General features: G+C 37.1%; 12 protein-coding genes across 16 annotated transcripts; 4 read left to right on the forward strand and 8 right to left on the reverse strand.

Moving 5' to 3' along the window:
• Window positions 1-46,898: 46,898 nt before the first annotated feature.
• LOC127632042 (sclerostin domain-containing protein 1-like) lies at window positions 46,899-50,289 on the reverse strand. The gene is made up of 2 exons (XM_052110508.1): window positions 50,040-50,289; window positions 46,899-47,976 (listed from the first exon to the last, which is right to left on the reverse strand). The coding sequence occupies exons 1-2, from the start codon at window positions 50,236-50,238 to the stop codon at window positions 47,543-47,545; spliced, it is 633 nt and encodes a 210-aa protein (XP_051966468.1). The 5' UTR covers window positions 50,239-50,289; the 3' UTR covers window positions 46,899-47,542.
• A 1,441-nt stretch (window positions 50,290-51,730) lies between these two features.
• Window positions 51,731-56,169, forward strand: LOC127631703 (leucine-rich repeat-containing protein 72). Its single transcript, XM_052109957.1, has 9 exons — window positions 51,731-51,760; window positions 51,974-52,026; window positions 52,177-52,246; window positions 52,468-52,549; window positions 52,755-52,868; window positions 55,225-55,287; window positions 55,612-55,755; window positions 55,850-55,871; window positions 55,965-56,169. The coding sequence occupies exons 1-9, from the start codon at window positions 51,731-51,733 to the stop codon at window positions 56,128-56,130; spliced, it is 744 nt and encodes a 247-aa protein (XP_051965917.1). The 3' UTR covers window positions 56,131-56,169.
• A 1,240-nt stretch (window positions 56,170-57,409) lies between these two features.
• On the reverse strand, window positions 57,410-69,484 carry LOC127631760 (ankyrin repeat and MYND domain-containing protein 2-like). 2 transcript variants are annotated; one of them, XM_052110068.1, is made up of 11 exons: window positions 69,311-69,484; window positions 68,597-68,661; window positions 67,403-67,541; window positions 67,116-67,214; window positions 65,753-65,913; window positions 63,957-64,022; window positions 63,581-63,729; window positions 63,201-63,336; window positions 61,046-61,174; window positions 60,814-60,943; window positions 57,410-60,470 (listed from the first exon to the last, which is right to left on the reverse strand). In XM_052110068.1, the coding sequence occupies exons 1-11, from the start codon at window positions 69,375-69,377 to the stop codon at window positions 60,337-60,339; spliced, it is 1,275 nt and encodes a 424-aa protein (XP_051966028.1). In that variant the 5' UTR covers window positions 69,378-69,484; the 3' UTR covers window positions 57,410-60,336. The 2 variants fall into 2 exon arrangements, with proteins under 2 accessions (XP_051966028.1, XP_051966027.1); XM_052110067.1 differs by having other exon boundaries at window positions 57,410-60,473.
• A 702-nt stretch (window positions 69,485-70,186) lies between these two features.
• LOC127631761 (tetraspanin-13-like) lies at window positions 70,187-73,433 on the forward strand. Its single transcript, XM_052110069.1, has 6 exons — window positions 70,187-70,345; window positions 71,720-71,887; window positions 72,106-72,186; window positions 72,282-72,395; window positions 72,945-73,055; window positions 73,208-73,433. Exons 1-6 carry the CDS (start codon window positions 70,253-70,255, stop codon window positions 73,280-73,282), a joined length of 642 nt encoding a protein of 213 aa, XP_051966029.1. The 5' UTR covers window positions 70,187-70,252; the 3' UTR covers window positions 73,283-73,433.
• Window positions 73,434-79,561: 6,128 nt separating this feature from the next.
• Window positions 79,562-106,220, reverse strand: LOC127631866 (large proline-rich protein BAG6-like). Of its 3 annotated transcripts, none has more exons than XM_052110246.1 (25): window positions 105,841-106,220; window positions 105,230-105,328; window positions 104,935-105,052; window positions 102,455-102,699; window positions 102,303-102,374; window positions 101,804-101,926; window positions 101,478-101,656; window positions 96,807-96,936; window positions 95,806-96,009; window positions 93,735-93,948; window positions 93,599-93,658; window positions 93,047-93,366; window positions 91,899-91,983; window positions 91,318-91,640; window positions 90,894-91,173; window positions 89,615-89,784; window positions 86,434-86,487; window positions 86,239-86,341; window positions 85,597-85,721; window positions 85,223-85,357; window positions 84,199-84,252; window positions 83,944-84,108; window positions 83,030-83,137; window positions 81,203-81,349; window positions 79,562-80,712 (listed from the first exon to the last, which is right to left on the reverse strand). In XM_052110246.1, exons 2-25 carry the CDS (start codon window positions 105,311-105,313, stop codon window positions 80,617-80,619), a joined length of 3,594 nt encoding a protein of 1,197 aa, XP_051966206.1. In that variant the 5' UTR covers window positions 105,314-105,328; window positions 105,841-106,220; the 3' UTR covers window positions 79,562-80,616. The 3 variants fall into 3 exon arrangements, with proteins under 3 accessions (XP_051966206.1, XP_051966208.1, XP_051966207.1); XM_052110248.1 differs by having other exon boundaries at window positions 90,894-91,134; window positions 105,841-106,040; XM_052110247.1 differs by having other exon boundaries at window positions 90,894-91,149; window positions 105,841-106,040.
• Window positions 106,221-125,699: 19,479 nt separating this feature from the next.
• Window positions 125,700-128,890, forward strand: LOC127631704 (uncharacterized). The gene is made up of 5 exons (XM_052109958.1): window positions 125,700-125,816; window positions 126,021-126,069; window positions 126,170-126,202; window positions 126,475-126,522; window positions 128,505-128,890. Exons 1-5 carry the CDS (start codon window positions 125,700-125,702, stop codon window positions 128,888-128,890), a joined length of 633 nt encoding a protein of 210 aa, XP_051965918.1.
• Window positions 128,891-138,585: 9,695 nt separating this feature from the next.
• LOC127632030 (tumor necrosis factor-like) lies at window positions 138,586-140,746 on the forward strand. Its single transcript, XM_052110493.1, has 4 exons — window positions 138,586-138,792; window positions 138,930-138,990; window positions 139,179-139,238; window positions 139,808-140,746. Exons 1-4 carry the CDS (start codon window positions 138,613-138,615, stop codon window positions 140,227-140,229), a joined length of 723 nt encoding a protein of 240 aa, XP_051966453.1. The 5' UTR covers window positions 138,586-138,612; the 3' UTR covers window positions 140,230-140,746.
• A 2,641-nt stretch (window positions 140,747-143,387) lies between these two features.
• On the reverse strand, window positions 143,388-210,567 carry LOC127631406 (gamma-aminobutyric acid type B receptor subunit 1-like). Its single transcript, XM_052109519.1, has 24 exons — window positions 210,335-210,567; window positions 208,057-208,143; window positions 207,036-207,100; window positions 206,771-206,909; window positions 206,215-206,400; window positions 206,062-206,079; window positions 200,112-200,272; window positions 189,397-189,531; window positions 187,930-188,100; window positions 184,805-184,906; window positions 181,454-181,519; window positions 181,067-181,258; window positions 180,471-180,716; window positions 180,108-180,171; window positions 179,106-179,183; window positions 171,316-171,466; window positions 168,463-168,595; window positions 168,186-168,302; window positions 155,757-155,864; window positions 155,415-155,508; window positions 152,987-153,114; window positions 150,368-150,496; window positions 149,523-149,666; window positions 143,388-146,711 (listed from the first exon to the last, which is right to left on the reverse strand). Exons 2-24 carry the CDS (start codon window positions 208,133-208,135, stop codon window positions 146,451-146,453), a joined length of 2,967 nt encoding a protein of 988 aa, XP_051965479.1. The 5' UTR covers window positions 208,136-208,143; window positions 210,335-210,567; the 3' UTR covers window positions 143,388-146,450.
• Window positions 210,568-211,102: 535 nt separating this feature from the next.
• Window positions 211,103-222,231, reverse strand: LOC127631752 (SH3 domain-binding protein 5-like). The gene is made up of 6 exons (XM_052110059.1): window positions 221,666-222,231; window positions 216,668-216,730; window positions 216,172-216,300; window positions 215,794-215,952; window positions 215,150-215,323; window positions 211,103-213,979 (listed from the first exon to the last, which is right to left on the reverse strand). Exons 1-6 carry the CDS (start codon window positions 221,903-221,905, stop codon window positions 213,443-213,445), a joined length of 1,302 nt encoding a protein of 433 aa, XP_051966019.1. The 5' UTR covers window positions 221,906-222,231; the 3' UTR covers window positions 211,103-213,442.
• Window positions 222,232-225,417: 3,186 nt separating this feature from the next.
• LOC127631858 (alpha-1,3-mannosyl-glycoprotein 2-beta-N-acetylglucosaminyltransferase-like) lies at window positions 225,418-232,369 on the reverse strand. Of its 2 annotated transcripts, none has more exons than XM_052110237.1 (3): window positions 232,183-232,369; window positions 228,716-229,677; window positions 225,418-227,015 (listed from the first exon to the last, which is right to left on the reverse strand). In XM_052110237.1, the coding sequence occupies exons 2-3, from the start codon at window positions 229,364-229,366 to the stop codon at window positions 226,317-226,319; spliced, it is 1,350 nt and encodes a 449-aa protein (XP_051966197.1). In that variant the 5' UTR covers window positions 229,367-229,677; window positions 232,183-232,369; the 3' UTR covers window positions 225,418-226,316. The 2 variants fall into 2 exon arrangements, with proteins under 2 accessions (XP_051966197.1, XP_051966196.1); XM_052110236.1 differs by having other exon boundaries at window positions 232,039-232,369.
• A 519-nt stretch (window positions 232,370-232,888) lies between these two features.
• On the reverse strand, window positions 232,889-235,898 carry LOC127632059 (uncharacterized). Its single transcript, XM_052110533.1, has 2 exons — window positions 235,057-235,898; window positions 232,889-233,500 (listed from the first exon to the last, which is right to left on the reverse strand). Exons 1-2 carry the CDS (start codon window positions 235,771-235,773, stop codon window positions 233,405-233,407), a joined length of 813 nt encoding a protein of 270 aa, XP_051966493.1. The 5' UTR covers window positions 235,774-235,898; the 3' UTR covers window positions 232,889-233,404.
• An 857-nt stretch (window positions 235,899-236,755) lies between these two features.
• On the reverse strand, window positions 236,756-243,471 carry LOC127631946 (RING finger protein 225-like). The gene is made up of 2 exons (XM_052110366.1): window positions 243,327-243,471; window positions 236,756-241,045 (listed from the first exon to the last, which is right to left on the reverse strand). The coding sequence occupies exon 2, from the start codon at window positions 240,967-240,969 to the stop codon at window positions 240,049-240,051; it is 921 nt and encodes a 306-aa protein (XP_051966326.1). The 5' UTR covers window positions 240,970-241,045; window positions 243,327-243,471; the 3' UTR covers window positions 236,756-240,048.
• Between the last annotated feature and the right edge of the window lie 5,624 nt (window positions 243,472-249,095).

The following is a 249,095-nucleotide window of genomic DNA, read 5'->3' on the forward strand; positions in this document are numbered from 1 at the left end:
TTCTTTTCTTTATGTTTTGAATGTGATTTAGTGAACTGTCCAAAAATACAATTGTGAACATTTATCAATGTTATGGGGTTGTATTTTATATTGAAGGTGTAGTATTCTAGGAATCTTTGTGGGTGGGCTGAAAAAATCGAGTATTTGTACACAGCTCTGGCTCTGTAAATGGAACAAAAACAATGTAGATAAGACCCATCCACACAACACTACTCCAGCCAATCAGCAACAGGGGGTGGTACTTGTATGTGCACAGGATGGCGGGTGGGGGCAGAGCAAGAGGGCAATTAATTAGAAGAGCGATGCAAACTTACTAAACTCCAATGAGGACAAATGGCTGAGAAACAAACCAAGAGAAAAAGGTCAGAATATAAACTAAAAAAGATGGATTATGGTAAATTGAGAGCTAGGAGCCGCATCGACATCGGCGAGGCTTTTCAACAGTGGAGAGACTTCCAAGAGGTAAATGGCTTGAAAACGGATGCAGAAGTTGCTCTTTTTCTTCTCAATAGGTGGGTAACACAAAGTTTGCTATGTTTCACAGAACCCATATCCTGTTGTTGTAATGTTAGGTTTAGTAGCAGGAGAGTTGTGAGTGTCTGGAGCTGGTGTGCGTAAAACTGTCTGGCGTGCATGAATTTGGGGGGGCGGAGCTTCCAAAGGAGCACTGAAGTGAGGGTTGTGTTTGTTTTGGCAGTTGAGTTCGAATATCAACAGTGTTTCTCAGGAGTCACTGAGTGCACCTTTAAGTCTGCACACCATAGCAAAAGGGAAAAAACACTCCTTGCCATTTATCAAGCATTGAAGCTTTGCTTTGTTAAAAACAACCTGTAATCATTTTTAATAACAGTCATGAAACCCAATGCAGGTGTTTTGAGATGCATTTATAAAACTTTGAAATAATTAAACTTTACTAAGTGATCCCATAATGGCATTTTATTGCCACGTTAAATCAAATAAAAAAATTACGATTTCGATGATAAAGTCAGAATATTATGCTTAGAAAGTAAAAATTACGAGAATAAAGTTGTAGCATTATGAGATTAAAGTCGTAATAGTTTGAGAATAAAGTCGTACCATTATGATGTTACATTTCATATGAAAATAAAGTCTAAATTATTAGAATAAAGTCGTAGCATTTTGAGATTAGTCATAATATTTTGGGAATAAGGTAAAAAATTATTAGAATAAAGTCTGCAGCATTGTGAGAATCAAGTAGAAATATTAGAGATAAAACAAATCTCAATAATAGGCAAAACAGAGCATCATCATCACAACAACAGAACGGACGCTAAGCCAGCAGCTTCATTAATGCCAAAGATGGATGTGAAGGACGTAGTTAAATCACACTTTAGGGTAGGATTTAGCAATAAAGAAATCCTTTGTCTTTTGGCACATCAGCACATTTATTAATATCCGGACACTGCAGCTTTTAATTGCTCATTTGACAATTGCTCATTTAAATTGTTAAATTACTTTGCTTTTATTAGCGTTAGCGTTTACATTTCTGCACAATGAACAGTGAGCTGGCAAGTTGTAATTCTCGCTTTGATCCTCTGCAATCAAAGCATGTTTGATCTGTTTATTGTGCACCTGACATTTGCTCATATAAAGTTCTGAACCGGACTGAGTAGCGTGATCCCGCTTTAAGCTCTCCTGTCTACAGAGCCCAATCTGGAAGCCTACTGGACTCACGTGCACTTTCATGCGTCAGCGATAGCACCTCAAAACCACATGAAACACAGCTGCGTGTGTCTGATGAGAAAAATACTCAGAACATGAGATTAATGTCATTGAATTTGTTAGTACCTGAAAAACCCTGTTTCTTCAATTCTCTCAGGCTATGTTCAGACTGCAAACAAATCAGATTTTTTTCAGGCAGACTGTCCACACTATTAATTGCAAGTGATCAAATCAAATTTGTGCATTCAGGCATAACCAACCTATCTGCATGGGTTGCTTTGGTAGCATTTTACAACTTCCTACTAGGACAAATGCAATGGAATGCATCTTTAAGTCAGAATTAAAACTTGTAGGCTCATGCAGAAATGCTCAACTCAGATTTCACCGAGATGCAGGGGCATGATGTCACACAAACATGTCCACACTCAGGGAAATATACAAAGCAAGTGATAAACATTCACTTTATTAAGTTGTATCGTCAAATTAGTTCATTTCCACATTACATGATATTAAAGTTTGTTTAACAAACACCTGCAGAAACTGGTGTATAAAACTTTATAATCTCTTTTGATAATCGTACACCTGAAGCACAAATGCTAGCGCTGCAGCATTGTTTATTAGTTGGGTTGCTAGGAGACATCTCTAATAAGAGTCAAATCCCTGCTAAGGTAATGGGAGCACTAAAAATTTTGTTTCCTTAAACGTCATCTTCCGAAAATCTGGGAATGGAATGCATTTATGGTCGGAGATATCAAGTTGGAATATTAGGCTTGCTTGAGTTACTCAAAGTAATCCACTACAAAGAACTGATTACTTCTCTAAAAATGTTGTTACATTACGTAATCATAAAATAATCACATTAGTAATTATTAAGTTACTTTCTAAAACACTTTTTACAGAAAAGTTTGTATTTCTGCCCAACAAATTCAACAAGTCTTGTTTGTTGTTGCATTCAAGTCACAGACTCAATACCACCTGTTTCTCTCTTACAATGACTCTTTAGAGGGCACCCCATCTTTGGCTGTCACAGAAACACAGACATTATATCTGATTTATATTTTATGTATTTATGTTATATATATATATATATATATATATATATTTTATATGAGATATGATTCATGTTTTAAATGTATTCCACATAAATATTTTTGAAACATGCGTAACCTAAGCAAGTAATTACCATAATTAAAGGTCAGTACTGTAATCTGATTACAAGAATTTAATTTAATCTTTACTTAAGAAAAATGTTGTGGAAAACTGGAGAAAAAAAAATATTGTTGAATAGAGATTCCCTCACAGAGCTGACAAAATACTCATCCGATAACTCAGATCACACCTCCAAAAATCTAATGCTCAATTCCTTCTACAAGACGTTTCAGTTAAAAAAACAAAAACAATGTCTTCTTTAGCGCAGACAATGTCCTGAAACCAAAATTATTGGCTTTGACACTGTGGAGAGGGATTGCAAACTTCTGAGGTGAGGCAGTGAAAGTGGCCGAGCATGTCCTGTGTTTTACGGTCTGTGTGTCTGTTCTCTCAGAACGCTTGGATTTATTTTAGTTTCTCAATAACAGGACATAAATCACTCTTGTCATTTGCTTTCTTTCTTCTCCTTCCCTGGCTCTCAGATGCACCCCTCAGATTCTTGGGCCACGTAGATTTCAAATGCAATATGCAATTCTTTCTCTTTTTTTTCATAATTAAGATGTATGATTTTTGTAGGTCAAAAAGTGTTTGTCTGGTGGCAGAAATCTCACGTTCACATGTCAAAATTTTGTCAGTCCTATTAAGTCACATCTTCCACAGACCTTTTGCTTTAAACTGAAAATCTGTCACTATCTACCCAACTTTATGTCACTCTAATAGTTTTTTTGTTTTTTGCCTTGTTTTTTGAGATGTATAATAATGTTATAATTTCCTCTTTATTTCTCTCCTTGTTTGCTATTTCATCCTCTTTTTCCGGAATGTCTCAATCATTCTGGCTTAAAAAGACTGCACACTCTACAAAGGTTCATTCATTCTATTTTTATGTCATCAGAAAATGAGATGTGTGTGTCTTCTCCAGGTTTTTTCTTTGTGCGGAAGAATTAAACCTCTCAGACATTACCAAAGTGAGCTTGTGGTGCACAGTTTTAGAGTGAGTGTTTCCTTGCTTCACCACAGCCTGTGGCCCCAAGGGCCCCTGTGCTGCCCTCTTATTAAATTACCCAATGCTCCCAATTTCATCAGGCAGCCCTTAGTAGCCCTCTGGGTAGCCCTTAGCTATAGAGAGCTGTAATATGGGGTCTTAAAATGAGGAAATTACCAAAATGGATATCAGACTGGATTCTGTTACACCCGACACTGTGTTGACAACATCAGCTATGCAAAGACCCAAGCCCTTGTGAAAATTTTTGGTCCATTGAAAAGAGTTTTCCGAAATGGCGGTTTGTGCTGCGCTGTGGCTAAACAGTATGGATGGATGTCATAGACAGGTATAGGCCGGGTAGACCAATTAGAAACAGCACAGTTTGGAGCATCAAACATGGCCAATAGAGTTCCCAAAGATATCTCTTGGCATTGCAAAAAGACAGCAGGGGAACAAATGCTAAATTCATATAATAAAAGCGAAGATGGCAGCCAACAGGTCATGAAATTCCGTGGCCGAGCAAATGCCATTGAGATGAATAGAAATGTTAACAAATGGCTCTCTTCAGATACTATAGACTTCCTTGGTTACTGTTACGGCAAAGTTGTAGTATCTACATAGATATGAGATGAGAGAGTTCATAAATCTATTGACCCCTTAATTACTGAGTTTTGTTCCCCCCACAGTATGATTCTGGCCATTACATGAACTTACAAAATAATCTTGGTTAATGTTCATTTCTATATCCAAGATCTCAGTTCTTTAGGTATTTGCATCTGCACCACCTGCTCTGTGCTATTTTGGGATAGCAAACAACCCCTAAAGCAGCATATACTCTGGGAGTGGTGATTGCTGCTTTTGGAAAAGGTCATCAGTGTATTACTCCCTGCTAATTCAGAGACTGGAGGATGGAGATTCAACTTCACTCAAGAGATTATGGGAGAAAGATTTAAACTTGGAATTGGAGGAGGCAGTGTGGGCTAGGATTCTAAAATGTCAAGTCTACAACTAGAAATACAAGGGTGCGCTTTATGCAAATTAAGATATTTGGGGGGAGGGGTTTAATTTTAATAATTTGATTCCATATTTTCTGTTATGTTTATTTAATTTGTGAATCGAATCAATAGAAATTGTTAATAACAACAACAAAAAATGTATATACAGTACACTAATACATTTTTATATAAACAATTCTGTAAGTTAGCATTAATTAATGAATGCAGTTTGAACAAACTAACAATGAATAATTGCATATTTATACATTTGCATTAACCAAGATTTATATGCTGATTAAAAAAGATTATAGTTAATTGGTAGTTTATGGTATGTATGTATTTACTCAATTTAGCATTTGAGAACCTTATTGAGAACCTTATAAAAATCATGCAATGTCAACAAAATCTTCATGCCTAATGGATCTAATGGAAGCCCTTTGAAACAATACCCAAGTATCTGGTATAAAGCGGACTAGCATGTTGATAAAAAAATGGGTTTAATCAAACCTAAGCAACTCGTGGGTTTGCTCAAAATAAGAGTAAATACTACTTAATTTTTGGATGAATGCCTTCATCTAGATGTTAAACAGGCTTGGTTAATGACAGCAGTGAGTGAAAAATCAAACAAGGCCAAAACAAACATTGCTAGGCCTGTGGCTTCACAAAAAGGTGTGTGAGATTCATTCACAAGAGAGCTGACTGCAGGTGTTTCTGATTTCACAGGATAAAAGGTGGGGAATTTGAGTGATGTTTGGTCATTAATCATTCCTGCAGAATAGTAAGAGGTACTCAAACACAGACCACAAGGCATGTTCAAGAGCAAGGACATCCCTCAAGAATGTCTCACTCAACATGTGCTCAACTTGCACCATCTTTCCTTCATGCTTTTTATTTATACACACCAAGATGCCTAAAAGTTTCATGAAGAATGTCAGATAAATGTTTTAATTTTATATCAAAACTTAAACTCTCAATTTTGCCCTTTATTAGTTGCAGTTAAAATGATAAAAAGGTAGGAGCTGCTGTTCACCTGTAGAAAAACTAATGAGAGAAATCGCAATAACATGATCACACAGGAAGTCGGCATGTTGTTTCAGTACTCTAGGCATGAGAATTCCAGTAGCCTAGGGTACTGTACCCTATCGGCTCTAACCAGGAAGAAATTGCATTTGCATAATCAGTGATGAGCACAATATAAAGGTTGTATTTCTCTCTCTAATATTACTCTCTCTAATATTACTTTCTCCATTGATGGTTACGTTTAAGATTGAGGTTTGGGTTGGGGGGTACAGTTTATAAAATGTGCATTCACCTTCACTGTATACAGCCTGAACAGCTAAAAACAACTCGCTTCACGACTCGCATTTGGTGTCCCTCCGTGGACATTACCTCTGGAAAAATTTTGCTCAATCTTGTGTGCACAACAACACTTACTGCTTTGGCCACTGGGGACAGTGTTTTGAATTCTGGTTGCTACACACGATTTGAGCTAAAGAAAAGACAACCTACTGCTTCCGATTTCAGTTTGGATCAGTTTGTGGGATCAGTCTGATCCCAATACTCAATATGACACCTGTAAGAAAGGAGATCTCCTGCCAAAGGAAGTCAAAGAACCAATCACTGAAAGCCACCTTTTTACTGTCTGCGATCTCTGGACAGTTCTATTGCAATTGTAAGGGCCTGCTCATCAAATGTAAGAGCTATTGTGCTAAAAGGGGTTTGGGCCTGGTGTGCATTATATCCTCATCATTCTTTCTACTTTCATCAACATCAACTTTCCTGTCCTTTGCAACTGTCCTATAGATTGACTGCAAAAAAATAAAAAATAAAATAAAAGAATATAAACCAGTTGCACAGGCAATACTTGTTGTCTCATAATTTGATACCACATCTTTTATTATGTCAAGTACAAACATTGCGTGAAACTCCTGATAATCTATTGATCTGGTATTATCTTGTTTAACTGTTCTACATTAATATCTTCATTTATCCATTCATACACTAATGCAAATGCTTTTTGCAACCACTAAAATTCCAGTGCTTTAGGTGTGTGTTAAAAAATATAAGATCAGCTTCTTCATCCAAGGTGCTATTGTATACAGTTCCTCAAAACATGAGGGAGGAATGTGTCTTCTTGAGTTGACAGTCCTCTGAGGATTCTACTGTAATAGAAGAGCCAGAAAATGTACCAGAAATGCAGCCAGCAAACCATCAGAAACTGATGAAACTGAAACTCATGGCTAAAATACAAGGATGGAGTAAACCTCTGCCTTAAGCTTCATCTATTCTAGCACCACATGAATTTTACATAGTGCACCTCTGCCAAAAGAAAATGAGAGAAACCTCTCATGCATAAATATGGAAAACACTTACTCGTCCGTTTCACAGCTGTTCTTGGTTAGCGGTTTTCTCAGAACGTTTCACACAAACTCTCAGAGCTGTAAGAGCAAATTAACATGAATCATATTGTCTAAAACTAATCCAGACATGCCATTATATTTCCAGCCTCTCATTTTGTGTAGTGTGGGTAAATTAGATAAACTAAACACAGATAAATTCAACATCAAATCACGCTATCTACTCTCCCATAATGGGAGCATTTAGTTGCTTGCAGTGTAGATGACGTGCAATTGTATATAGACTTGGTACCCTACTTAAAAAAAAAAAAAAAAAACATCTTTAACCAGCCAAACATCTTTAACCTAGTCTCCCAGCCTGGCCAAACTAGTGCTCATCTGATTTAGCCGGTTGGCCAACTGGTCTCCCAGCCTGACCCCTCTAAAACTAGCAAACTAAACCAAACTGACCAGGCTGGGAGACCACCTTAGACCAGCAGTTCATCTTTGAATCAAATCATTCATCTACTCTCCTATATTAAGAACATTTTAGTTTTGTTGCATCTCTTACCTGCGGTGTAGATGGGGTGCGAGAGTAAGAGGCTTTGTTACCCCACTGAAAAAAATTGATTAAACCAGCCTAAGATTTTCAACTGGTTTAGCTGCCCAGCCAGCTAGTCTCCAAGCCTGACCAGCAATCCAGCTTTAGCTGGTCTAAGCTGTTTTTTTTTTTTCAACAGGGTATGGAAATCAAAGAATTTTGATCTGATCAGGTTCAACTTGTCCATTTAAACAATAGGATATAGAATGCAGACCTGACCCAAAATCACTCTTGTTCTATCTTAAGTCTTTCCAGAAATGTCCTTGACATGTTGCTGAACATCTGAAAGGTTAATTCATCACAATCATAACCTAAAGCATCACATAGAGACATGCTCTTCTCTCGCTCTCGATACCCCGATGATGGCAGAGAACACAACGCACTCACCTTCACATGTGCACAGGCCACAAACTGCAATGTGGAACAAATTAAACTGTTGAAAAAGTTTGGTTATGTGAGAAAAATTAGACGAGAGAAGAATTATATTTTTGAATGAAGTTGTAAAGTGGTTGTATATTTTTGAAAGACAAAATTATAGAAACAACTTAGAAAAAGGGAGATGTGCTTAGACACAGTGGCGCCTGCAGCTGTACGCTTTAAGTACCATGAGTGCTCACTTAAGGGTAATTCAGGCCATGTACACACTAATACGTTTTCGACAGACATCATATTCCTTTTCCTGTCAACATCGTTTTCAAAGTACGTGGTACTCTAGAGTTTTTGAAAGTCTCAATTTTCTGAGGATGAGAGCCGTAAATATTGTAAAATCAATGCGTTTTTAACCAAAAACGTATTAGAGGGGATGTGGCCTCACACTACCCCAACAAACACAAACAGGTTTACCACACAGATCCAACAAACACAGTTGTTGAGTTTTGTTGAATCTGTGTGTTAACCGGTTTGTATTTGTTGGGGCAGTGTGAATTAGCCTAATGGAATTACCATTGATTACCAGTAGCCTTGATTATTATTATTTTAGGTGTTCAAATTGATTATGATATCATATTTTGATGTGATGCTGAGCTACTCATTTACATTATATTTATATTTACGCATTTGGCAGACGCTTTTATCCAAAGCAACACAGTGCCCTTATTACAGGGACAATCCCCCCGGAGCAACCTGGAGTAAAGTGCCTTGCTCAAGGACACAATGGTAGTGGCTGTGGGGATAGAGACGACAACCTTCTGCTTGCCAGTTCAGTGCTTTAGCCCACTATGCCACCACCACTCCAAGTCTCTTTGTTTTCCTCTTTGTTCTCTTTGTAAATTTTATTTACAAATCATATGTGAGATTTGTTTTTCAAAACATTTTATGTTATGCATTTAAATCCCTTTTGACCATTACATTTACATTTATGCATTTGGCAGACGCTTTTATCCAAAGCGACTTACAGTGCACTTATTACAGGGACAATCCCCCTGGAGCAACCTGGAGTTAAGTGCCTTGCTCAAGGGCACAATGGTGGCCGTGGGGTTAGAACCAGCAACCTTCTGATTAACAGCCCTGTGCTTTAGCCACTACGCCACCACCACCCCAATTTAGACCGTCAGAGTGGTCAGGTTTCTGTGCACACCACAAGATGAAATCTTGCTAGGGCCCTTGCAAAGGTGGAGTAAATTGTGTCAAGTTATAAACCATTTGTGTGGAGTTGTTGCCCATTCACGTCATGGTAACTTGAGGTCAAAATGGCAAGAACAAGCTTCTGACTGGGTTGCTTGTACAGAACATGCTGGCCTTCATTTTGAGCCACACTGAAGGTGGCAAAGGAAGTGACTCACGCCGCACGCCACAATTATCTCATGCGCTTTCTTATTGGACAGGAAACACAAGGCCATAATCAATTAGCAATCTGCGGTGAGCTCAGGAGAAATAGTCTGGCAAGACCTTTACGCACAGATACAAATTTGGGGGCTCGTCCGGGATACTGTTTTCTTCAGGCTGGCGTTAAGCTATAAAAACAGGCAAATTTAGGAAATGTGGTTAAAAGGGCCTTTCCAGTCAGGTGGGTGTAAAGCTGACCCAAAGAACAAATTGGAAAGCCAATGATTTGAATCACATTAGGAGGCCTGCATGCAGCAAAGTGTTTTCAAGGTCAGGTAAAAAGGGAAACCACATGTTTAACTGTGTCTGAAAAATAAGTATTTATAACAACACTGTGTTGACAGTCAACCTTGTGAGGGAATTGTTTACAAGTAGCTGTAGAAATAAATCTGGGCAATTTGATACATCACAATTCCATATTACAAGAGGAGTTTAAGTTCAAAACAGCTCAAAATAGTCTGGTCAAACAGTGAATTTGGCTCACACTATAATTTTATTCAAATGCAAAACAGCATGTGAGAGCTTCATTATGCAAATTTGAAAACTGGAGAGACAGAAGTACTGAAAGTAATTCAAATGGTTTGAAAATATACACTAAAGAAAAAAAATCTGACAAAAATAAATAAATAAAAAGGGGCTTACTCTAAGGATTTAATCTTGTGATGTCAGATCCAATATAACTTACAAAGTGTAATTCAAAACAGCACATTGTCATACCCTTCCACAAGATGGCAGCATTTCATAAGTTATGCAGACAGTCTCAGTGTGAGACCATGATTCATGTGAGACCATGATTCATGGGACGTGAATAAGACACAGAATGAGACACCATAATTATTCTATTTGATATGTACTTTATTGTATTATATTTATTTATAGAAGCCATTTACTTTTTACAAACAAAATTTATTATTTTGGAGTCAGCGAGGGGTTTGCTTATGTGAGAATTTTTGTTGATGTGTGTACTACACCTTGAAAAACCAAGCCAAATTAGCATTCAAAATTGCTTGTAGTCTTCACAATATACCACCACTTAGAAATGTTGACTGTTTGACCATTAACTTGTGTATTGGTACTTATACATAACACTTGAGTAGAACACATTTCTGCATAAATCATAAATGATTTACACATAAATTTGTCCTTTGTTCTATTTGCACATAAATAGTCCCATTGAACTGAATGTGTAAATTCACGCAAGCATGGCTTTATAGTTCTGCTCGTGTTTCATGAAAAAGGCTCCATGTCTTTATCTGTAATTTATTTTACATTGAAATGTCTCACCATGAACTGTTTAAAATTAACTTTTACTTTGACATTGTGAACTGCTGTCTTTCTGTTCCAAAGGGCCATATCTTGGTTGTCCATCTGTCATACTGCACCATTTAGTCATACCGTACTTTCAAACCTGAAGCATCAGCCCGGTTAGAGCAGCGTTCCTGTTTCCAATGAGAATGACCATAATTTGAGCAAGTCCCTCCATGAAACTCTCCCACTGCTCTGTAACCTGATAGAATATACACACATACATAAATACACTGGAATATACAAACAGATACTGATAAAAAAATTTTTTTGAGTTGGTCAGGTGCTTTTCATTTTTTTTCCACTTCTTAGATGTAAAAACACTTTCTTATTCTCAGCATGAGCAGAGGTAACATTCTCGACAGTTCACAGTCTGTGATATTTTGCAGACCAAGAATAAAAAAACATCAGCCCTACTATTCTATTCGTAGGGTTTCAGGTTATGTTTTCAATTCTTTGGTCTAAAATTTCAGGGTCTGTTCACTTAATGGCCTAATGTCAGGGTGGCTTTTATGCTTTACATCAGTTAACAATTGCCTCACAAATCTCTCCTGGTCTTCTAATTCCTCTGGGTGTTCAAATTTATAAACTGAATTAGATCACAGGAATTAAGATAAACAGAAGATCAATGATTCTCAACTGGTTTTGCTTCAAGACCTAGATTTTTCATTACCATTAGGCGACCAAACTAAGTTCCAAATTTGCTTATCATCTAAAAGTAAATGAAATATGGGTTTAAGACAATGGCATGTCATGCAACCTGTAAATTGGCTAATTTGGCTAGTTTCTATTAAGTGACAAATTTGCAATGATATTGCTAAAAATGTATACGTTTGTGCCAAAATAGTGCAATATAAATTGGATGCATGAACTTGTTGACAAGTCTACATATTTTACTATGCTAACTGTGCACAATAACATGTTTAGTTATTTTATATTCACATTGAGCATTTTTTCTGCTGTCTGAAACTTGACCCCATTTTGGGATCATGACCAAGGTTTGCGTTAACCGAAAATGTTCAGGACACCGAAATTGACGTATAATTCCAAATATTGTCCATCATTTTGACAGATTAAAAAGAAACAAGAAAATTATTTGAACCTAGTGTATCAGTTTTGTCTTCAGTCTTTCTCTCTCATGCACGCTGTGCGTGCCCTGGTCATTGCCTGGTATTAAAGATGTGTTATGGACAATCCGATAACAAGTGGATAGGAGTTATCGCTCTGCCTGGTAATTTGCGTTTTAACCACTTGTGTTGGGATTTAAAAAAAGGGTTTCTGATTTCATGACTGCACACATCAATGATAATGTCAATGTGTTACTGCATGATAATAACATGCAAAAAAGTGTGAAAATTGGCACATCCAACTGCCAATTAAAAATGCATTTAATCTAAACGCAAACATAATCTTTAGAGCAGAATGCGCAGTTATTTTAGTGGAGTAAATGTATTACTGAGCTATACAGTAGATGTGTGTGCTTCTCATCTCTGTCACTTTATGTTGATATCAGGCACACTGAAAAATGTCAGTGAACTTGTGCATACATGCGCTTTTTCACATTTTCAGATTGGACGGTTCTTTCCTTTTAAAGCTGCATGTAACCGGCAGTTTAAAAATCTTGTGGAAGACAAAACAAGCTGAACACTTGCTTGGGAAGATCTATTATATATCCACTGTCATAGCATTATAATGGCTGCTACACCCTTGCAGCCCTTTACTTATAATGTGAAAACAAGTCTGATGGAAATAATTGACCACAAGGGAAATTTTAAAACTCAGTCCATCAGAGTGATGGATAAATACTTCTTCTAGCACAACCTCTGATCGTGATCAGTGTTGGGTATAATCTTATAAAGTAATATGTTACCGTAATTTAATTACTTTTTAGTCAGTAGTTTGACATTATAAATTCTAGTAATCAGACTAGTTACTGACTTTCAATTCAGGTAATTACGTTTTAGGTACTTTGGTCTGTAGGTCTGTTTGTGTTTGTGTGATAGCTAAAGGGTGTATGACAATGAACAAAGAGGAAATATAGATACAATTTTTAATTTGTTTAGTGGAACAATCAAAATGTCTCTGTGAGAAGTGTTTTTGAAAGTAACTTAAAAGTAATTAGTAATGTGATTACTTTTTCATGAAGTAATCTGATTATCATTTTTTTTTTACTGTAATTGGTAAATTGCTGTGGATCACTTTGACTGACTTTCCCAACACTGGTAGCAACTCATCCGTTGAGAACCACTGCTGTAAAAATTCATACTTCTCAGCTGATGATGTTGGACCTAAATCTTGGTTTTCTTATGGAGTATAAGTATGTTTCAGATTTATTAAAATTAAGCCATATATGTGTGCTCCTTTTTTCTCTTCTCATGGGAGCTCTCCTCTACCACTCTCATATCCAAGTTCTTAAATCCATGGATAAAAAATTCTTAAACTAAAGAGTCCTTGTGTCATGACACATATTTTCCCAATAATACTCTACAGGATTCCATTTAAATATGGAGGATTAAATTACCCCAAATCTAGTGATTAAAGAAATTCATTTGTGAAAAGTCCAAAATTGTGATAAATGACTATTGTGGGGGCTCCTAATCTTCTGCTGCTCTACAATGTGTAATTCTGTTTGTAATCTTCATTTAGCATCAACATAAAAGAGAAAGGGAAATGAAAATAAGGAAAGAAAAGGAGGTTCATTGTTTTTCCTTAAACTGGACACTGTTCTCTTACTTAATCATGGGTGCAAAACTCTAAGGAGCCAAAACATCTTTAAGTGGTCAAGAGAAATGACTGTAACCTCTTTTACTTCTGAAATCCTCCTACCTTTCAGTTTATGTTCTAATAACAGCTACTCCATAGTTTTCACACAGATTAAAATATATCAAGAAAGTTTATGGCACAAATTTATGTATCATCCGACAACACGTTGTTATAGAGTCTAAAAGAATGAAGAATGACCTCCATAGATTTGTTTAAATCAGAAAATCAAGAACAAATGTGCTCAACCTTAATGCCGCCCACATGTACTCCTCTGGTTTTTGGAATATCTACAAATGTTGAAAGACAACCTTGCCTACTTGACCACAGCTAATGGCAACACTACTCATGTGGCCTGTTTTGTTATTAGTGTGACACGACAGCTCAACTGGGAAAATACTATATACAACTCTTCTTTTTTAACAAAAGATCACCAAGGAGGATCAAAGTTTTAAGTCTGCATAAACATCACACTGCAGTATTTCCAATGAGTAGTAAGCTAGTGAAATATGAATCACATGTCATAAGAAAGCAGTGGATCAACAACTTATTTCCTGGCTGGGACCTATTTAAAGTTGTCATTTTTTGAGCCACCACAACATATTGAAGAATCACAGTGACATATGGGGGAAAACAAGATAATAATACCGTTCTTGTCAACACAGCAAATGGACATTTAATATCTTATACATGCGTGTGCTGTGGTAATGAAACCCATACAAGGAAAAGAAGTTCAATAAATATACATTAAAATCTGGTTGACAAAATATAAATGGATTATTAGTTAAATGCAATTGGATTATTCTTTAAGTGGTTTTGGTGGTTTAGCAGACACTTTTTATCTAGGGGAACTACAAGTGGCCAATGGTGATTCAGTCTCCGTTTATCAGCCCTAGGGTTAGAACAAAAGGTTGGATTAAAGTGTAGATCTTCATATGCGTGTGGATCAATTGGTGATATTAACATGCGTACAGGTAAAAAATGCTTATAAACACCCTTTAGTGTCATGAGTCTGAGCTCAAGGCTATGGCTAGCCGAATGGTAAAAACATCAACCTTGTTACCATCAATACTTTTAAACTTAAAAAAAATAAAAATGTTATATCCTCAAAAATGCCCCACAATGTTTTGGATACTTAACTCACACTTAATGTATGAATGTCATTGCATTAGACTACAAAATATCAATGCCTTTGGCATCTGCAAACAATTGATAGCAGACTTTTCTCAAGAGCTAGCTTGACATTTCTGCTATTACTTTTAAACAACTGGTCCCAAGGTAATTTTAGTGGATATATGAAGTCAGTTCCTCTCAAGTTCACACAGGTGTCCTAGCAGAGTAACCACAGGTTTACAGATGCAATTATATTTTTACTGTGACTTAAGTCCAAATACTTGTTGGGACTATAGTTTTAGATGGCTCAACACACTTTTAACACTTAAAAACATACTTTGTTTTGGCAGAATGTTTAAAAACTTTTATCTAATATTACTTTTTCAAAATGGAAAAGGCATCTGGTTCTTTGAATGATCTGACACTCAGAGGCTAGGCACAGTTTACATGTTTGCATGATTAAAGGTTTGTTAATATTCTGATTGAGTGTGTTTCATTGCAATGCAAGGAAGTTGGTTGATATTTCCTTACATTCTTCAGACATGGAAATGTTACAGTGCTCAAGAAGTTTTGACTCTATATTTAGATATGAAACCACAATGATTAAATATGAGACATACATAAAATAACTGATGCCTGATCAGTATATTTTTCAGAACATTACAAAATATTTCCATTTCTAAAAGCAGACGCTTTACTAATGAGCTCTATTCTGTTTCATTGCCATGGCCAACCAACACTTAAAAGCACACATGGAACAGGAAATTCATCACTTGGAATTTTAATTTCTTCAAGTCTTTGTACAGTCAGATGGGATAGCTCATCTTTTGTGACTTTGGGGATTTTCCATAGAGTTTCAGTATCTTTTCCAGGCTTTTATGGGATGGATAAACATTTACTGGGGTTCCTGGCCAGTGTAGAACAATTCTTCAAGGAAGTCGATGAGACTGAGATGCTGTTTATAACTCCACTAATTGCACACTACAAAAATGCCTTTCTTCCTAATCCAACAGATCAAAGTTCTTTTAACAGACAATAAAAACAGCCCAGGTTCAATTGTATCATATGAACCAGACTAATCTTCCAATATCCCATTTTTTGTTATCTTAATACTTATCTTACGACAATGAATTACAATATATCAATTAGATAATTAAAAAAGAAAAAGAAAGGTGTCAGTAACCTTACAGAGTGTGACTCTGTCCCTTGAATTAGTAATTTAATATAAAAGAAAACATTTAATAGAAAGAAGAAAACCTTCGAATATGCAGATCAAATCTGAATCAAGGACAGCAGACATGCCCTCATTTTCATTTCATTGTAAAATCCCTTCTCCCCTTTTTCTCCCTTTAAGGATGGTCCCATTAGTAGTAAACAACTCTTCAAATGATGTAAAACAGTCAGTCAAGCTAACCCGAACCCTACGTTGGCCCTGGGAACCCCCCAAGAGGCATTCGATGAAGCTTTCAGCATTTTCTTTTTTTCCCCATCTCAACTAATGCTCTTTAACACACCAATATGTTAGTGAAATAATTTATTTTACATGGAAAATGTAAGGCTGCGTGATGTAGTTTGGTGATCCCCCTGCTTGAAACCCCTTTTGGGCATGAACAATTAACAGATTTATTGAATGTTTATCTCAATTCTCGACTCTTGAGACAGAAATATGACTGGTTAGTGTAACAGCCGACCACACAATGAGCCCTCCGCAAACTGTCCTTGAAAACACCGCAGCAGCAATCAACCTTTCCATCAGCATAAGGTGACCCACCACACACTGGCGGGCCCTTTCAAGATGAGGCCTCAGCAATTAGGAATTTAACAATGACAATTTGCACCCTTCAGTCTTGTTCTTTCCAGGCAGCTATTGAGTTCTCTGCAACTCATTCCCCTACAGGCCTGCCAGAACTTCTGCTATAATGGTCATTGCAAAAGGCTTCAAACCCCTGAAGCCTAGTTGAAACAGAGAAAATATTTACACTTTCAGCCAAAGGGAATTTCAAGTAGTACATTTTCAATAATTAATAGAGCTTTTCAGTCATGATGTCAATATGTAGGCCAATCAAGAAGGCTAGCTCACCATGCATTCCCTTGTGAATTTGTAATGGATTTTTAGAAAAGTGAGTTTCAATATAAAGTACAGGTCTGTTGTTAACATTATTTTGAGACCTTTGCGTTTTGTTTTGCAACATATATTCAAACATATATTTTAAAATGATAGTGTGCTTTAAAAATGTAAATTGCGAACAAGTTGCTACAAAATGGATGCGAGTTGACGTGGTTGAGGACTGTTGCAGTTATTATGTAGCAACTTACATTTTGAAAAGCACACAGCTGTTTCAATTTACATTTGAGGTATAAAAGTGTGAAATTTATGCTGTAGAACAAAACAGAAAAGTCTCTTTAAGTCATTTTAAACATTAAACACAAAAAACATTATGAATTCAAGGGGGATCCCATGGCTTGAAAATGTTTAAGGGATAGTACATGCAAAAATGAAAATTCTCTCATCATTTACTCTCCTTCATTATATCCCAGGTGTGTAAGACTTTCTTTCTTCAGCAGAACTCATTTGAAGAAAAATAGAAAAATATCTCAGCACAGTAGGTCCTTAAAATTTAAGTGGATAGTGATTTCACTTTTGAAGCTCCAATAATCACAGACAGTCAGCATAAACATCGCCCATAACTATAATCCAACACGTTCACAAACCGAAAGAGTCTTTTAGGCACCACGAACCGGATGTGGTGGAGACAACATGTCGACAGTTGAGGAGTGTGTGCTTTGGTATTTGATGAAAAGAAAACAGAAAAATATTTTTGTATAATCTAACTTGTTCGGCAAGACTTTTCTCAAATTGATGCTACGCCATGACATATATTATTCTCATTATACAACTATTATTTAAAAATATATATATATATATTTTATTCATTTTGTTTTCTTACAAGATAAAGAATTCTCCTGGTATTTCTGATATGAATATCTGCATGAAACAGAATTTTTGTTTGTCTGTGAATGAATAACAACATTATTCTGGAGGCAGGAGGTGTCAACCAAAATGTGAAAAGTCAAGCACAGATTTTGCAGTGAATAAAGACAAATTCAAACATTAATATAAAATAAAATAAAATCAATGTAGCCTACAAACAGGTGAAAGTCCCGTAAATCTAGCTAACATGCACATTTTCATTCATAAGGTTTACACTTACAAATATTGGCTGCACAGATTCATAAATTATTTGTAATTTTGTATATGTTTATATAAAATGTCGCTTTGTCCTTGTGCCTCTTGGATAATCAGTCATACAAATATTTTTTGTATTATTCGAATGAATCCATTATTAATTTTGAAGTCATTATTCGTGCCTTTCTGAATAAGGTATTCGACTTCTGGCACATACCTACTTTTTAGCTTCAAATCAAAGTTTGTAGATTTGCGATTCACCTCAGAGCTGGTTCATGGCTTAGCACTATTGAATGAAAGATTTTCTGAAATCCCTAAGGAAAAAAATAATTGGAAAAATACTTGGGTGGGCACTGTTGTGGTTTCACAGCTTTCAGCTATGAAGGCAACTGCGCTAGTGTGGGAGTCCACCAGAAGGGGGCAGCACAAAGTGAAAGGTCTTTATTTAATCTAACCTTTAAATAAATGACACTCATTACATTTTGATACTCATTAAACAAGAAACAGGCAAATCTCTACATCACCTTGCAGTGTGTCTTCACTCTGTAATTATTACTATGTAGCAGTGAGATGCCAAAATATGGGTTTTTCTGAAATTATTTCTTACACTGGTCAAGCATTCCTTTTGGGAAATTATAATAGCGCCTGTTCCTGAATGTCCCAGCAGACTGCCAATCAGAAGAACATAGCCAGTGGCAAAGAGCTTGACAGAGATATCCAGTCCAAGTTACTGTGCACTTCAGAGATTTAATCTGGAGCTGAACAATGTGTTTCACCTTCCCTAACTGTAACTGGATCCAAGGGGAGATTTTTTAATGGTAGACCAGCTTAATGTATAACCGCAAGTCAAATGGAAGTTTGGGGTTTACAAACACTGATATTCAGAGTGGACAGTGGCATCCAAGCTAATGTGATCTGTTAGTTTATTCATTTAAAAAGTATTAGACTTTGGCATGTAACTTGTTCTGCATCATTTGTGCTGTTATGATACAGTAACTGAAAGCTTGTGGAGGAGAGGTGTGCTACAGTATTGTGACTTGTCACATGGCAGATGATAAAATGGGTAAAAAAAAAAAAAAACTTATATTGAAGGAGGAACCTGAGGCATATCTAAGGAATTATATATCACAGCCATATCATAAAATTGGGGATGTTTGTACTTGGGTCAGTAAAAAACTACCTAGCAACCACACAGCACGCTTTAGCAACTACCTAACAAAGTCATTGCAACCATACAGAACACCCTAGAACAGAGGTTTTCAAACTGGGGTCCGAAGATGCAAGGGTCCCTGGAAAATCGAAATGTTGCTCTTCAGGTTTATACATTTAATATTACTCAGTTAGGGAAGACAAATTGCACGCTGTAAACACACAAAGTAGTGTGATACAATACCGATTTTATTAAATAACTATAGGCCGATACCTATATTTTGCGCCTTACCTTATTATGTCATCAGCTCACTGTTTTACTTAGGAATTATGCATTTAAATATTCATAGAACAATATGCAAAGAACTATAACAATATAAATCATATTTTACTGTACATTCATGGCGGAGTGGTGGTGGCGTAATGGTCTAAAGCACATAACTGGTAATCAGAAGGTCTCTGGTTCAATCCCCACAGCCACCACCATTGTGTCCTTGAGTAAGGCACTTAACTCCACGTTGCTCCAGGGGGGTTGTCCCTGTAATAAGGGCTGTGTAAGTAACTTTGGATTAAAGCGTCTGCCAAATGCATAAATGTAAATAAATTATTATATTTGTTATTCTTTACTTTTTGGATTTCAATTATTTATTATATAATTCATTATAAATAAACCATCGCTTTTCCATATCAGCTTATTCAAGCTTATGCGATCATAAGCATGAAAATGCTGATATGAAAAACCGATGGTTGATATTGTCGGTTTATATTGGTGGTTATAGTCATTGGTTTTAATTTGGTCAATAATTGGCCGATTCACCAGTGCATCCTTACAGATAATATTTTAATTTATTTTGGCTTCAATACAATAACAGTATAAAAGTTAATTATTAAAAATGGTCTTTATAATATCGTGCATAAATTGTTTCTTACATTTTCTCTGTCCTTTATACACAAACATATAGCGACCTTTATATATTTTAGGACGGAGTCCCTCGCAAGATGACTGTCATAATTGGGGGTCCTTGGCTTAAAATATTGCGCTAACAATCACTCCAAATGCTTTAGCAATGACTTGGCGAAACCCTGGCAACCACCTTCGTCTGATGGAAATATCAGCATAATGAGGAAACATACAACTGTTTCGATGAAAAATAATTTTTTACAGTTTGTATTTAATATTTTATAAATCGCCAGTTACTAATTTCCTCTGTCATCAGTATTTCTAGAAAAGAAAAAGAAACGCAGCCAGAAGTGAAATACTATTCACCTCACTGTTTTTCAAAATCTACAAACAAGCACGAAAACTGTAAAAGTGGACAGATTTTTGGGATTGTGCCTACACAATGTGTCCTTATGATGACCCTGTCATTCCCTTTCACTCTCACCTCATTTCAAAAGGATCTGTTCGCTTTGAGCATCATTACCTCTTTTCTTTTGTGAATGTTTCTAAAACTGGATGGCACATCCACATTCCTATTGAAGCACTGCGTGGCCCAATGTTGATTCAGGAAGAGCTCGGATAAACAAGTCAAGCTACACTGAAAGAAAATCAAAGTGATAAAGAATGTTTCCACTGTGCGGTTAAGAAGAGATTGGTGTCTATAGTTTCTCATGTCTTAAATAGGTTTCCTCCATGAACTGTCTGTCTGTCTTGCGTTGTCTTTCTTTTTCTTCACAGTAGAGCCTCAGGCGTAACCTACCACATTCACAGGAACGGGGTGAAGAAAATACAGGAAGCTGTGAATACTTTTCCATTTCAACAATTCAGAGGGAGCGAGTTCTGTGTTTGTACTTGAGATGTGGCGACAGACATGTTCCCAAACAATAAATAGACCACAATGGTCTCTTACACTGGCAGATTTGTTGGAAATGGTGAAATATGCCATGATATTCTAAGGCCCACATGCAGAAACCAAACATCCGCAGTTAACAACACAACCTCTTTAGTTCAACTCATTACACTTGTGACATTCACTGAAACGTCTAGTTAAGGATCAACTTGGGTCATGTATGTTATTTCCTTGAATGCCAAAATGGCATTAACATTTCAAATTCTACATGCCCGCACTTCGACTTGATGCATGAGGAACAAGCCTCATCATGTAAATATTTCACTGCTCCCTCTTACAAAAAAACTGTTAGCATTTGTTACAAGCTGTCCAAACAAGAATGATCATAAACTAAACAAGTCGTCGTTTGCAGTCGAGTAAGGGGTGAGAGTGTGAAAGTGTGCAAAATTGAATGAAAATGCACAGAGGAAAACAAACCACCTTGCAAGAAAGTTCTGCTACACTGTTTATACAGATACAATCATGCAGCCCTTTGCTCACACTAATGCAAAAATCAACAAAAGTTGCACCCAGTTCATATCATGGATTAATTCTGAATGCCTGGATAATTTGAATCAGCCGAAGGATTTCATGGGTATTTGAAAACTGATTGAAGCTAAGCTACTAATAAAATCTGCATGGTGTAAAATCTAGTTTTACTTTTTCTTTCTTTTGAGCAACAATTTTTGAGGAATGAGGCTTTTGAATCACAGGTCACACCTTAGTAGAAGAAATGTATGAGATAATTTATTTTGACTTCTTAAATAATAAAAAAGATATATATATATATATATATATATATATATATATATATATATATATATATATATATATATATATATATATCTACATTGCAAAATGTTTCTCATTTCCTGGAATAAAGAGCGAATCATGGCCTTGGAAAAACCTTGATCAATTGGATTTTGATGTGTGACGGTGAGGATTTTAAAATGGTCATAACATGCCTTTTTATTTTAATATTGTCCTTGGTTCACTTATAATACTAGTAAAGTTTTTGGTGCAAATAAACAGTACTATATTTGTAAAATATGTAAAAATGTGTCAAATAATTTTCCACCCTCATTCTGACATACTTTCAAAAACACGGCAGCTTCTCCTTTAAGACTTGATAGTAAACGGCCACTGTTATGATTGTCTCTCTGCACTTGACTGACCAGCTCTCTCCTTGCCATATCACTGCTACTATGTGGGGCTATGGAAATTAGATAAGTAGGTCATACCTGTCAACATTTGGGTTCCAAAATCCGGGAGACCTCTGGGGTGGGGATAAATACAAATTGTGCCTTTTTGATTTAATGTGCTGAGTAACGTAATTTTCCCCTCCGTGTCTGATATTAAAATCCAAAAAATGGATGAAAAATGCCAAAAAATGGCAGCTTGGTTTCAACAAATGTGCTTTTTGCAGTGAGGAGGAAGTTTTGAGTTCTGAAAATTTACATTTACATTAAGTCATTTAGCAGAAGCTTTTATCCAAAGCGACTTACAAATGAGGAACATAAGCAATTTGTCAACAACTTCTGCAGTATTGCACAGCCAAGTTCTCACAGAGCATGGAGTAGTAAAGATGCCAGTGCACTATATATTGGTAAATAGTAAGAGCATTTAGTGTGGAGTTACAATATGTTTTTATAGTACAATGACCGCTTATATGTTAAAAGATCAAAGAAAATTGGATTGAAAATTCAATTCTTCATGTCATGACCCCTTTAAAATTGAGTGTTATGGTATGGTGTGTGATCATGATTACATGTGTCACTTTTTGAAAAATAAATAAATAATCCGGATAAGATTCTTTGTTATAAAAAATGTAATACTGTAGGCCTAAATGAAATAATCAGTGTTTATCAAGGCCATGATCCGATCTTTATTCCAGAACATGAGATACATTTTGCAATGTCGACGATTTTTATTTTATTTTTAAAGCAGGGCCAAGTCAAAATAAATTTTTGTGTTAGTCAATATTTTGCCACACATGCTGTCGATTAAGCTTAACTTATATTGAATCCGGAATATTCCTTTAAGCTCAATCAACAGCATTTGTGGCACAATGTTGATAACCACAAAGATTTATATCAACATTTCCCTCCTTTTCTTATATAAAAATATTTAATTATATTCACCCTTTGCTATATTGAAAGCACTACAACTACACATTATATGATGCTTTCCTTGTGAATTATTTGAAAATGTACAGTAATTTCAAATCAGATGATCACAACACACTCCAAAAAAGTTGGGACATTTCAGTGTTTACCATTGTGAAATACATTTTTTCTAATAACAGTATGTCGTTTGAAGTTTTCCTGCTGAAAATTCCGGGACATCCCTGGAAAAGGATGGAAGTATATGTTGCTCTTAAATGTGTACATATGTGTCTGCATTAAAGGTGCCTTTACAAATGTGTGAGTTACACATGACATGGGCACTGACACACCCCTGGCCCATACAGACACTGGCTTTTGGACCTGATGCTGATAACAGCTTGGATGGTCCTTTTCCTCTTTGGCCCGGAGAATATGACGGCTGTGTTTTTCAAAAACTATTTGAAATGTGGACTCGTCAGTCCAACAAACACAGTCTACTTTCCATCTAAGATGAGACTGAGACTAGAGAAGTCGGCAGCGCTTCAGGACAGTGTTGATGTAGGGCTTCTGCTTTGCATAGTAAAGTCTTAACTTGCATCTGTGGATGCAGCGGCAAGTGGTGTTGACTAACAAAGGTTTACTGAAGTATTCCCGGGCCCATGTCATGATATCCATTACAGATGAATGGCATTTAAGACAGTGACATCTGAGGGATCAGGGATCATGTGCATTCAAAGTGGTTTTCGATTCCTTGAATCTTTTAACTATATTGTGCACTGTAGAGGGTGAAATGCCCAAAATCCTTCAAATTTGTTTTGGGGAACATTGTTCTCAAAGTGATGGAAAATTTGCTGAAGCATCTGTTGACAAATTGACAAGTCTTAAACGATCCTTGCTCTTGAAGGACTAGGAGGCAGTTTTTGGAGGCTCCTTATAAACTATGACACGATTGCTTCACCTGTTTATTATCTCCTGTTTCACATTGTCTTGTTATTTCAACTCATCAAATTCTTGTTAGCCTTAAATGGCCTGTTTCAACTTTTTTTGGAGCGTGTTGCAATCATCTGATTTGAAATTACTGTACATTTAAAAAAAAAAAAATTACAAGGTAAAACATCATATAATGTGTAGCTGTAGTGCTTTCAATATAGAAAAGGGTGAATATAATTTACAAATCACTCCTTTTGGGGTTTTTTATTATTATTTTACATACAGTCCCATCTTTTTCAGAATTGGGGATGTAGGATTTATATATATATATATATATATATTAAAGCATTCCTATCTTAAAATTCATCCAAGGGGACAAAAAAGTTATTTATTTAAGTATCACCCATATATGGTGTGGTTAATGGTTTCCAGTGTTGTACAGGTGAGAGTTCGTTCAAATGTTGGTGCTTATCAACAGCTTGACCTGACTTACCACCAAGAAAAGTACAAGGATTTTTACTAAGATTCATGTCAGAGAGCCTTCTCAAAGGTGAGCCACTTCAAACAAATCCCCCCAACAAAGCTCATACTAAATCTGAATACTCCCAAGCTGAAAACAAGATTACTGCAGAGCAGACATTCAATACCTGACAGTGGGTGGTCACCTCAAATCTAAAACAAGTGTTATGAGGTAGACAGGCTGCATGGGTCAAAACATGCCAGCACAGTCATTTACCGATTAAATGTTTACAAAACTGTTTTTTCATCGCTGGTAAGCAACAACCTCTTGCACAGGAAGATCTAATTTGCTTGAAAATGTTTGCGTTTGGAATGTTTTCTCAAAAAAAGTTTGCATGAGTATGCATGAGTAGAAGCAGGTGGGGCGAATCAATGGCTCATGCAATCTTCTAAATCAATCCTCAGTCATTCGGTGGGTAAAATTATTTGCCTTGAAACTCACATTCACACATGCCAACACACATCTGAGGCTCTAAGGGCAATAAACAATAAATATCCATCAGAATACCCACCATATGCTGTCAGGGTCCAGATCTTTTAGTTTAACACTGTGGTAAAATATCAGATGAAAAGCGCACCAGCCTGGAGTTGTCAGCAGGGATCTTTCAGGCCTTGACTAAGACAAATGCAGGGACATTACTGACTTTTATTCAGCAGTGTGTTTGTATGCCAACCATAGTGATGAGGAAAACATAAAAAACAATTAGACATGGAAGGAGAGAAAATATTTTGAGAAATGACTACTGGAACATAAATCTGACATGAACCGTACAGCCAAACTCATTTATGCTGTCAAAAGCAGATAAGTGAAAAAGATATGTTAAGGCACTCCATGTATTTAACAAAGGTGATTTGTTTAGCTATTTTAATTTTATTTTTTTACTTTTATTATTTTTTATGTTCCTTCAAAGTTTCAATGCATTGCAGGGCTCAACAATAAGGATAGCCTAAAAGACCATTGTGAGAGTGTTGTCCGGCCAGCAGAAGGAACATTTTAGCATTTTTACATTTTGCCTTAATTGCTTTGTTCATATGTGTTTGTATTCCTTGCAAACTGTGATGTATTGAACATTGTTGTTTGCAAATTCTCCTAATTTCAATATGCTACCAAGGTAATGTTATCTAGCTGGCTAAAATTAGGATTTGTCAAAATTGTGATTAGTTTTTAATATACGTATAATATATATATATATAATATGCTTATAAGAATAGTTTTGGGAAAATCAATTAGAATGTGTTTTTCATGCAGCATTTTCCAACAAAAATTGTGCTTATGAATATATAGAGGTCATGGAGTTACACAGCATGTACAGTTTCCAGCTTTTTATTACTATTATTATTATTATACATTATTATTTTTTATTTTGTTTTTGGAAAAGAAAATCTCATGTTTATAAATACATTTTAAAATATTATTTGACTAATAAAACATAATTTTTTTGGTGGGTTCATTGATAATATTGGCATAGCAACGACTGGCCTAACTATGAACCAAATGCCTGGTAAAAAATAAATAAATAAGCAAACATGTGAATGTTTGTTTGTTTTTTGTTTCTGCAAGAGGTGGTAAGAGTTTTAATGTAAATTCCAACATCTCTTTGAAAAAAACAGCAACTGCAGATTACATTGGCTGTTATGTCTGGAATAGTGTTTCTCAAGCATTACATGCTATCAAGTGCTTATTTACACATGTAAAAGGAAAAGAAATGAGCACGTGTTATTTATTATTATTATTTGAAAAATTAGAAAAGAACATAATTTTGTGATTTAAGAAAAGTGCAGAGGAGTATTGAAGATTTAATGTGTTTTTCGGACACCACAGCACCGTGTTTCACAACAGATTTTCTGCAGGGACAAACCAAATTACATAATGTAAACGGACTGTCAATATTTTTATTCAGGAGTGTAATGCAGGATTACAGGCTCACTAATGCCACCAGTTCTGTTTTATTTAGCTTAGTATTCCAATCAGTTTCTTTTAATAATCATTATTAACACTTTGGAGTTGGAGTTACTTCTCCAATTCTACATAGTCTTCAGATATTTCCTACTATTGCTCTTATGTGAAATTAAACATTAAGCTGGCCAGTTTCAATAAATTGTCTCAATACTCTCTACATTTTACACAAATGTGGGGACATATGGGATGTGAATGGTAGGCTACACAATTTACGATATACTTGCCAACTGCAAGTAGTGTAGTGTATGCTTGGCTTGAGCCAACAGAAGAAAAATTGTATTGTATTCAGCCTATAAACAAACCATCATTATGTACAACCCACACATACCAAACAATCTTAATCTTTAGGAAATGTGACTTATTATTTGGCAATTCAAGTCTCTTTTGTGTAAACTCAAAAAATATGAACCTACTTGCAAGCGAAATAAAGCAAACACCATCTAAAGGCTTCACTGCCGGAAAGACTGTATTGTAAAACTCAGGATGCACCTAGATCGGCAGAAAATCCCACCTTGCTAAGTATCCAGTTTCAAAAAACTTTCTTTCAGGGGTGGATCTGTACAGGTAAGAGAGTCTCTCCCTCTCTTTCTCTTTTCTAGGGCAGCTAATCTCCTCTCAGGTTTAAGATTCCTCAGTTAGATGCTTTGAGGAGAAGGAAGTGAAGAGTGGGTAAACTGCGGGACTCTCACAGGAGGGATTAGAGTGGCCATATATCATTGTGACAAGCCTTTTCAGCGAGTGACAGGCCGCTAGGCCCCGTGTGTGAGGGAGATCCTGTGACACTTCCTGTCACTCACTAGCCAGTCATTGATAGGACTAAAAATTACCTTTATCACACTGTCGGATCACCTTACTGACACCAAAGCACATTGATGTAAAATAGTGTTGGAAACCTTATGAAACCAAACAGGTTTTGAAAACATTATTATGAAATACTATTAAAATATCCCAAACTCGGGTTAGGATTTTTTTTCAAAAGATCAAACTTTTTCTTTCTTTCTCTTTATTTCTTTAATATCCATATATTTATCTATCAATCAATCCATCAAACCACCTGTCACTTCAATCCATCCATCCAGTCTCCAATTCTATCCATCCATTAATTTACCCATCTTTACATCCATTCATCCATCCTATCTCCAATCTCTCCAATTCTATACATCCATCCATTTATCCATCCATTTTTTTCAAGCCATGGATGATGAATGTAAAGATAGTTGGTTGGATGTAAAGATGGACTTTACATCCAACCAACTATCTTTACATTCATCATCCATGGCTTGAAAAAAATGTAATCCACTTTTTGGAGTGGCCCAGTCAGATCCAAGACTTTAACCCAATAGAGATGCTGTGGAATGACCTCAAGAGAGCCATTCAAACCAGACATCCTTAGAATATGGCTGACCTGAAGCAGTTCTCTAATGAAGAATGGTCCAAATATCCTTCTGAACATTGTGCAGGTTTAATCCGCAGCTACCGGGAGATGCTTGGTTGAGGTTATTTGTGCCAAAAGCAGATCAACCAGTTATTAAATCCAGGGATTCACTTATTTATCTATATAAATACAGTATGTATATCATTCACTGACATCATTCACTGCCTTCTTACCTACCTACCTACATCTCTGTTTCATTGTCAGTCAGATATATATAACCCTTAAAATTTCAATGGTTTTTAATCTTTGTCAAGCCAACATTTACAAATTGTTTTGACAAGCTTTCCTTTTCCAGTTTATGCTCATTACTTCATAACATTTCTACAGCTCCTGTGTGGCTCCTAGAAGAAAACTTCACTCAGCCTGGATTTAATATGGACTTACTTGAAAAATCTGAAATTTGAAAGTATAGTTTTATGCAATGTTATCATAAGGATGAAGTGTATAATGTCTGTGGAAATACCATCACCAAATAATATTGCAAGAAAACCATATAGAAAGAAAAAAACACTTAAAAACAATGCAAATGGCACATGTAAATAAATGATGCAATCAGTTGACGCAATTTATTTTAAGAGAAAGGGAAAAAATCTAATCAGTCTACGACTGGCTTATTTATAGTTGTTGTTGCATATTAAGCTGTATGAGTATAATGTCTGATTCTTTTTACAGACGTGCACTGAATCTCAAAAATTATCTGGATAAAGTACTGAATTAAGAGGCATGACCGCAAATGTAAAAATCTTCCATCACGTATGAAGTTAGTTGGGCAAAGCAAGACTTGGCAGCAATTTTGCAGAGCATGAATAAGAGCATCTGGGAGAAATTATCCTCATTATTACCGGCCCAATGAGAGTGATTTATGCTTGGTCTTTATCTGCACTTCCACTATCTCTCAAAAATAAGTGTTTTATCACGATGAACACACATTATCATCATTCCCTCCTGTATCCAACCTTTTTTAATGGGGACTGCAGCCAGATGGGGCACATTCACACATCGCTCTCAATGACACAAACCTGGGCCCCTGTCATGGACTGAACCGGCACTACAAAGAGTCCAGCATGAGTCACATCTGTACAAGAGCCTCTCTGGCCCCACACTGACAAATGTAAGGTGGAGATTTTTAATTACTTCTCACGGTGACGTCAACACATGTTTCAGACCCACTGGGTCAGGGAACGAAAACTCAGAGACATTTTGTCCAAGCCAGATCAAGTTCAAGATCAAGACAACCTAATCATCTACTACAGTTCGCAGATGCACTGTAGACTTTACTAGTTTTTATTAGTTTATCCAACAAAAGATTTTCAAATGGATTTGCAATTTAGTTCATTATTTTACATTTACATTTATGCATTTGGCAGAAGCTTTTCTACAATATGAAATCTCTACATTTTATCAGGATGTGTGTTCCCTGGGAAACAAACCCATGAAATTCGGCAAAGAAGGTACCATGCTCTACCCATTGTCCTACAGGAAAAATGTTTTAAGTAGCAATATTTTCTTCAGAATATCCTGACAACACAACAGGATTAAGGTGAACTCAGTAAAAACATGTTTTAGTCTGCTATTCATTTCACAATTCAAATTCATTCATTGGCCTCTATAGATCTGAATCTGGCTAATGCAGGTCATTCATTTCCTAAATGTTATTATTTTAAATAGAATTGATTCCAAACTAGGGATATGCCACGGTGGTTGACTATTCAACTAGTCGTCCAACAATCGGCTAGTCGATTAGTGTAGTAGACTACTAACATTAATATTTTTAGTAGTGGGTTTTAAGGGAGACCCAATTCTCAAATTAACTGAGAGACTCAACTTCCTGAAGAGCGTTTCTGTGTGATTATGGCTTGCTGTGAATGACAGTTAGCACAGTAAAAACCTCTGCAAGAACTTTTGTCTCTTTATTGCTTTAAATTTGGTCAATTTATGCACCGTTGCTGTTTCAGCCATCAAAGCGCCGCATCAAACAATACAATTCAAGATGATCACTGTCGGACATGAAATCCTCTGCTGTGAATAATGTTCTCATATTTGTGAGGTGCTCTGGAGAGATTAAAGTCTTTTTGCTGATTCTGTATGACACTGCTTAAATAAATAGTTGCCGTAAAAAAAAATATTTAAACTGAAAGATGTCATGAAGTAGATGTGTACCCACATAATTATCTTGCAGGTCTGGATCACCCTGAGACTCCCAAGTGCTCTGGTTACATTGAAGCTTGACATTCTGCATTCTATACATATCTTTGTAAAAAAGTATCATAAATTTAGAGGGGTTTCTGCCACTTATCAGGTGGTGAAGTAACCAACAACAAAAAAAGAAGCAAATATACCTGTCCAATGATAATAAGAACAAAGCATATGTGAAATCCAAAATATTTGCAATAACATATTGATGGACAAGAGAAGTTATCCAACATGACAATGGAGGAAATGGTCAGACACATATACTTCCATTCTGGAAAGTCCCACAGTGAGGTACCACTGGATCCAGACCTCAGAACTGCAGAAGCAGTGATGTTGTGTTTTCAAAACACATTTAAGAGGCAAGGTAGTCAAGGTTTGAGAAAGATAACATTTCCAGATATTAAGATCTTTTGAGGAAGACATACTGGAAGAGAATCAGGGAACAAAACACCTGGGGTTTTCCATGTCCAAGCAGTGCTGTTTGGGAAGCACAAAGATGAAAAATGTAATTCTTTGGTCAGAACATTTTTCTCATTGATTTTACTTTGACCCCTTAGATTGTGTTTGGATTGTATTTTTGTTAAGCCACTTGCTCAAGCTATCTTCAGTAATCACCAACTTAAATTACCCCAATTATATACAATAACAGATTAAATCATGGCTACTTCTTGCATTGTAAGAGTTCATATCCACTAACATCTAGCAGTAGCAAGTCTCCATAACTGCTCTGCAGCAGTAACAGTGTAGCAGAGCTAGTCCGCTAAGACCAATATGCAATCAATATGTCACACCCATCTTAAAATGCTAAATCTTTCAGAAGGTTGTCATGACTGAACTCGGAGTAGACAATTCTCAGGTTGATTTCCCCTAAGAGTTTAAACACTGGCTTTTTGGCACTATCAAAACATTGCTGTTTGTTTGAGAGTCTTGTCCAGCCGACACAGAATTTACCTATCCACCAATGGCGTGAGTTTAAGGCTGGAAAATCTATGTTTCCTACCAATGGCAACAGGTCTTCTCTCATTTCTGTGTGTGTTGAAACACTGAATATCAAGTTTTGTACTATACCAACAACCTAAGCTTACTATAATCAAATTATTTAAACCAGATCTTAAGAGGACGTTTTGCCATCTGAGACCAAGGATGCTTCTATCAACGGGGTGTATAACAATAACTACTGGATATAAACAAGAGTTATGTGTGTCCTCAAAACTTTTCACCTTTTCTAGGACCACAGAGTAGTTTGATCCATTCACCTAAAAATAAAAAAATTATTATGTTAACCTGTTGATACGCAAATTCACCGCACTCGGGAGTGACGTCACTCTGCTTACATTTACAATATAATTTACCATCTATAAATGTAATTAATGTTAACAAATTATACATCTTTTCAAAGGTCTAAGGGTTCAACATTGATATCCGTTCTCTGTTTCACGATAACAATGCTCCATAAACAGTTATTTAGTTATTTGTGCCAGGAGTACAAATTAAAACATGCAATATCAAAACGGGACTTCATATCTTTGTTATGAAATCACGATCGCCAGATGAATCCAGCTCGCCATGCTTGGGTCAATTTCCATGTCAAGTGTTCTTTGAAAAGCATCCAATAGCACTTTTTGTCCATAACAGTGATACATTTGAGAAATATTTATATATTCTTCATTGTTTACATGAGATCTCGCCTGAAAGAATTACCCTTCGTTGTCGTTCTTCAACAAACTATCCAATCTGAGCAACATTCATATGATCTTATATATTACAGTCCTGTTAACAAAATGAGCTTGTCTCCAAAATCTATTTTTAAAAATGCGGCGTAGTTAGGAAGTGCAGTCAAATTTTGTGCCGTTTTGAAAGGCGGAGCCTTCATTTTACTCTGTACACCAGCAGCGATTTTCAGAGAAAAAAGCTTGCAGGAACCAAACTTTAAAAGTAACTTCTTTAGACTTGTGGCTTTGAGAACATTGTATTTCTGGGTTGTCTTGGCACATTTATTATTGTTTTTTTAGATTATAAAAACATGATCAGCACAAAATAGTTCCATTACTATAAACTTCAGCTTCTCTAACTTTAAAAAATAACAACATATATTAATTAACATAAATTAACACCACAGTGTCTTCTTTACTTTACTACAAATGTGTCCATACTCCAAAGGGTTCAGTAAATACAACCATTTAAGTGTAGGTATGTCATTTTCATGGTTTGTGCTCAAAAAGGGGGTGTGTATCAACAGGTTAAAGTCTTAAAAAACAAATTTGCACATGGGATAAACGTTTAACAGGTTGCTTTGATAGCGGCCTTCAGCTCATCTGTATTGTTGGGTCTGGTGTCTCTAATTTTCCTCTTGACAATACACCATAGATTCTCTATGGGGTTCAGGTCAGGCGAGTTGTCTGGCCAATCAAGCACAGTAATACCATGATCAGAAAACCAGTAATATACAGTAGTATACTAAATACTAGTAGTTTTGGCACTGTGGGCAGGTGCCAAGTCCTGCAGGAAAAGGAAATCAGCATCTCCATAAAGCTTGTCAGCAGATGGAAGCATGAAGTGCTCTAAAATCTCCTGGTAGACGCTCTGCATTGACTCTCAACTTGAGAAATCACAGTGGACCAACACCTGCAGATGACATGGCACCCCAAATCATCACTGACTGTGGAAACGTCACACTGGACATCAAGTAACTTGGATTCTGTGCCTCTCCACTCCACATCCAGACTCTGGGACCTTGATTTCCAAATGAAATTCAAAATTTACTTTCATCTGAAAAGAGGTCTTTGGACCACTGAGCAATTATTATTTGCAGTAATTCATGCAAAAGCAGCCCCGACCAAGTATTGAGTGCATAAATTAACATACTTTTCAGAAGGTTGACATTTCTGTATTATAAATTCTTTATTCTAATATTTTGAGATACAGGATTTTTTATTTCCATAAGCTGTAATCATCAAGATTACAACAAGAAAGGCTTGAAATATTTCGCTTTATGAATCTAGAATATATGAAAGTTCAATTTTTTCAATGAAATTATGGTAAAAAAAAAAAAACTTTTCCAAGATATTCAAATTTTTTGAGATGCACGTGTATAATCTGGCATTGCAGTGCAACATTAACATGAAATTACTATGTGTACATGCAAAGTGTTGACGTACAGATATCTGAATGAAGTTTTCAGTTTTTGACAAGGAGTCTGAATTCCTTTCCTTTCCACATGGAATGATGTTTGTCACCGTCTGACAAAAGCAGAAAAGAGAACAAAATTAAATTAAACAAGCAATGCAACAATCATGACAGTCCAAGTGCTGATTAACAAGTCATTACATATCTTGAGTCGTCATATCTTACTATTAAGATATAATGACTCAACGCTGTTTTTCATAAGAAGCAAAACCACATCACATACAAGCACAGGTGCTCTACACAAAATCCTCTAGATAGGAATCTAAAATGAAAATTCTCCCATATTGGAAAAATTACAGCATACATTCATGTAAAACATTACAAATGGTGTACAAATGTGTACAAATGGTGTGCCTGCCCCTGGCCTCGTCTAACATCTTGTAAAGAGATGATATAAACAGAAATAAACAGAAGCGCTTGGACTCAACCTTGACAAGAAAATTGAAAATATGAAATGGTTATTGGAAACACATGTAAGGACTTATTTGCGCTTGAAAGATAACCAACTGCGGCTTTCGGCAAAAACCAACTTACTGTGTGCAGTGGATTATTCCGACATGTGAACCAGGTTGGGCACAAAATTAGAGAGTTTACAGATTAGCTGAGAAAAGGGACTTTTTTAGACTCCATATTAACCAAAACCAAAATAAATTAGTCCAACAAGCAACACCTGTACACACTCACACAATTCTGGTTATGCTATCATTTTTCGATACATTTACAAACATATATCCTTTTTGAATGTGATTGGAGATTTGTAAATGATTCATCAAGTGAAATTTGTTTTGACTGAGAGGAGTTCACTTCTAACCACAGCTACGCACTGCAAATTCTCAGGCTGACAATCTAGAAGGCTCGTGTCTTGGTTTAATCCACAATTGAAGTAGGAATACATTACAGTCAAAGAGTTATGCAGGGTCAGTGAAATGCCATCTTACCAGGATTACGTTTAATCAATGGAATTTTATAGCCTCCGAAGGATTTTACAGTGGAAATCAAGATTTTTTTCATGTGTGATTTACTTACATGGCTTAAGCTTATATACACACTACATACGTGCTCTCAGCGCTACATTATCTTAAATTCCCACAGCTGAGGAATGTGATCACTCAGTCACGATGGACTACATTTCATATAAACCTCACGGTTGAGATCCACACCTTATGGTACATCAATTTGGACTTTAAAGTTGAAGTAATTTTTTCGATGTTAAAATTCTTTCTTGTATCCCAGCTTTATATGCAGACAACTATGTAAGTAAGCCATATGTAGGTTGATTTCCCCAAAGAGCATCAACACTCTGACTTAGTGGTGCTTTCAAAACAATTTTCTATTTGTTTGAGCATCCCGAGAACAAAAATTCAACGGTGTAAATTTGGGGCAGGACTACCTGCTTGTCCAACCAATGAAAGATGGAGGAAGTGTTCAGGAAACCTGTTTAAAAACAGTAATTATTTAACAATTCTGTTTGGTGACACTAGTGGTACAAAAATGTAACTTTCAGCTTTAATCTTCTATTTCCAAGCAGAACTAAGAAAACATGTTCACCCCAAATGAACATGAGCTTTTGATGAAAACTAGACAGTAACCCCATATTCTCAGTAAGTTCTTATCTACATTATACACTGGTGTAATTATTACATTTTGCTAAAAGGATCACCTTATCTTTCTCTGTTCTTTATACTCAAGAAATGTATCCAGAGCCAATGGTACCACCTGCACTCTTGGAATGGGCTCAACTCAAGTTCCACATTGCTGAAACGGAGACTCTGTAATGGGGGATTAGATTTACAAATGGCACTGGGACAAATTCGATTCCTCATCTGTAATCTCTGCCTTTTCTTTCATCTCCCTGGAGCTCGAAAAAAGGGCATGTCGAGTCGCAGGAACAGCCAGGGAGAATTGACCCTGACCAGCACCTGGGGGAGCGGCAACATCTGGAACCAATCAGGCCGAGTTGAACACTGCGTGGTCTCCTGCACTCATGTTTGCAACATTATCAAGAGGAGGACATGTTCTTGACAACACTTGATGAAGGACTTTGGAAGAGCTATAAATGAGAATGGGCTTCCATGGCACGGAGCCTGAATGAAACACGTCATATTTCCTTTCTGTGAGTGCAATGGAAGATGTATCTCTTGAAGTATCCTACAGCGAGAGCTACAACATAGAGATATAACTGAAGTTGGACTGGCTCCAAAATTAAAGTGAAATAAATGGGAAGGTGGTCTCACTTTCACAAGACACCTTATCCATTTCAATGAATACATCTAACGGCACGGCTAGAGAATCACCTAACTATCTGTGATTTCTCATGCAGTTGTAGGGCAGGTGGAAGCTTGATTGGTGAGGGGTGGTAGGAACATGGGGTGGAGGAAATGGAGATGGAGGTCTTCTTAGAATAATGACTTTAAAGGTCTAGCTAGATACGCAAGGTATTCCAAGTTTGCTGGAGGTTTTTTTTTTGTAGGTTTGTTTAAAAACACTGGAACCAAATTACTTTCATGATGTTCGGTTCTGTTAACAGTTCTTGAACATCTTCATTCCTCCATCACCATGAACAGAACACCATAATGAAATACAATGACTATGTTAATTGTACCACTACTAAATCTGCAACGCCATGGCAAAATAAATATTTTAACTTAAGTGAGAATTTACACTCTGAATGTGTACAGAGAGAAAGAAAAGGTGTTGCAAAAAAGTACATATTCAATAAAAAAGACAGCGAATCTTTCAATGGCTGGTTGGACTTATCGCGTGCCACAACCAGTACAGTTCAATTTGCGAAAAATGGCTTTTATAATTAATTGGTCAAAACGACTCACTTTTGCCATGGCGATGTAGATTAAGTAGTTGGGCAGAACATTTTACAGGTTTCTGAATGAGTCAAATGACTCACTCATTCACTGTAAAAGTCAGTTTTTGATTTACTCACTGAATCACAAGTCATTACTGTCATCATGTTAAACTCGATAATAAACCAAGAACTTTATCTACTTGTGAGACTAAAATCAGTGTAATCACTGACTCGTTGTTCATAAGACATGTACAACCTCAATTCCTAAAAAGTTGGGTTCGTAAGGAAAATGAATAAAAACAAAAAGTGATTTGTAAATTCTATTCACCCTGTGCTACTGTATATTAAAATCACTTCAACGACACTTTATATGGTGTTTAATCTTGTATTTATTTATTTAATTACATTTTTAAATATAACCTCCAAAAAATTAGGACAGTCAAGTGTTTACCACTGTGTAACATCACCATTTCTTCTAATAACACTTATTAAGCATTTGGGTACTAAAGATGCAAGTTTACTTTCAGAAAGCAGAATTTGTTCCCCATTCATCCAATATGCATGTCTTAAGCTTCGCAACTGTATGGGGTCTTCGTTGGCATATTTTGCGCTTCATAATTTGGAATACATTCTCAATTGAAGACAGGCCAGGACAGATCTAGTACTTGCACTCTCTGCTATGCAGTAGAGGTTGTGCAAATACACATTTTTTATAATTATTCTTATTAGTCGAGCTTGATTCTCATACCTAAATCCAAGCAGAGACTACTTATAACAGTGAGTCGAGGCAGTAACAACCACAACAATAAACCAATGTCAATGTCAAACAAACAAAATTGGATTATTGTGTGTGATCTTTCTTGCATGAGAGTTCCCGGAGAAAAAAACGAGTTTTTATGTAATGTAAATAAGAAAAAAAGGAAATCCAATGTAATTTAAGACTTCAGGGATGCAGGATTTTCAAAAGCTTCTCTCAGATTGAAGGGCATCAAAGATAATTATAGGTCTTAGTAACAATCTATGCATTTAAACTCATGGATAAACAGCTTTTTAACAACCTGTCACCAGAAGTAAAAGCAGGGACTAGGTATGGTGGTCTAGGCAAAGGAAACTTAGCTTAAATCATAAAGTTTAAATACTGCCAGAGGGAACCTGTATTGTAAAGATAGACCTCAGAAAGCAGTAAGGGGCCTAATACTCAGCCAAGTTGCTCTTTAAAAGGAAATTTTTTTGCAATTTGTTGTTTTATTCCACTTAGTTGGCATTATGGAAATGGGTTACATTCCAACAGTAGCTTAATGCATAAATTGAATTGACTGCCAAGGTTATAATCTTAGACCAGTGTGCATGGAAACTTCACAAAAATCATGCACAGCATCACAGTCACATACTGTAAAATATGCACAAACATAGATGATGAAACAGAAGAACTTTGAATATCACTTCAATTTTTCAGCCAAACCCATAAGCTGGTTATCTATTTGGTAACTCATAGGTCATATTTAGAATTTCTCATAAAAATGCTGTTTGTACTGTATATAAAAAGGACAGTGTGTGTGCATCTGAAAGGATGAATGTTTGCCTTTATGTTTCTCAAACTCTTTGTATATTTACGCATATAAACACACACACACACACACTTTAGTAACAGTTTCATTTTGCCAAAAAGTGACTCTGGCTGTGTAAAGCAGTGTCCTGACTTGCCCAGTTAAAATCAAACACTAAATCAAGTCTGCTGTAACACCAGTGAATGGTGATATTGTATTCCAACAAATGATCAACATGTGTGGCCTTTATTTTTTAGATAAAATAAACTAAATAAATTACCTTAAATAATAGCCTCCGTAGTTGCAAGAACTCTTCTGTAGGTCACCTAAAAAGGAAAAAAACATGTTTAAGTGCTATAAAACTACACATACATGGATTGTGCCAAATTAACTGTTTGTGCATAACAGAAATATGCTAAATTGTGATTGTGTATAAGTTTTGTGATTGGACAATCACAGTGATTTACTAACTTTGAAAATCCAAAATCACATAATGGCAGCATAAAAATAATCCATACAGCTACGGTGGTTAAACCGACAGAAGTGATATGATGTGGGTGAGAAGCAGAGCAATATTTAAGTCCTTTTTTACTATAAATCTCCACCTTTAACTAGCCTTGACCTGTAGGTGGCGATGTGCACAATGAATGCAAATGGGCAAAAAAAAGCCTCTCACCCACACCTATTCTTCTGAAACTTTATTATTTTTAAATATTCTTCTGAAAAGTGCTTTTGAAAATATGGATTAAACCACTGGAATCATATAGATACATTTTATGATGACTTTGTGATTTTTGGTGATTAAACGTGGACCTACAAAGCTGAAAATTCTTCTAAAAATCTTAATTTGTGTTCTGCAGAAGAAAGAATGCTATACACATCTGGGATGGCATGGGGGTGAGTAAATAAGAGAACTTTCATTTTTGGGTGAACTATTCCTTTAATGTAAAATTCCATTGCATAGCTAACAACATATCAATTCAACTAGCATCTGGAAACAAATAATGCTAGACCTTTTCACATGTGTCCTAGTAGAGCTACAACAGATAGTAATAATGTTTTACAACCAGAAAGTGTCCAAATAGTTTTAGTCTTAATTTTGAACAACATATGTATTGGTGTATCGTTTGAAACATAACAGACCTCTCTGTGTGTTTATCAATCTTTAAAATAAATACAACTTGGTTTGATATTTTGTTCTATAATGCATAGACATTCAGGCATTTTCAAGTGTGGTTTAGGTGTCCAAATACTTGTTGAGGCCACTACATTTGACATAAATCATATGCATGGCAGTAATAAAAGCCAAAACTTAAGTCCTTTACTTTCCACAGAGTCGGTGGTCCCTCTATGAGCTTTGCATTTGTGCCACAGTACTGCAGAGCCAAGTGTAGACACTCTGTGCCAAACTGAAAGTCAAATTCACTGCACAAAATTAAACAAGAAGCTTTCCAGTTCAGTCTTGTTTGGTAAATACTGAATGAATGCAATCTTTTAGATAGCTATTTAGAAATCAAAATGTAAATAAATGCACAAGAAATAAGGAGGCTTCTCAAAATGGTAATATAAGCCAAAACTGCACACATTGAGTGCACATTAAACTATTAAAGGTTCATCGCATATCAACCATCATTCAACACTCATTCAAACACCTGTGGATGGATTAACTCTTGGGTCATAAAGTACTTTTTCTTACAGAAATAAGCATTGATGCATGTGAGAATTTTGTATAAAAAAATACCCCTTATTCCATTAACACATTGAGTTTTTGAAGCTAATCGCTCTGAGACAGCGGGTGGATTACAGGGTCTAAATCATGCCATCTGAGACAATAGGAGGGAAATATCTACAGCCATATTTCATCCAGGGTGGAGCGAAGAGCTTAATTTACAGGGCTCTGTAATTTCAAGGCAAATCCTTATTTTTTTTCTTTCTTTTTTTTTTTTTTTTTTGCAGGGTCCTGCAATCATTTAACCTTTGGCATTTTTTTGCTTTTCATCAACGCATAGCCAGTCCCTCACTAGGTTGGATGTCTTTGCTTTTGTAAAGCACTACCAGCTTCCAAAGACTCAATGGATACCATGCTGAAATGGCATCAGTCATTTGGAAGCTACTACAGAGAGATTTTTGATATATGGCCTTTGGCTATGTCCAAAAACCTGCCTGTGGAATGCTGCTTTACTCTAAACACCCACCTGAAATGACCCCATTGTAAAAAGCGTCAACCCCGATGAATATGACATAAAAATGAAGTATGGACTAGCTGATGTCATGCAATAGAAGGGTCTTATAGAATACTGGGTTTAAAAGGAGTAGAATATAAATCTTTGCAGACACTTCGGTGTTGGGGTAGGAGAAGAAAGGCCCCAGAAGAGTTGGGGTGTCAGATAACGCCAGAGTGGGTTTGATACTACCAATCATTTAGGCTCGCCTCATCTTCAGCATATCTTCATGTCAGGGTCTTATCTTTTTTACAATTAATTGAGAAAGGACAGCTGTGACTTGACACAGAAAACCGATGCTAATGTTCGATATCACAGAGCCAAAAACAACAAGACTGTGAAATCAACGTTTTCCAGGTGCTAAAACTTCAGCACCAAGGAATCATTTTTCTCAGCAAACCTTTGACTCTCTAGATGTCTTATGAACACTTCTATCTGTTGCTGTTAAGTAAAAGTTTGACTAAAGGGTTAGTACAATTCAAAGATTATGAAGTCTTTCAGCAATAAATGCAGCAAAAACAAGGAAATGAATGGTAGATAAAGGTTGACCGATATGGACTAGCTGTGCCGATACCAATATCTAGAGAACAAGAACAAGCCAATGACAGCTATAATGCTAATATATATCAGGGCTCCAGACTGCAAACATTTTTCTGGCCGCACTGGTAAGACTATCAGGTTGGCCAACTCTCTTTGATTAAGAGCTGCAGATTTCTGTAGCATACAAGCAACTTCAAACGGCAAGTGTTCCTAAAACCAGAACTGTTTAAAAAACACTATCCCCTACTCGGATCAATTATCAGCATAGCTCAATATGACAGAGCAGCGTGAGCTGTGTGATTAAACTAGTTCAGTGGCGGTTCTAGCTTGTATGGTGCCCTGAACCCCCCTCAACAACACAAATTATCAAAACATTTACAACTATATACATAGAAAATATATATACAAAAATAAGACTAGTAAATATCAAAAAGAAGAAGTAACAAAGTCAAGTAGAAACAAATTGTAGTATATAAATAAAAATAAAAAAGAGAATTGAATTATTACACTATTACCCTATTGCTAACAAAAAACACACAAATAAAACTTAATTGCACAAATCCTATATCACACCAAGACACAAATAGAATAACACACTTATAAAGAAGAGAAACCGATATTTCCTAAACTGGGCACCTGATGGCTTAGACCTTTACTTATCCATTTGTGTTGATTTGCTCTCTAGCATCAATAATAATCACTGTCAACCAATGAAGACTAAACCAATTCACCTTGGGGGTGTGCAGACTATCTGGATTTATATTATTCTTAACGATTTCACACAAACCAGAAGAAAATGCAACAATATGTCTGTGAAACTATATATTCACAGTATTATGAATGAATTGTGTTTTATTTTGTAACGTTTTGTAGTTATAGGTGCGATATTTGATAGACTCCCCCGCTCCACTTACCTCAGGCTTCCAGTGGATAGACTTGAACTACCCCCACCACCCTCCCCATCTCGTACTTCTGAGTGGGAGTACTTCCCAGATAGTAGCCTGCCTAGCTCACACACACACACACACACACACACATACACACACACATGTAGTGTTTCCATGTTTTATGGGGACTTTCCATAGACATAATGGTTTATATACTGTACAAACTTTATATTCTATCCCCTAAACCTAACCCTACCCCTAAACCTAACCCTCACAGAAAACATTCTGCATTTTTACATTTTCAAAAAACATAATTTAGTATGATTTATAAGCTGTTTAAATCATACAAAATGTCCCCACAAGGTCAAACATTTCGGGTTTTACTATCCTTATGGGGACATTTGGTCCCAACAAAGTGATAAATACACGCTCACACATACACACACACACACAAAATTAGAATCAGGGCACCCACTCTGACAAGGTTAATTGACCCACAGTCCCACAAGGTGACATGATATCTTTGACGTGATGTGCAAATGAGCGATAGAAAACTGATCTTGCCCATGTCGCCTATACCTAAATCCGATAGTGAACTAGTTGACAAAAATTATTTAACAGCCCAGTCATTCTAAACAGCATTGACAAGGAAAATGGTAGGAAACATTGTGCCATGCACAGACAATCCAACTCCACAGTACAAACATTTCCATGGATTTACTATAGTAACATTAATTGTATTTTTGCATAAATGTGGTACATTGATACTAAATATGATTATAATTATATGTAACTCTATTTCATATATTGGGGGAGTAAGTGAATATATAAATAAGGCTAATCAATTTCTTTTTCTAAATGCATAGTTTGTTTTTATTGGTGTTACCATGGTAGTGAGGAGCCATGGTCTTACCTATGGTTGTGGTCTAATTGCAAATACCATTCTACTGTGGGGGAACAATATATGGAAGATCTATGTAATTTTTCATAATTTTCATGGTCCAAGCTATCAAGCTAGTTTTTTCTGTATAAAATCTGTTCTAATGCTCTTTGATTGATGGAAAAAGTAATTTGCTTTGTTTTCCATAAGAAATGCCATGTCATGACTGTATTTAATCAGGAGTCTCAACTTAGTCTTAATCAGAATATTTCAATTTAGTCATATATAAATTAGGTATATATGCATTAACTTTTTATACATGCAAATTTGGTTAATATGAGTAAATGTACATATGCATCCCAACTCAAAATCAATACTTCACTGTCAAATGTTTATTGCATTGCGACAGTTTGCAATATTATTGGAAGGGCTGGGGAGTAATAAAATACATGTAACAGGATTACATATTTAAAATACAAAATATAAGTAACTGTATTCCACTACAGTTACAATTTAAATCATTGGTATTTATAATAGTTACATTCAAAAAGTATTTTGATTTCTGAAGAGATTACTTTGCATTTTATTGTCATTTGTTTCATTTAATATTTAGTCCTTTCGAGATGGAATAATGTATACATATAAATTATGAGATTCAAAGTGCAATTGAACAGCTGTGAAACATTTTCTTATGATGTGTTACATTCATACGAGCAGAGAGAAGAAAGTTTGAAGTAAGTTTGGAGCAAAAGAAATAGAAGTATTATTGTCAGCTTTACGCTAACCTAAAATGTTATTTCTAGCCATTTTACATGCACGTGTTACCAGACATGAACATATTTCTTTATCAAGATAATTCAGGTTGGATCATAATTTCTTTTTTTCTAGTAAGACCTTTGATATTAGTGCAAAAAACATATTCTTGATAATAATTTTTGTATTTGTTTCTAGTAAAAATATCAAAAAAATCCTTAAAACAAGATCCTCATTAATCATTTCATTAATCTTGTTTTAGAAACAACACTGCATAAGATATTTAGGTTTTTCAGAGAATGTATTTTTAACATGTGTATTTTGTCTTACTGTACTGTTTAATCGGCCTGGCCGATGAACATTATTCATATAATAGGACTATTATTGATCGTCGACCAATGCATTTTGGAAAAAGTGATTAGTCATGTCTTCAAAGAGCTGCACATTTAATGAAAATTGGCAAACATTTCTTTTCTCAACTTGCTATAAACTACACTTTTTACTACATCCACCAGCACTGAGAAACTTTAAAACAAGAAACATAATTTCTGTGCAGCCATTCTTTGAGTCGACCTTGAGAGGTGATACTGCAATCAAACTGATTTTACGGTCTGCTTCTGCAAGTAACCCAGGTCAGACTAAATAATTACAGTTTATAATATTACTTTTTTGCCAAACAATATTACCACGTGAATAACAATCCTAATAATCATGGTGCCTTCGAGCATGAAGAACCTGCAGGTTTATGCAAATCTCAGGGACAATTAAAAAAAGAGGCAAGCTGCTCCAAGATCTGAGCACTAACTGCAAGTAATTCATGAAAAGACACAACTTGAAATCCCCCAAATTACCATTAAAGCCATTTCAGGGGTCTCAATGATTGTTTAAGGTTTGTAGTGAGAGTGGACAGTAAAATTGTAATGGGATTTAACTTTGCACATTAACAATTAAGTTTGGTGCAATACAGTATAAAATGGTGTCATACCCACTGATAAGCTTGGAAAATGATGTCATAAAGAAATCCTTAATTTCTGCATTTCACTGGCTCTGTATTTTGCTCGCTCCAGTGAGTGGTCCAGATAGCCCTCTGAGGGTGTGGCCCATGGATTTGATTGGGAGGAGACTTTAATCTTTTGATGATCCTTGATCACAGTGAAGAAAAAGTGTGCAAGCCCCATAGATCAACACTGATGCTTCACAGGATGTGTAAAAATTTTGGTCTCACAGATATTTGGAGAGTTCTGAACCCATCTGGTAGGGACTATAAAGTTATTTCATCAGCCCATAAGATTTATTCTAGAATATATTTTTTATATATATCTAAGTCCCTCATTCCATCTGTTGTGGATTGCTCAACTGGAAACATCTTAGTTCTATCTATAGAGCCACATCTTCGTCTACTGATGAGGTTATTAGAAACTTTGTGGAACCATTAGAACTTCCTAAACTGACGGCTGAGCAAAAACATTCTCTTAATTCTGAGATAACCTTGGAGGAGCTTGACAAGGTAATTAAGGCCTTGCCTACAGGCAAGGCTCTGGGGCCAGATGGCTTTTCCACTAAAATCTTATGCTACAGAATTGACTCCAATTTTGCAAGAAGTTTATATACGGAATCATTAAAGAATGGAAAACTTCCCCAACCATGACACAAGCATGGATCAGTCTGATATTTCTTAAAAAGAACAAAGATCCTAGCGAGTGTAAGAGTTACCGTCCAATTTCCCTGATCCAGTTAGACGTTAAAATATTGTCATCAATTCTGGCTTACCGATTAAGTAAAGTTATGACATCGCTTATACATATAGATCAGGTGGGGTTTATTCAGGGCTGCAGCTCTTCTGATAACATTAGGCATTTCATCAATATCATGTGGTATGATCAGACTCCGTTTACTGCCATCTCACTTGACGCCGAAAAGGCATTTGATATGGTAGAATGGGATTATCTTTTTAAGATTTTGGAAATATACAGGTTAGGGAATACTTTTATTGGATGGATTAAGTTACTTTATAGACACCCTGTAGCAGCGGTACCAACAAATGGATTAAGTTCCGATTATTTTACTCTTAGGTTGCCCTCTTTTCACATTATTGTTCTGTCTTGCCCTGGAACTATTAGCAGCCGTGATAAGAAGGGGAGATAATTTTCATTGGCTGGTAGCGCGAGGTATGTTGAATAAACTTTTGCTTTGCGCTGATGATATTTTATTATTTGTCACTGACCCCATTAGATCTATGCCTTGCTTCCACAGAATTATTCATTCCTTTTTTAAGTTCTCAGGATACTGAGTCAGTTGTTCTAAATCCGAAGCTTTGACTCTGACAGAAAATATTCCCAGTCTGATATAGTTAGATAATTTTGACCCCTTAATAATAAAGTTTTCGCGTGATGTGGGCAGGTGAGCTTCATTACATTTAGCTATTGTTAGGAAGGTTAATATTATTAAAAAGGCAAATGGATTCCAAAATGTAACTACCTGTTACAATCTCTCCCTGTTGATGTCCCCCTCTCATATTTCAAGCAATTTGATAGTATAGCGAAGTCCTTCATTTGGAATGGAAAACATCACAGATTACATTTCAATAAGTTACATAGGCCGACTGACAAAGGTGGGCTAGGCCTACCAAAGACATTTGGTCTCAGACATTTGGCTCATTGGTCTCTTTCACCTGAGAGAGCCCCTGACTGGTTTTGTATTGAACCAGTGTCAGGCCCTTATTTTGCCATTCCAAAGCCTTTCTATCAAACTAACCGGAGAAGTTAAGTTACACCAAGTTGTCTCGCATTTGCACTCGGTGTGGACAAAAGTCCACATTACAACTTATTAATAATTATGTCAGTCGATGTCAAGTGCTTTTTAAGTTCTTTCCAAGTCTCGCAGCATCTGCAGATGTTCTTAATAAGGATTAAAAATGCTGCATGCATTGCCCAATGTCCACAAGCAGTAGGTGTCCTTGGACTGTCCATGTCAAAGGGGAGAAATTGTGACAGGCACAATGATTTATTGGTGTGCTGTTCTACCTCTAATTTATCTAGTAATAACAAACTACAAGGCATGTGTTAGGTGATTAAAACTCAGTTCAGTGTGCTCATTGAAACAGTCTGGGCAGTCTCACCTCTCGAAGGTTTGAATCATGTAGCTTATCAGCAGTCTGTTGATAATCTGGGAAAACTGTTTTGGTGTGGACAGTCCCATTCTCTACCCGGAGCCACTGGCTGGCACTCAGTACTACAGCTATAAGGAAATCCACCGCAGCTTGCCCGTGCATGTCCCTGTTGTGCTCGGCGACACCTGCGAGCAGACAGCCGGGATCAAGAGGCCTGTCGGAGGAAGAATCGCTCTCTTCTTGGATTTTAATGACTTCCTCACATGTACCAACCCGAATCAAACAAGACAATTGTTGCATGATATTTGAATAGTCCTAATTATATATATATATATATATATATATATATATATATATATGTGTGTGTGTGTGTGTGTGTGTGTGTGTATGTAGACAGCTGTATATGCAAATAAACATAGGCTTTATGTATAATAATTCTGACTTTGTGGTGAAAGCTGATGATAGTCTCTTTCTCTTTTTTATCTTATTCATTTATATATATATAATTTTTTTAATGCCACCTAGTTATCTGAAGTCAACTCAAACCTTCTCATGCACCTAAGTGTATGTGGTTATAATGGATCCAAGGAAATGCACAAATTATTCTCATAAAATATTAGTCACATAATAATTAATAAGTAAGGACCTTAATAATTAGTTTGATATTATTTTTCACACATTTTTAGAATGGACTTTTTCATTCGGCCCTCCGTTTAGTTTATGTTAGCGTTAGATAGGCCTATGAAAATAAAATACAAAACAGTTTTAAGCATGTTGCTGTATTTTATTAATGGACCATAATAAGTCCATTAATATAGGCTACACACATTGATAATTTGTTAGTGCTTACAATGCATCACCTCATCATAATTAGAATGAGACCCATTAAGATGTTTTAATTTTATTGTTTTTACACCATCCTGTAACAGTCAATATGAACATTGTCACTAGAGTGCAATATCATGTCTGATAATGCTTGTACAAACTGAAAACATTCAAAAATATATTACATCAAGTTATTACTAAATATGACATTTTAGAACAAATAAAGGTCCTGCAAAACAAGTAATTACACAAAAGAAAATATGTGTGTGTATTTACAGATACTTCATTTACAAATAGCTTTGCATTTCTCAAGTTTGAGAGATACAGTTTTTGTCTCTGCTGGCGTAGCATTTACACTATTGCAAGTAAAGTAACATTTATGGATTTTTTTTTATTACATATATCAGACAGTTATGACAAATACAATACAAATCGCAGGTCTAATTCCATTCATTTTGCAATACAATATGCAGTTGTTGCAGATCATGAGCAAGACAGTGTGTCAGTCTTTTTGACATACAGTATGTATGGACATATCTTTGTCACAGGGTCACTGCTATGGGCTGCATGTTTGTTGTTAATTTATTGGTAATAACATTTGTCTATTCCTTCCAATGACTGCTGTGAACTGTTTGAGTCAGAGCCCTGCACTCATTTTCAAATGCAGCACATTTGCTCATATGAGTTGACCCCACAAGCTCTCATAGTTCTTTTAATTGGGAACATTTACTGTCTGTGTCAGTTATAGACCAGAGACTCATGCCAGTTCTCATTGAGCTTGCTGTTCCGATGCCTCCCTTGCCTTTTGGGTTTGTGAGGCATCTGGGTTTGAGTGTGTCCCTCAGACTTTTTTTCCGATTCGTTGTGTTGCCGTGTGTATCTTTTGCATTTGCAGGAGGTCACTACAGTAATCTTGTAGGTCCTGGTGCTCCCATCCTGACACTGGAGCTGAATCCGTTGGGTACGGGTCTTGTCGTTTACGCAGCGCCAGTCCTGACTGTTTCGCCGGTTCCAGAACTTTCTACCGTATCCACCGATCCAGTTGGGCAGCATCTGCGCTGCAAGGCACTGTCCTGTGCACACCAGTTCTTTAACAGGGTTAATGCTGGTACATTGGCCATCTGAAATGTACTTTGTTGATCGCAGTTCTCTGCAGCCAACTGGAACACGTTCTGGAACAGACAGTTCTTAATCAGAAAATTGCATATCAGATAGATTTCGCAATATTTGAATCTTTGCTTAGTTTGGAATCAATTGTTTTTTTATGGAAATCATTGTGGTTTTCAGGCTTGTAAACAAATGTAGAAAATAAAGTTGTGGAATTTCTATAGAGAATATAATTTTTCTAGTTCTAATGCTCAGATCTAAAATATTTCATCAGCCAGAAATTGGCATTTGTGTGTTTAATCTCTACAAAATTATTTTCAAGCCATCTCGAATGACTGAAAAAGGCATAAAAGAAGTCATTGAAATGTATTGGTCGAAAGGTGTGGGACCCCTGATAAGAGAATGCTTAAGGATGTGATGAAACTGTTTTTAAAAAAATGCTCAATTGGAGTTAAAAGGTCAATTAATTACAGCAATGTTTCCAAGATGTTTGGAGGACAACTTTTAGTATACACCTTGGTGTTGTCCTTAATTATTCCTTCATGTGTTTTAACCTTTACTTCCCCATACTTAAACAACAGCATTATAGAAGATGTTTGGTATACTTCAGGACCCCACTTATAACTGCCCTTCTCTGAACTGTGAGGAAATGGTTTAGTGTACAGATGAATGACAACTGAGAGTCTCTTATTGTTAGAGAGGCCGTTGCTGCTGGCAATACTGTCAGCATTGTTTTGCCTGGAAGCAATGTATCCTGTCAGTGTAACCCAATCCAAAATCCATTCACAGAGTAGCAGCACACCTGTTACAATGTGCCCCCATCTCCATGACAGAAGGTGATGAATGGGGAGTGGAGGGCAATTTTGTTCCTCTCCACTTCGTTATGGAATTTCAAAACAAACAGGACTCCTATATGAGACTTCCTGAATAACTGAGCTGCACCTACACTCTCCCAGTCAGACTGGATTCACTCAGCAGGCATTGTGCTCGGCACCCTTTTATCTCCACTGCACAGTGTGGTTGTGTGCCAAGAGAGTGTGTAATCCATATAATTTCCTGCGGAATTATGCCATCCCATTAAGTAACATAAGTTCACAACCATGCCACTGATGGACAATGTTGGAACAAAGCTAGTCTTAAAGGGACAGTTCACCCCAAAATGAAAATTTTTACATGGGGAAAATTTTAGATTTTTGCAGAATGTGAAGAACTGATTTGCCTCAGTCACCATTACTTTCATGACTTCTTTGAATATCTCGAATACTTTTTCATACAATGAAAGTGAATGGTGACTGAGACTGAACATCTCTTTTGTGTTCCACAGATAAAATGAAGTCATACGGGTATGGCACAACATAGGAGTGAGTAAATTATGACGGAATTTTTGAACAATATTTGGGTGAACTAATCCTTTAAGGCCAGGGTTTTCAGTCAGGGTATCCAGAAATAGTGCAGGGACTCCATGGACAACTTTAACTATTGATATACAAAATACAGTGTTAGTAAATTATATTCATAAAAGTTATTATAAAGTATTAAGAAGAAAAGTTTGATTATATTGGAGGTACTCATTGACTGAGTGGGTGGGAATTGAAAAATCCTGTTCAAAAGTGCATTATTTTAAATGATGTTAATTCAAACTCTATATAGCTGACTTTATATTAATATTGGAAATAAGACATTTTCTAGGTTTTGAGGGGAAAAAGCTTTCAAAGGCAGACTTGTGAAGATCTCACAATCAAAACTTATTTTTTTTACGCCTTTCAATTTTATACCAAAATTCCATCAAATTAAATTGCCTAGAGTGACCTTTAATCAAATAAAATGTTATTTTAATAATAAAATAATTTTATTATTAAATAAATAATAATTATATTATTTATTTATTTATTTTCTATAAAAATAATATTAAATGTATTATGGAATGCGTAATCCTAAAAATTGGCAAAAATATTTTTTAGTGTGTTTGTCTAAATCAGAAATGCGTCATTTTTCATAACATTAAAAAAACATAACATAAAACTGAAATATAAATCCAGAATATCAAAAGCAATCTCTTTTAGTTTAAAACGCATATTTTGCAGCAATAACATTAAATAGCGTGTTGAAGTGACGCGCCTGAACTTACCGCCTCTCTCGTGCGCAGGGAGCCCTCTGCCGCCGGAGCGCGCGCGATTTAGAGACGCATTGCTCTGAGCATCCTGAACGGGGCTGACCACATGAGCGTAGAAAATCTCCGTAGCATCATTCTTCAAAGTCATACCACTCCTTATTAAAAAGCATAATAAAAACATAACATTGCACGATTCCGGTGCGTTTATATACATTATGAAATAGCCCACAGACGGATCCCCGATAACAAGAAGAGATATGCGACTTGTGGCTATTACTCCCTCCCTCAATCACTATCGTGTGTTATATATGCATGCTCCCTCCTCCAACGTTGGCCAGAGCTCAGGTGAATTTTAAAACAAGCGCAGTTTCTCCCTTAAACTAACCACTCCCAGTGAAAAACTACATTCCTGTGAGGTGGTCTAGCACCTGGACTGAAAATGAATGTTTTACTGGACCACCTGAGAGCTCCTAATTCACTTAGGGAAATGTATGCAGTAAGACATGTGTATGATTGTTTCAAAGTGTGTTCTCAAAGGTGAAATGTGACAGAGAAAACATTTCTCAACAGTTCCTTTGACTAGATTTGTGTGTGTGAATTTCTCACTCTGTGTGGTTGGAACATCTCCGGCAAAGGTGTTAAAGCCATTGAAAATGAGTGTGAAAGCAAATCCTTGTGGAGAAGCTGACAGGTTTGGTTGAGTTAATTATGACAGGGATTGATTGGGCAGATATATTCAGGGTTGGGGAGTAATGAAATTCAAACAGGATTACGAATTTAAAATATAAGTAACTGTATTAGACTACAATTTAAATAATTGGTAATTAGAATAGTTACATTCAAAAAGTATTTTGATTACTGAAGAGATTACTTTGCATAATTTGATAGTGTTTCTGGTTCTTTTTTGGAGCTCAAAGGTGCTGAAAGTGTTTTGTTTTGTTTTTTATGGAAAAGTATCTAAATAATGTTACTACTCCCTTAAATATATTATTGAAATACGTGTCCTGAGATATCTTACTGGTCTCTGTGACAGCTGCAGACTTTGTAAACAGTAAACAAAAATATGACAGTGGACTGCAGACATTGACACTTTTCACCTGTCAATCATTTTGCTCGTTCTCATCGCGTTGTATTTGAAGCAGATCATTGAGGCTGTGATTCATAATGTTTGTCAGTTGAGGGCGCTATTGTGCCACTGTTGAATTTGACAGCCACAGGAACTAACAATGCAGCTCTTTTGCTTCAGGAAACATGGATAAAACCACTGGAGTCGTACAGATTGCTTTCATGCTACATTTATGTGCATTTTTGGAGCTTCAAAAATTTTGGTCACCATTCACCTCCATTGTACAGACCTATACAGAGCTGAGATATATTTCTACAAATCATTTGTTTTCTACAGAAGAAACAAAGTCCTACACATCTGGGATGGCATGAGGGTAAAGGATGAGAGAATGATAATTTTGGGATGAACTGTTCCTTTAAACAGATTTTGAATTTTGGGCGAACTATTCATTGAAGAAGAACAGCATTTTAGGGGTAAGTCTGCTCCCTGGTGGACAAGGAAATCTAAGCAGAACCATCTAAGTGTGCTTATGGGATGGGATATCAAAAGGTTTGAGGACAAAAAAAACCTTGTCAAGACTTGTTGTCATTCACTGAGTTTTCTTTTAATTACGCGTTACCCACGGTGTCTAATGAGAACAATGAAACGCTTTCAACACAGAGATTCTCAGGTAAAGGGCGCGCTTCCTCTGTCTGCCGAGCCACATGATTGGTCATCAATCAAACAAGAGTGAAGGGTGTCTCTTAGCAACCGCATTGTGTCTTGAGAAATGGAGTTGAGCAGAGAGGTAGTCTGCAGTGGGCTAGTTATAGTGACATAATTCAGTTTTCCACCGTTATACTTTTGGCATGACATAATATTTTCATATTTTTTTTCCCCTCAGGAAAATAAAGACGCTTTGCAAAAGGAGTCAGAACAACTTCATCTCGTCAGAAGGTGACGCTGCTTCGGCAGAAAAATATTAAACGTATTAAAGGTCTAGATAGTGTGCTTAGTTAATAAGATGCACTGTTGAAAACTTAATATAATGTGAAATGTTAAAGTAAATTGTGAATAATATACATTTTCCCTTCTACTGTAACCTAGAGGGCTTATTTCTGTACCTGATTTGTCGAAGTTCTCCATGCTGAGACGTGTGTGGCTCAACAATAACAAGGTTATATTGCCTCACTAATCTAATTCATGGAACATTCACAACTTGCAATTATTGGACAATCTGTTTCTTCCAAAGTGGGTTTCATATTTCACATTTTCTCATATTGTATTCTGTAAAGCCTAAAATAATTTGGTTAAAAACAAACTATTGATCATCAGTATGCAATTCACTATGCTTTTTATGAATAAATCATATTTATGTGAATTTTTGTCACTTCACAGATCCGAGAGGTCTCCAGAACTTCATTTAACTGTCGCTTGACCGAACTGTATCTTCAGAACAATGATGTTATCTCAATTTCAGGTAGGCGTGCACTAGGAACATGACTGCCCTTTGATATACCAATCCAACCCCACAAAAATACCTTGTTTCTACTTTGAAGAACCCTAATACAATTTCATAAGCCCTCCCTTTTTTCATTGTTAGATAGAAGGAAAAAGACATGTCAAGACAAAATATATGTTCTCATATTTCTTTCTGCCTATGATGCACACCCATACATACTCAGGTGCATTGAGACACCTGCCATGTCTATGTGTGCTACTCCTGCACAATAACCAGATGAAGAGTCTGGAGGACACTGTGGCAGAGCTGAAGAACATGCAGAAACTCCATACTCTTTGTGAGACATAGAAGCTATTGTTTAACCTGACATACACTCTTCTGCTTTAATAAATACTAATGTGGATCCAATAGCTTAAAGAGATAATTCACCCAAAAATCATTTCATCTCTCGTCATTTACTCACCCTCATGCCATCCCAGATGTGCATGACTCTCTTTCTTCAACAGAACACAAAAGTGTTTTGAAGAATATGTCAGCTCTGTAGGTCGATACAATGCAAGTGATCAGACATTTGTAGCTCCAAAAATCACATAAAGTAAACAGAAGTAAATCCATGACTCCAATGGTTAAATCCATATCTTCAGAAGCAATATATGTGTGGGTGAGAAACAGATTTTATTTGATTTAAATTAGGGTTGTGCCGATGGACGATATCATCGTCCATCGTGATGGCTGACCAACATCACGATGTAGAGCCACCATCGTGATGCCACGCCCCCTTTTGCGAGTCTTGCTAGTGTGACTCACTAATCCTAGTCTCTTCTATAGTTAACCTAAAAACTTTGCAGGGATTGCTCTGTAAATTAAATTGAGAATATAACTAATGCATATATGCTATTTTAAATACTGTAGTATATGCCAGAGACGTGACATGTTAGTCAGTGAAAATACCGTGTCAGGCAGGCTACACAAATATTGATCTTGACATTGTTAGCTTCTTGTCTTTTTTTACATGTCTTACACTGTACATTTAGATTAAAATATTTTATGTTGTAGGCTACAAGAAAATAGCCTTTATTAATTAATTATTAGTAGTTGTAGTGTCTCAGAAAATCTTGCTCATTGTCACATAGCTCTTGTATACACTGAAGCGGCAGTTTAAGATAAACCCAGACCAGCGAACGTCAAATAACTTTTGTCTGGTTAATACTTTTAAAGAAAAATTTCCTTGGCCATAAATCCATAATGTCAAATCAAATGAAAGAAACAAGGTGAATATGAATAACACACATTTATTAAAACAGAAGAACAACAAATAAAACAAGAAAACGGGAACAACACTCAGACCGAAACTCGGCATTAACATTTCACTTATAATTAGCAGCACAATTAACTTCAGCACAGGCTACAAAATAAATTATGTTATTGAAATATTGTAAAGCGGTCATATGAACTACACAAATGAACGTTTAAAAAATAATATGCAAAATCGAATAGCTCCGCAACGGATGGCGAAAAATGCGTAAAGAAGTCTAATATCTTTCACCATAGACCATGTTTAAATTTCGATGTTTCTGGCCAGAAATACCAACATATTCACTTTATCTGGTTTTAATAAGCTGCGGATTGGAGTAACTACACTACCCGCTGTGCTGAAGACCCGCTCTGATGGAGTACTGGTAGCACATATGCACAGATATTTCCGTGCTAATCTTGCCATGAGCGGAAACCTTTTGTCGTTCGTTTTCCACCAAGTCAGCGGGTCCTCTTCCCAATCAATGGCCATTTCCTGCAGGTACATGGTCATTTCTGCCTCGACCTTTTGCTCATCAGTGAGTAAAATAACGAAATTATAGTTTTTAAGTGGAAAATAGTATTTATGTAAAGAGATATATTAAAATAAAAAGTGCACAACTCTTCTTAAGTGAAAGCTAAAAAAAAAAAATGCTTCACGTGTCGTGCAACCTACTGATAAAGCGCCAACGAGTCATTAGTTGGGTTAGTAAAATAACGAAATTATAATTTTTGAAAATTATATGAAATTATATAATCAACCCCCCCCCCACCGACGATATCATCGTCCATCGCGATGTCAACATCGTCAACTGCCAATTTAGGGGACATCGCCCAACCCTAATTTAAATCTCCACTTTCACATTTACGTCAGAAAGTCAAATGTGGAACCTGTTTAGTTTCACATCTGAGAATGAAAGTTAAAGTGGACTTAAATATTGTTCTGTTTCTCACCCACACCTATTATATTATATGGATTACTTTTATGCTATCTTTATGTCCAATTTGGTTCTTCAAAATTCTGGCCACCACATGCATTGTATGGACCTACAGAGTTGAGATATTTTCCTAAAAATGTTTACACTGTGTTTTGCTGAAGAAAAAAATTCATACACATCTGGGTGACTAAATGATGAGAGAATCTTCATTTTTGAGTGAACTATCCCTTTAATACAGAAGTGATAATTCAAATATAGCACTCTTGCTTTCTGAATTCTATACATTTTGCTATACCTTCCAACTTGTGTATTTGAAAATCAGTTGTAACTCCATTTGTTTGACAAACTTACCATAATCATCCTTTAAAAATATTTGCAGGCATCATATTAGCAGACCGTTTCATTGCAGAAATGTAAATGCATTTTCTGTTTCAGCTCTATACTTGAACCCCTTCACACAAGATCCTGAATATCGCCAATATGTGGTCAACCATTTGCCATTTGTGCAGTTTTTAGACAGAAAAGGTTGGCATCCCAACATATCTAAACTTATTCCAAAATGACACCAATTCACCAAAAGTGACCAAAGACTGCTGTAAAAAGGGAAAGCAAGAAAAAAAAACTCACAGGCTAATTAGATGGCAGTTTAAACTAAATTATACCATTATGCCTTTGGACACTAACATTGTGGCCCATTTGAGCCAATAGTTTTCAAACAATTCTGATTCTGACAAATGTAAATATTTTGCAACCCAATTTTGACACACGCATGCTCCAATAACCGCGTAAAGTCATTTATTGAATTTATCGTCAATGCAGTGTTGTTAAATCTCAATGTATGATTGATAGAAGTTAAGAAAGGGGAAAGAAGGCAAGCTTTCAAGCTGTTTTGCATAGAAAGACAGAGGGTACTGGATTCTATTGCCTTTGGCAGACGAGTATTATCGCCTCCTGCAGGAAGGAAATTGACCAACAAGATCAGGAAACAAGCAGGTAAACACATCTAGAAATTCCCCAAAAATTCACCAGCATTTGGACAATCAAATAACCTAGCCTACCTAATCTAATGGAATGTTATTGTCCTCAGGTCAACACAGCTCAAGGAAAAGGTTAGTGGTGCAAAGATGGAAATATTTTAAATATTTAAATAACAGCTAATTTAATGCCACAAGAGTTTACCTTGTGATTTTTTTTTTCTTTAGCTGCCTTTCTGATGGCACCAGAAACCCATCAGTGAGCAGATCTACACAGAAGTCCATCATACAGTTCTCCATTATGAACTGGAGTGGTACGAGTATGGCTCAGTGGAACCAGCTAGAAGACTTGAGTAAACCTGCATCCAACATCCTAACTGTCAAACTTCGATGAGTTCCAGATGTCTGCCGCCACTTTAACCATCATCCTAAATCGCACAAGGGATACTTTTGTGTAACCACACATTTGACAAGGCCAGGCACTTTAAATCTCTGAAAAACAGCAGACATGTTGTCATTTCAGTGTCAATAAACAATTTCAAGGATAAGAGTGTTTACATTATGCCCACTTAAACAGCTGTAGCGAGTGATGTTTCATATTTGACAACCATATGTTCATTGTTTAGCAGAAAACAGGTGATCTAACAGTTCAGTGATAGATTTTAATCACTTTAAGTGAATAAAATCATGTCTCAGAAAAGTAACCACTGCGTTTAACCCTAATGTTTTTTTTAAACCAGAAGTTTAAAATTTTTTTTACTTTATGCAATTGAAATAAAATTCATTGACTATTCACATTTGTTATCTGAAAACACACACAAAAAATTTATAATTTTCTTTAAATGTTTTGGGGTTTTATTTCACTTCGTTACACTTGTTTTGTTTCTGGACAGAAATGACCAGCAAATTGGAAATACAGAAATATTAGGTGTTCTGGACCATCCCAATCCTTTAGATGAGCACATACAGTATGTGGATGTGTATTTGTACACAAAGTCCTTGGACATGTGCACACACACAATGTGTATGAAGCACCCTTGTGCATCATGAATATAATTGTTGTAATAACAAAATTGCAAATGACAGGGTTCCCATGATCATGGAAATCCTGGAACTATCAGGGAATTTTAAAATTGTGATTTCCAGGCCTGGAAAAGTCATGGAAATTAATAAAATCAAAGTCATGGAAAAATCTGTTTTTATAGTTAAAATATATATATATATATATATATATATATATATATATATATATATATATATATTTTTTTTTTTATTTTTTTTTTTTTTTTTTTACTATGCTCTGTCCTAAAATATTTAACCAGGGTGTTACGTTGCAGTAGATTAAAAACATGGTGAATAGTTAAAAATATATCATGTCATTTAGGATACCTTACCAATTAAGTTGCTTTCACACTTTTGGAGTGCAACTGAGTTTGAAAGCCATCAAAGTTCGGTTCATTTGGATAATGTGAACACTGTTTTCCAAACTTGTGTGCACACTCAGGAACAGCACCAGCATCCACTTGAAAAAGGGGTCTAGGATACGGTTCCAACTCCAGTACACTTCACTGCTGAAATTAATGCAATCGTACCAAATCACGGAAGTGTGCTAAGGCTGGGCGATATGTAAAAAATATTTTAGCGGTAATCAACTTAAAAAATAATGCCTCCATTATATCGTCTACCCTCCTGCCAAGGGTCGGTGAAAATTTCTTTTAAATTAATTTATTGAAACACAAAGAACATAAAAGACATTTCTAAATTCAAATAGTACTTTAACCTAAATGAAAAAAAAACATTAAATAATAATATAAAATAACTATAAAAATCTTATATATAACCACCTCCCCAAATACAAACCATTCACTTTCTCCAACAGCCACATTTGCGATTACGCAAGTATACGTCAACGACAGTAGGTGGAAAATTACTAATTGCCTAACAATTAGGAACTAAAGACAATTGTAATCATTATAATAAAGCTTAATAAATTCCCTTGTGTTCCCAAAATAATGATGCTAAATGTGTTTTTATCGTGTTTTGGTAAAACAGTTAATGCTGCCTAAAAAATAGAACTCAATTTTAGGTTCAAGGTGAATGTGTCTTGTATTATTGCATGATTTAATCACTTTCGTCTTTGTTACTTTAATACAAAGAAATATATTACTGAGCCTGCAGAGTTGCGTTCACAATGCATTTTAAGCACAAACTAAACTCACAGCACCTCCTGAGATGATCGGAGATCATTTACAGCATTCTTATAGATGACATTATTCTTGCAAACAGTTTTCAGACGAATGAAACAGAGTGATATCTGTACATGTGCTTGTTCCAAAAGACAGGCTTGTGCTGCGCGCCTCTGAACAAACAGCAAATCCGACACAAGCACTGATGGCTTTTCTTATAATATGTAATAAGTGTGTTTCTTCAAGCATGAGTCTTTGTGTCAAACAGCATTTCTTGTCATGTGTCACTCCGAGACATCTTATAGGTAGCTCGCCTTTTGTGGGTAGATGAGCAAAATTACTCCCGAATGAAATACATTTGGACGAGGAGCTTGCAAACTGGATTTAGCCTTGTTGCATCTGGCTGGTGATAGTTTCCTGGGCTACAATTTAATATATTTGCTGACTTCCCAGATCCTTGTTTTTTTCCATTTCTCTGTATTGTCAATCATCTTTGGTCAAATGAGTGTCGCAATCAGCATCAGGTTCTCTGTAAGATAGCATCGATATACAATTACGTAGTCCAATCGCCAGGCCTGGCTCCAGCTCTAAGATTTAATGTGGGCCATATGACCTGACGGGTGGGCCAAACAGTTGGAGGGGTGGGTGTAGTTTTCAAGGTGGGCCAAGTTCATGATTGGGTGGGCCAGGACCCCCTGTGGAGCTGGGCCTGCATATTGCCCAGCCCTAAAGTGAACTGCTTGTGATGATGTTTAGTTTGCATCTTTATAGGCTCCCAATCGCAATTATTATGGTATACTGCATTTCTCACACCTGCGTATCTTGTGTCTAAGTTAATCCCCTTCAGAGAGCAGCTCACATTCTTCACTTCTTTAGTAATGCATCCGTGTGCTCATGGCTGACAAATGCTAATTTTCATCACATCATTGCACATTCAATGCATCCATGAGAGACAAACATAAGCATTGTTTTGTGCATGTAAAGTTTTGGTGGTAAATCCAAAGAGATGAATACTTTAATAACACAGCAAAGCTGATGTCTTCTTGAGTTGTTGCCTAGTTATAGTGGTAAACAGCTGCGGTTTGTACACACGTTGATGACTCAATCATAAAGCAGTTCAGACCGAAATAATAAAATGTGAACAGACCAGCAGGGGAAGGGGGCGAGGAAACTAACCCGGGTACAGTCCGAGCAATCGAACCAAGTGAGACAACGATGCCACTAATCCCAATCCATTTTAGGATTCATGCAATGTGTTTGTATGGATTAAATGTAAAATTAAATAGTTATTTATTTATTTATTTATTTATTTTTTTTTTCAAATTTGCAATTGTGTGATTTCTGTGCCATTTTCAGAATGGAAGGCAAAATGTTTGGGCTTGAAAATTATCTTTCAAGTCATGGAAATTCATTGGTTGAAAAGAGTGGGAATTCTCAAATATGAGAATGAAACAGTTTTTATTTTTCAGCAAATTAAAAAAACATTATTTAAGACTTGGAAGTATCAGCTATATGCATTGTAAAGTTCAGATTCTAAGCTTTAAATTGACATTTATTTTGTTCAGAACAAGCAAGTGGTTAATTTTATTGCGCAATTATTATTATTATTAGGTTTTCAGCAGAGAGTGCCCCCCCCCAGCCCGATAAGCTCAGTTAAATTAATCCTTATATCAATAATTAAAAAAATATGTGTATGTATGTATGTGTATAATATTTTCAAAAAAGAAGTACAAAAATTTCATAATTAGTACATCATAATTACTAAAAAATAAGATGATAAAAAGATCTAATAGAATATCTTGTGATAATATATGCAATATGAGAGATTTATAAAAAATCCTAATGGGCTGCTCATTTTTTACCGGGAACACAAAGTCAGCACAAAAAGAACACAACACGAGCGTTAAATAAAATTCTACAGCTTTACAATTAAGACAGAAAATGATTTGCCTTATAAGCTGTTGCCAACTTCCATGAATCGTATCTCCTGTCATAACTACAGAAAGAGAAATTTAAGGCGCAGGCTTCAACGTCTTGCAGAAATATAGTATTACATTATCTTTCCGAAGGCAAAACCTACATCACACATACGACTGTCAACAATAAATCCGCTATGACACTACGATTTTTAAAAACATAAATACAAATATTTTCAACGTAAACATAAAAAGAAATCTATATTTGTCTCCCATGGGCCCTTCATCCAGTGCATTTGTGTGGAAAATTGTTTTTTCCTGTTACAGTATGTCCTTTAGAATAGCAAGAACCATGAACAATACTGTTGTAACCTCTGGGCAAGGTTGCGGATTTGCTCTCTTTTGGCTTAAATGGATCTTTGATGTTAATGTTGAACACAACAATAATAAACTTGCTGGGTTGAATCTGTGTCTATAGGGTACAGTAAATTTTGTGACTCAATCTGCAGTAACAGGGACCGTGTCAGAGGTAACATCCTCAGTTTGGTTATCTGAAGGGCTGGTGGTGTCACTCTGACTGATTGAGAGCTCTTCCAAAGTGCTGGTCGTCTCCTCCAATGCTTGATTTTCCTCTGCTATTGGCAAGAAACAAAAAAAAGAGCTTGCATGAGTTAAAATGACACATTAACCCTCACGTGCAAAAATTAAGGACCCTGTGCATGTAATTTTACAAAACATAACAAAAAGGTGTACACACTTTCAGTAATGCATGAAAGCAAATTTCAAATGGATTCAGCTTATAATACCATGGTACTCTGATATGTATCCTGTTACTAAATGATTACCATATTCATATACTATGGTATTTACATGGTATTCCAAAGAATACCATGGTATTTCCGACGTACATGTCCAGAAAACCATGGTAATATGACACTTTTTTTAGCGTGGTTGGAGAGAATTCATTTTGAATACCTTTTGCCTGTTTTTGTAGTCGCATGGCTGACTCCGCTTCATGTTCCTCTCTCTGCTCCTTTAACATCTTACAGACTTTCTTGTGGGTGAACCAATGCATCTTCTGACAAGCCTGGTCACAGTAGATCACCTAAACAAAGGCAAAGATGGCTTTAGAGTGATCTTTGAGTTAACTGGTTAATGTCAAGCATGATTTAAACAAGAAATCTGCACTACCCTGTTTGGCATTTACCATTTTGCAGATGGAGCATCTCTTGTCTGCCCCTTTCTCACCACAGGAGGTGCAGAAGTCTGCATCCATGAAACCCACCTGCCCCGTGATGGCCTGAGTGAGCACTGACAAAGCCGTGGGGTCATTACCCTGTCAGAAAACTGTTGGTGAGACTTAAAGGAATAGGCCTAGTTCACCCAAAAATGAAGATTCTCTCATCATTTACTCACCCTCAAGCCATCTCTGATGTGTATGACTTTTTTCTTTTGCAGAACGCAAATTAAGATTTTTAGAAGAATATCTCAGCTCTGTAGGTCCTTACAATGCAAGTGAATGGTGACCAAAACTTTTAAGGTCCAAAAAGGACATATAGGCATCATAAAAGTAATCAATACAACTCCAGTGGTTTAATCCATGTCTTCTGAAGTATTCTAATCGATTTTTGGTGAGAACAAACCAAAATGTAACTCCTTTTCACTGTAAATCTTTACATCAGCAGTCTCCTTGGCTATTATGATTTTAAAGGGGTCATATAATGGTACATGCACTTTTTCAAGTTGATTGTACTGAAATGTGTGTTGGCTGTGCCTGTACACAACCATCCTATTATGATAAAAATCCATCTAGTGTTTTTGTTTTAAATCTCCTTATATATTTTCCCCTGCCTCAAATCGAGCCGTTCGACCGTGTGACGTCACACGGTCGGACGCCCCTCCCAGGATTGTTGATTGACAGCAGTGTTTCAACACAGACCCGCCCTCACTCGTGAGCGAGCTGTCAATCATAGTCCATCATCATTGTTGATACACTGGAGCAGAATGGCGCCTAAGCGATTGTGGTGTTCTGTTCTCCGGTGTAATAACGAACACAGCAGTCATTTTGATGTTCCTAAATCTGAACCGCTGAAGACGCAGTGGCTGAGTTTTGTTTACGATGGGAATATTCCCCACGAGCAACGTCAATGCGTTCATGTTTGCGCAAATCATTTTTCACCAGACTGCTTTATAAACGAGGGTCAGTATAAAGCTGGTTTTGCTAAGAAGCTGCTGCTGAATAAAGATTCGGTACCAACTATTTATATTCCCTCTGCACCTCCAGAAGAAGTAAGTGTAACGTTTTATTAACCTTTATATTAATCTTTGCAAATCACTTGCACGCTTCACAATGAATGTGGCCAATGTTTACACTCAGGGTACATTACGGCATGTTTTCCATAACGTTACGACGTTCTCAACATAATTAATAATCCCACATCTATAATGAACAATGCGTTATGGTTATTTTGTTATTAAAAACTGTGTACGCAGGTGTTACAGTTAACATGGTAACACTAAGTTACACCTGGTTTACTTGTATGTTACTGATTAAGAAGTAATGTAAAAAAAAACAGTTATAACTGCATGAAGATGAATGGTAACGCAATACTGGCAAAATACTGTTTACATCTTGCAAAGTGCGTTGTGTCAAAAACACCCCCAGAACGGAGGGGCGGGGTGACCAAAGCTCATTATCATTTAAAGTCATATGCACTGAAACGGCGTGCTGAAAACAGAGCTGTTTTTGAGCAGGTAAAATTAGTGTTTTCTTAAAATACTAATGAGTATTTTTAATAAAAGTATATTACAAAGTTTTAATTTAGACCCTAAAGATTCATATTAACTTGTACAAAAATGGCATTATATGACCCCTTTACACTTCCTAACGCCATCTAGTGCTCCGCGCATGTGTCAAGCACTGGGAAGTGTAATCAAGCTTGAAATCATAATAGGGCCAAGAGACTGCAATGGCAGTTAAAAAGGGATTAAATTTTGGTCTGTTCTCACAAACAAAGATTGGATCACTTCAGAAGACATGGATTATACCACTGGATTACCTTAATGTGCTTTTTGGAGCTTAAAAATGTTGGTCACTATTCACTTGCATTGTATGAACATACAGAGCTGAGATAGTTTTCTAAAAATCTTTGTTCGTGTTTTGCAGAAGATAGAAAGTCATACACATCTGGGATGGCATGAGGGTGAGAATACTATGAGAGCGAACTACCATACATGGAATACAATTGTCAAAAAAATTTTTTTCTTCTGTTGGAAGTAACTTGGTTAAGGCAACTTTTTCCATCTCCTACACTCAGTGTCTTAAATATGAGCACACAGGGGTCACTGTAATGGTTACTCACAATTTCCACTGGAGCAATACTCCGAACCAGCTGCTGTAATAACGTAGCATCACAATATGGAAATTTCCGGATACACTCCCGGATGAACTTCTCCTGGAACACCAAGAAGCCATCGCTGTCTCGCCCTTTCAGGAGGCTACAAAAGATGGATATCCAGAGAGAATTCAATTGATAATATTTTTGAAAGCGTTACACCACATTTCAAAAGCAAATGATCCACTTTTACTGCAGGTAATTTTGTAAGGTTTGGATTGGTACATAAAAAAAATTTAAACATAATATACATAGAAAACCCCATGAAGGGACACAGCCATAACCTCAGACAAATCAAAACAGACATATATGCATTAGATATATTACACTGTTAAAGATATCTATACCTCTTGATGAGGCCATCAAGTTTGTCCTGGCGATCTTTAAGGAAAGAGCCACATTTCTGCAGCACACAGCTGAGGTAGTGCATCTTCATGGCCAACACCTCATTCATATCCTGCTGCTTCACACATTTCTCGCAGATCAGCTCCAGAACCTGAAAAACTCAAGGGATTAGTACTTCAATGATTTATTGACTCCAATGGCTTTCGTTCCAGTTCAATTGAGCATAATCAGGATATGTGCTGAAATTCTCCAGTGTTCCAGTATGTTTATATGTGTCATTAAAACTCCTTAATTAAATCTCTCTGGGTTTGCTGTGATGGATCTCAACTTGGCTATGAAATTTACATGGAGCATAAAAAAAGTAATAATGCAACTGACCTTGCGACACTTCTCAAGTGCCCCCACATCCATCAGCAGAGGGTTTTCCTTCACCAACATTACTATCTGAAGCCAAACAAATCAAAAGAACATCAAGTCTGATGTAAAAAAAAATGTCAAATGTAAGTCTTCCTAGCTCCATATTAAATGTTTGCTCCATACAGTGCATCCGGAAAGTATTCACGGCGCTTAAATTTTTCAACATTTAATTTTGTTACAGTCTTATTCCAAAATGTATTAAATTCATTATTTTCCTCATTCTACAAACAATACCCCATAATGACAACGTGAAAGAAGTTTGTTTGAAATCTTTGCAAATTTATTAAAAATAAAACAAAAAAACAAAAACAAAATCACATGTACATAAGTATTCACAGCCTTTGTCATGTCACTCAAAATTGAGCTCAGGTGCATCCTGTTTCCACTGATCATCCTTGAGATGTTTCTACAACTTGATTGGAGTCCACCTGTGGTAAATTCAGTTGATTGGACACGATTTGGAAAAGCACACACCTGTCTATATAAGGTCTCACAGTTAACAGTGCATGTCAGAGCACAAACTAAGCCATGACGTCCAAGGAATTGTCTGTAGACCTCTGAAGACAGGATTGTATCGAGGCACAGATCTGGGGAAGGGTACAGAAAAATGTCTGCAGCATTGAAGTCCCAATGAGCACAGTGGCCTCCATCATCCTTAAATGGAAGTTTGGAACCACCAGGACTTCCTGGAGCTGGCAACCTGGCCAAACTGAGTGATCGGGAGAGAAGGGCCTTAGTCAGGGAGGTGACCAAGAACCCGATGGTCACTCTGACAGAGCTCCAGCGTTTTTCTGTGGAGAGAGGAGAACCTTCCAGAAGAACAACCATCTCTGCAGCACTCCACCAATCAGGCCTGTATGGTAGAGTGGCCAGACGGAAGCCACTCCTCAGTAGAAGGCACATAACAGCACGCCTGGTGTTGCCAAAAGGCACCTGAAGGACTCTCAAACCATGAGAAACAATATTCTCTGGTCTGATGAAACAAAGATTGAACTCTTTGGCCTGAATGGCAAGCGTCATGTCTGGAGGAAACCAGGCACCGCTCATCACCTGGCCAATACCATCCCTACAGTGAAGCATGGTGGTGCAGCATCATGCTGTGGGGATGTTTTTCAGCAGCAGGAACTGGGAGACTAGTCAGGATCAAGGGAAAAATTAATGCAGCAATTTACAGGGACATCCTTGATGAAAACCTGTTCCAGAGCGCTCTGGACCTCAGACCGGGGCGAAGGTTCATCTTCCAACAGGACAACGACCCTAAGCACACAGCCAAGATAACAAAGGAGTGGCTACGGGACAACTCTGTGAATGTCCTTGAGTGGCCCAGCCAGAGCCCAGACTTGAATACAATTCTCTGTAGAGATCTGAAAATGGCTGTGCACCGACGCTTCCCATCCAACCTGATAGAGCTTGAGAGGTCCTGCAAAGAAGAATGGGAGAAACTGCCCAAAAATAGGTGTGCCAAGCTTGTAGCATCATACACAAAAAGACTTGAGGCTGTAATTGGTGCCAAAGGTGCTTCAATAAAGTATTGAGCAAAGGCTGTGATTACTTATGTAGGCTACATGTGATTTTTAATTTTTTTATTGTTTTTTTTATAAATTTGCAAAGATTTCCAACAAACTTCTTTCATGTTGTCATTATGGGGTATTGTTTGTAGAATTTTGAGGGAATAAATTAAAGACAATGTTTTTCTGTAGTGGAGTGATAAGGGTCAGATTGACCATTTTGCACAATTGTCAGCAAAAAAATATTACCTTTAAAGGATTGAGATTGGTACTCATAATAATTTTGTGCAATGGTCCAGCGAGTTTGGGAGGGAGTTTCGGTTCCTTTTCCAGCCCTTGGGGTTTTGTGTAGTAGTCCAGCCTTGCTCGGGAGAAGAAATTATTGATGACCGTCACACAATCATGCTGCCCTGAAAAACATCAGTGCTTAATCGAATCTACTGTACACTTTTAAAAACGAAATAACTTATTTTCAACTGTCCCTCTCTGAATATTAGAATAATGACTTAAGTAAAGATCCTCACTAGGGCTGTCAAATTAAAATTCGAATTTCGAATATTCGTCGAATTAAAAAATAAACTGCACATTCGAATGCAAAAACTGCATTCGAATTTTAGGTGCGTCAGGATGCGCGCGAGACATGATGATGACGCGGTTTGGTTTTGTTAGCCTTTCCAGTTCAACCCATTAGACGCCACACGGATGTGTTGATAATTTGAGAAATGGCTGAAAATGAGAGTGAGGACTCGGAGAGGATCTTGCTTAAACCAAAACATCTTAAAGGTGCTGTGTGGCGCTTCTTCGCTTTCTGGAGTATCGAAGGCGAGCTTGTTGACAAAACCAACGTCATTTTTAAGTTGTGTAAGAAACCGCTGCTATATCACTCCACAACATAACTTGAGAACACACATGCAGTCTTCTCATCCTGAAGAGTTCTCGAGAATGTCATGACGATGGGACATTATTAAAACAGTCCAGGTTATTACTGGCACATCGGTCAGAGCTGAGCTTGAGTTTTCATCAGCTGGAAACGTTGTCAACAAAAACGCTCAGCCCTTACTGCAGATCAAGTTGACCATATTGTGTTTTTGACAAACAATATGTAAATGTATGAGTGAGTGGATAGTTTTAGAATAAGTTTGACATCTTGTGTTAACATAATACATTACCCTGTCTGTTGAAGCGTGTTTTCTCATATTACTTATGCACTTTTGTTGCCTCAATTTCCTTGCGTGCACATTTAGGAAATTATATTTGATCTATGAACGATTGTTTAAAACGTTATACACTTTAAACAAATTCATGACATTTAATTTCAATAAAAAAAATGCATTGCTTGATTTGGCTTATATTTGCTCACTGCGCTCGCTTGCACCCTCTTGTGGGTTTAGGAGACAATACAGTACTTTTTTCCTTTTATTCTTTAGACTATAATTCGAACATTACTGTTATTAAAGACATTCGAATTTAGTTTTTCAGCCATTTTGACAGCCCTAATCCTCACCAGGAAAGATTTAAAAATCAAGACTTTTTCTATTGATTGACCTGCATTGCAAAAGGCACACAGTACACACACACACACTTTTTCCACAAGACATTAGTGTATGCATACCAACAAAAGCTGCCATTTGTGCAGCCGTTCTCCCAACTGAGTTCACTGCATCCGTCTCTGCTCCAGCATCCAACATCATCCAGGTGATGTCTGTCTTTCCTACATAATGATATTTAGTACAATTTTCTAATTGTTTTATCACAGCCATATATAGACAACTATATTTCAGCTGTCACAGACTGAAAAGTAAAGCATCTGATGAACTCATTATAATCTTCTCAAAATATGGCCTTACAAGGTCACCCAAAAATCAATTTAATGAAGTCCAAACATGTGTTGCTTCTTACCTGAGAGCCCCGCAAACATGAGTGCAGTGTAGCTATGTTCATGCTCATTGCAGTTGACGTCTGCTCCGTGCTGCAGTAACAGTTTGCACATATCTGCCTTTCCCTTGTATGCAGCATGCATGAGGGGGGTCATGCCATACTGAAAAGAAATGTGAAGAATCAAAAAACCTTTTCTCAAAATGTAACCGTATATCATCGCTGATGTGGAGAAACAGGATGGCCCATATTACATCCCCTAATGCATAAACCAGTAATCATTTAAATACAAAAATACTTATGTGGTAATTGTGTGGTTTGGGAAGCACCAATAATGTTGTCAGATGAGGGTGCTATTGTGCCACTGTTGAATTTGACAGCCACAGGAACAAACAATGCTGCTCTTTTGCTCCGTTTTTGTCTCAAAATTATCTTTGGAGGGCAGGGTTTTGGAATGAGTCCACTTAAGCTCAGTCATGTGAAAGCTTTGGACCGCTAAAATCGCTTACAGCACATTTACATATTATTCTGTTTCTCATCCACACCAACAATATCACTTCTGAAGACATTAAACCACTGGAGTCGTATGGATTAATTTTATACTGCATTTATGTGCTTTTTGAGCTTCAAAGTTTTGGACCCTGTTGACTTGCATTGTATGGACCTACAGAGGTGAGATACTCTTCTACAAATCTTCGTGTTCAGCTGAAGAAAGAAAGTCATACATGTCTGGGATGGCATGAGGGTAAGTAAATGATGAGGGCATTTAAAATTTGGGGTGAACTATCCCTATAAATCCAAGTGAAAATCTGTCTGTCGCCCTTAAAGTCATATGGACGGATGATCTTGTTCTTTGTTTGAAGTGGGGAGCTTGTTAAAAGCATCAGTATGAATTCAACACAATCACTGCCCATGCTGTGTATCAGAAAGTATGAGCCACAAGTGGTTCCAACTATTTTAATTAGTTTTTAAATCTAACAGGACAATGAAACAGCCAATTAATTTCATTTCTAGACAGCTGCTTTGGAAGCCTACAAGTGTTGCTAACATCTGATTTGAACAGGTCCAAACCTCTTACCTGTGATACAGTTTTCCCCTGAAAAACCCCATTGTTTTCAACAATGGACCACCACTAACAGAGCAATTTGGCTCAGTGAAAGAATTAAATCATGTCAAAACAAAGACCAAAAAGACCATTTAAGCATTACATTTCCATACCTCATCCAGAGAGTTGACCCTGACATCTTTGGATCCAAGCAACCTGGAGGCTTCTTGCACATTCCCTGTAAATATTCAACCATACAGTGATCAGACACTGCAGCAAACCTAATCAGAATTAAACATAAAAGCCTTAATACAAGATTATATTCTTAATATTCATCAAAATCTTCACATAAAACATGTTTTCATCATCAGGTAATACAATATTAAGGATGATTGAATAAAGTCAATTTTACTGATACGGATGAGTATTCATCACATAATTTGTATATAAAACACACACAAAAAATAATTTTAAAATGTACGCATTTCAATTTTATAACAAACTTCCATTGAATTGAGTAATCTATAATAAAGTAAAACACGAAATATTTGAAGTATTTTGTATAAAATAAATATTTAATATATTTATTTTATAAATATTTAATATGTTTATTTTAGTTAATAAATAAATCTGAAATGCGTAAATCTTAACATAGGCTTAAATGTTTTTTGAGTGCATAATCTGCCATTTAGCCCACAGACAAGACATATGCAGGCTTTTAATCTGCAACAAATCAAGCAGAAATGAAAAACAGAATGAGAAAAGTGACATGAATACTTCTGTATACTTGTGATTAATAAATGAGCATAAATGTGATGATTTCCAGAGCTATTCACTGTTAATCTGTTAATCATGCAGTTAGCCTGTTAGCATAATGCTATCATTACCTGCAGCAATAACTCGAAGCAGCTCTTTCTCAGTATCGGTCAGGTCTCCTTTCTTTGGTGCAGACATTATTATAGATTAAGTTACTCTTTAACGATGAATAGATAAAATGTTTCTGATCAATGTAACAGCTTTGCACTGTTGTGAATGACTCACTGACGGACTTCAATTCTGACGGGTTGTTCAGCGCAAGTGGACTGAACCAACTGTAGGGGGATCTGTTCATGCGTGTCCCTTTCTACAATGGTTGTAATGTTGTTTGTAAAATGGGTTGTAATAGACCACAATCTTATTTTTTATTTTTTTTAATAGCAATACATTTTTTTTTTGCATATTTATAGGAGCTGTGAATGGTAATTTTCGCATATTTAGCAACGCTTTGGTGACACATCTGCTCTTAGGTTTTTCAGTCCACTGAAGTCTAGAATGTTTTTTTTTTTTTTTTTCAAAATAATAGACAGGTTGGTGTGTGTTTTTTATATTTTATTTTAATTTTATTTATTTTTTTACACGTACATCTTCTGCTTATTAGAATGCGGTGTTTCAGCACATCATGCACAAATGAACCTGTTTGGAGATATAGCTGAAAAATTATGACGCCACCACAAGATGGCAATACCAACACGTACAAATGACAATTTAAAATTTAAAATAAATAAATAAGTAAATAAAAGTAGTTAATAATTTTCCTATTATTCGTATAGAGGGAGGAAAATGTACATTAAAAAAAAAAAAGTCATACTTTGTCAAATGCATGATATTGTGTACTTCATTGTTCCATAAGTGAGAGACTTGCACACATGCAAGTCACCTGATTTACCTTGTGTTAATAGTGCAGTCAAGCCTTGGCTTCTTTGCATACAGGTAAAGAACGGACCAATAGCGTGTCGATTAGAATCGCCTCTTCCTTATCTTAGAGCAGACTTACATGAGTATACCTGCGGATGGTTTGGGTGTGCACTACACATTTCAGCATGGCTTGTGGTGGGTTTGTTTGTTCCAGAAGTGCCCTCTGCGTGCTCAACATTATTTATGTGGTAGGTCTTGATATTTTATTATTATATATATTTGTTATTTTCATGTATAAGTGTATTTGTCAGGCAGTTTACACAAATTAGTATATTCACATCAGTCATAAAGACTTTTTAAAATTAAAAAAAATCATAGATGTATTCCGTTTAAGTGCGTTCATTAACCTTGTGCGTCAATAAACATACAATAAAAAAGTTACTCAGATGTCCTTCGAGGACATAATGTCCACGTCAAATACTGCCAGAATACTATATGATATGTTAATATTATTTTCCACTTTCAATTATTATAATTTTTTTTAACCAACATCAGTCCTGATCATAATGACCAAATATTCATTAATTTTCAGGATTTTAACCCTTTAAATGCCGGTTGTTTATATAATGCCACTGTTGTTTTTATGAAGAAAAGAAAACACACACATAATGAATAATTTTCCATTTACTAAATGCAATTTTATTATTATTATTATTATTATCGCAGTCTGGGATATGTCAATGATTAGCAACAATATTGATTTCCATGCATTATTATTTTTTGTGCAGTGTCAGATAAAACAAATAAATAAATAAAAAACACACTCGAGAACTTAGAGGACTAAAATGTCTTCATCAAAAAACTGTCATAAAAATATTATATATGAATGTTTGATTTTATTTTTCAACTTTCACTGACTATGATTTTTTTTAACCAACTGCATCATAGCAAACAGAATATAGGGGAAAAGCATGCATTTGCTCCATAGGCTAAACATGAAAAAAATGGCGCCATCTGGTGGAAAGTATTAAAAATGTACATTTTGAAGCCAGTGCTCCAGAATGTAATAATGTCATAGAATTAATGATTTTATGCTTTAATGGCACTGGGATCAAATTTTGCAAATATTGTACCTGCTATTTTCAATTTCATTACAATATTCCATCAAATTGTGTAACTGTAATGTTTAAAAAAATTGAATTAATAAAACTTAAAATATTTGTTTATTTCGTTTAATTTGATCAAAGACTGTTGAAATGGAAATGTGTAAATCTTTAAAAACTTTTTTAAATGGAAAACTGTATACATTAACATTGGTTAATTCATTATGAACTAACAATTATTGAACAATTGAAATATGCTGAAATATTTTTCATTGTTCGTTCATGATATCTAATGCATTAACTAATGTTAACAAATAGAACGTAAAGCATTACCAAATTACAGTAACATGAACCAATATTAATTAATGCTGTGAAAGTATTGGTCATTGTTATTTCATTTTAACTACTGCATTACTAATGTTAACAAATACAAAGTGCTACCAATATTCATTCAATTGTCAATGTCCCTCTATTTCATCCAAGTGAATCAATGAATCTCTTATTAATTTCTGTTTTCAGATGGTGAGTCTTTTCATGACTGGCGTAGCAGGATGGGGCAAATGGTTCGGACTGGTCTCTAGTTTCAGGGTGATGGCTGCTGTCATTGCAGTTGGACTCTTTCTCTTTGCTGTGGCAATTGTGGGCTTGTACGGAGCTCTAAAGCATAACCAAGTCCTTTTGTTCTTTGTATCCTTCGGAGTGACCCGTTTTTTTCAAGAACTCCTCTCCCTATAAATAATTTAAGTGTGTTTGTCTAAATAAGATTCAATCTGCAAACTGAACACAGAGCAACTGCCTTTTCACCCCATGAAATACTAAAGCCATGTATTGTAGTCTTAGTGTGTGTTTGTATGTGTTCTTGAACTCTTTATTTTGATCCAAAAATAGCCTTAACTGGCCTTTAGTACATGCTGATTCTTTTCATGGTATTCATTGTGCAGTTTTCAGTCTCATGTGCCTGCTTGGCGATTAGTAAAGAACAACAGGTAATTATGTCTTTATTACTTTGACATGGTGATACCAGTTTCCTCATTTCTCAAGCAAGGAGGTGTCAAATAAAATGTCAAATGCTTTGCTGTAGAGCCTTCTTCTGGAGATTGGGTGGAATAAGTCTGAATCAATGCAGAAGGATTTGGAAAGAACGTTGGATTGTTGTGACTTCATTAAAGTTGACTACAATGGAACATGTGAGGCGGTAAAAACTTCTCTTTATTCCCGCCTAGTCTAACACCATGTGTTCATGTAATGTGATATCTTCTGGTACTTATTTTGTTTCCATGCTCGACAAAAATCAACATGCTTCTAAAACGATAGTTAAAATACCATTTACATCTTTCGAACAAATAGTCTGAGATGGAGATTACCTGGAATGTGAAATCATACAGTGTATATATACAGTGAGCTTTAGTAAATATTTAGTTTTTACTAACTACTCTTTGACTTACCCATATTCATCCAAGGTCAAGACTAAAGGTTAATGTATTTCAGAGCATCCAATGGTAAAGTGGAAAAAAAAAAGAGGTAACTTGCAATTGTTAACCCTTGAAATTAGTCATGTTGGTGTAGCCTAATGTATTCAAGATTTGAAGCATCAGTTTTAATTCCAGGTTACCTGTTGTTGGGCAAATGTAAAGTTGACATTTCAAATGCAAGGTTGTCGTAGTGTGTACGTGATGAGCTTTGGTAATTATGTAGTTTTCACTGTGGTTGTAAAGTTTATTTTCTGCCCTCTTTGTGACCTCAGAACTGTTTCAAAGAACAAACTTGTACGCTGTGTTCAGAGATAATCCAGGACTATGCCGATGACGCCCTGCATTTTGTTGGAGGAATCAGCTTATTTTTTAGTTTTACAGAGGTGAGTTTACAAAGGTGTGCATTGTGCTAAAATATGTCATTTTGTTTTGTTTTAATTGATTTTAATACCTCAGAATGTGATCGTTATCATGTGATTCAGAGATCTTGTCCCTCATACTAAATTTAAAGAGATATTTATTTTTCCTGTTTCAGATTTTGGGTGTCTGGCTTGCAAATAGGTACAGGAATCAGAAACACCCTCGACAATATCCTGGTGCTTTCATTTAAAGCATTGTGTGTGTGGCACACGTGTTTATCTTCTTGAATGGACTTATCATTTATGCTGTGTTCTCTTGATTACATAGCCATGATGAAATCTGTTTTCAACATTTATTTTAAAGGTAGTAATGTGTTAATCCAAAGTGATTACTGCATCTGTGGTGTACAATAAAAATGTTTTAAAATCTTTAGCATATTGCAATTTTTTGCTCCATGGTGGACGTACAATACATATTTATTACCACTGAATAAGTAGCTTAGCTAGGCTTGAAATTTGATTCCAATTGACAACTCTTACAAAAATAAAGAGTTGTTATTTCAATCTTATAGAGATAGACTTTGATTGGAAATAACTTTAAAAAAAAGACTTGAAACTTATAAATCAAATGGTCATTATGTTAATGTCAATAAGACAAACTCTCAGCAATAATAGGCAATAAAAACAAAAGTGAAAACGTTTGATTGCTTCTTAAAATCTTTATGTTGGTTTTTTGAACACTTCTGCTCTCTTTGGAAGTAGAGAAATATTTTAAGGCATGTTGTCAATGGACTATTGGCAAACATTTCTGAAGCTTGCACACTGAAACTTAGCAAACTACACCCAACCCAATTCCAACAGTCTGCCGACCAGGATATGAGCAGGAAGTGCTACATCATTTATTTGTTTTCCACATAACCAATGGTGTGCCAATCCCTTGTTGTTCAGCTAGTTTACTAACTATATATTTATGGAGATTCTCTAGTGCTGTCTTCTGCTGGCTGCATGCCTACCAAACAACCTGACCTGCTCATTTGCACACTAATAGGGGTTTTGATCACAATAAACCACCTGCCAGAATGAACTTGCAATGAAGCCCTTTTGTATTTTTGTTTAAATTAAAGCTTATGGTTTTTGTTTACATTATGTTTGTATATAAATAAGATTTGATCTGATTTTACACACTAAGATGCTACAATGCGTACCTCAAAATAGTATTGATTAAAACTTTTGGTATTCAGTTCACTTTTAAGAACTTAAAAACAGCACATTCTGTTAAAACTTGTAGCTGTCCTACATTTGCTCCCCCTTGTGGTTCAAAGATTTAAAATATTTTGTGTTCTGTTTGGAACTAACTGGAATGTATAAATTGTATAACATGTATTTATACATGTATAAAATGTGTCTCTGAAACAGAAATCAAATGTATACATATATTTTAAAATACAATTATTTGTGTTTTTTTATAAGTATATATTTTACCCTATTTTCTTCACTTGAATGCATGAAACAATGTCAATGTTAGTTCATTCTTTTCTTGGCTCACAAAGTGTAAGTAAATTCATTTTTGTTTGTTTTTTTATCATCGTTTGATAGGTTTTTAACTCCACTTTAAAGAATGTTTGCATACCTGCTCAAATGACAAAATATTACATAATTCCCAGATTTTTTTTTTTTATTATTATTATTTTTTTTTTTTTTTTGCTTTCAGTTTCTGTCAGTGACGTTGCATGATTTTTATCCACCAGCAGATGGGTCTGTAGGATCAGACATAAAATGGCAATCCATTCCTCTTCTCATGATGGGCTGTATAGACTACTGTTAGTCTGGTGACCAGTGTTGGGTGTAATCTGATTACAAAATAATTCATTATTGCAAGCTAATTACTTTTCAGTGCAAAAATAGTATAGCATTACATTTAAAATTCTTGTAATCAGAATAGGGTTTACTGACTTTCAGTTAAGTTAATACATTTTCTAAAATGTATTTTCTAAAATAAAATGTTTGTAGAATACATGTAAAACATGAATTGTGTTCAAATGTACAGTATGTCTGTTTGTGTTTGTGGCAGCTGAACAGTGTGCGCCCCATAACGAGTCATTGTAAAGGATTATTTAGCGGATAAAACGTAATCTTATAAAGAATGTGTTTTAGAAAGTAACTTAAAGTAATTAGTAATGTGATAACTTTTTTGATCAAATAAACAAGGGCGGTTCTAAGGTCAATGAAAATCCAGGGCTCAGCTCAGACCTAAAATAAAGTGGGTCCCCATAGTTCTTGGTAAACTTTGTGAATAAAACAAATTATAATTATTATACATATTAAAAACATATTATACATATTCACAAATGTGTTATTTCTAAAGCAGATGCTATACTTGTGCAAATTGGAAATATTCCGCCTAATGTTATACTTATGTTGTGCAATCTGGCAACCATCTCACTTTCCCCTTTGAACAAACTCTGTAGTGCAATATTCTGCTCAAGGAAAAGTGTTAGCCTATATTCGGCTATTCTGTGTCCATTCTTGAGGCTGCTTGTGATGTTTGGTGCCTCTAATTTTGCAGGTAAACCTTCTCAGTGATTAAATTAAATATAAAAGTTGACCTCGGCATCACTGACATGCGAGCAAAAGCAAGCCAGAGACGAATATGTAAATCTATTTTTTATTTGTGCAATTTAGAAACGTTGAAGTCCCTTCACACCTGTATGTTAATCTGACTCTTGCAGTAATCATTTATCATATTCATGCAGTCTGTGTTATTCAGTTGTGTGCTGAAAGTCAAACCATCGAGGAGACCCGCATCATGACCCTTTTAGCATGTAAACAGGTAGTGTTTTAGAAAAAAAATAAGTAAACTCGCCCACTTTGCCCATACATTAAAAGTTCTATAAATGTATTTTTTATTATTATTATTCAAACTGAATAATAAATTAACAGGGAAGTAGAGTTTGCAAAATACATTTATAATCTCAGCCTTTATTTGTTTATTTAATGCCTGATATAAAAATATCTACCTTTATAGAGCAATATAATACTTTAGGCAATTGCAGAATAGTCCCTAGTCACAGACACGCTTCAGAAAATTGAGTACACAACTATTTCTGGGATTAAAAGATCCAAAAACCAAATCAATGCAGAACATTGTATCTCAAAAGTTATACAATGTGTTGGCATTGGTGTTGTGGCCCAGTAAGTGCTGCTTGCAGCTCTATTTAAGATTTCATTTTAGCTTCAATTGTTGAAGCACATTGTGACTCATTGAAGACACATTGTGACTTCCAGTGAGGTCAAATGTCAGATTAGCTTCAGTTCAGCCATGTACATCAGGGACAAACATTCTCCTAATAGTCATGTGCTGGTATTGTATATTTAAAGACATTTAAAAGACAAAGCATGACAGTATGTATACTTAGAACAGAAAATACATTTTACAGTATGTTAAATGTAAATTGTCAAATGGGGTGGGTAGACAATTTCTGAGAATATAGCTATGACCATTTTTGGCTGTTGACAGACAGTCCCAGAAAGAGAAAATGTGTCAGTGTGCTGTATACATGATCTATTCTTCTGTTTGCATTCAGATTTGTATGATGCACAGAACTGTGTAGATCAGTGGTTCTCAAACGGTGTGCCATGATATTTGCAGAGCTCCAGCATTTGCGAGTGAAAATTACCGCGTGCGAATTCGGACAATTATTTGGCTGCAGCGGTGCGAGTGACAGCTGATCATCTTACACCCAAAGTTATGAACTTGTTATTGCAACCTACAATCAGAACAAAAACTCTCTGATGCATCTTGAATCATATACCAAGTACTTTTGAAAGAGGCACGTTAGTTAATTTAGCATTCAAAGCGCCGTTTTCTCAGTCTCACACGGCTGCGAGCGCTTTCCTCTTCTATCTTTCGCGCGCACGCATAGACAGTGTTTTGAATAATTCATTATGGGTGATGTCTTAACCTCGCGCTCAAACGCAAGTTTCTGAGAAAAATAGCGAGTCAAATAAGAATGCACGAATCCATAAAATGCGCGATACTAGTAAATAGCATGTCAGTGTCCTCGTCTAACTCAACACGATGAGCAAAATCTCAAACAAAAAAATAACCATGAAATGTCACTAACAATAAGAGCCACTTTGGCCACGCACTGCCTGACTGCAAAAACGTATTAAAAAGGCATCCTGTTGAAATGTTCACACTTCATGATGGGACTACCAAGCAGCTGCATAACATCGCGCTTATGAAAATTCCAGGTTCCAGAAAATAAACAAACATTTTATAATCATCTTATTATTTTTATCCATTATTCTTTTGCATTTTTTCCTAATATATATATATATATATATATATATATATATATATATATATATATATATATATATATATATACACACACACACACAAATCAGGGCTCTACGTAAAAAAATTAAAATAATATAAAAATATAATAATATATATAACTGTTTAATACAGTTTACATTTGAAGTCAGAAGTTTACATACAACTTAGCCAGATACATTTAAACTCAGTTTTTCACAAGTCCTGACATTAAATCATACAAAACATTGCCTGTCTTAGGCCAGTTAGTATCACTACTTTATTTTAAGACTGTGAAATGTCAGAATAATAGCAGAGAATTGTTTATTTCAGCTTTTATTTCTTTCATGCACATTTTCTATCGGATTGAGGTCAGGTCTTTGTGACCGCCACTCCAATACCTTTATTTTGTTGTCCTTAAGCCATTTTGCCACAACTTTGGTCACTGTCCATTTGGAAGACCCATTTGCGATAACTTCATGGCTTATGTCTTGAGATTTTGCTCATGATGCCACTATTTTGTGAATTGCACCACTCCCTCCTGCAGCAAAGCACCCCCACAACATGATGCTGCCACCCACATGCTTTACAGCTGGGATGGTGTTCTTTGGCTTGCAAGCCTCACCCTTTTTCCTCCAAATATATAACGATGGTCATAATGGCCAAACGTTCAATTTGTTTTTCATCAGACCAGAGGAAATTTCTCCAGAAAGTAAGATCTTTGTCCCCATGTGTACTTGCAAACTGTAGTCTGGCTTTTATATGGCAATTTTGGAGCAGTGGCTTCTTCCTTCCTTGGCAGCCTTTCAGTTTATGTTGAAATAGGACTCGTTTTACTGTGGATATAGATACTGTCTAAATATTTCCTTCAACATCTTCACAAGGTCCTTTGCTGTTGTTCTGGGATTGATTTGCACTTTTTGCACCAAACTACATTCATCTCTAAGAGACAGAATGTGTCTCCTTCCTGAGTGGTATGATGGCTGCATGGCTCCATGGTTTTTATACTTTCGTACTATTGTTGTATGAACGTGGTACCTTAAGGCGTTTGGAAATTGCTCCCAAGGATGAGCCGGACTTGTTGAGGTCCACAATTTTAGTTTCTGAGGTATTGGCTGATTTCTTTTGATTTTCCCATAATGTCAAGCAAAGAGTTTGAAGGTAGGCCTTAAAATACATCCACAGGTACACCTCCAATTGACTCCAATTAGCCTATCAGAGTCTAATTGGCTAATTGCCTAAAGGCTTGACATCATTTTCAGGAATTTTCCAAGCTGCTTAAATGTAGTTAAGTTAGTGTATGCAAACTTCTGACCCACTGAAATTGTGATATAGTCAAATAAAAGTTAAACAATATGTCAGTAAACAACTGTTGGAAAAATTACTTGTCATGCACAAATAGATTTGCTGAATTGCCAAAACTATAGTATGCTAATATGAAATCTGTGGAGTCGTTAAAATATTAGTTTTAATGACTTCACCCCAAGTATATGTAAACTTATGACTATCTGTATTTCACATTTATGAGGATGCACGCATCATTGTATTTTGAGGGAAATTTTGAATGCCTTGGAAATTTAATATGTGCCTTGGTACAAAAAAAATTGGAGAACCACTGGTGTAGATTGTATCGGTATGCAAATGTTCATATGACCTCTTGCACCAACCATATTGTATTTTTTGTTTCCCCACATTGTAATTGTTTCTTATCTATCATTTTGTTGTTATAATCTTTTTATTAGCTGTATTTATTACTTCTATTCTACAAAACTACACTACCTCAACACCATTGTTTTGCTTTCTTTTTCCTTTGTGCACCTGATGATGATTCTGAATGACAATAAACTGAACCTGAATATTTGGGCATGGTGAGAGATAGATTGTGGTGGCCTCATACTGTATGTGCATTGCAACAAGTTGCTTTTTTGAGGGTCTTGATCACAAAATAGATAGAAGATTTCTTTGGCTCTTTGAATGCTTTTTGTCATTATTGATGTTTCATTATATGTATGGTGAACAACATTACAACCCCCACCCCCTTCAGCTTTTTCATGCTATAGATAATGATCACAGAGTAGATCACATTCCATATCACTGAAATCCATAGTTAGTGAATTATCATTCTCATATTTTCATGTACATACACATTTTGTCAGGTAGTGGGTCAAATCTGAGACTTCTCTGTAAACAAAAACACATCCATGCAGGCTTTTAAACATTCGCAACTTTTAATATATAGCCCAATTGCAGAAAATGTATTCTGTAAAATGTGTTAAATATGCAATGATATTGAAAACATGGTCCACGATATTCATCAAAACATCCTTTGTGTTCCGCATAAGAAAATAAGTCACACGAGTTTGGAACTTAAAAACAACATGACAAAATGCGTTGTGATTTTCTTCAAAAATACCCACCCCCCCGGTGGGGCTATCCTTATGAGGACTCTCCATAGACATAATGATTTTTACAAACTATAGATTCAAATCCCCTAAACCTAACACAACACCCTAACATAACCTTCAAAAAAAACTTTCTGCATTTTTACCTTTTCACTAAAACATGGTTCAGTATGTTTTGTTTTTAAGCTATTTCAATTATGGGGACACTAGAAATACCCTTGTAATTACCAGTTTGTAACCTAAACAAATTTCCTCGTAAACCCCCCACTCACACAAAAACAAATTAAGCATAATGTGCCGTAAACTGGTGCAAAGTCGTTTAATCACAGGCATTTAACAATTATGGTTCCAAATTACATTGCAAAAAGGCTTAGAGCCATAGAAGAGATGAAAGGCAAGGCAAAATGTTATTTATCACTAGAACTTTAAACAACAGCATCATTCTTCATAGCTTTCAACATTATTAGTTCTGTCCACTTCACCTGACATTCCTTTGGATTCTGTTAAAATACTGTTTGACTAGACCGAATCATTAAAACAGATATTTCTGGTAGAGCATGCTGGCATCAGCCATGTCCCTCAGGGTCAATCCTGGTCAGAACACACTTTGTTTAAAGATGTTTCTTGTACATGGTTTGTATGCACCACCTCCAGTCACGCATGATCTACACATAGAACATAATCTGCTGAACAATGCAAAGATGGGGATCAGCTAGCAGAATCCTTTAATAAAAACTTAACTATAGAAAGATTTTGTGGGGGAGTGAAGTCATCTGACAACATGTAAACTCCAGCAAATAAACACAAGCCCCATGCAAGGGACAGGGCTGACGTGAAAACATGTAAGCTGGCAGGTAAAACAAAGTTATGAATCTGGAGCAAAGACTTGATGTGTGTTTGGAAACCGTCTAGAATTGTAGTCAGGGTCATCTTTTACTCGTTTCTTGATGTCATTTTTCAACTGAGGAAAAAAAAAAAAAGATTGTTGATCAGCTTTGTTGAATACAGTTTTTGATTTTGCTATTATTATTATTATTATTTCACGGTTACTCTACTTGACAGAGTATAAATGCATGACACTTCACTTTTAATCGACATGTGTAAAAATAGTGGCCCTAAAAAGTATTTGGACACTTAAGCTTCACTTAAATGTATGAATGAAACAGGTTTAGACAAAATATTAAACCAAGTTGCATTTATTTTTACAAAGATTGAACAAGCCCACTTTTTCATGAATTTGTACAAATTTGACAAATTAATCTTAGTGTGTCAAAATACTTTTTAATAATTTTTTTTTTTTTGTGTGTGTGTGTACTTGCATAAGAAATCGTGCAGCTTATTTAGGTCTTCATACATGAGCCTCTACTACAAACAGTCAAATTAATATTTTTAAATGCATGAAACAAATATACTGAGACCCCCCTCCCCCCTTCCGTTCCATCACACAGTACCTGTTCACTGAATGCTTCCTGAAGCTCCGGCCTTTCTAACTCTTCTTGCAGGGCATTGGGGGCTGTGATGGGTGTTACACCTGCTGATCTTGCAGCTTGGCTCACTGCCTCTGAGAGTGACAGTTTGGGCCCATCACTCTTCACCATCTGAGACACACACACAAAAAGAAATAAAAAGTCACTGTACTTCACATGAAGTGCAAGAGTAAACAATCTGGCAAGCAAGTTTATGACTGAATGAAGAAAAACTTAATAGTAAAGAATAAAAGTAAAGCTTAAAAGAATACTTTCTATATGATTATATATTTTAGAGTCATGCATAACTAGAAAAAAACCTATTTCGTTACTTTTTATGAATATATTAATTTCCATGACAATTTCACGCCTGGAAATCATAAATACAAAATTCGGATATATTGGACATTCTCATATTTTAGCCTATTGTGAGATTATCAGCACTGGTCGAAAACTGATTGGTTGATGAACAAGATTTTTAGTTATATGTGCAAACAGCCATGACAACGGAAAAATATAGATTTTTCCTTTTCAAACAGAAGGCAACTTTTGAGTGAATACTGTGCAAAATAAATGTTTATTTAATGCCTATAACTCTGTTAACCTGTGGATCGTTTAAAATGATTAAAAAAAATATATATATATATATATATATATATATATATATATATATATATATATATAAATTAAATCGCACAGTTTTCTGTGATTAATCATGATTAAATTGATACATGATACAACATACATTAAAAAAAATAATTATAAGTATATTTACTTGATACTTTGTCTAAAAATTTGCAAGAAATTGGTCACCATTTATTTGAATTAAATATGTACATGTTAAAATAAAAAAAATATGTTTGTTTTATTTGCAGATAAAGAGTTAACATTACATTTTAGCAAATATTAATCTTGCCATAAAATCAGAGGATATGCTGTAATTACAATTTGGGAAAAATCTTGTGGCATTTTCAGTAGTCAATTTTTAATAATGGGATCGAATGGGCAGATTCAATTCATATTAAATATTAATTGGCAAGATAATCTTAAGTGTACATTACCAATGCATTATAAGGCACTACGCAAACAGATATAAATCTATAAATAAAATTGAATTCTGAAGTTAAATTAGCTGAAGTTTCAAATATCAAAATGATTATTCTCTCTTGCTTCTGTTCAGTCTTGCAGGTGAAGCCTCCATCTCCGTACAGTAAAACCACTCCAGTGTTTATTATGCTTGGGGCATGCGTCACACATAACGAATATGTGTGCACTGCTTCACACAATCAGTATCTATGCAAGGATGTGCAGTTGAGTCAAGCATTTCTGTCCTGGAAATGTATAAATGCCAATGTAAGCCACAGAAAGTGGTGAAAATTATGTTTCGCCAATTATACAAAATTGCCTGGGTTTGTTCCTGTCAGGCAGCAGATGCCCTAACCCCACCCCCATCGTAATCAAAGCCTGTGAGGCTGAGCAGCCTGCCAGTACCAACTTGGGACATCTTAATGCTATCGCGTGAAGTTTCAGCAAGTAAAGAAAATCAGATACTGCATTAATTGCATTATTTAAAAAAGCTCCAAATAAAAATATTAAATAAAATCAAATTAATGTTCAATTTCCCAGCCCTAATATAGCATATACTGTATTTGTTTGTGTGTGTGTGTGTGTGTGTGTGTGTGCATAACAATGTATTATTGCAAAGATAACAATAACTGCTTATTGAAAAACAGTAACTGCTCATATTGAACTGCTATATGTGTATGTACCAAAGACATTAATTAAAATCTATGCATTAAATCTAATGTTTACCTTCCTGCGCTTGGCTGGCATCCCATGCAGATACGCATCAGAAAGAGGTGGTTGGGCCTTCATTTTCCTCTGACTGATCTGATCGTGTCTGATAATGGGAACCCACTCCTGCAAACACAGCACAGATGGCTCATCAAACCCACTCTTAAAATCAACATTCAATCTCACAAGTTTGCATGATCTGAATGAATATACAGAGATAATATCAGATGCCTGGAAAAGGTGGGACAAGCTCATGAAAACTCGTATTTGTTTTTGACTATGCTGTAGTCAAAGGAATAACAAAGAGGAGGTTAAGGTATTAGAAATAATTTGATTTCAAACTACAGAACTAAATGTGTGCAAATAGCAGGTTTCAGTGCACACAGAGTAATTGCATTAGCGTGTGAATTTCATGTCAAGAACATGTCCAGGTCATAATTCACCTCAAAATCAAAAGACAGAATTAAGAAATTATTTTATTTTAAAAAATAAAAAAAGACTATTATTAGCACAATTGTTTTGTATTGCCACATGATTTTCATGATGATTAAGCACATTTCCCCTAATTCTCATTACAGTAATGTAAAAAATAATGATGTATAAAAATAATGTTGTAATTGTAAAGTTTTCTTACATAATGGTATTATTTGGTGCAGTCTTTAATTTGTGCTGATTTTTATACAGTCGTTGTATTACAGTAACTTTACAGTAACGTAAATTGATGACAAGTAGAAAAAATAAGCTCAAAAGTTAAGCATCCAGATGTGTTCTGGTAAAGAGAATTTGGCTTCTTGGGGAAAAAAAAAAAAAATATTTAAAAATGGGCTCTTTTTGGGGGAAATAAGACCCAGACGTGTTTTTTTTTTTTTGTGTGAGTTTTACTCAAAAGGGAAACAAATGATGGTAAAACACAGAAAATAACGAAAACTCACGGGAGGTAATGCAGCTGCCCAAGCTTCAGCATCCCTCCCCGTCTCCTCTCCTCCTACAGCGCCCTCTCCTTCCCTAGCTGAACTTCCCACAGCTCCTGATTCCTGGGAGGAGGCCAGAGCTTCTTCTGCTGTAGTAGCAGGTGTCGGAGAAAGACTGTCCCCCATCTGAACCATTAAGGGGAGAGAATATAGATTAGATGTTATAGATAAGCCAAACAACAATCACCTTCAAACCCACTTTTCACATTAATTTACCTCCACGTTCTGAGACTCTGGTTCCTGCGTGTGCCTCTCTGCTGATTCTTGACTCTGTAAGACAGACAGAAAGACAGTTTAAGCCAACATTAAATGGCATTCACAGCAATTTTACTTCTGCAATGTGATATATTTCAGAAAAAACATTGAATATGAAAAGTGGGAGATCCACATCAGATCACATGTATGCTAATAGCGAGATTTTATAAGGTGGTTTGGATTACCAGCAACACTGCCCTACAAAGGCAAAATACAGTCACTACACATTTGGTCAAAACTGAGGTAAACGTAACCAAAATCTGGTCTCTTCAGTCTTTGATCTGTCCTGTGACATACGGATTTGCCTCAACTATACTCAAATTTAGAGAAAAACAGAATAAGACTTATAATCCACATTTGGCTAGACAATAAACAATAAAAAAAATCTTTTTTGTCTTTATAGTTTTTTCTCAGTTTTAGATTTGCTGTAGTTACTACGTTTTGGCTTTATGAAGCAGATAAGTAACTTAAGTGATTTAGTTCACCTTAGCAAAGTAGTTTAAGAGGTGGAGCAAGTTTTTGCATTTTATTGAAAGACTGAGGACAAAACTCGTTTTTCCTTTGGAATAACATACACTGATGAACTGATAAACAATAAGTAAATAAGGTCATTTCTGATTTCATGTAGACTTTAACTGAAAAAAATGTTCACTACAAATATAATCAACTATAAAAGTAAACAAATTTGTTTACATAAATGTAGATATTTATGGGCCTTTTGTCACTTAAATATGAGACAAAAATGATAGAAAAGGTGGAATGGGATTGGAAAAAGTCACAGGATGGATTTAAACCTGCAACAAAACTATACATTTTAAGCATATACTAAACACGCTTTGTATTGTGTTCACCAAGATCACCTTGGCTATGCAAACCAACCCTCAGTTATGAAAACATCATGCATTACATACCAATCAATAATCAATTCTGTTCTTAAGAAAGTATCTTAACTTTAAATGTGCCATGTGAGTGAGTGGACTCAAACCTGTGTGTGGATGACATAATTTGTGATCTGTTCCTCTGTGACCGGGATATGGTCCAGTATGACTTGCAGCCTCATGGTCATCATACTGGTTAACCAGTTCACCAGGCTGGGATTAACCTCCGCTGACATCATCCTCTGGTGGAAAGGAGACGTTACAAATTCAGGTTTAGATGCAGCCAAGACACCACCATATATGTCTAGCCCTAAACCCTTTCTTAAAGCCTTGATTGTCGAGTTCGCTATATAAGTGAAAACCTACACCAACATGGAAATGTTTTATTTACAGAGACCAAGTCGTAGGCTGCAGAATAAAAAAATATATAACAGAGGAAAGGGGGTGTAGGAATCAGAAATCAACGGTTTTGGGTACTAACAATGCGGTGGTTGATGACGGCAGTAAGGGCACTTTGTTCTCCATTCAGACAGTAGAGGTTGAGGGCCAGACACTCAAAAAGAGCTCTGTTACACAGCTGTAGGAGTCGAGGTCCAAACGTTTGATCTGAAGAAATGCAAGCACACAAGCTTAGAATATTAGACAATGTGCTTGTTTGTCTAATGGCTTGTGTGTTAAGGGATAGTTCTCCCAAAATAAAAATAATTTCATCATTTCCTCCAGTATGACATTTTACTTCCTGTGGAACACAAACACGAGATGTTAGACAGAACATTAACGTCAGTCACCATTTACTTTCATTGCCTTAAATTTTTTTTCCCCATTCAATGAAAGGCAATGAAAAGTCCTTTTGTGTTCCACAGGTCTGGGTTTGGAACAGCATGAAGGAGAGTTAAACACATCATAATTTTCATTTTTGGATGAATTATTCCTCAATCATCAATAAATAGCTGGGAAGATTTTTGGTTTCTGTACAGAGGCTTGAGACAAATTCAGAGGCACAACAGTTAAGGAAATACAAACTGCATGCGGCTATTTAAACTGTATAGTGATTGCATGTGTTGTGTTCACAAATTTTTATGGAGACTGATCTCATTTCACCATGCATCTCATCTAGACATACCGTTGCAGTGCAGTATGTGGGTGGCGATGCCAGCGAGTTGCTGTCTGAGAAAAGACCGGTTTGTCTGGGTGACATCAACTCCATGACGGACTGTGACAGTTGACTAGATGAGATGGACATAAAAGAATCACATATACATCATTCAGTGCTGAGCAGAAATAATGATGAGCTTGGCATGGATCAGGAGGATCTTACAAAACTTTCTGTGATGTATTCCTCAAGTTCAGCAACTAAATCATCGATGGATGCCTATTAAAACAAAGAGAGACAAGGAGAGATGAAACAAGTGATATAAAGGGTAACAGACAAAGAGCAAAAATAAATTGTGCAGGGCCATCCTCAGGGAAGTACAAGAACATTGTCCCACACCTACATCCGCTTTTTTATAGGCCTATTCACTAAGCACAAGTACTGAGGTTAGGGCAAATATTTATGCAAAAACGAATGTTATGTAAATTCCATGCAGGCCTTGAGATAACACGCATATGTGCGTGCACAAATCATGGTTAAAAACGTTATGTACACTGTCTGAATGCAGTCACAGAGAGAACATTTTGTACACACAGATATGTGTGAGTGATATCAGTTATCGCAAATAGATGGTAAAAATATACTGCAATATTTTGAACATAGCACTTTCAGACAGCCAACTACATTTTCCATTTAGTGAAAGCAACTATTATACTGTATAATATACCAGCAAACTTTTATTGGCATAAACATCTGTTAACTAGTGCAGGGGTTTTCAAACTAGGGGGTACTAGGCAGGGTTACTTTTGAAATGTATTCCACTACAGATTACATGTTGTAAAATCTAATTTGTAACGTATTCTGTTAGATTACTCAAGGTCAGTAACGTATTCTAAATTCTTTGGATTACTTCAGCACTGGTAGATTTTTCACTTGTTTTGGCTATAAAAACATGTTAAAAATACACAATCTGATAAACCTAAATATCTTATGCATCGTGTTTTAAGGATTTTAAGATATTTTTACAAAACAATTCTTGTATAAATTATTATAAAGAATATGTTTTTACCCTAATATCAAAGGTCTTACTAGAAAAAATAAATTATGATCTAATGTGAATTTTCTTGATAAATCATCATAAGAAAGTGTTTCACCGCTGTTCAAATGCAGTTTCAATCTCATAATTTATATTTTTACATTTTTCCACCTGAAAGAACTAAATATTAAATGACAAAAATGACAGTAAAATAAAAAGTAATGTAGTGGAACACAACCTGGTGCTAGGGTCTGTTGATTTTTTTAATTTAATGTTTTAAAAAGTATACATTTACCAATTACAGCTGGGTTCATACCACTGATATATACAATCTACACTGATGATCCAAAATATTATGACCACTCACAGGTGAATTATATAATGTTGATCATCTCCTAACAAGGCCACATTTTCAAGGTCTGGGTACATTAGATGGCAAGCGAACAATCAGTTCTCAGAAACCAAAGCGACTTTGTCAAGGGCCAAATAGTTATGACCAGATGACTGGGTTAGAGCATCTCTGAAACTGCAAAGCTTGTGGGGTGCTCCCATTCAACAGTGGTGAGTATCTACTGACAGTGGTCCAAGGAGGTCCAAACCACAAACCGGTGATGGTGGGTGTTGGGCGCCCAAGGCTCATCGATGTGCGAGGGCAACGAAGGCTATCCCGTCTGGTCCAAAACAACAGAAGATTGACTGTGGCACAAGTCACAGAAAATTTTAAATGATGGTTACGGGAGGAATCTGTCAACACACAGTGCATTGCACCATGCTGCATATGTGGCTATGTAGGTGTGATCCCTGTCCACCGTCGAAAGCACCTACAATGGCCACGCAAGCATCAGAAAGAACTTGGAGCAGTGGAAGGTCCCCTGGTCCGATGAGTCACATTTTCTTTTACATCATGTGGACAGCCGTGTACCTATGCGTCATTTACCTGGGGAAGTGATGGCACCAGGATGCACTGTGGGAAGACGACAAGCCAGTGGACGGAGTGTGATGCTCTGGGCAATTGTCTGCTGGGAAACGCTAGGTCTGGCCATTCACGTGGACATTAATTTGACAAATACAACCTACCTAAACATCCTTGCAGACAAGGTACACCCTTTCATGGCAATGATATTCTCTGATTGCAGTGGCATTTTTCAGCAACATAATGCGCCCTGCCACACTGCACACATTGATCAGGAATGGAACGAGGAACATGATAGAGTTCAAGGTTTGCCCTGGCTTCCAAATTCCCCAGATCTCAATTCGATTGAGCATCTGTGGGATGTGCTGGACAAACAAGTCCAATCCACGGCAGCTCAACCTTGCAACTTACAGGACTTGAAGGATCTGCTGCTAATGTCTTGGTGCCAGATACCACAGGACACCTTCAGGAGTGTTGTTAAGTCCATGCCTCACCGGGTTGGTGCTCTTTTGGCAGCACACGGAGAATGAACAGCATATTAGGCGGGTGGTCTTAATGTTTTGGCTCATCAGTGTATATACTGTATATATCAGTGGTTCATACATATTTCCATGACTTTTAATGAACTTCCCAAACTCAACTTCTTTTGCAGTATTTTTAGAAGTTTAAAATAATTCACTAAGCTTTTGTTTTTGCTTGTGAATACATTTTCACCTTGTCTTGTCCTCTCCAATCATCTTTTGGATGTCTTACTGTCAATTCTGGAAGCCTTCTATTTTGTGCTCACTATTTAAAACACTACCTTTTTAATGTCCTACATGGTTTACATTAATGCATAGAATTTAAATGAATAAAAACATGTTTGTTCAGCAGGGTAAGAACTTTTAGACCACCAGCCAAAGTGGCAATTTCGCAATCTGAATGCAGTGAAATATGAACTACTGGATTTAGAGTGAATTAAACACCATCTGAGATGTCTGAGATGATTGGCTGCACTCAAATAAAAGATGCAAACTGTTTTCTGACACAGAGAAATTCTTCATATGCTCATTCTGTGAGAAGCACTTAACAAACAGCGTAAAAGACACACGCACCGATGTCTTTTCTTTCATTTGCTCTTCAAAATGAACCATAACATATAATATGGAATTGTCCAGTATTGAAGGAACAGAATTGTGTTAAATGTTACATCAATATAGGATGTCGTTTGTAAAGTATTTTAGCGACTCACAGCCAAACAACTGAGAACATTTCATAATAAATATACAGTATTGAGGCTATATGAATATATTTAACAACATAGTCATTATTAACATTCTCACACAGCATAAATGGGTCTTTACACATTAAAATATATCAATGCCTTTGTACTTTCATAATATTTGGGGGTCCTTAGCATCAGAAAACTTGAAAACCCATGAACTAGTCCACCCTCACACTACTAAAGTATGACTTACGGTGATGTTGGCCTCTGTGGGTTCACGTCCTTGCAGGAAGTGCTCAGTGAAGAACTGTGCGAGCTGGGGCTGGATACGACCTAGTGGCTGGTGTTGCCCATGGAGCAACAACACCATATCCACCATGGAGAAGTTCTGACACACCAGAGCCAGAAGATTACCAAAGAAACCTAAACACACATACCACTGGTTCAGCTTTCGTAGAGTCCACCGCCTCTATGGAATATTTTTTTGCCAGCTTTATTGTTCATTCGCTTGAAATTAGGGCTGGGCGATACAAAGATGTATATCGATAAATGGTCAATCGATAGAGATTTTGCTATATCGTGATCAGATTTCGCAGCGTGGGCTTCTATCAGTGGGCAGAGCTTCACGTGAGACTGAAAGAATTTAAGAAACATTAACAAACGCAGGGTTCTTTTGGCATCATCACAAGCAAATTCCATTACATTCATCTTGCGTTAGGCGCTTCATAATGCTTAATATGCTTCTCATCTGACACGCTCATCTGCGTTTCATGTGAGTGTCGCATATGCTTTCACTAGAGCAGGCAAGCGTGAGCAAGTCCAGAAGGCTTCCCTTCCCAAATTTTGCACCAAAGCTCAATACTTAAAGGGAGATAATTCAGCCAAAAATAAAAATAAAAATCTCTCATCATTTGCTCACCCTCATGCCATCCCAAGATTTTAAAAGAATATTTCAGGTCTGTTGGTCCATACAATACTAGTGAATGGTGACAAAAAACTTAAAAGCAGCATAAAAGTAATCCATAAGACTCCAGTGGTCAAATCCATATCTTAAGAAGCACTACACTTGAAAATCTACACTTTCATATTCAGCCACCTACTGGTTGTGGCTGGTCAAAGGAGGAGATTGATAGTAAAATGGACTTCTGTTTCTGAGAACTGTTTCTCACACACACTTATTTCACTTTGGAAGAAATGGATTTAACCACAGGAGTTGTATGGATTACGGTCATTCTTGCTTTGGTGTTTTTGGACCTTTTGAGCTCTGGTCACAAGTAACACCAGCATTGTGAGGACCAACAGAGCAGAGCTATTCTTATAAAAATCTTTGTGTTCTGCAGAAGAACGAAAGTCATACACATCTGGGATGGCATGTGGGTGAGTAAACGATGAGCAAATCCCTAACTCTTAAGTATGTGAAACAGTAATTGTGCTGCTTGTCTTAGCAAATCCAACAAATGAAGGAATAAGATTATGGAAAATAAAATGGACTAAAAGATGGTGGAAAAGTGTCAGAAAAAAAAGGAGCTCACCCATAGCATCTCCAGTGCCAGGAGTAAAGATGTTACTAGTCTGGGAGAGCCTCTGGATGAACTGAGCAATGCTCTCGGTTTCATTTTGAGGGCTACCCAGAGAGCCCATCATGGTGGACAGGACGCCCTGCACAATCCCAGTGAAGAGCTCAGGGTTTAGGCCCGCTCCGGCTGCAGCAGCCCCTGGAGCAGAGCCTGCATTTGGGGTGGCCCCAGGTGCAGTGGGGGTGGAGGCAGGAGGCTGTCCAGCAGGAGGCTGAGAGAAAAGTGTTTGGGAAGCCTGATGACAAAGGTGCATATCATCTTATACACACCAGCATGCATTACAAAACTAGTGATAATGGCACGCAAAAGAGACAAATCAAGCAATGTGTAAGTCTATATAGAGGAGGAAAGAGATCTATAAAGACAAACATTAGTTTACCTGCATGAATTCTGTGACTCCCTGTATAAAGGTAGGGACCCCAGGCATGTTGACTGTTATAGAGGGGCCCTGGCCGCCTGCAGCAACAGCTCCGCCTAGAAGAGACCCCAACAACTGCTCTAGGTTTCCTCCTAAAGGAGTTTCCTGAGGAGGAGGTGGTGTAGTTCCAGGCTGGGGATCACTAGTACTGGTATTACTAGACTGTGTGGATCCAGAGCTATTGGTGGTGGATGGAGTACTTGTGGAGGAGGAAGTGGAGAAGGATGTGGAGGAGGAAGTGGAGAATGAGAACGTGTGCGGGGAAGATGTGGTAGTTTGACCGGCTGAGGATACAAAAGAGAGATAGACAGATTAAACCATACTTGTATGGAATTGGTAACACTTTTCCTTCGCACAAGGCTCTCTTTTTATAACAGTATTTCAGAAAAAGCCTTTAGTATAGAGAAGAAAATGCCTTCAAGCATGCTGTCCCACAGAGATGATCATATCCATCAGTTATCAAACAAAATACTCTGCGCACATTAAATGTTATCAGTTTTACACAAATGAGCAGTGCTTGTATTAATATCATGCAAATGTACCCATCTGTCCAGTTGCCCCTGTCAGGAGCTGTCCAACCAGACCACCAATCATCTGATTGAGAGCGGCCGGAGGGATGTGCCCAGACTGAGGGGAAACAAACACATATCCTTACAAAACATGCCACAAATTAACACATACATCTCAACTGCTGAATCTGAGCCTGGTTTAGAATTAAGCAATATCACTACAGCAAGAATGCAAGAAACTATCTGTTAAATGAAGTTTTCTTGAAATATTTTGTTTATAGAACTGTTGTATAAAAGCAATTCCACACTTGCAAAAGCTAAAAGCTATCCAAAAGCTGTGATTGCTGATATTCAGTACTAGAGCACAACTGTGTGTGATATTGCTTTTATACAACACTTCTCTAAACAAGACGTTAACATTGAATAACTTTAGACTGGATATCGATTATACGTGGAATCTCAGCACTTATGCATGTTATCTGCATTGCTTTAATAGATTTTTATACAGAACATTTTATACACTTCAAAAATCAATATCATTTACATTTTCTTTTGAAAAAACAATATGCTTTCATAACATCTCAAATTTGGAGCAGTTGAGATTGAAAAATGTATTAAATAGATTGGAAAAACATAAATTAAAAACATTTGCTTTCACTCACAGCTAACATATAAATCCATTACACTTGGATTACATTTTTTCTTTTAATGTAGATTACTCTTGGCGGATGTCATCATTTTTATTAGTATAGTGCTTTTCACAAACACACATTGTTTCAAAGCAACTTTACAGAAAATCACGCTTTAACAGAAAATGAAGCTGTAATCTCTATAAAGTCTAAGTCATCGATGTGCATTTTTTTTATATGAGTGTAAATTTGGATTTAAATATAAATAAGTAAATAATAATTGTATTTAGACGTGTACAATATTGTAAATTGATAAGACATTCTTTCATTCTTGTCAATATCATGCAAATCTGTCTTTGCAACTAGATTCTCTAGGCCAGTATTCATTCCACAGAATGAATGTTCATTTTAATAGTGTATTCATTATTACATATGACTCATTGGAAAGTTCTCTGATGCTCTATCATTAGCACAAACAGCTTCTGAAATTTCCTGCCCTGTTTGGAATTTACACTGCCAGCATTCTAGAAATACTGTGAGAATTTCATTCACCTGTCCTGGTTGTTGGTCCATCATCGGTGGAACAGCTGCTCTGAGGTTGATAGTGGCCCCCCTTGTGGTAAAAGTGGGACTGGCCATCCTGTGTGTAAATGAGGGTCTAGTAAAAACCACTCTAGCCTGTGGGGGGTATGGGGGCATGTGAGGTGGAGTAGGGACAGAACCAGCATTTGCAGCAGGTGTTGTGGTCTGTTGCCCCTGTTGGCCAGTAGAGGCAGCATTTGCCATGGCCATGGCTTGCTGAGTGACTTGGTGCACAATGGCTTGCATGAAATCTGGAGGTAGACCAGGAATCTGGACAGTAGGGGGGGCACCTGCAACATTGAATCATATGTATTTGCAAACACATGCTAATTTTGGTATGAAGAGAGTAGGACACTCCAATCACTGGATATTTTTTTTTCCTGTAACAATTTGTTTTTCACAGAAGAAAAAAAAAATTAATACAGGGTTTGGCACAACATAAATGTGAGTAAATGACTGTAGAATTGTTTTTTTGTTTTGGAGGGGACTATGCCTTTAAGGCAAGATGATTGGTGGACTAACCAGGCTGTCCAGTGCCGGCAGCATTTTGTTGGCCATTAGCCTGAGCAGTGTTCCCAGAGTCTGAAACATAAAATTACATGTTTTAATTTCCATTAAATTATATGAAATGTCCAATCCACACACAAATGAAACCAACCATCAATGTTCATCTGCATCATAACAACAGGCTCCATGGTTTGATGACTGATCCGGATTACTCTGGGTCCTGGCTGTCCTCCCTGCTGACTGGCTGAAGCAGGCTGACTGGCAGGCATCTGTCCTTGTTGATCTGATTGGCCAGTAGATTGAGGCGGACCCTCAGCTGCTGTTCTGCCATTGGCCGACATGGTCACAGTCGATCCAAGATTCATCTAAATGGAAGTTAAATGTAGGAATGGGCACATTGATTAACGTTGCAGTCAGGTACTCCAACAAATAAAAAAGCAATGTAACACATGATAAGTATTCACAATAAATGTTTCAAAACACGCTTCAACTATCTATGCTTTTATTTTGGAAAAAAATATAATAAAAAAATGATAACAATATACATGTACTAAAATTTGGACCAAGCAAAATTTAAAAATAATTTACAATCAATAAAAACACCTAGAAACCAATTTGAAAAATAGAATACTGCCATTAGGAAAATGCAAACTCTGTATCAATATAAAGGTTTCAGCATAGTTTCACATGCTCTTACTCATCAAAACAAAAGGTTTCTAGAAAAATAAATTTAATGGATTGATTTAAAGGAATAGTTCTCTTGAAAATTCTCTTATCATTTACTCACCCTCATGCCATTCCAGATGTGTATGACTCTCTTTCTTCAGATGAACAGAAACAAAGATTTTTAGAAAAATATCTCAGCTCTGTGGGTCCATGCAATGCAAGTGAATGGTGATCAGACCTTTGTTGCTCCAAAAATCACATAAAAGTCATCCATATGAGTGTTTAAATCCATATCTTCATAAGCAATAAAATAGTTGTGGGTAAGAAACAGATAAAAATATATGTCCTTTTTTACTCTAAATCTCCACTTTAACTTTCATTCTCAGATGAGATGAAAAGTGGAGATTTAGAGTAAAAAAAAAAACAACGCATGAAAATTTGTATCCATTTCTCACCCACACCTATTATATTACTTCTAAAGATATGGATTTAACCACTGGAGTCATATGGATAACTTTTATGTTTCCTTTATGTGATTTTTGGTGCTACAAAAGGTCTGATCACATTCACTTGCATTGTATGGACCTACAGAGCTGAGATATTGTTCTAAATATCTTTGTGTTCTGCTGAAGAAAGAAATTCATACACAGAGATTTCATGATGGTAAAATAGGGTAAACTATCCTTTTAATTGTTTCAGACTAAAACCTGTTAACTAATCAACAAAATCAACAGCTTTAAATCCAATTACCACTATAAACACCATTTGCTGAGACTTCAGAAAAAAAAACTTTTACCAAAAACACCCCAACACTCATCTATGAACTTTTCTAAATAAAATGTGAGGTAAAAAGCATGAAACTTTCAGTGTCATACATCACAGGTTTAGCACTGCACGAGTCTCTGACCCCATTTAGACCTGGTAATAAAATGTGTCTCTGGTGATCTGATCATATATGGTCAGGTGAGAGACATTGCTGTTTACACCTGGTCACTCAAATGCGTCTCCTGTGACCACTTGTGTTTGGATTTCCAGGGGAGGGACTCTCAGTGTCTTACTGTATGATAATACACCACAGAAAAAGACATAAAACACAAAGACAGTTCACTGTTTCTCCCAGATTCAGTTAAAATTTTATCTCAGCAAAAACGCAACATTTGGAGCAGAATTCTCTGTTATTTTAGTAGAGTCCCTAAATTAACCTGAGCTTAAGATTTGAGGGCTTGTTGATATCAGACACATTGAAGAAAATCAGTGAAGATCTCATGCATGTTTATGTAAGCACTGTTTACTCTCATAACCAGCAAAGTTTAAAACTCTTGTTTGTGGAATGACTGGGGATGTGAAGTGCTTTAGTGGCACATTCAGGACAGATTTGCGTTAACACCTCAAATGCAATGTCGGCAAATGCATTTCTGTCTACATCTGTTTGCATTTTTTGTGATCCAATCACAAAATGTTTTGCACCTCATTTACACCTGTATATAACGCTGACCAAGATGTGAAACAAATCTTAATGCCAGGTGTAAACTGGGTCTCTGAGATCAAATCCTCACCTGCATGGGGATGTGATGAACGCCCCCTGGGTTCAGAACAGAGGAGGAGTAGTGAGACATGGGCCGAATAACGTGCAGATGACGGGGTGGGGTACTCAACAGGTTACAGCGCAAGTCGCTCAGGGCAACCAGAGCATTGCCTAGGAGACGGAGAGCTTCCCCCACCACGTTGAGAATGCGTTGGTCCTCATCCCTCTCTTGGGTCTGTTGTTAAACACAAAGATACTGCATCTATATTTTGACCATTCAATAAGATCACATACAGACAACAACTTATCAACATCTAAGAATATTTAGCCAATAAACATAACTAAATATTATTAAAAAATTATAAAAAAAAAACACTTTATATCCTCCGATTATGAGGACATTTATATTAAATAAGAGTGAAGGCCGAAATATAATTAGTATTTTAAAAGATTAATAGACCCTATCAAACAGCTATCTGAAATACTAGATTTTGATTGGTCAATCGTGGCATTCTGAAGTCAAATATTTGAGATATTCGTTCTATGAAAATATATCAAAAGATGCAGCTTTAAATGTTTAGTTTAACCAAAAAAGATAATTCTGTCATTATTTAATCACCCTACGGAGACCCTGACAGTATCACTCCCTTTAGTTCATTCCTTCTATTATGCAGATTGGAACTGGTGGCCTCAGTGACCATTCACATTCATTCTATGGAGAAAAAGAAAGGATGCAATGAAAGTGAATGGTGACTGAGGCTAACGTAGCTCTTAACATCTCCTTTTGTGTTCCACAAAGAAAAAAAAAGTCACATGGGTTCAGAATAACGTTAGGGTAAGAAAAAGATGACAGAATTATAATTGTTATTTTGTCATATTTTGTCAGCTGAACATCCATGAACACAAAATGTTACATACTGAATGAATACTTCTGTCCCTCAGAGCCTAATTCTTCATTCACATACAATTGCTTATGGCATCTACTCTGACTAAGGTCAATAGAGCCCAAAAACTAATGAGTGAGCTACTTACATTGTTGTTATAATCTGCTGTTGTGGCCGCCTCTAGAATGAGGTGAGCTCTCTGAATGAAGGGCTGAAGTCTCTCCTCCACCCTTCTCAGCTCTGTCAACATCTCCACCAACTCAGCAGGGCTTGGGTGACTGAAGGGATTACAGTAATAATAATTCATCAAAACAGAATTGATTTAAATCAATTTAAATGGATCGCCATGGGACCTCTATTGTATTTCACAGCAGCTTGTAAGATCAGAGTGAAAAAGAACTGCATACACACGTGATGTTTGATTAGATGAAGAACAGTACAGCATATGATAAAAACTACATAAGTAAATGCGGGTGTAGTATAGATATTTTTGATAGTGACTTCATTATAATCAAACACTCCAAACTCATCATAGTCCAACAAACAGGATAGTTTACAATAAAACAACCTTAGGTTTGGCACAGAAAAATGCAAGTCACTAGATGCGAGAATGTTGGTTTGTTTGACTTTTAACTTGTGAGTAGGATAAAGGAGTTGTGGGAGCTTTGCTTTTGGTGGCTTAAAGACATCTTATTTTTGCTAAACTCCCACAAATGGTTTCAAGTGTTTGCACTGATTACCTGTGCATGAAACTGAGACAATGGTGACTCATCATACATTTAGGCATCTCATCCAAATAAAATGCTATGGTCTTAGATAAAACAACAGAGGTGATCACATGACACAGAGTCTCAATGTCTGATGACAATAATTAATGCCAAATGAACAATAATCATTGTTTCTTTAAGGGAAGTAATGGGAAGAAATAATGTTGTTCCAAACCTGTATCATTTCCCATCTACCGAGAAACAAAAGGAGATTTTATTCACAATCACCATTCACTAAAATTGCATCTTTTATTATATACAATGAAAGTGAGTGTTGACAATGATGACTAACATACTGCCTAACATTCGCTTGATATTGAAAGTCATACAAATTTGGAACAACATGAGGGAGTGTACATGAAAGAATTTTCATTTTTGGATGAACTATACCTTTAAGGCAAACTTTAAATTTAAAATGATGCAACATTGCTGTATTTCTTCTATAAAGCAATGTTGTACATCTAACTTATTGAATAATAAATAGCTCAGCAGTTTGAATGAGCAAGACGTTACTTTACTAACACAGTAAGATTAAATGAGGGGAAAACCACACTTCCTAACCAATAAAATGTCTACAATGTCTAGGTATACTGAAGCCGTGCCTACTCCTTCACTACCGAAACTCTGTTCCATGGTTTATAGAACTCCCTCGGTTTCTCCTCATGTTGTAGGTGTTTGGTTTTCAAGTATGTTTACATTTCACACAAATTTCAATTCTGAGGGAAAAATAAAATGAGATAAAAGGAACAAACATGGCAGGTATTATGAAACCAAAAGTCTGAAACTTCTGTATCAATCTCTTAGTCATTCTTCAGAAAGTGCAACACAAAGAATCCAACACTTTGCCAATAAATGCACTTTTTCACGAGGCAATTCACCAGTAATTTAAATGGGAACATACTTATTGCATACTGATGATTTATAAAAAGAAGAAACACTCAACAAAACACACAATTAGATTTCTTAAAATGAAGGGGAAAAAGGAAAAGAAAATTCTACTTTCATTTTGATACTATAGCACTTATATGGGTGAGAGCAGCTCATTTGTAGTCACAGTTTAACAACAAACACTGATTTTTTTTTATGTAATTGTTGCAGAATACAATGTTTTTGTATCCTAATTGTGCAACACCTTTACAAATATTTAATTACTTCCCATTCCTGTGTGACTGTTGGGCAGTGGTGTGAAAAGTACAGATTTTTTTTACTCAAGTAAAAGTACTGCTACTGAAGAAATAATTAACTTGAGTACAAGTAGGAGAAACATTATGATTCAGGTAAGAGTAAATAAGTAATTAAGTTACTTTATGACAATTACATATAGTACTGTATACCGTGTCACCTACTCCTTACAAAAACTTTCTAAGTGCTAATTTAGTATTTAAGAAAATTTTCTTTTTATTAGAACAATTGAAAATGGCTGCGCTACAATGCGGAAATCACAATACAGTGGGTTTTCCCCCCATTTGCTGAGGTATTTAGCAATTGACGTATTAAGTTGCTTTACACTTTCAAGTCAAATTTTGGTTTTAAAAATAGGTAAAAAGAAACATATTTCTAATGAAATTCTATTTTCTGAAAGTCTATTTTTTTCCGCATTACTGTTTTGAAAAAAATAATCTCTAATCAGGATAGAGGGGGAAGTGGATGGCCAGATGCACAACAAAAAGACAAGTAAACCACAGTCTCTAGTTTGAGAAACAGACTCCACACAAGTCCTAAACTAGCAGCTTCTAAATGCCAAATACCTGCATTGCTGCAAGAGGATTCTTGGACAAACAGGCAATGTTATGAAAACAACATTTATTTAAATAGAAATAGCCATTTGTAACATTCTAAATATCTCTAAATCGTCTCTAAACTACATAATGTGCATTGTGACTGAAACACATTCCTATCTCAGGTTTACTCTCATTCACGTATGTCCAAGTATTTTGGCTATTAAGTTAACATACTGTACAAAACTACTATAATGCAATATCATAGAGGAGGAAATGTATCAATGATATTGGATTAATTACTGCTGTTTTGCACTGTTATTTTGCACAATAATGTTCACTTAAAGTGTACATACGTTTACATAAACAGAATAGAGCACTGATCTATATATATATATATATATAATTATATATAGATCAGTGGAATAGAGGCCCTCTGCCATTCTGTGTTCTGCCTTTTTGTTTTAATTAAAATTACTGTTGCATATTTAAACTTTTTGAAAGATGCTAGCTAAGTTCATTACTTGACTGTTGTTTTGCATAATAGTTTTCTAAAACTTTACATTATTTGGATAATTGTTAATAAAATCTGTAAAATTAGATTTTTTTTAATTGAATGAAGAATAATATTTAATAATGTTTTAATATATTTTTTGTCGAATATTGGTGTGTTACTTTCAATAAAAGTGTGATTTATTTTATTGGTTTGTAGTTTTTCAATTCAGATTCATTAAATTAATGAAATTAATGAAAAAGTAATTAATAAAATTATACACAAAAATCTTTTTTTTCCTTTTCTTAAATAGGTAAAAAAAATAAATAAAAAATAAAAGTAAATTTCGGTTTTCGGCCAAGTGCATCCTGGATTTTCGGTTTCGGCCCAGAATTTTAATTTCGGTGCATCCCTAATAATAAAACACAGGAACTCGTTGTGTGGGCATTTTTTGCCCCCATACTGTAAATTTCAGGGATATTTTTGACAATTTCTGTGGCATTTTTGCCCCGAGTCCCCATTCATTTCTGACACTATTGGCATTCTATCTTTCTAAGGTATTTAAAAAGATTGCTTCAGACATATAGTAGCAGGTAAACAAGATATCCCCACATCTATGTCAAACTACATTGTGTTATTGTTTGACAGTTAAAACATACCGTAAAAACAAGTGAAGTTTGATCGGTAGTTAAACATGTTCAGATGGTTCCCTCATACATAAAGGAACAGCTCCTTTCCCGAATAAAATGAAATATGCAGAAAATCACAGTATTACAATTCTCTTATAGTGACAGGGCAGAAAGTCTTGGAGAAGCTAGAGAAGAGAGGACACCGGCGGCAGTTTATGCAAGCTGCTGTGCTCATGATGCTGAGCCCTGCAGGCTTCCGTCATGTCGTGCACAGCGGGTTTTAATTTATAAACTGATTTAGCGCTTAAAACTTGCTGATTTCTTATTCCAAAAAATTCTGAAATATTATGTATTTATTGTACATTGTAATTGTGGTAAAAAATAACTTTTAGTGAAGTTGAATACTTAATTTTTATTCAACTTAAGTTAAAGTACTATTAATTATTTATACTTCAAAAAAAGTTGAAAAATGTACTCAAGTACTGTAACGAAAGTAGTTGTAATTCGTAATTTTCCACCTCTGCTGTTGAATCACAGGTTTGATTTAAGGCTTGCTGGTTAACAACAGATCAATAATGGTCAGTGACCAGTTTGGCAATAATAATTAGCCAAATAATGTGCATTATTGATTACCACAAAAGCTCATTTAGAATCGTCCCTCATTTTCTTTAAAATAAGCAAAAATCGAGGTTACAGGGAGGCATTTAAAATGAAAGTGAACGGGGCCAATTTTTTAAGGGTTTAAAAAGGTAGAAATATGAAGCTTATAATTTTATAAAAGCACTGTAATTCTTCCGTAAAAACTCATGTATTACTTGAGCTGTAAATTATTTACATTGTCATTTTATAACAGTCAACTTAGGGGTTGTTGACATTACATTGTCATGGCAACAAAGTTGTAAAATTGGCTAAAACTTAACACAGAAAAGGATTATCACACTAAAATTATGTTAACATTAACATGCAATTTGATTCTGTCTTGTGGCTATTCATTTGAAACAGTGAGTATTTTAACATTCAAAAATTGGCCCCCCCATTCACTTCTGTTGTAAGTTCCACACTGTAAACAAGATATTTGGACAAGTCAAAATAAATGTTTCTGGTAATCAATATTATGCAACAAATGCTGTCGATTGAGCTTAGCTTGTATTAAACCCAGATTACTCCTTAAAGAAAATTATTCTATTGTGAATTTTAATAAACTGATCTCACTTGAGGCCTGCTGGAAGGGGTGGAGCACCCTCAGTCTGGGTGGAGGACGAAGAGGACGGTGGGGTGCTGGTAGGAGGAGGGGAAGTGTCCATGGGCTGTGCAGAAGGAGATGGAGTGGAAGTGGAGGAGGTGGGTGGAGGTACAGATTCTTCCTGGGAAGATGAGCCATCTGCATTCGCCTATGAATTGAAGAGAGAGAGAAAAGAACAAAGAGAGAGGGAACAGAAAATAACAGAGAAGAGGAGATAAACAATCAAATGTGCATGCATATTTATTTCTTCCTGAAACCAAGATATGTAATAAGCAATGCAAGGTAAATCCCTTACCTCAAGTATCTGGATTAAAGCACTGGTGTCCCTCAGCAAGTTCTCAGCCAATAGCAGCCGCAGTCTAGGTTCACTCTGCAATGACTGGTCCAAATCTATCTGAACATTAACAGAGCCATTGTTCTGCAAGAAAGCAACAGGGAATAAGCATACACTCAATTTATAAAATGGATACTTCTGGTTAAAAATTCTGATTGGATGAGCTAATAAACGCACACCTGTGTCTGCACTTTCTGTATTGATGCGCTAAGTTTTAATCTACAGTTAAGCTAATAAACAAAATTACTTGGCGGAACACTTGTTTCACTTAATAATAAATATAAATATTTATAAAACACTGTTGTCGTATTGCTGTTAGCTGGTCACATACTTCTGGGGACCCTGTGCCAACCAAGCAACTGACTTTGAGATAAATGTGAATACATGACCAACAAAGGCCTGAAAACCTCAGCTTCTGAAGGGTACACTTTACAAGCTTAAAAATCACACTGCAACTCACCCCAGCACTTGTACTAACTCGAGGATTCCTAGCACTCTCTCCCAGACCTGTCATCATCTGCTGAATGGACATCTGAGGAAAGACAACACATTAAAAAAAACTTAATGTCCATTCAAATTAAACCACCCATGAATATCTACCAAAATCTCTACCTGAATTTGCTGAGGGTCCATAATGTTAACCGGAACGTTAAAAGTACCCATCATAACATAGCTGTTGGCGTTGCGGTCATGTGTAGGTCCAAGGGGGGTCCCCTGAGCACTGCTGGTAGAGTTTGTATTCTCATTTCCTCCCTGAGTCCCACCAGAGGACCCTGGAACACCACCCGAGCCAGAGCCCTGCTGGGTGGTCTGGGGAGGAGCTCGCTCCACCAAGTGAATTACCTTTCCATCCACATCTGTATAAAACAAGAGATGGCAGGGACAGTAGAGAGAAGTCACAAGACAGCAACCTCAAAAAGGGGGATATAATACAAAGCACATGATGAGCTGTACTTGAGAAAAAAATAAGTTATTTTGGTCAGTCTTATACACATGTTAATGTCTGCACTACTACTAGCATGTGATGTTATTCCAAAAACCTGGATGACTTTCTTCTCTGGAACACAAAAAAAAAAAAAAAAAAAGAGATGATGGGCAGAAAACAGCCTCAGTCACTATTTACTGTCATTGCATGTTTTTTCATTGAATGTCACGTGTTTGGCACAGCAACAGGGTGAGTAAATAATAGAGATGCACCGATCGATCGGCCAGGGACCGGAATTAGACGATTTTCCGCATGCTTGGCCGGACCGGTGACCGGCCGGTCAGCCTCACGTCTTTCCGATTCCAAGCCGGTACGTTTTGTTGCCAGCGGGGCAGGCAATAACGTCACAGCCGCACGTAAACATGTCATTGGCGTGGAAGATCATCACTGTGAAGAATACATAAAAGTTTGAAATGTGTAATAATTGTAAGGCCAAAGTAAACCGCAAAGGAACCACCACATTAACTTTCGGAACAACAAACCCAATTAGACATTTAAAACACCATCAACCAGCTGAAAATGCCCATTTTAAAAAAGAAGCTAACAAAGGGAAAGCGGCTAAAGCTGGCCAGAGCTCAGAGCCAGCTACAAGTCAGCAGCCTCTCCTATCATCCCTTGGAATGAGCAGTGAAAAGACCAAAGCAATTACGAGGAAAATTATGTAATTCATGGCCATGGATGACCAGCCGTTCTCCATAGTTGAGGACAGAGGGTTCAGAAATCGAATACATTTCCTCGATACAGAGTAGGAGGTACTTTCCGACGTCGCGTTGCCAGAGTTGTTTAATCTCGTGTCATGTCACACACGCAGCCTGTTATCTGTCAACATTTGGGTACACAAATCCAGGAGAAGGGAAGTGGGGTGCTGGATGGCAGAGGCAGGCTAAATACTATACAAATTGTGCCATTGTGATTTAATGTGCTGAGTAACGTAATTTTTCCCATCGTGTCCGATATTAAAATCAGTGCGACACACATTGCAAAAGGTGTGGGCATTGTCGATATGGCTTCGGGATATGAAATTTAATTCTTCCATCCAGCTGTTGTTAAATGTCATGTATATTTCGTTTTTTTCACAGGAGCACCAGCTGATTCTTCTCCTCCCATCTACCAGTGATGCTTGATTTAACATCCCGCGTCTACTGCCTGCGCAGATATCAACACTGCAAATGGGTTGTAGGTTGCCAGATTGAGGTCATAAATGGGTTGTAATTTGTATGATGTGTCGATTGTGTGAGTAGGATGCGTTTCATTCAAGATCTGGCAACTGGACCACCTTGGAATAATATATTGATGTGATTATTCATATAACGTGGTTTGGGCCATACAAATTATGGGAGTTTTTTTTGGGAGAAATAACAAAACGGGAGACTCCCGGGAAAAACGGTAGTGTTGACAGGTATGGTTACAAGGCGTTCCCGAAGCAGTGCTCAGTTTTACAACTGATATTTGGACATCTAACATAAGTTGAGCGTATTGGACATTTCAGTTTTTCAGATCTTTGGAATTGTTTTGTTAGACAAGTAATAAAGAGAAAAAGATTTTATAAAAATAGTGGAAAATGACATCTGTTATATAAAGTAACTCATTTGCAGTTAATTGTTATTTCTACCTCTTTCCAGTCACAGAGCACTTTATTTTGAGAGTTGTTTAAGTGAGAGAAGATCCTGTAAACTTAGCGCAGTTTGGGGGAAATTTTAATGTTTTATAATTTATTTTATTATGAAAATAAAATGTTGCATTGAAGAAAGGTAGATTTTGTTTGTATATGCGGTCAATAATAGTTCTTAGAAAGAAAATCGGAAAAATAGGTATTGGCAGGTCACACTTGCAAAAAATCGTAAATCAGCCAAGAAAATTGCAATCGGTGCATCTCTAGTAAATAATGACAGAATTTTTATTTTCTGGGTAAACTATTGCTTTAAACATACTCTCCACTGTGACTTGAGACACCAAAGTAGTGTGTTTTTGCTCTGAAATGTAATCATATTTACTCTTTAACATGATGACAACACAAAAACATTCAACAGTTTTCTTCTGAAGTATGCTCTTCCCCTGCAAAGCAAGTTTGATTTGGAAACAGTTGTTTTTATGCAAATCAACTCACTATACTCTGTTAGGGTTTTCTCATCTTGAAGCACTCTGCCTTGGTAAATGAGTCTTTGTTTGTCAACAGGAATTCCAACGGATGGCGATATGTGCTCCTTAAAATCTTTCACAGTTATCTACAAAGTGAAACAAGAAGCTGTAGTTTCAGAAAACATTCAGCAAGCAACTTAATCTGTCTAAGTCACAAGACTACTTCTTCTTAGGGTGATTTGAGGTGGAATACAGACAGGTTAAATCAACAGTATAAAAGGACAAATGAAAGTAAAGATATACATATGTAAAATCCAGATCACCTGTGCTCGCACTGTGTAACTCCTGCTCTGAGAGTCCAGGGTTTTGACAGTCACATTTATGGTATTGCTTGCTTGCTCTTCCATACTGACTGGTTTTTCCTTAAAAACAAAACAAAAACAGGAAAGAAAAATTCCTCATTAGCAAACTTGACACTTAAATGCATTAAATCCTACATTAAGTTTCTCTAGTACAGTCACAACATGTACTGGTTGAATGGTGTGTTTTGTTACACACAGGCCAAAACTGATATATTAACGGTCATGCACACCCAACATTTCCAGAAGTTTCTCGATTTACAAGATTTATAGTCAGTAATGTAAATATACGACAAAGATATTTCGAGAACTCCAAAACAACTGCAACTCACTAGCCTGATACAGTAACTAGCTGCTACATAACTACCAAACAATTCAATCACCGGCGTTTTTAACTAAACATAAACCACTTTTTACAGATATATTTATCATGATTGGTTCAAACAATGCATTTACGAGAATAATTAGTCAAACAAAAGTACGCCCGAGGGCTGTATACAATGTTAGCTAATGCGTTTTCTACCCCGACACACTGTTATGCCTAGTTTAAATTCACTGTTTTGATATACACTGACCTTTTCAACTTTCTTAACGCTGCGGTTAAATTTTGCGTTTGTTGCTACAACACCGATAACAACGTCATTAAAACGTTAGTAATAAGGCGAAGCTAACAGCATCGCATTATCATGCTAGCCGGTGTAGCGCAGCTGTGTCGAGAAGATAACGTCCCGGGAGCCGAAGTATCGCGAGAGTCTGATTCACTGTTACGAGGGTTAAGTTGAGTAAGGTTAGTTTAGAGCAGGGGTGCCCTGTGGATCGCAAAGGCAATGCTGGTAGATCTCAGAAAATGTAAACGTACTTTCGTTAAATTTTAATAAAAATAAATATAATGTCTTTCCATCTTTTATTTTCTGGCTGACTTTCACTTGACAAGTAAATATTGACCAGACGAGGTTTTGGTTATTCAGTTGCCATGACAACTAGGTTTGCGCATAAGTGCCTTCCAAGGACTTCTGAGAACAGAGCGCGAAATTGCGATACTACTGCCCGGATTCTGTTCTCAGAAGTCCTTGGAACTTGAAGGCGCGTATTCGCAAACCTAGTTGTCATGGCAACTGAATAAACAAAACCTCGTCTGGTCAATATTTACTTGTCATCAGAATAAGGTAAATGCCCTGGCTATTGTAATCTATTTTGCTGTAGGTGTTTTGGGTTTAGTTTTAAAACTGAATGATATCAACATTGAACATTATTATATATTTTTTTATTAATTAGAAGATGAATTCCATTTAGGGATAGCCTACATGCAGTAGTCCCAACAAGCATTTTCTTTTTTTAAATGAAACTGTGTTTTTTTTTTTTTGTTTGTTTTTTTCATTTAAAAGTAGATCATCACACAAAAAAGTGTGGGCACCCCTGGTTTAGAGGTAGTGTGGGTTCATGTGGTACTCCGAGTAAACATAAGAACCACAGTGTGAAAACGTCGCATACGGCTTTCGCGAGACCTTCGGCAACACGTTGTTACCTTTTCGAGCGGCAGGATCGAGGAACTGCAACATAACACCTCAACGTCCTCATCATCTTCTGAATCTGCTGGGGACTGTGTTATATTATAGTTTATAAATGATCACTTTTCAACTTGGCCTATGAAACATTCATTACCTCAAAGTTATTAGTAATGATGATAAGGTTATTTGAAAATTAAATGTTATTTTTACTCTCTTTCTCATCCCATTGTTAACAAAAATATACACACAAGCAAGGCCTGTAGACTTACACACATATGCACCATTGCATAAAAAGAATAGAACTCTGATAGGCTCCTAACCTACATCCAACTAAACCATTAATTGGAGAAATTTTAAATATCACAATATATGCGTAGAGTGCTTAAATGCATTTTTACAAAGTGCATTACAAAATATGCTTATGTTAATTTTCCAATGCATTGCCTTGATATTTTGTTACATATTGTAATGACATTTATACAGGGTTGTTTTTAGCCTTTTGGGGGCCCTTGGATTTTGTTAGCACACTTGAGGGTTCCCCCTTAGGATCCAGATCGCAGGCCCACTGGTGTCTTTGAGGGCCCTATGTGTCCGCTTATACTGCTTATAGGCCTATCAAGAAACGGCCTTGCATTTATACATGTTTAAGCATGGCACAAGTGGCCAAATACTTTTGGGGCAACAGTAAATATTATATGTACTTGTGTGTTACATTATGTTATGGCATGCATGCTTTGCTATTTATCAGTGGTCTACGGAACAGTGGAAGACCACAATTTCCTTTAATGTTATTTATTTATTTTCAGATTGGAAAGATATGTAAATGAATTTCTTTTTTTCTTTTTTTTTTTATGTTGACATAGTCAGTAATTTTATACCCTTACACAACGTTTGCATTGTGTTTGAAGTGAATAATCTGGATAATAATTTGTGGATACTGAAATAATTAAAGAGAAATAAATAATCTATTGGTCAGTATTGCAATGTGCCAACATTATCAACAAGATCAATTCTGATAAAAGAAGCAATTCATCAGATAAGTTAATATTTGCTGAAGAGTTCTTGCCAAAAAAAATAAAAAATCCAGCAAACATTCCTGATAGATTTGGTAAAAGACACTGTGGCACTAAATAAAAAACATGAACAAAAATGCTGCTAAGCATTAAAGGGTGTTAATTAATCATGCAACGCTACATTGAACCACTCACTAAGATATGAAATCATCTACTAGAGGATTATTGGTTGCTTCTTTACGGAAAAAAAAACAGTGACACAGCATATTAATTACTGACATTTAAGTGCAGTGAGGGGGCAATGGAAAATGGAAAAAGATGAAAGGTGGACCAAACTGGGAACGAGAGAAGGGGAAATGGGTCCGTGGAACAGTGCAGAGGCGTCGACTGATGAGAAGAAGACCCACACGACATCAAGCACAATATCATAGTATGGTGCATACTGCACAGAAATGCTTGACACTGCACATCCGGGTGAATGGCACCTGGTACTTTATGAGAAAACAGCTGATTTAATATTAGTCATTCTAATTAATAGTCTTTTAATGTAAGCTTTGATGTGGAAAATTCTTCAAAAATCTAAATCAAATCCCTTTATTGTTACCCAAAAATATACACAATTGCAACAGTGGATAAAAGCCTTGGGTGCAGTTCCAAGCAACATCTGATCTGCACATAACACAGTTTACACATCTTGTTTCACAACATAATATTCAATATACACCCAATATTAAACAGTATACACAAAATAAGAAGACTGTGTACAAGTCCCCATGTAATCAGTGGAAATAAATATGAGGTGTTGTGTTAACATTCACATTAATTGATAGTCACTTGCCAGTGTGTTATCAAGAGAAGTATAAAATGTGAGTCCAGTCTCAGGCTAATAAAGTGCAGTGCTGATATATGTATCACCGTGATTGATCAAGATTTCAAAAGTCGGATTGCTTGGGGGAAGAATCTGTTATGAAGTCCCCTGATGCTGCGATACCACTGCCTGATGGTCGAAGTGAGAGCAGCCCATGACTCGGGTGGCTGGATTCTCTGATGATCCTCCAAGCTTTTTTCACACCGCCTGGTGTATATATATATATATATATATGTCTTGGAGGGAGGGAAGATCACCTCCTATGATGTGCCTGGCAGTTCGCACCACCCTTTGCAGGGCTTTGCAGTTGAGGGCGGTGCTGTTGCCGTACCAGGCAGTGATGCAGCCAGTCAGGATGCTCTCTACAGTGCTGGTGTAGAACCGTGTGAGGATGTGGTGGTTCATTCCAAACTTCCTCAGCCATCTCAGGAAGAAGAGCAGCTGGTGAGCCTTCTTCACAACGGCCTCAGTGTGGACGGACCATGTGAGTTCCTCAGTGATGTGGACACAGATGAACTTGAAGGTGCTTACTGTCTCCACCGGTGCTCCATTGATGTGATGGGCCTGTGTTCTCTGTCTTTTCTCCTGAAGTCCACCACAAGCTCAAGCTCATCCTGTTATATTCTACATGTTTAAACACTGTAAAAAGTGGATAAGTGTGCCCTTAAGCAGCTTTTTCTACCTTGTGTGACCATTAAAACTTAGTGCCATATTGTTATGCAGTGAGGACAAGGCAGACGGGAGGTGCGGATCCAACTGCGGTACTTTATTTACAAGCAAGATTATCAGACAAACACAGGAACAAAATAAAGATCCACGAGGGGAAAAAGGAACTAAAACACGAGATAACATCAAAACATACACGAAGGGCAGGGAAACCACGAACGAATAGACTGACATCTGGGAACATGAACCGGGAACATGAACCGGGAACATGAACCGGGAACATGAACCGGGAACATGAACCGGGAACATGAACCGGGAACATGAACCGGGAACATGAACCGGGAACATACGTGTGCAGTGCACACATGAACATTGAACAATCGACAGGGAGTGAACAAAAAGCAGGGCTAAATACACAGGGAGTGATGACTGGATTAGACACAGGTGAGAACCATGATGAGTGCAGGCAGTGAGGGAGGCCGAGAATTGTGGGAAATGTAGTTTTAGACAAGGACAGTGAAACACGGGGCGGACAACAAGGAAAACGTGACATGGAGCGTGAACGGTGACGGGTGAAATGGAAAACACGGAGCAGACAAGGAAGCATGACATGAACGTGAATAGTGAGACACAGAACACAGGGTAGACAACAGAGGAATGTGACACATATTAAATAATATTATGGACTTGAATATATACAGTTCATATCAATGTTACCACATGCAGCATATTTTTATGTAATTTGCCAAAACACTTTTTAATGGTGTTTATACAATGTTATTCTACATTACTTCCACTACAAAATTTACCCTACTAGTAAAACATGTATAAATGCATAATAAATATGAATTCATAATCATTATTTAGTACTCTCATACAACATAGAGTGCATCATTCTCTCAAAAGCAACTCGTTTTACAGCCAAAGAAAAGATTGCAGCATTTGATGTGATGGAAACTTCAGACTATCATTTGTTACAATGAATAAAAACATGCATAACCCAATGCTGATTTACTGTGCAATTCATATAAGATATTCAGTTACAGTAAGTGAAAATCCATAACATCTGAGGGGGCTAAAGTCTTTTGGCAGTGAGATCATGCATCAACTCTAGGAGTTGCACAGCTTGATATTTCCATGGTCTGCAAAACACCAAGCTGTCTTTTGGTACAAAAAAATTGATGATCAGTATCTGCTTCGAGAAGCAATATATCGTTTTCCATGATCATTCAACACAGTGGTAGTTTAACAGATAAAACAACTGCATTATTAATTACATACAATGCATAAATCATGTTGTTCCAGACCCATATAACTTTCTTAATTCAGATGATAGTCTCAGGCACCATTCACTTGCATTACATCTTTTTTCAATACAACTGAATGGTGACTCAGGCTTACATTTTATCTAACAACTGCTTTTGTGTGAATTATCCCTATAAAAAGATCTAATATGCTATTTTTATTTCCCATGGGTTATGTGCTGTTTGGCAAAGTGACAGGTTCAGGGTGACATTTCAGTGCCAGCAAGCCAGCACTGTTTTAAAAACCTTTACATCAGTAAGTGAGAAAAACCGGCTCTCACCTCTCTTTGTTTCACCAAAGTCTTTCTAGTAAGTCAGTCCACTGTCTTTATATCATCTTTGGAACTCTCTTGGGAGGCTATTTCCAGTCATGCCAGTGCAGCTCTTATCTATTTGATTGGGGGAACACCGAAATCTCAAAACTGGATGGTCAAGATTACGATCAAAGAACATATTTCAAATCAGCAATTAAATTTGATAATATTGGAATCATACATTGTGGTTCTTCACCTCATATTACGCAATAACAGTTTGCCTGGCTTGTATAGGTAAAACGCATGTGCGTCAGCGAGCTGATTGACAGGCGATGTCTGTATCTAAAAGTTAATTGGCTCTTTTACCTGTAAGGTGGGACTTCCTTTCTATATCCGCTGACCGTTGGGCACTAGAGCTTTTTGGTTGGGCGTTCCAATTTCTCCCATTCATTTGAATAGAAGTGGCACGTCTCTGCTAAATAGTCTCTGGTGTCACACTGGTGATCATGTTGCAGCAAGGATGTTTTAATCTGATAACATTCTGATTGGACTTGGTTCTATCTTTTTACAGCTGTGAAATATGCAACACTCTTTTCCTTGAGTTCCTGTCCCTCCCACCTCTCTTATAAATACTGATAAGGTAAGAGTGACTTTCAAGGGAAATTTCACCCAAAATGAAACATTCTGTCCTCATTTAGTCACCCTCAAGTTGTTGCAAACCCATATGACAAAAGGAGACGTTAAAAGGCAGCATAATGATAATTCACCCGTATGCCTTCTCAAACTCGCATGGCTTTCTTTTTTCTCTGTATCACATACAAAGATATTTTGATATGCATTGTTTTTGCATGTGCAGAGAGCGTAAACAGTGACTTGAGAATGTGTCAAGTGCGGGGAAGTGTAATCAAGGTTCAAATTATGATTGCCAATAAGAGGATCACCAAGGATTACGCTGCCTTTATATCCTTTTAGGAGCTTGAAAGTATTGGACCCCATTGATGTATATGCAGACAAAAACATCTCATATCTCCATCAAAATATCTTCGTTTGTGTCCTGCAGAAGAAGAAAGTCATATGATTTTTAGATGGCATAAGGTTGAGTAAATTATGACAAAATAATCATTTTTGGCTGAAGAATTCCTTTACAGACAACCTTAATCACCACACTCTTGCATCTGTTTTCCATTGAGTGAATTGAATGGTATTTACAAACTAATGGGCTAGTCAACATTATTTTCTGTGGTAACTGACAGCATGCCACAGTTTTATTTGTTAATATGTTCATTTTTGAGCTGATGGGAAATGGGATTAACTCACTTTAATGTGCAGCTTCCCTCAAGGGCCTTATCCTATCAAACTGACAAAGTTTCAGTCTTCAACTGTATACTGACACTTGTATCAAATGATACTCTGACAGTGAAAGAGGTTGCATGGAAGTGAGTGGAAGGAGAACACACACACAATCATGTTTGTATAGTTCAAGTTCTGTATCTGTGAAGCATTTCTATTCATAGAGAGGAGTGCCAGACAAAAACTTGGATCTGCTCTATGTCCTCCTACACAGACAAGTTCCTGACTAGAAATTGTGGGAATCATAATTGTGTCCTTTACTAAATAACCTTCACAAAGAAACATAATAATTCAGCCAGTGTAAACATGAATATGAACCTATGAACAGATTCCAATGATGATGGGTGGCAAAAGGTTAGATTGCCTTTCATGCATCATAGTGGTGATTAAAGATAAGTATGATGAAGGTAGTGTTATGCTGCACAGTTAGGAATGTCCTTGATTATATCTTTCTGCTAAAGACCTCTCACACACAGTCACGTTTTAATTTTAGTGCTTGCTAGCCAAAGACTGTACAGAAATATCCCATTTTGTTTCTTCTGTGTCTGCTAAGGGGTCTGCAGAAAATAAAAATATATTATAAAATGTAATCAAAAACTAAATCAAAATAAAACTAAACTATATATATATATATATATATATATATATATATATATATATATATATATATATATATATATATATATATATATGTATATATAACAATCAGCCACAACATTAAAACCACCTACCTAATATTGTTTAGGTCCCCCTCGTGCCACCAAAACAGCGACAACCCACATCACAACATTCTGAGATGTTATTCTTCTCACCACAATTGTACAGAGTGGTTATCTGAGTTACCGTTGACTTTGTCAGTTCGAACCAGTCTGGCCATTCTCTGTTGACCTCTCTCATCAACAAGGCATTTCCATCCACAGAACTGCCTCTCACTGGATGTTTTTTGTTTTTGGCACCATTCTGAGTAAATTCTAGATGTGTGTGAAAATCCCAGGAGATCAGGAGTTACAGAAATACTCAAACCAGCCCATCTGTCACCAACAATCCTCCATGCGATTATCTAATCAGCCAATCGTGTGGCAGCAGTGCATAAATCATGCAGATACGGGTCAGGAGCTTCAGTTAATGTTCACATCAACCATCAGAATTGGGAAATTTTTTTATCTCAGTGATTGTTGGTGCCAGATGGGCTGGTTTGAATATTTCTGTAACTGCTGATCTCCTGGGATTTTCACACACAGCAGTCTCTAGAATTTACTCAGAATGGTGTCAAAAACAAAAAAATTCTATTGAGGGGCAGTTCTGTGAACAAAAATACCTTGTTGATTAGTGAGGTCAACAGAGAATGGCCAGAATGGTTCAAACTGACAAAGTCTACGGTAACTCAGATAACCTCTCTGTACAATTGTGGTGAGAAGAATATCATCTCAAAATACTATTCTGAGATTCAGGTTGGCACTGTTTTGGCGGCATATGGGGACCTACACAATATTTGGCAGATGGTTTTAATGTTGTGGCTGAACAGTGTACATATACTGTATATGTATGTATATATTTTTGTATACATTTTTAAGTGTTAATTTTTCTTTCCTTGCAATATATATGTTCTTAAATGGGTATGAACATACTGTATACATCTTTCTAGGGATTTATGGCAGTATTTATAGTAAAGTTGCTTTGGAAAAATATTTTTACACATGACATTTTAATATTCTATATAAGAAACAACACATTCATATCACAATTTGTTTTCAGTGAGTATGGGTCAGTGTACATAAAATGCATACTGTAGATGCCTTTACATTTTTCATAAGGGAAACATCATATTTAGGGGGCACTGGAAATTGTGACAACCCATCTCACCATAAGGTATGCTTTGTGGGGTTATTTCATTATGAATTTGAATACTTTTTATGAACTTTCCATTGACTTTTGACTGATGCCGACAGAATATTAAAAAGCATGATGATGTCATACTGGGCTTTGAATACCTAATTTATTAAAACATTTGTCCTACAATGAAATCCTAATTTGTTAATCACGTTTAACATAGAATCAAATCTATGGAATTTAAGTGTTAAGTGTTTGTGTTAATAAAAACTAATTTTTTTTCTTCCATTGCAGCTTGAAATGACACCACACCAAATTAAGTCCTGGAGAAATTTTAGTTCAAACCAGAGTGTATTGACATGCAATATGTTTAAAGAACATTTTTTGACTGAATTTATCTTCTTCTCATTTCTTCCAATATTTCATACTTCACAATGTTTAACAAAAATCTGAACAACTGTAAATGTTATGAAAATTATTATTAAGTAAACCAGAATGAATGATGAAAAAATGTGAGTTTACATGTGAACTATACATGTATACAGTGTGAAGAAAAAAAATCTGATCATGTTAAGATTGGGCAATTCCAAAGTTAATGTTGATTTTCTTTTTCACCAACAAAATGAAAAATTCTGAGGTTAGTGAAACACTGGAACTAAATGTGCTTATTTTTCTTTAGAAGGTGTAAACATTTTCACAGTTGTTCTGTATTATGAAGAAATGTCTGACTCCCACATGTCACCAGCAGCTGCAGAAATCTTTACAGTCAAGAGATAACATTTTACTGCAGTCTAACAAATGCTTCTGATTTTATATTTTATCATGGGTAGGGTTGCTAAAATGATTCTTGACATTAATAATCATCATTACAAATTACAGCAATAGTCACTACAACAATACATGCAGGGATCCAAAAGTCTGAGAGCACAATGATAAACAGGGGGAAAAAAGCACATTTTAACCTGAAAATAAGGTATTAGAATAATGTAAAACTAAAAACTGGTATGATGCGAACTTCCATTGACGCACAAAAGATGCTGGAACATTCTCAAATCACGCTGGGTAACATAGATAGTCAAGTTTTGCACAAACTTATGAAGTCCATGACAGCTTGAGTAAATGCTGTCATTAAAGCAATTGTAAAGAAATTCTACAAGTCATGCAATGTTTTAATTCACATTTCACACACATTGTTATGCAGATAAAATGATCAAAATAATTCCTGAGTTGACTCAGATTTTGTACCCCACCATTTCTTAGTATTACAGAACACATTTTAATCACTGGAAAGAGGAACAAACTATGGATAGAAGGAAACTGGAGTAGATGAGAGAGGCTGAAAAAGGAGTTGGAAATTGTGAGATATGTGTCTGTTTGTTCCCTTACATCCACAAACTCAAACTCTTCAAAGCCCCTCAGGGCCTATGAATGTGAATATGGTTAAAATGAAATTTCCCTATCACCTAGTTTTATGGGCAGAGTCTGTTTGCAGTATGCAAATTATTCCCCTGTTATGCAAGTTCTGTGAGTTGTTTTTATCATTACTATACATATTATGAATGACGTCTGTCTGTACATGTTCCATACTAAATAGAGTAATGCAGCTCTATTCACAGTCCATACTGGACAGCCTGGTTGTGTTCAGAATAGCATAATACTGTGCCTTTACGGTAGTATGCAGTGTTTACCATGCACATTGTGTGTATGCATGGAATATCTTGATAACCTACTAAATTTGACAAAATGTGCATTTGTTATGAATACCCTGTCTTGTTTCACTGTTGCCCTTTTGTTTACCATTGTTGTCACTTTTGCACTTCTTAGTTTTCACTTTAGTCCCTTATGTAATTCCATAGTCCTTGTTAGCGTTCGTGTTCACTGTTCATTGTTTACACCTGCCCTTGTTAATTTGCCTTTGGTTTCTGTTAATCACCTTGTTATCTTGTTTGAGTTCTGTTCTTTCATTGGCCACCTATCCCATGTTTGTGTATTTATACCCCGTGTCTTTGTTCTGTCTTTGTCGATCGTTGTTTGATGTTAGCCTGATGTGTGCTTCTCTCCCTTGTTCCCTGTTTGTCTCTACCGTGGTTACCTTAACTAGTTTACGTTTCTTTTCCCCATCGTGGGTTGTTCTTTTGTTCATTTGGTGTTTTCTGATAAAATAAACTCAAACTGCGTTTGGATCCGCATCTCCTCGTCAGCCTCGTTATTCAAACGTTACAGCATTATACCACAGAGCACATTGTAGTATACTACTGTTTATTGTTGCATAATGTATTCTGTTCCACATACTTCTTTTTTAAATAGTGGTAACACTTTACAATAAGGTTCCATTCATTAACATCAGGTAATGCATTAGGTATCATGAACTAACAATAAACTATTTTTTATTTTACAGCATTTATTACTCTCTGTTAATATTAGTTAATAAAAATGCAGTTGATCATTGTTAGTGCATATTAGATCATAGTGCATTAACTAATGTTAACAAATAATGTAAACTATTAATTAAAAAAATTTATTAGAAATGTCTGTATTTGTATTGTATTTCTGTAATCTGCCTCATCCAAGATGACGATGAGTCTGTATTCAGAAGGGAGGTTGAACGGATCGCTCACTGGTGCAGTCAAAACAACCTGGAGCTGAACATGCTCAAAACAGTGGAGATGATAGTGGACTTTAGGAGGAACACCCCAACATGAGCCCTGCTCACCATTCTGAACAGCATTGTGGCAGCAGTGGAGTCTTTCAGGTTCCTGAGCTCTACCACCTCACATGGCCTAAAGTGGGAGACCCACATTGACTCCATTGTGAAAAAGGCCCAGCAGAGGTTGTGCTTCCTTCACCAGTTAAGAAAGTTCAACCTGCCACGGGCACTGCTGACACAGTTCTACTCAGCAGTCATTGTGTCTGTCCTCTGCACTTCAATAACAGTCTGGTTTGGTTCAGCTATGAAATCGGACATCAGAAGACTACAAAGGACAGTTTGGATGGCTGAGAGGATTACTGGTTGCCCCCTGTCTTCCCTTCAAGAACTGTACACTTTCAGAGTGAGTAAAAGGACTGGGAAAATCATGCTGGACCCCACTCACCCAGCCCACTTTCATTTTGAACTGTTGCTTTCTGGACGGCGCTACAGAACACTGAGCACCGAAACCGTCAGACACAGGAACTGTTTTTTCCCTCAGGCCATCCACCTCATTCTGATAAAGCTCATTCTGTAAATGTAAAAAAATAAATACATTTACAAAAATAAATAAACCAAGATTACAAAATTGTGTAGAAGTATTGTTCATTGTTATTTCATGATAACTATCGTTAACAAATGGAACCTAAATGTAAGGTTTTACCAAAATAGTTTATAGTGTACATTATACACTTCACAGTATAAAAGAACATAGATCCTTACTTTAATTTCACTGCTTTATCTTGATTTGGATCTATATAGGTTTAGATCTGATATTTGTACCAGGTGCATGACATAACAGTGGGGAAAGCACAGGGCATTTTATAACTCTGTGGCTAACCTCATAAAGAATGTCACTTCACCAGTTTCCCTTCCACCGATGGAATACTGAACAGAATTAGCCACTTGTTCCCAAAGTCTTACCTCAGTTTCTCCAACTCTCCCTCTCTCTTTCAGACTCACTCACCTGCACGCAATCTACATAAATACCTATCCTTTCCCCCCTCCCCTACAAATGAAAACAGAGAGACTCTTATAAATAGCACAAGGAAGACTAACCTGAAAAAGTACCAAAAGCAAGTGTGAGAGTTTCCCACTGAACAGACTCCACCTATGTCTTATTGACCTTCTATTCTTATCTCTACATCTGATCTCATTGCCACAAAATCATGCTCAAGAGTTTCCCTCTGATTAAGATAAGGGCCTCCACCTTAATCAACCAAGAAAGGAACTGAACTTGCCAAAATCCTGGTTACACTTCAAGGCATTTCTCTTTCAGAGCTATGCCAAATATATGACACAGACTATGTTGCAGGTTGTATGTAGTAGGTATCATCACACATTATTGTGCCACAAATTGTCAATAAATTAACACTTACAAAAAATGACTGTGATTCATCAGCCTGTTTGTGGGCTATTTATAGTTGCCATGCATCACTGCAACTTGGCACATTAATATATAACTTAATTTATGTGTGGCCATAGGTTTGTGTGTGTTGCTCTTTTCTAATGGTTTGAACGTGGCTCGCCCAATCAGAAGACAGAACTATCTGTTTTACAATCAAGCAATGAGGTAGGAGAGACCATGCGGTCTTGTGAATAATAGCCATTGTTAAGGCATGACTTGCAGTGGAGTAATGTTATTTATTAAGCAAACCTGATTTCATGAAAATATATGACTGTGTCGAAATTTTTTCTTTATACTATTAAAGGAATATTACAGGTTCAATACAAGTTAAGCTCAATCGACAGCATTTGTAGTATACTATTGATTACAACAAAAACTATCTAGACTCATCCCACCTTTTCTTTAAAATAAGCAAAAAGTAAGGTTACTGTGTGTCACTTACAATGGAAGTGAATGGGGGACAATTGTTTTGAAGGTATAAATGCAGAAATGTGAAGCTAATAATTTTATAAAAGCACTTACATTAATTCTTCTGTTAGAACTCATGTATTATTTGAGCTGTAAAGTTCATAATTTACATAATTTTTTACCGTTATTTTAGGGTTTTGTTGACATTGTGTCACGCACACACACAAGACGAGACAGTCACAATGTCGGAGTAAACTGCTTTATTCCGCAAAGCAGGCAACAGTACAAAAGGGCAAATCCAGTGAAGAGGAGTCGGGGGGAGCGTTAGGTCGAAGCCAGGAAATCAGTAAACAACTAGACGAGACTAGCAAGAGGAAAAGACAGGGGAAGCTAGGGGAAACCTAGTGCTGGCAAAGCGAAGGGGGTAAACTAAACAATAACCAACAAGAGTGAAACGAAAGGGTTGTGATATATATAGGGGAAAAAACGAGCGGTGCAGGTGAAACGAATAACCTAGTGATTGGGACGAGTGCGGGTGAAACTAATACTCTTGTGATTGTGAGCGAGCGCGAGAGCCAGAGGGGGCGGGTGCAGGTGAAACTAACAGGGAACGTGCACGCTAACAAAGGGACTGTGGAGTTAAATACGGGACGAAATGGGCACAGAAGAGATAAGGGTAAAACGAGACAAGGTGAATGTTACACATTGGCTATATCTTTACACATAAAGTGTTAGTAAGTGATTTGATCACACTAAAATCATGTTTACATGCATGATGCTTACATCTTACATTTATGCATTTGGCAGATGCTTTTATCCAAAGCAACTTACAGTGCACTTATTACAGGGACAATCCCCCCGGAGCAACCTGGAGTTAAGTGCCTTGCTCAAGGACACATTGGTGGTGGCTGTGGGGATCGAACTAGCAACCTTTTGATTAACAGTTTACCAGTTATGTGCTTAGACCACTAAACCACCACCACTATATTGTGGCTACATTTTTGAAACAGTGAGTAGGCCTATTTTAGTGAATATGGGGCCTGTAGTGGCTCAGCGGTTAAGGCTCTGGGTTACTGACCAAAAGGTCAGGGTTCAAGCCCCAGCACAACCAAGATACCACTGTTGGGCCCTCAAGCAAGGCCCTTGAAACTATCTGCTCCAGGGGCGCTGTTTCATGGTTGACCATTCACTCTGACCCCAGCTTAATAGGGATATGCAAAAACAGCTGCATTTCACTGGCTCTGTACCTGTACTCTGCACAATGACAATAAAGTTGTATTTTAATCAATTTGAACATAACCCCCCATTCGTTTGCGTTGTAAGTGCCTCACTGTAACACAGATTTTTGCTTTTTTAAAGTTGAAATTCATTTTTGTGGTAATCAATATTATGCTACAAATGCTGTCGATTGAGTTTCACTTGTAACGAACCTGGAATATTCCTTTAAAAGGATAGTTTAATCAAAAATTTTAATTCTCTCATCATTTACTCACCCTCATGATATCCCAGGTGAGTATGACTTTCTTTCTTAACCAGAACACATTTGAAGAAAAATAGAAAAATATATCTTATCTCAGTATGTCCTAAATGCAAGTGGATGGTGATCAGACTTTTGAAGCTCCAAAATAGACAGTCAGCATAAATGTCATTCATACAGCTCCATCGGACGAAGTAATTTCTTCTAATGTGATATGATCGTTTTTGGTGCAAAAAAATCAACATTTAAGTACTTTTTAACTATAAAAAATCACTTCCGGTAAGCTTCACAAGGGGTGGAGTTCACGCGGTCTCCAGTGTGACATATTTGCGTTTCCATATTACAGATGTAATCTCATGTTCTCCTCTCTGTTGAGACATCAAGGATAAGCACACAAACACACCATTGTGAGGAAGGAAACAGATACAAATACAGATCTAAACCAGAACCAACAAAGCTTCTGTACAGCGTTCCTCTTCCGGGTGTGTGCACGTGCATCAGTTCTCACATGCCAACGCATTTACGCAACACGCGCATACCACTGCTGACCAGAAGCAATGATTTAGAGAGTGAAAATGTAAATGTTCTGCACTTATATAGCGCCTTTTTAAACTTAATGGTATTCAAAACACTTTACACTGTGACTCATTCACACACACATTCATACACCAATGGCACAAGAGCTGCCATGCAAGGTGCTAGCCTGCCATTGGGAGCAACCTGGGGTTCAGTGTCTTGCCCAAGGACACTTCGGCATGTGGAGTCATGTGGGCCGGGATTCAAACCACCAACCCTGAGATTAGTGGTCGGCCCGCTCTACCAACTGAGCCACAGCTGCCAAAATGTACTTAAATATTTATATTTTGTTGCACCAAAAGAGATCATGTAGCTGTAGAATACATTCATTTAACAGCTGGAGTCATATGGATGACATTTATGCTGACTGTCTGTGGTTTCTGGTGGTTCAAATGTCTGATTACCATCCACTTGCATTTTAAGGACCTACTGTGCAAAGATATTTTTCTACAAATGTGTTCTGGTGAAGAAAGAAAGTCATACACACCAGAGATATCATAGGGGTGATTAAACAATGAGAGAAGTTTAATTTCTGAGTGAACTAACCCCATTAAATGGCTCCTCCTTACAGGTATTGTGGCAGTTTCGAGGTGAATTGTCCACTGTGTGGTGCTAAAAGCAAGTTAAATGATCTCCCAAACACATTTTAAGGTAAATGCTCTATAAACCTTAGAGTTTTAAATGAACAACACTTACCTCCCTACCCTAAATCTTAAACCTAAACTTAACTGATTGTATCATTAAAAAGTCAATGTAAAATGAAAAGTGGAGTTGCTGATGCAGCCATGTCATTTTGTGGTGCTTTCATGGCACTTTTGGCTCACGTGACGACTCATTCTCTTCAGGACTCATACCTCGGCCCTTTGCATCGTCAGTGCAGCGCTTTATCAATTGAATAACCACACAATTTGATTGAGCTTGAACAAGCTTGTAAATGTTGTTGGTTATGTAATGTAAACATTCAAATGTATGGTCTTGCAAATCCTGCACTAGAGTAAAAGTGTTATATGTCATAGATAGCATTGTGTGAGGAACAGGGCAAAGAGTAAATGTTTATGAATGGAGAATCCACCGTTTAACCCGTGATCTGTGTGAAATGGAAGTCATTGTTGTTGTAGCACCTCTAGTGTTAATTTTACCAGGAAATTGCCACAATACAGTGTACTAATCTAGCCATTTTTATATGATTTTTCCAAAATAGTGGAATGTGATTTTCTGACACCAGTTTGGAGAAATTTGCTGTAAAACAGGTATAATGATCAGGCTATGTAGTGATATGATGAACAGTACAGGTAGACCGATATGTCAGTTTTAAAGATTAATCAATGCCGATTTTTTGAATTATCAGCAATCTACAATAATCCATGGTGATAGTGTTCCTCCTTCGGACGATTGTGTTATGTACATGTTATGTAAATTAATCCATATTTTCATATTATTTTGTTATTTTGTAAAGATAAATCAAGTGTTCAACATTATTGTTTATACAGTCAGGTCCATAAATATTGGGACATCGACACAATTCTAATCTTGTTGGCTCTATACACCACTACAATGGATTTGAAATGAAACTAACAAGATGTGCTTTAACTGCAGACTTTCAGCTTTAATTTGAGAGTATTTACATCCAAATCAGGTGAACGGTGTAGGAATTACAACAGTTTGTATATGTGCCTCCCACTTTTTAAGGGACCAAAAGTAAAGGGACAATTGGCTGCTCAGCTGTTCCATGGCCAGTGGGAGGCACATATACAAAGTGAATATATATATATAAATCTGGTGAATATATATATATATATATATATATATAGGCTTAGTTTTAGAAGTGCTTAGTATGTTATAGGTATATATACTATATAGTATGTATGTGTATATATATATATATATATATATACAGTATATAATTGTAACAGAGCCTCTTTCATAATAAAATTATGAAATAATAAAAAATATATTTTTTACATAATAAAAAAAAAAAAAAAGAGTCTTTTTTGCTGGTTATTATTGGGATGTTGGTTGCACAATAAACTGCAACTGGGATTTTAATTCATTTCGGACTTTTGTAGCCTCTGTGTCTGTGCTCGTCATAGTAAGGAAATACTAAGAATTTGCAAATTAATAGGTTATCAGCCTTTTCCACCATCTTAGATATCTGTATCAGCAAAATCCCCTGTAGACTTTATTCACGGTAGCTCCATCTTTGATTTTTAATGGGAATGACAACGAGTTTGTGAGGGATAGACTTACCATATCTTCAATGGCACGAATGGTATACAGCTGTAAAAAGCTCCTTGATCACATCTGATTTTCCACAACTCATGTTTTGTCTGCAGAACGATCCAAAAACACTTTAAACTGCAATACAGTCCATTGAAGCAAAATCAAAGATGGCGCTGCTATGATATAGGTCGACCACTAATGAACAAGTGATTCGCATCATACAGTAGCTGTCACTATATAATGTTTTTTAGGAATTCTGTATTTACTAATCAGCATCCAACACCGGAACTATCAGTTTTATAATGTAACATCAACTACTAAAACCATATAACCAACCCAAGGACCCTATTCAGTAAAAAAACTGTTCTTGATGGGAAGAGGGCTATAAATGAAGATGTGTTGCGAAAAACCATTGGAGAAACTTTATGTTCCAAGAGCCAAATGAAGGTCTTCAGACAAACTAAGAGTTGTTTAAAATGCATTTAGAGGACACCTCCACATATGTTCTTGGAATGGGGTTTGTCAATATATGTTAATGAAGCCCATCATAATCAATCAAGAGACATACAGGGACAGCACCACAGTACATGTGCATGTTTGTCTTTGTGTGGGTTATTTATGTAGGACTATGTGGTATGTGTGAGCGTGTTCATAGAAAAGTACAAGCCACTGAATTGGGGATGTCCCAAAGGGTTTAAAACATCCAAGAGAAAAAAAGAAGAAATGCAGTGGATTCGCGTGAAAAATCAGCAACTTCTAATCAGTGTAAACACGATAGCCACTACCACCTCATACAGAATAAAAAAACACCCTCACACACATCAACACCTGCATCTTTCAGACACACATCAGCCTCCTTTTTTGTACCAATGTCTTGTAGAACTGAAGAGTAACTGCCTGACCTCACTCTTTTAGGGTATTGGGTATATGCAAATTAATTTAATTAGAAACACAAACCACATATGATGGATTTGATGAACTTTCATCTTCACTGTGTTGGCGCTGACATCTCTGCACTTTGAGTTGTGATAGATTCGTCAATATGAGGTGTCATATCTTGAATAATTAATAATAATAATAATAAGTTTAGAGATTGGTCAGCTCATATGTTTATGTGAAGCCCCCTATGTCCAAGAAGTCCTTTTCACTTTTGGTCCCTTCTAACTCATTTCTGTCTATCAATGATGGTTGGACCATCCATCTTCTCTTGTGTTTCCAACCACAGCCATGACCAAAGAGAAGACAGATAAACACACACACACATACACACAGACAGAGAGAGAGAGAGAGAGAGAGAGAGTTAGAGAAAAGGTCTAGTGGTAGAAAAACGAGAACATGAAAAGGGGAAACCCTGTGGGAGAGACCATGTCTATTGTTGACTCTCATTCGGTCTCAAAGTGACATTTCACACTACAGCACACATTAAGGTGAGTGAAGCAACCTCTCTAATTGCCTATTGATGAGTTCATCTGATATTGCAATTTTCTTTTAACATTCTTTGATTTCTGTGTGGCAGGGTCTTCAATAATTAATTAATTCAATGATTCAATTCAGCTTTTTCCATTGGTGTTGTTAGATAAACATGGGCTGGAGCCATGATTCTGAATTTAATCATAGATATCAGGGAGGATGCTTAGCAGTAACAAGAAGTTGTTCATCCTCATGGAGTGCACATTCAGGGCCACTTTAGAATATGAAGGGGATGTGTCCTCCATAATATTCAAATGTGTGGTTCATCAATATTGATTTTCCAATAACCAATTCTTAAAAAGCATTTTGGTTCCGGACAATCCTGAACATTGGGTTTTACATTAGCCAATTGCAGGCTTCAAGAAGTCTAGGTCTTGTTTACATTTCAACTGAGTGAAAGGGATAGTTCAACCAAAAATGTTAGTTCAACCATTTACTTTCATTGCATCTTTTTTCCATGCAAAGAAAGTGAATGATGACTCAGGCTGTCATTCTGCATAACATCGCATTTGTGTGCAATGGAAGACAGAAAGTCATATGGGTTTAGAACAACATGACAAGGAGTAAATGATGGCAGAATTTCATTTTTTCTGAACTGTCCCTTTAATTGGTCAATTATGGTTAATGGCAGTTCACTTGTTAATGCTTATTAATGCTTTTTAATGCTTAATAATGGTAGACTCTTTGGAGAGCTCCATAGAAATTCACACTTTTCTGTTGTAAAATTGGCACTTGTTTTGTGTAATGCATTTCTTCTTTCCAAGACTGAATGAATTCTGCAAATCTTAATGTGTCACCAAATCAAAATGTCACATCAGCAGTTAAAATACAAACAAACAAACTTCCATTTGATCATAAGGTGTAATCTATGCATACAATCACCTATAATGTCCTACTTCAAAGTACTGTAGACACTCAGCTTATGCTCTTCCCACCTGTGTGTAAAGTCTGGGTATCTTTGTGGCTAACATGGGAAATCACCTTGCTAAGGTGTGTGGCAAACATACCATACCGTACCATAGCTATTTTTAGCCATGCACACATGCTGAATATTTCGGACTGGAAACGGTTTGGGGGGAAGATCTGTAGGTCAGTCATCTCCAAGTGAGAACGAGATAAAACATGAATGAGATTTGTACATGCAATGATGGTTTAAGCATATCTGATCACCACATATTATTTTCAAAATTTTTCTCATTTGATTTGTTGTCAATAATTTGTGATAGTATTTGAGTGATATTGTGCTCTCTATGATTGTACAGCTAGATCAAACCCATGCATTTAGGTTAGTAAGCTATAATGTATAATGGTTTATTCTACTCCATTCACTGTAATGGTTTATCGTTGGTTTCAATTAAGCATTTTATTTCCTTTTTCTCGATTTTCAGTCACGAAGATGACCAGCTCGAGTAACCCCAGGTTCCGCCTCATGATTGGCTGGTGCTGCCTGATGTCTGCAGCTCTTATTATAATGACTGCATTTCTTGCTACAAAGACCGGTTGCAACAAAGAGGTACAGCTGCCTGAGGATCTATCCAACCACTGTGATGCAAGACAGAAATGTGGATTGCACTGACAGTGATTATTGTTATATGATCCTTTAGAAATACATCAGCATGTTAAAACTAGTCTTGTAGTACCTGATATGTCTCAGCTACTTGTTTTCAGATGTATAGACCTTTTTAAGTTTACCTTTTTTTAATTGTTTATTTGTTAGCTCAATACAAACAAGACAACAATCGGATACAAAGAGCACAGTAAAAAAGGTTTGCTTTGTTTTTGTTTACTTTTGCAAAGGACAGTTTAATTGGAAATTATTCAGAATTATAATTGTCATAAAAGTAACCATTTTATCCTCAATTACAGACAACGACAACCCTCATGCAGACAAAATTATAGGTGAGAAGTGTTAAACTACTATTGGTGGGGCATTATTGAGTGTAAATAATAACAAAAATAATAACAAAATAATACATATTTGACTGTAATGGCAATTTGAATTGAACATAGCAATACAAAATATCAGTTTTTATTCTTATGCTCAATTATTTTACTAAGCAATAGTTTTTAATTTTGGGAAATATACCACTGTCAATGTTTGTATCTTAGTAGGTTAAAATTATCTTTGAATTTGGAAAGAGAAAATAATCGTGTTTTACTTTCATTTTCAGATTCCTCGCATGGTCTGTCTATTAAAGACTATATCCGTCTTATCAGAGGTGAGATTAGACTTCCTGTGTCCCTCCCACTTTCTCCTTCTGACTCTGTCTTTCCCCTTTCCCACTTGACACCCCCCCCCCCCCACCACCCACCACCCACCACCACCACCACCACGTACACACTCTCCCTTTCTTTCTCTACGTCTCTCTCTTTTCTGTCTCTCATGAAAACAAGATTTAGAGGGACTTTTGGTTGTCATCATTTTGTCTACGTTTCTCTGCTGAAATTGGGAAGTGGTACATGTGGCTCTCTGCTGTGAAAAAAATCAATTGTGGTCTAAAAAGTGATGTTAAAGGGATAGTTCATCCAAAAAATCTCTCATTATTTACTCACCCTCATGATATCCCATTTGTGTATGGCTTTCTTTTTTCACCAGAACACATCAGAAGAAAAATAGAAACATATCTTAGCTCAGTAGGTCCTTAAAATGTAAGTGGATAGAGATTTCTCAATTTAAGCTCCAAAAATCACAGACAGTCAGCATGAACGTCATCGATAAGATGCCGGCGGTTAAATAAATGTCTTCTAAAGCGACAAGAACGCTTATGGTGTGAAAAAGATAAATATTTATGTACTTTTTAAAATTTAGATAATGCTTCTGTTCAGCAGCGGTATGAAACAAACGAGAACTGACACGCGTACTTCACAGCCGGAAGAGCAGCACTGTTTACATGTGAGGAGTAATGCTGTACACAATCGTCCAATTCTGTGCTTATCTTGGAAGTCTCAACCAAGAAGAGAATGTGAGATTACATCTGAATCATGGCAACGTGAATACGCCACACAAGAGACCCTCTCGTGAAGCTTACCGGAAGCTTTTAATTTTAGTTAAAAAGTTATAAGCTATAGCACTATCTAAAGTTTGGTGTGAATCTTTTTTACACCAAAAGTGATCGTATCGCTTTAGAAGACATTTATGTAACCGCTGGAGTAGTATCGATGACGTTTATGCTGACTGTCTGTGATTTTTGGAGCTTCAAAAGAGAAATCGCCAATCACTTGCATTTTAAGGACCTACTGAGCTAAGATATTTTTCAGTTTTTCTTCAAATGTGTTCTGCTGAAGAAAGAAAGTCATACACACTTGGGATATCATGAGGGTGAGTAAATAATGACAGAATTTTCATTTTTGGGTTAACTGTCCATTTAATATTACTGAATTTATACTGAATCTATCCATCCATCCATTCATCCGTCTATCTAACAAACTTTACCTTTCTAGTTACAAACTACAAGTGCAGATTCACATTCACAGATGCACACTGTATCTGTAATTAAGCAGTAACTTGCCGTAGTCAATTTTTATGAAGTTACTTGGGGTTAATGGACAGCTCACCTTCACTCCATCAAAGTCAGAAACTGTACTATTTTTTCTAAACACTATCACCTCCTCTTTGTGACGGTTGCCTCCACTCATCATGACTTGAACCAGATTCGGTGACCTCAAAGGCACTTTCTGAGTTGACGCTGGATGTGTAAGGCAGAGGCGTCGTGAAGCAGTGGAAATATAAGCAGCGTCTGTGTGTATGTATGTGTGTGTGTATGTGTGGACAACTCTGTGCATGAGGAAGGAGGTGTAAATGTTACTCCGTAAGGCTCTCCTTCCCAGACCTCACTTCAAGTCCTGTGCGAATTGTGTTGTCATGTAATATACATGTGGTGTGAATGGCAGCTCAGGACCCCACAAATGGAACAGTGACACAAGAAAATTAAAATAAGAAGAGCTAGTGAATTAACACTCATGTTATGTTTGGTGTCTGATAGACTCCAAAAAAAGTGAACATGAAACATGAAAAATACATTTAACATTTAAGTATTAGGTTGATCCTTCGTGACTACCAGATTTCGTGAGAGCTGCTTATAAAGATCACGCCACAAATCCTGTTGATTGAACATGCATTTGGCAGCTTATGATATCTCTCATATTTAGGATACTGTTTTCAGTCTGAACATAATTATTTTCCCTACCTCATATGTTATAGACAAAAAATCCTGGATCTGCAGCCACATCCCTCTGTGTGAGAGCAGCTCGAGCTCACTGAAAAATAACACTGTAGAAATTACAACCGGCGGTTTGTTCTACATCCATGCCCAAGTTGAATTCAGGAAAGCCAGTAATTCAATCAATCAAGAAATTAAGAATCCTGGGACTATAATTCTTGTCAGAAATGAACGAAAAGATGGAGCCAAACGGCTGAGAAAGCTTAGTGAGGTCACACGATATGAAGCAGGATCTGTGTCAATAATCCGAATGGTGCAGCTCGATGAGGGAGATACCATCAGTCTGTACATAGAGGAATCATCTATGGTCCTATTAACAGAGGATTCAAACACTTACTGGGAAATTCTCTTGCTTTCACGCCTATAGTAATACTAGGACTAATCCTTCAGGCTTTTCTCACAGGGGCTGAAATTCTGATAAAGTGATTGTTCGGAAGTATTATGTAACAGAAGTCACCCAGTGTCTGTGGTTATATTCAGAAAAAATGCACTGTTACAAGCTCAGGTTTTTCTTATAACCTTTGGTATAATGAATATGTAAAGGATTCATTGTTTGTATGGTTAGTTCTCAAGCCCATTAAGGGTTCTAAAGGAATTATTTCATCCCTTTTGTCTTTTATGTTTGTTAAAATATTTTTAGAGTTTTAAATATATATATTACATTAAATGTTTTAGAGTAATTGTTAAATTTGTGTTAAATTCCAATGCAAATGTATTACTGGTTATTTGTGTATTTTATTTAAATGAATTTATTTTAGAAGTAAACATGTTTTTCAAAATCATTCAGTTTAACTCATAATACACAATATGATGCATATGAGGATTCTGAATTAAGCATATTTTTGAACTTGTGTTTTTGTAAACATTTTCAAAATAAAAGTCCATTCACAGCAACGTCCATATTAAGGCAGGCTCACCTTGCTTGTAACCCAGAGACAAACAGATTATGTCATGCTTCCTATTTACTGAAGGTTTCCACACGATGGAGCCAGTCTACACTTGAACAGCAGTTGAATATGGCCTCACCGCTGGCCTTCTGAAAGCAAACCACTGAAACGTAAACCCTCATATTCCCCTACATAATTATTTTGCTTGCATAATCAAACACACCATATCTGGATGGCCATAGGCATGAGGAAGCTTCCCATCTTTGAAGAACTATGTTAAAGTGAAGGTCAAAATTTAGTATACAGTCTAGTTTTGGTTTGCTTTCTGAAACACTGTTGGCCTTTGACAGTATTGATCGGGTTCTGTACAGCGCAGTTACATTTATTTAAAAAGACTACCCTCGCTGACAAACTGTAACCACAAGCGGAACTGACAGCTAATATCATGTGCTGTGACTCACAATTCAGAATTCCCCATATCTACAACTCCTTTTTAGTTTATTCCTCGGCCCACACTGAAGTCATCTCAGTCATATTGTGGTTGACGAACAAATGCAAGTTAAGGATGATTTATTTATATATATATTGACATATATGCGCAAATTAATTAGAGGTATAGTTCCCACAGAAATACAAAAAGATTTGATCATTTACTCCTATAACGTTACCCTTATAACTTTCTTAGTTGAACAGTGACATTATCTAATGACATTTCTAAACAAATATAGCAATTAAAGGTAGGTTTTTCTGTTCTTCTTTCATGAAACTGATGTCCCCAAACATGCACTTTTTTCATGTCCTTATTTTCATAAACAACACTTCCCTTTTGGCCTCTGCTTTCCTCTTCTTATAGTGAGACATGTAGACATATTTTGTATGATTATGGACAGAGAGCTTTTTAAGTGCATGTTCGTGTTCTTAAAGCCTGACTCAGACTTAAATGTCACTTTAAGTTACATAAAAGACGCCTGCTCATCACATAGAGGTCGAAACACCTATACAAAACCAGAGAAAATAGAAAGTGGAACCTCTACCTTTTCTTTCTGCACCTAGGATTTGAAGAACTGTTTGTCAGCTTAATTCTGTGGTGATAGGCAAAGCAATTTAACTTTATCTGTTTGTGCACAGTCAACCATTTCCTGTTAGCTTGTGGTTTTGTGCACACAGTGAATGCAAAAGCAATCTAAACACTTCAGAATACTGGCCCCTCCATCCACCAGCAGGATATTGTTTCAATGCATCTGACTATGACTCCACAACAGTGTTACAAATGGTCCATATAATAAATATTGTTTCATATTCAAATCACTTGCTGTGATTTCCTGTGTGGTTTTGGTAAAAGCAGGTAGATCCCACTACTTGAAATATCATAGCCAATTACCAAAGGGAGACTGGGGCAAGTGGTCACAACGGCTTTATATGTCACAGAAATTGGTGAAAATATTAAAGGAATGGTTCATGATTTACACACCCTCCTGGCATCCCAGATGTGTATGACTTTCTTTCTTCTGCAGAATACAAATTAAATATTTTAAAATAATATTTCAGCTCTGTAGGTCCTCACAATGGAAGTGAATGGGTGCAAAAATTTTGAAGCTCCAAAATCCACATAAAGGGTGCATAATATGGACCATTTGTAATCCATATGGCTCCAGTTAAATCCATGTCTTCAGAAGAATATTACAGGTTTGGGTGAGAAATAGATCAATATTTAAGTCATTTTTATCATAAGTTCTCCTCTATCCAGTAGGGGGTGATATGCATTAAGACTGTGAATCACGAAAGGACAATGGAAAGTGAAACTAAAGTGAAGATTGATTTAGCAGGAAGGAGAATGTATAGGTAAAAAGGACTGTTTCTCACCCACACCTACACCTATATCGCTTCAGAAGACATTGATTTTACCACTGAAGTCATCTGAAGTAATTTTATGTTGCCCTTATGTGTAATTTGGGGCTTCAAATTTTTCATTCACTTACATTGTATGGACCTACAGAGCTAAAATATTCTTCTAAAAATCTTTGTTTGAATTTTGCAAAAGAAAGAAAGTCAAACACAGTAAAACGGGGATACATTAAGATAAGGGTCTGTTATTTGCATATTGGCACATATTTTTTGGGGCAAGTTTCCATTTGCACTTTATATGTTGTAATTTGATGTTTTATATATTTTAGCCAAAACAATATTACATAGTTTTTGTTATCTTTTCCATTTTTGCTGTCTCATGAATCATCTGTGCTCAGTAATTGTTTTTCTGCTTAAATATTTCTGAGAAGAGTAAATATAAGCCGGCAGATTGTGATAACTTAACCCTTACATAGTGTGACTTTAAAGGAGCACTCAGAAATGATTCCCCGTTAAAAAAGTTTTACTCCTAAAGAAATGAAATGTATTGTCTATTTTGAAATATATGCAGAAAATCATGACCACTTACATGAGATAATGACTTTAGTCACATCCGCAACCTTATAAAAGCTTTATTAGTTTTAAGAATAGTTTTATTCTACATGGGGCAGGGGCACATTTATGGGGGCTGCCATATTAGAATCACATGACCAGCCGAATACTACTCTTTTTAATCTCAGTAACCTTCCTGTTATTGGACACTTTTATTCTTGGAATAAATTAATCATGGCTGATAGTGTAACTGAAAGCTATTGATTTTGAATGATGCTGCATCCACACCACAAGGTGTCACTGTAAGTCCAAGATGACTGAGAATGCACTTTTAAGATATACCTGTCTATAATGAAAATATTAACTGAAAGGAATAATCTGTGTTAAACTCAATCAACAGCATTTATGACAGAATGTTGATTTACCCCCCAATTTTTTGTTTGGTAAAAAACTTTGTGAAAAAATAAAAATACAAGCAAAAATAGAGGTTAAAATGAGGCACTGGCAATGGAAGTGAATGGGGCCAATTTTTGGAGGGTTTAAAGGCAGAAATGTGAAGCTTATAATATTATAAAATAACGTACATTCATTCCTCTGTTAAAACTGACTGTTATTTTAGCTGTAAAGTCATGTATATTGTCTTTTTTTTAAGGTCGTATTAGGGTTTGCTGGCATTACATCGCCATGGCAATGAAGTTGTAAAATTGGCTATAACTTTAGACGGGAAAGGTTAGTAAGTGATTTTATCACACTTTAAAATCATACACATATTGTTTATGTCTTGTGGCTACACTTTTTTACATGTGCGGATTGGCCCCATTCACTTCCATTGTTAGTGTCTCATTGGAATCCAAATTTTATTTTTGTTTTTTTTTTAAATAAAATAAGGGACTGGTCAAAATGTATTTTTGTGTATTAAACATTAGGACACAAAATGCTGCCGATTGAGTTTAACTTGTATTGAACCCAGACTAATCATTTAATAAACAAAAATAAACCCCCAATGAGAAATACTCAATGGATTAAAACTGTGACAACTAGCCCCAGTCTCCTCTATACCTCTAAATGTTATTTTCAGGTAAAATGTGCTTGTGTATCATGGCAACACAAACAAGGTGCCAGGATATAACTACAGAACATAAGGTGAAATGGAGGTTTATTGGTTAGAAATTCCTGTTCCTCTGAACACCTTCCTCTGATAAAACCTTCCCCTGTCAAACAGACCAAAGAAGACTGTGCTCTTTTCTTGCTTGTGGTAAAGATGCAAACCCAGTGAGAGGGAGGAGTTGTGAAACCAGCCATGCTATGAGTCACATATCCCTTTCTCCGTGGAGCATTATGGGGACACAAGAAAAGGAAACTGAAGAGAGGGGTTACAACTATGGAAATCATGGCAGGAATCCTTACATAATTACCAACCCAGCCATAATACAATATAACCTCATTAACCTCAAACATTGGGGGCTTTCCCACACGTTCCCCCAACATAGCGCTGCCCTTTGATCTGAAATGGCAGGTGCTCTTTGAAGGTAGCGCTCTTTAGGTTTTTCTACAAACAGCACCTGCCTTGGTCACAGATTTGTATGTGAATCATATTGCATGTATGATGACAATATTTGTTTTTAAAGAAAATCCAAAAATCCTTTATTAACCTTAGTGTATGTAAATAAACTCAGAACACAATTTGATTTTATTAAATAGTGTAGTAATGAAAATGTATAGTCAGTCGTTTCTTTTGTCCATAGAGCATATTTTAGGCAGAATTTTTATGCTGCTCTTTTCTATACAATTAAAGTGAATGTGGGGATAGACACTATCAAGCTCCAAACATAAAAAAATAAAATAAAATATGCACAAGCATTGACTACTTTTATGATACTTTATGAAGTTTTTGTAATTTTTGGAGCTCTACATGATTCTGATGAACATCTCGTTTTGTGTGACACAAAAGTAAACAAGTTTTACGGGTTTAACAGGTTATATTCGTCAGGTGTGATCTCAATAGTATTCACAGATATCCATGTGTAATATTTACACATACATTTCTGTATCTTTGGAAAGACATCAACATATTCACAGCATTTTTACTTATGTACAAATGTTCAGTATATTGCTGTTATTGCTGTATATGTCTACCACATCCTTTTAATGTTACTTTGCTAACAACTTTATTTCCATAATATTATGAATTTATTCTCATAATCTTGACTTTATTCTCAAAATATTATGACTTCAATCTCATAATGCTACAACTTTATTCACGTAATTTTGACATTATTTTCAAAATATAACAACTTTAATCTCAATGCTACGACTTTATTTTCAAAATATAATGACTTTAATTTCATAATGCTACAACTCTATTTCCATAACTTTGACTTTATTCTCAATATATCATGACTTTAATCTTATATGACGTTATTCTCATCATTTTGACTTTTTTCTGAAAATATTACGACTTTAATCTCAATGCTATGACTTTATTTTCGTAACTTCGACTTTATTTTCAAAATAAAATGACTTTAATCTCATAATGTTGCAACTTTGTTTTTGTTGCTTTGACGTCATTCTCATAATTTTTACTTTATTTTAAAGAATATTACGACTTTAATCTCAATACTACTAATTTATTTTTGTAACTTTGACATTATTTTCAAAATATAACGACCATACAACTTTATTTTCGTAACTTTGACTTTATTCTCAGAATATCATGATGTTAATCTCATATGGCATTATTCTCATCATTTTGACTTTATTCTCAAAATATTACGACTTTAAACAAAAAATTATATTAATATAATATATTGTGTGTGTGTGTGTGTGTGTGTGTGTGTGTGTGTGTGTGTGTGTGTGTGTGTGTGTGTGTGTTTGGGTGGTGTACAAGGAAATTCTTTAGGTTACAAACGGGTAATTACAAGGGTGTCATGCTATAAATGTGGTTTATGAGGACATTTCTAGTGTCCCCATAATTCAAATAATTAAAAAAAAACATACTAAACTATGTTTTTCTGAAAATGTAGAAAGTTTTTTGTGAAGGTTAGGTTTAGGGTTAGGGGATTCTTTAAACCCCAAAGGATTTATAAGCACATAACCACACTTGTATATACAAATACCTAAGAAGACTGATTAGATCATATTGCAATGATATGATGATGAGTAAATGATGACAACATTTTCAACTTTGGGTGCATTAACCCTTTAAGGACAAAGCTGCTTACTACCTAATATATACATTACTCAAAAAGACATGGTCTAATGATCATATGCTCTCTCTGATGTAATTGAACAGAAAACACTCCAGAGATATTATTTGTTGATATCAATGAATGTGGAAGATCAAGCAAGTATTTTACATTTGTTGGGGGACAAGCTTTAATGTAACATATAGATCAAATTCACCACACATAAATGTCATGTAGCCTCAACAACTACAGAAGAGGACTTTATAAAAAAACACTTCTTGTTGACATATAATGAATGTATCACTACGTCAGATGCCACAAACAAAACACGAAGTGTCATATCCTCAACAAACAGCTCAAGGTAGGGCAAGATAGACGGTAGGGCAAGGAAATGAACAACCAGTTTCAATTGCATTTCCTCAATTAGGCAACAATAGGAAAAAAGTGACAGATTAAGGAATTATTACACATCACAATGGGTGAGCCGGATGATGCAATCCTGTAGCAGTCATTATGTTTACAGCATCCCTGCTATTTATGGGTTAATCATTTCAAAAGGTGGCACAAAACATCTTGAAGGGATGACTCAGTATGAATGCATAAATAAATAAGACATTTTTTTATTGTTAGGGATGAGTTAACAGGCTTACTTTAGTGTTGACAGCTTCTTGGGTGGAAGTGGAGGGAGATATGTGATGATATCAAGGGCCGACAAGGTCTCATACTTTATTTCCTATCTCAGTAATTAGAGGGAAGGAAACAAGACACAATAGCAATGTCACACAAAGACTGCCTGGCAGTACAGCTTAAAGTTATCTAGTATATTCATGTAATGCAGACATGCAGTACATATAATGTGCCATGTAAGCAGCATTACTTAAAAATCGAGCACTAATATATAGTGGGATTGAAAAGTCTTAAAAAGATCAAGCTAAGAAATATTAAGATGTAAAATCAGACATATTTATCTATATATAATAAGAACATTCTCAAATCACACTGAGATACATGGACAATCAGGTTTTGCATAAAGGGCCAGCTCGAGTGGCGGAACAAGGGGGTGGCCAGGGGTGACCGTGGACCAAAGCCTGGCCACCCCATTGGCCACCCCATTCGCATTTGCCGTTGTGGCCATTTTTTTCTTGGGCACAATTTAGTTTTTCAGTGGTGGAACGTCTCTGTACAACCGCAACCCAAAGGAGACTTAACATGTGCGCACACCAAGGTCACCACACCTCCATCCCGGGTGTCAATGTATCCACTCCCCTCCATTTTTGTATCCACGTGCCTCCGCTTTTTTTCTTTTTTCTTCCCTTTATCATTGCTTTCTGTATTAACTTGGTCATTTGTTTGTTTTTATTTATTTATTTTATTTTGTTATCATTATTAATTATTGATTGTATATACATGTTTATTACTCAATGTTTGGCAACATTGTAAATTGTATACGGTTATGCCAATAAAGCTAATATAAGTTTGAATTTGAGAGAGAGTGAGTGAAAGAGAGAGAGAGAGAGAGAGAGAGAGAGAGAGAGAGAGAGAAAGAGGGAGAGAGAGAGAGAGAGAGAGAGAGAGAGAGAGAGAGAAAGAGAGAGAGAGAGAGAGAGAGAGAGAGAAAGAGGGAGAGAGAGAGAGAGAGAGAGAGAGAGAGAGAGAGAGAGAGAGAGAGAGAGAGAGAAAGAGAGACAGAGAGAGAATAGAGAGAGAGAGAGAGAGAGTAATATATAATAATTGATATATTGCTGTTATTTATATGTTACTAATAATGATATTATATACTGTCCAAGTTATTGGACAAAATGTATTTTGCTTTTATTCTATTTTATTTATTCTATATGATGATTTGGCAACATTGTTTTTGAAACTTTCATGCCAATAAAGCCCATTGAATTGAATTGAATTGAGAGAGAGAGAGTAAAAAGGAGATGGAAAACAGGTCTGTAAAAGCCAGAAGAATTTCAAGTTGTGGAATCTCCAAATAGGAAGTTTGTCAGCTGTGTTAAGACTGGTCGGCACAAATGGGCTGCTATTACATCATCAGCTCGAAATTGAAACTGCCTGTGTTATTGCCATTAATCCCTTTAGAGTTCGTTTATTAGGATTGCAGTCGTTGAAAGGGCAAGCTATTATGTGTGAGATTGTGAAATAGTTTTTTTGATAATGCAATAGTGTACTTAAGATAATAAAGCTTATAAAAACAAAAACAAAAACATTTACATTTCTTTATTAACAAACATTATATATTTTATAACATGTCAGAAGTTCATGTAAATTCAGACATGATTTATATGAACATATAAATTACAGTTTGACAGTTTTGACATTTCTAACTATTTAAATGTGCGCTAACTAATGATCTGTTGAGGAAATTCTGCGCCACCATACGGAATTGCAAAAGTAAACATTGTTTTCAAACAGCTCTCCAGATACACCTTTTCTATTGATCAGACAAACAGATAATCCCGCTCAAACAAACAGAAGAATCTTTACAGCACCACAGAGAAACAGTGTTTAAAGTTTTCAAGAAAATTCACCTAGAAATGGTTTACTTAGTTGTGCTGCCTATTAAGCTGGGATAGGATAAACTATTTAAACATGAAAAAGTTACACACTTCAGCTTGTTTACTGAAGTTATTAAAGGAAAATTCTAGGTTCAATACAAGTTAAGGTCAGTTGACAGCATTTGTGTCATAAAGTTGATAACAACAAAATTAATTTAGACTCGTCCGACCTATTCTTTGAAAAAGCTCAATTCTGGGTTCCAGTGAGGCACTTACAATGGAAGTGAATGGTGCCAATTTTTTGAGGGTTAAAAGCAGAAATTTGAAGCTTATATTCATTCTTCTGTTAAAACTGTTGTATTGTTTGATCTGTAAAGTTGTTTAAATCGTCGTTTTGTACAGTCGATTTAGAGTGAACGTCATCATGGTGTATAGTTGTAAAATTGGCTATAACTTTACACATAAAAGGTTATAAAGCGATTACAGTAAAATCATGATAACCTGGTTATTGTTTACGTCTTGTGGCGATCATTCTTTTTTTAATTAAGTATAGCAACGTTTATGGATTGGCCCCATTCCCTACCATTGTAAGTGTCCCACTTTAAACTCGTTTTTTTTTTTTTTTTTTTGTTATTTTAAAGGAAAGGAGGGACAGCTCGAAAAAAAAATTTTTTGTCATAATTCCACAAATGCTGTCAACTGAGCTCAACTTGTTTTGAAGAAGGTATACTCCTTTACTAAAAGCTATAATTGTATAGTGTCATCACACAATCAGCGAAAGCATAACTCATTACTCATTAAGTTTATTGAAAGTGTGAAAGAGGTTGTTATATTTAATGCTAATTAGAATGCAAAGTTGTGTTATTGAACTCAAATTGTGCTCTGTATGTGAGAGTGCTATGTCTAGAGATTTGTGTGTGTGTGTGTGTGTGTGTGTGTGGGTGGAAAGTTGGTGTTTGTGAGTTGAGGGCGTTCTTTCCCTTCTAAAACCAAGTCTGGTTGTTTACTGACATCACCGGAGTTTCCCCCTTGTTTTGTGTATATAAGCTGAAAAAAGCAAGCAGAACTTCATATCACAAACTCACACAAAAAAGGAACACATCTTAGAGAAGTAACAGCATGATCAAATACGAAATGACTACAGTTGATCTGGAGGCCTGTGTAGGGGATGTTTATCAGCCGACAGTTGTACCCTTACCGGTTAAGTCGTCCAGTAGTTGGATATGGAAGACGGTCGCTGTAATCGTCTTCCTCTGCCTCTCTGCCACAGCTTCATTATTCTTTGCCTGGCATTTGATGGTAAGACTGAAACTTTAATGTGGGAAGTTAACCACCAATATTCAAGCAAATAATACTGTGACCTAATTAAATGTACGGTTTTGATGAGCAATGTTTGACAAGTCTGACGAGTAACATTCTTTCAATTTCTTTCACAGAAACAAGACAAAGGAGAAATTCAAAACTTCGAGTCTGGCAAGCAAATCAGCACACCATCAGGTAAATGACATTCCAGGCATATAATTTCTGTTATCACTGTTATTTTAAAAGCAAAAGCTACAGTCCACTTTGTTAAAACAACAGAATTTGAACCTAAAAGCAAATTGAATACATCCTTTGCTGTGTATCGTATTTGGATGTTGTATGATGAGCATCATTGAAACTGACTCCAATCTTCTTATCCACAGAGCATGGGAATATCCTGAAGCAAATTGCTGAGAGCACAAAGGCAGCCATTCATTTACATGGTGAGTTAATCTCAACCTGTGTGTTTTACTTTTATGTGCACCTGTCTCACAGTATGTCACAGGTTCTCATTTCAGGAGACATAGTTTAGTTTTCTTGGTGGAATCCAAACACCTTAGCAGATCCTAAAAAAACAGATTGTTAAAGAGAAAATACAGTATATACATATAGTAGATACGTGTACAAATGGCCTGCCAGTTGCAACAAGTTAGGATTTTTCATCAAACATTGGCCAATCTGGCTTTCTCAGTGTAGTGGAAACTAATTCTAGCCAGTATTAGAAAGTGTCCTCACCCAAATTTGTCTTGGCTGTTGGGAAGGAGTGTGGCTGCAAGAGGTGGGGACAAAGGTAACTCCTTTATTGCCAACTCCTTCAAAGATAAAGACCGTGTTGATGTAATACTTCAACACCCCCAAAAAACTAGGAAACAAGTGTCAGCCTTCATAACTAATTCACAAAATCCCAATTTTTTAGGTTACATTTAACACTCGCACAATCAGTATTGGTACAAAGCTTTTCTTCTAATTACATGGGGTCACCGTCTCAAACATGTATTTTTTCTCTTTCCAGCTAAGCAAGAGTCAGGTTCACTGAAGTGGGTCAGCGGTGTGGATCAGTCCTTTGTCCAGGGTGGCCTTAAACTGGTAGAAAATGACATTCTCATTCCCGCAGATGGCCTTTACTTTGTGTACAGCCAAGTGTCATACTCCGTACACTGCAAATCGAACAAAGACAACGAGGAAGACGAACTTCACTTAAGCCACAGTATTTGGCGTTATTCAGATGCAATGGGACCAGAAAAGATGCCCTTGCAAAACTCAGTCCAAAGCGTCTGCCAATCAGGACAGAAAGAGAAGACCACGTACAGCACTCTCTATCTTGGTGCTGTTTTTAAGCTTTTGGAGGGTGATAAGCTCTCAACCAAAACCAGCAAAGTAACTGACATTGATGAAAACTATGCCAAAACATTTTTTGGAGTATTTGCATTGTGAGGTCAATCATAATTTGCTATATGAGTTAGTTGCATGACCTGTTTTACAAACAGGGATGCCACGAGTACAAAGACCAGGCGTTTTATGTTAAAACGTTGAAAGTATGTTCTCAGGGCATTTGTTTAAAAGTACTTTGACGACTAATGAGAGTCCCTATTGTGATATATAATACTGTTTTGAGTCTAAAACAAAACAAATACAATGTGAGCCATGCACTGAGTACTATGCACCCAGTCATGAGCAGTATACCAAGGGCACTACACCTCTCATATTTATTTTAAGCTAATATGATAGTTATAATCTTACATATTTCATTGTAGAAATATTAAGGAATGTGAATGTTTGAAAGAAAAATGTTTTTTCAGTATGTTAAATTATTTAAAACTTTTTGCATATTTAATGTTTTTAATTGTATTATTTAACTATTTATTAATGAGTATGTATGCTATATTTTCTTGAATGTACTATTCTAAAAGTGCTTTGATTCACTCCTCTATGATTCTGACACTTTTACATTTTAAACACAAGATCCTCAATAAATATTTAAAAGAAATGATGAAGTATGCTTATCTCTTTCCTATCAGGTGCACGGTTTAACACACAAGTTCTACTCAAAAACAAGTAACACAATCATAGGCGCGTCACATGGTCATAATGTGGAGTTTTTGCATTCCATCGCATGGCTTGTGGTTCTTTTCCTAATGCTTGACTTCCCTTTCTTTGTCGAAAGATGAGGTCACTGTGTAGTGTTTACCTACCTTACAAACATTCACTGCTTTCTCCCAGGTGTGACTGAAAATTAACAGAATTGCATCACTTTTTTCGGTTACACAATTCAGTGCAACAAGTGTAAAATCCAGAATCCAGAACTGTTATCGTTTACAGCTAAAATGTGAAGCTTTGTGTTTATGTAAAATAGATTACAATCAGTTTGAGCTTAATAAAGTTCATACAGCCAATAATTGAAATAAAAAGCCTACACCAGCCTCAATATAGGTGTTTAAATTATACAATGGCTATATATAGTGGCTTATAGATATACACTCACCTAAAGGATTATTAGGAACACCTGTTCAATTTCTCATTAATGCAATTATCTAATCAACCAGTCACATGGCAGTTGCTTCAATGCATTTAGGGGTGTGGTCCTGGTCAAGACAATCTCCTGAACTCCAAACTGAATGTCAGAATGGGAAAGAAAGGTGATTTAAGCAATTTTGAGCGTGGCATGGTTGTTGGTGCCAGACGGGCCGGTCTGAGTATTTCACAATCTGCTCAGTTACTGGGATTTTCACGCACAACCATTTCTAGGGTTTACAAAGAATGGTGTGAAAAGGGAAAAACATCCAGTATGCGGCAGTCCTGTGGGCTGAAAATGCCTTGTTGATGCTAGAGGTCAGAGGAGAATGGGCCGACTGATTCAAGCTGATAGAAGAGCAACTTTGCCTGAAATAACCACTCGTTACAACCGAGGTATGCAGCAAAGCATTTGTGAAGCCACAACACACACAACCTTGAGGCGGATGGGCTACAACAGCAGAAGACCCCACCGGGTACCATTCATCTCCACTACAAATAGGAAAAAGAGGCTACAATTTGCAAGAGCTCACCAAAATTGGACAGTTGAAGACTGGAAAAATGTTGCCTGGTCTGATGTGTCTCGATTTCTGTTGAGACATTCAGATGGTAGAGTCAGAATTTGGCGTAAACACAATGAGAACATGGATCCATCATGCCTTGTTACCACTGCAGGCTGCTGGTGGTGGTGTAATGGTGTGGGGGATGTTTTCTTGGCACACTTTAGGCCCCTTAGTGCCAATTGGGCATCGTTTCAATGCCACAGCCTACCTGAGCATTGTTTCTGACCATGTCCATCCCTTTATGGCCACCATGTACCCATCCTCTGATGGCTACTTCCAGCAGGATAATGCACCATGTCACAAAGCTCGAATCATTTCAAATTGGTTTCTTGAACATGACAATGAGTTCACTGTACTAAAATGGCCCCCACAGTCACCAGATCTCAACCCAATAGAGCATCTTTGGGATGTGGTGGAACAGGAGCTTCGTGCCCTGGATGTGCATCCCACAAATCTCCATCAACTGCAAGATGCTATCCTATCAATATGGGCCAACCTTTCTAAAGAATGCTTTCAGCACCTTGTTGAATCAATGCCACGTAGAATTAAGGCAGTTCTGAAGGCGAAAGGGGGTCAAACACAGTATTAGTATGGTGTTCCTAATAATCCTTTAGGTGAGTGTATATATTATATATATTTATTATATAGATTATATAATAAACTTTTTCAAAATAATTTCTATAGGTGATCACGGGCAGAGCCAGGAGTTTTTCACAGGGGTGGCCAGGCAGGGTCCAGCGATCAGTCTGTGGTGGCACATCATTAGAGGGGGTGGGTGGGGGAGTTGTTCGTATAATTGGATGGGGGTGGGAGTGGCAGGGGGTTGGGGGATGTTGGTGTAGAAAGACCAACAAAATTGTGCCCAAGACAATAAATGACCAAAACGGCAATTGTGAATGGGATGGCCAATGGAGTGGCCAGGCTTTGGTCCATGGAGGCCAGGGCCACCCCTGGGCACCTCCTAGCTCCTTCCCTGTAGATAATGTAATACATTTTAATCCTCAAGTCAATCGAAATCTCGAGGTTCGTCTTGCCAATGTTTTTGGTGCCATTTTCACAGTTTGCCATACCTTTTAGACAAACCGCTTTTTTGAGATGTATTTTTGATATGTTAATCTGTAAGAAATTCAGAAAATGACAACAGTATGTATGTTTTGCAATGTACCATCCGATACTAATAGAAGGCGCTCGAGCAGCCTACAGTTGCTTTGGTTGCGTCTTAACTTTTTTGGTCACAAAATGGTATTCGAAAACGTTTAATTGTTCTTTATGCAACATGGTATTAAAACACTTAGTATGCTCTTTTAAAGATTATATAAATGTTGCTACACAGAAGGCCAACAAATGGGAATCTGAAAATACATAATAGGAACTATAAAAGCTGTGGTGTTTTGGTATCGGTTCTGGCTGACTTTTTGGGGGCTAGTTTTGTTTGGTTATTAGGCTCATTAAGTCTTGATACTTTTGGGGGTGGGCACATCTTGCTCCATCATAAACAATCCCAGCTGTACTCTCAGTGCAAAATAATTAGTTTATTGAATGTTGACATCCAGAAAGTTTGCATATTTAGAGAAACTTTCTTAAGCTATACATACAGGCTCATATTTTGTCCTTTCAAAATGACAAAGGAATTAATCTGATTTATACAATTGGAAGTCTTACAAAAATTCCTTGTGGTATAGTGCGCGCACACACACACACACACACACACACACACACACACACACACACACACACACACACACACACACACAACAATTAAACAGTACATTTAAAAGGGAAATCCTTTAAAAGGGAAATCCTTAGATGCCTTTCGAATAATAACAACTCTGCCATATTTGTCAGCGGTACTCCACTCAGATATTTACAAAGGCAGAACAACTCCCATCAGTTCAAAAGGCAGTCATTTTCGTTTAAGTAATTCCAGATTTTCCCTTTACCGTGTGCCAAGTGTTACAGTAGTCACACACCCTGAGCTACATTACTAGAATGCTTACATACTAGAAGGAAAACAGTGTACTGTACTATGCTTATCTGTTGAAATTCCCAGCTGTGAATCATTGCTTGTTACTTGATAGTTTATACATGAGTACTTTTCAGGGATAAGAATACAAGAATGAAACATGCAACAATGTACACATACTATCTGTAATTAAAGGAATAGTTCACCCAAAAATGAAAATTCCCTCAAGATTTACTCACCCTCATGCCATCCCAGATGTGTATGATTTATTTTTTATGTAAAATTTTTTGTAAAATATCTCAGCTCTGTAGGTCCATCTACAATGCAAGTGAATGGTGACCACAACTTTGAAACTCCAAAAAGTACATAAAGTCAGCATAAAAGAAATCCAGTGCTTTCATTCATGTCTACATAAGCGTTTTGCTTTTTGATAGGTGTGGGTGAGAAACAGGTCAATATTTAAGCCCTTTTTTTAACCATAAATCTCCACTTTCACTTTCACATTCTTCTTTTGTTTTTGGCGATTCACATTCTTCGTCCACATCCAAAGAGAGGAGAATTTATGGTAAAAAAAGGACTTAAATATTGAAGTGTTTCTCATCCACACCTATCATATCACTTCTGAAGATGTGGATTTATGGATTCATTTTTATGTGCTCAAAGTAATGGCACATTGACTTGCATTGAATAGACCAACAGAGATACAATATTTTTCTAAAAATCTTCATTTGTGTTCAGCAGACAAGAAATTGTCATACACATCTGGGATGGCATGATGAGACAATTGCCATTTGTGGGTGAACTATTTGTTTAAACACTCAAAATATTGTATTATTGTGTAAACATTAAAGTATAATGTGATTGTCTTCTCATATAAAATTATTATGATATAATATTGCAGGTAATGTATATATACTGTCGACAAGTACAAAATCCTTAGAACTGACCCAACTTTTAATTGCAAAAGGAGAAGAGAGTCAATCATTTGTTTCATAGAAGAACCTGTTATGACGGTTATACTATTGTATATGATTTGTGCCAGTGTTTATGACCTGTTAGAGAATTGGAAATCTTCCGAATATAAGATTTATCAGTTAAAATGTAATAGAATGTCATAAATGTGATTTTTATCATTATGAACATTTGCCAATTATACAAAGCAACAATTGTGTAGAGGACTCATTTGTCTACTATGATTTGTAAGAGGCACAAAAAGACTTTCTGTAAATTATAAAAAAAAAATGATACGTAATAAACAAACAAACAAATACATAAAAAACAAACATGAAAAAATATAGTATTTCCCAGACCAAGTAATGCTCTTGAATTTGGGATAAGAAAACTAAACAGGTCAGGCAGCTAGATTCTGGAAACAACTTTTCACTGCAAGAACTCGGCAACAGTGACAAGTATAAATATATATATATATATATATATTATATATTAGTGTGGCGAGAGGGATAAAGGTAAAAGGGGAGAGAGAGCCAGCAGCTGCCTGTAGCTCTCTCTCTCCCGAAACTTTATTCCTCTCGTCGGTTTGATTAGCCTGATTAGGGGCCGGGCGTGTGTCATCACAGTCCCGCCCCACCCTCCTCTTTGCCACAATTATATATATATATATATATATATATGGAATATATTATACTGTATATATATATATATAGTTATATAGCGCCATACATGTGCCCTAAAAAATGGAAGCAGTGAGAGGGTTATACAAGGACAGGAAAGCCATTAAAGCGCACAGTACATGGCCTTAGGGATTAGAGGAGAGAAAGCATATGAGGCTAATAGAGTATCGACCAGACTCTGGTCAAATACCTTTAGGAGTACGTAAATCAGCTTAAACCATGTATCGTTTCCTTTGTGAGCAGCAAAAGGAAGAGCAGTTCATCTGATACACTGTTGCCGCAATGTAAGAACTGTCTCATTAAAGTGACACTCAGCTAGTCTTTTCAAATGTTAAGTGAAGCATGGAGACATGCTCTCCTTCAGACACAGTCTTCCACTGACACTTACAGAAAATAATTCTAAGAAACACTTGACCGGGTCTGGCTCCAACACCCAGACTATCCTTTCTAAACAACTTGTCCTTGAGTTTTAAAGACACTTTTATCCAGTCAGTTCCCTTAGATTTAACTGCAACTCAAATTAAGTGTTAAGCTCAAGGGCACAATAATGACAAAATGTAAAGGGATTAAATAACTCTTCTTTTTTGGACTTGCTCTTACTCAAAACTTCCAAGGATTCAAAAAGCAGCTCAGATCCTTTACCTTTGAGTTAGCACCATCCAGATAACAAGGAAAGTTAGAAAGCTTAATGGGCAGGAACATTTGAGTTGTTTTCAGACATCATTAGTTATTTAAAAGTAATTGTGTTCACCTGAAAGCACTGCATTTGTTGACTTGACTGTGCAGAATTGTCTGTACCCTATAGTTGGAGTGGAAAAAGTACATTTCGAGTCATTTGAATACAGTGTAAACATTTTAAATAATATGTCCAGGATTCTGGAGCTATCAAAAATAAACAAATAGGAACGTCATGCCAACTTAGAAATAAAGAGAGCATCCTTAACTAGATATTTTCACTAGATATTTTCACCATCAAGAACATCTGGATTATTTATACAACAGGGGCAAACGGCTGTTGTGGCAGTTGTTTCGGCTAAGTTTGCCTTCGCCCTGGTACAGGTTGGAGGAATTTGAGAAGGACAGAGTCAGAGATTGTTTGTCTGTAGTGGGGGAGTAGCTCGGGGGGTCCGCCTGAGATGGGGGGATGCTGTGGTTCTGGTTCTGATTCTGGACGGACGGGCGCTTACGTAAACGCAAGGCCTGACGTTCTGCAAGTTGACTTCGTAGTTCTGTCACTCTTTCTTCCTTCTGTACAAAAAATAAATAATGAAAAAACAAAAATTAAATAGCCACATTATAAAATGTTCCATTTACAAAATTGACAGATCTTTAAACTTCTGCACAATATTGGAGACCAGGGTCAAAAATTCACTTTTCCATTTACGGGCAATATTTGACCCCTAGTATTGATTTTCAGGGGCATATTTCCCTTTGTAAGGGCAATTTTTCTTACCTTATAAAATGACTCTGTGTCATCATGTTATGTCAAATACTATAATTGAATCAAATAATTCAATTTGAGTAATGGGATGTTTAAATAATCATATAACTGCATGATCGCTACACTGCATTACATGCATTGTGACTGAAAAACATTCTGGGTTCACTTTTGTTCTCATTCACATATTTCCTAATATTTTAATATTTTGTATATAAAGTAAATATACAAAACTAATATAATGCAATGACACAGAGGAGGATATGACAGCATTCCTCCAGATTTGGAATGAGGAGCTTATTAGACAAAACTGTTTTCAACTCCCGTCTGTGTGACCGTTTGTGCGAGTCGATCAAGTCGAGACCAACAGCACAAAAAAAAAATCAGCGAAAATTCAAATAAAAATCGCAATGTATGTTTTTGCAACTAAATCATATGTTTGTTTTTTTAAACTCATTGCAGAGGCATTTTTTTGCCCCAATATTTTTAATTTGGGGGGCATTTGTGTAATTTTCTGTGATATTTTTGCCCCGAGCAACAATACATTTTTCGAGACTGTTCTAGACCATGAATACAAATTCTGTCATTATTTGCGTACCAATATGTTGTTCAAAAAACTGTATACAGTAAATTTGTACCATGAAACACAAAAAGTGAACTTTAACAGAATGTTCAGTCTGCTCTTTTCCTTACAGTGACATTAAATGGGAGCGGACACTGTTGAGCATAAAAAACCATCATGAAAGTAATGTAAAATTAGTCCATATGACTTGCGCACTATATTCTAAGTCTCGTGAAGCCATACATTAGTTTTAATCAAGATACATTCTCTGTAAACAAGACTTAAAGGAATAGTTCAACCAAAAGTTAAAATACTCTCATAATTTACTCATTCTCATGCCATCCTAGATGTCTGTGACTTCCTATCTTCAACAGAACACAAATGAAGATTTTTAGAAGAATTTCTCAGCTCTTTTGATCCATACAATGTGAATGGGTGCCAAAATTTGGAAGCCCCAGAAATCACATAGGTCAGGTAAAAGTAATCCATACGACTTCAGTGGTTTAATCCATGTCTTCAGAAGAAATTTGTTAGGTGTGGGTGAGAAACAGATACATATTTCTGTACATTTTTACTACAAATTCTCCTCCTTTCTCAGTCAATCTCCACTTTAACTTTCACATTCTTCTTCTTTTTGGTGATTCACAGTCTTCATGCATACTCTCAGTAGGAATGGACTTCAATGTTGATATGTTCTCATCCACACCTATAAAATTGCTTCTGAAGATATTGATTTAACCACTGGAGACGTATGGATTACTTTTATGCTGACCTATGTAATTTAATGGGTGCAAAATTTTGGCACCCATTCACTTGCATTGTGAGGACCTACAGAGCTGAGATATTCTTCTTAAAATCTTTGTTGTGTTAAGAGGAAAATTAGATTTTTTTTCATTTCATTTTCAATTTTCATTTTTGGGTGAATTATTCCTTTTATATCTTACATCATTTTGATCAGTTAAAATACTTGTTTTAAGGTATTAAGAACTTTTTACTGATTGTTTACATAGGAAAACAATTGAAAACAGCAGGTGCAGAAGAATGAGTTTGTTTGTGTCAATGGCTCCTAAGCTTGTTTTGAGAGAATATCAAGCATACAAAAGTGAAAAACACAAGTTTTGCCAGTGCAGCACGAAAAATATGCTTATATTCAAGATACATAATCTGTAAACAAACCTATCTAACTCTGATATCTAACACAGATTTGTTCATCCATTGACATTTTTTGCGCAAAGAAAGGGACGATTTTTAAGTCATTCATTGAAAATCGTGCTATTCACAAAAGCTCTCAAATCCTGTTTGCATTTGCATATAATCAAATACAGTAAGTTGCATGAAGATGTAGGTGTCAAATGTAGATGTCAAACGTCATTGCTCAAACAAATCATGCTGCTTCAGTCATTAGGACTACTTTTAATACTTCTAAATTTCTTTTGTGTTCCACAGAAGAAAAAGTGACATATTTTGGAACGACATGGGAAAGTAAATGAATGAAAATGTTCGTTTTGTGGTGAACTATCCCTTTCACATTTTAGCATAGGGATTCTTCAGTTGGCACCTTTAAAAGACATCTGTAAATCTATTTATGTACTGTGCTGTATACTGTATGTGATGTGCTCTATCAAAATGTGTCGGAAGTCGCAATGGGCCATTTTTGGAAAAATATTCTAATGTCCATAGATAAACAATGTTTCATGACAGCCAACATTTCAATTATTTTATCTCTGCAATGGTTTGGGATAGAAACATAAAAATGTTATTGTGATTCTGGGTCAATGCTACTCAAAATGATGGAGCAGGTCACAACTAAACCTTATTCAGTTCACTGAATGAACAGCACATGAAAGCACATGGTGTACAGAAATGTACTCTGAAAGTCAAAGACAAGGATGTGTACTGCCTTAATTATAATTCCTGTAATTTTCTTCTGTGGATTTCTGGGATCCCATCCTGTGCATGAACTGTTAATCTATTCTCCTATTAATTAACACATAAGCTGTGAACATGAGCATAGGGAAATAGGAAGTGAAGGATGGAAGGGGAAAAAAGGAGCACGTGCCTCTTGAATGATCTTCTGGAGTTCCCTATTCTCGTGCTCCAGTTGGCGTGATTTCTCTTCGTCGTTGTTGTTGGTGGACGAGCAAGTTTTAAGGGTGTCCTGCTGCTCTGACTGCCATTCGCCACGAGTGATCAAACGGCGTATCTGCGGAAATAACAGTTCAAATCTATGAGCCATCGTGAGAAAAGTCCACTAAATACCAGTGAAATTAATTGTTCATATGGATGATATTGTGTAGTAGAGAATTGGAGTAATAAATGGTAAAGTCCGGTCAATCTGACGATTACAAAATACACCCCAACATGAATTGGAGAGGTATTGTTTCACCCTGAATGTTTTGCTTTTGTTTACCAAAAATAAATAGACATGAAGCAAGCACAGCTATGTAGGAAATCGGTTGCCTAAAACAACGGTCAATTATACTAAAAAATATTTGCCACAGAATGCTGCAATTAGACCAATCAGAATCAAGCATTTCAGAGAGCTGTGTAATAATAAACTACATTTTGTTCCTGTAGCTCAACTGCTATGCCCGAGCAACGCCAATGTCATGGGTTCGAATCCCATGGAACACAACTACTGATAAAGTGTACTGTATAACTTGAATGCAAGGTAAGTTGCTTTGTATAAAACCATCTGCCAAATATGTAAATGTTCAACAAAGGATCTATTGCTTACTGAGAACAAAACATAGCCTAATAAACTTCTGCAGTGACAAAATGAAACTGTGTCAAGGGAAAGAACCGAAATCAGACCAAATGAGAAATCTGTGGCCCAATAAAGACAAAACCAGCAAGAATGTGGAAGTGATATAAAGCTCATGGGGATTATCTGGGTGCACAGACCTTAGGCACAAAGAGAACCACGAGGGTGATGTAGACAGAGAAAATGATGGCCAGGGAGGCAAACGCAAATGAAGCATCCTGCTGAGAGGAGAGGATCATGGTCACCGGAGCAGTAATCATACACAGAACCTGAAGAAAGAGAAAATAAAGGTTAATAATGTAGCGATGTGTCTGAAAATGCATTCTAATTTCCTAACTCCAGAGTTTGTAAGTGGTGAACTTCCAAATGATCACACAGAAAGTCGCCATGTTGTTTCCGACAGTTCTATGTCTCTAGGATCCGACAGCACCATATCCTATCAGACATTTTTACATCGCCTCCTGTTACATAACCTTCCTTTGTGGCATGACCAGAAACTTAATGAATCAGCTGCGTGGGAGACAAGATTGAAACCAGGAAGTTTGTATAATCAGTGATAAGATTTGGTGGGTTTTATTTTCCACTCTAACATTACATTTTTTACTCTACTGATGGTTAGGTTTAGGCTTGGGGTTTGGTTTGTTTGGGGGTTCAGTTTATAAAACATGCATTAGTCTCCTCTGTATTACTGCCTGTACAGTTGAAACAACTTGCTTTTGGTGCCCCTCTGTGGACATTACATCCCAAATGGAGCTCACACGTGCCCATACGCCAAACAAAATTTACTGCTTTGACCACTGGGGGCAATGTTTCAAATTTCATCAGCATAATGCCAAGAGACTTTGTTACACAACAATTTAGTTGACATAAAATTGAAAATGTCCATTATAACATAAGACCAATCAGGCATCTGCTGTGTCTGACAAACCCATTACTCATTCATTCATGATTAACAAGTTAGCAAATGACTACTTTCAAATTCTAATCAGACTGAAATGCATCTGACTTCAAACCACCTAAAAATGTGGTTTGTAAAGATCAGATTTCAAGTTTCATGTTTTTTGCTCAGACTACAAAACATGAAAAGGATTTAATATGATCCTGATTTATGTTTTACTTTTACTTTATTGAGATTAGCTTTATAGGGACAGATACATTAAACGTGCTAGTTTAGTTATTACAGCTAATTTTAAACTGTAAAATGGCCTTAGTGTACCAGACTGGAATCCCCACAAGAGGGCGTAAAATGCCTTTAAGAAAAGAAAGATGAAAAAAAACAAACAATTGCAGAGCATAAACAGTGCTGTGAATGAGAACTGAGAAACTAAGGAGATAGAGATAAGAGAGAGAGGGAGAGAGAAAGAGAGAAAACGGTTGATGAAAAAAAGATTACTCATTTTGGTCAAAACACTTCCAGTGGGCATCACGGCTGGATGAAGGTCTCATTTGACAAAGTGGAAAAGTCATATCTGACAAACTAAACAGAAAATACCACGTACTTACCTTCAATTGCCCAAAATGACTCTACAAATAGATAACAGAGAGCAATGAACTGACTGTCATAACTGTGCTGAGTCAAAAACAACTTGTCTAGAGCAATCATGCTAGTTTTATAGTCTAAAAGACCTCTTGAAATTGCTTGAGCAATGCAGTTTTCTGAAAAAGGAAGCTGAGGCAGGGCATACAGTATTAAAGGACACATCCATTTTTATTTGATCGCCAATAGGCTTTAGTTTAAGTCGATGCATTCCTCAAAGTCCAATTTTGATTGCATCTGACTCATACTTTTCATAATGTTGCATCACACAAAAAACAGGCGTTTATGCCTTTGTTTTCATTTATTAACTCAAGCACACACAAGTAGCTTCAAAGCGAGGGGTGTTAAATCTGACACGGAGCAGACGTTGTGCTGTTCAGGGATTTGATCTTATTGAAATAGCTGTAGGACTGACAAAAGCTGAGATCGTGTTCACGTTTCCAGGTAAGTGTTTCTTGTTTCCTCATTAGGATATTTTAGTCAGAGTTTGAGCAATTGGGTGCAATTATGCAAATAATTCAGCAAAGCACTTGGAGTTATTGCCAGAATCAAACTGTTTGCAAGCAGTCGGGCACAGAATGACAGTAATCAACACCTCATTCAAAAAAAGTGCTAAAAAAGGCTCAAAAGCAAGGAGACATCTCGTCATTTTCTTTTTCAAAATAGATACACTTATAGTTAGGATAAGCCTTTATAGTTTGTGTAAAGATCATTTTTAGATTAGGCGGGGGAAACACTAGTGTTTAAAGGGATAGTTCACCCCAAAATGAAAATAAATTGTCATCATTTATAAACCCTCATGTTATTCTAACCCATATGACTTCCTTCCATGGATCACAAAAGGAGATGCAAGGCAGAACATCAAGAACTGACAGCCTGAACCAATTACTTGTATTGTATGGAAATAGATGCAATTAAAGTGAATGGCGAGGCTTACATTTTGACTAACAAATCATTTTCTGTTTTTACAGAAAAAAAGACGGTTTGAAACATCATGAAGGTGTGTAAATACATTTACTGAGTGACAGAATTTTTGGGTAATTTTTGAGTGAACTATCCCTTTAAAGACCATGCTGGTGACATTTAAATACATGTGGAATCTTTACAGTAGAGTAAACAGCCTCATGTGTTTCCCCCATCTGCACTATGCTGTCATCTAGTTTGACCACACTGCTTTAGCATATATGCAGTGAAAATAGAAACAGCCAGAAGCCACACTTACAGCTACATTGTAGATGGCCATGCCAACCGCTCTATGGTCATTAATCTTCTCTGTGGAGATCGACTTTGTCTCGTAGGCCAGAAAGATCCCCAGCAGCAGCAGAAGTCCCTTGTAGCCATATACCACACCTGAGGGTAAAAGTCATTAGTTATTGTCAGTGCTCTTGCAGGTTTGAGGTGGTCTAGGCTTTTGGCTAATTTATAACTCACGTAAGTCTGCGTTACTTGCAGATATATGACAAATGTTGCGTGAGACTTTTGTCTAATGAAATACAAACATTGTAGACACATTTGCAGAACTCAAAAATAGTGTCCAATACACAAACAAACCACTCTATTGAACCTGTTTCCTTTTCTGTGTAAAATGATATCCAATTTTATAACTTTGTTGCCATAACAGCGTAATGCTGTAAATCCTAAAACTTTAAATGAAGCATAAAAACAACAATTTAAACAAATTTACCGCTAAAAGTGTTTTATAAGAATAATGAAAGTGCTGTTGTGCATTTCTGCATTTAAATCCTTAAAAAATGAGTCCCATTAATTTCCATTGTAAGTGCCTTTATTTTTCCGGGTTCAATACAAGTTAAGCTCTGTCGACAGTACTTGTGGCATAATGTTGATTAACACATAAAAATTATTTCGACTCGTCCCTCTTTTTCTTTTAAAAAAAGCTCAAATCTGGGTTACAGTGAGGCACTTACAATGGAAGTGAATGTGGCCAATTTTTGAACATTAAAAGACATAAACAATGTGAGTAAACGTGATTTTAGTGTGATAAAATCACTTACTAACCTTTTCTTTGTAAAGTTATAGCCAATTTTACAACTTCATTGCCATGACTATGTAATGTCAACAAACCATAAAACATTAAAACGACTGAAAAATGAAAAAAAAAAAAGTGTTTTACAGATCAAAAAAATACTTGTTTTTTAACAAAAGCCTTTTATAAAATTGTAAGCTTCACATTTCTGCCTTTAAACCCTCCAAATATTGACCCCTTTCACTTTCATTGTAAGGGCCTCATTTTAACCTGGATTTTTGCTTTTTTTTTATAGAAAAGGAATGACGAGTCTAAATAATTTTTGTGGAAATCAGTATTATGCTACAAATGTTGTCGATTGAGCTTAACTTGTACTGAACCTGGAATATTCTTTAAACAATTTATCTCTTTTTTGAAATACTGTTATGATTTTTACATTCAATTAAGGAGATTTGGACGGGAAATGTGTTTAATTGTCATGAAAATAATATTACAATGCAAATGCAAAAAAATATTACTTAATATCTCCCAAGCATTTCAACTTCTTTAAAAAGTTTTGAGAGAAAACAAAATGAAAGTAGAAAAAAAATGAAAAGGGGAAAAAAAGAAAAAGGAAGTGAGACACAAGAGAGGGACTAATAAGTCACATTAGAGTTTAATCTCGTATTGAGTTCAGGGAGTTTTTTTTTCTTCTCTGTAATATCATCTTCCTGTACAGTATGAGAGTCAGGCTATGAGATCCAGACCTGTGCACTGACCCATATAATTTAATTTTACACTGTGGTGCTCTGATAGGGAGCCATAACAAGAGTGAGAGTGCGAGAAAGAGATAGTGAGACAGTGAGACAGAGACAGAAAGAGAGGGGAAAAACAGTTGATAGGAATGTACAGTATGTGGGAGAGTGCAAGGAAAATAAAATGAATAGGGGAAAGAAACTCTTGAGTATATGACACAAATTATTAATTTAAATTCAATGGACAGATGGCATCAGTGAAGTGTAGCATGATGAGCAACCCGATATCTAATTAAACTCCTGGATACATGCTGTAAATAAGATTAATATGTTCTGGACCAAGAGTAATGCTTAAACTTAATGAGCTATATGCAGCTGAAAAAAGTTAGAAATATGCAATAAAATATCAATTGGAAAACAAACAGAAAAATCTAAACTATAGAGGCCTTTAAATAAAAGAAATTTATTATTAGATTTTTGTTTATCTGAATAAAATGTAAGTGATGACATTTTAAACCACAATGCTAGAGTGTTCTGGGTGGTTGCTATGGTGTTGCATGGTTATAATGGGGGGTTGCTGCTCATTTACCCCAACCAAAAAGAGTCCACCGAGTCTCAACGATTCCGGTCTCTAGATTAGGCATGGGTCTTTTAATGTAAATCTATGGGATTTATATGTCTGTTTTAATGCCTGCCAGGCAAAATTAAAATTGTATCACTTACAATAGTAATAGCACACCTGTCCTCACCTATTTGCATAGTTTGAAGCATGATTCATGTCTGTTACACAAACGGTACAGGATGTTACATGCCAAATTTTAACACTTAGACTTTGGAGTTTGTTCAAATGCCTTGGCATGCACCACTAATAAGAACCGAGTCATAGAGTTTATAAAAACTGAAGAGAGAAGAGATAAATATTGGAAAAATACCAAGCCATGTGTTCATCTTCTCTGAGCTGCAGTGCTCCAGAAGAGGCTGAATCAACACATCTAGATCTTCTTTAGGAGCCTCTTTTGTGAACTTCTGCTCAGAGGAAGAAAGGAGAGAGAGAGAGAGAGAGAGAGAGAGAGAGAGAGAGAGAGAGAGAGAGAGAGAGAGCAGTTGAAAGGACAGAGATTGAGCTCAATGCAGCAGAGCACAGCACTACAATCCTTCACCATTAACACCTATTTCCATGAGCATGCTCAGCAGAAATGTCCAAAGCATTTCAAAGGAAGTACATCATAAAAGTCACAGTTATAAAAACAATAACAAAAAATATATATCCACACCTCCACAGTTATGTGCAATGGGTCCACAATTTGCCAGATAAGCAGAGAGAGTACATCAATCGCCAGCAGAACTGCAACAGTTGCATAAAGCTTCCATGGCTCCAAGTGCTGCTGGGACATAACAAGAGCATAATCGTTAGTCAATGATACACATGACTCACAATCAGGGACTAAAAACGAAATGATTTTCATTTCGGTTCGTTCTGAGCAAAAACTGTATTTTTTCGTTCCGGTTCATAAGTTCCACAGCCTCATTTCCAAAAGGTTACCGGATAGAACAAAATAAAAGAACGGTTAATAACGTTCTTTTTAAAATGACAGTTGTGCTAAGGGGTGGGTGAAATGCCAATTGCAGTGTTGCCAGATCTCACAACAGAAATAGCAACCTGGTCTGGAAAAACAAGCCCAAAATAAGCCACTTGCCTCACCAAAACAATCGAAAATAAGCAATAATATTTTTTCCTGTGTGGTGGATTTATCGGCATAGAAATCATAACAAGCAGTTCATTTTTTTCTCCCATTTTCTCCCCAATTTGAAATGCCTGATTCCCAATGCGCTCTAAGTCCTCATGGTGGCGTAGTGACTCGCCTCAATCCGGGTGGCGGGGGACGAATCTCAGTTGCTTTCGCGTCTGAGACCGTCAATTCACGCATCTTATCACATGGCTTGTTGAGCGCATTACCACGGAGACATAGCGCGTGTGGAGGCTTCACGCTATTCTCTGCGGTATCCACGCACAACTCACCACGCGTCCCACCGAGAGCAAGTGTGAGTCCCAATGTGACTCTACCCTCCCTAGCAACCGCACAAATTTGGTTGCTTAGGAGACCTGGCTGGAGACACTGCATGCCCTGGATTCAAACTTGCGACTCCAGGGGCGATAGAACAAGCAGTTAATTAACAGTTAAATATAATTTCAATTTTAGATCTGCTTCTGAGTCAAAACCCGGCAGCATCAAATCTGTATTAATGCATCATGTCTAACAATAATTCAGTAAAGACTTGGAAACAACTGAGAAATGTACGTTTTACCTTTAATAATGTTTCCCTTGAACCTGGATTAGCTGTGCATGTATATGTAGTGATTATACATAGTTGTTAAAAAGGCGATTAGGCAAAGAAATGTGTGATGCAGCAGTTTCCTTCAAGATCAAAGCACGTTTCGGGCAACAGCTCTTGTCGTACAATGACAGTTTATAGTAACCACAACTCTCAAGCTCCAAAAAGGACAAGAAACACAAAAAAGCACCATGAAAGTATCATAACATTAGTCTATATACTGCAGACTCATGCACTACATTCTGATTCTTCTGAAGCCATATGATTGGTTTGTGTTAGGAACAGGCCAAAATGGTTTTGCCAATTACCCCGATTTCTCTCTACATTTAAACACCTTTACCAGCATTTTTACTGACTTATCCAATGTGCACAAGTGTTGTGCGCATGCCAGTTTACGTTTTGACATCAAAAGCAGGGAATAATCTGATGATTTCAAAACTCTTAAAAGCACGGTTTTCTTTGGTTGTCCGATTTGTATTTATTTTTAGATATCAGCTTATTGCTGTGCATGTAAATGCAATCACTGAGCACATTTACATGGATGATTTACTTACAATGACTATGTATAATAAGCCGACAACATGTGTGGTCATGTTAACACATTTAACAACTTTGTCTTAAACGGTTTAAACTCTTGAGACAAGAGCGCAACTGCTGTGTGCATGTTTAATTTCCATTTTTGATTTGTATCTAGTAGTCCCTAATAAACAGGCGAAACGTTTTCTTAAAAATGTATGTTCTCATATGGGGACAGCAAGACTAAGTTGTGAAATTAGAAATAATAACAAGCTATAGAGAGTCAGATTTTTTGTAATCAAATTGTTTTTTTATGTTTAACGTTTCTGAGACGTTACAGCTGATTTTCTGTAAAGCTGGTTTGGAACAACATGTATTGGGACAAATACAAAAAAAAAAAAAATATACAAATTAAAATTATTTGACTTGATTTTACTTTTAATGACTTTTTATTAATACGTTTTTTCTACTTTGGCAACAAAATCTCAATATTCTCTTTTTGCCCTGTCAAACAAACAAGAGAAGCATTTTACCAATCAGAAATTAGCATGATTAATTGGGATTCAAATAATGGTCAGCATCCTCCAATCACTGCCAACCATGTTAAAATAAAATTAAGCATTATAATTCTGAATATATGTCTGCCAAATAACCATGTTGAGTAGTCCAAACATCATCTGCAGCCTGAAACTGAACTTTTGGTCAGATGTTTGGAGTAAATGCACTTGGCTGCATAGGAAAGCTATAGGATGCTCCCTTGCTCCCTGTTTAGTGAATGGCTCATCCTCCGGTGTGCTGTCGAAATGCGTGAGTGTGCGTTCGAAATGCACTTTATTTTCATCCTAACTCCATATAAAGCCTCTGATAGCAAAGTCTTTCAGCTTTTGAATGCACCCATTGATTCTCAATGTGATAATGCACAGTGAATGTAGGATTTCTTAGGGACAAATGCCTTATAGTCCACATCAGTGTTCACTGAGTTTAACCCATTTGTAAGAGTGTCCTAAACTGACATCATTAGATTTAAATTAAATCAAATTTTGTATTGCGTATAGCGAAGAAGACAAAGCACACAGTCCATGCAGAGTTGCAAGAGGACAAGCATAAACCGATCATCACATGTTGATTGTTGCCAATTATATTTTGTGTTGCACATAAACACCTTTACCAACGTTCTTAGCTAATTATCTGATGTGCGCATGCCTGTTAACATCTGACATCATAACACGATTCCCTATCGAGAGGTCTCTCCTATTGCGTAAGTAGCTTACGCTATGGGAAAACTCAGTTTCTCGAGAAATATTGAAGTCTTTATGTAAAACGCATTGCAGCTGCACAGCAGACAGCAATGAGCCAGGCAGCTCGGTCATTGGCTGTGCTGCAGCAACTTGCTCGAACCAATGACGGGGCGACTCTGAACACGCGACCAATGGTAGCGCTACGCCTGCAGCGCTCAGAGCCCGCCAAGATAGGCGTGGCTTAGGGCTATATATTAGGCGCCCCTTCATGAGAGTTCTTTAGATTTAATCTCCTTCAGCAAAGACCTTCTCTTCGCTGGATTCTCCGGATTGGAGCCCGCCGTCGAAAAGCCTACAGCAGGACCGCTAAGAGGACGCCGGCATCTTCAGCCGCCTTCGAAGCCTTCTGCTACGCCATCCGGCGCATAACGCTATATCCTTTACTGCAAGCGCTCGCCCCTGCGACGCTTTTGATTAGTAAAAGAGCAATTTTTTCAAGGCGTTGTTGCAAATGCCTTCAGCCTGCACCTCGTGCAGAGGCCCTCTTCCTGATGGGGATTGTCACATCATTTGCACTCGCTGCCTGGGACCGGACCACGAATGTGACTCCCTGGGCCTCGGCGAGCTGCGCGCTCGCTTTGCCGCTTTCGCCGCAATCGAGCCTGCTTCCACCGTGCTGCCGCCCCCTCCGTTCGAGCCGCGCAAGAAAAAGCGCCGCTCACAGAGGCTGCCAGAGCACGTAGACTTCAGTGACGTCACGCCGGCCCAGTCCCCGCGTGCTTCACCGCTGCCTGAGATCTCCCCGCCGCCAGTCCATTTTATGAAGACGGACCAGCACCCCTCCAGCAGAGCGGTGGGTCTCGTCTCGTTTGGCATGTCAGGGGACGACGATGAAAAGGATGACAGCCTCTCTATTGACGCTGCATCCGACGACTGGCCGGGCTCGAGTTTCGACCCCGCGCCATCGACATCAGCGGACAAGAGCACGGGCACCAGCATGGACTCTGAGATCGTCCGCATCCTGTCCAAAGCCATAGAAGACATCGGGCTCGACTGGTCTTCTCCGGAAGAACCCGCCCGCAGCCGGCTGGACGAGTGGTTCCTGCAGGGGCGCCGGCAGGCCCCTCGACAGAGACCCTCTCCTTTCTTCCCCGAAGTGCACGACGAACTCACAAAGTCGTGGAACGCCCCGCACTCTGCTCACCGCCGGCCAAGCTGCGTCAGCGCTTCATTCAATGGCGGTTTTACAAGTTTACAGGCCAAACTTCTCCGCACCATGGACGAGTCTGGACCTGAACCTGAAGCTTTCAAGGACCTGCGCAGCGCCACTGACGTAGCCCTGCGAGCCACGAAGGCCACCGCCCAATCCATCGGACGGGCCATGGCTAATTTGACTGTCCTTGAGTGCCATCTGTGGCTGACGCTAACGGAGATGAAGGACGCGGATAAGGCGCCATTCCTTGACGCGCCTATCGCTCCAAGCGGCCTGTTCGGATCAGCGGTAAAAGAATTTGCTGAACGCTTCACTGAGGCCCGGAAGGATTCGCAAGCTATGCGTCACTTCCTGCCCAAGCGCTCCAGCTCGTCTCACCAGAGACCGCCTCAGCAGCAGCAGCGAGCCAGGGTGGCCCCTCCCGTCTCCCAAAAGCCGAAGAGCAGACCTGAAACGGACGCTCGACACCGCTCGCGTTCCGCTGGCCGAAGAAAGCCACCTGAGCAACGAGGTCCTCGGCCCAAGATCGTGCTGAACTCGGAGCCTCGTAAGTCTTCCTAGCAATAGGAAGAAAAAGAGAGAGTACGTGTCTCGCAAAGGCTGGACCACTCTCTCTAAAACATGTAAAACATTACCCAGTCCCCTTACAGGCGGTTGGAAATGTCTGTACAGCAGTCAATGGGCCAGTCACAGAACTCGCTCACCTGCAATCAAACACCGTTTTAACGGCGACACACAGAAATCACGAAAAGTGTCATTTTCTGCCTGTGTCACTAATGGTTCACATGTCCACACTAAAGTGCGCATTCCCACATACCAATACTGTCCAAACAGTGCCATATACTTCCCCAGCTCAGGCTGGACGTCCAATAAATGTAGATCGTGTGCCTATTGTCATGTATGCACCACTACACACAAGCACTGTTCCCACAGTTATAAACACTTCCCCAGTAAAAGCGGGAAATACTATAAAGGTAGCGCGTGTGCCTGCTGTCCTGCATGCACCCCTACACACAAACACTGTATGCATAGCCAAAAACCCCGCCATGAAGCGAAGACTTTATGAAAGTGGTGCGCGTGCCTACTACAGTATATGCACCCCCACCCATAAGTGCTGCCCATACAGTTTCAAACAGTTCTCTGTCTCATGCCGCAAACATCACAGATGCGATGCGTGAGCCAAGAGACGCCCCGCTAAAAGCGGGAAGCTTTATGAATGTGGCGCGCGTGCCTAGTATGATGTATGCACCCCCACCTGAAAACTCTGTTCATACAGTTTCAAGCATTTCTCCGACTCATGCTGCAAGCATTTCGGAGATAGCGCGCGTGCCTGTACTCTCATACGCACCTCTGCACTCGGCACTCAATACGGCTGCTCAGCGCGCACCTGCGCCTCTGAGAGCTGTAAACTCAGTGTTAGCACAAGGCAATTTGCCGGTGGGGCCCATACGTCACAGCGACATGCCCCCAGCCAGCATTCAGCCCATATCTGTGCGAGCAAAAGCCTGGGAAAAAATCCCCGACATGCCGAAATGGGTTTTGAACATAATAAAACACGGTTACTCACTTCAATTCGCCAGAGACCACCCCGCTTTTCAGCGGTGGTCGAGACGAAAGTGAGGAAAGATGTGTCACATATTCTACGCACCGAGGTGCTCAAACTGACAGAGAAGGGCTTATAGAAACTGTTCCTCCCTCTATGAGCGAGGCGGGTTTTACAGCCGCTATTTTCTCGTCCCGAAAAGGACGGTGGCCTCCGCCCCATCCTAGATCTCAGACATCTGAACAAAGCTTTAATGATTCGCTCGTTCAGAATGTTAACAACCAAACATATCCTCGCGCAAGTTCAGCCCGGGATTGGTTTCTATCAGTGGATTTGAAAGACGCTTACTTTCACATTCGATAGCGCTCATCACAGGCCTTTTCTGAGATTCGCTCGAGGGACAGTCATACCAGTACACAGTACTACCATTCGGCCTATCATTGGCCCCCGTACATTCACTGAAATGTATGGACGCGGCACTTTCCCCTGAGACAGCGGGAGTGCGAATACTGAATTACCTCGACGATTGGCTAATCATAGCACAATCAGAGGGTCAGTTAACGATGCACAGATCTTGGATTATCAGCCATCTAGAATGCCTGGGTCTGAGAATCAATTTTGCAAAGAGCGTGCTATCCCCCAGCCAGAATATCTCTTTTCTGGGAATAGTGCTAGACTCAGTTCAGATGACAGCGCGCCTCTCATCAGAGCGCGCGCTCTCTATTCGACGCCTTGCAACATCATTCAGAACGGACGCACACGCCCCCGTCAAACGATTTCAAAGAATGCTCGGTCTCATGGCCTCGGCATCAGCGGTACTCCAGCTAGGATTGTTGCACATGCGTCCTCTCCAGTGCTGGCTCAAGAGCCGTGTCCCCACTCACGTGTGGCGCTCGGGCCACTTTTTGATCAGAGCGTATCACGGCTGTATAAAAGCCCTGACGCCCTGGAAAGCCGTCAACTGGTATCAAACCGGCGTGAGTCTGGGCGTAAATACGCGGAGAAAAATTATCACGACAGATGCCTCCAAAATAGGATGGGGGGCCCTTTACGAGGGCAGGCCTGTATCCGGCTTTTGGTCAAACCCGGAAAAGCGCCTACATATAAACTGTCTGGAAATGAAAGCGGTCGCCTTGGCTCTCAGAGCCCTGCTTCCGTACCTGAAAACGAACACGTCCTGGTCCGAACGGACAACATGACGGTAGTTTCGTATATAAATCGCCAGGGTGGACTCAGGTCGAGCTCCCTGCACTCTATGGCCAGGGAGCTCATCTTATGGTCACAACACCACCTGTGCTCGCTGAGAGCAGCGCATGTGCCAGGCGCCCTGAACCAGGGAGCAGACATGCTGTCCAGAGACAAGGTTCTCCCAGGAGAATGGTCTCTCCACCCCCTGACGGTTCACTGGTTATGGCAAAACTTTGGCGAGGCAGAGGTCGACCTCTTTGCCTCCAGGGAAAATGCGCAATGCCCCCTTTTCTTCTCAAAGAGCACGGACGTGCTCACCCAAGTCTGGCCGAGCCGCCCCTTTTATGCTTTTCCCCCGATCACGATGCTACCTCAGGTCATCAGTCGGATCAGGGAAGTGAGATGTGCAGTGCTCCTGTTAGCCCCACCAGGGCACAACCAAACGTGGTTTCCAGAACTGATGCAGATGATGCAATCTGCCCCATGGCCGATTCCGTTGAGGCTAGACCTCCTCAGGCAGGCCAACGGGATGATTTTTCATCCCCGCCCCGATCTGTGGGCCCTCCATGCATGGCCCCTCAACGGGTTCCCGAGAACCTCCCCAGTGGAGTTTTGAGAACCATCACTGAGGCGCGAGCACCCTCTACAAGGCGCTTATATGCCCAAAAGTGGAAAGTGTTCAGTGACTGGTGTGATACCAAGAGCTTGAACCCCAAATCGTGCGAGATACCAAGTGTACTCGCCTTTTTGCAAGAGCTGCTGGAGGTGGGCCGCACACCCTCCACGCTCAAAGTCTATGTGGCTGCCATAGCGGCGCCACACAATCCTGATAAAGGACGTTCATTAGGGAAAAACGACCTAATCATTCGTTTCCTAAGAGGCTTAGGAGGATGAACCCTCCTCGCCCCCTTGGTGCCGATCTGGGACCTGGCCACGGTCCTGGACGCACTCAAGAGTGCCCCGCTCGAACCTCTCTGAACCATGCACCTTGAACAGCTCTCGCCAAAACTGCGCTCTTGCTGGCTCGCCTCAGTCAAGAGAGTGGGCTGACCTACACGCTGTCATCAAGCGCTGCTTGCCTGGAATTTGGACCTAACGACTGCAGAGTTGTCCTTAGGCCAAAGCACGGGTATATTCCTAAAGTGCTCTCCACACCCTTCAGAGCACAGGTGATATCTCTGGCAGCGCTACTGTCCCCAGCAGACGAAAGCGACGCTAATTTACTCTGCCCGGTCAGGGCGCTCAGAGTATATTTGGAACGTTCTGCCCTGTTCAGACAGACGGAACAATTATTCGTATGCTTTGGCGGCCGCACTAAAGGTCTCGCAGTCTCAAAGCAAAGAATATCACGCTGGATAGTGGATTCTATAGCGCCTTCAATGCCCCTTAGGCATCAGAGCTCACTCTACAAGGAGCATGGCCTCCTCGTGGGCTTGGTCGAGTGGGATACCCATTGAAGATATTTGTGCGGCGGCGGGCTGGGCCTCGCCTTCGACATTTATCAGGTTTTATAACCTACAGGTCCCCTCATTGCACAACATTCTATCAGCCTGACTGTAGAATGGACTGGAGTATGTATATGCTGAGCATTATCTCCTCCCTTATAAGGTCCGTCTCTGACCGACTTAGAGGATTTTTTATGCATATCAGTACATAGAAAGATGCATTCCAACATTCTATCAGCCTGACTGTAGAATGGACTGGAGAATGTATATGCTGAGCATTATATCCTCCCTTATAAGGTCCGTCTCTGACTGACTTAGAGGATTTTTTATGCATATCAGTACATAGAAAAAATGCATTCCAACATTCTAGTAGCCTGACTGTAGAATGGACTGGAGTATGTATATGCTGAGCATTATCTCCTCCCTTACAAGGTCCGTCTCTGACTGACTTAAAGGATTTTTTATGCATATCAGTACATAGAAAACTCAGTACATAAGATATGTGCTTGTGTTTGTACTATGAGCGCCCCACCATGGACCACCTTGGAAGGGCGCTCTATACTATCCCATTATGTAGCTCGCCGTTGGCCGGCTCGTGGAATAATCAATTTGCTTTAAGGCTCAGGCGTCTGGCTCCGGCTTTATAGAGCGAAGTCAGCATGCACGGCGTTTTACATGGTGTTCCCATAGCGTAAGCTACTTACGCAATAGGAGAGACCTCTCGATAGGGAACGACTCGGTTACTAACGTAACCTCGGTTCCCTGAGAGGAGGGAACGAGTATTGCGTAAGCTGCCATGCTAGTGCTTGGTCAGTTCGCTTCAGTCGATTGAACCTAAAGAACTCTCATGAAGGGGCGCCTAATATATAGCCCTAAGCCACGCCTATCTTGGCGGGCTCTGAGCTCGCGAGCGTGAAGCGTGCGCCCATTGGTCGCGTGTTCAGAGTCGCCCCGTCATTGGTTCGAGCAAGTTGCTGCAGCACAGCCAATGACCGAGCTGCCTCGCTCATTGCTGTCTGCTGTGCAGCTGCAATACGTTTTACATAAAGACTTCAATATTTCTCGAGAAACGGAGTTTTCCCATAGCGTAAGCTACTTACGCAATACTCGTTCCCTCCTCTCAGGGAACCGAGGTTACGTGAGTAACCGAGTCGTTATTTAGGATGACGTGTAACCGCAATATATGGAATAAGCTGATTATTGGTAGTTATCAGTGATTTTGGTGTGCATAAACGCACTCACTGATCATTTTGATCTTCCCTGACACTTGCAATTTGCCCCACGATCACATCCAGAGATCAAAAATGCTGCTTTGTTCAGTTACTACACACACAACAACAAATACAGCATCAATGATGTTGATGCGCATTATTAAAACCTAAACAAAAATGGGGCTAAACTTGACCTTCAGCAGAAGAGAAGATTATCAGAAAAAAACAAATACAATTTTGGTCTGGTGTTTTTTTCTTAAAAAAAAAAAGAATTGTCACTATAAGCTCAACAGTTTAAACAAAACTGTACAACACGAGTCGCATACATTTTTTCTACATTTGTTTTCCATGGAAGAAATAACAGCATTCGGTTAAGGAACAACATGAAAGTGAGTAAAAAAGGACAAAACCTCCTTTTTGGGTCGAATTATCCCTATCACTTCAAGGTTCTGTTCTAAATAACACGTTTATATTCCCGTAAAGGTAAAAGACGTAATTGCTCTGACACCATCACTGTTACTTGTTTACTCCATTGCATAGTGGGTAACAGTAAGGCAGAATATCAATCATCAGCAAACATGATGAAAGTCACGTGTTACAAATGTGAAGTTATTTTCAGTTTTATTCCATCTATTAATATGTGGCCGCGAGCTCCCTCCAGGCCATTAGACTGGGAAAATGGGATAGAATTGAGCTTTGCACTCCACTTTCTCTCTCTCTCTCTCTCTCTCTCTCTCAATAACTGGCAAGGCTTGAAATGACCCGAGCGCCCACGGTTTCCACCACATTCTGCCTGAGTAACAAACTTTCTTCAAGTGCTGTTGAATTACTTAGGCAAATTGCCCCATTACGGACATCGGGAGAGTTGAAAGTCATCCCAAACGCAAAGCACTTGAATAATAAAGCCCCCCGAAGGTCAGATTTCTGTTGGAAGAGGTTTAATGCTCATCCATATTCATAGATATTACATAGTTGGGGTAATCTGGTCATGGTTTGATGAGGTCTTAGGGTTTCTCTAATACTGTGTCTTGTTGCTTTAAGACATGGAATCTGAGCGAACAAGTGTCACGATGCTAGTAGTGAGCCTGTACGATGTGTGTGTGTGTGTGTGTGTGTGTGTGTGTGTGTGTAGTAGTGAAATGGAGAGAACTTCTCAGAGCTACAATTTGAGAGAGAGAGAAAGAGAGAGAGAGGTAGTGTTACCATCATTGACAAAAGAAAAAGAAAAAAGAAGACTAACATAATTGGAAATACTGAAACTAAACTGAAATATAATTTAATTAATCCAAAACTAACTAAAATAGAAATGACCAAAAATGTATTGTGTTTTTTTTTAATACTTCATCTTGTTTAAAAACTGTTTAACATTTTTTTTATAATAATCTTTAACCTTTACAACTCGCATTCAGTTGAACTGAAATGGACAACACACACAGAATTTTTTTACACATTTACATTTTTTTTTAAAATTCAATCAAATTTAATTTTGTAATTTTGAACAAAATTAATTCTGGGATTGAATTTTTTCTTTTTTGATAAGGATTACTCAATTCATTTGATGGAATTTTGATATGAAATTGAAATACGTACATCGTAAAATAATTTTTGTGTGTAGATAGCGATTATACTAGATGATCCTGAGAAGCAGAATGGTGATACAAATATTTAAATAATGTTCATTAACACATTCACAATATAAAATACTAAAAGCAAAATAAAACTACCGGTAACTGTACTGAAAAACTAAAACTAAAAATACAGATTCTTTTTTAAATTCAGGGGCTGGTTGCATAAAACTGTTTTAGACTAGTCTTACTAGTTAGTCGTCTAAAATGTTGGTCTTAATTTTTTCAGTCAGTTGCGTAAAAACTTAGATCAGTCTAATTAAAGACCAAAATGTAAGACAGCACACCTCAGGCTAACTTGTTTACATTTTGCCATTGAAAATAACTGTCAGCTGAGCCAGTGGGGCCTGAAAGGGGATTGAGTTGAGACTTGGTTGAAGACTTTGACTTCAAAAATGGTAACAAAATGTTGTGTTTTTAATTATTTGGGTTAAATCACTAAATGTGCTCAATAAAATACATTTTGAAGCATTGTAGTCCTCTAATAAGCAAATATTCTCAGCGAATAAAAAATGTATTGAGCGTCCACTGTCGGCCATTTTTTTTAAGCTGTTCAGTGTCTTATTTTTCCCACAATGCAATGCAAATTAGACTGTCTTACTAAAGACAACTGTGAGCTTGTTTTATGCAACAGGCTTTCTATGGCGTCTTTAGCTAGTCAAACTAATTGTTAGATGCAGTCTTAAGTTAATGGCTATGTTTATGCAACCAGCCCCAGAACTATAGCAACCCTGGAAGGATCTGTGATATAAGACTCTTCTCTATTTCATGCTGAGAAACTTCATCTAATGATGTAGAGTCAGCAATGTGTGATTCTTTAAAATGCAGTAGATATGCAGCTCTGCCATTTTTACAGCTGCAGATCCTGAGATCATTACTGTCAACATCAAACGGAACTGCAAAATTGTTTTACATTCAGACAGGTTTCCTGAACACTCCCCACATCTTCCATTGGTTGGTCAAACATACCCCCACCCCCACCCCCACACAGAAACTGTGGGTTGCTGTGAAAGGATCGTCACGATGCCCATATGTTTTTACAGTGGAACAGAGCCACAGTGTTCACACATTTTGGGGGAATAAACCTCCCAATTATTTTATAGTTGGCTCTGCATACTATCTGGGATAGTATTTCCAAAAAAATTACACACATCACATTTAAACAAATGTATTTATTTTCTATCCATTACTTAAAGGCTTATGTCTGAAAAAATGAAAACTCTGTCATCATTAACTCTGCTGGTTTCATTTCTAACACGTGACTTTCTTTCTTCTGTCGATATTCTCCAGGTCTTCCGAAGCCAGACTGAAATGTAAGTTGTTATTCACTGAAAATTTTCCCCTCTTAATTGCTAATGCACACACGTTTACCCATTCCAAAGTAATTTACCTTCCTTTTCTCTTTCTTCTCAACTTTCTTGGTGAAGACAGTGTGAACCCACCAGATCTTGGTGAACATGCTGCCATAGGCTAAACTGAAGCCGAGACCTAGTAGCCACAGGCGAAACTGAGAGAACAAAAGAGAAAGAGAGTTCATTTGAAAGCTCATGTGCAAAGCAGTAATTGTATTGCTACAGTTACAACAGATCATCTAAAGTGCACAAATGTTATAGCTGAATGGGAGCAAAGGAAGAGAGAAAATGAGAGAAAACAGCAATAAACGCTACCTGGCAAACAATAGGGAATTGTGATCTATGGACATGAAGTCCATCGATGCCCAGGGGAAAGACAGCAGCCAACGACAGCACACAACCCACTGCAGTCATATTGTTCAGATAGGGCTGAGAGTTCTGAATGTACCTGTTCGTGGGGTTAGAGAGTTCAATTACAGAACCAATATAATGCCGTCTTAATAAAAAAGCTTTGGAACTTATTCTGCTTGGATGAAATAGTGTTTTGTTACAGGCTTGGGAGCATTTAAATGCGTTACATGACGGGAAAACAAATTGTCCTTCAACTTTCTGAAATAAAATGGTCCAATGTCTTATGAAAACATACACCGATCAGCCACAACATTAAAACCACATGCCTAATATTGTGTTGGTCCCCCTCATGCTGCCAAAACAGTGCCAACCCGCATCTCAGAATAGCATTTTCAGAATAGCATTTTGAGATGCTATTTTTCTCAGCACAATTGTACAGAGCGGTTATCTGAGTTACTGTAGACTTTGTCAGTTCGAACCATTCTGGCCATTCTCTGTTGACCTCTCTCATCAACAACTGGATGTTTTTGTTTTTCACACCATCAGAGTAAATTCTAGAGACTGTTTTGCATGCAAATCCCAGGAGATCAGCAGTTACAGAAATACCGAAACCAGCCCGTCTGGCACCAACAATCACGCCACGCTCCAAACCACTGAGATCACATTTTATCCCCATTCTGATGTTGATGTGAACATTTACTGAAGCTCCTGACCCGTATCTGCATGATTTTATGCACAGCTGCCACACGATTGGCTGCCAAAAACAAAAAACGTCCAGTGAGCGGCTGTTCTGCGAGTGGAAATGCCTTGTTGATGAGAGAGGTCAACAGAGAATGGCCAGACTGGTTCAAACTGATAAAGTCTACCGTAACTCAGATAACCGCTCTGTACAATTGTGGTTAGAAGAATAGTATTCCAGAATGCTATTCTAAGATGTGGGTTGGTGCTATTTTGGCGGCATGAGGGGGACCTACACAATATTAGGCAGGTGGTTTTAATGTTGTGGCTGATCGGTGTAAAGTCAAACGTTCAGAATTCAATATTTTCTCCCCAGTCTAAAAAGTTGAACCGTACACTGCAAAAAACAAATCCTTAAAGCTGCACTCCAGAAGATTTTAGGTTAAAAATGAACAAAATGCCATTATTGATAGAGTACATTAAAAACCATGTTCACAACAATGTCCTTACCTTACCCAGATTCACTAAGTTAAGCCTACAGAAATGATTTGTATTTTGAGTTGTCGGGTTGGATTTAGGAGCAAAATCGCAGGCTTATTACATCAAGTCTGTAAACAGAGTGAAGAAGTACCAGCTGTCACATGTTCCGGCAGGGGAAACTACACTGTTCAGTTAAATCAGTCACTGTCACACAGTTCAGGACAGCATCGTTGCAGTCTGGATGGATGTTTATCTGTTAACTGTTTGGTGAAGTTCTTACATGCTATTATACTAGGATTTGTTTTCTGGTTTCTACATTGCCCGGTGAAGTTACTGTGACATGTTTACTATGACTTCTGAATATTTTATAAAATTGCTGTAGTTTCCAATTTCCCTAAGAGTGTGTGCCATTGCTTTCTCATTTCTTTTGCCACATTCACAGAAATGCACAAAACCGTTTATTGTCCTTTTAGCAGATTGCCTGTTTACAGTTCTGATTCAAAGCCATAGGCACAAGTTACTTCAAGGTAGTTCCCCATGAAACGTATAATCATCTCAGGTTGTTTATATTGTACTGATCTTATAGCACAGTAATGTACATATTAAACCATCTATCTATTATAACCATCTATCTATTATAACTTTACTTTTAAAGAAATTATGAATTAAATGTATTATAGTAATTTTTATGTTGCATATTTCTGCATATTATTTTCATGTTTAATAAAGTATATTTCATCACCATCATTATTAAATCATTGTTTTATGTTTACAGCAGTGCATAGATGTTAATACCAAAATATAATGGTAACTGGTGGTGGTTGATGTAAAAGCGCTTTGAGTGCAGTGTCAGAAAAGCACTATAAGTGTCAAATTAATTAATTAAAAATATTTAAATGTGAGTTTTGTTTATCTTTATCAAAGCAAGTACTAAAATAATGACTCTGGCTCTGAATATGTCACTGTCATGATCACATATAGGCAACATCCAGGTAGGCTCAAACATTCGTCCGCGAAGAAGAGCATTGCCAAAACAACTCACGTAAAATGTTCTTCTGCAAATTGCTTGCAATTTTACATTTCAACCACAGATGCCAATAGAGAACACACATTCCTGTAGTGCAGCTTTAATTACAATTTTCATCTTGTTTTACAACAACAATATGTTCACATTCATAAAACAAAATAAAATTTCCTTTAGATGCAAAAATGTGTAATATTTTAAGACTTGATCTCAGAGAATATACATTGAATTAAGGCTATTTTTCTACCCTATTGACGATATCTAACAAAGCATGAGTTCTGTTTTTATTGTTTAAGTTGCTTAAATGTTTTATTCTCTATTTATCTATTTTATAAAAAATTATTATTTAATATTTATTTCATTAATGGTGCTACCCCTTTAAAGTGCAAAGATAAGCATATTCACAACCAACAGCTCTATATACTGTACTTGAATCTTAATAGAGGTGAGATGCCATAGTTAAACAATTTCAAATGGGCAGGAACTAACATCACTGCTTTCCTATGCCCTGACAATGCACTATACTGAACTAAAGATAATTATCATAACATTTAACTGTAAGATTTTATACTGTCACAACACAGTACTCAAGAGCAATTGCATGTGGAATCCTTTTTAAAACACAAGTTACTGACCTGACGCTGCTGTTGTATATGTTGAACGAAAGGCAAACTATGCCTAGAAGTATTCCCAGACCGGCGAAGACAGACACAGACACAAAGAGCTTCTGGGAAAGATAACGGAACTCCTCAATAACCTTGGTCTGGTCTGCTGGAGGGCCGAGGCCTGTCAAGAGGAGATAAATCGGTCAGGAAGTATCCAAAGAACCGAAAGAGACCTAAGGTGAAAATATGAATGTAGTCAGAGCAGAATGGCAGATCAGAGTGTAAAGATCACAGCGGAGATTGACTTTATAGTTTAAAAAAAAACTAAGAAATGATAGCTTGAAGAACAACAGAGAAGTATTTCAGCTCAGTTCTGAGAGTCATTAGCTACATACGTGCTGTCAGACCTCAGAACCACATGGCTAGGATAGAATACTAATGGACATTTTTTTGACAGTCAATATTAAATAAAATGAGGCTATACTGGGTTGGTTTGACACATCAAGTATCTGGTTTGAAAGTGTAGGGAGCTCACAATGCTCACAGATTTTTTTCACATTTTCTGCATTTATTATAGGAGAAAATCTTTAGAATTCTGTGGAGCAGATTTAATGAATGACTGGCGTTCTAATTCTCTGGAAAAAATGCTAAGCTTACAGTATGTTCAATTCAGAGGGTGCAGTATCCATATGGGGCTGCACGTTAGAAGAGAGAAGAAAAAAAATCCTGATTGCAAGAACTCCAATATTTATCGAAACAGCAATGTTTTGGTCACGCAACCTTCATCAGAAAATGCCTGCAAATATATGGAATGGAAATTTTGCTACTTTAGTAGAACACTAGAAAATCTCAAAAAAAAAATATTTCACACTTTATTTTTTAATTTTTTTATTTGTCTACTAACAATGTCCAACAGTGTATGTATATGTGCATGAGATTTGTAATTTATTCATTTTTTCTGAAAGTCATGAAAATTCCCACCACAGTGTAATTTCCACTGCATCTCAAATGATGTGTTGTTTAATAGAATTCCGTGGGGACTTCCAGCAAATAATGGAAATTAAATGTTTTATGTTTTTGAAATAAAATGGCTTACTTCTTTGTCTTGCTAAGGCTAATTTCATAGCTAACATTTTATGTATTCTAAATACACACACACACACAATTAAATATTTTCACATGTTTTTGGCAAAATTACAGCTTAACTGAAAATGTCCAACAAAAATCCCACTCACATGTGACATTTACATAGATTTTTCTTTGTTTTCTTCAAATATCACTCATCTCTTCATTTCATGCAAGCTCATCACTAATAATTTTGTCGACTTGGTTACCAAGAACACTAACCTTTAAATTAAAAATTCTTGGGGGCAGAATTGTTTGGTGTGCTGGAAATGATGCCACAACTTTGGGATAGCCATAATTACAAAATAAAATAAAATAATATAAATAATTTTTGCACAATACATATTAAAATGGGTTATGTTTATTGCACTCTTTGTTTAAGATTATAAACGTTTGAACCATGTAATAATTTGTAATTAACCAAAATACATGATGAAGTTTCAATGTGACCTTCATAAAACAACAATATTTTTTTTTTTAAATCTGTTTGTTTGGATAAAAATCAGTGTGCCCAGTGCTAAAAAAAACAAAACAAAAAAAAATAAATCTTTTTTTAAGAATTTACACCTCACTGCAAAAACAAAAATCATTTAATTTGTCCTGGCATTTTTTTTTTTTTTTTTTTATAAAATACGAGTCAAGACAAATTTACTTAATTCAAGATAAGTTCTCTGAAAACAAGTTTTAAATATCATATGGAATTTTCTTTGTCAATTAAATCAATCTTGTTTAAAGGATGTTTAGATAATTTTACTGGAAAACAAGACAAAAAAAAACTGACTAAGAAAAAAAATATATTTGCAATTTGCTGAACAATCTGAGCTGTTAATCACTATATTTATGACCAAAAACCGCTCAGCGGTTAAGGCTCTAGGATACTGACCAGAAGGTCAGGGGTTCAACCTTGCCCCGACCTTCTGGTCAGTAACCCAGTGCCTTAACCTACCTGCTCCTGTATCATGGCTGATCCTGCACTCTGAACCCAGCTTAGCTGGGATATGAAAAAAATTATTTCACTGTATATATGCAAAACAAAAATGAATGTATAATGTGTGACCATAATAAAGGCTTCTAGGCTTATGAATGACAGTGACTGAGCAGAATCAAATGCTTAGCAATAGTTACGTAGAAATCACTCCTGGCTAAACACTATCCATCTTTCAAACACTTGTCGTCATGCTTTTAAAAGAAGGGCGAAACTGAGCTGGTATGTCTGTCAAGGGTGGTCAGGTCATTATAGAGATCTGACTGTGAGGGACACATGTCCGTGTGAGACAGCTGACACTTGGGGTCATCAAAGTGACACGATGGGTTTGTTGATACTTTTCAGAATGTCAGAACAGTGATGGGTCAGGAGGGACGAAATGTGCTACTGCAATGTGGCAGCGATGCTTTGGAAAAACAAATGTGTGTGTGTGTGTGTGTGTGTGTGTGTGTGTGTGTGTGTGTGTGTGTGTGTGTGTGTGTGTGCATGTGTTGAAGTAAGAATGTTATAATGCTGTGTCCTGTCAGTTGGTGCATTCTCACTGTACATGTTCCTCCGTCCTTGATCAAAGGATCAGGACAGGGAGTTGCTATGGCGACCTGCCTTAACAACAGATTCCACAGCAATTTGGAGGAGAAAGTCATGCTCAAGTGGTTGTCAGGAGTTACCAAGAGACTGGTGAAAAGCAAGGGCATTGCCATATAGTTCGAACAGGCATAAGAACACGAGTTATGACCCGAGGTTATGTGATTTATTTGTTTTAAAGGTCACATTTTTATTCAAATTATTTAAAAACACACAGTTGCTTGAGAATTTCACCCGAAAATGTGATATTAATTCTAAACAAATCTCTCCACTGAGAACCCAAGGGTCCCCTGGAGGTTCTGGGTTATTTCAGAAGAACATCTGCTTCTTTTGCTATTATCAATGGGGGGAAATGGCAAGCAACGTCATTAGCCCTATGCTCTGGTTTTCTCCGTTGGGGAGAGAGGATGCAGTGACTAAATAGGTCATTTTCTGAAAATAGCCGTGATTGGCTGTGAAAAATTGTATTCACAACAGGGGGTAAAATGTTTTTAATATACAGACAAATCTACTGTATAAGCAAGTCATTCAGAAGTTCATTTTCACAAAAACTGTAAACCCTTTGTCTCTGTGGCATTATACATTTCATGTGTTTTTTAAGAGCTACTTACTTAGACTGCTCCAACAACATTACTCAACCAATGCCAGTAGTGGGTGAGATTATCTGATGGTTCAAACAACAGTAGATGAGGGGCGTATTAGGAAAGCTGTTTTGAAAACATTGCTTACTTTTGCAATTCCGTTCGGTGGTGCTAGTGTCACAGAAATTACATACTTCAGCTTTAAGTTTTACCATGAATACATTTTGGAAATGGCAAGTTTGAAAAGTACCTTCAGTCTACCTCAAATCTAATCTAGTGTATTCACCAGGCAAACCATGGTGCTAACAACGCCAAGGTCATATGTTAAATTCCGAAGCACCACATATACTATTTTATTAATCAATCATAGCTTACTGTGAATAGTGAATTTCTATGGCAACCGTAAATGAAAACTATTGTGTTTGAAAGATGCTGCATCCATGCAGGTGTCAGTGTAAGTCCAAGATGACATAAACAATCAATTACTGAATGGACCTTTAATTGGTCCTAAATTAGAAGTACAAAAAATAGCAAGCTTATGATTTAGTAATTAAACAATCAAACATTGAAAGGTACATTTCGGTTGAGCACTAATGTCTGAAGTATCTTTAGTAATCACAGACGTTTCCCATACTTTTTCTTGTAAAACTTGACTGCAGCATTGATCTTCACCTTGTAGCCATTCAAAAAACAAACCATAGTGAAGCGTGAGGTCATTCCTCTTCTAATGTAGGGCAGTGCTGCTTTATTATAGTCACGCTGACGGAATCCACTCAATTGGATCACAGCATGAGGAATTGATTAGAGCCTAAATCAAGAATGACTCATAGAAGAAGACGGGGCAAGTCCACCAAATGATTGGCTTACTATCTCATGGGTAAGATGATACAGGATTTTGGTGGTGGCAATTCTATTCCCATTTCTTGGCCGAAAACCAATTTGTAGGGTAATAGGGAAGGCACTGTTTGGTGATATGCTTTTGTAAATCTGTCTGGAATAGTGTTAAGGCATCCATTTAAGAAAAGTGTCAAGATGCGCTAGTGAACTTTAACAGATTCTAAGCTATTCTGGTGAGATAACATCACATCTAACATTATGACCTTGAATAAAGTGTTTCTTTGCTTTAATCACATTCAATTCTGTACCTCTATTCCACTCTGATATGTTTTCATTGTTGCCTCTCATCAACACTGGAACAGTTTTTCTTCCACCGAAAATTCAGCATTTTGAAAATGCTCTCCATTTCTGTATACTTTGGAAAAGCATGATGATAGGTAAACTGATTAGTGTGGGCATGGCCTTAGGATTGTTTGTTAGCCCTGTCATATTGCAAATAATAGAATTGGATCTGGTTGTTTGGACAGCAAAGTAAATATACTGTACATAAACATCCAGGTTTCCCAGTCATGCAAATATCAGGAATTTTAATATTGTGATTTCAAGGCCTAGGAATAGTCATGACATCTCTATAAAACAATTTAAAAAAAAAAATAATCATTATTCAATAAACAAAAGTGACGAAGTCATTTAATTCTGTTGGTCAAAATATGGAAACCCTGTACATTTGTTGCCATAGTAATGACTAAAGAGTCAGCATGACACCATAAGATATAACAAGAGCTAAAAGATAAATTTAGAAGTACCACGACTAATGGAACTGAATACAATGAGAGGTGCCACAGCTGTCAAATACCTCCATCTAGTGCATGTGTACATCAAAAATTAAAAGCAGTGCAGATGGATACAAAAGTGAGTTCAGTGTGAACAGTCACCAAGAGAGTAGCTGTAATTGTGGAAAAGAAGGATGGGAAAACAATGGAAGTTCATGTCCATTCATATCTCGGTGTGGTGCTGAACTCATGAGGTCATCAGACAGCATAAGCATCTGAGACTTTACTGTTTCGTTTACATGTTCATGCATACTGTAAGTTGTGTTTGGAACTGTTCACTCATTCAGACATTCACCATTCAATATACTGAATGCAAACAATGCGAGTAAATAAGTGTATTTTTTTGGGACGTCCTGATACCATTTTTTGAGAAAGAGTACGAGTACCGATACTTGATTTTAGGCACTTGCCAATACAGAGTCCGACACCCGTTTTTTTTTTTTTTTACTCCATTTCAAAAGTTTATTTACATTTTATCATCAAAATGGTGTTTAAATAAATAAATAAATTAAAACTTTAATCGAAATAAAAAATAACAGTTAATTTTCAACATCGTATTGTATTATTTTTTTATCAAACAGTACATCACAGCACAATCCAAAATACAACATTGGAGTTATATTTTGTCAAATAAAGTGCTGCATAACCGAGCATCACAGAATTTACGTACAGCTTAAGTATAACACAATCACTACTGATAGTAGTAGTATTACAGTGAATATTTCATAAATTCGCTGTAGTGATATATTTCTGTCATACTTTTTTCCTATAAATATAACTTTTATTTTGACTGAGCTTTTACTTTGAAGTGTTTCAGTGTTGTTTTGACCATGGAGCTCTGACGTTATGACGACAGCTTCTCACTCTGGAAAAGCCGTCACTGCATGACCCAAAGTGATTATTAAACCACAAAAGGCTGCTATTTAATTTAAAAAGTGTGTACTCTATATGAGCCTCATGCTACAATGCAAATTTGCATGTTGTTTACTGCAATCTGCTACAAAGAGAGTGTGCGATGCTCTTGACAGTGTTTTCCCTGTATTAGCAGAGGAGGAGTTTTTAAAGGTATGAGCAGCTGACGTCAGCACAACACTGACTCCACATATTCACAAGTGCTCACATATATTTATCTCATTAAATCACAGCTTTTGTGCTTAAATAATCTCACTAGGACATAAAGTGATTTTAATTTGTGGGCTGAATGTCATAATGACATTCATACATCAGAGGGTATTTTTAATTTTTGTGTGTATCTGAGCATTTATTGTGTATCATAAGCGTGGTATTGAGACATCCCTAGAATATATACACAGCTGTAGAGACTACTGTGCTTTGGATGTGATGTTACAGTCACGTCGTGTCCTGAATGAGGGAAAAAAACAACTTAAAAATCTGATCTGACAGATTAGACTCAAACGCATTTCCAAAAATCCAATTTAAAGGAGACTTATTGTGCCGGTTTTTACAAGATGTATTATAAGTCGCAGGTGTCCTCAGAATGGGTCTGTGAAATATCCCATGGATCATATATTATACCATGTTGTAAATGCCTCTTTTTGGGTGGAATCAAAAACATGCTGTTTTCGTGTGTCTCTTTAAATGCAAATGAGCTGCTGCACCCCGCCCCCGACATAGCACTGATCTTCATGAATACAATCAGAGACAATGGCAACTTTAGTGGAATAAGCTAACAAGCACATTCGAAAAGGCGTATGTGAACATTCACAAAATACAAAGTGTGATACTTACATCTTCAGGATATAAAGCTGGAACGCTAAAAGTTTGTACTGATCCATCCTTGAGAATCACATTTTTGGCAAATCCTGCTTTATATTGACACTCACTCAAAGCATACACAGATTTTTGTATGTTTTGGGGCACATTTCCTTCAAAAACAAAACTTGTCCACAGCGTCCTCAGTGGCTCTGATGCCATGTGTACATGAAGACTCTTAAGTTCATTTTTACAGCCAACAACAGAGCACTTACGACGCTTACAGCGCTGAGACATTATTTTTCTCACTGTACCTGCTCCAGCACGGACAAAAAATGGTGGACTGTGTGTAGATCACTCAGGGGAGGATCTATGATAATAGGGTGGAGTCTGTCACCAGTCCTGTATGAGGCCTGCTCTAACATGACGTCACTTTAGAGCAGAAACGAAAACCATTCATTTTGACACACTGATTATGAAATATAAGAAAGAGGAGTGGGTGGACTTTTAACATTGTAGAGTGGTTGTGTACACACACTGCCGACTCACATTTATGCACCAACACCATGTAAAAGTGCATTTTGCACAATAGGTCTCTTTAAATTGGATTTCAAACCACATGGATGTATTTTGGATCAGGTTTTTCAAAAGAGTAATTGTTTATATCTGATGTTCAGGCAACAAACAATTAAATGGATTTGAGCGGGATATGCCAACAAATCAGATTTTTTCTGCCTGTCTGCACAAAGCCTTTGTCAGAAGTCTGAATATTAAATAACTTTTTAAATTTGTACTCTTTCCTATGTTATACTTTTTCATTTGTCGAAGGGCATCGTCACACTTTTTCATTTTATTCGCACTGCACCGTCCACTGCTTTCATCAATACCAGTCTGTCAATCAAGAAATTCGATGAATTGCAGAAAGGTCAATGCCGCTGTGAACTGCACCACTCCACTCCCTGGAGCCAGTATGGCCTTCGGCGGCAGAAAGGACAGCTAATTGTTAGAGATATATTAAAAGCGGGACAGGGCTTTGTCAAGCTAACAGAAATCAATCTTGCTAAGCCTCAATCATGGCGGGCGGAGTGCCGCTGTGAAAGGTGACGGGAGAGGAATGGACTGAGCTGTCTGGTTGAGATGAGACGGACAGGTTTCTCTTACCGATCCATTTGTCGTTTCCATACCAGGAAAGGTTGCCTTTTGTGCTGTCATAGTATCCAATCTTCTTGTAGCTGCCACCTGAGGAAAAAAAAAGTAAGATTTGAAATGAAAAAGGACCAAAGTCTGAGAGAAAAGGAAAGTGAAACAACGATGATCATTTCACACTCTGACATCTTTCTCATGACTCAGATAAACATCATACTTCTGTCTAGTATGTGAAATATACACTACCAGTCAAATGTTTTGATAGACTTGACAAAATTTATGTTGAGTTTAAAAATATATTGATCTAAAGCAGGGGTGCACACACTTTTTTACGTGATGATCTACTTTTAAATGACCAACTCAATACGATCTACCAACTAAAAAAACACAGTTTTGTTTAAAAAAAAAAATAATAAATGCTTGTTGGGACTACTGCATGTATCCCTAAATGGAATTCATCTTCTAATTAATTAAAAATATATATAATAATGTTCAATGTTGATATCATTCCATTTTAACTCTAAACCCAAAACACCTACAGCACAATATAAACAATATCCAGGGCATTTATCTTATTCTGATGACTTGCACTGAATTGAATCAGACAGTTTTGTATAATCCGGGCATTAGCTGCTGGAAGGCGTGAACATAGTTGTCATGGCAACTGAATAAACAAAAATCTCCCCTGGTCAAAATGTACTGGTTAAGTGCAAGTCAGACAGAAACTAAAATATGGAAAAACATTATATTTATTTGTATTAAAATTTAACGAAATACATTCAAATTTTGTGCGATCTACCAGCATTGCCTTTGCGATCGACTGGTAGATCGCAATCAACGTATTGGGCACCCCTGATCTAAAGGCTTATGCTAAAATGCTTAAAATTTGTTTTGTAGACAAAAATTAATTTTTTCCATCATATATGGTTATCAGCTGATGGTTTTTGATGGTATTTGTAAAAGGTTAAAAAATACACACACACAAAAATATTTTTTTGCTTTTAACATAATATCTACCTTGCAGTTGCTCAATAAGAGTCCAGGCCATACGGGAACCCTGAGCATCAAACACGACATGACCCTACAAGACATTCAGTGATGCAAGAATCCCTGTTTATAAAATATACAGTACATACCACAATATCATCAAAATACATAAAACAAAAATAAAGAAAGGAAAAATCTTTGGGAAATGGAGGCTGACTCATCCTGTTATCATGCAAGTTTAAACTCAGATTCATTGTTTGCATCATGAAAATAGGAACATTTGAGACTGATGAATTTTCCAGGGCTGGAAAATGAACATGTGGAGTATTTTATCTCATTATTATTTCACAGCTTTTTCTCTTTCGATGCTTTGAAAGTTAATTGCCAACTCACAGAGACTCCTTCAAACGAGCTTGTGTTGAGGGCTCGGTATATCTCAGCAGTGATTTCCTTGTTGTTATAGTTGAAGTCCTCCAATGCCCAGCCTTTGGCCCTCAAAGGGGCCACGGTTTTATTTAAGGCCAATGCGAGGGCCCAGACAGCATCATATGCCAGTGGAGCCTCCTGAAAGCCACCAGTTTCTTCTGGGTTCTTCCCCCCGAGACGTGACATCAACTGGGCCTGGAACTCTTGGGATGTCTGTGTGTGATTTTGAAGGATTAATGACCCCATTATGACGTTGGTCACAATAATTTGATTTAAAATAGGTAAGAAAGCTTTAAAGGGATGTTCAGTTCTAATTAAAATATAAAGTTAAACAATAATTGTTATTGTCGTTGCTATCTGGAAGATGCTAATTAGCCCAAGTCAAAAATAATCCCCAATACTGCACAAAATCACTCCATTTCTTAATTAATACTTCCATCCTGCTATGTCTGAAGTTCTTATTGACAGTTTAATAGGCCACATGATTTTTACATACAAAAGCATTCACTTTAGTCATTAGTCATTCTCTGAAATATTCTAAAAGCTCAATATGATTCACTCACCAGGTTGGAGGCGCCGCGGACAGTCTCCGGGTTTAGCATGACAATTTCAGTGGTGACGTGTCCTTCCACGGCTTCCGTCATGTTCTCCACTGTGCAGTTGATAGCGGGATCCTTGATCTTATACCAGTTGTCTGCGTACCAGCCGATGAGGAACCAAACGTACTTCTTACCATAGAGCTTCTCTTTGAAAACCTGCCAAAGATGACACCATGTTTGGAAGATCTGCGCTTAAGTAATAATCATATTCAAATATTAATCTTAGTTAAGCCCCAGTGAGTTAACTGAAGCTTAGCAGAGGAGTCGAACTGAATTGTGTTGAATTGATTCTGAATACAATGACAGCTCAGATCTACTGTACACACAAGAGGAACCACAATTGTTACTTGCCTCGCAAAACACCTTCCTGGCTTCCGTCTCGTAAAACAGGCCGACGATGATCCTTGCATCTTGTCGCTGGAAAGATATCAGAGACAACAAAGACTTTTTTTCGACCTTTAGGACTGTACATATTGTCATTTTGTAAAAGATTAAATCTTTGGACAGTATGACCTTATATACCTGTCACTTGAAATACTTGAAATCTGATCTGACCATTCCGACTGAAGCTTTTAATGGATTTCATACAACATACGAATAAGGTTTGAGGAAAATCGGATTTCATATCTTTTGTTTTTTTTTCTTTTCTATTAAGTGGATTGGAGTAAGATATTCCCAAAAAATTGATTTAGCTGAATGTCTGAAAAAAAATCCATGACAGAAATGTCAGACAATTGGCAATAAACAGCAAGTTTTTGAGATTTGATTGAATTTTCTGGACTGGACATTTCACTTTACCACTATGACATAACACTAGTTACACTTTGCAAGCGATTTTCTTAAAATAATAATAAATATATAAATATCCTGCCTTAACAACTTAAGAGAGCGTTAAGAGATTAATATTCTAATATAATATAATACAATATAATTTATATATGTATATTATATTATATAATTAGCATCTGTAATTTAACTTCAGTTTATATGGAAAAATGATTTTAGATTTGGTAAGTTTGATTCACTTCAACAAATCAGTATTGGTATATTTCATAATATATGTTTACATTTGTTTAAGTAAAATATTTGTATATAAATATTGGTGTTTGTTAATATTGCTGCATATAAATTACAATGATTAAATATTATGGAGTGAATATTTGGAGGAGTAAATAGCTCCTGCCACACAGCTATTTGTACTTCAATAGTTTGTTGGAAATACAGAACTTGAAGACAAACTGTATCCTCAAGTGCCGCTCCAGAAATGTAGTGTGTAATAGAGTAGATGTGCTTTTGTCATCCAGATGACCTGGGTTCAATTACGCCTTTTGTCCCACTTTTTCCTCATCCTGTCTCCTGTCTGAACTCTTAAACGTTCCTTTTATACTCCTTATACTAACACGTAAAATTAATAAAGATTGATTTCTCGCAGTGATTTGGTGACAGTTAAATTCACCATGTTTTTACTATAGTAATATTGTAGTAACCATGTTTTTTGGTGGAAGCCATAGTTTTATTGCAAATAATAAAGGTATTACTAGAGTAATGTGGTGTTAATAAAGTAACCATACTTAATTTTGTGTTACTATGATTTCACTACAAAATACCTTGGTGATACAATGGTTACTTAAGTTAATTTTTGTAAGGAAAGATTTGGGGTAGGAGTTGGTGTAGGGTGTCTGTGGGACTCTAAATAAATACACTGCAATGATGCCCCTGTAATGTATGTTAGCATCTTGATACGTTTGGATGCTTAGCGTCTAGTGCAAATAGCCTCAGACTAAATATTGTTCTTTCATATTATGTACGTTAAGCAAAACACAGCATGGACAACATGCCTTGATTGCTTTTAACTAGGTTTGTATTAAACATTTTGCTGATTGGTTGAAATTATTTTCCTTAATTAAATATCAATTTGAATTGAATTTGAATCAACAGGCTGAAAAGTATTGAGATTTAATTTCTAGCCCAGCCCGAGTCCTATTTATGCAGTGCAATTGTTCAATATAAAAGGATGCCTAACTATCACTGACGTGCGGTCTGGGTAGGCAAACTAGGCACTGCCTACCCTGCCAAAATTCAAAAATAAAATGTTTATTAAATAATAAACTTGTATTTGTATTTTTACTTTTTATTCTTGTGATTTATATATGCAATATGTGTGTTATTCCAATTGTTTAGACGTTATGATGACAAATGTAGCAGTTACGCATAATCAACTAAAAACATATGGTAGAATAAGCAGTGCTTTTACGGTCCATTCATTGCAGGCGACAAGCGGAAAACCCATGTTGCGCATGCGCACTTCGATCCTGTATTCTTTAACATGTACGGCAAAAAGCACAAATCTGCTGTGCCTTTTGGCGTAAATATGTTATGCCCGTAATCATCTCCGTTACATTATCAGACATGGACCAATTAAAATCGAGATATTCCTGGACATTTGCGTAGCTAACGTCATTACACCACAGCTAGCGTACATGCCTAATCCCCGCAAAATTCAAAATGACAGCACCAGCCGTAATCACGGAATTAAGAAATTTTTCCAAGCTCGATTTTAATTCCAAATAGGAGTTAATTGCAAGAGGGAGGTCTACGCCAGCCTTAGATGGACTAGTACAGCAAAAGGGCCCAAAAATTATCCGATCATTTCAAACTGATTGGTATGTAAGACAAGATTGGCTATGTGGCTGCGCTAACAATCAGCGGCTGTACTGCTATCCCTGTCTGCTTTTTTCAACCAGTCAGACTGTTTGGACTTCAGCGGGATATTGTGATTTGAACAACCTGCCCGCAGCTTTAACCAAGCATGAAAAGTCGTCAGCTCACATCCAGTGTCAAATTACACTGAAAACCTTTGGAAAATCTCGGATCGACCTTGCACTTGACGAGCAAAGGAAGCTGAATATAACCTACCACAATGAAAAGGTAAAGGAAAACCGAGAGGTTTTGAAGGATCTGATAAATGCATAACGTTCACTGTTTACGCACTTGTGTGTGTGTGTGTGTGTGTGTGCGTGAGAGAGAGAGAGAGAGAGAGAGAGAGAGAGAGAGAGAGTACACGATATACATCCTGATTTGTACATTTCTTGATATGCCGCGCTTGTGTGTAACGTTCACTGTTATTACGTATTATTAGCTTAAACAATAAATCAGGTAATCTGGCTTTCATAACTCAGTGCCTAGCCTCTTTAAGACATCACCGCACGTCACTGCTAACTATGCAATGATAAGTGTCAGTAATGGTGTAGTAGTGTCTGGAATGGTGGGCATACTGTGAATTTATGAAGGACCATTAGTTGTGCTCCCGCCTCCCGCAACTCTGTGCGCATTTAGAGAGAATCTCTGTACTCTTGTAAAATAAAAAACACAATTCACTCAATGGTGCTGCGGCATTGCGTTAGCCAAAAGCCTTCTCGTTGTTCTGGTGGCCATACTTATCATCACTTATTTTTGGTGGGCATATGCAAAATCCTAAGAAAGATAAGTGGGCATACACATATGCCTACGTATTCCCTAGACTACACTACTGGTAGTAACCGAGACAGCATGCGAGACATCAGTCGATCTGACGACGGGGACCAATTCTTCAGAGTGTTGATTTATTTCACATAAGATTTTCATGCGCTCTGCCTGCTAGCTAGCTACCCAACATGGGCTGAGCAGAGGAAAGAGCGGTTGGTAAATTTTTCATCAAAGCACCTTCAGGTTTTTGACAGCCACCGCGGGATCAGTGAGGAAGCTCTGTCTCACGCTTATCTCAATGCTGGCCTCCTTCACTCGCTCTTCCAAATCATCCAACGTCTGGAGAGAGAGAAAGAGAGAAGAGTGAGAAAGCGGGAGTGACAGGACAGGAGTGATGATTGGGGAGAGAGAAGGACAGACAGGAAGAGAGCGCATAAGATCAAGGAATGAAAGGAAGAAAGGAGAACAAAATGGGGGTTGTGAGATCATGAATGGTCAGAGTGTAGGCCAAAGTAGAAGACAATGAAGTGATGGAAATGGAAGAAGAAAACTGTGTGGAAAAAGAGAGACAAAAATAAAAAGACAGAAATACCTTTTTTATTTGAAGGCAGCAATAGAGTAGTGTTTAAATGTATGGTAATTGTAGGTTTAAAAGGATAGTTAAGGATAGTTAATTCCTCAGTTGTCCTCAGAGGAATCCAATCCAATCTAGATTAGAACGTCTGTGATTGCGGTATATACATTTTTTCAGTGATTTTCATTCATTTAGGCCATCGAATCCTGTAACTAAAGCTCATTTTCTTGTTGAGACAGCCGACATCAATGAATTGGGAGAAGATGGTGGAAGATGGAGGACGTTAACAGGAGGGAAAAACTGGGATGAAAGTAACTGTGAAAAAGCGATGAGCTTCTGAAGAGATCATTAGCCTGGCTGGATTACACTAGCTCAATATTGAATCTATGCATGAGAGATTTATGGCTTGTTTAATATTTTTAGCAGTCAACATGAAGAAAAATGACTCTAAAAGTCCATCATTACTTAAGGAGAGAATAATCAGCCATGGTTTTTGCCACTCAGTATCAGGCATTAACCTTACTCAGAGTAAAGGGGTCATTGAGCTTGCAAACAGTTTAGGGGAAAAGTGAGACACTTTTCTGAAAATTACTTCCTTTAAATTGGGTCATCCTATACATTTTTATATCATTCATTATTTTCCTAAGTTCGATTTATGTTATTCAAGGTTTTGCATGCCACATATTCTCTCTATGGCCCTTAGAACTCAAGTTTTAGTTCACCCAAAACTGAAAATTATGTAATAATTTATTTTCCCTCATGTTGTTCATATTAATTTCTTTCCTCCATAGAACACAACATGAGATGTTAGACTGAAGGTTCAGTCTCAGTCACCATTCACTTTCATTGTACGGAAAAAAGATTCAATAGCTGGGTTTCCATCTACATATTTTGAGATATTGCATAAAACTGCTGGATGGAAATACCAAGATGCGAATAAAATCTCCAAAATGTGCATAAAAACCGTATATGCTCGCTTGAGGTGGATACATTTTTATTCGATAAGAAGAAATGCGCATAAACTATGATGGAAACACATTTACCGATTAAACTCCTATTGAATGTATTAGGACTGTAAGATGTGCATAAAAAGTAATGTGACTGGATTATAGCTCGTTCATAACTGGATAAACCAGCGGACTAATCATCGCATCTGAACTGTTGCTCTGGTCATCCTGAAATAACGGTGTCTAGAAAATCCAAAGCCTGCAAAGAGTTTGTAGAGCAAATCCATTGAATACAAACTTAAACTGTGCAAAATAGCAAGTTTATTGACACTTTTAAAATATATATATATTATAGAACCACAAGATATAGCACTCCCAGAAATGTGTGACGTGCTGTCGCTGCAAGACAGGAGACAACATTCTTCACAGTGTTTTCTGTGGGCTTTAACCACGAGTATTTAATCAATAAAAGAGTCACAGTGGCTACAATTTCTCTGGAATTGATAACTTTGTTCTTTTGAAAACATGGAATGGAAAAGCAGCTTTATTCGCATATTTTTTGCAATATTACGTTTTTTGCAAAAATGTAATTCTCAATTTGGATGGAAACATAGCTTATAAAAGTGAAATGAGACTGTGAAATATCATTCTACCTAACATCTCCTTTTGTGTTCAATGGAAGAAAGAAAGTGATACAGGTTTGGAATTAACAGGGTGAATAAATAATAACACAATAACAGGGCCATGTTAGAATCACATGACCAGCTGAATATTACTCATTTAATCTCAGTTACCACCTTGTTATTGGAAACGTTCACTCATGGATTAAATTAATCATGGCTGACTGTGTATAGTGAATTTTTTGCAATGGCATCGGTTACTGCGTTTGAATGATGCTGCATCCACACCACAAGGTGTCAGTGTAAGTCCAAGATGACATGCCTAAAAAATTACTGAGTGCACCTTTAAGACCTTTATGTAAACATCCCCTTCACATGTATATTTAGAACAAGCCATTTTTGCTGTTTAATGCCAGTGAGTGGTCTTTATTGACAGAGGGAGAGCATTTTGACATCTGAATGTTACAGTAGTGAACTCTTTTATTTCCAATCGCCAGTGAAAATTTAAAATAATATATACTCTACTGAAATTAGAGTGATTCAAAAAAGCTTTCCATTCCGCATGCTTTGGAAAACAATGAGGTTGGATGTGTGGATGTGGCCTTCAAAGATGGTACATTTCTTGGTTTCTCTGAATTTATAGGACTTTATAGTGAGCTAATGCAATAATCATGTTTGGCACCAGATCAAAAAGACACACAATCTTAAAGTTTTCCTCAATTGCTAAGACACTTTACCTGAAACCAATAAAACAAACTAAAAAATAACAACCACAAAATCAAAACTTCAAACTCAATAAAGCCTCAACCTTTTAAACTTCAAATGGCTCACAAATGGCTCCCTTCTAATGGCTCACAAAACCATCAAATTCACAGACACACTGAACATTCATTACACACTCATCCCTTTCCTCTTCCTCTCCACCTTCATCTCCTCCACCTCCACCATCACCTCTTGAACCTCTCCTATTTCTCCAACATTACCAATGCCTGAATTGTTGTAATCCACATTTTCCAAGCCATTATACTCCCCTGTAGCCCTTTGTATACATCCTGGTACAACATTCTGATTGGTGTGTGAACAATTCTGCTTATACATTTTCAAATGGTGAGAATTATAATATATTATATCATTATATTATAGTGTCTATGCAATTGAGAACAGCACAATATGACCGTACTGAGCAGAATGAAAAGAGAGAGCTCTGCATGCAGGACTGACCGAGGTAAAGACTTCAGTGGTCTGCTGGATTGTAGCGATCTTTGTCCATCCCCACTTCTGGAAGAGCCGCACACGGGTAGGATTATGCAGAGTTGCTGAGGGGTGCGTACGGAAGAAAGTGGGGAAACGCTGTCGATTAGATAAAGCTGGAGAACTAGAGCCGTACGAGAACTAGAGAGGAAGACAGCATTGAATCATTCTACTAGTCATTCTACTTTGTCATCTGTTGTTCATGTTAGAATACTTTGGAAGGTGTGACAGAGTAATGCCAACCAGAAATGTATCTTTTTTTTCTTCAAAAACTTTTCAAAGAGGTTACTTGAGAAATAAAACACTGGCAAAGTTTGTCTGAACTATATTGGTGTAATGTTGAAACAAAAGCTATCTCTGTTATTATGTATTTCAGACATCTCTAGAGAGGTGGTTTGTTAAAAGTAATCTCACTTTTCCAACTTCTCAAATTTACATGAAGAAATATGTCAGACCCAGGGTTATGAACATTATTTAACTAAATTGTTCAATCCTCGGAGGATGGCAGTTGATTGAAAGAGAATAATTAGAAAATGCTGATTATCCTGCTTAATTGCTATGGGTATTTTGTGTATTTTATTCTTTTTATCCCTTTTCTCAATTTCTCTTCTGGTTCACTGGCTTTCTTGACAGCCTCTTTTGACTGTTTTTATTCATCAGCTTCTTCAATACAAACTGTCAACAAACTCATAAACTCAACAAGATCACAAACCAAATGCATAATCTACTTGTAGTTAATCCAGTCATTTTGAGAGAGAAAATACAATAAATAATTATATGCCAAAACCTGCATATTACATTATATTTGTATTGTCTTCCAATAAAATTATCTTAACTAGACTTGTTTTCAGATCATATGTCTTGAATTAAGCTCTCTATTTATACTACACTGGGAAATGTTTTATTTTTATTTTTTAAAGCAACAAACTAACAAAATGTAGTAATTTTTACACAAAACAAAACATTCTACTTCTAGTTATCAACATCAAAATGGTTTAATTACATGTCCTGTAAAAACCTGTGCATGTTTTTTATGTTCCACCAGTTACGTTAAACCAATTTTGAATTTATTTATCCCAATATGAAACATTATAATATTCTGCAAAGGCAAAACACAGTAACTACGAATTTTGTCAAAATTCTGTTACTGTATGATCAACAACGGGCCTCTTAGTCTATGACTTGTCCAGTGACAGAAGTTTGGCTCAACTATGCTCATGTTCAGAGAAAAAGAGACTATTTTTGAATCCATATTTGGCTGGATAATCAAAAAACTATAAAAGCCATTTTTTCTCTGTCTCAGTGTTGGTGTAGTTACTGTATTTTGGCTTTGTAGGGAAGTTCAATGTTCTACAATTGAATAAAGGCACATAGAGAAACCAAGGATCAGCAATACAGATATAATGAGTTAGACAGAAATGTATATGGCACACACACCACTATGAGGTTCCACATGCGTGCTGCCTCTGCCACAAGTGTAGAAACAGAGCTGCAGCCTGGCATCAGGACGATCTTTATTGGCTCTGTGTACAGTAGGTCATACAGCAGCTTAGTGGCCTCTCCTGGATCGCACTAAAAAAGAGATGAGGGTCAGAAAATTATGGTTGAGTTTGTTTTTATTTTTGGGTGAACAGTCCTTTTTATTGTGGCATGCAAGATGTAAAAACTGCACTTGAGAATGACATAATAAATAAACGATCAAAGGAATCAGCATAGAAACATGGAACTATCTGATGCCTCAGAAAAATCATCTCATTACACTGTGCAGAGCTGTAGCGGTGACCAAAGACCATTGCAGTTCACTGTGACACATACAGCAGGAAGTGATTCACAAATGAGGGGGTGAAAGCTTGAATGCTGCAGATGTAGTCACACTGAGATTGTGCCCTTGGTGACAATCAGCAGAAACACCTAATTACCAGAACTGTCTAATACACTTTCATTTTCATTAAAGTTAGAACTTAATGAGATGGTGTTGGCCTCAAAAACCAAGTCTGACAGGAACACTTTTGGACCCCTAAAAATATCACTGAACAAGAATCTGTGCAAACGCTTAGGTAGGCGTGTGGTGTTTAGTGTGGAGGTCACGTTTATTCTGAGAACGCTGCCAATCAACTGATTTCAAAAGGGATTGTGTGTTAGCAAGAAAGTAGAGGAAAAGGCACATTTTGCAAAGTGGCGCTCTGTCACGGAACCAAAAGTTGAGAAAATCTAGATTTGCCATATTCCTGTTTGATTTAAAACTGACCCGGCTCATTTCACACTCTCAAAACAGAGTTTACGCATTACTTTCTGTCCTATCCCTGGTTTATCTGTTCCAACATTAAGCTGTATCAGTTTGTCAACTGTCATTTTGTCTTCTGTCCTAAAATAAATAATTTCCCTATCATTAATTATGAGTAATAGTAATAACGATGCTTGCCTTAGCAGGCATGTCTAATTCATTGGCTGAAAAAGATCACTCATCATATGAATCTCGTAAACTTCTCAAAGAGCCACATGTGGCTCACAGGTCTCTCCATATGACACTTTATTCAGAACACAAGCTCATAGCAGCAGCCATCGAGAAGAACTGAAGATGCCTGACGTGAGGAAAGCATTTATGTTCTTTAAGTTCCAGAGTGCTGAAGTTTATGCAGGTCCCAGGACTAGAATACTGAGTGCCATTTAAAAGGGCAGAAAATGCTCTATTTCTTAATGCTGACTTTGTTTGTTGGGTCTGTTTTAACAGAGGGTAACTGAACATTTTCATTTAAAAGACTAGTTAAATGCGAAGTGGTTAATGAGTTGAGTTGCCTCATTCAACACAGAGTAACTGTCAAAACTGTGGCACAGTGATCAATACAAATGTTTTAAACATGTTGAGCTGTGCACAAAGGTAATAGAGTTTCGAGTCTGAACTAAAATGTGGCCTGCACATCTTTGTTTTTTTATTATTATTATTTATTTTTGTAAATATATCTGTAGCGCCCCCTTTAAAATGTGCATGTAAGATGGCCTCTGTAGCACCCCCATTTTCACCTACAGTCACCAATATTGGTACATATATAGCCATTTTAGATTTTTTTTTCATATTGCAGTCTCTGAACTTTTAAATACTCCTACTAGGGGATTCAAGATAGAGTACGGATCGGGCCACATTTTTCTGTCCGAGCCCGGCCCGCGTCCAACAGGGCAGTAACCGAACCCGACCAGAACCCGAACGTCATTAAGATATGTATGTCCGAGCCCGACCCGAGCCCGACACAGTTAAAAATCTAGTTTTTTTTCTCATACTAATGACACGTACGTTTGTTTGTGTAGAAAGCCCGCTTTTATTTAGCAACTGGAAGGCATTCGGTAATGTTTACAGATGTGCGCAACGCATCAGCGTGCGCCGCACACGGCCAACAAAGCGCATGTTAGCACAGGCGCGCAAAAGAGGCCCAAACAAATAGCCAATTGAAATTAAATGAACAAAGCTAGGTCTACCAAAAATTGCCCAAGCTAACAGAACAAAACATTAACGTAACACAAATGCAGCTTATTGAAATGAAAATCACTCTTACCATTTTTCTCGAAAACTGTGTGGCTAATAAAACTGTAACATGGGATCTATTCACATAATCCATCAACTTCTTTTTAACGTCTTCCATCGTTGCGCTGCCAGCCACATGTAGCCAAATATGCAATATTATGCACGCACGTGTTGCGCGTTGTCTCAGCAACATAAACAAATTTCCGCACACATGAAGATAGATGTCAGGGTAATATTTTTAATTTATTTTAATCACAAAAATAAACATTTGCATCCAGTTAAACATTATAATAAGCCATTTTAAATTGAAAATGTTCAATGCCTTATCGCGAGGACGTGACCGAGCCCGACCCGAACCCGAACGTCATTTCAAAATATGTGTCCGAACCCGGCCCGGCCCGTCGGGTACCGTCGGGTCCCGTCGGGCTCGGTTCGGGTATCCATACTCTAATTCAAGAGACTGTCACCAAATTTAGACAATATTATACCAAGACATTGAAGATGCTAAATTGTGAACTTATTTTTTATATATTGAACAGAGTTGCCATGAAGAGGCATTAAATTAATGGCAAAAAGGGAAACAGGAAGTGTCTTATATCTTCTGTGTGAAATGTGTGATTTAGATCAAAATTGAGATGTCTGTTTAGTCTTGGGGTCTAATCGCATGGATGTGACTATTTTGGATCACAGTCATAGCACCACCACCTGGCAGCAGGAAGTGTCTCTTTCAACAGACTTTAAAATAGTCCTCTTATATTTACCCAAAATGCTTCAAAATAGTTTCGAATAATGTAATGCCAAATGTGTTGCATTGTTTTCCAAAAGCCACTGGGTGGAAATGGACCCATGGTGCTTGGGCCCATCATTGCTGCTTGCAGCTGTATTTAATAATTGTTTTTGTCTTGGTTTCCAGTAAAATATCAAAACTTTCTTAAAACGAGATAACTTTACGTTACAATTATATAAGATAATAAAACTTGTTTTCAGAATTTGTATTCAGAGAAAATGTCGTGAGTTATTGTTTTTTTTCTTACCCTGCTGGGAAATAAATTTTTCACAACAAAGAAAAACAAAACAAAACTAAACAGAACTGGTTATAACTGTAGTTTCTATAAAACATTAAAATGGTTTTATTATTTGTCCTGTTAAAACTTGTACATGTCATAATAAACAGGATTTTACCATTTCACTGCTTAGTTTGAACTAAAATGACAATAAACCAACTTTGATTTGTCCCAATATGGATGATTAGATATTTCTACTATAAAACAATCAAAAATACTGATAAATGTTGTTTTGATCCCATTCTCCCTCTTTCTCACCAAAAGGTTTATCACTCTCTATACATGTCTAATAAAGGTGGCTTAACATAACAAAACATAAAAAAGAAACACTGTGAGGTTCTGTGATTCAATTAGATTTTTTGATGGTATAATATAAAAAACTTCCACAAAGCGCAAGCTGCTAGAGAGGTCTGTAGCAATGGCTCTCTTTGTTTACTATAGAGAACCAAACGCTAAATGTCTCATTCCAACAGAGCAAAACACTCACAAGCATTACCATTACTCAGACTCTCAATGAACATTTATCCGCTGCTCTGCCGTACATTAATTTTCAAGTGTTGGTTTGTTATTTTGAAGCTGCAATGTTACGACTCTGAAACCCTGATGTGAATGAATAAAGCATGCAATGGATATGTAAATCCTTCTCGTTACAATCTGGATAAAACAGATGCCAATTAAAACACGGAAGGCACAAATGTCTCATAAGGGTATCAGTCTCTCTCGCTCTACCTCTGTCTCACACTATCATGGTTAATAATTGATCAAAGTTTGCAGGCTGAGCTTTGATATATCCATGGCAACAGTCTGGAGAGGGTGAGTGTATCTGTGCAAGGGGGTCCTTGGAAATATCTGCTCCAACACAAATATAAGATGGACCTCAACTTGAAGCATCTCTGACCAGTCCTGCTGGTGTGTTCGTGATTCAAGAAAAAAACTAACAGAAATTTCAAGCCAATCGTGATTCCTGGACCCCTTATGGTTTGTTCAGAATTATCTACAGCGACAGCACAGATCTGAAGGATGGATATAACCAAATATTCAATAACAGGAAGATCAGAGTTAAAATATTAAAGATCTATCAATTGAAACATGCATATTTATAGACCAAAATTCTGAATTTTGGGAGGGAACATGTCCCACTCAGGCTCCATGGTGGTTACAGCCCTGAACAGAATCAATTCCATATAGTGACCGATAGTGTTGGGGGTAACGTGTTACAAGTAATGTGTGTTACGTAATCAGATTACTTTTTCGAGTATCGAGTAAAGTAATGCAATTTTTTTTATTTTAGACCATAACATCGGAGTTACTTTTTAAATAAAGTAACACGTTGCTTTAGTACACCCCTACTTCCCCTATATTGCGAGAAATCAGGATGGGCATTGTAGTGCATGATGGGCATTGTAGTTCTATAGAGTTTGAGGCCAGAGACTATTTAGCAGAGATGAGTCACTTTTATTTAAAAGAATGGGAGAAATTGGAACGCCCAAGCAAGAAGCTATAGCACCCAACAGTCAATGGATGTAGAAAGGAAGTCCCACCTTGCAGGTAAAAGAGCCAATCACCTTTTAGATACAGATTCATGCACATGCGCATTAGCTATACAAGCCAGGAACATTTTGTGATTTAGCATAATGTTATCATTCAATTGAGTGATATGCAATTTATTCATGTGTTAATACACACACTGCATTAAAAAATCAGTAAACACGTTTAGGCAGAGGGATTATAAGACTAGTCTTCCACTGGCCATGACATGATATACAGGGTGAAATACTCGCTCAATTCACTGACTTATGCAGTGGAACTGCTCCATGTTATAGCTCCCCATAACTGGGAGAATGGGATGAGAAAAGACTCTGGATCAGTGGCTCCAAGCAACGTTCTACATCGATTGAATACAAAAAGAAAATGGCTTAGTTTCTAAAAAAGATTCTACATTTTTGTTTTATAACAAACACGTAGTTTGATTCATGAACAAACCGCTTTTATGACATTTTGGTGTCATTAAAAACGGTTACATTTAGGTTGTGTTACAATTGAAGAAGGGAAGACAAGAGGGCTGGATCCAGGTGCGGCTAGTGTTTTAATGAAACTATAAATGAATACAAATGACAGGTAGACACTGGAACAAAACAAACATCCACGATGGGAAACTGAAATTTAAACAAGAGTAAACATGAACACGAATGAGGCACAGGGTCAAAACACATACAGGAACAGGCATTACATCTACATATAACGATCGACAGTCACTAAACAAAGAACCAGGGTTAAATACACAGACACAATGAAGACTGAACGAGACACAGGTGAGAACAATGATGAGTGCAGGCAGTGAGGGAGGCCGGAAATTGTGGGAATTGTAGTTTTTAGCCAAGGACAGTGAAACACGGGGCGGACAACAAGGAAAACGTGACATGGAGCGTGATCAGTGACGAGTGAAACAGAAAACACGGGGCAGACAACACGGGATCGTAACAGGTTGTATCAACATGGACCTTTGAAGTTGTATGTGGTCAACCAGTGGCATCTGTACGCACCGTGGATCAACTCAAAACAAGCCTGCACTGAGATGACTTAAGTGAAAATATTATTTTATTATCAAACACATTTCTTGAACATGTTAGGCTGGCATTCCCCACATAATTTTATCCTGACTTTTGAAAAACATCTTAAGTTGACTCTGACATTGTCGATGGCCACAGCATTTGATGACATATATGATGCAGGTTCAAGTTTTGGACTGCTCACTGCTTTAAGTAAGACACTGGTTATTCTTCATTATTCATACTAGCTGCCATATTGATGGAAAAGAAAATCATGCATATTCATGTTATTGATTGTTTATTATAAATATGACGTGAGGACCTACTTTCTAAATATCTGTTTGTTTACTATGTTGTTTTGACATGTGTTGTACAGTAGCTAGCATGACTTGTAATGTCTATTAATGTATGGAATGAAAAGCATAGCAGAAGAGAAAATGGCTGTGAGAAAAATGTAACACAAAAGTATTGCAAAAGTATCGCAATGCTTTATTAAAAATTAAAAAAATTACTTTTCATTAAGTTACTTTTTAAGGAGTAATGCAATATTCTAATGAGTTATTTTTAAAAGTAAGTTTACCCAAAACTGGTAACCAATGGCCTTTGTGTTCAAATAGTGAATCAAAAGTCAACATAAAAAGCTATATTTTTTATAGGGGAAAATATAATGAAATCAAAATCCCTCAAATATATTGGCAACATTTATTATTATTGCTAAGGCAAGCATCACTTTTACTATTCGTAATATTTCAAGTTAGGTATATCAACAAACCTAAAACAATAAGTATTGAACTTTGGCATGCAACTTGTTTTCGCAACGTTTATACAACAGATATGAATGATGTATCATATTGTGCGGACCAAGTAATCTATGTGATTGGACTTTAGAATGATAACGATAAAACAGGCAAAAAAATTCCCATTGACTTACATTGATGGAAGGACCAGAACAATATAGCAACCAAAATATCATAGAGACAGCAACCTAACAACAACCTAGCAACAACTCAGAATCTTCTAGCAACCACTTATGCATTGTGCTGGCAGGTTTTGCATGCATTAGCACCACTCACATTTCAAAAAATCTACACAAACAATTAACTAGTTTAATTTGTTAAATTAATTTGTTTAATAAAAATGGCCCCAAAATTGTTTTTTATATGTGAATCATCAGATTTAAAATAATAATAATTTGATCTTTGTTTTGCACCCAAGGCATGGCATGGGTTATAAAAACATCCATTTATAAAATAAATGTTCAACAAATGTCAAATTAAATTGAGAATTTGGGGGTGACTTTCATGTTTTGCTGAAAACATTGCTCTGCGTGATAATTGGTTGTTTGATAGAGATTATAAGAATGCCACAACATGCCTGAGATTCTTTGAACAGTAATTAAATGCAAACTCCACATCAAATTAGATTTTCTCCCTTTGTAATTACATTTCTGACACCAGAAGCAATTTTGATTAGAATCTCATTCAGGTATGAAGTTCTCCCCAATCAAGAGAGAATGCTGGAAATATCTGCTGCCTTAAATGTCAAGGAGTCTGAGCCTTTCCCACCTGCTCTTCAGTCTCCAATGCACACTAAAACTTTGACATTTATACAATATCGACACTCTGCCTTCTCCGTTATTGCATTTTTCTTCTTGTGCACAATGTCTTGAATTTTTATTACGATTAAAATAATATAAAAACCGAAAGATGGAGACTTACTGTAGATCATAGGTTATATGCTGACATTTTTAGAAAAAAGTTGATTATTTCTGGTTTGCAAAACTGCAATGTTTTCATTCCATTTTGAAATTGTGGTACCGCTTATATTGTTGGCTCCTGTATGACAAATTGCTTGTGCTTTTCCTAATTTTTTATTCGCTTGGGATAAAAGCAACTGCTAAATAAGGTTTTGTTTTTTTAACCTTTACATACAGGAGAACCAGGGCTTCAGTTGAGGCTGGATGTGAGGGGATGGCATCCCCCTTGTTGCAAGAAATACCCATTGCATCCCCCTTATAACGCCTCCCCCAAATTTCTATAGGTGAAATCCACCTATTAAATCTTGTCATTTGAACAGTTATGAAATATTCTGCCAGGGTGCTGCTTTAGACACGCAATCTAGCAACCATGAGCACTCGAGCTCACTGGTTTTATGAAAATACTGGCAGGTATGTCGGAGTTTAGCGATGGGTTGATTTGTCCTTCCTAGTGTTCACATGAAAGTTACACCACTGAAGGTAATGCAGTTTTTCGAAAGTTTCACACACTTTCAAAAATCGCCAAGGGAACAGTAGATGGAAATATTTTGTCTTTCTTTAAAAAAAGAAAGAGAACAGAATGTAAGATATTGCAATGACAAGTGTTCAGTTACAACGTGTACATGTTTTTAACTTTTTTTTTTTTTCTCGGGGTTTCGCACATAAAAGTATTTTGTGTGCAGAACAACTGTTACACCACTGTTTACGCATCCTTCATGAAAACAGCCCAAACTTACTGTACTTGTTCGGTTATTGGAGTAGAAAAAATGCATTTCTGTGACATTGGGCGTGTGATCTAGAAAAATAGCTTTTTCATGATCATAACGGGGATTCTTTTCACAAGATTCATCATAAAATACAATAATTGAGGGTAACAGGTGCATATTATGGCCATGTTTCCCGATAGTCAATGAAGTGATGCACATTTATGTCCAGATCTATTCAATTAAAAATACATAAAAAAATGCAATTCACACAAACCATTTACTTGAATAGAGCTCTTCTATGATGAGCAAGTTTTCATATTTTCAAGTCATATTGATGTTTTTATAGGGCTAAAACAAAAAAATAACATGTGGTGTCAAGAGACAACAAGAGAAAGAATGTCAAGAGAAAACATTTCATTAAAGTCTCATTAAAAGCTGAAATTCCTGAAGTCGTTGGCATGACTAGTGCAGAATAATCTTTTTTTATTGTTATTTCTTAAAATATTAAGTAGTGAAACAATTGTGTTTTAAAATATGATTCATTTTTAAAAACGCTTTTGTCCACCAAAACAAAGTCATGGTGTAACCAACATGTAGATAGCCAATTTGTTGTTTATGTTGACCATAAAAACCATAAAACAGAAAATAAAACATAAAGCAGAACATCTGATATATTTATTTTCCCATTCTTATGAAAAGGCACATTTTGTTCAAGTCATGTGGTGTAACCTTTTTTTTCTCCCAATTTGGAATGCCCAATTCCCACTACTTCGGTCCTCGTGGTGGCGCGGTTACTCCCCTAAATCTGGGTAGTGGAGAACAAGTCTCAGTTGCCTCTGCTTCTAAGACAGTCAATCCGCTCCACTGAATATGAAAGTCAAATGGGTCTGGAATGACATGATGGTGAGTAAATGAAGACAGAATTCTTACATTTGGGTGAACTATCCCTTTAATGAAATACAGGTTTACTGGCAGAGCACTTTGCTCAGCATAAAAGTTCATGTTCATCTGCAAGATTATGAGTGATCAGACAGGTACTGCAGAGCTTTCTCCTCACTCATACTCTCATACATGAGTCTGCAGAAACATCTCCTTATCCTTACATGATCTACAGGGATGCAAGTTTGTTTGAACTGTGGTTTCACTAGTGTCTGTTGCCATGCCAACCTTCCTCTCCCTGATTCTTCCTCTATACTGAGTGTGATTGCAATGCAGAGCGCAGTTCACCAATCACAACCATGATACAACACATTTCTGTCCAGTCAGAGCACTCTTTAACTTTTTACTCGCTTACAGGGGTGCTTAGAAATGTCATGCAACATGTCTTGCACTGAACTGCCCCACTTTGAACTTTACAAAGTGTTAAATAGTCTTGGGCGATGATGCCAGAGATGTCACAATTGCACATGCTTGCACATATTTTTATCAGATATTATGGTATGATAATCAAAGGATTAAACCTCACTAACATTTTTGAAGATATACAAAGAATGGTTTTCTGATTTAACTGTGCTATCTTTATGGGTGCTGAAGGAATTGAAACTTTTTCTTGCAGAAGTCAAGGAGAAATTTTCCTCTCCAGCGGTGCATATCGTAGTGAATTAATCTTCATTTTGAAATGGATTTTAAATCCCCATCTAAAAATAAGCAGACAAAATACCCTACAGAATAAACGTTAGAAGCAAACTCTACAACACTAAAGGCATACATAAGCATTCATGGTGAAAGACTTTGGGTGTATATTTGGGAATCCAAATTACTTTATGCAGCTGAAGCCTTAAAGGCTGCTGATAACAGCCACATGCAGTGAGCTGTAAAATATTAATGTACCAACAACTGCAATGTCAACTTGACACTCAACTTCACACAACTCCTGAATCTCAAGATGCAATCATGCACACAACATTAATGAAACACCTGCTAAATGCTGAACCTTTGGCATCTTAAAATAATGTTTGGTACTGAAGTTTCACTTCTTGAGCCTAAAGTAAAATTACACTAATAAATTAAAGGAAAGTGAACAGAAGATACACTATAGGTGTATCTTCTTTCCCTAGTACTTACCAAAAGCCATGGTTGAACAAACACTATTATTGGCATAATGCATGCAAATTATATTATAATTAAGATGAGTTGGGAAGCAAGCAATCCAACGTCTCTGTCTCTAATAAGGTTGGTTTGTTTTTATGATGAATATCTAATAATTACATGAAATATATTACAAATCTTTCTGCAATATTTAGTTCTTCAGCAGATACTTTGTAAGTTATGATTTTGTACTGTCACGTTGCATAATATGATATCTAGGGAAATCCACTACACTAAAAGCACATGTGCTGGACCAGTTTTGTTTTTATGCATACATATTTTAATAATTTAGCAATGCTCATTAAAGTTTGTCAAACAAATTTGAGGTAGCTGCCCAGCACTCACATTTTAAAACTACAGTATATTCACCCATCATATCAGTATTGTTATTGATATTACAAATAAATAACTAATAACATATAGTATGTGTAAATTGGATAGTGTAAATGTAAAGTGTTGCCAAGTGCTTACCATACTGTCGTAATGAATGAGCTCCAGCTCGTAGTCCGGCAGAATGTCGCTCCGGTTGTTCACGAGATCTAACGCCATCTGAGCAGCGGGGAGACACGCCTGACCACCGGGCCATCCTCCACTCATGGGGAACAGAGCTCCGATGTAGAGTTTTTTCTTGCCTGCAATCGCACATGGCCAGGAGAGAAAGATAAGCAGTGCGTAAAAGAGAACCACGCTCCTCCAAACCCTGTCCAAGGTCCTGATCCGCTCCATCGGTGCCATCTGAATCCAATTAGCTATATATACACTTCAAAATCAAATTGTCCACGGCTGCTAAAAAAAATCCACACGTGCGATGGGTCCAGTAAGTTGAATGTGGAAAACCCGCGGCACAGGACACTTTACGCGCAAAAAGACAATTTTAAAGGGCGCGTAATGTGTGTCGGTCCCTTGTCGCAATATGAAATTGGAGGCTGTTTAACCACAAACTGAATACACGTTGGGCTATATATTTTTCACAAAGCATAAGGGGATACTTTCATAACTGGTGTGTGTCGAAGCAATTTAAGCCGTATCTTTGATCTCTTAGAGCTATTGAACTCCTCTTGCGCGGTGTCTAAGATCTTCTTTCGAATCTTAGGAGTCTTCGAAATCTTTTAGAATCTTTTTAAAATCTTTTAGAATCTTATGGATCTTTAGAATCTTTTATAATGTTTCGAGTCTTTTACATCTTTTGGGCAGTTTTGAATACACTATTAGAGCGTGCTAATAAACTATTAGAGCGCGCTTCACCAAAATATAAAACCCCAAAACTATAGCGATTACGCTTTGAATATATTGACTATAGAAACAACTGCAGCATCTGGCAGTTACTGTCTCATTCCCTTTCACAACCACAGTCGTTGGGTTTGTACAGCTATGCTCATGTTGCACGACAGAAGAGAAAAACTGGTGGTGTTGCGCGACATTGTTGGTCAAAACGCGCTCCGCAAATCCTCTCCTCGGCCGTTGCTTTATTTACCGCGCCGTTCGCGAAACGTGATAAAGTTTAAAGGTTGTAGAATCTATTATTCCGGATTCTGATCAGATTATTGGAAAAGAGCAATTCTGCTGCGGCATAATCCTATAATCCGCCGGGAGCAAAGTGGGAAAGATTGACCACCAAATGCAGTGATCCGCACACAGAGCAGGCAACAAGAGAACTGAGGTTCTGAGAGACGAACAGCGCTGCTGTATATAGCTGAAGGGGAGGCTGGGGGTGTGTGTGTGTGGGGGGTATGTATATCCATAATATTTATACAGTTTTTGAATCACTTTCAGAATCACTTTCACTGAATTAAAATTGTTTTCAAATGCCTTCCAGCTGATGCATAATAAACAAAATTATGCAAAACTCTAAATCAATCTATCCATCCATCCATCCATCTATCTATCTGTCTGTCTGTCTGCCACCTTCCCATCCATCCATCCATCCATCTATCTATCTATCTATCTATCTATCTATCTATCTATCTATCTATCTATCTATCTATCTATCTGTCTGTATGTCTGTCTGCCACCTTCCCATCCATCCATCTATCTATCTATCTATCTATCTATCTATCTGTCTGTCTGTCTGTCTGTCACCTTCCCATCCATCCATCTATCTATCTATCTATCTATCTATCTATCTATCTATCTATCTATCTATCTGTCTGTCTGTCTGTCTGTCTGTCTGCCACCTTCCCATATATCTATCTATCTATCTATCTATCTATCTATCTATCTATCTATCTATCTGTCACCTTCCCATCCATCTATCTATCTATCTATCTATCTATCTATCTATCTATCTATCTATCTGTCACCTTCCCATCCATCTATCTATCTATCTATCTATCTATCTATCTATCTATCTATCTATCTATCCATCCATCTATCTATCTGCCACCTTCCCATCCATCCATCCATCTATCTATCTATCTGTCTGTCTGTCTGTCTGTCACCTTCTCATCCATCCATCCATCCATCCATCCATCTATCTATCTATCTATCTATCTATCTATCTATCTGTCTGTATGTCTGTCTGCCACCTTCCCATCCATCCATCTATCTATCTATCTATCTATCTATCTATCTATCTATCTATCTATCTATCTATCTATCTATCTGTCTGTCTGTCTGTCTGTCACCTTCCCATCCATCCATCTATCCATCTATCCATCTATCTATCTATCTATCTATCTATCTATCTATCTATCTGTCTGTCTGTCTGCCACCTTCCCATCCATCCATTCATCCATCTATCTATCTAACCACCCATCCAATCATACATCCATCCATCCATGAGATATTGTTTGTAGTAGGCTACAACTTTGTATTTGCCCATAATGACAACTCATACAGCTCGAATGCCCCCACAGTATTCAGTCTCTCTTTACCCATTCATTCTAAATACTCTAAAACAAGACAGTATTACTGAAATTGATGACTTGCACCACTCCTAAACCTCAGCTCCCGAGACACAGCTGTGACATTTGGAGCACTCTTTGAATCTGCCCTATCCATATGCCAGTCATTAATTATTCACTCCTGATCTTTAGTTGTTATTTAATAAAAGGAAGTCTTGAGGTGCCTCCTACAAGGCTATATAATTACCCCCAGGTTAATTATATAATTAAATACACAGTCTTTTAAAATAGGATGTGATTTTATGTACAAGGACAGTTCTAGTTCATAAAAGAACTGCATCCTATGGAATGTAAAAGAGGGTTTTATAGAAGGTTGGCAACAAAAAGGTCACATTTATGCTGTATTATCCTTTAACAAGCATAGGAAGAGCAATGTAATCACCACCCCGCACACACATGCTCGAATTTATGCAGACACACACTGTGCAGAAATACACAAACAACCTCATATACATACAAGAATACACACTGGACAGATATACACACACACATAACGACACACTTTGGCCGAGTGTTAATCTTCAGCCTGCTGAGAGTGCACTAAGTAGGCGGTGATCTCTCACTGTGAGCTAACACAGGGAGTCAGAGAGAGAGAGAGAGTATTTGCATTGCTTGATGGTCAAAATCAGCAGAGCTGAAAGGAATAAGGGCAAATGAAAGGAAGGACAAAGTTGTAATGATCTGATGGAGCAGAGAGCGGGCTCGCACTTGAATCTAGTCAGGTCAAGTCAGTTTTATTTGTATAGATAGCACTTTTCAGAACACACATTGTTTCAAAGCAGCTTTGAAGAAAATTATGCAGTAATGTCTTAAAATCCTTATTGTTTAAATGGATAACCCAAATGAAAATCATGCTTTAAATATGATTGTCTTTAGGCCCCCATTGAGCAAGACAAAGGCTCTTGCACTCTGGGAGTTCTGACATAAAATATTTACATTTAAACAGAGGAATAATGGGCGAAACATAAATTAATTGTTCATAAAACAAGCTGAGGTTAGACATATGCAATGCAAAGCAAACATAATCCAAAATGTGTAATTTTTAACAGAATTACATTTAGTAAAACTTAAAATGTATATAGGGTACAACGGGGCTAAAGGCACACCTAAAGGAAAATGATCTTTTTTCTGGTCAAAAAGTGTATCAGGATTTGAGAAATATATATATTTTTATTGAATATTAATGGTGCAACATAATTTATGTGAAAAGAAATAACAACAGACGGTTGTTTTGAATAAAAATTAATTTATTTAAAAAAGGTGGCGAGGGGGCCTTCTACCCCACATCTGGGGTAAAAGGCTCCCTCACATGGGGTAAAGGCCCCCAGGTGGGTTATATTGATACAGTGTAGATAACGGGGCAATTTTTCAACTTATGCAAATACTTTTGAGACAGCAAGATGCATTTTTGAGTAACAAATTAAGATTGTGCTTATTCAAAATAACCATTTCAGAAAAGGGTGCATCATTTCTTATTAATTTCATTGACATTTCATAACATCTCAAGTATTCTATAAACAAATGCATATCCATTGTTATTTGATCAGTCAATGTGAGCCCACTTTGAACATTCTTCATAACAAATCTATTCCCTCCACTTAAGAAAAACAATGTGTTTAATAAGGGCCTTTAGCTCCTACAACCTTATTGGACAGTTGTGGAAGTTATATATATATATATATACATACATACATACATATACACACACACACACACACACACACACACTGGCGGCAAAAGTTTGGAATAATGTACAGATTTTGCTCTAATGGAAAGAAATGTGTACTTTTATTCACCAATGTGGCATTCAACTGATTAAAATGCATAGTCAGGACATTAATAACATGAACAATTACTATTACAATTTTAAAAAAATTTTAACTACTTCAAAGAGTTCCCATCAATAGATCCTCCACGTGCAGCAATGACAGCTTTGCAGATCCTTGGCATTCTAGCTGTCAGTTTGTCCAGATACTCAGTTGACATTTTACCCCGCACTTCCTGTAGCACTTTCCATAGATGTGGCTGTCTTATCAGGCACTTTTCATGCACTTTAAAGTCTTTGCAGTTCTTCCCATAAGGCCTGCACCCCTGAGTCTTATCTTTTGTTCATGAAACTGGTGTTGAGCGGGTAGAATTCAATGAAGCTGTCAGCTAGGAAATATACGGTGTCTATTTCTCAAACTAGAGTCTCTGATGTGCTTATCCTCTTGTTTAGTTGTACATCTGGCCTTCCACATCTCTGTCTGTCCTTGTTAGAGTCAGTTGTCCTTTGTCTTTGAAGACTGTAGTGTACTCCTTTGTATGAAATCTTCAGTACTTTTGGCAATTTCAAGCATTGTATAGATGTCATTCCAGAGAATTCTGTTTATTTATTTTTTTTGCCATTTTTGACCTAATATTGACTTACAGACATGCCAGTCTATTGTATAATTTGGCAACTCAAAAACAAACACAAAGACAATGGTAAGCTCCATTTAACGAACTAAATAGCTTTCAACTCTGTTTGATATAATCGCAAGTGATTTTCTAGTACCAAATTATCAATTTAGCATGATTACTCGAGGATAAGGTGTTGGAGTGATGGCTGCTGTCTAGATTTGATCAAAAATGACTTTTTTCAAATAGTGATGTGCTGTTTTTTGCATCAGTAATGTGACTATACTTTGTGATCAGTTGAATGCCACTTTGGTGATTTAAATTTAAGTACCAATTTTCAAACTTTTGGCCACCTGTGTGTGTGTATATATACACTTTAAAAAAAACTGAATATGACAAATAAGTATGTTGTCTCAAAATGAATGTGATAATTTCCCAGAAATCCATTAGCTACATACATTTTCAATATAAAAAACTAAATATAAAATATTAGATCAAATTGCCTCAAAATCAACCTTTAGACATTACACAATGATCTTATAGATTAGGAAATTGCAGTATAGTGTCAAACAGGTGTTAAAGTCCTGTGGTAGTTTTTGTTGCTATTTAGTGTTTTGGGAAAAAATTAAATCAAAGGAGCCTTTAGCCCTGCTGTACCCTACATTTTAATTTGTTTTTGTTAAAGATTACTCAATTTAATTTGATGTAACTTTGCTATGAAATTAAACAAAGAAATCTTTAAATTACAAATGGTTTATTTTATTTTTTTATTGAAAAACAAAAAATGTATGTGGCATTGTTCAAGATAGTGTTACACATGAATGATGGCAAAATACAGCCCCCTAGTGGTTAAACACATCTTTCCTATTAAGACAGAAATGTCATCCAATTGAAAAGCTATATTATTTTAGAAACACACATGTATGTGTTTCACAAAACTCTTAACAGAAGCCCATATGTTACATATGCTAATATACTAAACACCAGACTTTGCTCTGTGTGTGGTTATTTTTAAACAAACTAACATAGTGGCCTGTTATTCAAAGACTATCTCACTCAAAACTTCAGTAGTTTGGAAATCTTTGGAAATCTTCTATCTGGTATAAAAATAAAATTTTTGAGATAATTTTGCATCTTACCTGTATAGTTCCTGTCATCTAATGATGGTCAAATTATAGGAGAAAAAGAAAACAAAATAGAGCCACGTGTTAAGAGGAGGATTCAAATGATTAAAAAAAAAAAAGCATACAGTTGAGTCTGTTTTGTATTACAGTAACCCTAAACATACTCACACACACAAAATGGTTTAGGTGAATCCCATTTGCCCAGTTTAGTGCAGTGAGAGATGTTGAAACCTTCCAACAGGAAGCCGGCATGGCAGTTGTAGTGAAGAACTGTGCCCTCTACTGGTTGACCATGAGGCTGCAGCGCCACCCTGCCGTTCTCAAGAGACATCCACGACCGTGGGCAAACCAATACTGAGGATTTTAATAACACTTTTAGCACATTTGATAATCTTGAAAATACGCAGCCTTTTGAAATTAATGCCACAAACCCTACAACGCACTCATTTTTTTTATACAAGTGCATAATTCAAAATGCAATGAAATGTTACATTATATAATTTAATAGTCTAATTTAATAGTCATTTATTCCTTTAATTATTTGGTTGACTGCGTGAGATCTGTCATGCTTGTGCTATCTTCCTTTAAAATAAATGCAATGCAGTTTAATATTCGTTATTTGATTCAATGACATTCAAAGACCAAATACTTTTTGGGCCCACTGTATATTTATTTATACATTAATCAATGCCAAATGAACAGAAGGTGCAAGAACTACACTTACAGCATCTGCTGAGCTGGTTTATGTCAGTCCAGGTGCCATTGGAAAGGCACTTTCGGACCTTAGGCCCTACAATAATTCTGCTTCCTCTACAGATATATTCTATCTCGTAGTCCAGTGGCAAGATCTGCACACTGCGAATCTACAGAAAGAAAAAAGAGAGAGAGAATTTTAAAGATTGCATTAGGCATTGCTGTGTCGATCGTCCCATCAAAACTGACATTGATATTTATAACTGTCAGTGCAATGTGCTGCCATAGACTTCTACCTGTTCCTGAGTCAATCCTCTGTAGCGTATCCCTCCATCTCTGGGGGGACGAATGATTGCACATCCTGAAAGAATGAATGAGACAGACAGACAGACAGACAGAAAAATGGAGAGGATGAAAGGAATAAAGGTGTAATATATTTTTATCTTAAATACACAAACATGCATCCAAAAAAAACAAACTCAGGTTATGTTCATATCCTCCTGATATATATTTGTTTGTATTTAGTAAATATTAATTTTGTGTACCCTTGCAAGATCATATTTTGAACTGTGCTATGCAGTAATGACTTATAAGATTGTAACTGAATAGTAGTTATCATAAATGAATCATTTGTATGAGTTATTTAGGCCTTCATATGGATCATATGGTGTTCTATCATACAAGTTTGAGACCACTAGTCATAATGCTTATACTGTAGATTTAGCATTTTTGTAATTCAATATATTTTAAATACAATTATTTACATACAGTATATATACAATATATATATATATATATATATATATAGAGAGAGAGAGAGAGAGAGAGAGAGAGAGAGAGAGAGAGAGAGAGAGAGATTAAATAATTGTAATATTGTAATTTAATATTTATTATTCATAATATATGTATAAACATACACACACATATATTATTATTATTATGATTATATTTTGATTGAACCCAAGATTTTGCAATGTGGTCTCAGACCTTTGGACCAATGTATATTTCACTACATTTCTTTGAATCATCAAGATTGTACAGGCTACATATTACTTTTGCATTGAAAAAGGAGGCCCGCCATTACAATCCATTTTTCCTCTACAGTTCTGCCGGAAACATAATCTCGAGTACTGATGGAAGAGATCTGTTTGAAATCTGTGAAAGTCATCTTACAGCATCGAAACATGCTGCAACATTCTCACAAAGCAATTAATGTGGACCACATTAGACATTAGGAAGAGGATACCGTGTCTCCTCCTTCTGTGATGTTAAATCCAACATACACAGACACTGTCCACACAAACACACAAACATTACCTCCGGTTGCTGAATTATGTATGGACAAGATGAGAGTAGGAAGCAAGTAGAAAATTACAAGAAATAATAGCTGCTCCATTACTGCATCTGCACAAGAATGAGAGAAAGAAAGAGAGAGAGATAATAAATGACTAATAATATGCTTAATTTAAACAAGTCAGAATTCATTATTTTTTCAAACCAATTAAACTGCTCGTGGCATGACAATATCTTGCTGACATTCAGATGTGTTAAACATAATAATAGTAACCTGCTGTCTCATGTAATTACACCACACAGTGGAGGAGGCCTCATAGAACATGGAAACATTTGCCATCCCTGCACTGTAAAGATTTCTCTCAACCACTGTTAGAGTGGAAAGCACATCAAGGGTGAGCCAAATAAGAGCATGCAATACAAACACAAGCACAGTTCAGAAAATCATAGCATTAAACACAGTGAGAGCTTTCATCAATATTGACATGTGTTTTTAATACTTAAGACAATGATCATACAGAATGTAGGTAGGTGGGTGGATGGATGGATGGACGGATGGATGGATGGATGGCTATAAGGTAGATAGATAGATAGATAGACAGACAGACAGACAGACAGACGGACGGACGGACGGACAGACAGATGGACAGACGGGTGGATGGATGTAAGATAGACAGATAGATAGAAAGAAAGAAAGAAAGAAAGAAAGTAAGTTTGGGGACTTAAAGCACTCCAGTGGGGGACAGAGACAGGTGATGATTCAGAGAGGTGTGGATCAGAGGGATCAGTTAAACTTTAAACACGTCTCCACAACACTCCACCTCATTAATTCTGTTGGAATTGGACGGCTGTAAGATAGATAGATAGATAGATAGATAGATAGATAGATAGATAGATAGATAGATAGATAGATAGATAGATAGATAGATAGATAGATAGATAGATAGATAGATAGATGGATGGATGGATAGATAGATGGCTGTAAGATAGATAGATAGATAGATGGCTGTAAGATAGATAGATAGATAGATAGATAGATAGATAGATAGATAGATAGATAGATGGCTGGATGGCTGTAAGATAGATAGATAGATAGATAGATAGATAGATAGATAGATAGATAGATAGATAGATAGATAGATGGCTGGATGGCTGTAAGATAGATAGATAGATAGATAGATAGATAGATAGATAGATAGATAGATAGATAGATAGATAGATAGATAGATAGATAGATGGGAAGGTGGACAGACAGACAGACGGACGGACGGACGATAGATAGATAGATAGACAGACAGACAGACAGACGGGTGGTTGGATGTAAGATAGACAGATAGATAGAAAGAAAGAAAGAAAGTAAGTTTGGGGACTTAAAGCACTCCAGTGGGGGACAGAGACAGGTGATGATTCAGAGAGGTGTGGATCAGAGGGATCAGTTAAACTTTAAACACGTCTCCACAACACTCCACCTCATTAATTCTGTACAGCACAGCATCAAAGCACGACTCTTCAAAATCCTGAGTTCAGAGATTATAGTAATCCAAACACAAGCACATAGGAGGAATATGATATACTAATATTAGGCCTATCAGTTTATGAAATCATTAGCACACAGGAAATATATATGTGTGTATGTGTATGTGTGTTTTTTTTATAATACTAACAGTCATCATAATATTTTAGATATTAACAATTGTAAATAATAAATAAAGACTCTGACAGCTGCATGAGTACGTCATATTGTCTAGGTTGGGTGTTGTGTTGAGAGGACACAGTCCTGTTTGGGGAAACAATTCAGCACCATGGACAAGGACTTTCTTTGGGCCACCAAGACAACAAAAAGCAACAGTGATGTTGTATTCTTTAAATATCACTCAATATCATAAAGTTTTACGTATACATAAATACAAACCTTATCTAAATCCAAGAATACTTTTTCTCAGGAGTGTATGCTTCTCTGAAATGATCATATTAACATGGCTTCATGTGTCGTCAGCAAACAGGACAGAAAGTGTTTAATATCGCCCGATGCGTCCTGAAAGACTCGAAGCTTGAAAAGAATTGAAAATAATGTGAAGATTGTTGATTCGAAGCGCGGACACCACCAACTCGAGTTAAACCCTTTAAGTAAGCTGTTAAGGAAGTTTTGTGTCCAGTGCTTACCATATTTCACGGAGCATTTCTAGCATGTAAGAAGAATAAACACTCCATCAAATAAGAAACGAATCAGCGCCGATCATAAATCAATACACACAGGACTCTCCAACAAGCACAGGCAGTAGTTAAAAAGTGTTTTACTCACGAAGGCCCGGTGCAAGCTCCACCAGTCGCGATCAGAAGAAAATAAACACAATCTCCGTTCAGTGAATGTTCTAATGTAATCTCGATTCCTCTTTGATTGTGCAAATAAAGCGTCTGTGCATCAGATAACCGTACAGGTTTATGGCTTTTAGAGAACTGTTTGTATTGCTTTGCATTAGCTCATCGCAGGTGTAAATAACAGGCTACGCAGATATACATTAACTACACGCTTAGAGCTCGCCAGCTTCATCCTTCCTTCTTTTTCTTTTTTCCACTCCCTCTCAATCTCACTTACTTGTGACGTAACAAAGGGAACGTAGCCGACGTCATTTAATCTTTGCATCACGAGTGATCTTCTGTGCCTAGAACATTTTAAGATTCTGAAACTGCATAATATCTATATCCAACAAATTGGCTAATTGCTTTTATGAGTGTAAAAATGTACAGTCCCTTGGGAGGGATTTCAGTTCTGGCTCCCTATATTAACTTTTAGAGTTAATATTATCAAATATATGTCTAATTTTCAAGTAATAAAAATTCGGTTGAACACAGTAAATATTATATACATAAGAACATTTTAATCGACTCTTTGCCCAGATAAGAGATCTTTATAAATCATTAATAATGGGGAGAATTTCACACTTCTAAAACGTTATAACATTGTTTTCTTTCTGCCTGACAATTAAGACTACTTTTTTACTGCAATTCTCGTGTCCTGTTTACAGTATGTATTGTGCAATAAAATGTTCATCATAATAATGACAAAAATAATTTAACTTTATTTAAATGACACCTTTTAAACCCAGTGTTTACAAAGTATTTTACAGAAAGCATATATTGTATATGTACAGACACACAAATGCACCTATACATGCATATCTATTTTAAAGAAGCTTTCCATTCCTCCAGGATTGTCTTCTCCTCTGAGCTGTTCGTTATGGGCACGGTCATCTATTTTTACTTGGCTCTTTAATAATTGAAAAGAAATCAATCATTTTGAAAAGTCTATTTTCAAGGCGACATTCATGTGCTCACATTTATTTGTATTTCAGTCTATTGTTAAAATGCTATAATGTTCCAAGACATTGGATAAACATTATGCTGTCTTAATAAAAATCAAGAAATAAATAGCTGATATTTGCTGGATGTGGTAACACTTCAAAATAAGTTTACATTCATTAACATGAACTAACAATGAACAACTGTAATTGTATTAACTACCATTACAATAATTAATAAATGCTGTAAAAAATATATTATTCATTGCTAGTTCATGATACCCAATGCAAAAGAGCTACAACAAACTAAACAGCAATTGCAAGCTTCCCACAACTTTTGACAAATACACTTCCATGATTTTTCCAGTCTTATGGATTATTGTATTAGGGCTTTAAAAACATAGTTTATGGAGAAAGCACTCAAAGAGCAATTTCAAAGCCAATAAAACACTTTAGAGCACAGCATAACTTGAAATAGTTATAATCACTTCCGAAATGTGCATAACTTCTCCATTACTTGATTTACCTAATTACCACGACTTTTCCAACCTTGGAAATCACAAATTTAAAATTCACTCACACGTCCTGATTTTCCAAGATTGTGGAAACCCTGTAATTATTACAACATACACAATCCAAATAATCTGTAAAAAATAATAAATAAATAAATAAAATAAGACAAGTTATAGTGAGATTGCAGAAAGAACATGATCCAATTCATGATAAATCCACAGGGTCATATGAATTTGTAGTTCCATCGGATTTGTCACCTCTGTGCATATCTTCATATAGAACACTAGTTAAAATAATAACAAAGGGTATTCAGTGCTCTCACTGAGGATTTAAGTAGCAAACTCACTAAATAAACACTTTCCATCAATCGATAGAAAAAATGCTGTGAAAACAAAGGTAAAAATCATTCAAAGATGATTAACACAAAATGTAAAATGAAAATACATTCTGGAAAAAATAGCGATTGTCCTAAATAGCTAAACACATTTTTTTGTGGCAGTCATTTAAAACCCTTCAATAAGAAAATCATTCAGTACTTAATTTCTCCAACTGGACAAAATCAGTATTTCTGTTCTAATCCTGAGGGAAAATTGTGCATTAAAAATAACTAGACAAACAAAAGCATACCCTATATGCATGCATACAAAGCACTTTTAGGAATTTAAGAATGTTTTTGAGAAAAATATGGTCAGTTGGGAGCTATACATGAACCACCATTTCAAAGTCAAGATAAGAAAAAAGGCATACAGTTCAAAATGTAAATTAATTGTAAAATGAAAATGAAAATAAACAAGAGATAAATAATAGTATAATTTTAGACCATGGCACTAGCTAATCATAGACAGCATTTTTTCCTTCAGAGTGTATGACTGCAGTCAGTAAAATCTGATAAATACAGAACAAAATTGCATCACATTATTATTATGTCAGCTATAGAGACTATAATAAAGAGCGTGCTTATAAGACACTGCTTTATTCATCCGCATAGAAAAAACTTGGTGCTTGTTAGGATCAAAAGTGATATATTGTGTAGTATGTTGATTAGGCTAAAAATGAGAAAGCAGTGATTACTAGGCTTGTCATTGTCAGTTTTTTGTCACTTGATATGAAATACCCAAATGAGATAACTTACTTAAAAATGTTGGTCTTCTCGCTTTTCATGCGTAGTAAAAATATATATATTTTTTTTTTAAAGAAAATCACTAATAACACCTGTCAACACCACACACGAGTGATTTCGCAACGCTTTGAGGCTGTCTACACTGGGAGGCATCAAAGCAAACGTTCTAAACTGTTTATTTGTCATGTTGGCAGGAGTAGCACCAGCACGTACTTCACAAAGTAGAACGGGGAATCTGTTTGCTATCAGCGCGACAAGGCACGACAGGACGGACACTTCCAGTGTAGACAGCATCATTGATTATAATGGGAGCGATTTGCTTTTGTTGCATCGCACTGCTCATGTCTCATGTAGACAGGGTGTTAGACTTGCTCTGTCAGTTGCTTTTAAATCAAATTGAAAAACAAAAATGTCATCAGGGAAGGAAAATCTTAAAAATGATAAAACATTTTTAAATCGATATTAATGATGTATGCACTCACATACTGACACTTCTGTTGTGGTGTTTGAGGAACTCCTCTGAAGTGTCTAGGTTTTTCTGCCTCACTCCCCCTGTACCCTCCCCCTCTTCCCCTGAAAGACTAACATCACTGCTTAGATGACCCAGATGTTCAACTGAGTCACACTTTCCAAGATCTGAGATGATGGTCTGCAAGCTGATGCTGGAAAGAGTATTTGAACCAGATCTCATTACCTCAGCTGTTCCCATCTCCCCCCACTTGGAGTTACAATGTCTCTCCTCCCACTCCACACCATCCTTACCATCCACCCAATCACTTGGTCTGGGGTAGCCCCCAGAGGCTCTGCCTTCAGTCCCTGTGCTGCTGATTGTCTCTGCTCCAACTGGAGGGCTCCGCCCACCAGATGTCTTGATTGGTCCGTCCTTTGGTTGGTCCTGCTCTCTCTGGGCATGAATCTCTTCGCTGATTTGCTCCAGGTGGCGCAGGCTGCTGGAGTAGTTGACCTTGGCTTTGGAAATATGCTCCTCTAATTCTAAAATCTTTGACTTGTGCTCCTGCAAAAACATTTTTATTTTTTTTGACTGTTTAACGTGAACACTTTTGGAAGTGGTGACTTTGTTGATCATTTGAAAGATTCTGATTTTTATTTATCTTACTACATAATCTTAAAGTGTTAGCTCACCCAAAAGTGAATACTCAATTTACTCTCATGTCTTTCCAAACCCATATGATTATATTTCTTCCACGGAACACAAAAGCAGATGTTCATGCAACATGATCGAAGTGTGGGTCTGTGCAGAACAATAATGGGAGTTTCACAATCTGTGGCCATTTTCAAACCGGGATGGGTGTTTTATACAAAATTTTTGGTGGGCGGGAGGGTTCCAAACCAGGATGCAGCATGTTTACCTTCCCCTGTGGCGTGACCTTTAGCATGTTGCATCAGCAGCGTGGGAGACCCAAGATCGGATCCCACGTTGAAACCAAGGAATTCATCGTGTTTGCATAATCAATTACGAGCGCTATTCGGAGGTTGCATTTTTTCCCCTAACATCATATTTAGGTTTAGGGGTTACAGTTGATAAAATATGCATTCCTCTTCACTGTATTACAGCCTGCACAGCTGAAAGCAACTTGCTTCACAACTCGCTTTTGGCACCCCTCCTCGGACATTAGATCCGGAAAATAGAGCTCACATATGACCAAACACCCAACAACACCGCTTTGGCCACTGGGAGCAGGGTCTCAAATTTCTGTAAGCACAGAAATCAACCTTCTCTTTCCAATTTCACTGTGAAATCAGTCTGGTTAACACTGTTGTTTTCCATAATACAATCAAAGTAAATGGAGAAAAAATTACCATTGAAGTATCTTAAAGGTAGCCCATACAACTCATAGTTATATCTGTCATAAGTCATATGGCCCAAGATGAGTTGTTTTGGTGGTTGCCAAACCCCATTGGTTATTTCTGTTGTAACCAGACATTAAGTTGTAAATGTGATTTGAGAGCTACGATGGAGGGGAAGATTTTTCTAACATTTCTTTTTTTTCACAGAAAAAAGTCATAGGGGTTTAAAATGAAATTAGGGTGAGTAAATGATGACTGAATTTTAACTTTTGGGTGACCTAACCCTTTCATTTCAATGGTCAAGCTCAGTAATAGTGGTAGCATCTTCCGACACCAAAACTATAGAACTATAAACTAAAAAGAACATTTAACTAACCTCTAGCGTGTCATTGAATTGAGCCTTGAGCTCAAAGTAAGGCTTGGACTTTAAGATGGCTCTCTTCAGAGACTTTTGCAGCTGCAGCACATAAGCCTCCGCTTCCTGACACACTTGAGTGACACGCATGTGCTCTCGTTCACTCTTCATGCGCTCCTCTTCTGCCTCATTTACCTGGACACCACGATAACAGTTACCTGTGTAACCTGTGACTTAGTGTGTGTGTGTGTGTTTAAAATACGCTTAGTCTATACATTAATCTGAAAATATTTTCACCTTGAAATCATACTCAAAGTACTTCTTTTAAATTAGATATGGAGTAAATGGCTCATTTGTGATGCAATTTAATGTACATTAGATCAAATATGTGTTAAAATAGTACATGCTGTAATTGCAAGAAATGAACATTAACACATTCTTGTTCTCACATATGAATGAGAAGATCAGCAACAATTGTTCGCCAACTGTTTCATAAATACTGTATATTAATATATCCTACACATTTGACTGCTTTGTGCATAGTAGTAGAGAAATATGCAAATTTGGATGTGGAGATGCTCTGATGTTCAGGATTAGAGTGTTTGATGTGCAGAGAAGTACCTTTGAAGAGGAAGCCAAGAGGTGCTGGAAAGAGAGTGGCATACCTTTAATGTGGCGTGATTCAGCATCTCTTGCCAGGTTGGATCCAACGTCTTGACTGCAGTGAGGCCTTGTTCAGCTACATGGACCATCTCCCGAGCAGCTGAATGCATGGAGACCCCTCTCTCAAACCTGAGCGCGGCTTTCTGTGTCTCCTGCTGGGCCTAAGGGGGGCGTAACAAATCAACGTGCATTTAGGAGACAAAATGAAAATGAATTGTACTGTGAACTGTAACGTGAATAAGAAAACACCTTAAAAACCCACAAGATGTTACACTTGATATGGGCTGAACTGCCCAGCAAGCAAAATTCAGAGGGACTAAGCAGAGTTGTTTCTACAATGGTCCTCCTCAATACTAAACACTGGGTGATTGCTCGCACACCTCTTTTGCTTTCCTTCGAGCCTCATAGTAAGGCCTGGCCTTCTCAATGCAGGAACCCAGTTCTGAACTCATTGCCTTGAGTTTAAGCACAGATTCGCTCATAATCCTCCTGTGGCTGGATCGAACCTCCTGACAATAACAGTGGAAAATGTAATCCATAAATCACATGCATCATTCTTGTATATTTAATACTATTGAAAGCTTGTGTCATGTTCTTGCACAAGTTACTTTGGCACTTTTAGAGCACTGTTAATCTTGTAAGCCATCTACTTGGCTGACAAGGTGAATGTAGCTTTGGTAGATGGTAATTAGCTGCACTTGTTACATTGATCGAAATTTTTTGAGAGAGACTCATATAATATAAACTGTATGGGAAGGTGGTTACCACTGGTTAATGATCTAGGTTAGTAACAGAAATGTAGTAGTAGGTATGGACTTTCACAGGCTATTAAGTCAGGGAACAATTTTTCAAAATGCACTCTGAACTTTCACTTACTTGCAACTCCAGTTCAAGCTTGTTGATCTCCACGCTGGCCTCATTAAGATGCTCTAGCTCCTCCTAGATATAAAAAAAAAAACAGATGGTAGTGGTTACCTAAAGGTAAATTAACCATGTACAGTACTATTGATTATTAATCTCTTGTTCAAAACATTTAGTACAACTTTATAATAGCTCTCAAGGAATAGTTCACACAAAAATGAAAATTCTCTCATCACTTGCCATCCCAGATGTGTATGATTTTCTTTTTTGCTGAACACAAAGATTTTTAGAAGAATATCTCAGCACTCTAGGTCCATTTAATCCAAGTGAATGGTGGTCAGAACTTTGAAGCTCCAAAAACCACATAAAGGCAGCATAAAATTAATCCATATGACTCCAGTGGTTAACGCTAGGGCTGCAACTAACGATTATTTTGATAATCAATTAATCTTTGATTATTTCAACAATTAATCGATTAATCGGATAAAAAGGACAATGTATTTCCTGTGTTTTATTAAAATATGATTTTTTTTTTAAATGTAAATGATAAAGGGCACAAGGATTGGATTGAATTAAATTGCTAAATTCACGATTCTATTCTCTCACAAAACTTTGAACAAAGCCTGAATCATTAAAAGTTTGAATTTATTATTATTATTATTACTTTCACATATTCATTACACCATTACAGATTAAAATTATCTGTAGGGCATAGAGTGGGACAAAAAAAAAAACAAATCAGCCCAGCAGAGGGCAATAGTAACATGAGAATAGAAATATTAATAATTCTGCCCAGCTGAAAAATATATAATTATGTAAGATACATATCGTTGTACACTGTCACTGATTACATACATTTAAGCCATTCATTCGGCCATAGGTAATCACAGTAGTGCTGATTTAGGGCCATAAAGCACGATTGTGAGTGTGATATTGCTTATATACAACAGTTCAATTAACAAGTACATTTAAAAAATGAGGGGGGGGGGCATTTGGGCATGGAACTCCTTCCTTATTGTGGATCAGAATCTGCCATTTCTGGTTCAAACCAAATGATGCATCCAAGCCTCTCAAAAACTTCACTTTAGTACTTGTGTAATGGCTTGAGCCGTTTCTAACAGGTTATTGGAGAAACAAGGGTGTGTGTGTGTGTGTGTGTGTGTGTGTGTGTGTGTGTGTGTGTGAAATCTGCTTTTTAGTTCTGATTGTCCCTCAGGTTATTATAGGATTCTACAAAGCTATATTTGCACATTCTTCTTTTTCACAAAGAATAAACACATTTTTTGTGTTGGGGTACATTCATTGAAATCTGAGCATGTATTGTTAATTTTGTGGTAATATTTGTTTGAAGTGCAGCTCAATCACACCCAGGTTCCATTGGGTGCACATTTGGTCCTCACAGGGCAGCCCGTCTCTATAGCCTCTCTGTTGCCGCTCCCAAGCAAAGATGCTGTAGTGTGTTAGTCGGCTTTATGAAGATAATGTCATTTTGGTCAAATTCATTCTATTTTCTCTGTGGAAAAATAGCCATCTGAGCGGGGGTATTCCTCCCTATTTCATGGTAGCTGGTGCGCAAGAGTCATTCACTATAGAAACCGCAATCGCATCCACCGTTTTGAAAAGAATAGCCTCTCCAATGTGAAAACTCCGGTAAGCGCCTTGAGTTTGAGTAATTAATCAGTCTGTTTTAAGTTTAAACTATTTCCCAACTTTAGTAGTGTAGTATTAATTCAAGAAATCCCAGAGTGCCGATGAATGAAAATACTGACTGACTGGTGAAGCATGTCACCTCAGCTGAATCATTTACACACCAAAATTATCTTTTGCTGCCCCTTTGCTTTTTACTTTAGAACGGCATGAACACAAGCGGAGTGATACAAACAGTAAAGCATCCAAGTGCTGATGTTCTGAGACATACAGTTTAAGTCAGAAATCGGTCAGGAACTAACCTTGACTTTGATATCCCTAAGCCATTTTGCCACAACTTTGGAGGTATGCTTAGGATCATTGTCCATTTGGAAGACCCATTTGAAACAGAGCTTTAACATCTTGGCTGATGTCTTGAGGTGTTGCTTCAATAATATCCACATAATTTTCATTTCTCATGATGCCATCTATTTTGTGAAGTGTACCAGTCCCTCCTACAGCAAAGCACCCCCACAACATGATGCTGCCACCCACATGCTTCACAGGTGGGATGGTGTTCTTCGGCTTGCAAGCCTCACCCTTTTTCCTCCAAACATAATGATGGTCATTATGGCCAAACGGTTCAATTTTTGTTTCATCAAACCAAAGGGCATTTCTCCCAAAAGTAAGACTGTTGTCCCCATGTGTACTTGCAAACTGTAGTCTGGCTTTTTTATGATAGTTTTGAAGCAGTGGATGCTTCCTTGCTGAGCAGCCTTCCAGGTTATGTCGATATAGGACTTTTTTTTACTGTGGATGTAGATACTTGTCTACCTGTTTCATCCAGCATCTTCACAAGGTCCTTTGCTGTTGTTCTGGGATTGATTTGCACTTTTAACACCAAACTACTTTAATCGCAAGGAGACAGAATACATCTTCCTGAGTGGTATGATGGCTGCGTGGTCCAATGGTGCTTATACTTGCATAACATTTTTTTTACAGATGAACGTGGTACCTTCATGCGTTTGGAAATTTCTCCCAAGGATGAAGCAGACTTGTGGAGGTTCACAATTTGTTTTCTGAGGTCTTGGCTGATTTCTTTTGATTTCCCCATGATGTCAAGCAAAGAGGCACTGAGTTTGAAGGCAAGTCTTAAAATACATCCACAGGTACACCTCCAATTCAGTACACCTCCAATCAGAAGCTAATTGGCTAATTGTCTAAAGGCTTGACATCCATCCATCCATCCATCCATCGTCAACCGCTTATCCTGTGTACAGGGTCGCGGGGGACCTGGAGCCTATCCCAGCTAACACTGGGCGAAAGGCGGGGGACACCCTGAACAGGTCGCCAGTCCATCGCAGGGCCACACATAGACAGACATACACTCACGCTCACCTCCACACCCACACCCACATCCACACCTAGGGCAATTTTTTTGGAGACACCAATTAACCTAGCCTGCATGTCTTTTGGATGGTGGGAGGAAGCCGGAGTACCCGGAGAGAACCCACGCAGACACGGGCAACAGACACAGACACATGCAAACTCCACACAGAAAGGCCGGGGCAACCAGGGTTTGAACCCACGACCTTCTTGCTGTGAGGCGACAGTGCTAACCGCTGCACCACCGTGCCGCCCAGGCTTGACATCATTTTCTGGAATTTTTCAAGCTGCTTAAATGCACAGTTAACTTATGGGGCTTTTTCGACTCTGCTTGATTTTTGGGGGTTTTCCCACAGTGGATAGTACCTGATACTTTTTTTTAGTACCACCTCGGTCAAGGTTCCAAGCGAGCCGAGCTGATACTAAATGTGATGTCAAAATCCTGCAGATCACTGAGTGGTCATCACTAACAGGGTCACTGGATTTCCGACACGTGAAGTAAAACTCTAGTTTTAAAGTTAGCAACAGCGATAACTTTTTTCAATCGACTTTCGAATTGTGAAAAAAGAAACAGCTGTGCACAAAACCACACCGTGGTCAATAAACGAGGTGCAGTCGGTCCACTCTGTAGCGATGAGCAAAACGAAAAAGTCTCTCAGGAAGGGTTTCAGCTGTTGGACGCACACGGCTACCACCGGACTTACCAACAGTGTAGGCAAAAGTTAAAAAAACTTAAATGACTACAGAACCATCAAGGAAAAGTGAAAGTGGTTCGACCAAATGGACGCTATCTAAACGATGATGGAGGGTGGTATGTTATGTTAACTCTATACTCTGCTTGAAAGTTTAATATAGTACAATCATCTGTAAACCCTGTGCAAATTCACTCTCGCACAGAAAAGGCTCATCCCAATGCTCACTGTATTACATGCGCTTACATGAGCAGGAGAAAGCACTTTAAAAACCGGCACACCATGACTGAGACTTCAGTCTGATATCCATGAAAGCTGCAGAATTAATTACATTGAAACTGAAATCGTGGTATGAAGTAAATCTTTGTGCTCCCTTTCTCCATTGCGACTGAATTCAATACATGTTTACTTTATAAAACGTAGAAAATAGCAGTAAATTGTAAGTGATGAGCTGGAGAGAAACAACTCTTGTGCATTAAACAGAACAAGCACTCTGTCAACGCACCAGACGCAGCCACTCCACATTAAACTGTATGCTTATGATCTTCTTTGAAGTGTTTATAAAGTGTTCTTGTGCCCTGGACAAATTGGGTCATGTTTTTTCCGCTTCAACTTGTCTCTGTTGTTTTTAAAACGAGTTTCATAATGCAACACATTTTTAGCTTGGCTGTGAAGTGATGTCTCTGATGGGGATTCTCCATGCTTACCACAAATAAACAACTAATCAATAATTAAATTTGTTGTCAATGATTTCCATTATCGATTTTATCAATTCGTTGTAGTGATACTTTATTTGTGGGTGAGAAACAGATCAATATTTAAGTCCTTTTTACTTTAAATTCTCCTCCCTGCCCAGTAAGTGCCGATATGCACAAAGAATGTGAATCACCAAAAACAAAAGAAGAATGTGAAAGTGAAAGAAAGTGGAGATTTATTGTTAAAAACAAATTTAAAAAGGGACTTTTTCTCACCCACACCTATCATACAGCTTCTGCAGTTATGGGTTTCACCACTGGTGTCTTATAAGTTATGTTTGAAGTTACTTTTATGTTGCCTTTATGTGCTTTTCTAAGCTTTGAAATTCTGGCCACCATTCAGTTGCATTGTACTGACCTACAGAGCTGAGATATTCTCCTAAAAAAACTTTTTTTGTGTTCAGCAGCAGATAGAAAGTCATACACAACTAGGCTGGCATGAAGATGATGCTGGGAATCTTCAGTTTTGGGTGAACCATCCCTTTAACTGGATGGATGAATGGATGGATGATAGATAGATAGATATTCTCCTGTGTGATTGCATGTCTGTTTACCTGGATTCTAGGATCTAGTTCCTCCTCTGGTAGTTTTCCATGCATCTTATTTTCCGCTTGACATAAACATCTGCCAGAATCTTTACTCTCCATCTCTGTTTCCTCGGATTCCCCATCAGCCTCTCTGCCCTCACCGACCACGTCCTCTGTTTGATCTCCTTCGGGATCTTCTCCTCTCTTCTCCTCCACTGAAGGCTCCCCAGAACCCGCGGGACTTTCACGAAAAACCCCTGGATCCATTTATAGGCCTCTTCAGATATGCAAGATCAAATGCTGCCGAATAACTAGGCGAAAACTGTCAAATCCAAAGCGAAACGGAGTAACGCCACACTTGTTTATATTTTAAAACGACTCACTTCAGTCGTGTCTGTGATAGTTAGCCTTCCTGCTAAAACTAAATTTACCGTCAGCGAAAAATAAAACTGATTAGCGGCGCTTCAAGTGGTAAAGTAGTTTAAATGGAGGTTACATGTCCAATGTTTTACCACTCGGTCGCCTCAGTCCACATATTTGACCGAAGTTACCCCATAGCTAACGTCGCACACCCTCCGCTATTCTTCTTCTTCTTCCTCTTTTTCTGTTTATTGTCGGTTGGTAAACCAGCGTTTGGTGCATTATCGCCACCAACTGAACTGGAGTGTGAAAATTATAATTTTTATAAATATAAATATAAACAAACAAACAAAACCAAAAAAATAACTTTCACACTCATGTATGTATGTGTGTGTGTATGTGTGTGTGTATATATATATACACACACACATACACACACACACACACACACACACTCATGTATGTATGTCATGTATGTGTGTGTGTATATATATATAGTGTCATGTATGTGTGTGTGTATATATATATATATATATATATACAAATACAAAAAAATAACTTTCACACTCATGTATGTATGTCATGTATGTGTGTGTGTATATATATACATACACACGCACGTTAAAAAAGACTTAAATACTTGCTTTTAAACTGCATCTTTCATTGGTATTTTCCATGCTTTTCAGCCAGAATTGTTTCTAGAGATAATGTTAATTTCCATTTTCTGTGACTTTTCCTGCATTGCTTGCCTGTACAGTGTATAAGTATGTGTTGAACTGCTTCTAGCTCATTGCACTTACTGCACATTCTTGTGGGATTATTACTGATTTTATGTAAATTGGCATTCAACCCTGTGTGTGTCCTATATGAAGTCTGGTAATTATTGAATCGTCCTTTGTTCTTAATGCAGAAATCACATTTTCTGTTCCCACATTGTTCTGAATTTTAAACAGATGTCTCCCCTTTACCTCTCTTTCCTGATTTTGCCAGATGTTATTTACCGATTTACAAATACAAGTCATGGCTTCTGATTTACTCATATTGATGGTCATCTCTACATTACAGCATTTAAGTGAGTTCTTTGCCAGTTTATCTGCTACCTCATTACCTCCACTCTTATGTGCAGGAACCCAAAGAAATGTGATGGAAAACCTCTGTTACTAAACCTATATACTACTTGAAAGATTTCAAATAAAATATCTTGTCTACTATCAGAATGGCCAGATTGCTTTTCAGGGCTGCCAGAGAATCTGTACATATAACTCCTCTTTCAAAATTCATATTCTCCACCCACTGAAGAGCAATGAGAATTGCAGCTATTTCCACAGTAAATACAGATAAGTTGTCTGATGTTCTCTTTCTAATAGATACCTTATATTTAGGTGCAAAAATGGCTGCTCCAGTTTTCCCTGAGATTGGATCTTTTGATCCGTCTGTAAAGATATGCATCATGTGGCTGTACTTAAGTTCCATGTACTGCTGTACAACGTATTCTTCTGAGAATAGCAAATTTTTCTTAGTTTCTTGGAGTAAATGAATGTCTATGCAAGGCATTAGAATAAAAACATGGTAGAATTGTGGGCAATGGCGAAAGTGTCTTTGTGGAACTCTCACGGGAAGCAGGACAGGAAACGAAGGTTTCAACAAAAAAGGTAAGGCTTTAATTGCCGTATGTCTCACAATAATTTACACACTAGTTCACACAAAGACACAAGCGCACTGGGTTGGCTTGCACGGTCGTCTTCCCTCTGCTCTGAGGCTGCTGGCTTTTTAACCGCTCTCCTCGCTCTACTGCAATTAGAGACAGGTGTTAGTCATAATTTGGCCCAGGTGTGAGCGCCCTTACCGCTTCTCTCTCCCGGACGGGCGCTTGACCACGCCCCCGCTGCCACAGTCTTACATGCTGAACTGTAAATCATGCAACCATAATCTATTGCAGATCCAACAAGGGCACAATAGATGTTTCTAAGTGAGTTGCGGCTTGCACCCCACTCACATCCTGCCAGGCATCTCATGACATTCAGGGCTTTCTTGCATTTTGTCACCAATTTCTCTATATGCATATCAAAGGTCACGAGACAGGAAAGATCTCATCATAGCACATAAGAAAATATATACAGTACTGTAGATAAAAGTTTTAGACACTTGTGAAAAATGTTGCATAATGAGGATGTCTTCAAAAAAAATTGCATAAATACTTTTCATTTATCACTTAATGTCATACAAAGTCCAATAAACATAAAAAAGCTAAATCAATATATGCTGTGAACACTGTTGCATTTAAAACAGTCCCAATTATCCTACTTGCACCTGGACACAGTTTTTATTGGTTGTTGGCAGATAGGATGTTCCATACTTCATGGAGAATTCCCCACACGTCTTCTATCTATTTAGTCTCAATTGCTTCTGTCTCTTCATGTAATCTCAGACTGACACGATGTTCAGTGGGGGGCTTTGAGGGGGACATGGTATCTGTTGCAGGGCTACAGATACCATCTTAAGTGCCTAAAATGTTTGCACAGTACTATATGTATATATACTACCGGTAGAAGTTTAGGGTCACTTACTCATTTTTTATTATCATTATATAATAGTAATAGTAAAGTCAATAAAAATAATGGAATAACATAAATGGAACTATGGGAATTATGTTGTGACTAAACAAAATCCAAAATAAATCAAAACTGTGTTATATTTTAGCATCTTCAATGTAGTCACGCTTTGCCTAGAATTTGCAGAAATGCACTCTTGACATTTTCTCAACCAACTTCTTGAGGTATCACCCTGCTTTTTAAACAGTATTGAAGGAGTTCCTTCTTCAGGAGCTTTTCTTTATTATTTGGTCCAAGTCATCAATAAAAAAAATATATTTATATAATTACATTTTAGTTTTATAATGAAATAAATTAATATGGTGGCACAATTACATTTTTGTCTACAAAACAAATTTCAAACATTTAAGCATACGCCTTCAGATCAAACGATTTTTAAAATCATGAGAAACATTTCATGCAAGTGTTTTAAAACTTTTGACCAGTATGTTTGTTTGTGTGTGTGTGTGTGTGTATATATATATATATATATATATATATACGTATATAAATACATTTTCTTTCTTCATGCCATTTTCACTTGCTTTGATTATTTATTTGTTGGAGTGTCTGCATTTTTGTCAGAGGTTTAACTTCTACAGTTGTTGTACATTTTCCAATAAAAAGTGATTACAATAATACAAATAATATGAATAATAATATTTGACATTTTATTACAATTGTCCTTTTATACTCATTTATTTTCCTCTTTTGTAAATCTGCGAAATAATAATAAACATAAAAAAAACATAATTATTTTTATTCTGTTCATTAGGTAATAAAGAGGCTTTTATTTATTCAATTTAACAATGATTTTATTTCCTCTCAGAACAACATTCTGGTATTTTATAACATAACAAACATATAAAATGGTCAAACAGTCTGGGCTTTTAAGGTATCTAATAAATACATCCTACATATTTAAATTACATTATTTTTGTTCCTACCCTCACCTATGGTCATGAAGGTTGGGTCATGACCGAAAGAACTAGGTCGCGAGTACAAGCGGCCGAAATGGGCTTCCTCAGAAGGGTGGCGGGCTTCTCCCTTAGAGATAGGGTGAGGAGCTCAGTCATCCGTGAGGAGCTCGGAGTAGAGCCGCTGCTCCTTTGCGTTGAAAGGAGTCAGTTGAGGTGGTTTGCGCCTCGGGGTCGCCCAGTCAGAGCTGGTTAATGTGGCTCGGGATAGGGAAGTTTGGGGCCCCCTGCTGGAGCAGCTGCCCCCGCGACCCGACTTCGGATAAGCGGTTGAAGATGGATGGATGGATGGATATTTAAATTACAATTCTATGATCTGTACACACAACTTAAGACACACAGTACAAGTGAATCAAAAATCCTACATTTATTAGGCACTTGGGGCAGTATTCACAGTTTTAAATCAAGTGTTTGTTTCTTTCTTAAATATATTTTGTGTTTAGATTTTCAGTCTAAGACATCAGTTTGGTGACATGACAATATAGTTGTAAAATCCTATTTGACTCTTTATACAAACAAATAATGGAACCTGAGGCAAAAAGTGGTTCATTTATCTACTATTATCTTTGGTATGTTTATCCTGAAACCTCTCTAAGAAAATGGAATTTAAAGACATGAACTCAAACATGTGCAGTGATTTGATAGATGTGAAGGAAATGATGGAAACAGATCCTGAAGATAGGCTGAAACATGCAAGAGCATGAAATATATATCTCATGTACTTTGCAACTTCAAATCTTATTTTCTTTTTTAACTCCAGCTTGGATCATACTGAGTCCAACCAGCCGGTGGCGCTAAGTAGATCCGCTTTCCACATAAAAGGAAACTGACAACACCTCTATACCCTGCACGTGGGACTCCTGATTTCAGGTCATCCATCACGCCAAGATTTCGAGCCAGGGTTTTAAAACTGTCTGGACTGGAATACTGCACCCGAAACGGGCCAGGTCCAGACAGTTTCCCACTCTGCAATTCCTCCACAGTTACAGCTGGAGCATCGTAAACTTGTTTTTCAAAATTCTCATCATATTTCTTCTTATCCAAATAAGACAGGTCCGTTTTTGTAAAAGCCACATATTCGGTATTGAGCTTAATAAAGCGGAGATACTTATCATAAAACTGACCCAAACTCACACCCTTGCGGCCGAACGTTAAAGTTCTGGAAATTTCTGGTCTAATGCAGGATCGGTCTTTGCGCTGATCGGGGAGGCGCATCCAGTCGTCCCAAAATGAGGCCGGCCATTTTGGTTCAAGCTCTGCCCAGAGGTCCTTGGTGAGCATCCAGCCCAGTCCTGGGAAAAAGTCGGTCCTGTACAACAGACTTGCTATACCAGGATCAACATATCCTTCCCTTCCATTATCATTCCAGGCAGATACACACCAAAGAGTTGGGTCTGAGTTTAAAATGGGATGTAATGCTCGGAAGTACTCAAAAAAGTCAGAGGCCACCTGGTAAAAAAGATGAAACATACCATCAACATCAAAGTTAAAATGTAACATTCTTAAAGGTGTTTAAATCCATATCTTCAGAAGTGATATAATAGCTGTGGGTGAGAAACAGAACACTATTTAAGTCCTTTTTACTATTTTAACTTTCAATTTCAGATGTGAAAGTGAAACTTAACAGGCACCTCATGTGACTTTCAGATGTAAAAGTGAAAGTGGAGATTTAAAGTAATAAAAGGACACAAATTTTAATAATAAAATAAATCAAAACAATTTGATAACATTTTCACACCTATTATATAGCTTCTGCAGATATAGATTTAAACACTGGAGTCTTATGGATTACTTTGATGTTTCCTTTATGTGATTTGTGGAGCTACAAATGGTCGGACCACCATTCACTTGCATTGTATGGAACAACAGAGTTGAGATATTCTTCTAAAAACCTTTGTTTGTGTTCTGCAGGAGACAGAATGTCATTCACACCTGGGATTTCAGTAAATTATGAGAACATTTTCATTTTTGAGTGAACTATCCCTTTAACATCTTTAATGAGGGAATTAATTAGTACAATCCCATGAAGCTTTGCGACTTACGTAATCAAATTAAAAATGATGGCAAAATATGAAACTATATTGTTTGCATGTAAAAAAAACAAAATATTTTGACTTTATTGCAAATATACAAGTAGTTTGAAACTGCGTGATGAAAATGGGCTGTCGCTTCAGAACTTGTTTGGTGCACTTTGATCTCCACGATTCTGATTGGTGTATTGTTTCGCTTAATGGGTAGTGTAGTTCTTTAAAGGGTAACTAAACCCTAAACCAACTTTTTTTAGTTAATGATCTGTAAGTATGGGGCTTTATTAGTACTGGTCATTGATTCAAGTAATTTTTTTGACATTTGTGTATAAAGTGTTTTAATTCTACAATATATGGTGTAAAAACGTCTGAGTGCTGCCCTCTTCAGGTTGAACGGTGGCTACTGCAGTTGAATTTTCCTATTGGCTGTTTGCGGTACTCGTGACGTAAGCGGTGACAGCTGACGTAAGCAGGTTCCAGCTCACCACGCCAGATTCATGTACATGTCGTCTTGCGACCGTGTGAGGAATAATAATAACATAGAGTCTGACAGCAGCTGTCAATTAATCCGTCACTACGAGTCTCAGGTGCCCCGCACTCGGTTCGTTCCCTCTATCCCCGCCGGGGTCTGCCCACTTTTCCAGCATTTTCAAATATTTCTAGTGGGTGGAGTCACACTCTGAGCAGGTGTTTAGTTACCCTTTAACAAAAACTCTACAATACAATACTGAAGATTAAATAACGCAGACTGATGACATTAACAGAAGCATACCATCGATTAACAACATCAGAGCTCACTGTAGGTCTGTTTTTAAAAGTTTACAATTTTTATAAATAAATTATCGTTCAAAATCTACACCCCTATGGGGAAAATGTATGAGATTTTAAGTTCTAATAGCCCTGCCCAAACCTTCTGCCATTGGCTGAGCCAATGTTGCTGTGTTGGCAGCACAAAAACAGCAATGTTTTGATAGAAGCTTAAAGCTGTTTGCCCTTTTCAGTTGAATCAACATACTGAAATGGCTTTCTAATAGGTGTCTCTGTATTTATTTTAACAGCCAAAATAAACACTTCACCATAAATGACAAGAGCTTATAAGAAATTAGTATAAACTAAATTTACCTCCAAATCATCCTCCACAACCACAACAGATGAGTACGAAAACGTGTTGAAAACCTGGTTCAGTGCCCAACGGTAATGTCTCGAAACTTTGTAGTAACCCTGGAACTTCTTATGCTGTGAAGGTACGGAGATATCTGAAAGAACAGGCTGTTTAATATGGGTCAGTTGACTGCCATAGGAGGCAATCACCCCAGCTGTTTCTTTGTGTCCGCAGTCCTGGCTCACTATGATAGGGTAAAGCTCAGCTGATGGACGGTGCTCAATGAGTTTGTCAAGGCAGCGTTTCACTGTCACACGGTTACAGGCGATGACTAAAATAGGGATCACCACAGGAGCTGAATGTTCTGCTTGTGATTTTGGCTTAGCAGCTGACACACCTTCTTTGTTGTCTTCCCAAAGTGACCTTCGGCTCTGGATTTGCAATAGGATTTTTTTCTGTGATTCAAGCTCGGCTTCAAACTCATTAGCTACACGCATCACTTCATTGACAATATTTCCAAATCGGCCTCCTCCTGCTTTTTGCCCAGGTGCAGCCTGGCTATAAAGCTCCCCTTGATTAGGAGGGCGCCCCAAGTGGTAATAAATAAGAATGACAATCCAAGCTACAATTAAGAATGCACCACAAATGATAAGACTTCTCTTAAGTAGCATGGCCAAAGACCTGAGGTGTGATTGGACAAGGTTAAATGTGAAGTGGGCGTCAATATGAAGAGAGCATATAAAACAGAAAGCGGTGGAATACGTTTTCTTATAACAAGGAAAATATGGGCCAAAAGTGTCTTGTTGAATTTTGAATATTTTTTACATGCTTTGCATGATAATAATCTGATAGTTGTTTCTGAAGTAAATGAAACATGTAACATGAAACCAAGGACAGGTGAATAGAGACATATTCCAGGTTTCAGGATTCTGATACAGGTGTTTTAGTCTCCCAAAGAAGGCACAGTGATTTTCAGCAGGGCCTGTAAAATAAAAAACATTAAAGTACATTAAGAAGAGCAATGTCACATTCAAATATCAGTGACTATTAATTTAACAAAATATGATTGAATTTCCATATCTAAGTGTTACAATTGTACATCTGGGTCTGATAATCCATACATTGGGGATGTCAAACAGTTACAGAAGTGTCCTGCAGTGTATCATGCTAAACTTCATCTAAAACGCATAGTATTTTTCTCATCCTTGTATAAGTGTCATTGCAGTTATGGACTGGCCATCTAGTGCACCAGGACTTTTCCCGGTGGGCCAGTCAAGCATTGGGCCGGTCAATCGCCCCACTCTTATTTATTAAGCGCGGACATTTAATGTTGTACATGGACAACACCAAATACTCAAAACGTATGATGAAACGCTACTACCCGATTAAACTGGCAGTGCGACAGCAGAGTTGGACCGGCCCTCCTGTGCTACACATCCACTGGCCACAGCACAAGAGCTGAGCGGGACCTGTCCTCCTGCGCAACGCATGCACTGGCATTATTTTAAATTCCATAGTTTTTTTTTTAGAAAACATAATTACATCTGGTAATAAGGAGCATGGTGTTTACCAGTGATCACCACGCTCTTACGAATCAATATGATCACATGTGAAGTCGGCGTGATCCGTGGTTTCCGATAGTTTTGGTACCCTAGGATCGGCAACTGTATGCCGAAGCGCTGACATGCAGCATTCTTATCAGACATGTTTGCAGTGGTTTCAATGTATTTATGTTGCATCAGCTGCATTGGAGACTAGGGTTCAAACCCAGGCAGTAACCACGTTTGAATAATCAATGGCGAGCATGATTCAGAGGTTTCACTTTTCCCTCTAACATTAATTTTTTACTTCACTAATGGTTAAGGTAAGATTTGGGATTGGGTTGGGGGATAGAATCTATGAATATAAGCTTTTTTCTTCATTGTAAAACGGCCTGTAAAGCTGAAAACGACTTGCTTCACTACTAACTTTTGGCGACCTCTCCTGAACATTAATGGAGCTCACACATGCCCATATGTCCTACAACACTTACCGCTTTGGCCACTGGGGGCATAGTTTTGAAATTTCGGTCAACCTTTACCGATTTTGACAAAAGAAAAGTCAGTCTACTCTTTCCGATTTCACTGTGAAATCAGGCTGTACTAATACCATGGATACTATGCAACAAATGTGGTAACTTATCAGAAGGTCAAGTACAAAAGACAATTTAGCAAGAGCTTTAAAGCTATAACCAACAAGTGAAAGGTAATACAATACTTTCCTCCTTGCACCTTGAATACATGAGTGTACACAGCATAAACATTAATTTCAAAAAGTGTTTAAACATATTTTTATAGGTAAAAAAGTATTTTTAATTTCACAAAATAAATAAACATTGAAGTATATCAAGACATTTACTCAGGGTTACTCCATATGACCTGAGCAAAATGTGCCATACATTTTATTTTTTACTTCACATAGTCTTGAGAATCTAAAAGCATTCTCCATGTTTAATGGAGTTTTATTTATGTATTTTATCACGTTACAACAAAATAGCAACCTACATATTACTTACACCACCTAACTTTGGTGGAACACAAGTTTTTCCAAATATTGTACATTTTTTAAAACAAAATTGTTTCACTGCTGTTTTTAAGAAATAATAATATAAGATTATTCTGCACTACTTATGCTAACAATTTATTTTTTTTTTTATTTTTTTTTATTAATTCAAGAAACTGTCACTTTTTTACATTAGGCCACACATATATAAAAAGAAACCAAAATACACAAATGACTTTGAACTAGGTAATTGAAAACATGTTCATTAAAGATGGTGTATTCATGCAATTGTTTTGTGTGAATTTAATTTTTGTATGTATTTTTGAATAACGTTTTGGACAAATAAAATATAAGTCACTTCATTTGCCGCATAATTAGTATGCATCAAGTTTTTATGACCTCATATTAATTGATATACTGTATGTAATGTTTGTCCATTTAAACATTCATTTGTCACACCACAGGACTGTTTAAAGTAACAGCAAGAAAGTTGAAAAGTTATTATAAAATGTTGAAAATCATTTACAAAAAGAAAAGAAAAGAAAAGACAAATTGTGGAACAAATGCATTTTACACAAATATACATTTTAACCTTTTTATGTTATTCGTCAACAAAGCTACCAAATTATAATGATTATTAAAGAACACCTTCTTACAGTGCATTGAAAATTAAATTATGTATCTAATTAATTGTTGACTTTTTATTTAAAATGTTCCTTTTCCATTGTATTGTGTAAATGCAAATATAGAGATGCATTAAAAGTTGCCATGAAAGACTGATCCTCACGACCAATAATCTCACCTGTGGCTCCTCCAACTCTCCCTCCACCACAACAGCTCAACAGACAAAACGGGTTAATGTATCACCCATAGACACTGTTTAAACAAAACCATAGTAGCTATCAAATTTGACAACATATCTGAACGTGAATCAACTCGCACTCACACTCTGGCATGTTTCCAGTCTTCTTAGTCTACCAATTTATAAATACTTCCATCGATTTAAAGAATAAGACCAATTCAAACTATTCCATATCACTCATTTCGATGTGTTGTGAATTGTATGTTGAATTATCGCTAATAAAAAGTGCAGTAAAGTTCTTGCCTTCGCGCATACCCCTCTTACTCAAGAATAAACGTGTCTCCATCTTCCGGGTGGCGTCATTTTTAGAAAGTCCCGCCCCCTCCAGCCATTTAAGGGTCTTGCTTAGAGATGCATGTGCACTTTAGCCTTTTACTCTGTTATTGGCAGGTGAAGGGTTACATGAAGGTTAGACCTCTGGATATACTTGGCCTTATGGTGTTTATGCTGATCCCGTGAAACTTTTATGATACATTAGATTTAAGATTGCAGGTACCTGATAAGGTGGTGCAAACACTGATATTGGTAATAATAGTATAAAATTAGAAAAAGAATGAGATTAGATTAGATCCTTTCTCACTACAGCTTCTCATGTGAAGGTTTAGTTGCTCTCTGCTTCTTAATATACATATATAGGCTACATTTGGATTCAGTAGTTGGACAGAAACCGTGTGGAAGGATTCGCACACAAGAGACTGATTTGTCTCACCAATTAAGTTCAAATTAAATGATCTTAAATCATCCTTCAGAAGAACATGTTTTTCTTTCACATCTTTAATAAGGTAGAAAATCAGACACACTGCAGACTCAGTTTGAATTGATATGTTTACTCAATAATATTATGCTTTATTTTTATCCTTTTAACCGTTCAAAAAAGTTATGTCAGCATAAAAGTTGCCCATGGCTTGTTATTTTGTTTGTCCCAAAGGGAAAATTCATGTGCAAAATCAAGTGTGAAGTAAACAAAAACTATACATCCACCAAACAATCATACAAGACAGAGCCAGACAGAACATAAAATGCAATTACATCAATCTATCTGCAATCAAAAGCCTATTATTAAGATGTACACATCGTATTGAATTAAATAATGTGTAACAACATTTAATTTCATAAAATTTTACATTATAGTTTTTTTATGTTATTTTATCAAAGATAACTAAATTCAATTTGACAGAATTTTGTTATGAAATTGGAGTGCGTAAATCTTACAGTAAATCTATCAAACACTAATTTTGTCTTAATGAAGTAATTTATAAAGGTGCATTTGTGTGATATATTATCCATATGGTATGCAGCTGAAGACTTAATGCCCAGGTTCAGAGGCTCCTTCCAGCATCTTAGATTCTTCCTCCTTATGGTGATCGGAAATACAGTTGACACACCGACATGGCATATCAAACTACAAAAAAAAAAAGGCTAATGTTATAGTTATTTTCATAATTATAATTATTACTACAACCCCAATTCTGAAAATGTTGGGACAGTATGAAAAATGCTAATAAAAACAAAAAGGAGTAATTTGTAAGTTATATTCACCCTTTGCTATATTGAAAGCACTACAACTACACATTATTAAATTTTTTACTTTGTGAATTTCATTGAATGTTTTTTTATGTACAGTAATTTCAAATCAGATGATTGCAACACACTCCAAAAAACTTGGGACAGTTGAGTGTTTACCACTGTGAAACATCAACATTTATTCTAATAGCACTTATAAGCATTTGCGCACTGAAGACACAAGTTTGTTAAGTTTAAAAAGTGGAATTGTCCCCATTCATACAAAGTCTTAACTTGCATCTATGGATGCAATGGCGAGGGTGTTGACTAACAAAGGTTTACTTAAGTTATCCCAAGGCCATGTACATGATATCCATTACAGATTAATGTAATTTTTTTAGGCAGTGGCATCTTAGGGATCAGAGATTACGCACATTCAGAAGTGGTTTTCGCCTTGCCCTTTACGCACTGAGATTCGACCATATTCCTTGAATCTTTTCTTTGAAAATTGTTCTCAAAGTGCTGGAATATTTGCTGAAGTATCTGTTGGCAAACAGACAAGTCTCAAATGATCTGTGCTCTTGAAAGGCTAGGCTGTTTTTGGAGGCTCCTTATATACAATGACACAATTGCCTCACCTGTTTAATATCTGTTTCACATTGCCTTGTTATTTTAACTCGTCAAATTGTTATTAGTCTTAAATTGCCCTGTCTCAACTTTTTTTGGAGTGTGTTGCAATAATCTGAATTGAAATTACTGTACATAAAAAAAAACTATGAAATACTCAATTCCACGTAATGTGTAGTTGTAGTGCTTGCAATATAAAAAAATTGTGAATATATTTACAAATCACTAGTTTTTGTTTGTATTAGCATTTTTCATACTATGCCATCTTTTTTGGAATTGGGGTTGTATTATTATAGTCATTGCCATTAAATATGGCTGAAACAGAAATGTGGCATTTTAGGCTCTATGTCCTCTTGTCAATTGTTGATATTCTCTGTGCCCAAAGCTCAACTTAATAATACGAAGAAAGATCTTGGGGAACAGTATCGAGGTCAGTTATGTCGCCTGATACTGTACCTAATAGTATGACCTTATTCAATCTAGCGCCATGTTCGATTTTTAATGGGAATGACAACGAGGCTGTGAGGGATAGACATCAAACGGTCACTTCAATGGGATGTACTGAAGTTTAAAGAGTTTTTTGTTTAAACATTGATATAATATATCTGTCTAAGAACATACAAACAACTCCAGATAACATGAGTTGTAGAAAATCAGATGTGATTTAGGAGCTTTACAGCTTTATACCGTGAGTGCCATTGAGATGTTAAGAGTTGTCATTCACATTAAAAAAAATCAAAGATGGCGCTAGAGTGAATAAGTTCAATTGAACTGTTAAGGTTAACTTGACTTCTTGTAAGATGACACATTATAGCCACCACAACTTACATCCGGATGGAACTGGTTCCTCTTCCAGTCTATTCCAAGTTTTGCCCGCACTATGTCAGACACTGCTGCTGTTAAATGTATCAGTCTTTTCTTTAACATCGACAATAAGCTAAGAGAAAATATCGAGTCCACTTCGTTTTGGTTGATTATGCTCTTTCTTTGAGCACAAACAATACAAATACAAAAAGTCATTGGATATTCTGAGCATAGTTGTCGGAAATACCTGCCTTCAAGTCGAAGAACAAGGTTGTTGTTTTTGGACAAAAGACTATAAACTTTAGAATTAAAGGCAGAAATGTAATAGTCTGACTTCAGTTTCGTCTTTGGGCATTGGTTTGCACTCGATACTTTCATATTGAGCATTTTACAACACTCACAGTTCCCAGTCTTTTCTGTTGAAGGGCTTTTGACCAAATGATCTGTGCATCCACTATTTATTGTAGTAGATTTTCTTGAAACGCGAGTTTGAAATCTCGCCGTAATGGACAAAACTCCTGGAATCTCCACGCGCTCCCTGTGAAATATGAATCCCCATAGAGCGCGAAAATAAGAGTTGTCCAATAGTCCGTGACGCGAATCGGAGTTCGCTCCATAAGCCACCACGAGCCCATACACTGAATCCGTAGGTCGCTTCTTGTTCGCCTGTTTTCGGGCAAGTATATTCCCCTGACACCGGAGAACAGCCGATAATGCAGAAGCAGAAGGTGTAGAAGTCATCGCTTTTCTTGTCTTTTGGGACTCTGGGTGTTCTTTTTAACACAGTCCTTATTCTCGAACGAGATCGATCGATTGTCCTGAAAGGGGGATTAAAACGACCCCAGAGGCCGAATTTCACTTTAAATAGCACTATTAACTCACAGTGGTCAGTCTCGGTGTAAGACTTACGTCAGATCGAGGGGTGTCGGTTACTCAACTTGCATGAGGGTAATATCGTGCACTTCACATGGCCCACTCGTGGACAGACCATTTAAAGAGCAAAAATATGTGGGAGCCATTGACCTATATTAATAATATTCTCATATGATCTTGTAGACATGCTGACAGATACTGGTTGTATTGTACCAGACTATGTTGACCAAATAAACACCAAGTAAGACTATGCACAATAATATTTAAAATACGCTATAGTTGTAACTCTAGACCTACTTTTGAGTAGAATATTGAATATAAAATTAGACTCCCGCCATTTAAAACTTAAATGTCTTCCCACATAATCCCTGCCAACATTTCCATGTGGGGCCCATGTGGGTTTTTGATAGGCTGGTACTTTGGCCCTTTAGGGTCTCTTTTAGTTAAATAAACCTTGATTGCTGTGGGTCAAGTTAATGTGTTATTCTGCACTTTTGAACCACTCCAGCTTTGTTTTTGTAAACCTGTGCCTTACCAAACCAAAAATTCAGTATCGTTTGTGCATAGCTGTAATATTTTAATGTCCAAAAAATTACATAACATAATATCTGAATTATGACGAAAATTACTTCAAATCATCAGAATGTTTTTATTTGATTACATCAAGACAAAAAGACAGGATAAACCTCTGAAAAATCCTCTGTTGTTATCTTTAAAAAAAAACAAAAAAAAAAGATTATTAAAACTTTATTAATTTTTTTATTAAAAAAATAGCTTCCTGCAAGCAGTCGACATAACAGTCATGCAAGCGCAATGGCACATTCACGCCAGAAGTCGGAAGGGAGCGCTTCGTTTCCAACAGAGGAACAAACGTCACACGAGAGTTAGTTAATTTCAAAGCAACATTAAGCAATGATTTAAAGTAAAAAAAAAAAATGTAATTATCGATTTAATTTTTACACAAACCTACCGATTTGCTTCAAAGGACATTCATTTATCGACTGGAGTCCTGTGGATTACTTTTATGCTACCTAAACATGTCTTTTGGACCAGGACACTGATGGCACCTGTTTACTTCCATTGTATGGACAAAAAGCTGAAATGTGCTAATAAAAACTTCACTTCAGTTCTGCTAAAGAAGGAAAGTCATACACAGTGAATTCTAAAATTATAAGCTTCACAATTCTGCGTTTAAACCCTTGAAAAATTGGCCCCATTCACTTCCATTTTAAGTGCCTCACAGTAAACTCGATTTTTGCTTATTTTTTAAATAAAAGGAGAGATGAGTCAAAATTATTATTATTTTCTTGTAATATTAATTCAGACTATCAGTGTGTGCATACAGTGCATTCAAGGTATTCAGACTCCTTACATTTTTTCACATTTTGTTATGTTGCAGCCTTATGCTAAAATACTTTTAATTATTTATTTTTTCCACATCAATCTACACTCCATATTCCATAATGACAAAGCAAAAACAGATTTTTGATCACTTTTACATTTATTAAAAAGAAAAAAACTGAAATACCACATTGACATATATATTCATCATTCAGTACTTAGTTGATGCAGCTTTGGCGGTTACAGCCTCAAGTCAGTCTTTTTGGGTATGATGCACCAAGCTTGGCACACCTGGATTTGGAGATTTTCTGCCATTCTTTTCTGCAGATCATCTCAAGCTATGTCAGGTTGGATGGGGACTGTCGGTGGACAGTCATTTTCAGGTCTCTCCAGATATATTTGTTTGAGATTATGTCCGGGCTCTGGCTGGACCACTCAAGGACATTCGCAGAGTTGTCCCTAAGCCACTCTTGCATTGTCTTGGCTGTGTGCTTAGGGTCATTGTCCTGTTGGTCGGCGAACCTTCGGCCAATCTGAGGTCCTGAGCATGTTTTCATTAAGGATATCTCTGTATTTTGCTGCATTCAGCTTTCCTTCAATCCTAACCAGTCCCCCAGTCCATGCTGCTGAAAAACACCCCCACAACATGATGCTTCACCATTGGGATGGTATTGCACAGATGATGAGCGGTGCCTGGTTTCCTCCAGACATGACGCTTGGAATTGAGGTCAAACAGTTCAATCTTAATTTCATCAGACCAGAGATTCTTGTTTCTCACAGTCTGAGAGTCCTTTAGGTGCTTTTTTTGAAAATTCCAAGTGGGCTTTCATGTGCCTTGCACTGAGGAGATGCTTCCGTCTGGCCACTCTGCCATAAAACTCAGATTGGTGGAGTGTTGCAGTAATGGTTGTCCTGCTTCAAGTTTCTCCCATCTCCACACATGATCTCTAGAGCTCAACCAGAGTGACCATCAGGTTCTTGGTCACCTCTCTTACCAAGGCCCTTCTCCCCCGATTGCTCTAGGAAGAGTGCTGATTGTTCCAAACGTCTTCCATTTAAGAATTATGGAGGCCACTTTGCTCTTTGGATCCTTCAATGCAGCAAAAAAAAAAATGTGTAGCCTTCCCCAGGTCTGTGCCTAGACATAATCCTGTCTCTGAGCTCTGCAGGCTGTTCATTTGACCTCATGGCTTGGTTTTTGGTCTGATATGCATTTTCAGCTGTGAGACCTTATATAGACAGGTGTGTGCCTTTCCCAGTTATGTCCAGTCAATTGAATTTGCCACAGGTGGACTCCAATAAATGTGTAGAAACATCTCAAAGATGATCCAGAGAAATGGGATGCACCTGAGCTCAATTTCAAGTGTTATAGTAAAAGGTCTGAATACATATGTCAATGTGATATTTCAGTTTTTTCTTTTTAATACATTTTCAAAGTTATTACATTTTTTTAAAGAGTTTTAGCATAAGGCTGTAACATAACAAAATGTGAAAATAAATGAAGGGGTCTGAATACATTATGAATGCACTGTAAGTCTGATATGCAAACAACACTATATATTTATATTTTAATTGATTAATAATAAAGCATAAACTCAACCAAGAATTGCTTGTTTCTAATCTTCGATCTCAAAGAATTCCAGCAATAACAAAATTGGAAGGAATCCACAACTCTTTGCAATGTCCTACTTTGCAATGCATAATATGTTTTTGTATTATCTTTATTGACTCTCTGTGTGTTTTGTGATGTCTTTACACTATTTTCTCCAATTAATTGTAGTACTAAAGACCTACAGAAAGCAAAACAGCCATTCCCATTTTGTTAAATATGAGTACATTCATGCTTCATTTAGGACATTTTTCAGTGATAGGTTAACTGTACTATAGTTCAGTGATGTGGAGCTATGCGAGGAATCCACATGGTTATGTCAAAGATTATGAAGCCTTCAACTATATCCAGTTTTACTTTATTCACCAATAGATGTTTTCTGTCCATTCAGAAGTTGTGCTACCGTAAGTGTACATTTATTTCTGAGAATTAGTAGCCCTAGTAAAGTAAAAATATAATTTTATTTATCTTTATGGCTCAATAAGTGCAGTGTCGTAATTGAAGGTGTAACTCAAAGTAGTTGGTCAAAATAGTTTAATTATGATAAACTTTCCAAGTGGCCTTTCCCCATTTGTGTTAAAATAATAGAAAAGGGTATGAACATTTAGTTACATATCAGAGCATATTTACATAATGTGCATTATAATCAAAGAAATATACATTTCTTTTCAGAAGAACATTTTTGAACTTACATTTACCTTTTAAATTTGAGATCATTTGTATTTGTTAGGTGTTGTATATGTTGTTCAGTGTCAATACCTCAAACTGTATAGATAATATATTAAAGTACATGAATATACATTGGTAAATTCCTCATGAGATTAAATGGCATGAAATGATTGCACGTTAATATCTTTTTTATAGCTAGATCCAGCCCTTTCAGAAAAAAACAACAATGATTTCCATTGATTAAAGGGTTTCAAAATTAGAAAAATACGATCCAATATTGACAGAAAAGACATAATTGTTTCCTCTTGTTCTTTAAGACCTTCGCCTGACAATGTCTCAGTCTATGTAAAATACATCAGACTATAGTGCATCATATGTTCAAGTTTTTCCAGTTCATTTCTATAAAGCCTCTCTTTAGTGCATCATACACAAAAGCACAAAATGCATTTTGGGCTATTCCAAATAATCTAGCTGGCTTTGCTCTTCCCTTCATCCCTCTTGAGCTTTGTGCATGTTATCACCCCTTAAGGCTTTGTGTTTTGAGAGGTTTGGTTCTGTTTAGAGGGGTTTTTAAAACGGGGAATCGCCACAAAGGTAAAGATCCCAATTAGCATCATAGCCAAAGTGATTGCAATTATTACTCCAATGACAAAGTAATAGCACTGATTGGAATACAAAAATCTTCTCATGCGACCTCTCGTCCTGCTTGGCGGTCTACCTACATCGACCATTGTTGCTGGGCTGAGACCTTCCTCCACAACTCCAAGGGGGTAATTGCCCACCTGCTCCTCTTTCTTCTTTAACACCGGCAGATTCACAGTGGTCCTGATGGGGCTGTTTATTGGAGGTTTCTTAAGGAGAAGCTTGCCCTTGCTGCGTTTAAAGCGTACGGACAGAGCCCGCTGCATCTCAGGTGGAAGCTTGCGGAAAATGTCTTCATTATTGCCCAGATGTGGCAGGTCTCGGCCATGTCGGATTTCTGTCGGCTCCCGACAAACGGGGCAAGACAGCATCTTGAGCTCGGGAGAATTCACATTGATGCGTGCTAGGCATTCTAGACAGAATGTGTGTCCACAGGTAAGTAACTTGGGTGCCTTGAAGACGTTGTCGAAGCTACAGAAGCACACAATGCACTCTGTGTCTTCCAGGTCATCTTTGGGTTGCCCGTTTGCATGGTTTCCTGGCTCGTAGTTGCTGTCTCGCCTCCTACCCTCCTCGCTGCGGCCCCGTTGTTGCTTTCCACCATGCCTCCTGTCCTGTTGTCTCTCTCGTCCACCTTCACATTGGCGGCTTTCTGCGTCGTTACTGCGGCTTCTCCTGAGAGGCTTGCTGGGCTTCTGGCATGTCTCTGTCATCCCCAATTTGACACTACCCTTGCTGTGAAGCTTTGGTTTGACGTTAGGCCCATTTTTGGTGCCCTTGGGTTTGTCTTTACTGTCGCTCATGATCTAGAGCTGCAGATCCACAGAAGCAGATCAGGAGAAAACAAAAGTGTTGTGTAGAGAAGCTGAACCGGTCAGCCTGCAAGGGGAGATGAAGCAATACACTATCAGTGGAGATCAAAGGTATTTACAACAATCTCACAGTCTTGGTGTTAACTCATTATTTCACTATATGGAACAGAAAATTATTTCTGTTATTCAAAAGTGCTGCATGATCTTTAAGAGGAGCTCTTGTACATTTAAGGTAAAGGCCACTTTATAGGGCACTTGCACAAGCTGAACAAGCTTGTTTTCATAATTCCAGATCACCTAAGCATACAACTATGTAACTCAAAGGTGGAGATCATAATCTGGGCTGTACCACTTGCAGTCATGTGTGACAAGCACACTAATGAAGTTGCCCATGCACAAGATACATTAAAGGCAATCGTTATTGTTACTCAACAATAGAAGTCATAGAGGTGAGACAGGACAAATAGAATGGAAATCGCTTGCTGTAGATTCAGCTGACTTGCTACCATATGGGCTTTTCACACTTGAAATTGTTAAACCAGGGCCATTTTTAACCCTAAGTTAATGGAATTCATGGTTTAAATCTTGTTCCATTCTTATTTTTATGTCCATGGTTAGTAATTAGGCCTGTGAAGTCAGGTTTCAAGATTTGACACTGTAAATTCGAAAACCTCAGGTTGGCATTCCCATTTGCATGTTTCCAAAGTTAAAGGGATAGTTCACCCAAATATAAAAATGTTATCATCGTTTATTTTAATTTTGTTTCAAGCCCATTTGATTGTCTTTCCTTCACTGAACACAGAAGATGTTATGCGGAATGTCAGCCTCAGCCACCATTTACTTTCAGTGTATAGGAAAAGATGCCATTAACGTGAATTGTGACTGAGGCTTACATTCAGCCTAGCATCTCTTTTTGCATTCCACACACAAAAAAAAAGAAAGTCATATGGGTTTGAAGCTATATGGGGGTGACGACAAAGTCTCATGACAACTTGCAATAATTTGTACAAAATAGCATAATTGTAAGATATTGTACAACTTGGCTCCTACAAAAAGGGACCACTTTTAGAACAACCAATTACCAAACATAATTTCCAAAAATATATTATACAAGCGTCACATTTTAGCTAGCCTTCAATCTAACACTTTATTTATGTTTAGAGTTTGGGTTAGGAATTATATTTTATGGATAGGTTTAGGTTAAGGGTTAAACTTTGAAAACCATAATAACATTGTTATTTTTCTTTGTGGGAAAGTTTTATGCATTTGTACAAGTCAACTCATACGATTTATTTCAATTTCACCCGCTTGTACTGTTATTAAGACTTGTCATGAGACCAGGTTGGGTGTGAGTAACTTTTCTTTTTAATAACATTGATTGGACAGGTACAAAACACGATGAGCCTGTTTTAATAGCAGCTTGTCCGTCTGTGAAAATGTTGTCATGTAAATTTGTCTGTCTTGAGTCTTCTTAAAAATTCAAATAAAATAATACTCTCTTTATCAATTCAATAAACACGATTGCCTGAGACACTGAAAATAAATGCAACATGAGAACGTTTCTATGACTGTACAACGTGCATGAATATTATGAGGTATGCACTGAGGGAGTGTACGGTTGGTTGTCTGTTGCATTCTAGCACAACATTGTGTTAACTCCCTTTCAAAAATGCAATTGTAAATATGCTGTTCCATAACCCAGGTTTTAAATAGCCTTAGTCTATTATTAGGCATTGTATGAAATGCCTAAAAGCCTAAAGGTCTGCTTGATCTACAGTCAAAAGTATTACCTAATGTCTGACTGCACAGGAATGTAAACCAGAATATCAAGCTTTTATCTCAGTGTAACTTAGAATCAGATCCCAGTTAATTCTGTATGATTATAGTTTCTGTAAGAATCAGGTGAAGAAAAAGGAATGTCTTATGGAACACAACGGCACGGTGTGTTAAAATGCTTATTGAAAATAAATAATTATTGAATATCATGTGTAATTTTAAGATGCAGGCTTGCGACTATAAATGTAATATCAATCAGCCTTAACAATGCTACGACTCATTAGTAGAAGTGGTTCTTTATCAGGTCATGTTTATTTTGTGTCATTACTATATTTTGGAGTACAAGACTTCCCAAATAGAAAGACGGCATAAGCCAGACCAGGTCAGTTGACAAAGTGACAATGAGATAACACTGATATTACCATACATTTGTAAAAGAATGACTTATTACTGTACATTATTACTAATCATTGAAGAACACATTCTTCAAAAGTAAAAATGATTTTAAAGGAATTTTAAAGGATAAAAGCACATAAAGGTGTATCTAAAGACATAGCAATGTCTATAACTACCTATCAGCTGAAGAACAGATGAACCCAAAAGTTTAAGTGTCGCCCAAGCTTGCCTGGTTCCAAAAGCACATATTCCACACTAGGTGTGCATCCAAAAGAGAAAGAAAAGTGTGAAATCCAGACCTTTCTGTCTTCTTCAGTCTTAACACTGAGATTTAACTTATCTAACAGTTGCTTTTAACAAACCAGTTATGTCTCCACCTCTTCTGTGTGTGTTTTTCTTTCTTTCTTTCCTTCCCTCCCTCTTGTCCTTCCTTATTCTCCTTTTACCCTATCAGACCTGTTGAACTTATCCATGTGCTATTCAAACCTGTAATGAATATGAGGAATGCACAGACTGAACTCAGTTATTATGATCAAATAACAACTAAACAGACTTGTGCTTTATTCTCTGCTGACTTTGAATGAGCCTGACTTCACACATTTTAATAATTCTATTGGCAGATGTAGCAAAAAGGTCTTCGAATGGGGGCCATGATGGTTGTTGGGTTGCCACCATGAAACACTTAGAGATAAAATGTGATGAAAAATAGAGATAACAGGGATGCTCAAGTTCAAATCATGTATTTGCCATGTCCTAATCCCATTTCCCCTTCTAACTCTATTAAGGCCCCCAAAAAGCTCATAATGATTTAAAAATATGAATGCAAAGTCCATAACAGATTATAAACCATCAATTAACAGGTTATTAATTCTGATAATTATAGTTTTTCTGCTCCAGGACATAACTACTGTAAATATACAGCATTTATGTGGGAATAATACGGAAGTTTATCACATCCAGGAAGTCATTTAATAAGAACACCCATCCAGAGTGACTGTGTAGTTATCTGATAAATGAGAAGGAAGCACTTTCCTTGCAGATGGAAAATTTATTAGCATACTGATGATAGTGACGTTGCAGTATATAGGCACAAAGTACTAATATACAAGCATAATCATACAACGCTGCAAAAAAAAACAAACACTTGTTTCAGCTTAAACAATACAGTGTTCACGCTGCTTTAAAATTATACATAACCTCTTACAACATAAGAGGAAAGGTTGTTTTAGCAGAACATTATGTTGACTTAATTATATCAATATCCTGTATAATAAGCTTAATGTTTGTTTAAGTCAACTTGACTTTCTTAGTTCAATAAACTTATATTTCAATTCATATTGATTTTAAAATTCAGTTACTTATATTATCTTGATGGTGACAATCAAACACATCACTGAGTGAAAACATGAGCTTTAAAAATGGCTGCATAACAAATAACTGAAAGTGCAAAAAAACACAACAACCAACAGCATAAATAAACAAAACAAAAAGACAGTAACAATGCAGTTTGCATAATTTATTCATGCTGCAGTGTATGCTGGAAATTTGAATACGTTAGCGTGATGTGTGTAGTTCTCTTGGCTTACACTATATTTTGATTTCATCTTTTTCTAAGTTCAGTAACTTATCACAAGTTCGGCCAACAAAAACTTGGATAGTTGAGTTATCTCAAGATCAATCCAGGGCAGATATTCTGACTGTGCATTTTAAGTTACGATAACTAAAAGGCTAAATATTTTTTTTTAAAGTGTACCTGTCATAATCTGTACAGATTTTGACAGGTACACAAATTTTATTTCCATTGAAGCACTTACAACGTGAATGGGGCCATTCTGTAAATGTTAAAATACTCACCATTTCAAAAGTATATCCAGAATACATAAATAATGTGTGTGTGAACATGATTTTAGTGCAAAAAAATCACTACCTTTTCTGTGTAAAGTTATATCCAATTTTACAACTTTGTTGCCATGACGACGCAATGCTATAAACCCTAAAACGAAACAACTATTTACAGCTCAAACCACAAGTTTTAACAGAATAAATACCATAAGTGCTTTTATAAAATTATGAGCTTCACAATTGTATCTTTAAAACCCCCCAAAATTGGCCCCCTATTGGCCTCACTGTAACCTCGATTTTTGCTTTTTTACAGAAAAGGAGGGATGAGTCGAAGTCATTTTTGTGGTATTCAACATTTCCGTGAAACCGGCAGAAGCACATCTACTGTTGAAAGAACTGCAAAATCTCTTGGTCAAAGGGGCCAGAGAAGATGTTCCCCATCCAGAGAGAGAGTCAGGTTACTACAGCATATACTTCCTGTTCCCAAGAAGGATGGGGGGATTGCGTCTGATTTTAGACCTTCAAGGCTTGAATCGCTCAGTCAAGACGCTCAATTTCAAGATGCTAACCAAGTTAGCAGTAATTTCAAGACGGTCGTGTTTCAAATCCAACAACACGATTGGTTGGTCACGATCGATCTCATGGATGCATATTTTCATACAGAAATTCTGCCACAACACAGTAAGTTCCTGAGGTTCGCTTTCAGGGTGTGAAAGTGCATGGATGCAGCATTGGCTCCTCTGCGACTCCAGGGCATCCGCATTCTGAATTATATAGATGACTGGCTGATACTAGCACAGTCACAAGAACTGGCATTACAGCACACAAATATCATCTGGTTTCTCTGGGTTTGAGACTCAACGACAAGAAAAGTGTTTTCTCTCCTACTCAGAGAACTACGTATCTGGGGATCGTATTGAATATGATCATGATACGGGCACAATTGTCTCCCGCTTGAATCGAGACCATTCAGAATGAAAGACCATGTCAGTCTAGGTCAAGTTTGCACTGTTCTTCAGTATCAGCGAATACTAGGTCTCATGGCATCTGCGTCCTCTGTGATTCCTTTGGGCCTTCTGCACGTTAGACCGTTTCAGTTGTGGCTCAAAGCCAGGGGATTACATCCAAGGGCCAGTCCTCTAAGGCAGATAAGGGTTTACGTGCCGCGGGCTACGTACCCTCTCTATGTGGTTTAGACCCTGGTTCCTCACCTTGGGTCCCACTCTAAGTGCATCTTGCCATCACAGATTGTTAACGACAGACAGCCCCTGTCAGGCTGGGTAGCGGTCTTAAGTAATCGTCCAGCTCAAAGGGAATGGGAGGGTCATCAGCTCGATTGGCACATCAACTGTCTCGAATTGATGGCTGTATTTCTGGCCCTGAAATACTTCCTCCAGCATTTGAGAGGCTGCCATGTCCTGGTGCGGGTGGACAACACAGCGGCAGTCTCTTACATAAACCACAAACCATTTCTCCGGTTTCTCTCCTCCCGGGAGTTCTGGCCAGAGTTCACCAGCAAGGGTCTTGACTCTTACTGATAGCACCGCGTTGGCCGAACAGGGTATGGCTTTCGGAGATAATATCTCTCCTCGACGGCTCGCCTTGGGCAATTCCGGACAGGAGGGACCTTCTGTCTCAGGAGCAGAGGACGGTATTTCATCCCCGGCCCGAGTTGTGGAACCTTTATGTTTGGCCCCTGAAGGGTACCAACTGAGGGACACTGGGCTTTCACCTGAAGTTATCGAGACCATTCTCAGTGCTAGGGCTCTTTCCACTAGGAAAAGTTATGCCAATAAATTGGGTGTCTTTGAAAGGTGTTGCACCGCACGTAATGCAGATCCAGTTAACTGCCAGATTGCTTCAGTTCTGGACTTCCTGCAGGAGAAATTATCAGCAGGCACACGCTCCACCACTCTCAGGGTTTATGTGGCCACTCTGTCGCCTTGCCACGCCTGATTGGCGGGGTACCACTGGGGAAACGTCCTTTGCCTGCTCACTTTTGTTCATGAGGCAATGCAACTGAGGCCTCCCGTTAAAACCAGGATCCCTTTATAGGATTTAGTTCTTGAGAATCTGGTTGAGACCCCCTTTGAACCTATAGTGTCAGCGTTTTACAAGCTTCTGATTCTTCTCCTCTAAAGCTTTGACTGGAGGTGTCCCTCTACAGCATGTTTGAATGCGGTAGGCTGGTCCTCTGGTCTCTGCATACATTCATAAGATTTTATAGTTTGGATGTTCATGCCACTCCGGGCTCTTAAGTCCTTGAGTCAACATCACAAGCTCATGTCTGAGACCTCTCACGTTCTTGTGAGCACAAACTACACAACCGTAAGGGGTCCAGACATCCACAGTGTGGCAGCGTGTGTATTCTCGTTCCCAAAGTGCTAAATCAAGCGCAGCATCAAAATGTAGCTTTTGATAGGGAACTTCTCGGGTTACTTAACTGTAACCCTTGTTCCCTGAAAAAGCGAAACGAGATGATACGCTTCATTACCGCACAGAGGATGCCCCAGGACTGCTCTTCCCAAAGCGCTAAATCAACCGCAGCATCTCGTTAAGCTTTTTCAGGGAACAAGGGTTACAGTTAAGTAACTTGAGACAATTTCTTATATATATATATATATATATAAGAAATTGTCTTATAGGTTCAAAGTGACACATTCATACAACACATTAACAACTTACATTTTTTCTCTTTGTTTAATTTTATATATATATACTATATAATACTAGCATTTTCTCCAGGTTTTCTACACATCATAATGTTAAAGAATAAGAACTGAGACCAAAAGCTTTTACGCTTAATTACAAATTCCAGAAGGAAATATTTGGAAAAACAGATATCACTGAAAATGTCACCTTAAAGTGTACAGTCTTCTCTTTGCCGTGTATTTATGAGAACTTTGCTATTTCACTGTACATCTCTCTCCTTCCTCTTGATTTACATCCAGTGATACCCATTTACATAGATTCTGAGATCGTATCAGATAACAGCATATAAATAAACACTGCCTTTGTCTGTTACTTGTGGGTTTTCTTCCCACAGCTTCATTATAATACACAATAAGAACTGAGACCAAAAGCTTTCACGCTACATGACAGACCTGAATAAAGAATTCCATAGGAAGGCAATTTTTTGGTGTAACAGATATAATTGAAAATGTCACCATACATCATACAGTCTTCCCTTTACTTTTAACTGTGTATTTAAGAAAACACAGTTTTTATACTTTTACACCTTTGTATGACTTTTAATAACCCTTTCCTTCCTCTTGATCCACATCCTGTGATATATCTTTATGTAGATTTTGAGATCATATCAGATAACATTAGAAAAATTATAAAAAAACACATATATACTTGTATTCAAAAGTATGTTTCCTCATGGAAGCACATGAAAACAACTTCAGCAGAAACACAAAATTAGACACAAAAATGTGTCTCTATCAACTCCAAAATATCTTACACAGATCAGCAAATTTCAAAATGAAACTGCTCTCCGACAAAAGTCTGATCAATTCCAAACTGATGCAGATGGAGTTTTTCACATTGCTGATCTCTTGTTGGCCTCTGTACAAGGCCTTGCCCTGTTTGCGTGACATTTCCTTACTGCTCCTGTCCTCCAGTTCTTTGTTCTTATAATAGTGAGGAGCCACTTCGAGCAGCCACCCACTCTCAATCTCTATCACCTTAAAAACAGAAGGAAAAAAGTTAATGTTTTACTCTTCTGAAGAAAATTTGCCACAACAATGTTGGCCTGACTACCTTTCCAGTATTAATCCTTTGATAAGGTTTTCGGAGTATTTTTTAAAGCATGCCAAGGGCGTCACTAATCAGTTGCTAAGGTATTCTGAGTGGTTGCAAGGGCGTTGCTCAAAAGGAATAGCTTCCTCAATTATTCCTTCAAACCTCTATGTCAATCTGATCCCTAGTTAAATATGTGGCCCCTTTTCAATTCAAGTCTCAAAAGATAGATATCTATTTGTTTAAAAAGAAATTTTACAATAATTATTTACAATACACCATACTGTCAAAACATCATACAGATCGGAAAGTTCTCGAGGTAGAATACAAAAAATATTGCGTCACTTACAGTTGAAGTC

Source organism: Xyrauchen texanus, chromosome 38 (genome assembly GCF_025860055.1).
Source record: "Xyrauchen texanus isolate HMW12.3.18 chromosome 38, RBS_HiC_50CHRs, whole genome shotgun sequence".
Lineage (NCBI taxonomy): Eukaryota > Metazoa > Chordata > Actinopteri > Cypriniformes > Catostomidae > Xyrauchen > Xyrauchen texanus.

Excerpts from the sequence above, each read along its gene's own strand:
- LOC127632042 (XM_052110508.1), bottom strand. The coding sequence starts at position 50,238 with ATGTATATAAACGCACCGGAATCGTGCAATGTTATGTTTTTATTATGC. Across the intron at positions 47,977-50,039 it reads CCCTGCGCACGAGAGAGGCG|AACGTGTTCCAGTTGGCTGC; the intron begins GTAAGTTCAGGC and ends TGTCTGTTCCAG.
- LOC127631703 (XM_052109957.1), top strand. The coding sequence starts at position 51,731 with ATGAAACGCTTTCAACACAGAGATTCTCAG. Across the intron at positions 55,288-55,611 it reads GCAGTTTTTAGACAGAAAAG|AAGTTAAGAAAGGGGAAAGA; the intron begins GTTGGCATCCCA and ends TATGATTGATAG. Across the intron at positions 55,756-55,849 it reads CAAGATCAGGAAACAAGCAG|GTCAACACAGCTCAAGGAAA; the intron begins GTAAACACATCT and ends TATTGTCCTCAG.
- LOC127631760 (XM_052110067.1), bottom strand. The coding sequence starts at position 69,377 with ATGTCTGCACCAAAGAAAGGAGACCTGACCGATACTGAGAAAGAGCTG. Across the intron at positions 63,730-63,956 it reads CACTTGAGAAGTGTCGCAAG|GTTCTGGAGCTGATCTGCGA; the intron begins GTCAGTTGCATT and ends TGAGTTTTTCAG. Across the intron at positions 61,175-63,200 it reads GTATTGCTCCAGTGGAAATT|GGTAATGACCCCACGGCTTT; the intron begins GTGAGTAACCAT and ends GTTTTCTGACAG.
- LOC127631761 (XM_052110069.1), top strand. The coding sequence starts at position 70,253 with ATGGTTTGGGTGTGCACTACACATTTCAGCATGGCTTGTGGTGGGTTT. Across the intron at positions 71,888-72,105 it reads ACCAAGTCCTTTTGTTCTTT|TACATGCTGATTCTTTTCAT; the intron begins GTATCCTTCGGA and ends ACTGGCCTTTAG. Across the intron at positions 72,396-72,944 it reads ACAATGGAACATGTGAGGCG|AACTGTTTCAAAGAACAAAC; the intron begins GTAAAAACTTCT and ends TTGTGACCTCAG.
- LOC127631866 (XM_052110246.1), bottom strand. The coding sequence starts at position 105,313 with ATGGAAGAGCAAGCAAGCAATACCATAAATGTGACTGTCAAAACCCTG. Across the intron at positions 101,657-101,803 it reads CTTTAATCCAGATACTTGAG|GCGAATGCAGATGGCTCATC; the intron begins GTAAGGGATTTA and ends TTCAATTCATAG. Across the intron at positions 85,722-86,238 it reads CCACATACTGCACTGCAACG|ATCAAACGTTTGGACCTCGA; the intron begins GTATGTCTAGAT and ends GCATTTCTTCAG.
- LOC127631704 (XM_052109958.1), top strand. The coding sequence starts at position 125,700 with ATGACCAGCTCGAGTAACCCCAGGTTCCGCCTCATGATTGGCTGGTGC. Across the intron at positions 125,817-126,020 it reads AGACCGGTTGCAACAAAGAG|CTCAATACAAACAAGACAAC; the intron begins GTACAGCTGCCT and ends TTTATTTGTTAG. Across the intron at positions 126,070-126,169 it reads CAAAGAGCACAGTAAAAAAG|ACAACGACAACCCTCATGCA; the intron begins GTTTGCTTTGTT and ends CCTCAATTACAG.
- LOC127632030 (XM_052110493.1), top strand. The coding sequence starts at position 138,613 with ATGATCAAATACGAAATGACTACAGTTGATCTGGAGGCCTGTGTAGGG. Across the intron at positions 138,793-138,929 it reads TCTTTGCCTGGCATTTGATG|AAACAAGACAAAGGAGAAAT; the intron begins GTAAGACTGAAA and ends TTTCTTTCACAG. Across the intron at positions 138,991-139,178 it reads GCAAATCAGCACACCATCAG|AGCATGGGAATATCCTGAAG; the intron begins GTAAATGACATT and ends TCTTATCCACAG.
- LOC127631406 (XM_052109519.1), bottom strand. The coding sequence starts at position 208,135 with ATGGAGCAGCTATTATTTCTTGTAATTTTCTACTTGCTTCCTACTCTC. Across the intron at positions 153,115-155,414 it reads GAAGATGAACACATGGCTTG|GTGTGGTATATGGCTACAAG; the intron begins GTATTTTTCCAA and ends TTTTACCCTCAG. Across the intron at positions 150,497-152,986 it reads TGGCCATCTACAATGTAGCT|GTTCTGTGTATGATTACTGC; the intron begins GTAAGTGTGGCT and ends CTCTTTCTTCAG.
- LOC127631752 (XM_052110059.1), bottom strand. The coding sequence starts at position 221,905 with ATGGATCCAGGGGTTTTTCGTGAAAGTCCCGCGGGTTCTGGGGAGCCT. Across the intron at positions 216,731-221,665 it reads AACTAGATCCTAGAATCCAG|GAGGAGCTAGAGCATCTTAA; the intron begins GTAAACAGACAT and ends TTTTATATCTAG. Across the intron at positions 215,324-215,793 it reads TGAATCACGCCACATTAAAG|GTAAATGAGGCAGAAGAGGA; the intron begins GTATGCCACTCT and ends CGTGGTGTCCAG.
- LOC127631858 (XM_052110237.1), bottom strand. The coding sequence starts at position 229,366 with ATGCTACTTAAGAGAAGTCTTATCATTTGTGGTGCATTCTTAATTGTA. Across the intron at positions 227,016-228,715 it reads TTGTGGAGGATGATTTGGAG|GTGGCCTCTGACTTTTTTGA; the intron begins GTAAATTTAGTT and ends CTTTTTTACCAG.
- LOC127632059 (XM_052110533.1), bottom strand. The coding sequence starts at position 235,773 with ATGACTTCTACACCTTCTGCTTCTGCATTATCGGCTGTTCTCCGGTGT. Across the intron at positions 233,501-235,056 it reads GGAACCAGTTCCATCCGGAT|TTTGATATGCCATGTCGGTG; the intron begins GTAAGTTGTGGT and ends TTTTTTTTGTAG.
- LOC127631946 (XM_052110366.1), bottom strand. The coding sequence starts at position 240,969 with ATGAGCGACAGTAAAGACAAACCCAAGGGCACCAAAAATGGGCCTAAC.